We start from the raw sequence: 271483 nt of genomic DNA, 5'->3' as shown, positions 1-271483 counted from the left end.
CAAGGTTGGGCTTAGGCAACACATCTCACACTGGTTAAGGTCAGGGAAAGGGGCCAGGCTAGTGCGTCGTCACCTACCAATCCACCAAAATGCTCAAAAGTACAGTCAAATCAAATCCACTCCAAATTGCCTGAAACGTGCTCCTAACCACTTTCTGGGAACACCATTTAGTTAGGCATTTTTCACCTCCCTCCACACTTAGGCATTTTTCGCTTCAAAATCACCCCATTCATTCCGGATGGGAAATATCACACACTTGTATCTCCGGACAGGAACGTCCTACAGACTCGTGGCTGCTACCGTTGGAACGGCAATAGTCCATATATGCTAGACGAATGAGGGTTGCAAGTCTCTAGCACCTTCCCTTCAAAAGTTATTCAACAAAAACCACTCGGCCAATCACAATCAATCACAAAACACACTTTGGCCAATATCTCCCGAACCGAACCTCGTACACTCTCCAAACCACCTTCCGTATACACTAATTACACCACGCTGAACACGTAGGAAGTGTCCCCAGCTCTCTACGACCTTCCCAAGCTGAGATACAAACTTTTGCTACCAAAGGAAGTGACGTATCTCCGCAACGGAAGCTCGTACAGACTCGGGGGTGCTACCGTTGGAAAGGCCGGCCCACTATTTCAATTCAAGGACCTTGGTTTCAAGTCTCTACGACCTTCCGTTCAAAAGTTATTCACCAAAAAGTAAGTGAGCCCAGGCTCACTTTGGGTAAAACCCCCTAATCCTAACCCTAACCCTAACCCTAACCCCCTAACCCTAACCCTAACCCTAACCCTAACCCTAACCCTAACCCTAACCCTAACCCCCTAACCCTAACCCTAACCCTAACCTCGTACACTCTCCAAACCACCTTCCGTATACACTAATTACACCACGCTGAACACGTAGGAAGTGTCCCCAGCTCTCTACGACCTTCCCAAGCTGAGATACAAACTTTTGCTACCAAAGGAAGTGACGTATCTCCGCAACGGAAGCTCGTACAGACTCGGGGGTGCTACCGTTGGAAAGGCCGGCCCACTATTTCAATTCAAGGACCTTGGTTTCAAGTCTCTACGACCTTCCGTTCAAAAGTTATTCACCAAAAAGTAAGTGAGCCCAGGCTCACTTTGGGTAAAACCCCCTAATCCTAACCCTAACCCTAACCCCCTAACCCTAACCCTAACCCTAACCCTAACCCCCTAACCCTAACCCTAACCCTAACCCTAACCCTAACCCTAACCCTAACCCTAACCCTAACCCTAACACCAACCCAAACACTAACCCTCACCTCTCCTCTATCCTTACCCTAACCAACACAGGGGGAGGCAAGCTCAAGGTTGGGCTTAGGCAACACATCTCACACTGGTTAAGGTCAGGGAAAGGGGCCAGGCTAGTGCGTCGTCACCTACCAATCCACCAAAATGCTCAAAAGTACAGTCAAATCAAATCCACTCCAAATTGCCTGAAACGTGCTCCTAACCACTTTCTGGGAACACCATTTAGTTAGGCATTTTTCACCTCCCTCCACACTTAGGCATTTTTCGATAAAAATTCACTCCATTCATTCTCTATGGAGAATGTCACACACTTGTATCTCCGGACAGGAACGTCCTACAGACTCGTGGCTGCTACCGTTGGAACGGCAATAGTCCATATATGCTAGACGAATGAGGGTTGCAAGTCTCTAGCACCTTCCCTTCAAAAGTTAGCAAACAAAAACCACTCGGCCAATCACAATCAATCACAAAACACACTTTGGCCAATATCTCCCGAACCGAACCTCGTACACTCTCCAAACCACCTTCCGTATACACTAATTACACCACGCTGAACACGTAGGAAGTGTCCCCAGCTCTCTACGACCTTCCCAAGCTGAGATACACAAAATCATGACCAAAGGAAGTGACGTATCTCCGCAACGGAAGCGAGTACAGAGTCGGGGGTGCTACCGTTGGAAAGCTTGACCCAGAGTGTTTATTCAAAAGTGTTGGATTCAAGTCTCTACGACCTTGCGTTCAAAAGTTATTAAAGAAAAACGAACTGCACCGGGGTGCAATTTCGGTAAAACCTCCTAATCCTAACCCTAACCCTAACCCTACCGTTGGAAAGGCCGGCCCACTATTTCAATTCAAGGACCTTGGTTTCAAGTCTCTACGACCTTCCGTTCAAAAGTTATTCACCAAAAAGTAAGTGAGCCCAGGCTCACTTTGGGTAAAACCCCCTAATCCTAACCCCTAACCCCTAACCCCTAACCCTAACCCCTAACCCAACCAACCAACAACCAACAACCAACCACCAACCCAAACACCAACCCAAACACTAACCCTCACCTCTCCTCTATCCTTACCCTAACCAACACAGGGGGAGGCAAGCTCAAGGTTGGGCTTAGGCAACACATCTCACACTGGTTAAGGTCAGGGAAAGGGGCCAGGCTAGTGCGTCGTCACCTACCAATCCACCAAAATGCTCAAAAGTACAGTCAAATCAAATCCACTCCAAATTGCCTGAAACGTGCTCCTAACCACTTTCTGGGAACACCATTTAGTTAGGCATTTTTCACCTCCCTCCACACTTAGGCATTTTTCGCTTCAAAATCACCCCATTCATTCCGGATGGGAAATATCACACACTTGTATCTCCGGACAGGAACGTCCTACAGACTCGTGGCTGCTACCGTTGGAACGGCAATAGTCCATATATGCTAGACGAATGAGGGTTGCAAGTCTCTAGCACCTTCCCTTCAAAAGTTATTCAACAAAAACCACTCGGCCAATCACAATCAATCACAAAACACACTTTGGCCAATATCTCCCGAACCGAACCTCGTACACTCTCCAAACCACCTTCCGTATACACTAATTACACCACGCTGAACACGTAGGAAGTGTCCCCAGCTCTCTACGACCTTCCCAAGCTGAGATACAAACTTTTGCTACCAAAGGAAGTGACGTATCTCCGCAACGGAAGCTCGTACAGACTCGGGGGTGCTACCGTTGGAAAGGCCGGCCCACTATTTCAATTCAAGGACCTTGGTTTCAAGTCTCTACGACCTTCCGTTCAAAAGTTATTCACCAAAAAGTAAGTGAGCCCAGGCTCACTTTGGGTAAAACCCCCTAATCCTAACCCTAACCCTAACCCCCTAACCCTAACCCTAACCCTAACCCTAACCCTAACCCTAACCCTAACCCTAACCCTAACCCTAACCCTAACCCTAACCCTAACACCAACCCAAACACTAACCCTCACCTCTCCTCTATCCTTACCCTAACCAACACAGGGGGAGGCAAGCTCAAGGTTGGGCTTAGGCAACACATCTCACACTGGTTAAGGTCAGGGAAAGGGGCCAGGCTAGTGCGTCGTCACCTACCAATCCACCAAAATGCTCAAAAGTACAGTCAAATCAAATCCACTCCAAATTGCCTGAAACGTGCTCCTAACCACTTTCTGGGAACACCATTTAGTTAGGCATTTTTCACCTCCCTCCACACTTAGGCATTTTTCGATAAAAATTCACTCCATTCATTCTCTATGGAGAATGTCACACACTTGTATCTCCGGACAGGAACGTCCTACAGACTCGTGGCTGCTACCGTTGGAACGGCAATAGTCCATATATGCTAGACGAATGAGGGTTGCAAGTCTCTAGCACCTTCCCTTCAAAAGTTAGCAAACAAAAACCACTCGGCCAATCACAATCAATCACAAAACACACTTTGGCCAATATCTCCCGAACCGAACCTCGTACACTCTCCAAACCACCTTCCGTATACACTAATTACACCACGCTGAACACGTAGGAAGTGTCCCCAGCTCTCTACGACCTTCCCAAGCTGAGATACACAAAATCATGACCAAAGGAAGTGACGTATCTCCGCAACGGAAGCGAGTACAGAGTCGGGGGTGCTACCGTTGGAAAGCTTGACCCAGAGTGTTTATTCAAAAGTGTTGGATTCAAGTCTCTACGACCTTGCGTTCAAAAGTTATTAAAGAAAAACGAACTGCACCGGGGTGCAATTTCGGTAAAACCTCCTAATCCTAACCCTAACCCTAACCCTACCGTTGGAAAGGCCGGCCCACTATTTCAATTCAAGGACCTTGGTTTCAAGTCTCTACGACCTTCCGTTCAAAAGTTATTCACCAAAAAGTAAGTGAGCCCAGGCTCACTTTGGGTAAAACCCCCTAATCCTAACCCCTAACCCCTAACCCCTAACCCTAACCCCTAACCCAACCAACCAACAACCAACAACCAACCACCAACCCAAACACCAACCCAAACACTAACCCTCACCTCTCCTCTATCCTTACCCTAACCAACACAGGGGGAGGCAAGCTCAAGGTTGGGCTTAGGCAACACATCTCACACTGGTTAAGGTCAGGGAAAGGGGCCAGGCTAGTGCGTCGTCACCTACCAATCCACCAAAATGCTCAAAAGTACAGTCAAATCAAATCCACTCCAAATTGCCTGAAACGTGCTCCTAACCACTTTCTGGGAACACCATTTAGTTAGGCATTTTTCACCTCCCTCCACACTTAGGCATTTTTCGCTTCAAAATCACCCCATTCATTCCGGATGGGAAATATCACACACTTGTATCTCCGGACAGGAACGTCCTACAGACTCGTGGCTGCTACCGTTGGAACGGCAATAGTCCATATATGCTAGACGAATGAGGGTTGCAAGTCTCTAGCACCTTCCCTTCAAAAGTTATTCAACAAAAACCACTCGGCCAATCACAATCAATCACAAAACACACTTTGGCCAATATCTCCCGAACCGAACCTCGTACACTCTCCAAACCACCTTCCGTATACACTAATTACACCACGCTGAACACGTAGGAAGTGTCCCCAGCTCTCTACGACCTTCCCAAGCTGAGATACAAACTTTTGCTACCAAAGGAAGTGACGTATCTCCGCAACGGAAGCTCGTACAGACTCGGGGGTGCTACCGTTGGAAAGGCCGGCCCACTATTTCAATTCAAGGACCTTGGTTTCAAGTCTCTACGACCTTCCGTTCAAAAGTTATTCACCAAAAAGTAAGTGAGCCCAGGCTCACTTTGGGTAAAACCCCCTAATCCTAACCCTAACCCTCTCTACGACCTTCCGTTCAAAAGTTATTCACCAAAAAGTAAGTGAGCCCAGGCTCACTTTGGGTAAAACCCCCTAATCCTAACCCCTAACCCTAACCCTAACCCTAACCCTAACCCTAACCCTAACCCCCCTAACCCTCTCCTCTATCCTTACCCTAACCAACACAGGGGGAGGCAAGCTCAAGGTTGGGCTTAGGCAACACATCTCACACTGGTTAAGGTCAGGGAAAGGGGCCAGGCTAGTGCGTCGTCACCTACCAATCCACCAAAATGCTCAAAAGTACAGTCAAATCAAATCCACTCCAAATTGCCTGAAACGTGCTCCTAACCACTTTCTGGGAACACCATTTAGTTAGGCATTTTTCACCTCCCTCCACACTTAGGCATTTTTCGCTTCAAAATCACCCCATTCATTCCGGATGGGAAATATCACACACTTGTATCTCCGGACAGGAACGTCCTACAGACTCGTGGCTGCTACCGTTGGAACGGCAATAGTCCATATATGCTAGACGAATGAGGGTTGCAAGTCTCTAGCACCTTCCCTTCAAAAGTTAGCAAACAAAAACCACTCGGCCAATCACAATCAATCACAAAACACACTTTGGCGAATATCTCCCGAACCGAACCTCGTACAGTCTCCAAACCACCTTCCGTATACACTAATTACACCACGCTGAACACGTAGGAAGTGTCCCCAGCTCTCTACGACCTACCGTTCCCAAGATACAGACAATTTCCGGCCAAAAAATGACGTAGCTCCGCACCGGAAGCTCGTACAGACTCGGGGGTGCTACCGTTGGAACGGCCGTAGTCGATATAGGGGGGACGTATCTTGGTTTCAAGTGTCTACGACCTTCCTATCACAAGTTATTCAATTATTATAATCCTCAAAATTCTAATCGTGGTTTTTACCCCTATTCATTCAAATCCGCTCCAAACTCACGGTTTGATTCAAAACGTGTGTAATACGCAGTTTATGACTGAAAAAGGAGGAAAGGACAAGTTTTCAGTTAAAGAGGCCTGAAAGTCAAGTTTTCAGTGAAAGTTGCCTGAAAGTCAAGATTCCACTCAAAACAGCAGGAAAGGTCAAGTTTTCAGTGTATGAGGCCTGAATGTCAAGTTTTCACTCAAAACAGCTCCAAACTCACGGTTTGACTCAAAACAGGTCAAATATGCAGTTTGAGACTTTACGAGGGCCGAAAGTGAAGCTTTCATTCAAAACAGGAGGAAAGGACAAGTTTTCAGTGAAAGCGGCCTGAATGTCAAGTTTTCACTCAAAACAGTTGAAAAGGTCAAGTTTTGACGGAAATAGGCCTGAACATGAACTTTTCATTCAAATCCGCTCCAAACTCACGGATTGATTCAAAACGGGTGTAATACGCAGTTTATGACTGAAAAAGGAGGAAAGGACAAGTTTTCAGTGAAAGAGGCCTGAAAGTCAAGTTTCCACTCAAAACAGCAGGAAAGGTCAAGTTTTGACTGAAAGAGGCCTGAACGTGAAGTTTTCATTCAAATCAGCTCCAATGTCACGGTTTGACTCAAAACAGGTCAAATATGCAGTTTGAGACTGAGCGAGGGCCGAAAGTGAAGCTTTCATTCACAACAGGAGGAAAGGACAAGTTTTCAGTGAAAGCGGCCTGAATGTCAAGTTTTCACTCAAAACAGCTCCAAACTCACGGTTTGACTCAAAACAGGTCAAATATGCAGTTTGAGACTTTACGAGGGCCGAAAGTGAAGCTTTCATTCAAAACAGGAGGAAAGGACAAGTTTTCAGTGAAAGCGGCCTGAATGTCAAGTTTTCACTCAAAACAGTTGAAAAGGTCAAGTTTTGACGGAAATAGGCCTGAACATGAACTTTTTATTCAAATCCGCTCCAAACTCACGGTTTGATTCAAAACGGGTGTAATACGCAGTTTATGACTGAAAAAGGAGGAAAGGACAAGTTTTCAGTGAAAGAGACCTGAAAGTCAAGTTTCCACTCAAAACAGCAGGAAAGGTCAAGTTTTGACTGAAAGAGGCCTGAACGTGAAGTTTTCATTCAAATCAGCTCCAAACTCACGGTTTGACTCAATACAGGTGTAATACGCAGTTTATGACTGAAAAAGGAGGAAAGGACAAGTTTTCAGTGATAGGGGCCTGAAAGTCAAGTTTCCACTCAAAACAGCAGGAAAGGTCAAGTTTTGACTGAAATAGGCCTGAGCGTGAACTTTTCATTCAAATCAGCTCCAATGTCACGGTTTGACTCAAAACAGGTGTAATAAGCAGTTTATGACTGAATGAGGGGCGAAAGTGATGGTTTCAATCAAAACAGGAGGAAAGGACAAGTTTTCAGTGAAAGAGGCCTGAAAGTCAAGTTTTCAGTGAAAGAGGCCTGACAGTCAAGTTTCCACTCAAAACAGCAGGAAAGGTCAAGTTTTGACTGAAAGAGGCCTGAACGTGAAGTTTTCATTCAAATCAGCTCCAATGTCACGGTTTGACTGAAAACGGGTGTAATACGCAGTTTATGACTGAAAAAGGAGGAAAGGACAAGTTTTCAGTTAAAGAGGCCTGAAAGTCAAGTTTTCAGTGAAAGTTGCCTGAAAGTCAAGATTCCACTCAAAACAGCAGGAAAGGTCAAGTTTTGACTGAAAAAGGCTTGAACGTGAAGTTTTCATTCAAATCAGCTCCAATGTCACGGTTTGACTCAAAACAGGTCAAATATGCAGTTTGAGACTGAGCGAGGCCCGAAAGTGAAGCTTTCATTCAAAACAGGAGGAAAGGACAAGTTTTCAGTGAAAGCGGCCTGAAAGTCAAGTTTCCACTCAAAACAGCAGGAAAGGTCAAGTTTTGACTGAAAGAGGCCTGAACGTGAAGTTTTCATTCAAATCAGCTCCAATGTCACGGTTTGACTCAAAACGCGTGTAATACGCAGTTTATGACTGAAAAAGGAGGAAAGGACAAGTTTTCAGTGAAAGCGGCCTGAAAGTCAAGTTTTCACTCAAAACAGTTGAAAAGGTCAAGTTTTGACTGAAATAGGCCTGAACGTGAACTTTTCATTCAAATCCGCTCCAAACTCACGGTTTGACTCAAAACAGGTCAAATATGCAGTTTGAGACTTTACGAGGGCCGAAAGTGAAGCTTTCATTCAAAACAGGAGGAAAGGACAAGTTTTCAGTGAAAGCGGCCTGAATGTCAAGTTTTCACTCAAAACAGTTGAAAAGGTCAAGTTTTGACTGAAATAGGCCTGAACGTGAACTTTTCATTCAAATCCGCTCCAAACTCACGGTTTGACTCAAAACAGGTCAAATATGCAGTTTGAGACTGAACGAGGGCCGAAAGTGAAGCTTTCATTCAAAACAGGAGGAAAGGACAAGTTTTCAGTGAAAGCGGCCTGAATGTCAAGTTTTCACTCAAAACAGTTGAAAGGTCAAGTTTTGACTGAAATAGGCCTGAACGTGAAGTTTTCATTCAAATCAGCTCCAAAGCCACTGTTTGACTCAAAAGAGGTGTAATACGCAGTTTATGACTGAAAGAGGGGCGAAAGTGAAGCTTTCTTTCAAAACAGGAGGAAAGGACAAGTTTTCAGTGAAAGAGGCCTGAAAGTCAAGTTTTCAGTGAAAGAGGCCTGAAAAGTCAAGTTTCCACTCAAAACAGCAGGAAAGGTCAAGTTTTGACTGAAAAAGGCATGAACGTGAAGTTTTCATTCAAATCAGCCCCAAAGCCACGGTTTGACTCAAAACAGGTGTAATACGCAGTTTATGACTGAAAGAGGGGCGAAAGTGAAGCTTTCATTCAAAACAGGAGGAAAGGACAAGTTTTCAGTGAAAGAGGCCTGAAAGTCAAGTTTCCACTCAAAACAGCAGGAAAGGTCAAGTTTTGACTGAAAAAGGCATGAACGTGAAGTTTTCATTCAAATCAGCCCCAAAGCCACGGTTTGACTCAAAACAGGTGTAATACGCAGTTTATGACTGAAAGAGGGGCGAAAGTGAAGCTTTCATTCAAAACAGGAGGAAAGGACAAGTTTTCAGTGAAAGAGGCCTGAAAGTCAAGTTTCCACTCAAAACAGCAGGAAAGGTCAAGTTTTGACTGAAAGAGGCCTGAACGTGAAGTTTTCATTCAAATCAGCTCCAAAGTCACGTATTCAGTCAAAACACGTGGAAAATGCAGGTTATCACTGAAAGAGGCATGAAAGTCAAGTAGTCATTCAAATGACATAGACAACGCAAGTTATTACTGTACGAGGACTGAAAGTGAAGTTTTCATTCAAGTCAGTTCCAAAGTCACATATTCAGTCAAACAGCTGAAAAACGCAAGTTTTCACTTAAAGAGGCCCGAAAGTGAAGTTTTCATTCAAATGGGATGGAAAACGCAGATTATCACTGAAACAGTCATGAAAGTGAAGTTTTAATTCAAATGATATGGAAAACACAAGTTTTTACCGAAAGCAGCTCCAAACTGGAGTTTTAACCGAAATCAGCTCCTAAGAGGAGTTCTCATTCAAAACACATTGGAAAGTTTTCAATTGAAGATGCCCGAAAGTAAAGTTTCCATTCAAATCAGCTCCATTGTGTAGTTTTCAATCTAATCAGTTCCAAAGTCACGTAATTCAGTAAAAACAGGTAGAAAACGCAGGTTATCACTGAAATAGGCCCAAAAGTGAAGTTTTCATTCCAGTAAGCTCCAAAGTCACGTTTTCATTAGAAAATGTGCAAATCTCAAGTTTTGAATGAAAAGGGGCCCGAAAGTAAAGTTCTCATTCAAATCAAATCCAAATTAACGTATTCACTCAAAACAGTTGGAAAACGCAAGTATTCACTGAATTGCGTTTTCATCTGAGGTGAAATCTCGAGTTTTCAGCGATTTTAGTTAAAGGTTTTCTGCCTAACTTGACTGAAAACGTAATTTCGGAGCTGATTAGGGTGAAAATGTCACTTTGGAGCTGATTTCAATTAATACTTCACTTTCAGGCCTTTTTCAGTCATAACCTCCGTTTTCCACCTCATTTCAGGTAAAACATCACTTCGGAGCTGATTTGGGTCAAAAGGTCACTTCGGAGCCGATTTGAATGAAAACTTCACTGTCAGGCCTCTTTCAGTGAAAACTTGAGTATTCCTCCTGTTTTGAGTGAAACTGTGACTTTGGAGCTGATTTGAATGAAAACTTCACTCTCGCGCCTCTTTCACTCATAACCTGTGTTTTCCACCTCATTTCAGTTGAAACGTCACTTCGGAGCTGATTTGGGTCAAAATGTCACTTCGGAGCTGATTTGAATGAAAACTTTAATTTCAGGCCTCTTTCAGTCATAACCTGTGTTTTCCACCTCATTTCAGTTAAAACGTCACTTCGGAGCTGATTTGGGTCAAAACTTCACTTCGGAGCTGCTTGGGAAGAAATGTCACTTCAGAGCTGATTTAGGTGAAAACTTCACTTCGGAGCTGATTTGGGTGAAAACTTCACTCCGGAGCTGATTTGGGTCAAAAGGTCACTTTGGAGCTGATTTGAGTGAAAACTTGAGTTTTCCACCTCATTTGAGTGAAAACGTCACTTCGGAGCTGATTTGGGTCAAAAGGTCACTTTGGAGTTGATTTGGGTGAAAACTTGAGATCGAATCAGAATCAGAAACTGCTTTTTGCCAAGTAACCTACATTACAATGAATTTGCCGTGGTCTGATGGTGTTACATTTTTTTAACATATAACATATAATCTGACAGACAACAAGCATGTAAAACTATAAAGGTAAAATAATAAGATAAGATAAATAACAAACAGTGCAGTGACCAAAATAAAGTGACCATGTAAAGTGTCCAGTATTGTCCAGTAGGGGGTGTGTGCGTTAATGTAACACAGGGGGGACAGGGCGGTGTACCTTAATATAACATATAACTTGTGTTTGTGTGTGTGTGGGGAAGGGGGTCAGTGCAAGACTGTGGCCGTGTTCATCAGGTTGACTGCAGAGGGTAAGAAACTGTTTTTGTGGCGGGAGGTTTTGGTCCTGATGGACCGCAGCCTCCTTCCAGAGGGAAAGGGGTCAAACAGATAGTGTCCGGGGTGGGAGGGGTTGGCAGCGATCTTCCCTGCTCTCCTCAGGGTCCTGGAGGAGTACAGGTCCTGAAGTGATGGGAGGTTGCAGCCAATCACCCTCTCTGCAGAGCGGATGAAATGCTGCAGTCTGCCCCTGTCCTTGGTGGAGGTAGCAGCGTACCAGACAGTGACGGAGGAGGTGAGGTGAGGTCACCAGATGGTCAATCTCCCACCTGTAGGCAGACTCATCCTCACCAGAGATGAGTCCGCTGAGGGTGGTGTCGTCTGTGAACTTCAGGAGCTTGACGGACTGGTGACTGGAGGTACAGCTGTTGGTGTATAGGGAGAAGAGTAGAGGAGAAAGAACGCAGCCTTGAGGGTAGCCGTTGCTGATCATCCGCGAGTCTGAGACATGTTTCCCCAGCTTCACGTGCTGCTTCCTGTCAGACAGGAAATCTGTGATCCACCTGCAGGTGAGGTCAGGCACATTGAGCTGGGAGAGCTTGTCCTGAAGAAGAGCCGGGACGATTGCGTTGAAGGCAGAGCTGAAGTTCACGAACAGGATCCTGACGTAGGATCCCACGGAGTCCAGGTGATGGAGGATGAAGTGTAGGGCCAAGTTGACGGCGTCATCTACAGACCTGTTGGCTCTGTAGGCGAACTGCAGGGGGTCCAGCAGAGGGTCAGTGATGGATTTGAGGTGGGACAAAACCAGGCGTTCAAATGATTTCATGACCACAGAGGTCAGGGCGACGGGTCTGTAGTCATTTAAGCCTGTGGGCCCTGTTTTTTTGGGGACGGGGATGATGGTGGAGGCCTTGAAGCAGGCTGGCACGTTGCATGTCTCCAGTGAGGTGTTGAAGATATCTGTGAACACCGGAGACAGCTGATCGGCGCAGCGCTTCAGGCAGGATGGGGAGATGGAGTCTGGTCCAGCAGCTTTCCTGGGGTTTTGTCTCTTGAAGAGCCTGTTCACATCTCTTTCAAGGACAGACAGAGGTGTCGATGTTGGAGGAGGGGGGGGCAGCTGTGGTGGGCGTGAGAGTTCAGCCCCAGGTGTGATGAGGGGGTTGGGGCTGTTGGGCTGGAGCCGGTGGGTGATGGTGTGGGGGATGGTGTCAGGACTGTCCCATTGTCTTTCAAAGCGACAGTAGAAGTCGTTGAGGCTGTTGGCGAGGCGTCGGTCGTTAGCAGAGTTGGGGGCTCTTGGCTTGTAGTTGGTGATCTGCCTGAGCCCCCTCCACACAGAAGCAGAGTCATTGGAGGAGAACTGGTTTTGTAGTCTCTCAGAGTACAGTCGTTTAGCTTCCCTCACCACCTTGCTAAACTTGTACTTGGCTTCCTTAAACTCCACTCTTTTGCCACTCTTAAACGCCTCTTCCTTTTCCAACCTCAACTGTTGCAGTCTTGCTGTGAACCAGGGTTTGTCATTGTTATAACTCAACCTGGTGCAAGATGGTTCACAACAGTCCTCTCAGAAGCTGATATATAATGTCACAGCCTCTGTGTACTCATCCAGACTGTTGGTAGCAGTCCTGAAAACATTCCAGTTAGTGCAGTCCAAACACGCCTTCAGGTCCTCTGCAGCTTCACTGGTCCACTGCTTTGATGTTCTCACGACAGGCTTAGAAAGTTTTAATTTCTGCCTGTTTGCAGGAATCAGGTGGACCATGTCGTGGTCAGAGTGTCCCAGTGCAGCGCGGGTGACGGCGTGAAAAGCATTACTGACTGTTGTGTAACAGTGACCCAGAGTGTTCCCCTCCCTGGTGGGGCATTTAATAAACTGTTTGTATTTTGGGAGTTCATGTCTGAGGTTACCTTTGTTAAAGTCACCGAGGACAATAACTAAGGAGCCCGGGTTGGTCTGCTCCGTTTCCAGTATCTGGTCGGCGAGTGCGCGCTGTGCGTCCTGCAGGTTGGCCTCCGGTGGAATGTAAACACCGACCAGAATGAATGAAGCGGAGGTGATAATATCGGAGGTGATTTGGGTCAAAAGGTCACTTCGGGGGAGATTTGGGTGAAAAGGTCACTTTGGAGCAGATTTGGGTGAGAACTTGAGTTTTCCACCTCATGTGAGTGAAAAAGTCACGTCGGAGCTGATTTGGGTGAAAACCTCACTTCGGAGCAGATTTGGGTCAAAAGGTCACTTTGGAGCTGATTTGGGTGAAAACCTCACTTCGGAGCAGATTTGGGTGAAAACGTAGTATCGGATGTGATTTGGGTGAAAAGGTCACTTCATAGCAGTTTGGGTGAAAACGTCACTTCGGAGCTGATTTGGGTGAAAATGTCACTTTGGAGCTGAATTTGGTGAAAATGTCACTTCGAAGCTGAGGTTAGCGACACCAGCGACCATAGTAAAATGCATACCTGGGGCCAGAGCGGGCGACATTGAATCAAATTTAAAACTGCTGGCTAAGGATAAGCGTAAATACAGTAAGATTGTTATTCACATCGGCGGTAATGACTCCCGGTTACGCCAATCGGAGGTCACAAAAATTAACGTGGAGTCGGTGTGTACGTTTGCAAAAACTATGTCGGATTCCGTAGTTTTCTCTGGGCCCCTACCCAATTTGACCAGTGATGATATGTTTAGCCGCATGTCATCATTCAACCGCTGGCTGTCGAGGTGGTGTCCAGCAAACGATGTGGGCTTCGTAGATAATTGGCGGACTTTCTGGAGGAGACCTGGTCTGATGAGGAGAGACGGCATTCATCCCACTTTGGATGGAGCAGCTCTCATATCTAGAAATCTGACCGACTTTATTAGTGAACCAAAACCATGACAACCCAGATTCCAGACCAGGAGGCAGAGTCGCAGTCCTACACGCTTTTCTGCGCTTCCATTAGAGCAGTTACCCACCCAAAACCCCATAATGACTTTGTCTGCCCCCCGACCACTTAAATTAATTCAATCAAAGTTAAACAGGAGAGGAGTCATTAATAAAAACTTAATAAAAATTAAGACCACTACTGCTATAGGCCAAAACAATAGGAAAATTAAGTGCAGACTGTTAAATATCAGATCTCTGTCATCTAAAGCTGTATTAGTAAATGAGTTAATATCAGTGAATCATATTGATCTACTGTGTCTGACAGAAACCTGGCTGTGTCATGACGAGTATGTCAGCCTGAATGAATCCACTCCGCCCAGTCATACTAACACTCACATCCCTCGAGGCACTGGCCGAGGAGGTGGAGTTGCAGCCATTTTTGACTCAAGCCTGTTGATGAACTCTAGAGCTAAACTGTATTATAACTCATTTGAAAGCCTTGTTCTGAGTCTCTCACTCCCAACCTGGAGCCAGTCTTATTCGTTATAGTCTATCGCGCTCCAGGTCCATACGCTGAATTCTTATCTGAATTCTCAGAGTTCTTATCAGGTTTAGTCCTTAAAACAGACAAAGTCATTATCGTAGGGGATTTTGATATTCATGTGGACGTTGATAAGGATAGCCTTGGTACTGCATTTATCTCTTTATTGGATTCGATCGGCTTCTGTCAGAGGGTACAGAAACCCACTCACTGTTTTAATCACACCCTCGACCTGGTTCTGACATATGGACTTGAAATTGAACATCTAATTGTCTTTCCACAGAATTCTTTGTTATCGGACCATTATTTAATAACTTTTGAATTCCTATTACTGGACTACACGCCATTAGGCAAAAAAGCTTACACCAGATATCTATCTGATAGTGCTGTAGCTAAATTTAAAGAAGTGATTCCATCGGCATTAAATTCAATGCCATGTCTCAATACAACTGAGGACTCCTATGCTAGCCTTAGTCCCTCCCAAATGAACGATCTTGTTGACAGTGCTGCAGGCTCAATGCGATTGACACTTGACTCTATTGCCCCTCTTAAAAAGAAGATAATAAAACAAAGAAAGTCGGCTCCATGGTATAACACCCAAACCCGCAAATTAAAGCAAACAGTGCAGAAACTTGAAAGGAAATGGCGCTCCACCAAACAAGAGGAATCACGTTTAACTTGGCAAGATAGTCTTAGAACTTACAAGAAGGCCCTCTGTAAAGCCAGAGCAGCTTATTACTCAACATTAATAGAAGAGAACAAGAACAACCTTCAGCACTGTAGCCAGGCTGACAGAGAGTCACAGCTCTATTGAGCCATGTATTCCTGTAACCCTCAGTAGTAATGACTTCATGAGCTTCTTTAATAATAAAATTCTAACTATTAGAGACAGAATTGATCACCTCCTGTCTTCAGGTAGTACCTTACCTTCAAACACAGGAATCTCAGAAATAGCTATAAAACCTGATGTATATTTAGATTGCTTTTCTCCCATTGACCTTCACCAAATTACTAAAACCATCTCTTCATCTAAGCCATCAACTTGTCTCTTAGACCCCATCCCAACCTGGCTGCTCAAAGAGGTTTTACCTTTAGTCAGCACTTCTTTACTAGACATGATCAATCTGTCTTTATTAACAGGCTACGTACCACAGTCCTTTAAAGTAGCTGTAATTAAACCTCTTCTTAAAAAGCCCACTCTTCATCCAGAGGTTTTAGCCAACTATAGACCTATATCTAACCTTCCCTTTCTCTCCAAGATTCCACCAAGCAGTCGCCAACCAGCTGTGTGATTTTCTACATGACAATAAGTTGCTTGAGGACTTTCAGTCAGGTTTCAGAGCTCATCATAGCACAGAGACAGCACTGGTGAAAGTTACAAATGACCTTCTAACCGCATCAGACAAGGGACTGTATACTTGTTTTGTTAGATCTTAATGCTGCATTTGACACCATTGACCATCATATCCTATTACAGAGACTGGAACATTTAATTGGCATCAAAGGAACTGCACTAAGCTGGTTTAAGTCGTATTTATCAGATCGATCTCAGTTTGTACATGTTAATGATGAATCCTCCATGTACGCCAAAGTCAGTCATGGAGTTCCACAAGGTTCTGTGCTTGGACCAATACTATTCACCTTTATATATGCTTCCTTTAGGAGATATCATTAGAAAACACTCCAGCCAAGAAGAACCTCATCAGTTAGCCAAGCTCCAAGCATGCCTTAAGGACATAAAGACCTGGATGACCTGTAATTATCTGATGTTGAACTCGGACAAGACAGGAGTTATTGTTCTTGGCCCTGAACACCTCAGAAACACAGTATCTCAGGATATTGTTACCCTAGATGGCATTGCCTTGGCCTCCAGCGCCACCGTGAGGAATCTCGGAGTTGTCTTTGACCAGGACATGTCCTTTAACTCCCACGTAAAACAAACTTCAAGGACTGCCTTCTTTCACCTCCGTAACATTGCAAAAATCAGGAAGATCCTGTCTCAAACAGATGCAGAAAAATTAGTTCATGCATTTGTCACGTCTAGGCTGGATTAGTGCAATTCCTTATTATCAGGCTGTGCCAATAAGTCCCTGAGGACTCTCCAGCTGATCCAGAATGCTGCGGCACGTGTACTGACAGGAACCAGGAAAAGAGATCATATTTCTCCTGTATTAGCTTGGCTGCACTGGCTCCCTGTAAAATCTAGAATAGAGTTTAAAATCCTTCTCCTGACTTACAAAGCTCTTACTGGTCAGGCACCATCATATCTTAAAGAGCTCATAGTACCCTATTACCCGACTAGAGCACTCCGCTCCCAGAATGCAGGGTTGCTTGTGGTTCCTAGAGTCTCCAAAAGCAGAACAGGAGCCAGAGCCTTCAGCTATCAAGCTCCTCTCCTGTGGAATCGGCTCCCAGTTTGGGTCCGGGAGGCAGACACACTCTCGACTTTTAAGAGTAGGCTTAAAACCTTGCTTTTTGATCACGCTTATAGTTAAGGGCTGGCTCAGGCCTGCCTGGACCAGCCCCCTAGTTATGCTGCTATAGGTCTACATTGCTGGGGGACTTCCCATGATGCACTGAGCTTTCCTCCTCTCTCTCTTCATCTTTGCACATTCATCACAGTCCAATGCATGTTACTAACATTATTTCTTCCCCGGAGTTTCTTTGTGCTTTCTCGTCTCACAGGTTGCTGTGGATCGTGGTCCTGGTACACCTGGGTGCTGCTGCCATGGGCCTGCCTGACTCTCATCACTACAGTTATTATGTTTAGTCGTAGTTCTGTTACTATTAAAGCTGCTATTATTAATCTCAGCTAGTATTACAGCTGTAACTACTATTATCAGTCATATTTCCAGTATTATTATAATTATAGCTGCTATTTCTACTGCTAGTGCTGCCATACATCTCTGTCTATCTGTGTCTCTACGTCTATCTCTCTCTCTCTGTCTCTTTCTGTCTGTCTGTCTGTCTCTCCCCCTCTCTCTCTCTCCCTCCCTCTCTCTCTCAAACCCAACCGGTAGCAGATGACCGTCCACCTAGAGTCTGGTTCTGCCTCTTAAAAGAAAGTTTTTCCTTGCCACTGTCGCCAAAGTGCTTGCTCATGGTGGGAACTGTTGGGTCTCTGTAATAACATTATAAAGAGTCGGTCTAGACCTGCTCTATTTGGTAAAGTGTCATGAGATGACTTTTGTTGTGATTTGGCGCTATATAAATAAAATTGAATTGAAATGAATTGGAGCAGATTTGGGTAAAAACGTCACTTCGGAGCTGATTTGGGTGAAAACGTCACTTTGGAGCTGATTTGGGTGAAAACATGATATCGGAGGTGATTTAGGTGAAAACTTGAGTTTTCCACCTCTTTTGAGTGAAAAAGTCACTTCGGAGCTGATTTGGGTCAAAAGGTCACTTCATAGCAGATTTGGGTGAAAAAGTCACTTCGGAGCTGATTTGGGTCAAAAGGTCAGTTTGGAGCTACTTTGGGTAAAAGCCTCACTTCGAAACTGATTTGGGTGAAAACTTGAGTTTTCCACCTCATTTCAATAAAAAAGTCACTTCAGAACAGATTTGGGTGACAACGTCACATTGGAGCGGATTTGGGTGAAAACGTCACTTCGGAACTGATTTGGGTGAAAACTTGAGTTTTCCACCTCATTTGAGTGAAAACGTCACTTCGGAGCAGACTTGGGTGAAAGCGTCACTTCGGAGCAGATTTGGGTGAAAACTTGAGTTTTCAGGCAATTTCAGTGAAAACTTCAGTTCAATGTCCGGGCAACAGACACGATCCTTGATGGTGATGTGGGAAGGATTGCACCACCGGTTGTTAACGAGAACGGCAAGCCCCCCTCCTTTGCGCTTACCGCTCCCGGTGCAATCCCTGTCGGTCCGGAAAGGTCTGAAAGCCGTCGATGGAGACGTTATCGTCAGGAATGTCCTGGTGCAGCCATGTCTCCGTAAAGCACATTAAACTACACTCCCGGTACGCCCTCTGACTCCTGGCCAGCGCCGTCAGCTCGTCCATCTTGTTTGCCAGCGATCTCACGTTGCCCATGATGAGAGAGGGGAGACACGGCTTATATCTCCTTTTCTTCATAAGCCTCTGCTGTCTCGACCCAACTCTCTTCCCTCGTCGCTTCGTTCCCCCTCTGCATCCTCTCTGTGTTTTTCTCCAGATTTCAGCAGGGATCTCCGATGATCTGGTCTCCAAGCCGGCCGGCTTCAGAGCGATCAGCTGATCTCCGGAGTAAACAAAGCGGCCCAGAAGTTGCTGCACGACAGTCCGATGTTTGAATGAAAGTAATTCCAGAGTGAAAAAAAGTACCAGAACTACTGTTAAAAGCCTACTGTTAAAAGTAGAGAGTGTGTCTGCCTCCCGGACCCAAATTGGGAGCCGGTTCCAAAGGGGAAGAGCTTGATAGCTGACGGCTCTGGCTCCTGTTCTGCATTTGGAGACTCTAGGAACCACAAGCAACCCTGCATTCTGGGAGCGCAGTTCTCTAGTCGGGTAATAGGGTACTATGAGCACTTTAAGATATGATGGTGCCTGACCAGTGAGAACTTTGTAGGTCAGGAGAAGGATTTCAAACTCTATTCTAAATTTTACAGGGAGCCAGTGCAGCAAAGCTAATACAGGAGAAATATGATCTCTTTTCCTGGTTCCTGTCAGTACACGTGCCGCTGCATTCTGGATCAGCTGGAGAGTCTTCGGGGACTTACTGGGACAGCCTGATAATAAGGAATTGCAATAGTCCAGCCTAGACGTGAAAAATGCATGGACTGATTATTCTGCGTCTGTTTGAGACAGGATCTTCCTGATTTTTGCAATGTTACGGAGGTGAAAGAAGGCAGTCCTTGAAGTTTGTTTTACGTGAGAGTTAAAGGACATGTCCTGATCAAAGACAACTCTGAGATTCCCCACTGTGGCGCTGGAGGCCAGGGCAATGCCATCTAGGGTAACAATATCCTTAGATACTGTATTTCTGAGGTGTTCAGGGCCAAGAACAATAACTTATGTCTTGTCCGAGTTCAACATCAGATGATTGCAGGTCATCCAGGTCTTTATGTCCTTAAGGACTGCTTGGAGCTTGGCTAACTGATGAGGTTCTTCTGGCTTAATCGATAAATATAGCTGGGTATCATCCGCATAGCAATGAAAATGTCTGGAGTGTTTTCTAATGATATCTCCTAAAGGAAGGTGAATAGTATTGGTCCAAGCAAAGAACCTTGTCGAACTCCGTGACTGACTTTGGCGTGCATGGAGGATTCATCGTTAACATGTACAAACTGAGATCGATCTGATAAATACGACTGTACTATGATGAGATCTGAAACCTGACTGAAAGTCCTCAAGCAACTTATTGTCATGTAGAAAGTCACACAGCTGGTTGCTTTCTCAAGAATCTTGGAGAGAAAGGGAAGGTTAGATATAGGTCTAGAGTTGGCTAAAACCTCTGGATCAATAGTGGGCTTTTTAAGAAGTGGTTTAATTACAGCTACTTTAAAGGACTGTGGTACGTAGCCTGTTAATAAAGACAGATTGATCATGTCTAGTAAAGAAGTGCTGACTAAAGGTAAAACCTCTTTAAGCAGCCAGGTTGGGATGGGGTCTAAGAGACAAGTTGATGGCTTAGATGAAGAAATGGTTTTAATAATTTGGTGAAGGTCAATGGGAGAAAAGCAATCTAAATATACATCAGGTTTTACAGCTGTTTCTGAGATTCCTGTGTTTGAAGGTAAGGTACCACCTGAAGACAGGAGGTGATCAATTCTGTCTCTAATAGTTAGAATTTTATCATTAAAGAAGCTCATGAAGTCATTACTGCTGAGGGTTATAGGAATACATGGCTCAATAGAGCTGTGACTCTCTGTCAGCCTGGCTATAGTGCTGAAGAGAAACCTGGGGTTGTTCTTGTTCTCTTCTATTAATGATTAGTAATAGGCTGCTCTGGCTTTACAGAGGGCCAGTTTGGTGGAGCGCCATTTCCTTTCAAGTTTCTGCACTGTTTGCTTTGATTTGCAGGTTTGGGTGTTATACCATGGAGCTGACTTTCTTTGTTTTATTATCTTCTTTTTAAGAGGGGCAATGGAGTCGAGTGTCAATCGCATTGAGCCTGCAGCACTGTCAACAAGATCGTTCATTTGGGAGGGACTAAGGCTAGCATAGGAGTCCTCAGTTGTATTGAGACATGGCATTGAATTAAATGCCGATGGAATCACTTCCTTAAATTTAGCTACAGCACCATCAGATAGATATCTGGTGTAAGCTTTTTTTCCTAATGGCGTGTAGTCCAGTAATAGGAATTCAAAAGTTATTAAATAATGGTCCGATAACAAAGGGTTCTGTGGAAAGTGTGATGACCCCTGAGGTCATCTTGAGGGCGGCTCTAAGTGGTCTATTTCTGTTGGTTGTGTGAATGGCTGCTTGGTGTGATCGGGAGCACCTGTGGGCCCCAGTGTTCCCAGGTTACAAAAGAGCTGGCTGATTTTGTAATCACTCTCTCTGCTTCCCTCCACAGGTAACACACATCCCGGTTTTGGTTATGGTGTTTTAGTTTCCCCCTTTAGGATTTGGTTTGCATTGGCAACACTTGCACAGACATGATTCACGCATGCATCACGCACACACCACTGACTCTACTGATTTTCATACCCCATATTATCTTTGGCTTTAATTTGATTTGATTTAAGTTTATAAAAATAAGCTTTAATCTTCAATCCTTTGTGTGTCTTTCCTTTTGTTGTGGCCATCTTGAGCCAGGTCATAACAAAAGACAATTAGATGCCCATATGTCAGAACCAGGTCGAGGGTGTGATTAAAACAGTGAGTGGTACCCTCTGACAGAAGCCGATCGAATCCAATAATGAAATAAACGCAATACCAAGGCTATCCTTATTAACGTCCACATGAATATTAAAATCACCTACGATAATGACTTTGAATTTTTATCTGAATTCTCAGAGTTTTTATCAGGTTTAGTCCTTAAAACAGACAGAGTATAGACCTGGAGCACGATAGACTATAACGAATAAAACTGGCTTCAGTGTTTTCCAGGTTGGGAGTGAAAGACTAAGAACAAGGCTTTCGAATGAGTTATAATCCAGTGTAGGTCTAGAGTTCATCAACAGGCTTGCGTCAAAAATGTCTGCAACTCCACCTCCTCGGCCGGTGCCTCGAGGGATGTGAGTATTAGTATGACTGGACGGAGTGGATTCATTCAGGCTGACATATTCTTCATGACACAGCCAGGTTTCTGTCAGACACAGTAGATCAATATGATTATCTGATATTGGCTTGTTTACTAATACAGCTTTAGATGATAGAGATCTGATGTTTAATAGTCCACACTTAATTCTCCTATTGTTTTGGCCCATAGCAGTGGTGGTCTTAATTTTTATTAATGCTCCTCTCCTGTTTATTTTTGAGTGAATTAATTTAAGTGGTCGGGGGGCAGACAAGAGAAGCGTGTAGGACTCTGCCTCCTGGTCTGGACTCTGGGTTGTCGCGGTTTTGGTTCACTAATAAAGTCGGTCAGATTTCTAGATATGAGAGCCGCTCCATCCAAAGTGGGATGAATGGCGTCTCTCGTCATCAGACTAGGTCTCCTCCAGAAAGTATGCCAATTATCTATGAAGCCCACATTGTTTGCTGGACACCACCTTGACAGCCAGCAGTTGAATGATGACATGCGGCTAAACATTTCATCACTGGTCAAATTGGGTAGGGGCCCAGAGAACACTACGTGTTTGGAACATGCAGTTAGATAGTTTTCTATGGTGTATTTACATTGTTTTGTAATGTAAATGTTTTTGTTCTGTTTATTTTATAAATTTAAATCCACTATACGATCATTGTGAAAATGTAATGTAGAGATTTGTATTCATTTTGTCTACAAGAGATGACGATTCTGTGCCATTATCCTTTGTCATAAATGCAAATGGAATAAACCGGCCGTTATATAACCTGACCATCTCCGAGAGGTTCCTTTAGCCAGAAGACATCCCACAGAGGTCACATATACTCTTAGTTAGCTGACTCTAACCATCTGACTCTTGGAGTCCGGGCCTGAAATGAGGGGCTGAATGAGGGGCCAGAATAAGATTAATAAGGACTTATTTGATCGGTGAATCATGCAAAGCTACTTTAGTGGTGTCCCAGAATAAAGGTATAGAGCTGGAAATACCGTAATACCTCCTCTTTAAAATCAATTCTACAACTCACAGGTAACCAGTGAAGGGCAGCAAGGATTGGTGTGATGTGTTCTCTCCTTTTAGTATGTGTTAAAAGCCGAGCAGCAGCATTTTGTATCAGCTGTAGTCTATGGATGTTACGTTTGCTGATTCCAGAATAAAGTGTGTTGAGTCTGGAGGAAATAAAAGCATGGATGACTTTCTCCAAGTCTGCAGAGGAGGGGAATGACCTGATTTTGGTTGGCTATCTTAGTTTGGCCGGGACTGCACCACTTTGGTCACCTGAGCATCAAAAGACAACTCTATGTCGAAGATAACACCTAGGTTGTGGGCCTCTTTTCAAACATTGTTGGATAAGGCAGAAGAAGAAGGGACCAAAAATAGAACCCTGGGGGACCCCACAAAAGAGAGGAGTACAAGAGAAGGAGGCATCTCCAAGCATTACAGGATGGGCCTGTTTGATAGATAAGAGATAAACCAATTCAGCACCACATAACTGATACAAACATAGTTCTTCAGACAGCTGACTAAGACATTAGGAGGATTAAAATGGAGTAGATGGTTTCATTTTTTAAAATCTGACTGGAGCTACAAAGTCTAAAATATTTGTGCACAGACAAGCTCCTCCACGGTGAGGCCACGCTGTTCACTGTAATCAAAAAATGTGCTTAAGGTGGTAAAAGCAGAGATGGTTTAGAAAGGAGACGGCACAATTTAGAGTCAGTTCCTGTATCAGTGTCACATGGGTTTCGCCACTGCCCCACTCATTTAGGAGACTAGCGGTCTTGAGTCTATTCACTCCAATGGGAGAGGTGAATGTGATTATAGATTATGACTGATTCTTATGCCCGATTCTTACGCCCCATAGGCACCAAAGTAAATATTGGACTAATTTTTCACAAACCACATATCTTCCCAACATTCTCTTTTCAGACAGACAAATCCGAAGAAAATTAAAAAGATGAACTGATGAACTGATAAACTTTGTTCGAGACCTCTGTCTGTCTCAGCAACACACTCTTGCAAGATCTGGCAACACAGATATCACTTCTCGCTGCTGGTGCTGAACCGGTGCTGAATTAAAAGTTAAAATTGAAATAAAATTAAACTAATAAAAAAAAGTTTCTTTACTTAATAACGCAATTATTGTTGTTATTATTATTATTAAATGTTTTTGGAGGGGGAAAAGAAAATAGCATGAGACAAATAAAACAAGTGGCAAAATAAGGCAGTGGGGAGGTGACCATGCCCACTTAGGAGACAGGAAGTGTATACCATTTCATACCATTGGCACAGATGCACCATCTTCTGTGAGAGTATCTTTGGTAAAAGCTTGACAGAAGTGAGGAAAAGAAGGTGAGTTTAAAAGGCGGGAAACCATGGGAGAGCACCAGGTCAAGTGTGTGCCCTTTGTCATGGCTGTGCTGCTTCACATATTGAGTCGAAAATGCAGAAAAATTAGTCCATGCATTTGTCACGTCTAGGCTGGATTATTGCAATTCCTTATTATCAGACTGTCCCAATAAGTCCCTGAGGACTCTCCAGCTGATCCAGAATGCTGCGGCACGTGTACTGACAGGAACCAGGAAAAGAGATCATATTTCTCCTGTATTAGCTTCGCTGCACTGGCTCCCTGTAAAATCCAGAATAGAGTTTAAAATCCTTCTCCTGACTTACAAAGCTCTTACTGGTCAGGCACCATCATATCTTAAAGAGCTCATAGTACCCTATTACCCCACTAGAGCACTGCGCTCCCAGAATGCAGGGTTGCTGGTGGTTCCTAGAGTCTCCAAAAGCAGAACAGGAGCTAGAGCCTTCACCTATCAAGCTCCTCTCCTGTGGAATCGGCTCCCAGTTTGGGTCCGGGAGGCAGACACACTCTCTACTTTTACGAGTAGGCTTAAAACTTTGCTTTTTGATAACGCTTATAGTTAAGGGCTGGCTCAGGCCTGCCTGGACTCTGAGCCCTGAGCACAGCGCACCGCTTCATACTCGAGCCACTGTGGTCGACTGCATGACAGCAACAGTAACTTAGCTTGGAAAATAGAGATATGGGGCACTGAATTTGATGAACTTACTGTTTATTAGACCACAAATGAGACAAGAAGAAAGTTGGATGATAAATGCTGCTGGAGCTGAGTGTTTCTGGGAACTGGGTCTCACTGATTACTGTACAAAAACACACAAATTTATTCACTGATTTGGTGAAACGATCATTTTATGGAGAAAATGTTTTCTGGTTTTCCCTCTGATGTCCTCTGGCTGCTCTGCCTCAACTCGGTGATTTACGGAGTTTGCCGATGGACAAAAAGCTTTATAAAGTAACACCTCTGAGCACCAGGGGAGTGTTGGACTGGGGTCCAGCACAGTAGTTTTGGACTGCCAGGAGGAGACCCGGGCTCCGAGAGTCAGATGGTTAGAGTCAGCAGAGCATAGATATAGATATATATCTATGACTAAGAGGACTGCTAAATGCACGGCTAACTAGGACAGCAGCAGCTACAGTTAGCAGTAGTTAACGAAACTTTAGCAACAAGTAAAGCCATCTGTCCATCAAGAAATGACCTCCTACCTACCTCCTTTCCTTCACAACAGAAAAAGCTCTTTCTGTGAGACATACTGAACAACCTGAGTATTATTATTACTCAATAGGTCTCAATAGGTAAGACACGAAAAGCGAAGGGAGCATTCTGAGCAGTCTGAAGACTCAGGGATTACTTTTACATACGTTTTCCTCATTATTTGGCAACTTTGGTATCAGAATCAGAATCAGAAATACTTTATTGATCCCCAGGGGGAAATTGTACAGTACTAGTGCTCCCATTCGAGAGTAGAAAGCAGCATAAATTTAGGACTAAATGTATGTGAAATAGAAAATACAAAATATACACATTTACAATATTTAAGTGAAAAATAGAAGTAAAAAATATACACAACAACAATGTATATATATATGTGTGTATGTATTGTACTGTTGTGTATGACTATATATGTATTGCAATGAAAGGTTAAAAGAATAAATAATAGAGTGTCTGACACTGTCCCATGGACTCCTGGCTGAGGTGGCATGGTGGCGCAGTGGTTAGCACTGTCGCACGGGAGGTAAAGCTGGTGTCCTTGAGCAAGACACTGAACCCTAAGTTCCTCCCTAATGGAATCAGAATGAGAAATACTTAATTGATCCCCGGGGGGAAATTGTACAGTACAGGTGCTCCCATTCAAGATTAGAAAGTAGCATAAATTTAGAGCTAAAGTATGTACAAAATATAAAAATAAGAAATAGAAAATAAAAAATAAAGATAAAAATATATACAATAACAATGTGTATATATATATGTATGTGTGTGTGTGTGTGTGTATGTATGTATTGCACTGTTGTGTATGACATATATGTATGGCACTGGCACATTTAAAGAATAAATGATGAGGTAGTATGTCAACAGGTGAAGTAGGTACAGGTTTCCAGTCTCTTTCTTCAGAGTGTCAGTGACACTCAGAGGGAGAAGTTGAACAGTTTGATGGCCACAGGCAAGAATGATTTCCTGTGGCGCTCAGTTGTACATTTAGGAGGAATGAGTCTCCCACTGAAGGTGCTCTTTTGCCTGACCAGTACGTCATGGAGGATGTGAGACATTGTCCAAGATGACCCGCAGCTTGGACAGCACCCTCCTCTCTGACACCACCATCAGAGAGTCCAGCTCCACCCCCACAACATCACTGGCCTTGCGGATCAGTTTATTGAGTCTGTTAGAGTCCGCCACCCTCAGCCTGCTGCCCCAGCATGCAACAGCATAGAGGATAGCACTGGCCACCACAGACTCATAAAACATCCTCAGCATCGTCCGGCAGATGTTGAAGGACCTCAGCCACCTTAGAAAATAGAGACGGCTCTGGCCCTTCCTGTAGAGGGCATTAGTCTTCACTGCCCAGTCCAGTTTAATGTCAATGTGAACTCTCAGGTACTTGTAATCCTCTACAATGTCCACACTGACCCCCTGGATGGAAACAGGGGTCATCAGCACCTTGGTCCTCCTCAGATCCACAGTCAGCTACTTAGTCTTTGTCACGTTGAGCTGTAGATGATTCTGCTCGCACCATGTGACAAAGTTGTCCACAGCAGCCCTGTACTCCTCCTCATCACCCTTACTGATACATCCAACTATTGCTGAGTCATCAAAAAACTTCTGAAGATGGCAGGTCTCTGTGCAGTAACTTAAGTCCATGGTGTAGATGGTGAAGAGAGGACAGTCCCCTGCGGGGCCTCTGTGTTGCTGACCACTCTGTCTGACAGTGTTGTAAGCGCACATAGTAGTAGTTGACAATCTGTGGAGTCCTTCCGTTTCCTGGGCTCCATCATCAGCCAGGACCTCTGGTGGGAGCTGAACATCAGCTCCCTCATCAAGAAAGCCCAACAGAGGATGTACTTCCTGAGGCAGCTGAGGAAGTTTAACCTGCCACAAACAATGCTGGTTCACTTCTACACTGCCATCATAGAGTCCATCCTCACCTCCTCCATCACCGTCTGGTATGCTGCTGCCTCCACCAAGGACAGACGCAGACTGCAGCGTATCATCCGCTCTGCAGAGAGGGTGATCGGCTGCAACCTCCCATCACTTCAGGACCTGTACTCCTCCAGGACCCTGAGGAGAGCAGGGAAGATCGCTGCTGACCCCTCCCACCCCGGACACCATCTGTTCGACCCACTCCCCTCTGGCAGGAGGCTGCAGTCCATCAGGACCAAAACCTCCCGCCACAAAAACAGTTTCTTCCCCTCTGCAGTCAACCTGACAAACTTACATTGACCCCCCCCCCCGGACACAAACACAAGTTACACGTTATATTAACGTACATCACCCCTGTCCCCCCTGCGTTACATTAACGCACCCACCCCCTACTGGACACTTTACCTGGACACTTTACTTTATTTTGGTCACTGCACTGTTTGTTATTTATCTTATCTCATTTTTATTTTTATATTATATTCTGCTGGAGTTTCCACTCCAGCTTCCTCCTGTACTTCTCCTTGGCCTCCCTGATCTTTGCCTTCAGTTCCCCCTGGATCGTTCTCACCTCCTCCCTGTTGCCAGCTGTGAAGGCAACTTCTTTTTATTTAGGATGGCCTTGATGTCCTTTGTCACTCATGGCTTGTTATTTGAATAACAATGGACAGTCCTTGCTAGGACAGTGGAGTCCACACAGAAGTTGATGTAATCCGTGATGCACTCTGTGAGCCCATCAATGTCCTCTCCATGCGGCTCACAGAGTGCCTGCCAGTCAGTCACCTCAAAACATCCCTGAAGTGTCTCATAAGCCTCCTCTGACCATCTCCTCACTGTCCTTATGGTTGCAGGATGGTTCTTCACCAGAGGCATGCGACAACTGCTCTTCCATACAGCCACGCACAACAAATGTCTCCCCTGATAAACACGGCCAGCTTCACCAGTCCAGTCCCACGGCAAGCGTCTCACTTCACAATCCCTCTCCCTGTCTGCGAGTCTTCCTGGCCCTAGCTGAGCTTCCTACACCTACCTGAGCAACATGCTCCCGGTGACTGTGTGTGTGCATATGCGGGGTAAACCGAACTTACACGCTGCGCTATTTTGCTAATGGTACATTCAGGGGATGTACGTAAATTTGGCTATTAAAAACAACAACATAGTGTGTCAAGGTCACCTTTATTACAAAAAGAAAAAAGACAAACCTTGACACAAACATATCAAAGATAAAGATGAAAGAGAATATCAGTCAAAGCATGTAGATGGAAATGAAGATGTAAGATGTAGTAAGAGAAACAACGAAATTAAGCTGTGTGTCAACTAAACTCTAGATGAGTTTTTCTTCTGGCGGAGAGGAGACTGCACGTTCCACTGCCTTGGTCCAGGAGCTCTGAAAAACAGGAGAAGGCTGAGTTTTAAAATCACACTTTCTCCATAACACTCCTTACACAAGGAATATAAAACAATGTTTAGTGCAGTGTAATATTGGACATGGTTATTTCATAACTAAAACATTACTTGTCTTGCAAACTCATTGAAAATACATTACAAGAACATTGGCACCAAGAAAAACAGCTCTGTTAACTGAGTTAACAGTATTTGTTGCATAGGAGGAGGAGTGACCCGAGAGGAGCAGCAGCAGGCCGGGCAGGAGGGACTGTGACAGCCCAAGAAAATTACAGCTCACCATCCGCTGAGCAACCGCAAGAAAAACACATACACAACCAGAGCTACACATAATATAGCCTCTATGCTGGACTCAAACTGTTCTCAACTCATGGTTCTTCAGAATTAAGGTTTCCCATTACTTAACACCAGACACCCACTGACCCACAGCATTCACAAATGCTGGTTTAGACAACTATAAAGACAGCGTTTACTATTTACTTAGATTACATTATTATTACTGTACATTCCTTCAAACTACATGTGAAAGTGCCTGCAGAACCAGAGCTGTGGCTGACACATGGACTGTGTGGAAACCATGACAAAAGTCGTGCACTTACTGCTGCTCATTTGACCGCACATGAAGAACACTGGTCTCCCCCAAAAGACCTGTGAGGACACAGTAGTCACAGATTAATCTAAATTGAAATTTAACACCTGTGTATCTCACAGATCGTCAGATGTTTTTTTAGTTCTGGAGGAATTGAGGTTGATTTCTAACGAGAAAGGACACTCTTATACTCATCAACCGCTGTAGCTTACTTGTTCCTCGGTCACCGAAGATTGCGCTGACTCCTTCATCAAAAGTTAAGTTGACGTTGACACCTGGATTACAGGGAGAAGGAGAGATGGAGACAATTGGGGCTGAGGGTATGGGGGGAATGAAAGTTCTTAATAAGGTAACAACACTAAACTGACAATATCTGCACCATATTGATGAGATACAGATTGGACTGAAATGTTAACTCAGTTTAGGGTAATCTAAAACCATAAATTGTTGTTTTTATATTTCTATTAAACAAACAAGATACAACACATTAATCAGTGAGTTTCAGACGTGTTGATAGTTAGATAGTTTTTACTTTAAACAGAGCTATCCATTTCTACCAGTTCACAGTCTTTATGCTAAGCTTGGCTAACTACATCCTGACACCTACATGAGGTTGATATCCGTCTGAACTGGAGAGAAAGTGAATATTTTCCAAAATGTTGAACTGTTCCTACAAGATTTACAACAACAAAAAAACACTAGAAAAGGAAAAAAGGCATTCAGACTTCGAGAATATAACCATGTGTACAAGAGGAATACAGTGCAATGTTTGCAGATAGTTCGGAAGTCCGGAAATAGGACCTGGATAGATTTTGGAGTTAACACTAACTGATTATTGAGCTTGGCTTGAACAAGGCACTCACACTGCCAATGGTTGTGTGTTTAATTCCCACTGGGAGCATCTATACCAGCAATACACACTTGTGGTGCTGGAAGATTATGTGGATTACAGCATGCATTGAATATCAGGTGTGTGATGTGCTGTAGAGGTTTGGACAGTGCTGTGGGCTCTTACCTTTTGGTGTGCTGATGGCTCTATCATTCACAGCTCCTTTAGGCATCACTGGAAACAAAGACACATAAGACAAACAGTCAATCAGGATACAGTGCTGTCACTCTGTCATTTGATAAAATATGAAAACTAAATGTTTATGATAATCAGATGGGAATGATATAAAATAATTAAATTACACCTTTTCTATAACTTAAAAAAACTGTACTGTACTTGAGAGAGCAGTGCTGCCTTCAGAGTCATTTGCTAATGCCACTATAGAGGCGAAGAAGCTGTCTTTACTCTTAGTTAGGTGCTCTAAGATTCACTATTTGGTTCTTTGTGACCATCCTTTCAATGGAGAGGTGGTGGTCTTGTATAACCCGAAACAATGGGTCCAGGAGTATTTTGGCTGCTTGACAACAGCTACATTCTATCGGTCAAAAACAATGCTATGAGAACAGTGAGAGAACCAAAACAGTAAAAAGTAAAACTTTGTAGAGCTGAGGGGAACTGCAGAGTTGGTGATAATTCTGTTTGTTCATCACCATGAGTGACAACTTTCACATACAAGTAATTATGTGATCCATCATTAATATGAAAATACTGATCATAGCCACTTGACACTGTAGTAAAGTTAATGTTATAATTAATAAAACTTTCTGAAATATTTTGTCCGTCAATGACAATGTTCTGCAGGAGAATAAATGTAACTCTTCCACAAGGCAAATTCAGGTACAAATTTGGATTCTGAAATCTTGACCTTGTGTTTCGTGAATCTGAATTATCCCATTTGAAAATTTCAATTCAGATGGCCCAGAATGAGATAATCTGTTTAAAACTAATACACATGAAAACATTTGACCTCAATTGATTTGTTCTTTTGGTTGTTGACTGTTTCGTGAAAAATCTATGTGTTGGTGCTCAGACAGAATGGTCTTCCAAATTCACCGGAATATTTTATTTATTATTTTTTTGGGTGGCTGTGACCCCTGAACCTTGAACTCCTAACTGCAACCTCTTCCACTGCCACACTTTCAGAATTTCAGCTGAGTTTCCTTAAACCTCCAGCGTGTTGTACCTGTTCCTTCCAGAGCAATTGACTTAGACTGGACATGTTCCTCTTGTCTGGATCTGTGCACACGGCTGATAAAACAAACACACACACACACACGTCTTTTTTCTCTGTACTGAAATGAAGGAAAACCAGTGGAATCCTAAAAAGTGGGAAAAAAACATTACAAATGCCAAACACAGGGGGACCTAGTGGAGACGCCTACTTGCAATGCCCATGATTCAATACCGTCGTTTGTTGCATGCCCCCCACCTTTCCCAATGTTTCCTGTCTGTATCTGCACTATGAACTATCAAATAAAATAATAATACAAAACAACCTGGCATAGTCCTTTAATTAACTTCATCCAAGCTGAACTTTGACCATTAGCATTATGTTCAACAACAGTCTGCACTATGTACTGATTATTGGACACATGAAATTACTGGACTCAGGGTGGTGGTGGGAAACCTACTTGTCAGTGTGTGCCAGTCTGGCAGATAGGGGGTTTGGTCGTGGTGGCTGCGGTGTGGCAAAGCTAAATGAGGGCAGGGGCCTGGACCTGACGGGAGAGCCCTTGACTGAATGCTGAGGAGAGAGCAGAATCACCATGAGACTTCCACTGACTGTGGGGAACTCCAAGAAACTGGCCTGTACATGCCATTAATGTAAGAAAATAACAATTTAATTACAATAACTTCTTAAAAGAATCAACAATTCTTAAACACTTACAACAATAAATAACATCACAATAGTAATGGTAATGTAATGGTCTATTTTTAGTTTCACTTAATATCTGAACTCTCAGTGTTGGGTTATGTATGTGGTGTGTTCTGACCTGTGCAGTGGGAGTCCTGGCGCCTCCTGTCAGGCTGCAATTGTCCATCTGTTCCTCCATCTCTCTCTCCTTCTCAGCTGTCTTCAGAGCAAACTCCACCTCAGCCGCCAGCTGCTCATCTCCAGAGAAAAACACCTTCACCTCGTTGCGGTAGTCCTGCATCGTCACCTGATGGGAACAACGGCATCATGTCATGCATGGAGTAGTGTCACACAAAGGTTGCTGCTTACCTCAGGGTCATGCATAACTTTCTCTTTTTTTAGTGGCTCAATTTCCCTTCACTGGATGAGTGGAAATATGAACATAACCTGTCTTGTTACTGCATTACATTCTACTCTTCAGGAAGTGGACTCGGTAACATCGAATGCTGCTCATGTAAATCTTTGTAGATCTTCTTTTCACACCAATATCCCTTAATTAATATGAATATAAGAGTGTGCAGTCCATGCTGTGGTCTCACCTGGAGGTAAGCCATGAGGTCTCTGAGGACAGGGGAGCGTTTTCGCTCTAGCAGGCTCTTCAGGCTGATGATGAGAGGAACTGTGTTCTCTATGAAGGCCTTCTTCTGGACCTGTGGATCAAAGTAGGAAGCTGAAAGGAGCTCCTCTGAAAGCCCCACAGAATTTTCTAATGGTATTTAACAGCTGGTACTTTCCAGTAGGAAACTTATGATGGTCTGACGTACTGACGACTGCGGTAAGCGTATTGCTTCACTTCTGGTTTCTGTGTCACTGGTAGCCCGTGTTTGGCTGCTCTAACCTCAAACAAGTTATATTTGTTTGTTATATATTTCATTACAGAGGCTAATAAGCCACTAACCATTTAAACGCACACTAGTTCCGCTTAACACTGATAGTTCTCTCCTTCCTTTAGCGACTTTTTTGCTAATCTTACATTAGCTTAGCAGCCAGCGATGACTTCTATCTCTCCTTCTCACTCTCCTGCTCTGTCCTGCTCGGTGTGTCAGATGTTTAGTTATTCCCCCGCCTCCTTTAGCGATAATAGGAGGCATTTTTGACTCAAGCCTGTTGATGAACTCTAGACGTAAACTGGATTATAACTAATTTGAAAGCCTTGTTCTTAGTCTTTCACTCACAATCTGGAAAACACTGAAGCCAGTCTTATTTGTTATAGTCTATCGCGCTCCAGGTCAAAACTTTTTTTTTTTATCAGGTTTAGTCCTTAAAACAGACAAAGTAATTATCGCAGGTGATTTTAATATTCATGTGGATGTTGATAAGGATAGCCTTGGTACTGCATTTCTCTCATTATTGGATTTGATCAGCTTCTGTCAGAGGGTGCAGAAACCCACTCACTGTTTTAATCACACCCTCGACCTGGGTCTGACATATGGACTTGAAATTGAACATCTAATTGGCTTTTCACAGAACCCTTTGTTATCGGACTATTATTTAATAACTTTTGAATTCCTATTACTGGACTACACACCATTAGGCAAAAAAAAACCTACACCACATATCTATCTGATAGTGCTATAGCTAAATTTAAGGAAGTGATCCATCGGCATTTAATCCAATGCCATGTCTCAATACAACTGGGGACTCCTATGCTAAACTTAGTCCCTCCCAAATGGACGATCTTGTTGACAGTGTCGCAGGCTCAATGCGATTGACACTTGACTCTATTGCCCCTCTTAAAAAGAAGATAATAAAACAAAGAAAGTCAGCTCCACGGTATAACACCCAAACCCGCAAATTAAAGCAATCAGTTCAGAAACTTGAAAGGAAATCGCGCTCCACCAAACTGGAGGAATCACGTTTAATTTGGCAAGATAGTCTTAAAACTTATAGGAAGGCCCTCTGTAAAGCCAGAGCAGCCTATTACTCATCATTAATAGAAGAGAACAAGAACACCTGGGGCCTTCTCTTCAGCACTGTAGCCTGGCTGACAGAGAGTCACAGCTCTAATGAGCCATGTATTCCTATAACCCTCAGCAGTAACGACTTCATGAGCTTCTTTAATTCTAACTATTAGAGACAGAATCGATCACCTCCTGTCTTCAGGTGCTACCTTACCTTCAAACATAGGAATCTCAGAAACAGCTGTAAAACCTGATATATATTTAGATTGTTTTTTGTTAGACCTTAGTGCTGCATTTGACACCATTGACCATCATATCCTATTACAGAGACTGAAACATTTAATTGGCATCAAAGGAACCGCACTAAGCTGGTTTAAGTCGTATTTATCAGATTGATCTCAGTTTGTACATGTTAACGATGAATCCTCCAAAGTCAGTCATGGAGTTCCACAAGGTTCTGTGCTTGGACCAATACTATTCACCTTTATATATGCTTCCTTTCGGAGATATTATTAGAAAACACTCATACATACATTTTCATTGCTATGCGGACGATACCCAGTTATATTTATCGATCAAGCCAGAAGAACCTCATCAGTTAGCCAAGCTCCAAGCATGCCTTAAGGACATAAAGACCTGGATGACCTGCAATCATCTGATGTTTAACTCAGACAAGACAGAAGTTATTGTTCTTGGCCCTGAACACCTCAGAAACACAGTATCTAAGGATATTGTTACCCTAGATGGCATTGCCCTGGTCTCCAGCGCCACAGTGAGGAATCTCGGAGTTGTCTTTGATCAGGACATGTCCTTTAACTCCTACGTAAAACAAACTTCAAGGACTGCCTTCTTTCACCTCCGTAACATTGCAAAAATCAGGAAGATCCTGTCTCAAACAGATGCAGAATAATTAGTCCATGCATTTGTCACGTCTAGGCTGGACTATTGCAATTCCTTATTATCAGGCTGTCCCAATAAGTCCCTGAAGACTCTCCAGCTGATCCAGAATGCTGCGGCACGTGTACTGACAGGAACCAGGAAAAGAGATCATATTTCTCCTGTATTAGCTTCGCTGCACTGGCTCCCTGAAAAATCCAGAATAGAGTTTAAAATCCTTCTGCTGACCTACAAAGCTCTTACTGGTCAGGTACCATCATATCTTAAAGAGCTCATAGTACCCTATTGCCCCACTAGAGAACTGCGCTCCCAGAATACAGGGTTGCTTGTGGTTGTGGAGTCTCCAAAAGCAGAACAGGAGCTAGAGCCTTCAGCTATCAAGCTCCTCTCCTGTGGAATCAGCTACCAGTTTGGGTCTGGGAGGCAGACACACTCTCTACTTTTAACAGTAGGCTTAAAACTTTGCTTTTTGATAACGGTTATAGTTAGGGCTGGCTCAGGCCTGCCTGGACCAGCCCCTAGTTATGCTGCTATAGGCCTGCTGGGGGACTTCCCATGATGCACTGAGCTTTCCTCCTCTCCCTCTACATCTTTACACATTCATGTCCCTCCAATGCATGTTACTAACTTCATATCTTCCCCGGAGTTTCTTTGTGCTTTGTTGTCTCGCAGGTTCCTGTGGATCGTGGTCCTGGTACGCCTGGCTGCTGCTGCCATGGGCCCGCTTGACTCTCACCACTAAAGTTATTATTTTTAGTCGTAGTTCTGTTACTATTGTTGGGCAGTAATGCATTACTTAGTAACGTGATTACCTTAGGTATTGGGAGGTGGTTAGCGTCTACCAAAAGAGGAGAAACTTGACTCCTGGTAATGCCAAAGTTGTCTTTTTCAAATGTTGTGGATCTTAGCTGTCCTCTAATTGTAGCCCCTGGTACACCTACATTCAGGAGTCACCTAGTTGTTTTAGATTTGGTGGGAGTGTGAACCGAGCAGCTGAGGTTGGGACTTCTGGAGAGCTGTGTGCAGTCACTGAGGCTAAACTAGCTGCTGCTGGATGGTCAGTAAATCCCTCCAAATTGACATGTAATGTAAAAAAAAGTAATGTAAAGCATGAGTAATTACAGTTGTAAAGGAACATAATTTTTCTTTTTATGTGCAACATTGCTCACCTGTGACACCACCTTCTTCTGTGCTGCCTGCAGGACAGCCTTAGCCATGGTGGCCATGTTCTCCTCCTCAGGATCCTCCCCTGCAGCGCCTCCTGCTGGAGTAGATATAGCCTGCAGCTTCATCTCCTTCAGACTCAAGATGCTGAAAGTCTCTGACAAAATTTCAGCACCATCTCCATCCAGAGGCAGCTCCTCATCTGCAAAGCATACTGGGATAGAAAAAGGTAAGAGGTTACAAGTGATTTTTTTCAGGTTAATACTGCTCTAGGCCCAAATCTGTGCTTACTAACAGTCCAGTATTCACAAAGAAAACAAGTTCCGAGGCCCCAAGGTGTTTACTGTTCATAAAACACCTTTAATGGAGAAGAACTAGAGTTAATTTTATCATTCAAGTCATCACCAGGGAAAGAAAAACATTTAGACTAGGCAGAGCAGGAAACATAATTTGTGCTTCTATGCATGAGTGGTTTCTTGCTTTGGTTTTACTTCTCAGTCCACATATATGCTCACCTAAGACCGCCTGGTTGATCTTGTTGGTGATGTTGAAGCGCTGGGTGTCTGTGAAGTACTCCAAAAGAAAGCGGTAGATTCGAAAGCGCTTCTCACGGTGCTGAGATCCTTTCAGGGAGAATCGAACCTTTTCTCTGCACAGATTTGTTTTTAAAAAGTCAATGAATGAACAAAAAGAGATTTAACATACTTTACAAATAATTCTTGCATGTATTGTAACAGGATACATAATGTACTGCTTCAGTTGGAAAAAAAAAACATGAATGCACCGGTGAGTTTAAAGTATCATCTTTGAAAATAATCAGAGAAATAAAGCCAAATGTGAACTGGATGACAGAAATAATCCCCACAGCTTCCTACCTCTCACTTTGAGGGAACTTGTTGTAGGACTTATGTTTGCTGTAGGAGTTGAAGTGGAAGATACACTCTATGAAGTGCTGGCTGAACATCTCTGGGTTCTTCTTCAGCAGCAGGTGGAGCAGGCAGTATTCACACAGACTGGGAAAGGAAACAGCAGGCACTTACGTTTGATATTATGGTGGATTTCTTCAGGTGCTCAGAGCAATATTAGACACAAGCAGTGTGTATATTTATTTGTTCATGAGCAATGTGCAATGCCTGGGGAGATCACATAAAACCCAGGTTGTCACGGTATGTGTGCTGTACATACTACCTAGACCTAAAAAATAAAAACATTTGCATTCCCTATTATCATGTCATGCATACCCAATTAAAAAGTGCCACTGTGATATACCAGCGCTTTGCTATGTGTTTATTTTTTAAAAAATCATACAATACATCATGCAGCCTTGGTAGAATTGGATACTAAAGATCCACAGAATAGGACGTTGCTGCTGAGTTTCCAACACTGCCAGCACTTTGGTGCCTACAGGTATCTTAAGGTCAACATAGTTTTTAAATGTTTTTTACATTCTAAAATTATTTACTTTACTTATTTACTTTACTTTACCAATTTACTACTTATTTACTTTACTAATTATTTACCTGCCGATGGAAGGGACTGGGTCGACAAGCGCCACCATGAAGCGAAAAAAGAGGGAGCCCTTCCATTTCACAAATTCCTCCTAGAAAAAAGAACAAAGGCCATTAGAGATAGACATTGACATAACCTGCTAAAAGATTCCCAGAGAATAGCCTATTTAGCATGAAGGAGGAATGCTGAGTCAATCAGTGCAGAATCTTCCACCAAGTCAAATATTAAAATGTGGTAACCTTTGCTGTCCAATCTAGTGCTTCCATGTCAGCAATGATGTCATTACTTACAATCTTGGTTAAACTGTCTGGTGCTGGTAAACATTTGTCTCACAGTGGTTTTTAATTGTTAATTTCTTGGTGTCAAAGTCCAGGTCATTTACATTGATGTTTGACAAATGCATAAGAGCTGAAAATGCCTTGAATTAGGGCTGGGCGGTATGGCCTAATATCTGTAAATAGCCTTATTTCACGGTATAATTTGAAGCATGGACGACAAAGGTATACATCCATTTTTCAATATAAATGCTTCTGAAGGGGTAAAGCATTGGTATGGCAACTGCATGTTACTGTACTATTAACCCTATTAGTAGGACATTTGCGGTCTGATAAACAGCAAATTCACCAAATTCAGGTTAAAAACAACAACATATTTGGTTCTTTGAGGAAGTGAGATCCGATCACAAGAGGTCCCTTGAGACACATGAGGAGACGCATGTTAATGTCAGGTGCGCACAGACGTACTTGGAGGAATCCACTTGTGATCGGATCACCCAGGACGCATGTTAATACGAGGTATGAACAGGGCCATAATGGAAGTTGTACCGGTCTTTTTTACCAACTCCTTCTCTTCGTTGTGTGCAGCGCTTTCAGTCATTTCTTCGTTTCCAAACAAAGCAGCGTGGGCTTGTCACTTCCCGATCAGTACTGTGCATGTGCAACTCTCAACAGAGATGAGAAGAGAGAATTCTTGGGTGTAGAATGTGTAGAACAGTTCCCACCTGGAGCAGGTTGGTCAGCATAATGAGAGTCTGCTCCCTTATGACAGCTTCATTGTCTTGCAGACAGGCAGAGATGTTGGGGATGTAGTGATCCACGATGTTGGTGTATCGAACACACAGATCACACATAATGACCACCACATTGTTGCGCACAGCAACCTCCGTGCCAACCTCCAGCTCCCTGGCAAACACCGGCAGGTACTTCTGGACTAGCTCCTCATGCTGCAGACACAATTTACCTGAACCAGACAGGAAAAATTAAATGTATGATGAGACGGCAGAAATGCATGGAGGATAAGGCTATCGTTTTGTGTCCTATTATAAATAATGTTTCTCAGACATTACTGAAAGAGACATAGAGAAAGCAGACATAAAGTGAGAGATGGACAGTTTACCTAAAGTGATGACTCCGTGCGCCCTGACTCTGGTAGGCAGAGAGTTTGCTTTGAATTGAGACAGAGGCAGCGAGGCTGGTAGCTCCTCCTGGCACCCTGTCAATGACCAACATAAAGAACAAGTCAGCCATGTCAACCATCATAACCATTTCTAAAGAGTACAGTCTAGACCTGTCATGAGATGACTTTTGTTGTGATTTGGCACTATATAAATAAAAACTTAACTGAATTGAACAATGTTACCACAGACTACATTTAATGTTTTCCTCTATTACATTTTAAAGCTGCAAAGCTGTGTAGGGTTTGATTTATTTATCTATTTTTACTTTTTGATACTACCTCCTACCTAGGGGTAGCCACTGTGGCACAGATCAATGCACTCACCGAAGAAATATACTTTTCAATATCAGGTTCTTATGTAATAGAAGAAAACTAGTAATTTTCTTATTCTGTAATGTAATTTTTCAAGACATCAAGTTTAATCTTTAAAGGGGACCTATTATGCTAATTTCCAGCTCTTTATTTTTATTTTGGGACTGCACTAAAGTAGCTTTGCATAATTCACAGTTTTAAAAAAAGTCCATATTCATCTTACACTGGCCCTTCATGCAGCCTTTCAGTTCATCCTGTCTGAAACAAGCCGTTTTAGCTCCTGACTGTTTAAGGCCCCCTTCCCTAAAAGCCCACTTTCTTCCTGGAAGCTTGCCGAGGGGCAGCACCCAGTGCCTCTGAGCCCTGAGCACAGCCGCCCCGCCCCATCCTCTAGCCAGTGTACGCTACGGGATATGACAGCTACAGTAACTTAGCTTGGAAAAGAGCGATATGAAACTGAATTTGATTAATTTACTGTTTATCGTTTTGCTGCAACGTGATGTCATCCGGCACAACTCTGTATTGGCCAATCACTAGTGCTGCAAAGCCAGACCTATGTCTGTACGAAAGGTCTGGTTGAACCCTTTATCTTTCTGGTATAGGGGGAAAAAACGCTCTGGCTTGTTTGTATTTCTTTAAACTAATCACACTCGTCTTGGGCGGCACTAAGCCCAGCCTGGTTGGCTGTTCAATATGAATATTCAACTACTCGTACTTTTTTTTACCATATAGGATACTTTTTTGAACTGCCAGATTTTTGAACAGGGTTTGTCGGGACATTCAGGGTGATAGCTACATTAAGTAATATTATAAACAAGCCCTATATGGTGACCATGCTAATGACAGATCAGAAATGTGTAAGTACATTTTTTGCCAACACAAAATAAGACTGTTAAATTGCCGTGAGCTTAATACGATATATTTCTGGAATACTGAAATGTCCCCAGAAGAAGATTGACCACACTGATTGACCAAAAAAAAAGAAAAGAAAAGAAAAAAGCTGCTCGACTCTTATACTTTCAGGGGGCAGTCCTATTACAAACCACTGTACAGTGTTTTGGCATTTGGTAAAACTTTAAACACATTATTGCTACTTAAACTGGACTTCCCGGACTGTATTTCATCGTCTCACTGGTGTGACCTCACCCATGCTCTGCACTCTCTCACCTTTGCACTGTTTTAACACAGGAAGATTAAGCCTGATAACACCACTACTCTCACTAATTCTCTTTCTTCTAACCTCCAAACCAGGAGTCTAGCTGTTCAATCAGAACGCACAGGGAAAAGTTAGCTCAGATCCTAGAGCACAGTATCTTTGTTTCTTAGATGTCCACCCTCCCTACCTGCCAGTTTGTTAGAATGTGTTGTGAGGACAGATTCCACCAGCAGCACTGTCCTTTTGCCAACCTTGGCAGGACAATGGAGTGACGCCACACCGAGGGTGTGTAGGTGTTTTACCTGGAAGAGAGAATATTTTCAGTTATATCAGAAGCTCAATACAAGTAAATGGACTTCAGTTACATAGCGCTTTTGAACTTTAACAGTTCCCAAAGCGCTTTACAGCTTGGAGTACCTTCCAAGTCTTTTATTTATTATTTCCTCACTCCTCGATAGCTTGTATCAGAAAGTTGTTCTGGTCCAAAATCTTGCATACAGTTTACAGTTTAGTTGGCAATCTATTTTCTTTCAGGCTGACACTCGGCACAGTAACTGAGTGTGTGTGTGTGTGTGTGTGTGTGTAGCTCATTCACAGGCATCTGTGTGACAGTGAAGTTAATAAAACAACTTTCTGTTGTCTCTAACTTTGTCTGTGACCACACATTTTAAAATTGATATATCTGATCACACAGCACAGGTGTTGCCATTAACCGACGCAACCAAAAATAATCATTGTATCTGCTGGCTGTCTGCCTGATCCTTGCTCCTATCTCATATTACCAGGGTGAGCAGCAGATAGTTGTGAGAATTATGTGTGTCACAACTGCTGTACACAGTTGAAGTCAAATAAAATAAAACATACTTGCAAAAAACCAGACATCTTTAAGGTTGAAGTTTATCCAACAACAGCAACTGAAAGCTGACTTTTAACCTGCATGGTAAAGAATGTGTTGGGGTAAGAAAGGAAAGCCAGCGAAGGGTTAGCTCTCACCATCAACTCCTCATTGAGGTTCTGGGCTCCTTTTTCACTCAGGATGATGCCAGCCAAATAAGCCTCGCAGACAGACACCAACTCACCGCAGTGCTGGTTCAGAAAAGCCTGCAAAAAACAACAGAAATCCCATATGACAGAAACTATCATTTAAAAAAATGAATCATTAATATCAGATTGCCACTGGTGAAGCCCCAGACCATGAGTCTTTAAAGACTGCCACAATATACATTTGTGTCTTTTTATTGAAGGCCCAAACAATCATTTTAAACATACATCTTTATCACTTATACAAGGCTGACTATCTCTTGACTGCAGGACAATTGTCTCTCTGTTCTTGATAAGCTCTTGATAAGACTCTACAGGGTTTTCTAGATTGTTTTCTAAATAGGGCTGCAACTAACGATTATTTTCATTATCGATTAATCTGCCAAACATTTTCACGATTAATCAATTCATCGTTTAGTCTTTAAAATGTGAAAAAATTGTGAAAGACGCTCATTATAATTTTCCAGAGGCCAAAGTGACATCTTCAAATTGTTTTGTCCAACCAACAGTCCAAAACCCAAAGACTCTTCATTAACCATCATAAATGACAAAAGAAAAGCAGAAAATCCTTACATTTAAAAAGCTGGACCCAGCAAAAAAGACAATCAATTATCAGAATAGTTGGTAATCTATTTTATTTCAATTGGCTTATCGACTAATCGTTGCAGCTCTAGTTGGAACCCTGATTTTGTATTTTTGTATTTCTCATCTGCTTATAAATGAACATTTAAGCATCATACTCCTATGCACTGATGCAAATAGCATCAGTAAAGATGAAAAACTTTCATTTAGTTTTTGTCTAGTGTTAGACCTTTACTAACATAGCTACTAACAAGGGTTACCTTTGGTTTACATCTTGCACTCTAACATTTCTAAATATGAAACTATGCAGAAAGACAGCTTGATTGCTGCACAGATACTGTAAATTCAGGACAAGATCTCCCACCTGAGTCTGTTTGATGTCTTCACTGCGGCCAAGTTGATGAAGAGTCTCCACAGCAGCACAGATCACCTCCAGAGACAAAGTAAAAGTCTTCAACCAAGACATCAGATCATCTGGAGAGAGAGAGACAGGATCAGTGACTACGAACCGGCAATCGAAAAAGGAAGATACAAAGAAACATGGCAACCAAAAGAAAACAGTCACTGTTGTGGTCACTGACTGGTGAGGCTGAGACAGAGATGCACTTCCTCCTACAGTGTAAAACATTCATTGAAATAAGGAACATTTATTTCAACTTCAAGTTCAGCTCTGTCATTTCAGATTTCATTACATTATTTAGGGATATACGCTGCCCTAGTATAAGAGTTACAAACTAAATATTGGCCTGTAGCCTTCAAATAGAAAGCAAAGCAGCCCAAAAACTAGTCATTTCAAATTAGAGGAAGTGTCTGTTCAGTGCCGTTTTCAGTACCAGGCAGTGATGCTCCCCATTATGACGCTCTCGATGGTGCAGAAGTAGAAATTCCTCATTATTTGAGGGAATACCCAGAATTTCCTCAGGTGTCTGAGGTGAAACTGTCTCTGCCTTGCTTCTCTTACCACTGAGTCAGTATGCAGTATGGGGGTGTAGTTCCCTACTTGCTTAGGCTTGTTGATGTTCAGGAGTAGGTTATTGTCCTGACACCAGTGGGTCAGGTCCTCTACTTCCTCCAGGTAGACCTTTTCATTGTTATCTGTGATCAGACCTACCACAGCTGTGTGATCAGCAAACTTGATGATGTTGGTACAGAGGGGGTAATCTTGCAATCTGTCATAGACCTTGCCACATGCTTCTGGGATTGCCCTCCTGGAGCAGTTTATAGTTTCACATATTGTTCAGCTCTTGGGACTAGTGTAGTTGACTATTCCCTCACTGTCACATTCACTGTCAGACCACGGACCCCACCTATCCGATTACTGCCAGATAAATGTTAAATGTAAAATTAGCTGTACATAAGACAATAACAGAACCTGAGCCCTGTAAATGACATAAATGACATAAAATAAATCAATATAAATGAATGATGGTGAAGTTAGATTTAAAAATGTAATCACTTCACCTGAAATCACTGATCTAACTAACACATTCCTCGCAGTTTCAAGCAAACCAATTAAACATGGCATGAATTGTATTTATTATAAATCAGCCAGTAAAACAGCTCTTACTAAGAACAGCTCTGCATCTAAACAGAGAATGAAAAAGAAAGAGTGGTACAAGGACTGCAAAAATGTCCTATTGGCTGTTAACCCTACCTCTACGAATGCAGATGTGCGTGCATGGCTGTTCAGAACGAGATCGTCTGATACAATGGCGGAACAGCTTTAATTATCTAATTACAAAGAAAGAATTATAAAACAGCAAAAAATATATAATATATTCTGGGGAAGGTTTTTTGCAGCATTGTCAAGGCCCGGATGCTGGCCTTCCTTATGGAACAAGACGTTCTGAATAAAGGGCAAATTGGCTTTTTACCAAATCACTGCATTACTGACCAAATTTACACTATACACACTAATTAATCATCACGTACATTAAAAAAACAAGGGTAAGATTTTTGTATGTTTTATTTTTAAAAAGGCTTTTCATTCTATTTGGCAAGAGGGATTATATTATAAAATTCTCCTAATCGGTGTAGGGGGTAAACTTTATGACATAATGAAGTAAATTAGAAACAAAATTACAGATCTCTTCACACACGGGAGAGGCATCTTTCAGGACAACAGCTTGTCTCCAACTCTATTTAACATCTACATTAATGACCTAGTGTTGGAGCAATCTAAAACCCCTGGCCAAACCCTTAACAATAAGGAAGTTAAATTCCTGCTCCATGCTGATGACCTGGTGTTGACCTGGTTTTGACCATTGCATGTCACTAACAATATTTAATTGAAGGAAAATGTGTGTCTGTTAGCACCCGCCCCTTTGTATTTAGTTTTTTAAAATACTGGACCAGGTCTGAATCAAACAACCAATCAGGTTTAGCTAGCACGTAATTGGCCAATCTCATCGACTCACACAAGGGCAAGGGTACAAACAAGGACTTCTACAGAAGGTTCCACCTTCTGGATTGAAGTGTGAATCAGAACTGTTGGAAGAGAGGAATCAAAACACAGAACCCCTGATTACCCTGATTGGTTGTTTGTCCACTTTAAAAAAAAAAAACCTAAATACAAAGGGGCGGGTGCTCACAGACACACGGGAGGAGCCCTTCAATTACATATTGTTAGTGGCATGCAATGGTCAGAATTCGTTATTTCAACCAAAATTATATTTCAATAATATTGCCTACTGTAGCTTTAATGGTTACAAAAGCGCTTTACAGATCAGGTATCATTCACCCACCCACCCACACCCACACACACACACACACACACACACACACACACCATTGGCAACCAAGCTGCCAAGCAAGGTGCTGGCCTCCATTGGGAGCAACTTAGGGTTCAAGGACACTTCGACATACCCGCTCTACCTCAAGTGCAACTGCACCACCATGCTGCACCTTAACAAATCTAAAATCATGATCTTCCAAAAGAAGCACAGATCTCAGGAAATCAAATATCAATTCAAATTAGAAAACCTGCCTTAGGTAACTTTGGTCTGGCAGTGAATACACTGAAACAGAAAGCATGGAGAACATTTTATGCAATTAGAAGAACATTTTACAAACATTACATAACATTAAAAAAAAGAACACTTAAATTTTGGTCACATCTCAAATTAAGCTTCCAAGACACACTGAGATCTCAGGCACTACAAACCCAAGAACTGAACCAACAAAAGAGTCCCTTCTGTCAGCTGGTCCTGAGACTTACTGATCAAATAACACCCAATACTGTTCAACCTCAGACCAGCACTGCTTTCCAACCACTAATCAGAGTAAACCAAATTATTAAATTAACTAAAGATACCTATCTGGAACACTGTAAGAATCAAAATAACTCTGAACTTAACCCTAACCTTAACCATCAATACAAATGGTCAGAGTATCTCCTTACTGTCAGAGACAGATCCTGACCACATACAGACTCAGTGACCACAGTCCAGCAACAGAGAGAGGACAACACAACAAGTCCTGGCAAGAGTCTGCACTGCATGACAGGTGAGGCACAGACAGATATGCACTTCCTCTTAAAATGTGACAAATATAATGATATCGAGTTGAATATTTTAAGAAATTTGATTTGTTAATCCCAAATTTCACAGAACCAGATGAGTGAAAAGCAAAATTCTATTTAGAGACGGACATGCAGCATACTGAGCATGTTACACATCATTAAAACAACATATAATTATCTTGACATAGCCTATCTCACACACACACACACACACACAGTAGTGATGCATTTTACGCTAGCAGCAATTGGTTTGCCAGAGTTGAATGTGGGAGCAACCACAGCGACGCAGTTGGCTACAACCATGGCTACAGCAGAGGCATGTAGTGACAGAGCTGCATCAAGGAAGTTCAAAATATTTGATCCTCATGTGATTCATGTAGACTGCAGATGGATCCAGGAAGTTCTTGGCAGGCAATTAGAATGCGTAAATATAATACATCCATGGTAAATACAGAGAGACAGAACTGGTTGACGCAACTCTCTCTCTCTACATGACTCTGGGTTACGGAAACATTTTTGGGCATACGCCAGACGGGGAAGACGAAAGTTCCACACTCCAGCTTTAATGAACTGCATTTTTTGCCCTTCATGATCATTTCATTATTGAATTGTATTATCCCTGACATTTTGGCCATATTACTCACCTGACAATCATGCCAATAAAGCATACTGAATTTAATTGAATTGAGAGATTATGACATTTCAGATATTCCAGACTTTCCCATCATCTCATACCACAGTCACTTACTAACGATCCTGTCCTTGGTATCTTCATTCAAATGAGCTGAGATGTCTCCAATCACACACAGGATGTGACAGCAGGTTGTCACGGTTACATCCTTTGAACTAAGAGCAAAAATACATTTTAAAAGATCATCTAGGTAATACTGGATTCTCAGCTGAAAATAAAACTCAATGTAAATATTGTAAATAAATAATATATGTCCTTTACCTGACCATGCTGTCCCAAGCGTCCAGGATCTTGCTGTAAGGCAATCTGGGGGATGAGGCAACAACCTTGGAGAGCAGCAGCCAAGCCCCAGTAGCATGATCTGCCTCAGTGTGTGAAATCAGGTTGGTGATGAACGTCTGTGTGAACTTGCTCTGTTTGGACCAGATGGTGAAGGCCCTGCTGAAATATCGGCTGTAGACCCAGAATAAAAAACAATATTAGCAACAGCAGTGGTGAAGTGATCATGTTTCAAGCAATAAAGCTATTTGACGGTCAGTAAAGACTGTTGAAATGACTGCTAATACCTAATATTTTGTGCTAACATGCAGCATTCATTATGCTTTGACTATTTTCAATCTGAATTTAAATTATTATTTTTTTTAAATAAAAGTGTTCACACAATTTCTGCTGTATGATGTGTTCTAATTTAGTGCGAAACACAAACTGGACTGAATGTAGATGGTCCAACCTGAGGTTCTGGCACTCATGACAGAGCAGGCCCAGCAGGCTCCAGGTCAGCCTCTGACTGGCATCCAGGTGGCGGCTGGCAGAGTATGGTTTGACCTGGCTGAGCAGCACCTGGTCCAGAGCCTCCAAGGCCTTGTCCTGCACAGAGTTCTCAGAGTCCACCACAGCAGGCACCACACCCTGCAGCCATGCTTTCTGCACCACACTGCACTCTGGTTTGGCCTGGTGATCAGAGAAAATAACAGAAAGTTATTATTGTTTGAAACAGTGAGTTGAAGCACACATTTTCTTTGCTAGTCTGTTGCTAGCCACGGTGACGAACGAATACACCATACTTGCTGTTCAAGTTCATGAGAATGCTGTCTAATGCTCCAATGCAATTTGGTGCATATTGTTTAATTGTTTTAACGTTCTAGGTGCAGTGCGTATATTCTGTTGACATTAAAGCCATTTGGTTTTAGTGGGGTTAACACACTTTAAAGAGGAGGCATTATGCTCATTTCCAGCTCTATATCTTTATTCTGGGACACCAAAAGAGTAGCTTGATTGTATATGTATTATACATATGACAGAAAATAAGGAAAAGCATAAAAGGTCCTCTTTAAACTCCACACCTCTGCAACTACAACACTGTGTTTTTAATCCTCCTGCCACAGACGACCTGATGGAAACGCAAGTAGGCTACGCTTCATTTCTGCTTACCAGGTGAATTAATTCAGAAATTACAACTGACCTTCCTAACCAAACTGATCTCAATCACCGCTTAACCAGCTGCCTCCAGTGACTGTCACTCTTCACTATCTGTATTCATTTAATCCCTCTTCTGTTCTGTTTTGAACATAGGAGGGATTCACTAGACTTATGTGGCTAGTTAGCTGTCGTTATGTCCTTGTCATTGTTAGTTGTAGCAATACATGTGTTTTTATACGTATACATATATATATATATATATATATATAAAGTCGTTGCCCTGGTTTTCTGTAACTCTCAGTCACTTCCTATCCGATTTGTTTTTGTTAGTGAAGTCTTTCCACTGTTCCAACAATCACCGACTCTGTTTTGGTCGAAATAAACCCTTAATCCACCAAGTTAAATATTCTGGCTCTAACGTTACACAGTGTTTTCCCCCACTGCCTTTCTCTGTCACTGCTGGCCTATCTAGGTTAGCTCGCTGAAGGAGAGTCTGTAGCTGAGCAGCGGCTTTCACTCCTACTTAAGATGCAGGGCATTAAATTAGCCAAATAAAATGACAAAAATCGCCCCCCCAAAAAACTACCGCTGGTATATTCATCCAATCGCCCAATCCTATAAACATTAAACCTGGGGTAGGCAGTTTTCTGGAAAAGACAAAAAGACCACCACAATCTTTTAATACAGCTCTTTCCTTTCTGTTGTACACCCGCCTATCAGACGTGCAATGACACGTCCACGCGCTTCAAACGTACACGCAACACAAGCTTGATCTTGACTACTGGCAATTGCCAGCCAGCCAGCCCAGGAGTTCATTGGGTCAACCGGTTGCTTTTTTCATAGCTATAAAGTTACATTCAATTGCCATACCAACATTTCCTGCTGTATTTTCCGCCATTGTATCAGACTATCTCGTTCTGAACAGCTGTACACGCACATCTGCATTAGTAGAGGTAGGGTTAACATCCAATAGGAATGCTGTCTCTGAAATGACCTGTGATTGGCCAAAATATCCTGTCATGGGCTAGATTTTCTGAAGCCTGAAAACAGAGCCATGAGGAGGAGCAGAAGTCTAGTTTCCTCTCAGACCACTTGGATTACAATAGACTGAAAGCTTATTATGTTTTTTTGCCCAGTGATGCCAAAATAAAACTGCCTACTTTAATATACCTGCTTTGTACCATTATTGTTGGCTAAAATCAACACTGTCATAACACATTAGTTAGTATCATGGCTCACGTTAGCTCGTGAAGCTAGGCAACTTACGGACCACTCAGATAGTATTTTGCTGTCCATAACGTTATCAAGTAAGCAAGCTAAGGTTAACCAGCTAGCTGTAACTTAGCTACGCTGCATGGATCTGGCGTTGGTTGCTTCGCATCGTTAGCTGATAAAGTGATTTGCACACTGCAAGCTAGCCAGTTTACCAGATTAGCCCTGGGAGTCTGGATGAATTAGCTGATGCTATCCACTAAAAACAGTGAACCCACTAACATACATTAGCTAGCTAGCAATTAGTCTGGGTTAGCAAACACGTTGCATGGACTTTGGGTTAGACTGTGTTTTGGGTGCTAGCCGTTTGTTGACATTAGCGGACTCCATTCCTAAGATAAAGTTAAGTAGTGTTGCACAGTGTTTGCACTATAGGACAGTTGAACAAGAAGAGAGGCTCAGGCACACGGTAGCGCCTCCTTCACATAGAAATCATTTTTTTGGCAATAAAAAGTTATTAACACATGTACATCCAAGATGGCGCAGCGGATGGCTGCCTCGGTCTGTTGGAGCGCATTGTTTTACCTTGTTTTGTTTGTAAATGTTTTTTGTTTTGGTTCACGGAGCTCTTTCACCAGGGAAGAGCTCATAAACATCAGGGGAACAACTCCAGCGGATTTGTTTCCCGAATTTCTTGCACCCTCAGCTGTTTTGTGGGACATTCTGGTCAAAGGTGCTCTCACCTTTGCAGCTCGATGTAGAGGGAAGCGTGCCGGTGCGCTCATGCGTCTCCGCTGGCAAGGACAACGCACACCGCTACCCGAAATATTTCTCTCAAACGTGCGCTCACTGGGAAATAAGATGGACGAACTCCAGCTACTGATGAGGAGAAACAAGGACTTTTATTCATCTGCTGTTTTGTGCTTCACGGAGACATGGCTGTGTGAAAGAACTCCCAACGCGACGCTGCAGCTGGACGGATTCCAGCTACTCTGAGCGGACCGCGACGCACACCTCTCCGGAAAACAAAGGGTGGAGGTATTTGTTTTTACATCAACAGTAGCTGGTGTAACGATGTGACAGTGATCCAACGGCATTGCTCTCCTTCCCTGGAAACCTTTTTCATTAACTGCAAACCTTACTACTCCCCCAGTGAGTTCGCTTCATTCATTCTGGTCCGTGTTTACATTCCACTGGAGGCCAACGTGCAGAGTACACAGTACGCTGTATTCATTGCATTTATTCATCCATTTGTATGTTTAGTAGTTATTAGTTGTCTGTGTAGTGAATAGTTCAATAAACGTTTCTTTTAGAAAGTACTCGATTGGGTTGTGTGTATCAAGTGTTACGGTCTCTGTTTACCAGTCAAGAGCTTAGTAGCAACCTCCATAACTGAGACTCAATTAATTATTTAAAAAATTAATCATTTTTCCTGGTGCCCTGTCGTGAATTCAATGCAAGTTAAATTGTCTTATTTAGTATAAATATTGACTATTCCTGACAACCGAAGTTGAGTGTCATCCCCTACTTAATTTTGTACCTGTTAGTATTTAGGCCTATGGTACATAATTTTGGTGCTTCCTTTATTAAGCGGTACTAACGCTACAAAATTTTGACTGATATTTGTTTCAAATTTTCTATGTTCTGCTGTCAGTTTTACTGTCTCTCGGAGCTGCTGGTTGAGACTCACCGCAAGCAGCTCTCCTACACACTGCAGGGCCTTCTTCTTCACAGACACAGCAGGGTCTCTGCAGCGCTCCGACAGTGTAGCCAGGTTCTCCCAGTTCAAGGGGATCACATCGTGTTTCAGAAGACCCACCAGGGCCTGTGGCAGGATGGCAGAGCACAGAGGTTAAAGGTCATCTGTCCATCTCTTTGTTTACCACAAGCATAATGCATACTGCATTCTTGATCCAAGATGGCGCCGCGGATGGCTGCCTCGGTCTGTTGGAACACATTGTTTTGCCTTGTTTTGTTTGTAAACTGTGTTTTTTGTTTTGGTTCACGGAGCTCTTTCACCAGAGAAGAGCTCATGAACATCAGGGGAACAACTCCAGTGGATTTGTTTCCCGAATTTCCTGCACCTTTTATTCTTATTTTAGCTTTTATATTCTACTTATTTGTTATCAAAACAATAGCACCTTCAGACCACAGCAAATTCCTTGTAATGTATGTTACTTGGCAATAAACAGTTTCTGATTCTGATACTGCATCCGGGGTGAAAAACATTCATCAACAAACATCTTTATTTGGATTTGAAACATGAGGCTGTGGGGGTAAAGCTCAGATCCCAGTACCTGCAGTGCTGATTTCCTCACGTTAGTCTTCAAGTCTTTTACACGCCGCAGGAGAAGAGCCAGGTTCTCTTTTCCTGCATCGAAAATATATAATAACTCACATCTCTTTGAGTCAATCTCAGACTTTGAATGTAGAAATATCTATAGAAAAGTACAAATGTGTAAACGGTACTTGCTTCTATTTACAAAATGCTGCCCAGTACCCAATGCATGTAATAAAAATCATTTGACTGACACGCTGAGGATGGTGTGTCTCACCGTCACAGCCAGAGCTGTCAGTGCTGCTGATCTCCACAGTCCTGAATGGCAGAGTGCGGTAGGTTTTCTGAGTCTGCTGGGAACTGAGACTTCCTGAAACACACAGCCACAAAACACTAACACTTCATGCACTACAGTGAACCAGGTCTGGGTATCAAACTTCACTACATTTAAAAGGTACTGATTGAATTGTATCCGTAGCACACTGTCAAGTATCAAGAGAGAGAACGCTTGCTCATTAAAGCCTTGTTGCGAACTTCAAAAATGCATTTAACCAGCTCGTGGAATATATCCGTGTAGATAATTTTGGTTTTATTTTTGAGGTGCTGCTGAATCTGCTGTTGCAACATAAATAAAAATGGTAAATAAACCATAAATGGTAAATGATCTCACCTATATAGCACTTTTCAACCTTCACGGTTCCCAAAGCGCTTTACAGCTAAGTCTCATTCACCCATTCACTCACACATTCACACACCAATGGCGACTGAACTGCCATGCAAGGTGCTGGTCTCCATCGGGAGCATGAATAAAAATGGTAAATAAATGGTAAATGATCTCACTTATATAGCGCTTTTCAACCTTCAAGGTTCCCAAAGCGCTTTACAGCTAAGCAGGGAGTGGAGCCAACCACAGCAGAGAGGACGGAGGAGAAGTCTCCACAGCACCTGAACATCACTCTCAAGTACTCTAGAGCCATTTTAGTTTTTAGAGCCTTGCCTCGGTTTATTTTTGCTCCAGAGAAGTTTACTTAATTTTTTGAGTACTGTTCAAGTTAAGACCTTGTTATTTTGACTGCCTCTTCTGTCTCCTGCATTTGGGTCCAACTTAGTGCGCATGCGCCGACCGTGCATGCAGCCTGTAACAGTTTGTTTTCTTTTTTTTCTTACTTTTCTCCTTTATTCCTTATTTAACTCAGTACTTTTTAAAGTACTGACTTTTTGAAGTTGTGCCCTCTCCAAACATGCATCTGGTGGAGAGAGTTCTGGTACTTTTTTTCACTCTGGAATTACTTTCACTTAAACATCGCACAGTCGCGCAGCAACTTCTGGGCCGCATTGTTTACTTCAGAGATCAGCTGATCGCTCTGAAGCCGGCCAGCTTGGAGACCAGAACATCGGAGATCCCCGCTGAAATCTGGAGAAAAACACACAGAGGATGCAGAGGGGGAACGAAGTGATGAGGGAAGAGAGGTGGGTCAAGACAACATAGGCTTATGGAGAAGAGGAGATATAAGCCGTGTCTTCCCTCTCTCATCATGGGCAACGTGAGATCGCTGGCAACCAAGATGGATGAGCTAACGGCGCTGGCCAGGAGTCAGAGGGAGTACCAGGAGTGTAGTTTAATGTGCTTTACGGAGACATGACTGCACCAGGACATTCCTGACGACAACGTATCCATCGACGGCTTTCAGACTGTCCGGGCCGACAAATCCTCAGGGATTGCACCGGGAGCGGTAAGTATAAAGGAGGGGGGCTTGCCGTTCTCGTTAACAACAGGTGGTGCAATCCTTCCCACATCACCATCAAGGATCGTGTCTGTTGCCCGGACATTGAACTGTTGGCGGTTGGACTTAGGCCGTACTATTTGCCCAGGGAATTCTCACATGCCATTGTTGTGGCTGTTTACATCCCCCCCTTCTGCCAACCCAACGTCGGCGTGTGACGTCATTCACTCCGCGATGACCCGTCTACAGACTTAACACCTGAATGCATTCAAGACGTCCTGCCTCGTTCCTGTGCCGAAGATGCCGCGTCCCAGTGGTTCCAAGGACTACAGACCCGTGGCACTGACCTCCCACGTCATGAAGACCCTCGAGAGACTCGTCCTGGAGCAGCTCTGGCCCATGGTCAAGCCACACCTGAACCCCCTTCAGTTCGCCTATCAGCCCCGACTTGGAGTTGAGGATGCCAGAATGTCATCTACCTGCTCAATTGCGTCTATGCCCACCTGGATAAGCCAGCGAGCACTGTGAAAGTCATGTTTTTTGACTTCTCCAGTGCATTCAACACCATCCGTCTGGCTCTACTGGGTGAGAAGCTGCCGGAGATGCAGATGGATGCCCCCTCGTGTCCTGGATTGTCAACTACCTGACTGGCAGACAGTATGTGCGCTTACAACACTGTATTTCGGACAGAGTGGTCAGCACACCGGGGCCCCGCAGGGGACTGTCCTCTCTCCCTTCCTCTTCACCATGTACACCACAGACTTCGGCTACTACACAGAGACCTGCCATCTTCAGAAGTTTTCTGATGACTCAGCAATAGTTGGATGTATCAGTAAGGGTGATGAGGAGGAGTACAGGGCTGCTGTGCAGAACCACCTGAAGCTCAATGTGACAAAGACAAAGGAACTGACTGTGGATCTGAGGAGGACCACGGTGCCGATGACCCCTGTTTCCATCCAGGGGGTGAGTGTGGACATTGTAGAGGATTACAAGTACCTGGGAGTTCACACTGACAATAAACTGGACTGGGTTAAGAACACTAATGCCCTCTACAAGTAGGGCAAGAGCTGTCTCTATTTTCTGAGGCGGCAGAGGTCCTTCAACATCTGCCGGACTATGCTGAGGATGTGAACTCCCCAAATACAAACAGTTTATTAAATGCCCCACCAGGGAGGGGAACACTCTGGATCACTGTTACACCACAGTCAGTAATGCTTTTCACGCTGTCACCCGCGCTGCACTGGGACACTCTGACCACGACATGGTCCACCTGATTCCTGCATACAGGCAGAAATTAAAACTTTCTAAGCCTGTCGCGAGAACATCGAAGAAGTGGACCAGTGAAACTGCAGAGGACCTGAAGGCGTGTTTGGACTGTACTGACTGGGATGTTTTCAGGACTGCTACCAACAGTCTGGATGAGTACACAGAGGCTGTGACTTCATATATCAGCTTCTGTGAGGACTGCTGCATACCAACTCGGACCCGGGTGAGTTATAACAAGGACAAACCCTGGTTCACAGCAAGACTGCGACAGTTGAGGTTGGAAAAGGAAGAGGCGTTTAAGAGTGGCAACAGAGCAGAGTTTAAGGAAGCCAAGTACAAGTTTAGCAAGGCGGTGAGGGAAGCTAAACGACTGTACTCAGAGAGACTACAAAATCAGTTCTCCTCCAACGACTCTGCCTCTGTGTGGAGGGGGCTCAGGCAGATCACCAACTACAAGCCAAGAGCCCCCAACTCTGCTAACGACCGACGCCTCGCCAACAGCCTCAACGACTTCTACTGTCGCTTTGAAAGACAATGGGACAGTCCTGACACCATCCCCCTCACCATCACCCACCAGCTCCAGTCCAACAGCCCCAACCCCCTCATCACACCTGGGGCTGAACTCTTATACCTCTTACCACCATAGCTGCCCCCCACAGTACCCCCCCCCTCCTCCAACATCGACACCTCTGTCTGTCCTTGAAAGAGATGTGAACAGGCTCTTCAAGAGACAAAACCCCCGGAAAGCTGCTGGACCAGACTCCATCTCCCCATCCTGCCTGAAGAGCTGCGCCGATCAGCTGTCTCCGGTGTTCACGGACATCTTCAACACCTCACTGGAGATATGCCACGTGCCAGCCTGCTTCAAGGCCTCCACCATCATCCCCGTCCCCAAAAAACCAGGGCCCACAGGATTAAATGACTACAGACCCGTCGCCCTGACCTCTGTGGTCATGAAATCATTTGAACGCCTGGTTTTGTCCCACCTCAAATCCATCACCGACCCTCTGCTGGACCCCCTGCAGTTCGCCTACAGAGCCAACAGGTCTGTAGACGACGCCGTCAACTTGGCCCTACACTTCATCCTCCAGCACCTGGACTCCGCAGGATCCTATGCCAGGATCCTGTTTGTGGACTTCAGCTCTGCCTTCAACACGATCATCCCGGCTCTTCTTCAGGACAAGCTCTCCCAGCTGAACGTGCCTGACCCCACCTGCAGGTGGATCACAGATTTCCTGTCTGACAGGAAGCAGCACGTGAAGCTGGGGAAACATGTCTCAGACTCGCGGGCGGTCAGCACCGGCTCCCCTCAAGGCTGCGTTCTTTCTCCTCTACTCTTCTCCCTCTACACCAACAGCTGCACCTCCAGTCACCAGTCTGTCAAGCTCCTGAAGTTCGTGGACGACACCACACTCATCGGACTCATCTCTGGAGAGGATGAGTCTGCCTACAGGTGGGAGATTGATCACCTGGTGACCTGGTGCAACAGCAACAACCTGGAGCTTAACGCTTCAAAGACAGTGGAGATGGTTGTTGACTTTAGGAAGAGCGCAGCCCCACCCACCCCCATCACCCTGTGCGACTCTCCAGTGGACACTGTGGAGTCCTTCCATTTCCTGGGCTCCATCATCAGCCAGGACCTCCGGTGGGAGCTGAACATCAGCTCCCTCATCAAGAAAGCCCAACAGAGGATGTACTTCCTGAGGCAGCTGAGGAAGTTTAACCTGCCACAAACAATGCTGGTTCACTTCTACACTGCCATCATAGAGTCCATCCTCACCTCCTCCATCACTGTCTGGTACGCTGCTGCCTCCACCAAGGACAGACGCAGATTGCAGCGTATCATCCGCTCTGCAGAGAGGGTGATCGGCTGCAACCTTCCATCTCTTCAGGACCTGTACTCCTCCAGGACCCTGAGGAGAGCAGGGAAGATCGCTGCTGACCCCTCCCACCCCGGACACCATCTGTCGGACCCCCCCCCCCTCTGGCAGGAGGCTGCGGTCCATCAGGACCAAAACCTCCCGCCACAAAAACAGTTTCTTCCCCTCTGCAGTCAACCTGACAAACTCACACTGACCCCCACCCCCCCCCCAGAACACAAACACAAGTTATACGTTATATTAACAATTAATTATCACCCCTGTCCCCACTGCGTTACATTAACGCACCCACCCCCTTCTGGACACTTTACTTTATTCTGGTCACTGCACTGTGTGTTATTTATCTTATTTTTATTTTTATTCTTATTTTACCGTTTATATTCTACTTATTTGTTATCGAAACAATAGCACCATCAGACCACGGCAAATTCCTTGTAATGTATGTTACTTGGCAATAAACAGTTTCTGATTCTGATTCTGATTCTATGAGTCTGTGGTGGCCAGTGCTATCCTCTATGCTGTTGCATGCTGGGGCAGCAGGCTGAGGGTGGCGGACTCCAATTAGACTCAATAAACTGATCCGCAAGGCCAGTGACGTTGTGGGGGTGGAGCTGGACTCTCTGACGGTTGTGTCAGAGAGGAGGATGCTGTCCAAGCTGCAGGTCATCTTGGACAATGTCTCACATCCTCTCCATGACATACTGGTCAGGCAAAAGAGCACCTTCACTTCATATATATATACATTGCTGTTGTATATATTTTTTACTTTTATTTCACTTAAATATTGTAAATGTGTATATTTTTATTTGATATTTCTTATTTTTATATTTTGTACATACTTTTATTTCTAAATTTATGCTGCTTTCTAATCTTGAACCGGAGCACCAGTACTGTGCAATTTCCCCCACGGGGATCAATAAAGTATTTCTGATTCTGATTCTGAAACTGTGATGGATATTTCCAACAGTACTTTTCATCTTCGTTTTCTCTCCAAATAAGTTTGGCTAACCTGGAGGTTTGTTTCCAACCTGTCTAATCGACTGCTCGTGTTTCTCGACCCTTCAGACTTCTTTTTAGCAATCTCACCACGTTTGCCAAGGTGATTACCAATAGTAATGATGGCCAAAACTACATAAATAAAACTCAAGTAATAAACCAGAATTATCCCTTAGGATAAGGGTGTTCATGGCTGACAGAAATAAAGGGTTAGGGTTAGGGGGTTAGGGTTAGATAAAATAAAATATTATCTGTCTGATAAGATTAATCTGTCCAAGTCCCTGCAGCAGGTCTCCAACCAAACTCTTCTCTATTCTGAGAAACACACTCAGCCTGTAGTCAGTCAAACAACAACCACTGTAATAAAGAAACAAGAGTGTACCTTCTGTGATTTCACCTTCCAACACTGTCTGGGTTCCAGCTAAACAGAGAGAGTGGACAGATTACTTTTACTATCAGTTTATGATACAAACACGGCAGCTTTTAAAAGATATAACATTTCCTCTTTGATTCTCTATTAATTTAAACAGTTATGTGACCCCCCGCCCACAGGTTTTCATTCTTCAGCTCTACAAAGTGCATTGTCTACTGAAACTGGTCCTAGTTTCAGATCTGAAATTAGCCCATTCTTCATCTACATTAACTTCACAGGGAAAATGTTGAAAAATGTTCAAACTCAAGAATTTGTGTGTTCTCTCACTGGCAGAGAAGAGCTTGTGGACGGCCCGGGTGACATTAAGAGAAGGCAGCTCCAGACACTGGGCCAAGCAGGAGAGGGCATGGCCTTGGACGGTGGGTGAGTCGTCCATCTGGCGAGCAAACAGCAGGTTCTGAATCAGGAACTTGTGTGGCAAGAAGCAGGCAAGCTCAGGGTCCTGACTCTCCTCCAGCCTCCTCTCTGGCTGCTCCAGTAAAACCATTACCACATCCACGGAGAACAGCCGGTGTACCATCTACAGAAGCCAGCACAACAGACTGTAGACGTGGGGATTCCAGTGATACAAGATAATGAAGCATGACTGATATTTGGACTATAGCTACAAATGGCTAACATTCAATAGGGGGATATTTGTGGCTCTTCTATTAAACAGTTACATTTTGTTTGTCCATATGTAATTAAAGGCTGCACTGAGGAAGAAAAGCGGTGCCTGTTCATTTTCACGCTATTTTACCTTTCCGTTTCCCCCAGTGGCCTCCTGCTTGAATATGTATTTGTCCTTCCTTTTAATGGCTTACTTATTAAAGTAGGCCAGTTAGATAAGGCCTCTAGATACACTGGTGGTTATGGCTGTGTGTGTATTCTCCCAATTTGCTGGCTGGGTGTACTAGTAACAGTACCTACACGGATAACAGAGAAGAATAGAAGTAATTTTAAAAATATTATATTGAAGTTAGAAATGATAAACAAATGGTCTTCATGTATAAAGCACTTGACAGTTCCCAAACCACAGTATGGTCTCATTCACCCATTCACACACTGATGGCCATGCAAGGTAAATCCTAGGGTTAAGGGGTCTTGCCCCCCTGCGACAGTGCTAACCATTGTACCACCATGCCATCCCTAACAAGAATGAAAAGTCTCTTAAGGTCACAGTGAAAATCACTAAACCGATATGTAACAGATATGTTCAGAGTCGTGTCCTGCATGTTATAGGAATATTATATATAATATATAAATATTTTAATGATAAAGTAGGGGAACTAGTGCTCCAGGTTTTTCTTTTGTTTCAGTAGCCTATTGTTGATAGCATTTCCCAGCAGCAAGTGTCTTCTCCACCAATATTTTAATGTCAGCAGCAGAAAACACTTTTTAGTGCTCCTTTACTTTCCAGCAATATGTGTCTTCAACAGCCCAGCATCAGATTGTATTTAGCGGCACGTTATGCAAATCAGATGAATTGTTGTCATTTATATCTGCAAAATTAAACTGAAATTAATAGGACATTTGTGATAGCTTAAAATATACTGCAGTGTATCTTAAAACGGGGTTAAAATCAGTGTTCTGAAAATCAGTTGTTAAAACTCAGTGATGTATTATTGTTTGAATTTTCATGTTTGCATTCTAGGTTAAGGTAGAAGTCCTGTTGAGTGTATACAGAAACCTCCAATCATCACATATTGGGCTCTGAATCATAACAAAAATATGAAATACAGACTACACCAACATGTAGCATTTGAAATACATTTCTCACAATGAAAGAGGCAGCAATTGGGATGCGTTACCTTTGTGTGTCTGGAGAAGTTAAACAGCCACTTGATGAAGTAGGCGTAGTCTGAACTCGCCATCTGAGACGTCAGCATACCCACAGCTTGGGCTCCATGGCTTCGAAATTCGCTCTTCTCCACCATCTAAAACATCCACAGTAGAAACATTATATCACAGATATACCAATGCATCAGCTAATAGAAATGTCACAGCAAACTATTCAACTAATACAAATATCTGTAAATATCCATGGATGTGTCTTCATAACTTTAAACAATCAACAGTTGACACAGACCCTCTGAATGTTACACAAACAATAGTCGTTTTTATTTTCTAGGAAGTGCATCACTGCTGAGTGTTTGCTGGAGGATTCACCTGGAAGCAGATATGTTGCAGGAGGATTTGCAGGAAAGGCAGTGCCAGCTCCTTCAGCTCATCCACAAGATGACTGTGATCGCAAACACATGAATCATGTACAAATTAACATATGATTCTTAACATGTCTGCTGATAAACGGTTAGAAATATCCCCAAATGGTCCACAACCGAGAGATCCTGATGTGAAGCTTTGGCTCCAATCACCAACAGAAATAAAGTAATTATTAGAAGATAAAGTACTTGATGTCACCATTTTTACATTGTGCTGAGATTTATCAGAATCAGATAATTTATGTCATACATATATCATTTATGATAGATTATCAGTGTGTTTTCTACCAGATTCACTTGCAGCATGCAGAGAAAATATAACAGACGCCAAAACCATTGCTGCAGATCACATAGAAGGTGAGAGAAATTACTGGATGCAGCAATTTTCAGGTCAAAAGTAGCACAGCAGAATGAAGTTCACAATATTTGATAAAGGTCATCAGAAATTATGACCCTACTGTGCCTGGAAATTGAAAACAAATACACAGCATAAATATTGTCAGGTACTTAGCCTTTCAGACTGAATAATGTTAGTTTTTCACAATTGCTAAAACACTCAACCCCATTATCTGAAGCAAATGCCCTAAACCCATTTATCAAATCATTTACTCTTTTGACAAAACTCTAAACACATTTTGCACTGTGATGCACTTGTGTTGCAAAATGGTGAACATGGGCGGCAGAAACTGAACACAGCTACAACACTGTTGTCATCGTTTGCATACGTCTCAAAATTGTTCACACTTGTTTGTAATTGTGTGATTAAACCAAAAGGCTGAGTCCGCCACACCAGAGGGTTTTTCCCCCGTTGCCTGTGATGTAGAAGAAGTCCACAGGCCTGACACAGCACAAAGACGTGATGCTGAGGCAGAATGAAGCTCCTTACCACTTTGATTTTGCAGTTGCACAGCAACTGCAAAAACTGCTGTGCAACAAAATTACAGTGCAATGTAATGCACTTTTCATTTAGATTATTTTCTTTGTACTTTGTGCTCAATACTGCAGACATTCAATACTGTATTACTTGCAGTATTTACAAAATACAATATGATCAGTGTGAACAGGGTTTCTGCCAATGTACTGCAAACCCGGCTGCCTGCCAGGCCTAAATTGACCCCCCGCTGGGCCTAAGCATCGGGAATATTGTTTATATTTATATTGTTATATTGTTATAAGTGGGGGGGGGGCTTTGGAACATTTGCACGTGGCGAGCCCTCACATTAAAATGCTTACATCCACGATAAAGAAAACAGCACATAAAATAGTAAACAACATATGTAGACTATGTGATACAACTTTTACTGTTAAATAAGACATAACTTGATCATCTGTGTCCTAGAGGTGAAGCTTACCTATACTTGAGTTCTGGAGGACCTGTTAAAACCACCGACTTTGAAAACAGTAACACGCAGTTAGCGGATGGGGAGGAGAATGGCGACTGTAATAGTCGCCAGACTTATCTCAGCAACTTATCTTATCCCTACATTTGGTAAGTCAGACTAGACTATGACGAAAAGGTATAGCCAAAGCTTCCCTCAAACAGACTTACCAAAGTTATTACTACACTGATCAGTTGGGCTTTCTCCCCAAACGCAGCTTCGCTCACAATATCTGAAGCCTAACTAACTTTATGTGGGCCACCCATAATGATAATTCCCCTACAGCTGACATCTCTTTGGACGCAGAAAAGGAATTAGACAGGGTTGAGTGGCTCTATCTGTTTCTCACTCTGGAGTCATTTGGTTTTAGCTTTAGTTTTATGGTCTTCACTTATATAGAACTTTTTAACCTTAACGGTTCCCAAAGCACTTTTCTCATTCACCCATTCACACACATGGTGACCGAGCTGCCATGAAAGGTGCTGGCCTCCACTGGGAGCAACTTAAGGTTCAGTGTCTTGCTCAAGGACACAACATGTGGGGGATATAATCTCTAACCCACTCTACCTCCAGTGCGACAGTACTAACCATTTCACTACCATGGTAGTGATGATTTACAAATTCATCACCTGTATAAAACTCCTGTATACCCATCCCAAAGTGTTACAGTAGGGTGCAAAAATGTCTCTACTCTTATCAAAATGCCTTTTACGATGAATATCTAAGTGAACAGAAGCTAACCTGACCTCTAAACGGTACAAAGTTAAACATGACACATCTCTTCAAATTTTAAAGCAAGATTAGTTTTTATTTAATTTTTTTAGTTTCAAAATAATAAAAAAAAGGCCCCATGCAAAATTTTGGAACCTGTCAGTTAGTACTTTGTAACTCCTCCTTTGGCAGCTATAACAGCTTGCAAACGCTTCCTGTAGCCAGCGAAGAGTCTTTCAATTCTGGGTTTTGGAATTTTTTGCCATTCTTCCTGGCAGAACACCTCTAGCTCAGAAAGATTCTTCGGCCTCCTTGCATGCCCGGCAAGTTTGAGATCTCTCCACAGATTTTCAATAATATTCAAGTCAGGGTGGCCATTCCAAAACCTTCATCCATCTTTCCTGGAGGTACTTCATGGTTGGTTTTGAGGTATGCTTTGGATCATTGTCTTGCGGAAATACCAACCTCTCTTCAACTTCAGTGTCTGGACTGACCTTCGAACATCAGCCTCTAGAATTTCTTGATATTTGATGGAATCCATTCTTCCTTCCACCCGCACAATATTTCCTGTTCCCCCAGCTGCCACACAACACCAAAGCATAATGGATCCACCTCCATGCTTAATAGTTGGCAAGGTGTTCTTCTCTACAAATGCTTCACACTTCTTTCCACTTAGATTTTTTTCTCGAAACATACCTTCTTTGTTTGTGACCAAAAAGTTCCATTTTGGTTTCATCAGTCCAAAGCACATTGTTCCAAAAGGCTTCAGGCTTCTGAAGGTTTTCTTTTGCATACTTTAGATGCTTCATTTTGTGTTGAGGTCGTAGGAAAGGCATTTTTGTTGCAACTCTGCCATGTAGGTCTTTGTTGTTTAAAGTGCGTTGTATTGTTGTCCTGTGAACAACTACACCTGCTACTCTTTTTTGCAGCTCTTTTGCAGCGATGTGAGGGTTTTTCTGAGCATTTCTCAACAGGTCTCGGGCCATTCTATCTGATATTTTTCTTGGTCTTCCAGGTCTTGCTTTGACTGTTCCAGTAATCTTCCATTTTCTGATAATGTTCCTGACAGTAGAAATAGGGAGTTTGAAACGCTGAGAGAGTTTTCTGTAGCCGCCTCCTTGTTGGTGGAAGTTAACTATCTTGATTCTGACATCCTTGGACAACTGTTTAGAGGAACCCATGGTTGCTAACACCAGACAAGAACAGCCACTGCAGACAGATACTTTAGAAGGCATGGCGTTGCTTCAGAATATATAGTTCAGCTCTTGAATTAAATTCACCTGACTCATTAAAGGCTTAACGAGTAAATCACCAGGGTCTGGGTCTTGGTAATTATTGTTGTCAAAAGTAACAAAGAATAATCCAAAAGGTTTCCCAAACTTTTGCACAGGGCCTTTTTCCTTTTTCTATTATTTTGAAATTGTAAAAAATTGAAATAAAAAGTAATCTTGCTTGAAAACTTGAAGAGATGTGTCATGTTTAACTTTGTACCGTTTAGAGGTCAGGTTAGCTTCTGTTCACTTAAATATTCATTATAAAAGGTGTTTTGATTAGAGTTGCCCAAATGTTTGCACCCTACTGTAACTAATGGTCTGGTTTTGCCCTGGTTTGGGGACCAGGCAGGGTGATGGAATTTCCCCAGGTCTCTGCGCTGGCCCTGGAACCTCTGGCGACAGCCATCCGATTGGAACGGACAATTCCAGGGATACGAATTGGCAGTTCACAAGCTTATGCTGTACACTGATGACATCCTCATTTTTGTCTCTGAGCCTGAGCACACTATTGGAAATCATAGACACACTCTCTCTTCTGTCAGGTTAAATGTTAATTGGCTGAAATCATAAGCCCCCCCTCTTAACCAACCACACACTTCCTTACTTGGTTCAAATTCCAACAAAATTGGTGAACACCGTATTCAGATTTACACAAGTAATTCTATAGTTTGGTTTAACATTTGATCAAAACACAGTTGTTTACCAAACAAAATGGATGGCCTGGTCAGAGGTGGAGATGATGTCCTGGTTGGGTACGAGGAGGGAGGGCTTCCCTCTGTTGCCTTTATTCATCATCAGGATCACGTAGAGAAGCTGGTGGAAAACCCTCCGCAGGGACTGGACAACAGACATCAGTTTCGATTTAAAATACCCCTCTGTTATGGCATTAAAGACAAATAATACTGTAGATATCACCCGTGTCTCATGTTTATCCAGAATAAGATCACAATTAATTTTAAAAGTATTTAGTATTATTTTATCATCATTTTATTTATACTTGCTTTTTTCTTCTCATCACCCTCACACATTCTTTCATTCTAATATTTTTAGAGACATGAGGAGGTAAAACTCTCCAGCATTTGACAATAAAAGCAAAGACTACAGACACACAAAATCTTGTTTTCCCTTTCCCCCCAGGTTAACCCCAGGTTGGGGGTTAACCTGCCCTACTATTATCTAGCCAGGTTCCAGGTTTGGAGATATCCACCTCCGAGATTTCTGCTGCCTCTCAGAACAGTGGACGTGAAAGGAATTGCTAAATGTAGCAAATTTGGGTACTATTGGTCCACCATGGACCATGATTATTGGATCTTACTTCTTTCTGGTCACCGTGTTTTGGCGAGCAGAGCAGCTGCATGCCGTAGAAAGCCATCTCAGGAATACTCCTCAGCTTGCCAATGTCTCTGTGCAGAAATAATACAACTGTCAGCTCTTTCACATCCTGCATACATTCTTCGTTTTGGTACAATTTTATTTATAATTTGCTTCCAGGAGATGCACTGTGAACAAGGACCAGTCTTATTTTGATGCAAAGATTTGTACATGAGCAGGAATGTAGCACAGCATGGTAGTGAAAGCAGTGCTCTGTTTATTTGAATGTGAATAATAGTGATAAATAATCATCATCTCAATATTGATCAAAATAATCGTGATTATCATTTTGGCCATAATCGTGCAGCCCTAATGTGAGTGCATCAACTGTTACAATAAGAATTATGGCCAATGAGCCGTTGTTGAATGTTTACATTTTTCAAAATAAATGACAAAAATGTTTCTTCTGCATTTTTTTGTTTTCTCTGCTGGACTGAAAACGTACCAAACTGTGAGACCAAAACCGAGGTACATACCGAACCATGAATTTTGTGTACCATAACACCCCTAGTTGGATGCCTAAAAAGAATGCGGTGTCGCAAGGGTATTTAGACTGGCTAGCTAGTAATGTTAATCTCCACACCGAAATGAACACACACACAGTGCAAACTGATGTATTGATAAGTTAGTTAGCCACATAACAGCTAACTAACGTTAAGTCTCTCTGAATTATTCATAAATCTTTGTTTGACTAGTTTATTACTGAACCCGGCTGTCACACACACACACCATGCCTTCATGCACCGCATCACCACAAGTAAATTCTCAACCTGTAGGGAAACACTGAAAGGTATTCAACAAGACGAAAGAAGAAAACTCACTGTACAGCAGCAAAGGTTAGCTCTCCAATGACCGGCTCAAAGTAAAACAGCTTACTGAAGATCTGCAGAGAAAAAAGAGACAGGTTAACTGCTCACACATGAAGACACTGCAGTGTGGTATGAATGGGCATGATGATGGAATCATTCGTTACTTGTGTGCAGTGGCTGGCGCTCTGTGGTCTGTCTTTGAGTGGAAATGTCTGCAGGAGTCTAAGGAGGCTTTGAACCAGGAGAACAACAGCATCTCTGATCTTCATCAAGTCCTGGCCAGAGAAATGAAGCTCCTCTTCTTCCTCCTCTTCCTCTACCTCATCCACTTCCATCTGAGGATAACAAACAGTCAAATTAATTTCCAGACACCCTGCTAGATACAACACAATGAACCTAACAAGATGTAGTGTAAAACACTTCAGTGTCCTTTGAAAATCAAGTTGTAGGAACTACAAACCTGCTGTTGATGCCTATCCTTAAGACGCATTATCATTGCAGAGTCAAAAAGTTCCAAGAAAGGGCTATTCTGAAAATTCCTTGGTGATGCATTCATGATAACTCTCACATCATTGCAATCGATCCAGATTTTTTTCAGGCATTTCAATCTGATCAAAAAAATTCAACCAGCTAGGTGGTACTAGATGTAAAGTCAGTGTATGAAAGTCTGTACCAAATTTTGTGCCATCATATATCATAATGGTCCTGTGGGTTTGAACGATATCTGATACATGATAGTACCTCTGGAGTGTCTTTCCGCTGTGGTTTGAATCGTTTGCCCTCTGCCTGAGAACTCTTCAGGCCATCCTTCTTGCGCTTCTTTCCAGAGTTCTGAGGCCAGCAGTGGGAGGTCAAGTCTGAACACGTGTCCAACAAAACCTCATGGAAAACCTTGTTGGCAATGCTCCCTGGAAGTAATAAACACAAGTACAGAAAGTAATTTAAAAAAACATATACAAATACATACACAAGCACATACACAAAACACGACTGTACATTGCTGTCAACCTTATATGGAAACTGTCAACGAACCAGAGAAATACAAGTGGCACCCTGCAAGTGACCCAAACTTCACGCAGTATCATAGAAGAATCTTATTTCAGCTTATGGAACTAGACATAAGCAAAAAAACAATAAAAAGCTGTGCACATGCAGGTAATGCCAGGTTCAGTCAGGTTTCAGAGCTCATCATAGCACAGAGACAGCACTGGTGAAAGTTACAAATGACCTTCTAACTGCATCAGACAAGGGACTTGTCTCTGTACTTGTTTTGTTATACCTTAGTGCTGCATTCGACACCACTGACCATCATATCCTATTACAGAGACTGGAACATTTAATTGGCATCAAAGGAACCGCACTAAGCTGGTTTAAGTCGTATTTATCAGATCGATCTCAGTTTGTACATGTTAACGATGAATCCTCCATGTACGCCAAAGTCAGTCATGGAGTTCCACAAGGTTCTGTGCTTGGACCAATACTATTCACCTTTATATATGCTTCCTTTAGGACAGAGGTTCTCAACCTTTTTGACCTCTGGGCCCAATTTTCCCAGTACAAAATGGCCCGGGGCCCATTTAAATATCAACACTTTCATTTCAATTGATCCGAGTCTTGGTTTGATTTGTATTCAATAACTAAATCAAGTCCACTTACAGTTTAACAAGCTAAAACCTTGTAAAATAAATGATATGACACACTGTGATCATCTCAAAGACATTTCTTTATATCATGTAGGGTTAGGGTTCATGTAAACCTGCACATACAACAACACTGAACAGGCGAGCAATTATAACAAATCAAGTTGCTACAAGAACAAATATAAAGGCTCAAGTCAATATTATTAACAAAATCTGAAATCCAAAAATCCAAAAATATTCTGCCAAGCTACCTCCGTTCACAAAGCCGAACTTAATAAAGTCAGGGTTGTACTTGCGCAAAACCTTCGCCTTTGAGGAGGGGGTGGCATCACTTTCATCTTCATTTTTTCGTTTTAAAAACTTTTCCATACCGTCAGCCAAAAGTTTGCAGCTGGCTTCTTCTGCTGCTGCTTATTGGAGCGTGTTCAACAACTGAATGACGCCTGACTGTCACCAAGTGGTGGGAAGCTGCATTGCGGTCCCGCGGCCCTCGCGGCCCACAGGCGCAGAACTGAAAGTTTTTCGCGGCTCAGTAGATGGCCCCATGGTTGAGAATGACTGCTTTAGGAGATATCATTAGAAAACACTCCATACATTTTCATTGCTATGCGGATGATACCCAGTTATATTTATCGATCAAGCCAGAAGAACCAAGCATGCCTTCAGGACATAAAGACCTGGATGACATGTAATTATCTGATGTTGAACTCGGACAAGACAGAAGTTATTGTTCTTGGCCCTGAACAACTCAGAAACACAGTATCTAAGGATATTGTTACCCTAGATGGCATTGCCCTGGCCTCCAGTGCCACCGTGAGGAATCCCAGAATTGTCTTTGATCAGGACATGTCCTTTAACTCCCACGTAAAACAAACTTCAAGGACTGCCTTCTTTCACCTCCGTAACATTGCAAAAATCAGGAAGATCCTATCTCTAACAGATGCAGAATAATTAGTCCATGCATTTGTCACGTCTAGGCTGGACTATTGCAATTCCTTATTACCAGGCTGTCCCAATAAGTCCCTGAAGACTCTCCAGCTGACCCAGAATGCTGCGGCACGTGAACTGACAGGAACCAGGAAAAGAGATCATATTTCTCCTGTATTAGCTTGGCTGCACTGTCTCCCTGTAAAATTCAGAATAGAGTTTGAAATCCTTCTCCTGACTTACAAAGCTCTTACTGGTCAGGCACCATCATATCTTAAAGAGCTCATAGTACCCTATTACCCCACTAGAGACTGCGCTCCCAGAATGCAGGGTTGCTTGTGGTTCCTAGAGTCTCCAAAAGCAGAACAGGAGCCAGAGCCTTCAGCTATCAAGCTCCTCTCCTGTGGAATCGGCTCCCAATTTGGGTCCGGGAGGCAGACACACTCTCTACTTTTAAGAGTGGGCTTAAAACTTTGCTTTTTGATGACGCTTATAGTTAGGGCTGGCTCAGGCCTGCCTGGACCAGCCCCTAGTTATGCTGCTATAGGCCTAGACTGCTGGGGGACCTCCTATGATGCACTGAGCTTTCCTCCTCTCCCTCTTCATCTTTACACATTCATCTCTCTCCAATGCATGTTACTAACTTTATATCTTCCCCGGAGTTTCTTTGTGCTTTGTCGTCTTGCAGGTTCCTGTGGATCGTGGTCCTGGTACGCCTGGGTGCGGCTGCCAAGGGCCTGCCCGACTCTCATCACTACAGTTATTATGTTTAGTCGTAGTTCTGTTACTATTAAAGCTGTTATTGCTATTATTAATCTCAGCTATTATTAGAGATGTAACTACTATTATCAGTCATATTTCTATTATTATTATTATAATTATATCTGCTATTTTTACTGCTAGTGCTGCCATACATCTCTGTCTGTCTGTCTCTCTGGGGTCTCTGTAATAACATTATAAAGAGTCGGTCTAGACCTGCTCTATTTGTAAAGTGTCATGAGATGACTTTTGTTGTGATTTGGCGCTATATAAATAAAATTGAATTGAATTATGCGGTTCACATTCCTGCCAATGGTTTCATACTATTCTACTGATCTGCTGGTGGCGGTAATGCGCCAAGAAACACAGCAACAAGGGCAGCAACATTTGTGTTTTTTGTTTTAAATTGACAATTAAATGAAGATGATCGACTGCGATATTCATGTTTAAAATGCGCACCCCGCTCATAGAAAACTCAAGCGCTTCCTAAACTAACAGCCAGCCACCAGAGAGGGATTGAGATGCTTAGGTCTGGCTATGTGAGACTACCTCAAAAGCGATACCAATCTCCACACTTCCTTTTAGCACTGTGCACATATACAGACTTTGCTTTTCGGGAGCAGTCATGCCACTGCGTGCACCCTGCGTCTGTACAAAAATGGATGTTGCGGCTGCAGCATCCATTTTATGTGTGCAGTCCACACATAACGCACTATATTAACTTCTGTGTGGAGAATGCTATACCCACCAGGACTGTATGGTGTTTTTCCAACAACAAACCCTAGATTACTACGGACATAAAGGCTCTGCTAAAGGAAGAGGGCCTTTAAGTCAGGAAACAAGGAGGAGCTGAAGAACGTGCAGAAGGAGCTGAAGTGGAGGATCAGTGATGGTAAAAACAGCTACAGGAGGAAGATGGAGGATCAGCTGCAGCAGAACATCAGTGGACTCTCAAAGGGCCTTAAAACCATCTGTGGTTACAAGGAACCCAACTCCCAGCCTTGTGGGGGAACGAAAGTGGGTGAATGATCTGAACATCTTCTTTAATAGATTTGATCAGGCATCTGCCCACTCCCCTGAACAGTCCACTCTGCTGCAACACCCATCGCCTGCATCCCCTGCATACTGCCCCACCCCCATCTTCTCCCCCTTTCCCACAACAGTCGGCTCACAGCTACCCTTCACATCCACTGCACTTTCTTACAAGTACCTGGGTGTTCACCTGAACAATAAACTGGACTGGACTGACAACACAACTGCACTGTACAAGAAGGGCCAGAGCAGACTCTATCTGCTCAGGAGACTCAGGTCTTTTGGAGTGCAGGGGGCACTCCCGAAGACCTTCTTTGACTCTGTGGTGGCATTAGCCATCTTTCATGGAGTGGTCTGCTGGGGCTGCAGCATTTCAGCTGCTGATAGGAAGAAACTGGACAGACTGATTAAGAAGGCTAGCTATGTTCTAGGATGCCCCCTTGACTCAGTGGAAGTGGTGGCAGAAAGGAAAATAATGGCTAAGCTTCAGTGACAGGCTGCTTCACCTGTGGAGAGATACCGCAGGTCTTTCCTCCCTGCTGCTGTCAGGCTTTACAATCAGCACTGCTCCCAGCAGATCACACACACACAAATGGACAATCCACTCTTATGCGATATTTTTGAATGTACAACAAACAAATACTGCAATATCTTTATCTCTCTAAGTGCAATACAGTAAAATTCCATATCTGTTTCTGTAAATTTGTAAATTATAGTTGTTTTTATAATTGTTCTTATAATGAACAATAAAGACAGTTATAAAAACTATATCTTGATTTTTCTTACATATGTTCATGCTGCTGTAACAGTGCATGGGGATTAATTAATTAAGGGGATTGAGGGATTAATAAAGGTTTATCTTATTTTATGTTAAAAAAATATTCTCGGCTCCACTAAATCAACAATGTTGACAAAGCCCAGCCGGCAAGCACCTCATACTCTGTAACACAGCTAGAACAAGAACAGCCGAATATCGATAACGTAAACGTTACTTCAAGCAGAAGTAAACACACTGGCGACTGTATAGTTTAATGCAACACAGTAGCAATACTGATTTGTGTTGTCCTTCTTTGACTCTAGTCCTCATGAAGAAGAGGGCACAATTAAAAGTAAATGAAATGCATCAAGTGCTGATTTTTCCCTAGGCCTTAAAGTTTGATTTTTGTAGAGTGTAAAAAACAAACACTAACAAAATATTATTTGTTTTCATTTATTTTGTTATTGTTGAAATGTGCCCAGCATTCCAAGGCTGTAAGAATCAGTAGCCAATCAGGACTCAAAAACTTTGATATTATTTAGATTTAATTTATTCAGTTGCTGTTGAAAACACAGCACTCCAAGGCTGTACATTGTCAGATTCTTTGAAAGACCCTGCTGTAGTTGTTGATGTGTGTTGAATAAATTACTTATAACTAACAACACATTACTTGAGGATACTTACCGGGCTTAATAACTTTTCTGGGGGAAACCCTGACACACAATGTGTTTTGGTGAGTAATACTGAACGTTAACATGACGCTTGTTTGTTTGTTTGTTTTAGTGATGTAACCATGTTACCAGATCTCAGCAATTAACTTGATGAGTACAATGTTATTTTAATCAATAGAAATGATAGCCAGAGCAACAAAAACAAGACCTAAATTGTTAAACAGAATTATCTGTTAAGTGTAAAATCCAATCTGCTTTCTAGGAACACATCACAAGCACTAACAATACACTTACACTCCTTAAAATGTACTTTTTTTGTTCTATTTTTCACTATTTTTCATTAATCAACTGTAATATACGATACAATGGGTACTGAGTCACGCACAAGCCGTTAAGTGAAAGATGAGCTATACAGTATGTATTCACTGTTTCAATAGTCCCAAGACTACAAGTTGAAACCTTATTGCTACAGTTTTAATAGATGTGACTTTGTGGCTGCACTCAATCTATATGCAGACCGTCTTCGGTGTGTATTTCTCCATTTTCCTCACCTGGGATTCCCAGCAGCAGCAGGTAGATTGAGGCAGCATGCAGACTGCTCACCCTCTGCTGGACGTTGGCCGCTTTGTCTTTCCCCCCCAGGACAAAGAAGGCCAGCACGGCCACCAGAGACTTGACCGGCACCCCACTTTCCCCCAGAGTGGCCCAGATACTCTGCAGTGCAACATAGGAGACAGCTGCTTACTCCCATGAATTTTTTTTTTTAGCAGTGCTAGGTATCTTTTTCCTTTCTGGTAGCAGCAGACTGACATTCTGCATCAACACCAAAGCACACAGCAAACTTTTAGATTGATTACCTACCTTTTAGGGAGCCACTAGTTTCAGTACATTTCAGTACGCTATAAAAATCGGGAATTTTATTTGTTTGTACATTCAAAATGCGACTATTATATTATAAAAGGTATACTTACTTACACACTTACCTAGATATACATGTAAAGTCAAGAAAAGCCTGCACAGGGGAGGTAAGTAGCTAAAAGCTAATTCAAAGACCTCTCCCAAAAACAATATAGGGAGGAATACATTCAATTAAAACAAAAAACGTGTCAGTTTTTATTTGAAAGTGTACTGCTTTACAGCTCACTGTCTGATTGTTTTGTGACAGTTCAAATTGAACTTCATGAATCAATAAAGACAGTGTGGCCTGCAAGTTCAGGTCAGCATGCCTTCAACCTCCAAGTTTAACATATTTGTTATGTAGCCTATTTAAAGTACAAATGAAGCAGATGAAATAGTCATTGTTGTGGAATGCAAAACCAATCAAAACAAAATAGTAGACATACATACACCGATTTCTTCAGATTTTAGGACCCATTTGAATAATAATAATAATAATAATAATACATAATGATGATATTGTTTAAAGATCCACACAAGACATGTAAAATGCACAAAAGCGTTAAGTCTTTGCAGATTGATTGTCTTAGCACACTGGGGAAAAATGAAACCAAGGACAGCTTGTAAAGTAGGATCTCAGTCTAAAAACTTGCATGATCATTTGGAAAATGAGTAACAGAAATGTAAAATATACATGATTACAAGCTAATAGAGTCAAATATGCTAAACTGCCTGTATAGCCCTCTAAATTATCCTTCTATTTGTGTTCCCTAGAGCAGAGGACAGAGTGTCTCAGTGCTGGATCAGTTTTACCTGTGAAGCGCCACCTCTGCCTGCAGACTCAGAAGCATGGGCAAGTAAACACTGGAATAGGGTTCTGAAGGCCTTCTCTCCACTGGCTGTGAGTTCTTCCTCTGTGGTGTCATCCAGTGGTTTTCTCTCTGTGAACTCTAAGTCCCACACTGCGTCCACCCAAGCTGGAAATCACAACAGTTATCACATTACTCAGTGATACAATACCACAGCAGACAGTATTTCGGAACTTGGAGAACTCAGAAGAATTAAAAGATGGTAAATGTTTGAGGGCAAAAATAAATAGGGCTACAACTAGTGATTATTTCCATTACCTATCAGTCTGGCTATTATTTTCTAGATTTATCAATTAATCAGTTCATTCAGATCAGCCCATTGCAGTTTCTCAGAGCTCAAGGTGACATTAGATGTCTTATTTTGTCTGCCCAACAGTCAGAAGCCCAAAGATATTCAATTTACTATTATATATAACACCTGAAACGATGAATCAATTATCAAAATTGTTGCAACTTAATTTTGTGATGTTGACTAATTGATTAATCAATTCATTGTTTCAGCTCTACACCATTAACCCTTGAACCCTCAACTCAGATTAATAAAAACATAACTGAAGCGATCCCTTCCAGTGCAGACAGACATGTAATAGATGCTGTATAGAGTAGACAGAAATAACGAGAGTGAAATTAAAATGTGGAGAATTAAAATATTTAAATATTGCGCAAATACTAAGTGAAGGATAATCGTATCGTATACAAATTCGTGCTCAAGTACCTACGGTTGTAACACTGATACTACTTTATACTACTACTGATACTGACTTTCAGTGGTGGGTTTATTCAATTTAACCTACATATTTAATTGCTGCCAATATGTATTTGTATTATTTATTGTTCATATTCAGTATACATACGTACGTACATACATACGTGCAGCTGCTCCTATTACTTGCCTAATAACTATAGTAATAAATAACGTTTTGTGGAGAGCCTTGCGCCAATCCCATTGTATGAACTTGTCAATTTAACGTTGCCTCGTTTAAGCATCGTTAAGTCTTGGTAACGTTACAACATGGCTGTAACACCTTTAGGCGTAAATACAAACCTCCACTCTTCAATTCGGCAAATAACAGTTACCTAACGTTAACTAATACAAAAGCTGGGCTCAGGAACAGCCCAACCCGCAATGTGTGCAGACAGTTGTTTCTTTGACAAATTTCCCACAGCCTATTAACGATTCGGGTTTAAGGTCTGCAGTTTCGTTTTAGCTATGTTTAGCGGCATTGGTTAATTTGAAAGATGTGTGAATGGGATTCGGAGCGCTGTTCTTTCTGTACACCAGGACAAGGCATAAAAGCCGGGAAATAGCTACGTTAGCAGTTGACTACTTGACAAACATTCAAAAATACCCGAATGTATTTCATCCCCGTCAATCAATACAATAGAGACGGTGGTTTGCAACATACACCAAATACACAATTTTACCTTGTGGAATGTCACCTAACTTCAGAAAATGCAGCGCAGATATCAAATCCATCTTGTTTATATCTTGAAACAGCCCGCCCGAAACTACTGACTTTTACACATGCGCAAAGAATCCTTCGTCACTTCTCCAGTTTCTCTTTCAGCTTTCATTAGCGCCATCTTCTGGTCTGGAGTATAGCCTGTTAGTTAGTTAGCTCCACCCAAGCGCCGACTACTCACGGATGTTTGCTTTTTTTCTCTTTAGTGAATGCCAAAGTTCAAACAGGCATCCTGTAGGACATGACTTTAGTTCATTACAATACAACTGAAAGCCTCAAATACTAAAAAAAAAATTAAATAAATAACTTAAATTTAGAAGTAAAGGAAATTATAATAAAACCATATGATTTTAAAAAATGATATAGCGTTAACACATTCATCTGCACAAAAAGATGAAACAGAGTGATTGATATTAGATAATAGAATTTAACATGCTTTAAATTCAACTAATTCAATTTAATAAATTCATTCAGTCTCAATTCTGGAGTTTGACACTAAATTCTTGACTCATGTACAGTGACTAATATTTCATACACACAAACTCATGTAACAAGGTTCTTTATAAATGAAAGGTTTATTAAACTACTAAATATGCACACAACTGATGACTACTAAACATTCTGCAATAAACTTTAGTTGTTAGATTTTAAGGTAGCATAAGGCTGCCACCACCTTTTAAGCCAGTGTATTGTATCCGAGGCAAGAGAATATCACCACACAGACATACAGATATATGGTACAAAAAATAGACTATAACTAGACACCCCAAAGCAAAAAGCGCCCACAGAGATCAACCTCTAATAGGCACAGGCGGCCACCCTACAGCACACAGCTCTGCAAGTGAATTTGGATTAACTTTGCAAACACCATGGATACCTGCAGTATCTTGGTGGTTCTTGCAGCAGGCCTCTAAACATAAAGAAAGACAGGGAGACAAAAAAACTAACCCTAACCCAAAAAAAGAACTAGACTTGTGTGCTTGCTTCAGCTTGAAAAACTAGATTGAAGAAGTTAATTTGCTTAAATCCTATTATGGTCACTCTTCTAATGCATCCAGCAGAGATCAACAGTGCCCTCCCACACTAATTGGGTTAAGCACGATATTGATGTGGGTGATGTGCAGTCTATCTGTCAGCATTCTTATACAGTTTCTCCTGAGAAGTGTAAATATTTACATGCTGAAGTAGATTATATGGTTGACAATGATATTGCGGCACCTTCCTCATCAAGCTGGGCTTCATGTTTGTTAGTGACATGATGCCCAGCTTTACTCAGACTTTGGAAAGGAAAGAAGCCAGATTCTTTTCGCTTTTTAAGAAATCTTTATTCAATTTTTTAGCAAAGCAAATACACAGTAAAACAGCCACATACAGAAACACACATAAACACATATAACATACAGCCAAATATTATCAAGCATTCAATACAAATTATGAAAAGGTGTTCCAGTTCTCTCTGTCAATGTCCAGGATGTTCCATGGCAGGAAGTGTTTTTTGCCCAGGGTTCTCCTCCTCCGGAGGTCAGTAAGAGTTTGTTTGATGACCGAGTTACTGTCGATGATTTTTTAATCATGATACATCTGGATGTCCATAGTTTATTGCACACGATGCTGATAATAAGTTGATGCAGTTCCTTATGTTTAGGATTGCCTCCTCCAACAATCCATACATAACTGAATTATAATTTATATTACACTTGAGACTTAACGTTTCTAAAATACTCCAGACTTCCTGTGCTCTGTAACAACTGATTAAAAAATGTTCTTGAGTCTCGTCCTCATCACAATAAATCATTGGAAATTTTTTGGTGGTGACATAACAACTCCAAACAACTATAGTTCTTACAGGAAGTCTGCCTACAGAGATAAGCCATCGGACATCTCTGATGCTGCCTGACAGATTTTTATTTCTTAATATTTGGATCACCTCTGTACTTTTTTCATCACTTAAAGTTTTATATTTAATTAACCCCCTATATATAAAATCATTAATTTTATTGAATATTATCTTGCTAGTAAAACCAGATTATTTTCCATTGCCTCACATGGAGGATTGTGTAGACTAGGTTGGTACAGCCAGTTATGTAACCAAATTTGGTCCACTGAAGGGTTACTGACAAAATTCGATATACAGGAAAGCAGCCAAACCAGGCAAACCAGGCAGATAAATACGATAGGGAGTAGGGAGAGGCAGTAGGCAGAGGACAAGGGTAGTCAAAAAGCCAAAAACCTTAAACTCAGGACACTGGAAAGAATGTTGGAACGTTTGATAAGGAGGACAAAGGCAAACTGGCAAAGGAAACGGGTACACACACTAAATACACCCAGGTGAGTGACTAATGAGGGACAGATTAAACTAATCAGGGCGGGGCAAGTAATGAGGCAGGAAGTGAAGTGTCTGAAATGAGAGGAGAGGTAAATACTACAAAATAAAACAGGCAATGTGCAACATACAACATGGAGCATGAAAATAAGACAAGACAAGACTAACAAACGGAGTGAGACGTTACACAGCAAATTTCTGGAGTAAAAAATCTGGTAGTTAGGCAAAAAGTGTGCAAGTGTTATACATACAGCGCACAAGCAAGCTGAAACTGGACTTCGTAGTGAGGTAAGTTTGAGCCTGTTTTTTGCTTTTTCCTTTAACTTAACTGTTATAAAATGTTCGGTAGGTACAGTTTACATAGCATTTTTGTTGAAGTTGGTACACTAAGCTATGTATGCTTGTTTTGAATTTGATATTGAACGTAACCAGCTCTGTATTTCCTGTATTATTCAGAGTATGCTGCATTTGGTCTTTGGCTTTTTGCTCGCTCTGCTGTAAAGGCGATAATGTTAAGGCAGCCATTATTTCTGTTGAACCTTTCAGAAGAATACGTTTTCCCTCTATAAACTAACGTGTGCACACAGATGGCGAAGACACGGAGCTTCAGTAGCCAAAGGAGCGCTAATGAGGTAACGCTAACGCTACAATTAAATAAAATAACTCTGGCTTATGACTTTATTTAGCAATGCAACCATATGTATCTGTTGTTAAAGTCAGGTTCATCAGGTTGCAGGTAGTACGTCGTGGAGCTCTGGTGAAGTGTAGACGGCAGTGTTTGGCGCTAGCGTAAGTAACCGCTAACCTACATTAGCTAACAACTCAACTGCAATTTGTCAGTGATTCATTCAATTCAATTCAATTCAATTTTATTTATATAGCGCTAAATCACAAAAAAAGTCATTTCATGACACTTTACAAATAGAGCAGGTCTAGACTCTTTATGATGTTATTACAGAGACCCAACAGTTCCCACCATGAGCAAGCACTTTGGCGACAGTGGCAAGGAAAAACTTCCTTTTAAGAGGCGGAAACCTCGGGCAGAACCAGACTCTAGGTGGGCGGTCATCTGCTTTGATCGGTTGGGTTTGAGAGAGAGAGAGAGAGACGTAGAGAGGGAGGGAGAAAGAGAGGGAGGGAGAGACAGACAGACAGAAAGAGGCAGAGAGAGAGAGATAGACGTAGAGACACAGATAGACAGACCAACAGACAGACAGGCAGAGATGTATGGCAGCACTAGCAGTAGAAATATCAGCTATAATTATAATAATAATGGAAATATGACTGATAATAGTAGTTACAGCTGTAATAATAGCTGAGATTAATAATAGCAATAACAGCTTTAATAGTAACAGAACTACGACTAAACATAATAACTGTAGTGATGAGAGTCAGGCAGGCCCATGGCAGCAGCACCCAGGCGTACCAGGACCACGATCCACAGGAACCTGTGAGACGAGAAAGCACAAAGAAACTCCGGGGAAGATTTAAAGTTAGTAACATGCATTGGACTGCGATGAATGTGCAAAGATGAAGAGGGAGAGGAGGAAAGCTCAGTGCATCATGGGAAGTCCCCCAGCAGTCTAGGCCTATAGCAGCATAACTAGGGGCTGGTCCAGGCAGGCCTGAGCCAGCCCTAACTATAAGCGTCATCAAATATCAAAGTTTTAAGCCTCCTCTTAAAAGTCGAGAGTGTGTCCCGGACCCAAACTGGGAGCCGATTCCACAGGAGAGGAGCTTGATAGCTGAAGGCTCTGGCTCCTGTTCTGCTTTTGGAGACTCTAGGAACCACAAGCAACCCTGCATTCTGAGAGTGCAGTGCTCTAGTTGGGTAACATAATAATGAGCTCTTTAAGATATGATGGTGCCTGACCAGTAAGAGCTTTGTAAGTCAGGAGAAGGATTTTAAACTCTATTCTAGATTTTACAGGGAGCCAGTGCAGCCAAGCTAACACAGGAGAAATATGATCTCTTTTCCTGGTTCCTGTCAGTCCTGTCATTCATGAAAATCCGTGGTCAAAATTATTGTAAACTTAACAGCTAAACATTATTATTCTCCATCCTTTTAGTGTTAGATGGCCAAGACATTGATAAAGGTACAACACGGGGCAAAGAAGAAATATGTGAAATTAGAGGAAGTTGGCTTCTCTGATTTTCTTAGTGCTGGTAAGGTATCTGTTTTGTATAAAGCTATGGAAGAGCAAGTAACAGTATTTTGTAAATGAAGTGCTGGTTGTCTTGCTACAGTCCAGGAGAAGTTTCTCATACCAGAGGACACAATACTGAAAGTCACAGATAACCACGGTGTAGAAGTGGACGAGGATGTCTTTCCAGAACTTGCAGAAATCTGTTTTGTCATCTACACTGATGATGGTAGGGCATTAAATCATTTCTATGTTTGCAGAGAAAAATTATGGGATTTGCATCTTAACTCAGAGACAGCTGTCTGCTGAATGTCTACTTATGTGCTAGCGGATAACAAGAATCTTAATAAATATAGCATTTTTTCCTCATTAATTAAGTATGGTTTGCATTTCAGAACTCCCATTGGCTGAATCCTCCAGGAACTTCCCTTTCCCTTCTCAATTTATTTTTTTTAGACTGTGGAGCAAATTCTGACCTCAAAGCCTGCAGGAATGACTGTGATTAAAGAATATGAAGAAACTGGGAGTTTGAAAGATTCCACCAGGCGAATAATGGTGAACATCATTGTAGCACACATGTGTGAAAAAGAAGGGTAAGAACACTGAATAAGACTTGACTTTCTAATTTTTTAAAGAACACAACAATCCTTAGGAATTATGTTTTTCCTTTTGCAGGAGTCATGTTAGTAAAGCAACAAAGGAGTTCCATGCGCTTGGGATTGTGTCACGGTTTCCAGCTTTGAAGGACCCATACTCAAACAAGGGATATGTAAGTTTGCACTGCAGTCCATGTGTAAAATAATGACAGCTGCTGATTCCTTGTGTATAAGCACTAAAAGCATCATAAATGTGCATAACATTGTTTCCAACACACAGTGATTTATTTATTTATTTTTTACCTAGGAACACTTTTACGACAGTCAGAGCAACAAAGGCTTTCTTGAGTGGCGTGTAAAAACTGTGCAACGTCAGTCCAGAACAACCTCTCCATCCCTGAAGAAAGTGGTGCTTAAAGGAGGTCCCACATCCTCAAGAACCACCGTAGTTACCACAGGTGACCAGCAAACGGGAGATGACTGTATGGAAGCCATATCTCTTCTCTTCACCACACAACAGACTGTGACTTAGTATTTCAGAAGATGAGAGAAACCTTCCAGTACCGTCAGCAAATTCTGCATGATCCACAGCACTCAGCTGATGTACTACAAATGTTTCCTCGCTTCTTGGACACTAAAGGACTGGTAGGTATTAAAAAATGATTTGAAAAAGGTGTATTCAAATATTAGGTTTACATTAGGTGGCTGAAATAGTTGTCCTTTCCTTTTTAATTAGATTTTGCAAGACTTCTCACTGATGTTTGGGGAAGAGGCCGCATCAAGGTTCCTGCAAAAATGGAACACCAGTTTTAGAGACAAAGTCATTCAGGAGGCCAAGAACCTAAAGGAGACCTCACTTCTAAAACGACATCTGGCATCTGCTCTGAATGAAGGATCTGACACCACTGATGATCCAGGTACATCATCAAAATCAAATAAAATCTCCAGGATGCAGAAGGATTTTATTGATTACTTCCCAGAAGAACAAGCTGTATTGTTAAATAACTGAAATCTGTTTGCATAAAAGTTTATTATTTAACGTTTAACATAAATAATGTTCTGGTCTCTAACAAACATTTGTTATAACTAGCACACTTTTACTTTCTTATTTTAAAAGATTATCGTAAAACAAATACGAGGTATGACGGAATCTAGAGATGCACAAAATAGGCCATTTTAAAATAACTAGTGTTATTTACTCTATTTCCAGTGGGACAGTGATATGTCGTCTCTTCTTGTCCTGCTGCATCTTCTCACACCACAACCGACTGGAAAAAAACGGCCCTAGAAAATCGGCATTAAAGAGGCAACAGATCATCTGGTGAAATTTCAAAAGGTTTGTGATTAACACTATTTCATTCAAAATACTGCAGTGAATTTAACATTTTTTAAGCAAATTATTTATAAGGTGATGTTTTCATTGTGTTTCAGTCATGTCAAAGCCTTGAGGATCATCTGATGACCACCGAAGGAGGCTCTCAGCCGTATCTCCTTGCCACAGGGACTTCAAAAGTGCAGGTTTTCACCTTTTACGTGGTCTTGGACAAAAAGCTTGTACCATGTCAGTCATGTACGTCCTTGGGGGCATTTGATGAGCTATTTAAGTCTCATTTTGTCTTCAGTGTGAAGTATGATGATTCTCTGTCCAGCCTGTGCACATTTTTGCAGACAACTGTGTACAGTATTGACATTGGTAGAACTGAAGAAAGCTTCCGTCACAAAAGTCTTCATAAACGTCAGATCGAGTGAATGTTTGCATCATCTCACAAATGTTTTCATTTCTGAAAATGAACTGGAATGTTTTTAGAAAGGGAACATAGATGAATTTATCATTGACAGGAACTTGTTCATAAGTCCCAGTTGTATTATTTCGTCTGGCATCATACCTAACACCAAGGTGCAGTTCAACTGGCTGCACTATACCCCATTTGTCCTTGAAATACTTCTTCCATTTGGTATCAGAGTTCAACTGGCTAAAAGGGTTTTCCAAACTTTTAAATACCTCTTCAATGGCTGACCTGCATGAGTTGTTCTCTGGGATTAAGTTCAATATTTGGTCCTGAATATTAGATTGCAGCTCTTCCACAAATTCCTGTAAATTCTCAATAGTAGAAAGAACTACAGTATTTGGTACACCGCTTCCCAAAAGCTTGCCTACAATGGAAGCACACATATCTTTCTTGTGACTGGACATTGGAGCGACTGTTACAGCATTTTGGCACTGAGATGAAGTTGAGGGTAGTTCATTTATGGACTGAGAATTGTTGCATTCTTCTGTGTCACAGTTGGAAAGGGTTTCATGAGGCACACGTATCAGTTAAAGCATGTATCTTAATAAGATGTCTCCTAAACCCAGAATAACTAGAGAACTGCAAACAACAACCTGTCTGACCGAGAACTACAGTGAAGGATGACTTCTCCTTCCCTGTGGTGCGTATAGATACCGTACTGGTCCCTGTTTTCTCGACAGTACGGTTCACGGGGATGTCAGAGGTGAGGGGGACCTCATCCATGTTGGTGATGTGTTCTGGCCGGATCTTCTTTTCAGTGATCTTGTTCTTGCAGTAGGTGCGGAAAATGGCCAGCTTTTCTTCGTAATCCTTTGGCAGTTGCTGCGAGATGGTAGTTCTTGTGCGGATGGAGAGATTACGCCTTTTCATAAAACGGAAGCACCAAGAAGGACCTCCTTGAAAGTCGTTGATCTTCATGTCACGTGCTACCGCTGTTGCCTTGAGTCGAATAGAGACTGTAGAGACGCTTCTACCTGCTGTTCTCTGTTCAATAACCCACTGTTCAATTTTGTCCTCTAACTGTGGCCATCTCGCTTTGTTCCCTGGGAAACTCTGTTTGGTCTTCTTTACTTGGCGCAGGTCATCTTCTTGCTTCCTCCACTTCCGTACCATTGATTCATTAATGTTGAATTCTCTCGCAGCTTCTCTATTCCCATGTTCTACTGCGTGACTGATAGCCTTGAGCTTGAAATCCGCTTCGTAAGCATGTCTCTTAACAGGTGCCATTTTGGGGTCCTTACCTGTTGAAGCACAGTGCGTATTACTCCGCGAGGCTCCTGACTACGGTAGCCGTAATGCTCCGAAAATCCATCAAGCGGTGTGGCTTCGTAGCTTACCAAAGTCGTACTAAAACATTTTGACAGATTTTTGAGAATCGTGTACCACATAAAATCGGTTCGAGGTCAGTAAGCACAACCAGAATTAATACATAAGGTGCACCGGATCATAAGGTGCACTGTCAATTTTCGAGAAAATTAAAGGATTTTAAGTGCGCCTTATAGTCCGAAAAATATGGTATCCTACGATTACTTTGAATGTGCAAATCCTCTTGGGTCAAAAAAAGGTATACATAAAGTTGGCTGCCTTTACTTCATTCTCAGAAACCTTCCTCCAAAGCTGAATTCTGCCCTGATGAACATCCATTTGTTATCATTGTTTCATGCACAAGATGCTAAGAAATATGGTATTGATGAAATACTGAAACCTTTAATAAGGGACTTGAAAATACTTTAAACTGATGGGGTTCCTGTTCTGTTTGCTGAACAACCTATATGTGGTACGCTTGCACAGATTACAGGAGATAACTTAGGTATGCATATCATTCTTGGGTTCTTAGAGTCATTTAGTGCAAATTATTTCTGTCGATGTTGCTTAATTGACAAATGTTCAGCACAGTCAATTTTCTCAGAGGATGACCCAAGTTTGACTTTAGGTCATCTGACTTGAATGAACAACACTATGCCAGTTTGGTAGAGGATCCTAAATGAACGTCTTCTTTTGGCATCAAGAGAAAAAGCATACTTAATACTTTGCAGTATTTCAATACTGCTGAGAACTATGCTGTTGACATCATGCATGACTGACGCTTGTTGCTCTTGTTGCTGAATATTATAAACATTGTGTTTTCATACTCAGTCACTGAGGGAATGACTGTGTATTAAAAGCACCTTATTGTTGAATCATCAACTCTTCAAAGAGTTGTACCCATCGAAAAACTTGCTTCCAAAACATAATTTCATGGTGCACTACCCAAGGTGCATCAGAAAGATTGGACCACTCATTCATATCTGGAGCTTGAGGTTTGAAGCAAAACACAAATTTTTTAAAGATTGTGTGAAGAACTGCAGACCTCACCAACAGACCACAGTATGTGAGGCTCTGGGACTGATGTGGTGGTCTGTAGCACGGGGGCCCCCCAGGGTACGGTTCTCTCTCCATTCCTCTTCACCCTCTACATTTATTGTTTTTATTGTTCTGACGACTAAATCTAATGCAGTGTGTATGTTATTGACTGTTTTATACAACTTAAGCTGCACTGTTATGACCTTGAAGGTGGTTTAAATGTAAATGATTTGTAATTTGTAATAACAAATCTGTTGTAAACAGTACATTGCGCAGCAGTCATTTTTACATAAAATATATGAATAATATAGAATTGTTAGCTCTAAAAGAGGGTAGAATTAAATATATTTTAAGTGTTCCTCCTAACACTGGTAATGAGTTAATATTTAAATTAACTCAGTTTTAGTGTTACATATACTCTATATCAGATTAGAACTTTAACACTTGAGGAGTAAAATTTTAAATCAGAAAAAGGGGTTCAAGATCAACTAAAAAAAAGAAGTTATTTTTACTCAGCTCTGGAGTCTATGCGATAGTCACGCATGTACACTAAAACTGAGTTGTTTTTGACTCACAGGGAGTTTATTCCAAAAGCCAAAATTTGCTGTGTACAATTACTCATGAGTAGAATACTTAGCATACACAAGGTTAGCTGAGATACCCCTATTTGTTCTCAATGAATGAATGCGATGCTAAATGATGGCTTTGTAGCTAGTGCATACAACGTCCGACAATAGACAATCTGACCACGGTTGATACACAACACAATAACCGCCCACGGATGATGCTTATGTCGGGTGTAAATAGCAGAGTAGCTGCCTGGTTCACACAGGAGGCTTCTGCCGGCTTGCGATAGCTTTGGCATCTAGTCTATTTTTCTCTGCGCACCGTGAGCGAATCTGGCAACACACTGATAATCTATGACAAACTAAATATACATAGGTCGATTATGAGACAATGGGCCCCTGTGCACAGACGCATAAAAGGCCCCCAGACAGGGCAGATACACTGACTTGCAGCCAACAGCACAATAACTAAATTCACCTGCATCTCAACAGGATTTACTGCACAGGAACAATGACTTGAAATAAATTCCACTGTATCTCAACAACACAGGATTTACAGCACATGTACACTCAATTAAAGCCAACAGGGCATTAACAAAATACAATACTCTCAACCTCAAATAAGAGATAAGTTTAAGCCACCTCTAATATTTTGTCCACCCCTGCCTTGCATCTCTCTTGGCTGGAAGAAAGCAATCCTTAATTATATACAAAGGTTGGGCGTAAGTTTTTCCAGCTGGCCACAGTCAGCCCAACAACCGGCGATTGCCGATATATAAGTGCCCCCTCTTTAGTCAAATTAATAAACTCACAAAATTCTACCCTTATTAGATTAAATGGTTATCTCAAACAATTAATAACTTTCATTTATAATTAAGGTAGAGTGGGACACAGTTTAAAGGTGTAACAGGTTACTTCGGTCAATTTAATAAAAGGGAAAGCGATAGCAAATTAACTGATCTAGTCTTGTTAATAGTGTACCTTTAATGTTGAATATTTTAATTAATTAAAATAGTCAAGATAAAGAATACTTAAATATTAATAAATTATCAATGCATACATCTAATGGTAATCCAATTACTATCAGGCCTGTAACATTAATCAGATAACAATACATTGAAGGAAATTTGGGGAGTTTGAGGAGTAGTCAAGCAAAAACAACCAATAACAACTTGTTATTATAATATACAACAGTTTATTATACCTTATCAGCAGTAAACTACACAGCCAACAGTTCAAGGATAACAAATAAAGCAGCATGAAAGAAAAAGGTGTGAAAAGAAAAACAGCGAGCTCAGTAACCATATGGTGACTGAGAACCTTGTGGAGTGTATAATCAATAAGTTATTGTAAACCACACAGGCTCATTACTGACCAGACTAAAACCATAAGTACCATCTAAAACTGCCAGTCCAACATAAGCTAAGCAAAACTGGGGAACACGAGCAGAGGCTACTTGTCAAAGGCCATTTCTTTGAAACTCAGGAAAACCCCAGTGGGCCTATATAGACTATGATGTCTGTTCGTCTATTTCTTGCAACTGTTGAATTAACTTTCATAGAATAATTTTGAGCTTTAATAGAACAATTTCTGAATTTGAACTTAACCACTGAATTTGCATGAATATTTGAATCATTTAAAAAAAATGTAATTAATCAAGTAGCATGATATTTTCACTCAGGCCTCATTCTTTCCTCACGCGGATACATAGGGGATGCGATCATACACAACACAACAAAAGGTTAAATGCTGTTCTGAAGTGGTAACGATATTTACAGCAAAATAGTTCCAATGTCCTTGATTGCACAAGTCTTCTCCAGTACATTATTCTTTGTTCAACAAACATTTTGGGCTTGCCTTCATCAAGTTGGTGTCTGAGGCCACTTCTGGTTTAGTTTAGTTAAGTTTCGTTTAACACTATTTATTTATATCAGCACCATCCACAAAATACATTAATCTCAAAACAAGAAAAGATGCGTTGTCCCAGTAGCTACTAGCTAATTTCCGTCTGTAGTTCCGGGGCAGGTTAAAAGAAACAATAAATAATCCTGAGAAGTCACATTTAGATGCTTGTCAACCTCTTAAACCAAGATTTTCTACCTAAAATTCTTAAAGATACAAAATAAAGTTAGGAAAATGTATTATTTTCTATACTGTATTCATGACAACATATGACAATATAGATTCTGTATCTGCTTGTTCCAACATTGAAGTACATTGAAGTACAACATGACTTAAAAACAATGGTCCTCGATGGAGTGGGGGGAATAGTGGGCCTCTGATACCTCTATGAAATACTGATGTAGTTTCTAAAATTGTCAGACAAAGTTCTGCAATAGGAAAGGAGTGGAGGGAAGGGGTTGTAGATACTGTTTGATGATCCAACACTCCATTTAAAGCATACTGATGCCTTTATGTCGCAGTCACTGGACCACCTTCCAGAAGAATACTGTCAGCTGAATACGTCCATCTCTTTGTCCATGGCCTCCATGTTATTCTCCAGGCTGTACGTGGCCCATTTGTTGAGCCTGCTGTACAGAGGCAGACCATTCTTCTCCCTGTAGAGGTAGACACCAGTCACTCTGTTCCAGTTAGTGTTGCAGATAGGACTAGCACTCTGGTGCTCAGCCAGCTGCTCCTTCTCTACCTTCTCCAGTGCCACAAAGCCAAAGAAACTCTTAACGTTGTCTGCGGCCAGGAGGCGGGCATGGACAGCTGCTGTGCGGCGGAACAGGGTCTTTTCGTTAGAGCGGTACTGAGACCAGTAGTCCTCCTGCTCGTAGCCCAGGGGAGAGGAGCAGCGCTTCATACACAGTATCAGAAACACTGCCAGAGACATTCCTGCTACCAGCAGCCAGCCTATCAGCTGAAAAGAACGAACAGTCATAAATAAATAAATGATAAATGATCTCACTTATATAGTATACTTAGCTGTAAAGCGCTTTGGGAACCGTGAAGGTTGAAAAAGCTTCACAGTTCCCAAAGCGCTTTACAGCTAAGTCTCATTCACCCATTCACTCACACATTCACACACCAATGGCAACTGAGCTGGCATGCAAGGTGCTAGTCTCCATCGGGAGAAACTTAGGATTCAGTGTCTTGCTCAAGGACACTTCCACATGACGGGGGCAGCCGGGGATCGAACCCCCAACCCGTTCTAACCAGCTTTACCTCCCGTGGTACTACCTGACTGAGCTGATACCGATATATTAACTTTGCAAAGAGCAGTGCACAGTGTTTATACATCTGTCCCCTGGATTCATAACAAAAACCATGAGGGCATCAGCTGGGTAGTAAGTTGTGGCACTTGACATGCCATAGCCTAGAGTCCACAATTGATCATGTGTAACAGGGTTGTTATAGATATGGTTCGCCAAAATTCAGTTTTGTATTCACTCAGTATTTGTATTTTGCAAGGAATTTTGTTATATATTTTTTCTGTTATATATGTTTTATTTTTTATTTCCCTTGGGAAAGAGTTTAATATCCTATTTTCTCTATGCAAGGCTCTGTTTATTTGAGTTACTGGAGCGCCCTCGTGTGGCGGGTGGTGGTATATATAGTGACCGGAAATCATCAGCGCGCCCCTTTGCTTGCTGATGTTTTCAACTACAGTACGTACTGAAACAGCTCCGTGATGCACTATAAATACTAAGTTATAAAATCAACTTTACCCTAATCAAAGTGGATATTAAGTGACATGAGTAGTCTCGTCACGTTTTGTGACTGTCAGTATGTTGTCATTTTGTATTTCTATCGTTTGGTAGAGTGAAGTTACCTTGTTAAGCCTGCTAGCTTATGTTGTTGTTAGCTGCAGTGGCTCAAGCAACTGTGTCACGAGGAAGTATTGCGCAACTGATGTAAGTTGGCGACTGCTTCAGTGTGTTGATTATATTCATATTCTTATGTGTAGGGGCAGAAGCTGTATGTTTCACCACCACCAACCACATTTATGTGTTTATCTAACAGCTGCTGTGTCACGGAATAAATGCTGTTAACCTGAGAGAAGTTGTCGAGTGGTCTCTCCAGTCTGCTGAGGTTGAACCAGAAAGAGGGGTTACACATGCAGTGTATTTTTTATCATTATATTATGAATTAGTGTTCTTCCCAAGAAAGATCATCAAAACCAGAAGTTCATAGCTAAGAACATTGTCATGAGGGGAATGTTAAAGTTAATCCTAAATATATCTGTTTTAGTGGATTTGGTAACACCTAATCAACTGTAGGCAACTAGTCAGTTCTAGTGTGTTTTTCACAATGCATGCATAATTCTTCAAAACTTGAATTATTCCATTATTATTTATTCCATCAATTATTATTAAAGGAAGAGAAATATCTGTACATATATACATATACATATATATACAGCTTCATACAGTGACATCATACAATTTCTGCAACTTGTGAAGAGGTCTAATCAGCCACAGTAATTGTGTAGGGGAAAATGTCTCTCAAAATCTGAGGATACCCATGGCACAGCAGTGCTTCTCTCCTGGGTGCAAGCTGCTGCTGGGCAAACCACAGTAAACCTAAAAATATACAATATAGTTCAGTGCACACCAGGATACTACAATTTGTTTTTAATGTAATTTGTCTATAAAATGTGTCAATTCCAATATCCTATGGTGTGCTGAAATATATTCTTTATTTTTTGGTTTGCTATATTTCCAAATATGTTGAAGTATTTATCCAATGTTTAATCAATGGGTTTAGATGGCAAATAATATCAAATGTAGCGGCCGGCATTCATATCTTTATATTTTACACTTCCTGTTCGCAGCTATAATAACCACAGTAAACCAATGTCTATTGAACACACAAGAGATGAAACTAAGACAGTCCTGCAAAATAAAACAAAGTACTCCACTACCTGAGATTCATATTTCAGTCGCCGCTCAATTGCAGCCCAGACGCCTTGAAGGTCCTTTGGAACAGTTCCTTGACACGGGAGTTTCGCCATGACCTCTGACCCCTGATCTGAGGGGAAGCCCTCCAGCGTACTGGGGTCAACAAACTCACTGAGGGCACATGTGTACGCCTGGCCCTGCAGCAAAGAGATAACCACCCACGTTAGCGGAGCTACCACAGCTCGCCCGATGATGGTTCCCAGCAGCGCAAAGGCTGCGGTTCCTGACAGCTTTCGGCACTTTCTGAGCTTACACTCGGACACCAGGTCCCAGGTGTTCTTGTTTGTCATTATTCCTACAAGGAAAAATGCCAGTGCTGGAACACCAATGGCAGCCAGGCCATAGCAGTAGTTCCTTCCAGAGGAACATGGACAGTTAAAGGCAAAAACGTTGTATGCAGTCTGGCTGGCCACAGTGCCCAGAGCGATCAGACCGTTGAAGATCATCACATCTTTACTCTTGAAGAAGAGAGACACAAACTTAAAGTTTTCTGTGACAAGTGCAGCGGCAGCCATGTTGGGATGTTGTACATTTACTGAGAATAATTCCAAAGGGTTTGGCTTACAGCAACGTCAGGCTGCAGAGAGAGAAAGAAAAGGGAAATAAATAAGAAACTTTTAGTTTAAGAGAAGCTTGTTTCAAACAAACACACTGCCTTCATTATTCAGTAGTCTGAAGCTGCTTGTGGCATCTTAAAAATAAATCCTGCCATTTGATTGAAAACAAAGAGTCACTATGGAATACAGTCATGCGAACTCACGCTCTCGCAGTGTCCGGGACTGGCGGGACATGTGTCTCAGCTTTTATAATCCATTATATACATCCAGTGCAATGACATCTTGGAAAAAACTGGGAAAAATATGTTGAATCCGAAACATAAAATCAACTTTATACATGCAAAGAGGTCCCTCTTTTTGCGTGAAACTTTTAGTCTGTGTTAGCAGTCGAGGCACCAGTGATGACTCACAGTTAGGACCTGCCCTCCAGATTCCTCCCCAGTGGAAAAAAATGGTCTGTAAGTGAAAACATGTGTTGCAGATCACAGAGCAATATGGTGACAAAGCGGTATGAATCACACATCAGGAAGACGTATTCACAGTTACAGACGGGATATACAGAGAGATAAAGAGGATATTGATTGATCCAGATTAAGTTTCATTGAACCTATTATGCTTTTCCTTATTTTCTGTGATATACATAGTGTTACCTGGGAGTTCACAACAGACTGATTCTGGACATATTTCACCTACCAGTGCAATACATGTGTGTGCGTGTATATATATATATATATATATATATATATATATACACACACACATACATATACAGTGTTATTGCATTTTTTTTCTTTACATAAATATTGTAAATGTATATATATATATATTTTTTTATATCTTTATTTGTATATACTTCTCATTTCTAAATGTATTCTACTTTTCTACTCTTGAATGGGAACACATGTAACTGTAATTTCCTCAGATGGTCATCTGCTCATGGCACAGCGGTGACAGCACACCCATGAAGAAAAAAGAAAAAGAAAAAGTTATTGAGCTGCTCTGCTCAGAACTACACTTATAGTAGTAGTACCGTAGTAATACTCTGGTTGTTCAGTATGTCTCACAGAAAGTACTTTTTCTGTTGTGAAGGAAAGTAGGTAGGTAGTAGGCAGTTTCTTGATGGACAGATGGCTTTACTCGTTGCTAAAGTAATTGTTAACTACTGCTAACTGTAGCTGCCATTCACTAGTTAGCTGTGCATGTAGCAGTCCTCTTAGCCATAGATGTATATATCTATACTCTTAGTTAGCTGACTAACCTTCTGACTCTCGGAGCCCGGGACTGAAAACCTCCTCCCGGCGGTCCAAAGCTCCTGTGCTGGCGGTGTAAACACCAACACTCCCCTGGTGCTCAGAGCGAACTGAGCTAACGGCAGCTACAGTTAGCAGCAGTTAGCAGTTACTTTATAAAGCTTTCTGTCCATCAGCAAACTCCATAAATCACAGAGAGTTGAGGCAGAGCAGCCGGAGGACATCAGAGGGAAAACCAGAAAACATTTTCTCCATAAAATGTTTCACCAAAATCAGTGAATAAAGTTGTGTGTTTGTTGTAGTCTCACACACTCCAGTAGCATCTATCGTTTTTCCAACCTACTTCTTGTGTCATTTGTGGTCTGATAAACAGTAAATTCATCAAATTCAGTGTCCCGTATATCTATTTTCCATGCTAAGTTACTGTTGCTGTCATATAGTCGACCACAGTGGCTTGAGTATGAAAGTGGTGCTCAGGGCTTAGAGGCGTCTCCCTGCCCAATCAGAAGAAAGTGGGCTTTTAGGGAGGTGGGCCTTGAAGAGACAGGAGCTCAAACGGCTTGTGTCAGGCAGAGGGTGAACTGAGGGGCTTGTACAGGAAATTGTACAGTACTGGTGCTCCCATTCAAGAGAAGAAAGTAGGGTTAGGGTTAGGGTAGTAGTACGTCATGGAGAGGATGTGAGACATTGTCCAAGATGACCCGCAGCTTGGACAGCATCCTCCTCTCTGACAGCACCGTCAGAGAGTCCAGCTCCAGCCCAACAATGACACTGGCCTTGCAGGTCAGTTTATTGAGTCTGTTGGAGTCCGCCACCCTCAGCCTGCTGCCCCAGCATGCAACAGCATAGAGGATAGCACTGGCCACCACAGACTCATAGAACATCCTCAGCATAGTCCGGCAGATGTTGAAGGACCTCAGCTGCCTCAGAAAATAGAGACGGCTCTGGCCCTTCCTGTAGAGGGTATTAGTGTTCTTAACCCAGTCCAGTTTATTGTCAATGTGGACTCCCAGGTACTTGTAATCTTCTACAATATCCACACTGACCCCCTGGAAGGAAACAGGGGTCATCGGCACCTTGGTCCTCCTCTGATCCACAGTCAGCTCCTTAGTCTTTGTCATGTTGAGCTGTAGATGGTTCTGCTCGCACCATGTGACAAAGTTGTCCACAGCAGCCCTGTACTCCTCCTCATCACCCTTACTGATACATCCAACTATTGCTGAGTCATCAGAAAACTTCTGAAGATGGCAGGTCTCTGTGCAGCAGCTGAAGTCCGTGGTGTAGATGGTGAAGAAGAAGGGAGAGAGGACAGTCCCCTGCGGGGCCCCGGTGTTGCTTACCACTCTGTCTGACACACAGTGTTGTAAGCGCACATACTGTGGTCTGCCAGTCAGGTAGTTGACAATCCAGGACACGAGGGGGGCATCCACCTGCATCTCTGTCAGCTTCTCACCCAGTAGAGCCGGACGGATGGTGTTGAATGCACTGGAGAAGTAAAAAAACATGACTCTCACAGTGCTTGCTGTCTTATCCAGGTGGGCGTAGACGCGGTTGAGCAGATGATGGCATCCTCAACTCCAAGTTGGCGAACTGAAGGGGGTCCAAGTGTGGCTTGACCAAGGGCTATAGCCGCTCCAGGACGAGTCTCTCGAGGGTCTTCATGATGTGGGAGGTCAGTGCCACGGGTCTGTAGTCCTTGGAGCCACTGGGATGTGGCGTCTTCGGCACAGGAACGAGGCAGGATGTCTTCCACAGCACGGGGACTCTCTGAAGACTCAGGCTCATGCTGAAGACATGGTGAAGTACTCCACATAGCTGGGGGGCACAAACTTTAAGCACCCTGGGGCTGACACCATCAGGGCCTGCAGCCTTGCTTGAGTGGAGTCTCATCAGCTGTCTCCTAACATGGTCAGCAGTGAAGCACACTGTAGAGGATACCGGTGGGGAGGGATGGAATCGTCAGGTTGAAGAGTGCCGTCAGCCTGGGGACTGGGGAACAAGGTGTGAGGAAAGCTCTCACAGGGGGGTGGGGGGCTGTGAGGAGCAGGAGGGGGAGGGGGGAGTGGAAAAGATGAAGGTCCTCATTTCACTCCAGACCTCTCTCATGTTGTTCTGCTGGAGTTTCCACTCCAGCTTCCTCCTGTACTTCTCCCTGGCCTCCCTGATCTTTACCTTCAGTTCCCCCTGAATTGTTCTCACCTCCTCCCTTTTGCCAACTCTGAAAGCCCTCTTCTTTTTATTCAGGATGGCCTTGATGTCCTTTGTCACCCATGGTTTGTTGTTTGAATAACAATGGACCATAAGTGTCTCATAAGCCTCCGCCGACCATCTCCTCACTGTCCTCGTGGTTGCAGGCTGGCTCTTCACCAGATGCACATAACAGGGGTTGAGGTGCACTAGGTTGTGATCTGACCTACCCAGAGGGGGGAGGGGAGAGGAGCTGTATGCATCCTTAACGTTAGCATACAGCAAGTCCAGGGTCCTCTCCTCTCTAGTAGGACAGCTCACATAGTGAAGGTGGGAAATGACTTAGCCATGGTGACGTGGTTCAAGTCACCCGAAATAGCAATGAATGCATTCGGGTGTTGAGTCTGTAAATGGGCCATGGCAGAGTGAATGACGTCACAAGCCGACTTCGGGCTGGCAGAGGGAGGGATGTAAACAGTCACAACAATGGCATGTGAGAATTCCCTGGGCAAATAGTATGGCCTGAGTCCAACCGCCAACAGTTCAATGTCCGGGCAACAGACACGATCCTTGATGGTGATGTGAGAAGGATTGCACCACCTGTTGTTAACGAGAACGGCAAGCCAACCTTTACGCTTACCGCTCCCGGTGCAATCCCTGTCCGCCTGGACAGTCTGAAAGCCGTCGATGGATACGTTGTCATTGGGAATGTCCTGGTGCATGTCTCTGTAAAGCACATTAAACTACACTCCCGGTAGTCCCTCTGACTCCTGGCCAGCGACGTTAGCTCGTCCATCATGTTTGCCAGCGATCTCACGTTGCCCATGATGACAGAGGGGAGACACGGCTTATATCTCCTCTTCTCCATAAGCCTCTGTTGTCTCGACCCAACTCTCTTCCCTCGTCGCTACGTTCCCCGTCTGCATCCTCTGTGTGTTTTTCTCCAGATTTCAGCAGGGATCTCCGATGTTCTGGTTTCCAAGCCGGCCAGCTTCAGAGCAATCAGCTGATCTCTGGAGTAAACAAAGCAGCCCAGAAGTTGCTGCGCAACTGTCCGATGTTTCAATGAAAGTAATTCCACGGTGAAAAAAAGTACCAGAACTCTCTCCACCAGCATGTTTGGAGAGGGCACAACTTCACAAGTCAGTATCTTAAAAAGTACAGTTAAATAAATAATAAAGGAATAAAGGAGAAAAGTAAGAAAAAACAAGAAAACAAACAGGAGCGACTGTAACAGATATACCGCAGTTATTCACATGTGATGGAGTGGTTGGACAGCTTTTGAAAGACGTCAGAGCGTTATTTAAAGGTTAGTTGTTATTTTTCTGTTATTCATTTTTGTTAATGTCTTGTTGTCTCAAAATATAAAAAGTGACATTTAACTTGTTTAGTGGTGTGAAGACATTATCATGCCTCAAGCAAGGACACTTCTCACATTCTTGAATATGATGTATTTGTCTGTAATTATTAATATACAATATACAATATAACATATATATATATATATATATATATATATATATATATATATATATATATATAAAAAATGGCATTCAGGAGATTTGTTACAAATGGAAATTAAGCTGCATCAACTCACTTCAATTTACAGGCCTGATCAGCAGAAGTTACGCAGAAACTAGTTGGAAATGAAGTTGGCATGATTAGCAGAAGTTAGGAAGAAACTAGTTGGAAGTTAAGCAGTAACAATTCAGATACATGCCTGTTATAAGTTACATGTAAGGTAAGTGGTGACAATTCATCCCCTGACGTGAATAGGCTATCATAAATGAGGTCTGTATGTTAAGTCAATGGTTTCAGTTAATTTTAAAAACTAAAAATTGGATAGAAAATATAAACAAAAGATACTTGGCAAGTAATTTCTATTAGATCATGCATGTTAGCGGGTGATGGGTCACCTACGTCAGGCTGAACCCTCAGCAACTGAAGTGACACACCAAGCCTACACCTTCAACTAGTCCATCCTTGAAAACAAGGCTGTGCCTGGTAAGGCAAGTTGTTAACCCCCAGATTCTGTTTTGCAGTGCTACACTCATTGCCTATCACAAGCAGGCAAGGACAACTTAGCTCTAGGTGAATATCAAAACTGACCCCCTCTATGCTGTATTTCCATGTAAAATAATGTAGGCCAAATTACAAAGGTATGTAATTCCTTTATATTTTGAGTCTAACTATGCCTATTAATTAACTTGGTAGGACTATATAAAATAAATTACGAGTTACTTATCAAAGACAATATAATTATACAATTATTTAGTTGCAATTTTGGTAAGAAATTTCAAGGAAGTTACTTGCTAATTATCATCAATTTACCAGGAAACAACGGACTTGGGAATAAAGTGTTTGTGTTACCTCATGGCTATCAGTTAACTTCATTTTAATTTCCTGGAAATGTATTAAAGAAATGACCAGCTATTTATTACCTGCTTATTGGGAAAAAGCAGAATAAAATTATTAACTAATGTTCTGAGGTAAATGTTGGGATAATTTGGGTGTACAGTGCATCCGGAAAGTATTCACAGCGCTTCACTTTTTCCACATTTTGTTATGTTGCAGCCTTATACCAAAATGGATTAAATTCATTTTTTTCCTCAAAATTCTACACACAACACCCCATAATGACAACGTGAAAAAAGTTTTTTTGAGATTTTTGCAAATTTATTAAAAATAAAAAACCTGAGAAATCACATGTACATAAGTATTCACAGCCTTTGCCCAATACTTTGTTGATGCACCTTTGGCAGCAATTACAGCCTCAAGTCTTTTTGAATATGATGCCACAAGCTTGGCACACCTATCTTTGGGCAGTTTCACCCATTCCTCTTTGCAGCACCTCTCAAGCTCCATCAGGTTGGATGGGAAGCGTCGGTGCACAGCCATTTTCAGATCTCTCCAGAGATGTTCAATCGGATTCAAGTCTGGGCTCTGGCTGGGCCACTCAAGGACATTCACAGAGTTGTCCTGAAGCCACTCCTTTGATATCTTGGCTGTGTGCTTAGGGTCGTTGTCCTGCTGAAAGATAAACCGTCGCCCCAGTCTGAGGTCAAGAGCGCTCTGGAGCAGGTTTTCATCCAGGATGTCTCTGTACTTTGCTGCATTCATCTTTCCCTCTATCCTGACTAGTCTCCCAGTTCCTGCCGCTGAAAAACATCCCCACAGCATGATGCTGCCACCACCATGCTTCACTGTAGGGATGGTATTGGCCTGGTGATGAGCGGTGCCTGGTTTCCTCCAAACGTGACGCCTGGCATTCACACCAAAGAGTTCAATCTTTGTCTCATCAGACCAGAGAATTTTGTTTCTCATGGTCTGAGAGTCCTTCAGGTGCCTTTTGGCAAACTCCAGGCGGGCTGCTATGTGCCTTTTACTAAGGAGTGGCTTCCGTCTGGCCACTCTACCATACAGGCCTGATTGGTGGATTGCTGCAGAGATGGTTGTCCTTCTGGAAGGTTCTCCTCTCTCCACAGAGGAACTCTGGAGCTCTGACAGAGTGACCATCGGGTTCTTGGTCACCTCCCTGACTAAGGCCCTTCTCCCCCGATTACTCAGTTTAGATGGCCGGCCAGCTCTAGGAAGAGTCCTGGTGGTTCCGAACTTCTTCCACTTACGGACGATGGAGGCCACTGTGCTCATTGGGACCTTCAAAGCAGCAGAAATTTTTCTGTAACCTTCCCCAGATTTGTGCCTCGAGACAATCCTGTCTCGGAGGTCTACAGACAATTCCTTTGACTTCATGCTTGGTTTGTGCTCTGACATGCACTGTCAACTGTGGGACCTTATATAGACAGGTGTGTGCCTTTCCAAATCATGTCCAATCAACTGAATTTACCACAGGTGGACTCCAATTAAGCTGCAGAAACATCTCAAGGATGATCAGTGGAAACAGGATGCACCTGAGCTCAATTTTGAGCTTCATGGCAAAGGCTGTGAATACTTATGTACATGTGATTTCTTAGTTTTTTATTTTTAATAAATTTGCAAAAATTTCAAAAAAACTTTTTTCACATTGTCATTATGGGGTGTTGTGTGTAGAATTTTGAGGAAAAAAATTAATTTAATCCATTTTGGAATAAGGGTGTAACATAACAAAATGTGGAAAAAGTGAAGCGCCGTGAATACTTTCCGGATGCACTGTATATCTAACCTTCCCTTTCTCTCCAAGATTCTTGAGAAAGCAGTTGCCAACCAGCTGTGTGACTTTCTACATGACAATAAGTTGCTTGAGGACTTTCAGTCAGGTTTCAGAGCTCATCATAGCACAGAGACAGCACTGGTGAAAGTTACAAATTACCTTCTAATTCCATCAGACAAAGGACTTGTCTCTGTACTTGTTTTGTTAGACCTTAGTGCTGCATTCAACACCATTGACCATCATATCCTATTACAGAGACTGGAACATTTAATTGGCATCAAAGGAACCGCACTAAGCTGGTTTAAGTCGTATTTATCAGATTGATCTCAGTTTGTACATGTTAACGATGAATCCTCCATGTACGCCAAAGTCAGTCATGGAGTTCCACAAGGTTCTGTGCTTGGACCAATACTATTCACCTTACATATGCTTCCTTTAGGAGATATTATTAGAAAACACATACATTTTCATTGCTATGCGGACGATACCCAGTTATATTTATCGATCAAGCCAGAACAACCTCATCAGTTAGCCAAGCTCCAAGCATGCCTTAAGGACATAAAGACCTTGGTGACCTAAAATCATCTGATGTTGAACTCAGACAAGACAGAAGTTGTTGTTCTTGGCCCTGAACACCTCAGAAACACAGTATCTAAGGATATTGTTACCCTAGATGTCATTGCCCTGGCCTCCAGCGCCACTGGGAGGAATCTCGGAGTTGTCTTTGATCAGGACATGTCCTTTAACTCTCACGTAAAACAAACTTCAAGGACTGCCTTTTTTCACCTCCATAACATTGCAGGAAGATCCTGTCTCAAACAGATGCAGAAAAATTAGTCCATGCATTTGTCACGTCTAGGCTGGATTATTGCAATTCCTTATTATCAGGCTGTCCCAATAAGTCCCTGAAGACTCTCCAGCTGATCCAGAATGCTGCGGAACGTGTACTGACAGGAACCACGAAAAGAGATCATATTTCTCCTGTATTAGCTTCGCTGCACTGGCTCCCTGTAAAATCCAGAATAGAGTTTAAAATCCTTCTCCTGACCTACAAAGCTCTTACTGGTCAGGTACCATCATATCTTAAAGAGCTCATAGTACCCTATTACCCCACTAGAGCACTGTGCTCCCAGAATGCAGGGTTGCTTGTGGTTCCTAGAGTCTCCAAAAGCCGAACAGCAGCTTCAGCTATCAAGCTCCTCTCCTGTAGAATCAGCTCCCAGTTTGGGTCCGGGAGGCAGACACACTCTCTACTTTTAAGAGTAGGCTCAAAACTTTGCTTTTTGATAACGCTTATAGTTAGGGCTGGCTCAGGCCTGCCTGTCCACTATGTATATGTCAGAAAATAAGGAAAAGCATAATAGGTCCTCTTTAAGATTTACTGTTTTTAAAGCCTTAAATGGTCACTATGTGTCTGATCACTGCTTGAGATCCTCCAACAGGGCCCTACTAATAGATCCAAAATTGTCACTAAAGGTGACCGGGCCTTTGCTCTTTGGACCCCTCAGCTGTGAAACTCCCTGTCTGGAGATCTCACACAGGCATAGTATCCTCTTTTAAATCTCTTCTTAAAACTCACTTTTATTATATGGTCTTAACTGATGATATTTGTTGTGCTTTTATATTTTTATCTTGTTTATATTTTAAGTTTGACTCTTATTTACTTGTATGATCTGTTGCTTGTTTTTATTGTAAAGCATTTTGTAACTCTGTTTTGGAAAGGTGCTATATAAATAATAATAATTATTATTTATCCATTGGGATGTCCCATGGAGTCCTGGCTGAGGTGGCATGGTGGCGCAGTGGTTAGCACAGGAGGTAAAGCTGGTGTCCTTGAGCAAGACACTGAACTGAACCCTAAGTTCCTCCTGTCAGAATGAGAAATACTTTATTGATACCCGGGGGGAAATTGTACAGTACCGGTGCTCCCATTCAAGATTAAAAAGTAGCATAAATTTAGGGCTGAAGTATGTACAACATATAAAAATAAGAAATAGAAAATAAAAAAGAAAGATAAAAATATACACATTTACAATATTTAAGTGAAAATAAAAGTAAAAAATATATACAATAACAATGTGTATGCATGTGTGTATATATATATATATATATATATATATATATATATATATATATATATATATGTATTGCACTGTTGTGTATGACATATATGTATTGCACTGGCACATTTAAAGAATAAATAATGAGGTAGTATATGAACAGGTGAAGTAGGTCCAGGTTTCCAGTCTCTTTCTTCTGAGTGTCAGTGATACTCAGAGGGACGAGTTGAACAGTTTGATGGCCACAGGCAGGAATGATTTCCTGTGGCGCTCTGTTATACATTTGGGAGGAATGAGTCTCCCACTGATGCTGCTCTTGTGCCTGACCAGCACGTCATGGAGAGGATGTGAAGCATTGTCCAAGATGCCCCGCAGCTTCCTCCTTGCTGACACCACCGTCAGAGAGTCCAGCTCCACCCCTATAACGTCACTGGCCTTGCGGATCAGTTTGTTGAGTTTGTTGGAGTCCGCCACCCTCAGCCTGCTGCCCCAGCATGCAACAGCATAGAGGATAGCACTGGCCACCACAGACTCATAAAACATCCTCAGCATAGTCTGGCAGATGTTGAAGGACCTCAGCTGCATTCAGAAAATAGAGACGGCTCTGGCCCTTCCTGTAGAGGGCATTAGTGTTCTTTACCCAGTCCAGTTTATTGTCTTTGTGGACTCCCAGGTAATCCTCTACAATGTCCACACTGACCCCCTGGATGGAAACAGGGGTCATCAGTGCCTTGGTCCTCCTCAGATCAACAGTCAGTTCCTTTGTCTTTGCGACAAAGTTGTCCACAGCAGCCCTGTACTCCACCTCATCACCCTTACTGATACATCCAACTATTGCTGAGTCATCAGAAAACTTCTGAAGATGGCAGGTCAATAGCTGAAGTCCGTAGTGTAGATGGTGAAGAGGAAGGGAGAGAGGACAGTCCCCTGCGGGGCCCCAGTGTTGCTGACCACTCTGTCTGACACACAGTGTTGTAAGCGCACATACTGTGGTCTGCCAGTCAGGTAGTTGACAATCCAGGACACGAGGGGGGCATCCACCTACATCTCCGTCAGCTTCTCACCCAGTAGAGCCGGATGGCTGGTGTTAAACGCACTGGAGAAGTCAAAAAACATGACTCTCACAGTGTTCGCCGGCTTATCCAGTTGGGCGTAAACGCGGTTGAGCAGGTAGATGATGGCATCCTCAACTGCAAGTCGGGGCTGATTGGAGGGGGTCCAAGTGTGGCTTGACCATGGGCCGGAGCTGCTCCAGGACGAGTCTCTCCAGGGTCTTCATGATGTGGGAGGTCAGTGCCACGGGTCTGTAGTCCTTGGAGCCACTGGGATGCGGCGTCTTCAGCACAGCAACGAGGCAGGACGTCTTCCACAGCACGGGGACCCTCTGAAGACTCAGGCTCATGTTGAAGACGTGGTGAAGTACTCCACATAGCTGGGGGGCACAGGCTTTAAGCACCCTGGGGCTGACACCATCAGGTCCTGCAGCCTTGCTTGAGTGGAGTCTCATCAGCTGTCTCCTAACATGGTCAGCAGTGAAGCACATTGTAGAGGTGACCGGCGGGGGAGGGATGGTGTTGTCAGGTTGGAGAGTGCCGTCAGCCTGGGGACTGGGGAACGAGGTGTGAGGAAAGCTCTCACAGGGGGGTGGGGGGCAGGAGGGGGAGGGGGGAGTGGAAAAGGTGAAGGTTGGAGGCAGACGGCAGAGGAGTCATGGGGGAGGCGAGCAGGGCCCACAGAGTCAAATCTGTTGAAAAACTTCAGTTCGTTGGCCCGGTCTACACTGCCTTCAGCTCCTCTGTTGTTGGTCGGCCTGTAACCCGTGATGGTCCTCATTCCACTCCAGACCTCTCTGATGTTGTTCTGCTGGAGTTTCCACTCCAGCTTCCTCCTGTACTTCTCCTTGGCCTCCCTGATCTTTGCCTTCAGTTCCTCCTGGATCGTTCTCACCTCCTCCCTGTTGCCAGCTGTGAAGGCAACTTCTTTTTATTTAGGATGGCCTTGATGTCCTTCGTCACCCATGGCTTGTTATTTGAATAACAATGGACAGTCCTTGCTAGGACAGTGGAGTCCACACAGAAGTTGATGTAATCCGTGATGCACTCTGTGAGCCCATCAATGTCCTCTCCATGCGGCTCACAGAGTGCCTGCCAGTCAGTCACCTCAAAACATCCCTGAAGTGTTTCATAAGCCTCCTCCGACCATCTCCTCACTGTCCTTATGGTTGTAGGCTGGCTCTTGACTAGAGGCACATAACAGGGGTTGAGGTGCACTAGGTTGTGGTCTGACCTACCCAGAGGGGGGAGGGGAGAGGAGCTGTATGCATCCTTCACGTTAGCATACAGCAAGTCCAGGGTCCTCTCCTCTCTAGTGGGACAGCTCACATACTGTGTGAAGGTGGGAAGTGTCTTAGCCATGGTGACGTGGTTGAAGTCACCCGAAATAGCAATGAGTGCATTCGGGTGTTGAGTGTGTAAACGGGCTATGGCGGAGTGAATGACGTCACATGCCAACTTCGGGTTGGCAGAGGGGGGGGTGTAAACAATCACAACAATGGCATGTGAGAATTCCCTGGGCAAATAATACGGCCTGAGTCCAACAGCCAACAGTTCAATCTCCAGGCAACAGACACAATCCTTGATGGTGATGTGGGAAGGATTGCACCACCTGTTGTTAACGAGAACGGCAAGCCCCCCTCCTTTCCTCTTACCACTCCCGGTGCAATCCCTGTCGGCCCAGACGATCTGAAAGCCGTCGATGGAAACGTCGTCGGGAATGTCGACGTCCGCTTCAGAGCGATAAGCTGATCTCTGGAGTAAACAAAGTGGCCCAGAAGTTGCTGCGCAACTGTCCGATATTTGAATGAAAGTAATTCCAGAGTGAAAAAAAGTACCAGAACTCTCTCCACCAGCATGTGAGACTGAAGAGGGTGCAACTTCAAAAGTCAGTACTTAAAAAAAGTAAGAAAAAGAAGAAACAAACGGGAGCGACTGTAACAGGCTGCATGCATGGTCGGCGCATGCGCACAGGTATATGACCAGCACCTTGCATGGCAGCCTGGTTGCCATCGGTGTGTGAGTGAATGGGTGAATTAGACTTAGCTGTAAAGCGCTATATAAGTGAGATCATTTACAATATATTTGAGAAACATTGCCCTAGACCAAAGCACTAATATTCTTAAAGGATAATTACAATTTGTTACAACTTTTTTTGTAAATTTGGCCATTGCTATCTGTAATAATCACATTGTCCTCATCAAGTTAATAGCTGAGATCTGGGAGCATGGCAACATCACTAAAAAGAAGTCTGGTGGGGCAACTGAAATGAGGCTTACTAGTTCCTGATCAATGAGGGATTATTAATTACATTTCAAGTGCTCTCACTTTCTGTTTGACCACAAAATAAAGTGCTTGTACAATCTATCGGATCGTGCGACGGCTAATCATTCTTGACCCATCGGATCATAACTAGAAGAAATGAAAGCCTAAACTATGAACATAAGGACTTGTTCTTTATTATGAAATTAAAAACGTTTTTAGGGCAACCACAACAGTGGTGGTTGATCTACTGTACAGTCCCAACTGCTTTGAGTTCCAGGCTCAGTGTTGACTACATACAGACCTACCAGAAACTACTGCTGTGGCTCCTTTTCTCTCTGTAATCCTTTGATGTGAGTGCTGTTTTGACAGTGAGGCAGGGTGTGGCCAGACAGTTCCGTCACTGGGTCAGGTGTATTCATGCATTCTCAGACTCTCCCTGGATCACTGCAGGACTCACTCCATAACTACTATCTTCCCACGAAGCTTAGGTTATTTACTGAGACTGCTAAATTGTGGATTTAAGACTTTTCTTCACAAAGGATTAGCTCATATTATGAGGTAAGGTGAACGGTTTCAGGTTCAAATTGAATCACCGGACTTCATGTACAGGTTTTCTTCTTAAAAGCACATTTTCAATAAATCAAACATATTTTGTAAAACTGTAAATTACCACTAGAACTATTTAGTTTTCATGATTGGTTGAATTAAAAACCCCAGCAGCAGTTGGATCAGCTGTTTCTACTTCCACCCTGAACATTTTAAGTATATTTAAGCTATGGAGCGCTTGAAGCTAGTCCTGCAGTACTTCCAGTCCAACTCTGAGTCCATCTCCAATGGGATCTGTATAATCCTGGCCTTGGTCAGCGTCAAGCTCTACACCAGCTTCGACTTTAACTGCCCGTGCCTTCCTCAGTACAACAAACTGTACTCTCTAGGAGTGATGATCGTCCCACCCATCATACTGTTCTTCCTGGGGGTCCTGGTCAACCGACATACAGGTGTCATGATGGACGAGTGGATGCGACCCATTGGTAACAGATCCAAAAACCCTGCTGTAGTTAAGTGAGTCCAAGATTTACTTCTTTAATTTACTAAGACTGTGTCACAAAAGCATATGGAGAATAAAGTTCTTTTGATATTCATTGTCTCTAGTGCACAGCAAAACTGAGCTACCATACTCATTTTCATATATATTTGCAGTGGTGGAGGAAGCAAGTAAAAGTAAAAAGTATTTAAGTGAAAGTACAAAAGCATTATTAGCTTCGTGTAGTTAATATTACGATGCGTGAGGATGGACCCAAGTACACACTCAGACGAGAGAGATTCAGTGTAAAAGATTTGTTACAAAGTTCAGGTTGAAATGATGGCAGACGATGGCAGTTGAGATGACGGAGGACTGAGGATGGCGTGGACGTGGCTGGCTGGACACAGTCATGGGCGTAGCAGGCAGGCAAGCAAGCAGAGTAGGCAGACAGGGAGACAGGAAAGTGGTGATCCTGAAGGCACAAAGAGAGACGTCAAAGCACATAGCACTCAGAACTGTAGGTGAAACAACAATCTGCCAATGAGTGGATGGAAAACCAGAGCAGATATACTATGAGTAGATGAACTGATGGCTGGCAAGTGTGTAAATATAAGTAGGTGAGGTGAATGCTGTAATCAGGAGGGTTAGTGCCATGGGAAGACACGCCCACACTACACACACATACACAGCCAGGGGGGAGACACAGGGGAGAGGGAAGAAAAAACACAAGGGAAAATAGCTGATGACACGGCCACGTGACAGTTAAAGCATCAGCAGTAAGTTCTGGTTGTGAGATGATTAATGTGGTAGGAAAGAAAGATTTTTTTTTCTCTAATCTTTGCTTATGTTTTAAACAATATTGGATAATTTATTCCTCTTTAGGCCTACACCTGAGAAGTTTTGAGGGGAAATGTCTCTCTAAAAAAATAGACTTTGAAAGAGTGAATCTAAAACATAATGTAAAAGAAAAATAAGAGACAATCATGGGGAGGACTGTTATATTTTTGTAGCAGGAGATTATGACAGGCGATAGGTGATATTTGAGGGTAAAGCTGTTGAAAATGTGAGGATGAAAAGTGGTCTTATGTCTTCCTGCAGGTACCTGTTCTCAGCCATGATCCAGAGGGCTCTGCTGGCACCAATGGTGTGGATCCTGGTCACTTTGCTGGATGGAAAGATCTTCATCTGTGCCTTCAGTGTTAGTGTTGACCCTGCACTCTTTTCAGGTATCTGCAAACAAATTCTACATAGAGAAATACATATTCAGTGAGTATTCAGACTAAAATCTATACCGTCAACTGTGGCACATTATTGTTCTGTATGATGTATCATGTGGTATGTTTCTTCAGGTTTGCCCAACAATACAGGTCTGGATGTGATCAAAATCATGGCCAAAGTGCCCTGCAAGGAGGACATTATCTTCACAAACAGCTCTTTCCGCAAAGCAGTCTCTCGTTACGTTCGCTGCTATTCACAAGTAAGCTGTTACAAACTCAGCATGCATACATATACATACACGCAAACACATCTTTATTACGTACTTTTATCCTCATGAAGACCAAGCCCCCAGGAAGGCTTTGAAGCCAATTTGACATAGTGATGACACGTGATGCACACTGTCCCAAAAATACTTTTTCTTTTACTTTTTTAGGGACAGTAACTTCCCAATACGAACACTTCAATCTGAAAATGGTGTGTACCATTTTGCTACAGTTTCCGGGTTAAACAACATTTTTCCCTGAAACCCTCCTTTTCCTAAGACATATCCTCCATAGAAACCTATAAAAGGGCACTTCAGCAGGGCAGAGATGTTCAATATCAGGGATTGGGCATAAAGTGACAACGCTCAGGCGGTTTGTGTCTCACTGTGACTAGTCTGACTCACCGGATGTAGGCTGTTGGGATAAGTCTGCCATTATTTCAGGTGGAATTCTACTCCCCTTCCACTATCTGCATGTTACCATTTTGCAAGGGCATCATCACTGCATCCTGGGCTTAGCGACACCCAAGATGATTGTGAGTGGTTTAAAAAAATACAAACAAACCCTATCTATTTCCCCCTATCTCAGAATGATAGTGGATTGAGCCAGACCTTTCTCTGACGTGGAGTGAAACAAGTCTTTTCTAGAGCAGTAGCTCTGGTATGAATGGACCTTGAGCATTAACTAACACAGCAACATCAGTAAAAACACGTCCAATTGTACCACAAACATCAGTAGTCAGATAATCAGACAGGTTGGAAACAAAGCCCCAGATTAGAGAAACTCATGTGGAAGAGAACACGAAGGTGAACAGTAAAAGAAATCCCCAGAAATCTATCTCAGTTTACAGACCCATGTCCTGCTTCAACTTTAACCCACTCTACTTCCTGTGGTTTAGCACACAGTTTTACTGTACAATGAGGGATTAGCAAAGTCCCAGGTGCTAATTTTGACTTCCAAATAAAAGTTTAGATCATCTGGATAAAGTGATGATGTCATTGTGTTCCCAGATCTCAGTTATTAACCCTTTAACACCAAGTGTGTCGTCAGCGACACGTTTGCGCAAGCGCACTTTGGATCAGCGTAATTACGTCACGGTTTGCGCTATCAGAAAAATTCCAACGGTTTCTGGAAAGCTTTACAGCCAGGTTTAGGTTTAAAACCTAAGCCTCAAAATGTCCGCCTGGACTTTTTTGCTTATTTTGACTGAGAGGCGCGAGTGAAATTACCATAATGACACCATATTGGCTGTAAAGCGCAACGTCTCAGCTTTCAGAAACGTTGGAATTTTTCCGATAGCGCAAACCGTGACGTAATTATGGTAATCCAAAGTGCGCTTGCGCAAACGTGTCGCCGACAACACACTCTGTGTTAAAGGGTTAAAGGATAGGATGTTTTCAAATCCATCTCTGAACAATAGTCACATGCCCATATATATTGTACATGCACATATGTGCAATACTGATCAATGTAATTGTTCCTCCTGCCCATGCTGTCCGTACCTCGCTGCACTGTACCAAATGACTGATAGCTTTTGTTGGCTTTGTGTAGCTAACTTTCCTCGTTCTGTCTAGGCAATTGGCTGGTCCATCCTTCTATTCCTGATTGTACTGGGAGCACTGGGGCGCCTCATCAAGCCCTGTTTTGACGACCACGCCACCTCACTGCAGACGCGCTACTGGAGCAACTACCTCGACGTGGAGCAGAAGCTCTTTGACGAAACCTGCGTCCTGCACGCTCGTGACTTTGCCCGTAAATGTGTGGTTCAGTTCTTTGAGGACATGAGGGAGGACGCTATACTCCGTCTTCCCCACCCGCCCTTCATCACGAACTTCCGAGAGGAGTGGGAGGATGAAGAAGAAGAGAGACTTCATGGGATATCAAAGCAGGAGCAGGTGGACCAGCTGCTCAACAAATGGTACTACAGTAAACCTGAACTGGACGTAACCAGGATAGCCCACAGACCCAGGATGTGTGTTACCTGGGAGGACCGTGACGGGAAGACTTTATACTCTGATGTCTAGGAGACACACGCAGTGGTGTGTAGCTGCAGAATGAATCATGTCATGATCAGTTCACTGACATTAATCTATAGCAACATGTTAGATGTAGGTTACCTCAGTGTAGCAGTAAGCTTTGCTAAAGCCAGACTCATGTTTAAGCTGAAAGGTCCACTTACTAATGATTCAGAGCCTCAGAACTGCACCTCACGATCTTCATTCAGCAAATGGAGCTGGCATAGGTGTCATCACAGGACCTTAACCTGAACTTTCAGTCATGTGATAACAAGTGGTTATATATGGGTTGAAATGGTAACCTCTGTCTCTGTTTCAAAATTGACTCTGGTGTGAGATGTGAATAGCCTCCTTAATCTTTATCTGGCCGTCCACTGACTCCTTCTTGATGACCTTGTTGACCTCTCCCCAGTGGATGCTGTGAGAGTTGTTCACAGAAAGCTGATGTTGTCTGTTTCTGATGTTCATTGAGTCTCTTGCTGTTCCCCAACCCACACAATATGGGCTTTTGTAGAGTCGTCCAATATAAACATTCTTATGTTACCTCCAATGCTAAGATTTTTATAATTCTCACTTTCTGCAATATGCACATGGTAAATAAGGTATGGATAAGTTTAGGGAAAGGGGAAATGCAATTTTATGGCATGGTGGCGCAGTGGTTAGCACTGTCGCATGGGAGGAAAAGCTGGTTAGAGCGGGTTGGGGGTTTGATCCCCGGCTGCCCCTGTCATGTCAAAGTGTCCTTGAGCAAGACACTGAACCCTAAGTTGCTCCCGATGGAGACCAGCACCTTGCATGGCAGCTCGGTCGCCATTGGTGTGTGAATGTGTGAGTGAATGGGTAAATGAGACTTAGCTGTAAGGCGCTTTGGGAACCGTGAAGGGTGAAAAGTTTTATATAAGTGAGATCATTTACCATTTCATTTACCATTTACCAATACAACAATAGTTTGGTTTGTCAGATGTGGTCTTACTTTCTGCCTCTTTACGTTAAGGACACACTACCTGCACTGCACTGAATGCTCTAGCAACTCTAGTTGGACTATGGGCTATGAATGTACACTGAGGGGGTTTCTCAGGCTGTCACGTCTCCATTCTTACTCTTGGGGGGGCATGTTTTGTACCACTAAATGTGCACATATGTGTGTGTGTGTGTTTGTTAATGGAAACATGTGCATGTATCCAATGCAGGTAAAGTACAGTCTCTAAATTATCAGTCTGTTTATGTCATGATTCATGTCTTTGACTTGATTCTTTTGTGTTTTGGACTGCTAAAATTGTTGCTCCTAGGGGCAAACCATATTGCAGGGCCATTTGACTGTGATAGGGTTTGGACTGGCTGGTTTTGCATACAGGTTGTTGACATGGAGCTCACCCACACAGACTGATGGAAACATGCAAATGGCCATTTGGAACCAAATAACTTTGCAGACTCACACAAAGATTCAGTTTTCTACTATTTAGTTTGCTTTAAAGATGCACTTATACATATTTTTTACTTTAACAGTGTATCAAATTACTATCTTTATGTGCAAGGTGGTGCTCGCAGTTACATACCCACAGATTGTTATCACAAACCCTACGCTATGTAACATTTTAGTTTCTTTTGGTTGATTGTCTTGGTTTTCCAGCCACTATGAAGCGTTTTAGACTCTTTTAGTTGCTTGTATTGGTTATCCAGCCCACTATGTAGCATTTTAGCCTCTTTTAGTTTATTGTTTTGGTTATCCAGCTCACAAATTCCACCATCAACCTGAGGCCTGTACTACGAAGCAGGATTTGGGGTTAGCGAGGTAACTTCAGGTTTAACACTGGGTTTTTTGATTTGATTTGATTTTCTGATTCTGATTCTGATTTCAGGGTTACAGTGGTTCACTTCTTACCGGGGTACATCGCCATGGTAACTTATGCTGCACACCTTACCTGCTCTGGAGCAGTTATGTATGAGATAACAGATCAACGTATAAAAGCACTGCCTACTGACCAAACGACTCTCTTGGAAAATGGCATCACCAATCATAGAAGATCCTGTGGAGCTTGGTGCTGATCATCTTAGGAGGGCCGAGTGCTCAGAGACCAACAAAGCCCTTTGGCTTTCCCTAACGTATTTTATATGAGAGAGATATAGATTCTGGTCAGAGGGAATGACTTATCTGTGTCAGCTTCTTGAGCGGTATGTCAAATTCATTTCATTGTGCTTTTGCCTACTGATATCATCCTACAACAGAGACTGATTGAAGCACTTTTTTAAAGATTTGAAAGTAAGCCCACTCACCTCTTTGAATGAGGCTTTTATTTTATTTATCTATTTTTTATTTGCTCCCAGGTCTGTTTGAAACACCACAGTTGCAGCAGACACAATGAGGCTAAAATAGTCACACACGCCATAGGAACACATCTAAGCAACGCATTAATTGAATGCAATACATAATGTAATTATAGTCAGATCTTCTTGCGCTCTAATGATAGGGCAGTGATATTATAAGCCTTGTGCATTCACACAGTGATTTTTTTTGCCAGCTGTCCTTCCTCCCGTTTGTCTCAGTTCTCTCGACTGTTCCTAGCTCTTCCATCCACATCATGACTCTAATCTGCTCCCTTCATCCCTCTCCTCAACCCCTAATCATCCTACTCGATCCTCATCCTATACTTCCATAATCAATCCATATAAGCTACCTTTTATACTGCACTTATGGCGTGGTTTTTGTTAGTGAAAATACAGATATCAGGTGAGCCATTGATAAAATTAAAAGTTATGTGTAAGGCACTGCAGGAAGTGGTGAAACCTGTCAAAAGCATCACTGGGTCCAGCTCCCCTCCATCATGATATCAAACTTGTCAAACTTGTCTGCGTTGTCTGCAGAGGGCATGCTCATCATTAGAGACACTTTCAGATTCACATTCAGAGGTACACCAGCCATTGACCCTATTGTTCCATGCTTCATTTTGTTTTCCTTGGTTGGCCAGAATGCCCCTCTGATGGGCCTAAAAGTCTCTGAAGTTTCTCTGTAGTTAGCTCATGTGTTCTTCTGGTAATACAGTGAAGCAAAGACGAAACCTGACCTCAATTAATTTTACCCCCTGCCCCTTAGTGAGTCTGTTCAGGAAAATCACATCTACACACTCTAGGCTTATATTTTAGACCAAATAGTTTAAATTATGAATATTCAAAAAGGGATTTTTGCAGGTGTATGATTCTACAGAGGAAAAAAGTCTTTCTGGGTTCCCGATCCCAATATCCTACAGTTTTAACTGTGGCCATTATGTCAAAATCATGCCACAACCCACGCTGCTCCTGGAGGTTGGGGCTTTCAAGTCTCGTCCCTAACAATGTGGACATTGAATTGGGACAGTATTTTGGCTGTGACTGGTGATGTGACCAACACATTTCACAGGTCGTTAAACAGGTCACTGTTTGCTAACATGTTTGCCACATAAGCTTGTGTTTTAAGATTGTTCAGCTGCCACCAAGTGGCCAATAAATAAATAAATCCATTAATGTATCTTCAAAATATTCCTAACACCTAATTGAAGAACACACATTGTACTGTTGTTATTATTATTATTTCAAGTGTCTGTGTAGTGGAGGATTTACAGTGTATGGCTAAAAAGTACATTTTATGTGTTTGGTGGAACCAACACGATCTGTAATTCATCTTTTCACTTTTTGACTTTGACTGTTTTGTGTGTTATGTGTGTTACCAATGGTTTTAAGGAGGTTTTTGTCACTACGGTTATTTCAGCCTGTTCTCTAATTGTGATGTCACAGAATGGAAGTCTGATGAGCAGAATCAACACATAAAGCCTCAGAACCTCAGAACACACAGAGAGATTAGAAATTCACTCACACTGAGCATTTCAGCAGTCAAATACAAGTTCTGGATATTCACAGTCACTTCTTTTCTCAAATGTTAGTATTGAATACATTTACTTAACAATATGGATGTGAAGTCGTCAGACATTCTTCATTCTCAGGCCTATAACAGTTCCTGGCCCAGCACATGGGGTGGTGGGAGGTGTTTGGGGTCCAGTCAATGTATTTGTTATATAAATAAATATGACATCATCTGACTTGACTTGAAATGTCCAACAGCATTTTGTGTTGATTAATGCTTGAAAAATATGAATAATTGAAAATAATTTGTTACATCAGCGTTTCATCCTGAAACATAAACATTAAGTAGTTTCTTGGTGATTTAGTAAATGGTTGGCCAACCATCTAAATACTCTGACAACAGGTATTATGCTGATGCTAACCACTGAAGAAAAATTAATTATTAACCTTATACGTTTCAACAACAAGGACCTCCACAAAAATATGGTCATGTGTTCCCAACTTTGAGAAATGTGTACAGTGCATCCGGAAAGTATTCACGGCGCTTCACTTTTTCCACATTTTGTTATGTTACACCCTTATTCCAAAATGGATTAAATTAATTTTTTTCCTCAAAATTCTACACACAACACCCCATAATGACAATGTGAAAAAAGTTTTTTTGAAATTTTTGCAAATTTATTAAAAATAAAAAACTAAGAAATCACATGTACATAAGTATTCACAGCCTTTGCCATGAAGCTCAAAATTGAGCTCAGGTGCATCCTGTTTCCACTGATCATCCTTGAGATGTTTCTGCATCTTAATTGGAGTCCACCTGTGGTAAATTCAGGTGATTGGACATGATTTGGAAAGGCACACACCTGTCTATATAAGGTCCCACAGTTGACAGTGCATGTCAGAGCACAAACCAAGCATGAAGTCAAAGGAATTGTCTGTAGACCTCCGAGACAGGATTGTCTCGAGGCACAAATCTGGGGAAGGTTACAGAAAAATTTCTGCTGCTTTGAAGGTCCCAATGAGCACAGTGGCCTCCATCATCCGTAAGTGGAAGAAGTTCGGAACCACCAGGACTCTTCCTAGAGCTGGCCGGCCATCTAAACTGAGTAATCGGGGGAGAAGGGCCTTAGTCAGGGAGGTTACCAAGAACCCGATGGTCACTCTGTCAGAGCTCCAGAGTTCCTCTGTGGAGAGAGGAGAACCTTCCAGAAGGACAACCATCTCTGCAGCAATCCACCAATCAGGCCTGTATGGTAGAGTGGCCAGACGGAAGCCACTCCTTAGTAAAAGGCACATAGCAGCCCGCCTGGAGTTTGCCAAAAGGCACCTGAAGGACTCTCAGACCATGAGAAACAAAATTCTCTGGTCTGATGAGACAAAGATTGAACTCTTTGGTGTGAATGCCAGGCGTCACGTTTGGAGGAAACCAGGCACCGCTCATCACCAGGCCAATACCATCCCTACAGTGAAGCATGGTGGTGGCAGCATCATGCTGTGGGGATGTTTTTCAGCGACAGGAACTGGGAGACTAGTCAGGATAGAGGGAAAGATGAATGCAGCAAAGTACAGAGACATCCTGGATGAAAACCTGCTCCAGAGCGCTCTTGACCTCAGACTGGGGCGACGGTTTATCTTTCAGCAGGACAACGACCCTAAGCACACAGCCAAGATATCAAAGGAGTGGCTTCAGGACAACTCTGTGAATGTCCTTGAGTGGCCCAGCCAGAGCCCAGTCTTGAATCCGATTGAACATCTCTGGAGAGATCTGAAAATGGCTGTGCACCGACGCTTCCCATCCAACCTGATGGAGCTTGAGAGGTGCTGCAAAGAGGAATGGGTGAAACTGCCCAAAGATAGGTGTGCCAAGCTTGTGGCATCATATTCAAAAAGACTTGAGGCTGTAATTGCTGCCAAAGGTGCATCAACAAAGTATTGAGCAAAGGCTGTGAATACTTATGTACATGTGATTTCTCAGGTTTTTTATTTTTAATAAATTTGCAAAAATCTCAAAACTTTTTTCACGTTGTCATTATGGGGTGTTGTGTGTAGAATTTTGAGGAAAAAAATGAATTTAATCCATTTTGGTATAAGGCTGCAACATAACAAAATGTGGAAAAAGTGAAGCGCTGTGAATACTTTCCGGATGCACTGTAGCAGGCTGTGCAGTGAAAAGAAAACGCGGAGCACTAGTTCAGTTACATTATCATTTCAATCCCTGTGTAATATTCCTAAAGCATCTCTTGAAACAACTTGAAACATATTTGATTGAGTTGGTAGCTTTACAGAGAGCTTAGCAGAGTTTACATTATTGTTCAGTATGTTGTCAATATATCAATGTCAATATATAAAATATTCCCACCGTAACTTTTGATATTATCGGTACTGTATGTCAGGATTGTATCAAATTTAGTATTGGTTTTGATTTATCATATTGTAGCATTTATTCTGTAGTAGCCACTCAAATGTGAGTTTATATTTGTATTGTATTGTATATGAGTATAAAGTGCTGCTGTGAGAAGGTTTTACACTGTACCTGAGCACACAAGTGTTTTAGAGTTTCACAGTATTAATCACGATAACTCCAATATGTCACAAACGGATGGAGAGCCTGGTAAGTGCTGTTCAGGAGGGAGTCTGTATTTTACTCTAGTATGATAAGGAAAAATGCCACAACATTTGTTCTGATTGGTCTAAAATCTTGAAATTTGGTATGGACATACTTTGGGTAGGTAATCAATTTTTAGATCACATGAAACAATCACACTTATCAGTGGTCAAAGTCAGGACTTTTGAAAAATTAGGAAAAATGCTAAAATTGTGTTTTTTATTAAATGTCTTCCACATTTTTTTTTTACACAGCACGTGTATATATTTGATATTCAACTAGTTATGAATTCATAGATACCAAATACTGCTCCTTGTAGTTTCTGAGATATAGCCATTTTCTTATCATACCATATTTAGTCTTTGGGCACATGAGGCTACTGTTTTTTCCTAAAATAGTATAAAATGCCCCAGAACAAGCATTAAAAATATAGGTGTTTTGTATAATATTGTTCCACACGTGAGGGATTCCTAGATCCTAGATCCTAAAACCAACTATCTATATACACCATATAAATAAGTGTTAAGTTGCACAGAACTATTATTAGTCATACAGCAAGTGAAGATATTCGCTTGCAGAGCCATTTTCCATTAGTTTCAATGCATTTTCAGGAAATATGTCTATTTGCTTCTATTAAACCTCAGATCTTAACTACTGACAAATACATTTAGGAGCCTCTCTCTCTCTCTCTCTCTCTCACACACACACACACACACACACACATACTGGTTTTCATTTATAATGGGGACCAACTTTTTAATCATCACCTGCGGGGACCACCCTTTCTAGAGGGCCTAGAAGTGTGAAAAAAATTAGGTACACTTGCCACTGCTTGGTTAGCCTATACACGCCTTCAAATCTCTACATTGATGAAGTAATGATTTCACCATGCTAACTGGGGACCTATGAAAAACACAGTGAACAGGGTTGACGGGGACCGAATTTAAATATAATTTGCATAATTTTGCATAACTCACACAGATTCCCATTTGATTACTGGGGACCATGCTAGAATTATCATTATTAGTATTACTATAAGTATTATTTCTACATTAAAATGGCAAATTATATACATCTATATCAAGTCAAACCTCAGATTATTGCATTTTACTTCTCACAAGGTTGACTCACAATAAAAATGGCTGAGCATACACAGTTGCTCCTGCGACATGTACTGTAAACTGCTACCTGGCTGAAATTGAGTTGTCCTTGACCACCCTGGTTATGTCTTCATATTAATTTTTCATAGTTAGCCACCTGCTACCCATAGGGATGAGACCAAATACCCAAATACAGCCACGGAAACAAACCACAATAATGGCACTTAGCACCACCCTAATAATACTACCAATCATCTCACACATTTGTCGTAAGTTACATGTAGTTCGTAGTAGTGACTGTCATTAGTTAAATTCCAAGAAATCAAACTCTCATTTAAATTGCACATTTAAACTTTTTAATGACTCCAGGTAACTGGAAAACTCAGAGGCCTGCCCAGTCTCTTTCTCTCACATTTCACTTCTGACAGCAAGCAAATATTGAATGTGAACAATGCTAAACATTTGAAAACTGCTTTGCAAATATATTTTGAAACTAGGAAATGCATTTAACATGCATTCAACACCTTAAGTATCTTGCTGAGGAATTTGAATGTAAACCAGCCTGTGCGTTGGTAATCACCATACTAATTACACTGAACTTTTCTTTTGTAGGCTGTAATGCGGTTATAAACATAAAATTTCAAGGTTTGCCAGTCCCGGTTCTTGAGAGCTTCTGGTTCAGCCCTTAAACATTTCTCACAGTCACTTTTTGCCGGTACAACGGCTGAAACGGTGATGAATCGTTTCATGTGCCTTTCGACCGCCTGCACCTCTGTCTGCTGCCAGGGTGTTTTTTTCTGGCCAGCTTTACCTGTAAGTGAGCAGAAAAACTAATTTGTAAATAAAAGTAGAAGGAAGGGCGTGAGCTACAAGTCCTGTAAGTTCTAAAGCCGGTATCAGTATATGTATATGCATAGTAACATCTACAGTACAAATTGAGCGTTCAACAATTTGTGCATTCTGCCACTTGGGCTGAAATGAACACTGGGGAAGAGGAAATCAACAATATTTATCATACACGTATACATCATCTTCTACCAGATTAGATACTGTGCTTGAGGATATCGGTTTTGACACAAGGCTGCTTAAGTGGCATTATGCAATCAAACTAAAAAAGTAGAATGCGTTTAAAAACCTTTTGGATAACCATCATGCTAAAGTAAAGCACTACTACATTACTATGGTTTCAGCAATGTTAGCTTCTTGAACATAATGTCAATTAATATTAAAGCTACTTTAACTACTTGAAACACTTAGTACTAGCATTAGTACTAACACATATGCTTCTACCAAATGAGTAACTAGTTCTTACTATACATCCATCCGTTGGTTACATTGTTTAACCTATTCAGGCTCATAGGTCCGTTACTAGAATAACTAAAATTTACCTCTGGAAGAGGGTCTCACAACACTGACTCCAGCAGCTACCTCATCCTCTGCTGATGGCGGTTTGTGTCTCTTGTGTGTTGGTGGGATTTCATTCTCCTCTGCAGGTGGAAGAGTCTCCTCTGCTGATGGTTCTATGAAAAAAAATAACATTCTCAATAAGATGCATACTTCACAAGAATGCTGACCATACCCAATCAATGTGTCATTTGTTTTTGCAGGAACACTTAATTATAAAACATTTAGGTGCATTCAACTATTAAAAAGGTTCAGTGTGTCGGATTTAGGGGGATCCATTATCAAAAATGGAATATAATATTAATATAATTTCCTGAAACTAAGAATCGTGTTTTCGTTAGCTTAGAATGAGCCCTTTATATCTACATAGGGAGCGGGTCCTCTTCCACAGAGTCCACCATGTTGCACTGCCATGTTTCTACAGTAGCCCAGAACAGACAAACAGGGCCTTTCGCGTTTTTACGTTGAAGTGGCAGCTTGAATTTGGTGGCGCGAATGCACCGATTGGAAGATGAAGAAGAGGAATACCATTACCTGATAAAAGTTAAGTTTCACCTCTTTGTCTGTCCACACTTCCTCTCTCTTGATCACCCAAGCGTGTACACTTTCTATATCCCTCTCTTTCTCTCCTTCTTTGTCTCGTCTTTTTTAGCAAGTCAATTAAATTATGTTTAAATATCAGCATTATCTAATACATTTCTGTTCCTGGTAGCAAAGCTGGTTCACTAAAGCGGGGAAGCCTCTGCTCACACTTATTTTTCGCTGCTGATTTTAGAAAAGCAAGACACAGTGCGTCTTCTATTTACTCAATGGTAATGTTTTTGTTAAATAAAACATGCTTACAAACTAACCATGCAAGACAGGTAGTCTTGTATGGTCATTTTAGTGGTGTTGCTTATGTTTAGTTAGACTAATTCATATCCTTAAGGACATGTTTCTAAATGTAATACATGTCAACAGACACCAGACTTGAGAGAAAAAACATAAATTCAACTAGAATGTTTCTTCCTGCACCATCCACCGCTGTCTGCTTTCACACCCATTGATTAAAAGCTTTGTGGGGACATTTCACACACCATGTCGTGGTCCCTTATGGGGACCAATTGCGTCCAGTTTGTCAGATACTTAACACAAACTTTCTACCTAAACACTGACGGAAGGTGTGCTGTGGGGACGCCGTGAACGTCCCAGAATAGGGTGATATTTTACCAAAAGGAAAGTCCCTATGAAGGTTCAAATCTGTCCTTAATCTCCCATTATCATTAGCCTTCTGGTTGCATTACATAAAACTGTTCGGCAGTCCTGATTCACAATAGATTACCATCATAATAGATTTACTTCCCTTATTTACCTGCTTAAAATGAAACAAAGCAGAAAAAGATGACTCAGAAAGACTCTAAGAGTAAAGCTAAAGTGTTAAACGTGAATGTACCTGTTTCTGTCGACTAGTAGCTTCATCCATCTGTGTCTCTGAAGGGACAGCAGGATGGGAGCTTTCCACGGGATTGACATGTGCTGCATGTGTGGTCATCTGCAAATATGAAAAACAATTGGTCAATATGATGTAAACACTACATAATATTTAGACTAATTCATTTTCTTAAGGACATGTCTCTAAATGTAATGCATGTCAACAGACACCAGACTTGAGAGAAAAAACATAAATTCAACTAGAACGTTTCTTCCTGCGCCGTCCACCGCTGTCTGCTTTCACACACATTGATAAAAACCAGCTTTGTGGGGACATTTCACACACCATGTCGTGGTCCCTTATGGGGACCAATTGCGTCCAGTTTGTCAGATACTTAACACAAACTTTCTACCTAAACACTGACGGAAGGTGTGCTGTGGGGACGTCGTGAACGTCCCAGAATAGAGTGATATTTTACCAAAAGGAAAGTCTCTATGAAGGTTCAAATCTGTCCTAAATCTCCCATTATCATTAGCCTTCTAGTTGCATTACATAAAACTGTTTGGCAGTCCTGATTCACAGTAGATTACCATCATAATAGATTTACTTCCCTTATTTACCTGCTTAAAATGAAACAAAAGCAGAAAAAGATGACTCAGAAAGACTCTAAGAGTAAAGCTAAAGTGTTAAACGTGAATGTACCTGTTGATTAGTCTTCTGTCGACTAGTAGCTTCATCCATCTGTGTCTCTGAAGGGACAGCAGGATGGGAGCTTTCCACGGGATTGACATGTGGGGTCATCTGCAAATATGAAAAACAATTGGTCAATATGAAGTAAACACTGCATAATATTTAGTTAGACTAATTCATTTCCTTAAGGACATGTCTCTAAATGTAATGCATGTCAACAGACACCAGACTTGAGAGAAAAAACATAAATTCAACTAGAATGTTTCTTCCTGCGCCGTCCACCGCTGTCTGCTTTCACACACATTGATTAAAACCAGCTTTGTGGGGACATTTCACACACCATGTCGTGGTCCCTTATGGGGACCAATTGCGTCCAGTTTGTCAGATACTTAACACAAACTTTCTACCTAAACACTGACGGAAGGTGTGCTGTGGGGACGTCGTGAACGTCCCAGAATAGAGTGATAATTTACCAAAAGGAAAGTCCCTATGAAGGTTCAAATCTGTCCTAAATCTCCCATTATCATTAGCCTTCTAGTTGCATTACATAAAACTGTTTGGCAGTCCTGCTTCACAGTAGATTACCATCATAATAGATTTACTTCCCTTATTTACCTGCTTAAAATGAAACAAAAGCAGAAAAAGATGACTCAGAAAGACTAAGAGTAAAGCTAAAGTGTTAAACGTGAATGTACCTGTTGATTAGTCTTCTGTCGACTAGTAGCTTCATCCATCTGTGTCTCTGAAGGGACAGCAGGATGGGAGCTTTCCACGGGATTGACATGTGCTGCATGTGTGGTCATCTGCAAATATGAAAAACAATTGGTCAATATGATGTAAACACTACATAATATTTAGTTAGACTAATTCATTTCCTTAAGGACATGCCTCTAAATGTAATGCATGTCAACAGACACCAGACTTGAGAGAAAAAACATAAATTCAATTAGAATGTTTCTTCCTGCACCGTCCACCGCTGTCTGCTTTCACACACATTGATAAAAACCAGCTTTGTGGGGACATTTCACACACCATGTCGTGGTCCCTTATGGGGACCAATTGCGTCCAGTTTGTCAGATACTTAACACAAACTTTCTACCTAAACACTGACGGAAGGTGTGCTGTGGGGACGTCGTGAACGTCCCAGAATAGAGTGATATTTTACCAAAAGGACAGTCTCTATGAAGGTTCAAATCTGTCCTAAATCTCCCATTATCATTAGCCTTCTAGTTGCATTACATAAAACTGTTTGGCAGTCCTGATTCACAGTAGATTACCATCATAATAGATTTACTTCCCTTATTTACCTGCTTAAAATGAAACAAAAGCAGAAAAAGATGACTCAGAAAGACTCTAAGAGTAAAGCTAAAGTGTTAAACGTGAATGTACCTGTTGATTAGTCTTCTGTCGACTAGTAGCTTCATCCATCTGTGTCTCTGAAGGGACAGCAGGATGGGAGCTTTCCACGGGATTGACATGTGCTGCATGTGTGGTCATCTGCAAATATGAAAAACAATTGGTCAATATGAAGTAAACACAGCATAATATTTAGTTAGACTAATTCATTTCCTTAAGGACGTCTCTAAATGTAATACATGTCAACAGACACCAGACTTGAGAGAAAAAACATAAATTCAACTAGAATGTTTCTTCCTGCGCCGTCCACCGCTGTCTGCTTTCACACACATTGATTAAAACCAGCTTTGTGGGGACATTTCACACACCATGTCGTGGTCCCTTATGGGGACCAATTGCGTCCAGTTTGTCAGATACTTAACACAAACTTTCTACCTAAACACTCATGGAAGGTGTGCTGTGGGGACGTCGTGAACGTCCCAGAATAGAGTGATATTTTACCAAAAGGAAAGTCCCTATGAAGGTTCAAATCTGTCCTAAATCTCCCATTATCATTAGCCTTCTAGTTGCATTACATAAAACTGTTTGGCAGTCCTGATTCACAATAGATTACCATAAAAGATTATATGTCCTAAATATACTGTATATAAATATTAAACAGAAATAGAGATAATTTAGATTCTAATAGTTTGAAATGAGTATACCTTCAACCACAAAGGTATTTTGAGATATTCTGCAACACTGTGTAGTTGTGCCACATACTTGTATTCTCCACGGGCAGTCTTCACCTCCATAGTCATAGGTAATTTCTTCTCCTGCATTTATATCATTTAGGGCAAACAGACATAGGTGCGGGAGTCCATCCACGTCAATTTTTTTCATCCTACAGTTTGGACGTCTGTGCTCATCATTGACTAGCCGCCCAAATGATTCATCTTCTCTTGAGGCATCAATACTTAAAAAGGACAAAAACAATATTACATAAATGTAAGGTCTCATTCAGTTCTTCTACAAAGAAATTTATTATTTGGGAGAAAGCCCTGCATACTGTATGTCAAATTTAATAGACAATGTATACAACAACATCAGAGCCTTACCTTTCTCTTGGAGTTGCGTAAGGCGTTTAGTATAAAGGAGTATGGTTAAGGTTTATCTTAAAATCTTACCACCATGTCTTCCCTCGCCACTTGAACGCAAACATAAATGCAGCACATGATGGGTGGTAAATACTTCTTCTGTGGAATTCGGCATTATTCATCATATCCCCCCTGTATTCAACTACGAAATCTTCTTTGGAGAATGAACCTATTGCGAATACACCACGTCCTGTAAGAGAAAATAAATAAAAAGACATTTTCAATGAAACATGAAATCATATGTACAACAATTATCAATTAGTCTGTGGCATTATGTATTAAAAAAAAACACAATGCAGATGAAGAGTGATATATATATATAAATAATGTTAAATACCACATCTGACACCATCTTACCTTTCACTGCATCTATGTACTTCACCTTCAGTTTTGATGTTTTGTCCGTTTTTGAGCGAACATGATGAAGGGCATCTTTAAGAGGACTGACCCTTGGTGGCATTTTAAACTGCAGAGAAATGTTAAAAAAATGTAGATAGCTTCGGCTTCAGTTTAAGTACAATTACATTTGAGGCTTTTAAAGTTGTTAGCTGTGCAACATATTTACTCTCATGCTTAGATGCTTGAACATATTCCCAGTTAACGGTGCATTAATTTAGTTCGATTATTGGACTTCAGTGGGCAGTAGCTTACTCTATCACACAACCTCACCTCACCTCACCTCACCTCACAAACTTCATTTATTCATTTATGTATTCATTTGTTTAGGTAGTTAGTTAGGTAGTTAGTTTAATTCGACTTAATCAGTAATGGGGCCCTAAAACTTTAATCCCTGCTTTAGTTACCTAGCTAGCTAACTGTTAACTTTGGCACAGTAACGTTAGCTAGCTAGTTGATACAACTGCGTTTGGCTAGCATCCTTTAAACAAGAGAACCAAACATTTTCATGAATAAACTGCTTCATAACGCACAAAACTCTGAAACTGAATCTGAAAACACTGAGCACTTACCAAGCACACCACTCACTCCGCTGATTTCTGCACTGTTTTTGATTTCCATCCACGTGTTTGATTTCCAACAACCACCTGCACTTGGACGAAGGAACGGCATTTAACTATTTATCAAGCTGAGGTTGAACATACAGCCTACTTCCTGCGCGATTTCACAATAAAAGCCTGCCAGCGGAAGCCACAGTTACACACATAGCTTTGCTTATTTCAGTGTAAAATTTGTATCAGGATACAGAACTATTTGACAATGGCTGACAATTATTAGACCTAGTCATTTTAGAATTCTGTCTGTTACAGTTTTACCATTTTTATTTTATTTTATTAAATTGTATTTTTCTCTGTAAAATACTTTGAACAAAACCTTTTGTTTTTTAAAACATGCTCTATAAACCTGGGTTGCCTTCACTACAAATCTTGATCCTAAAGTCAACATAGTGAAAAATAAAATAAAATAAAATAAGAAAACAAGGCTATCATTAACATGATCGATTGTACAACATCCCTTCCAAGAGTAATCAATTAGAGTTGTTTGCATTACATGGTGCAACAACAGTCACCTGAAGTAGTGATGGGAATTCCGGTTCTTTTTAATGAGCCGGATAATTTGGCTCAGCTCACCTAGGAGAGTCGGCTCTTTCGGCTCCCAAACGGCTCTTCATTTTATCACTTACAGTATAAGTCTTATACCTATTATAATCCAGCCAATTTTAGCGCTGTTTTGACTTATGATTTGTATGTGTACACATATATCACTTAAATTGTTCAATACATCCTTTGTACTGAAGTATTCAAAAGTAAAAAATTACATTTTCTAATATCAATAAATTGCTGTAGCCAATTGTTTTCATTGCATTTACAGACCCTTGTAACTCTGAAACCACCCAATGAATGCACTGACTTGCTTGTAGAACCACTCTGCTACACAAAGCAGATAGAAACACCTATAAAAACTTAAATTTAAAGCTATTGACACACACCCCTAACAAAACAGCAGAGCTTTATTTTAGTATTAACAAAAGAAAACCTAAAAATAACAAGTACAATATACTGTATATATATATATATATATATATATATATATATATATATATATAAATAATATAATATAAAAGTAAAGTACTGAAAAAGTAAAGTGAAGTAAAAATAATCATAAATAAATAAATTGCAAAGCAGCAGCATCCAACAGTTTTAGGTGTCTCTATGAACTAACCACCATCAACTATCTAACTAACTTTTTATAATTTTTTTCAGGGCAGATTGGCATTGAGGAAGACCAAGTGCCTCAGCTTAGTGGGGCTGATCCGGTTTCTCCTCTCTGTTATTATCTGCCCTGCACGTGACATTCACTGCATGGAGCACCCGTGACGTGGAGATCGTCGTATCATTCTGCCTTGTATTACTTTACAAACAAAAAAACTAAATAAAACGGCTCCGTCGCAGATGGGAGCCGGCTCCCATCATTCACTTAAAAGAGCCATCTCTTTGAACCGACACATCACTAACCTGAAGCTCAATATCAGCAAGACCAAAGAGCTGGTGGTGGACTACCAGAGGAACACGAGGGCCCCTGTCCCTGTTAAACCAGGGACAGGAAGTGGAGAGGGTGGACTCATACAGGTACCTTGGGGTCCAAATCAATAAAAAACTGAACTGCTCATAACACTGATGTCCTATTCAGGAAGGGACAGAGCAGACTGGTCTTCCTGAGGAGACTCCGATCCTTCAGTGTGTGCAACAGGATCCTGAAGACCTTCTACCAGTCTGTAGTACCCAGTGCTCTGTTCTTTGCTGTGGTGTGCTAGGAGGTGGCAGCAAGGCTGGTGAGGCCAGAGACTGAACAAACTGGTAAAGAAAGCCAGTTCTGTGGTCGGGCTGGGACTGGACAGTCTGGAGTCAGTGGTGGGGGCAGCTCATTCAGCCACCCACCCAGGAGCAAAACAGAGCGATTCAGGCACTCATTTGTACCTGCTGCCATCAGACTGTAACACCACACACAGACCCATTTCTCCACAGTGTTTGGTACACTTGAGACACTCACGCCACTCATTGGTCTGATACGTTATATTTGTTGATATATTTAGATATATATAATATACTATAACCATACTCCCATATTATATTTGATATTCTATTATTCTATGTTATATTGCTGTACTATACTATATATTATGTTATATATATATACAGTATATACTGTACATATGTACACTCAGTTGCCAGACCGTTAGGTAAACCTAGCTAAACTAATGCAGTCTAATACAACAGCCCTACAATATATCCTACCTTCATGGAGGTTATAGTGTTCAGTTTTTGTTTAAAATGTTTTAAAGAGGTGTAGATTCTACCGTGTGGTCATTTTGGAGGATGTACTATGTGGTGCTGTTGAACTGTACTGTGTTATACTGTCCGGGTGTTTCTATTATTTTGTCCACCTCATTCATTTCAATCAGGGTAGGCTAAATAACAGAAACACCTCTCTGTATAATGCAGTACAGTTCAACAGCACCACATACTACATCCTCCAAAATGATTATACAGTTGAATCTACGCATCTCTAAAACAACACAAACTGAACATTATAACCTTCATGAAGGGGGATTTATTGGAGGTCTGTTGAATAAGACTGCATTACTTTAGCTAGGTGTACCCAATAAACTGGACACTGAGGGTATGTGTGTATATATATACAGTATATATATATACTATTTTATACTATATACTGTCATATTGCTGTACTATACTATATATTATACTATGTTACATTATATTAGTAATTATTATTATAATGTACCATATTATACTATATTATTTACATTGACTTTACATTATATTTTATATTATTATATATTACTATATTATTCCTGAAAACCTTCTTAATGGGGACCAGGAAGTGGGCGGTCCGAACCATATTTGGAAGGTGTGTGTGTGTGAAGCAGTGAGTGCACTACCAGCTGGATACTATCGGGGGCGCAACTGAGCACCCTTCACACACACACACTGACTGGTGAACATGTCTAATGGGCCAAAGCTAAAAACTTCACAGGCACCTTCATAATGACTCTGGCATTCATTTAAAAGGGTTTTCCTCCTGGGGACCTGATTTTTTGTCCCCATACTGTTTGAGGTCCCCTGGACGTGACTGTGTAAACAGATCGATGTCCCCATAATGTGATAAATACCAGGACACACACACACACACACACACACAACCTTGTACTTTTATCTCTCTACCTTCATTGACATAATGCATTCTCTAGCCCCTTATCCTAATGTTAACCATCACAACTAAATGCCTCACCTAAACCTAATTTAAACACACACATACTCGATGAAAGGAAACTTGCATAAACCAATTGTCAGGTCAGGTTTATGCAAGTTTCTCTTCATTGTGTGTGTGGTATGACGGAGGTCACTGAGCCCAGCAGAAGGCCTGTGCTCACTGCCGCAAGCGAGCAATGGCCTCCTGCCTCAAATGCAGTCCCACTTCATATTAAATGATTAAATTAAAAAAATAGATTTAATTTAGTTTTATTCTATCTTAACTGATTTTAGTTTTTTTATTTCTTATTGTTTTGAATGTATCCTAATGCTTTTCTTCATTTGCCTACATTCTACTCAATATTAAAAATCAGAACCTGACAGGACAATGTTTTTCAGCAAATCCAGAGAAGACAACACCATCATTATCAAATCAGTTTATTTATATAAAAATACATGAAAGAACATGTATGCTTCACCTGCATGAAAGTGCTTTGATTACAACATTGTTAAAGATAATCGGTTTTGAAGGCCAAATAAAAATAAAAACAGGACTGACCCGACTAGACTATGTCACTACAGCTTTGTCAGATGCATAGACCCTTGTGCATGTTAACAGTGAGAGGACAGTTTGAGTGAAGGTAAAAATAATGTTGTATGCGAACGGCATCCTGAAAGAGAAGAAAGAATCCAATTCATCAGGTTTAATGGAAAAACCGCAGTCAGTCTAATGGTCCGACCTCTAATCAAACATATGGACTGCATTTCACGAGTTGTGGGTTCCACTGGCAGGTTCTAGTGTCCAATGATCTTAAGTCTTAATGCCACTGCAAGGGAGCACATGACAATCTGGGCACACTGTATATTTTTTTCTTTATCTTTTTACTTGAAAATGATCAGAATCCAAAATGAGTCAAATCTTGAGGATAACCTCCAAGTATGGCAACAATAAGAACACAAAACAGTACTATCAAGGAAGTTAAGAAAGTACAAGACAAAAAATACACTATTCAAAGTCCACAAACAGCAGTTTCAGAACATTTTCTTTAACTTTCAGTGACAGCAGTTGTGAGCCATCTGGGTGCAGCTTTAGTTTTTTTTTTCAGATCTCAATACTTCAAATGTTCTCAGGTCAATATTATCTCTGATGACTCTTTGGCATCGATCACTCTGAAGACTCCCACCTTCTCTTTCTTCATGCTCCCCTTTTCTTTGTCTGAAAATACAAATAAGTAAACAGTGAAAAGACCACAGTGGAATCATGGTCCATAAGAGATGCGAGTAGACATTTAAGACTGAATCTGGATTCTGGAAACGTTTTACAGAAATGACATTTTAGGTGTTTCTATTGTAAAACACAAAGCATGATCTGTTGTTGGTGGGGGAGCCAAAATTAATAGCAATCATTTATTTTGCAAGTTCCCTGAAAACTGCTCCTCACCCAGCAAGTCACTGCGATCCAGCAAAATCTCCAGGTCCTTGTCGCTTATCACCTTCCCCCTTGATGTTTTCACCTCTCTGAGTGGGACAAAAGTTACAGCCAAATGTTACTATCCATCCATTTTTAGTTCTTTCCATTCTCTAAATATTGAAACTTGTCAGAGTAGAGGATGATTTCTTACTTCTCAGTGCCTCTGGCTTTGAGCAGCTCCATCAGCTCATCCAGATCAATGCAGCTTTTACTTTGATTCAGCTCTGCCTTCCCACCTTTGAACTTATCTATGGAGGAAATAATCATCAAAACATTTGGAAAATGTTTCAGACTACCCTTGTGCTTGCAATTCAAAATGTGGTGCATTTGGTGCAAGATCAAACTGGTTTGTGGTATAGAAAATAATACAGTGCTCAAAAAAATTAAAGGAACACTTTGAAAACACATCAGATCTCAATGGGAAAAAAAATCATGCTGGATATCTATACTGATATGGACTGTGTAATGTGTTAGGAACGAAAGGATGCCACATCGTTTGATGGAAATGAAAATGATCAACCTACAGAGGGCTGAATTCAAAGACACCCCGAAAATCAAAGTGAAAAAATGATGCGGCAGGCTAGTCCATTTTTCTGAAATTCCATTGCAGCAACTCAAAATGGTACTCAGTACTGTGTATTGCCCCCACGTGCTTGTAAGCATGCCTGACGAGGGATGGTGTCCTGGGGTACCTCCTCCCAGATCTGGACCAGGGAATCACTGAGCTTCTGGACAGTCTGAGGTGCAACCTGGCGGCGTCGGATGGACCGAAACATAATGTCCCAGAGGTGTTCTGTTGGATTCAGGTCAGGCGAGCGTGGGGGCCAGTCAATGGTATCAATTCCTTCATCCTCCAGGAACTGCCTGCATACTCTCGCCACATGAGGCACATTGTTGTGCACCAGGAGGAACCCAGGACCCACTGCACCAGCGTAGGGTCTGACAGTGGGTCCAAGGATTTCATCCCGATACCTAATGGCAGTCAGGGTGCCGTTGTCTAGCCTGTAGAGGTCTGTGCGTCCCTCCATGGATATGCCTACCCAGACCATCACTGAGCAACCACCAAACCGGTCATGCTGAACGATGTTACAGGCAGCATAACGTTCTCCACAGCTTCTCCAGACACTTTCACGTCTGTCACATGTGCTCAGGGTGAACCTGCTCTCATCTGTGAAAAGCACAGGGCCTGCCAATTCTGGTGTTCTATGGCAAATGCCAATCGAGCTGCACGGTGCCGGGCAGTGAGCACAGGGCCCACTAGAGGACGTCGGGCCCTCAGGCCACCCTCATGAAGTCTGTTTCTGATTGTTTGGTCAGAGACATTCACACCAGTGGCCTGCTGGAGGTCATTTTGTAGGGCTCTGGCAGTGCTCATCCTGTTCCTCCTTGCACAAAGGAGCAGGTACCGGTCCTGCTGATGGGTTAAGGACCTTCTACGGCCCTGTCCAGCTCTCCTAGAGTAACTGCCTGTCTCCTGGAATCTCCTCCATGCTCTTGAGACAGTGCTGGGAGACACAGCAAACCTTCTGGCAATGGCACGTATTGATGTGCCATCCTGGAGGAGTTGGACTGCCTGTGCAACCTCTGTAGGGTCCAGGTATCGCCTCATGCTACCAGTAGTGACACTGACCCTAGCCAAATGCAAAACTAGTGAAAAACAGTCCGAAAAGATGAGGAGGGAAAAAAATGTCAGTGGCCTCCACCTGGAAAACCATTCCTGTTTTGGGGGTCGTCTCATTGTTGCCCCTCTAGTGCACCTGTTGTTAATTTCATTAACACCAAAGCAGCTGAAACTGATTAACAACCCCCTCTGCTACTTAACTGACCATATCAATATCCCAGAAGTCTAATTAACTTGATGCTATACTCTGATTAAAAAGTGTTTCTTTAATTTTTTTGAGCAGTGTACTAATCTACTGCTGCTGTGCATGGAGTAGTGGGGGGTGTCCCATTAAAGTGAAGCCACTCACTCTTGTGGATGACCATCTGCTCCAGCTTCCTCTTGGCCGAGGCCCTCTCCAGGATCTTCTGGTCGATAGTGTTGGCTGTGACCAGGCGGTACACCACCACTGGTTTGGTTTGCCCGATGCGGTGACAGCGGTCCTGAGCCTGCAGGTCTGCCTGGGGGTTCTGAGAGGGGAGGGAAGCATCATCACACACTGACAAAACACAATACATGTACAGGGAATATGTAGAATGGCAATAATGTTTATTATCCATTATTTTTAATCTGCACCCACCCAGTCACTGTCGAAGATGATGACCGTGTCAGCAGCCGTCAGGTTGATCCCAAGTCCCCCTGCTCTGGTGCTTAGCAGGAAGAGGAACACCTCTGGATCTTGGGAAAACTTGGTCATCTGGGGGAGAAGAAGATCCCGATGAAGCAGTAGCATGGATGTGTCATACTTTTAACAAATTAAGAAATCACAGGAACATCTCTCCATCTTCAGTAACCTGCTCAGAATGCATCACAATATGTAGAGTGTAAAGCATTTCTGCACAGTCTTCTTCAGCTTGTCGTTTAAAACTCACATTTTCATCTCTGTCTGAGTAGGACATGCTGCCATCCAGTCGGCTGTACTGGAAGCCCCGCAGGTAGCAGTAATCCATCAAAATATCCAAGATGGACGTCATCTGACTGAAGATCAGAACCTGGACCACAACAACCAATCAATCACACATACAAGTCAGAAATAAAGCAAAGGCAACAAACAGCATGAGCAGGACTGTTGACACACACAGCAGCACCGTGTCAAGCAGATGTAGAAACTCAATATATATGCAGGGTTCGTCCAGCTTTTTAAGAGTAAAATTCAAGCAGTTTCAAGGCACCTAAACCAAAAATATCCAGACTCTTGAAGCCTTTATCATCACATCTAAACGGTTACTATAAATGTAATCACTTCATTTAAAATATTAAAAGAATTTGGTTTACATGGGTGATGGTGTAGATGAAATCAAGCATTGTTCAAGGGGATTTTAATTCAAGCATATTCCTAACCAAGAAAACATAATTGTTCAAATGAATCATTTTCCAAACTTTCAAGACTTTGTATGAACCCTGTAAATAACTGCACTAACACATGCTAAATTCCTTTATTGCATATTTCACATTTGACATTGTCGGGGCTGGGTTACTGAATCCAGGGTAGGGCCCCAAAAATGCTCAGACGGTAGCTGGGAGACACAGTTGTCCCTTACCTGTTTGCGGGGCGGGAGTATAGCTAGGTTAATGGTTTCCACCCAGCAGGTAAATGTCATTAACTGATTCCTATTACTATACATTATCCACTACAAATACCAAGAGTAAAAACTCAGGGCTACTAGTCATTTTTACTGATGAGGCGACATGTCGTTAAATATTTGGTAACTGGTGTCCTGTTTCACCTTATGCCCCCTTTTCTTCAGTGCAGGCAGAAGTCTGTCCAGTATGAGAAACTTCCCAGAGCTCTGCACCAGCTGTTCATCAATCTGCAGGGAGGACAGCATGACGTACAGTATGTGAGGAAGGGAACACAAAGACACTTAACTGGCAGTCAAAGCAACCGTGCTTCTTTAATATCACTATTGAAAAACACTCCTCTGCTCAATTCCTCTTCATCTACCTTCATTCAGTTTGATTATAAATCAACATGTTTGATTCTCAGCAGGAATGGTACGTCATTGGGATCACTCCACAGTTAAACAGCACCTGTAGCACCAACATTACTATAGCAAAGAAATACAGGTGACTGTGCATTACCTTGAACTCCTGTGTGGCAGGGTCGAGGGGGTACTCCACCAGGTAGGGGTGGTTACAGCATCTCTTTAGAAGCATGAGAATGTTCTGCTGCTTCAGGTTGATCTGGGCATCCAGCGGAGTCTGGCGATCCAGCACTGGAGGGGAGCTGGAGGAGACCAGATTCAAAACTCACAAGTTGAGTAATGGCCTCCCCAGCCATCACAGATCTCAGCTGCAGACTAAAATCATTGAATAGAACTGTGTAGGCAGTGCTGACCTCTGCTCAAGCTCCTTATGGACCCTCTCCAGATATTTCTCCAGGTCATACGGTGTGTCTCCATCTGTTTCTCTGTAGTCCACCACCATTTGCCTGCGACGCTTTGGCCTGCCACTCGACGTCAATGCTACAGGACCCTCCGTCTAAACAAATCAAGAGAGCAGACACTACCATTATTAATCCCTCAACCTAGAGACAGTGATGTAAGTTAACAGATAGGACAAGGTTGCACTGATAAGGCAGAGCTTAGCCACCTATAGCTTCAACTGTTTAAGCACTGCTCAAATAAGGCAAGGCAGGTTTATTTGTATTGCACCTTTCAACAACACATTAAAAGACTTACAGACATAGAAACACAAAGCGATACATGAAATGTAAATAGGAATAAGGATAATTGTAACATATACTTCTTTCTGAGACCAACAGAAAACAGTTTTGATAAGGATCACTCTTTTAAACATGTTTTTTAAAGAATTTTGACCAAGAAATGTAGAGAGTGGGACTTCCACTTATCAGCCAACATACACACTGATATATCTGCAATAAGCCAGACGATATATTGGCTTGGCAAAAGGTTCAAAAGATAGATTGAAAAACATGTTTTAAATTTGGTATTTAACAACATAACTACATTATGTGGGGGCACTGGCCCTCCACTGTGTGACTGATGGAAAAGGAACCCACAGAGACCAATTTACAGTCCAAACCTGGTCACCATTTTAATGAATGCTACCTTTTCCTGGCCCAGCATCTTGCCGATGGTTTTGTCCACCACCGCGGTGTAAAAGGCCTCCTGTTTGGCCGTCAGAGGAGCGTAAACAATGATCTCCTTCTTAGGAGGAACCTCCAGGGTCACATCTGACTTCAGCCTCCTCAGCAGGAATGGAGTCAGAATCTGAAACAAGAGAAAACCTTGATGTTCTGATGGTCTCTGATGCTGTTTGTCTGGTTATGTTTGGTTTTCTTTCCCTTTGCTGTACTCAGGTCTCTCTTGCTAGTCACAGTGAGCATCTACAGAGAGTAATCACTTTAAGCACTCCTAATGACTACTTTATAAAAGTAAGTGTAATAGTCTCTCATGGTTGCACTGTGTGGTGATGGTTTGGAGGACTGACCTGATGCAACATGCTCAGGATGTTCTGCTCACGCTCAGCAGCCACCACACTCTCAGCCTCACCGAGGGTGTCGATGTCAAACCACGACTCAAAGCTACACAGCAAACATGTAAAAAAGAGGTTAAAGCTGAGTATTGAGTTCAAGCTGAACAATTAGCAACATAAATTAATCTTCAAGTACAATTTAACTGCATATACAGTAGGTATCTACAGGAGTGGTATTACTGCGATTGAGACATGATTAGCTGATGGCACACTGCGATATCAGCAAGACTGAAATCTTTGTCCCACTCTGTGTCAGACTGTACAATGAATGACTGGTTAATTATAGCACTTCGATGTAAATAGAAAAAAAAATCTATTTTGATGCAGACTGTTTTTGGTCTCTCAGTAAGATCTAAGAGCTCCGTTTGGATTGATGACCAAACATTTTAACATGTTCCTTTGGACAAGTGTCAACTTGCATCTCCCCCCAAAAAAACACAGAGGGTAGAGGTGAGAATGAGGTGGGCATGAGAACTTCAACCCTGCCCCATTTTCTATCCCTCATTGGAGGATCTAGGAGTTACAATAATGTACTTCAGATATAAGAAAGACAACAAACAGTATATAGCTGACTAATTCATTCAGTCCTCCCTGTTAGTATTGCTGCTGTTGGTGGTTAAATTAACATTAATTAAGTGCTAATAACCGTTGTCAAGTATGACTACGACTAGGGATGATAATTAACTTTTTAACCATTAACTGACAGTAAGAATTTTGATCGATTAATACTATCAGGACTACAGCACCCCTCATCAAGCTAATGACCTAGAGGCAGAGGTGGACATCTATATGAGAGATGATGCCCCCTCATTGGATAGTCCTGACCAATACTTCCTGAGGCTGGCCATACAAGCGAGGACATCGGTACCATCTGAGCAGGTATTCTCCGCTGCGGGTGACTGCACACCAGACTAACCCCACAGCATGTCGACACATTGCTATTTCTGAATAAAAACCAGTAGATACGCTGTTCATTTGTCAGCTGATTTTGATCAGTAATTAGTCTATTACAAAAGTCTGGCTACTGTTTGCTACGCTATTTATTTATATTACTTATTTTTCTACACCGGAGAGCTAGGCTATTACGCATACTAAATGTTCTATACAGCGGTCTCAGCGCTCATCAAAAGCATAAGGTCATTGGCATGGTAAGTCCAACAATAAACACAGGAACAAGCTGCGGAGGGCTGTCCATAAGGCCAGTAAGCCACAGGAAGAATATACACAAGAAGTAATTTATCCCACAGGCAACTGGCTACCAAAATTCCACACAGACTCAATTTAAATCTGTTTTTAAAAAGGTGTATTTGTATTTTATTACTCAGAGTACTCACACTCTGTGTCGTTGTTATGTGCTGTGTGTTTAATGTGTTTTAATGAACTGGCAGATGGGCCAAAGACACATTTTCAGCTTTTTTAATTAGTCTAAATCTAACAATGCATTTGGCTACAACTGGACACAAGTCCTGACTTATACTGTTTTATTTTCAATTTTCCAATCCTTTCATATTTTCTAGTTCTGCTGTAGAAGTTTAGCTTAATTTGATCCAAAAATGAAGAAAAAACAAAACACATGTGATGGAGTTCTTCACATGAAACTGTTCTGTAGCCGTCAGTAATCAATAACTACAGGGATCACATGGTTCCATACCTCTTGAGGTCATCAAAGACCTCCGGCAGAAGGAAGTTGAGGAGGGACCAGAGCTCAGCCAGGTTGTTCTGCAGCGGCGTGCCTGTCAGCAGCAGCTTGTTGTCAGTGGGCAGCATCTTCAGCTCCCGCACCAGCCGACAGTTGAGGTTTTTGATCCTGTGGCCTTCGTCCACTATCAGGTACTTCCACTGGAATCGCTAGAGCAGAAAAACCGGCATGGCCCGGCTTCTTATACAATACTCATAAGGCTGCAACTAACACACTTTAACTCACTTTAACACAAGTCAATAAGTGTGCGTCCTGGTCAGAGTTTAGTTGGAAAAGCTGAGCACACCATGGAGCTGCTGGCAGCTCTTTCAACCGAACTGGCGTCTCGTTCATAAGTAGTTCAGCCAACTTCTCTAACATTCAGCACTGGAGCTAAGTGTGTCAGAGCAGAAACAGAAACAAGACGCTCTGCCCTGTTTCCATCACTCCTCTCCTTCACATTTAGTTTTATAGGTAAGGTAAAGTAAGACTCTGTTTTAGGGTTGCAAATTTCGTGCATTTTCCTTAACCAATAGTTAAACACGTTAATCAATAATCGATTAATAATTGAGAAAAAGACGAGCGTTTAGTATTTTATTAGTTTAACTTTCATTTAAACAATTCTAGTGGCACACCAGTTATGTGAAACATTATTTCTCAACGTGGCTAGTAATTGTACCTTTTGAGTGGATACGATAGCCCATTCAGCAGCTCACAAAATCCCTCACAGTCCACCACATTTATAGTAATCATGTCTTTTTCCATCATAAAGCAAAGCCTCTGCACGCACATCACTACAGCCGCTTGCAGCTAACACTTGCATAGCCAGTCCAATCTCCACACTTTGGAGAAAGGTCTGGCTCAACGCAGTCGTTCTGGGATAGAGAGGGAAAAAAAACACTCTGGTTGGTTTGTTTTTCTTTAAACCAATCACAATTGTCTTGGGTGCTAAGCCCAGGACCCAGCGACAGGGCCCTTGCAAAATAGTGTCTGGGGGTAACTTGTTTTGATGGAACATTTGCAACTGGGAAAGCCAGCCCTGGCATTTAAATGGTTAAATCCGCGCTAAAGAAAACGCCACATAAAATAGTAATGTGTAATAAATGTGACTATGTAAACACTGTTGAAGACAAACATAACTTGATCATCAGTGTCCTGGAAGTGAAGCCTTCCTACACTTTAGGTCTGGCGGAGCTCACTAGACCTGTTAAATCAGAATCAGAATCAGAAATACTTAATTGATCCCCGGGGGGAAATTATGCTCCCTTAATTTCTGTCATATATACAGTGTTAAAAATGTTGGATATTCCTCTTAAACGTTACCAAAGTTGGAAAACGTATGTAAAAGTAATCCCTGTGAGCCAAAAGCTCATTCTTCAGACTGCTCAGAACGCTCTGTTCGCTTTTCGTGTCTACTTCCGTGAGACGTAATACATCCCTGATCTCCTCAGATGGTCATCGGCTCAGGGCACAGCAGTGACAGCATGCCCACAAAGAAGAAAAAAGAAAAAAAAGCACACCCACGAAGTAGAGGGATGCTCATCCACCCGCCTCAGTCTGTTTGAGTTATTGGGCTGCCCTGCTCAGGACTGCTTTTTACTACTACTCAGGTTGTTCAGTATGTCTCACAGAAAGAGCTTTTTCTGTTGTGAAGGAAAGGAGGTAGGTTAGTAGGTAGTTTCTTGACGGACAGATGGCTTTACTTGTTGCTAAAGTAATCGTTAACTACTGCTAACTGTAGCTGCCGTTCGCTAGTTAGCTGTGCATCTAGCAGTCCTCTTAGCCATAGATATATATCTATATCTATGCTCTTAGTTAGCTGACTCTAACCATCTGACTCTCAGAGCCTGGGACTGAAAACCTCCTCCTCCCGGCGGTCCAAAGCTCCTGTGCTGGCGGGTAAACACCACTTATTTGATCTGTGAATCATGCAAAGCTACTCTAGTGGTGTCCCAGAATAAAGATATAGAGCTGGAAATGAGCATAATAGGTGCTCTTTAAAACCACAGACTTTGAAAACAGTAAGGTGCAGTTAGTGGAAGGGGAAGAGAACATCGACTGAAGTAGTCACCAGACTTATCCCAGCAGCCTACAGCCAGACAAAGCTAACACCACCAGGATAGTTTGTAGGGAGGACGGTGTTCCACTGTGTTGCACTGCAACAGTCGGGCGCTGACTTGTTAGGTGGTACAGTGACGTACTGGAGTTGTATTTTAAGACTGTGTCGCAATATTTACATTGAGCATTATAATTTTTTTAATAGTGTAATGCTCCCATGCTGCGCTACGTTTTGCCCTCTTTATCTTGCTTCACTGTTTCCCCATGACCGCTTCTTCCTTCCTAGTTTTTCTGAACTGCCATGGTGAAGCACGCCCTCTTGTGGCATAATATATGTTTAATATATGTGACCTCCAGAGAAATAGTACACAAAACATACATTGTCGGTTAATACATTCTTAATCGATTAAATTCTTAACAGCAACTAATTGATTAATGATTGATCATAAACATCCCTACTCGATAAAAGTTTATAGCCTGTGAACAAAAAAAAGTGACAAAAAGAGGTTTGACTTAGGAGCTTCTCCACTGATGATTCGAATCATTGACATTTAGGAGGCAGCCCTTCAAGGGATGGAAGATCTGGGATTTTTGTTGGTTTGGAATTCTTATGTATAAATACTAATTGGGACAACATTAAGTCAATGAGGGAACAGTTCTTCACTCCATATAAAGTGTAAGGAAAAAAGTGTGGGGACCACTAAAGAAATCGCCCAAAGTCTTTTTTTCAGGACAACCTAACTACACACAAAACTTGCTATGAGTACAAAAACTACAATTGCAATATTATTTGACAAATATTTTTGTACTTGTAAAACCTGCATGTTTCAGTCATATGTACATTGGTGTACTGTTACACTGTTTGTTTAGAAAGGCCGAGCAGAGATCCTACCTGTAGAACCTTTCTGTCAATCATGGAGATCTCAAAGGAGGTAACAACCACAGGACACATGCTGAGGGGCCCCTGAGGCCTGCGGATCTGCTTCAGCAGCTTCGCCCTCTCTTGCTGGGGGCCGTGGTAAAGCAGCACAGGCACCTGGACAAACACGACACTGCTCAGACTGCTGAGCTACAGCACATATTAACAGACTCAAGTCGGCCAGTGTCATTCACTACTGATGTGACAGAGCACAGCTGGTTAATGAGGTTTCTATTTGTAATTTTTTTTTTTTTTAAATCAAAGTTCAGAGAAATCGTTTCAATGTGGCGTGAGACTATTTTACTTAACAATAAAATCCTGTCGCATCTTCAATGGAACTTAAGTGAAAACTATTTCATTACTGTGGTCTTCACTGGTGGGTTGTATGCATTTTAGGGACCAGTCAGACAAGAAAGTCATATAGACCTCCACAAGCCTGATGGGGGGGTCATCTCAATTATACGTCCTCCTACCTCCGGTGCGAAGCGCTTGAATTCGTTGATCCAGTTGGGCAGAGTGGAAAGAGGGGCAACCACCAGGAAGGGGCCCATCACTTTCTTTTCTATCATCATGGCAATGTGAGCGATGCACTGGATGGTCTTTCCCAGTCCCATCTCATCAGCCAGGATCCCATTGATGCCATTCTCCCACAGCATCTGACAGCACAGAGGGGACAGCACAGGCATCCAATGGGTTCTACTGTTGCAATGATTGGGCCTGTTCAGTGTTTAATGGAGACCAGCATGCCTGGCTGACATAACATGACTGAATCTTCAACACACACTATTATCATCATCATTCACTTGAAAAATGATATACATATACTAATCTTGTTAACAGACACTTTCCACTCTGGTGGGGAAAGTCAAAGATACTGAAAACACTGTTAAACAATCAAGTATCTGCCGCTTTAATTGCACACAATGAAGATCATACGGTCCAGGGGGGCAAAAGTGATAAAAGTGCTACTTTTCTGTAGAGTTGACGTAGGGTTTCCGCCAGTGTATTGCAAGCCTGGTGGCCCACTGGGCCTGAATTGACCCCCCCGCCAAGCCTAAGCATTTGGGTTTTTTTAAGCATTAGATATTTTTTACTACAGTTACAGTGGGCGGCTCTGTTGGAAAGCTCACAGCGAAGTCAGTGCGTTAAAACGTGAATGAACTATAGAAAACAGCAGGTCTGAGATGAGTGTTCTTTACCCTCTTTTACTTAAGAGTGACAGTCAACACTTGACGCTTCCAATCGCATGCTATCGTTACCTAGCAACCTTAGCAAGCTAGCCAAACAGTCAGAAACAAAGATACCTCCTTTGTGACATTTAGGGATAATGTCAAGGAGGAAAGGTAAAAGCCAAAACACCTTAGCAGTCTCTTCTTCATCGCTATCACCTCCAGTATTTGACCGTCTGAAAAAACATTTGCGGTTCCAGAGTCAACAACGTTAGCCCAGCCTCGGGTCGGAAAAGCGGCCGACAGCTGGCAAATACCTCATTCTTGGTAGAACCGAGCACCCCGTACCTGTTGTTTTAGCCGCGTTACCGAACGTAAATGCGTTTACTTCTACTTGAAGTAAACAGAGTCACTGCAGACTGCATAGTTTAATGCTGTGGCAATACTACTTTGCTTGCTTTTACTTACCCAGTCAGAGAGGACATAATTAAAAGTAAATGGAATGCATCAAGTGCCAATTTTTCCCTAGGCCTTAAAGTGATCAGTTTGGATTTTTGGAGAGTGCAAAAACTTTGATATTATTGATTGATTACACAACATTCCAAGACTGTACATTTTCAGATACTTTGTAAGAACCTGCTATAGTTGATTTTTTTTTTTTTTTTAATGTCTGTTGAATAAATGACTGCACATTACTTCATAGTCATTCAAAAGTCATCTCATGACACTTTACAAATAGAGCAGGTCTAGACCGACTCTTTATAATGTTATTACAGAGACCTAACAGTTCCCACCACGAGCAAGCACTTTGGCGACAGTGGCAAGGAAAAACTTCCTTTTAAGAGGCAGAAACTTCGAGCAGAACCAGACTCTAGATGGGCGGTCATCTGCTTTGACTAGTAATTTGCTAGTCATGTCTTCAAATCTCCTGCACCGGCTCCGTCAAAAGATACTTGCCACCAGGTCTAACAACTTTTCTGGGGGAAACCCTGTGACAGGAGTCGACACTGGGAAACCTAACGGTGGCACTGGCTTACATAAAAAACACTGTCATACCCTGCTGGTGTGTGTTGCCCTTCAGAGTGCACTATCCTCTACATTTGTTATTGAGTTGTGAAGGACCTCTATGTTTACCAGGTACGGAGGGTATAACCCTATACAAATGCATTATGGGAAATGCAGGATCCAGTGTGATCCAGTGTACTAGAAACTAAAAGTATCTAAAAAATATCTCCGTTGCATGGATTTAAACCACTTTGCTCATCAGTCTGTGGTTTTCTGTAATGTTTTATATATCTCTGCTAACATCATAACAAATAAAGAAACTTTTCTGAAATAAAATATTAACCTTGAGGAACAAAAGCAAAATTGATATTTCACACGTTCGTGTTTCGGTCAACATCTTCTACCTACACTGATCATGAGATGAGATGCGTCAGGATCTGGGGGCTGAGCTATTCAATTCTATTTTACTTAGATAGTGCCAAATCATAAGTCATATCATATCAAAAGATATCTCAGCGCACTATATCCTGAGGGCATCCCTGCTCTCCCTTGCAAGTCCCCTCACTTTATGCAAGTGCAATATTACATTGCTGGAGGTTTAATAGAGATGTGCATCAAAACACACAGTGAAAGACATCATGGGAGATCTATGGCCTCACTTTCTGCCAAACTTTGATGAACTTTAAGAACATGTTGGCTTAAAGGGTTGAGTTTCAACGTGCTCAGGAAAAACGGAAACTCCATCTGCTGATGGAAGTGCATATTATATGATCAAAAGCTCCAGAACACCTACTAAATAAGCCTTGAGTTGAGAGTTGTATGGTCAAGAAAGAACTTTGAAACTCAAAACTGTGCACTTGGCAAAGGAACAGAGAGAATCAAACAAACAAACGAATAAATAACCATGTTGGTCAAGCACTACTGACCCTCAGCCACTCGATGCCTTCGATCTGGTACCACCTCATGACCCCTCCAGTGAAGAGCTGTGGCTGCTGGGCAGGGACCGGCTGGCCATTCACCTTCCTATGAGGATGCAGGAGATGCTTGGCGTTGTCTCGCACAGTCTCCGACAGGCGGTTCTTGATGTCTTGGTTGGAATCGCTCATCTTCTCGATGTCCTCAGCTTCTAGTTTCTGCTGGGCCGGGGCCTCGTCCTGATTTCAAATGTTTGATATATACACATGTATGGGTGGATGTGTTACATTCAGTGACTAGTATCTACTTTTCTATATTCAGCTTAAAATCAACTGTGTCCAAACACCCCCATTCCCCTTCGGGATCATCAAAAGGTCCTGACATCTCATCTACCCAGAAGAAGAAAAAAGTTTAATAAAATGAACATTACCTCTTCCTCCACTTTTACTTTCTTAGCTTGTGACATGATTTCCTGGAAGACAAAACCAAGCAGAACCAATGTGAGCAAATCAGTAAATAACAAATCAGCAAAACAGACAACAATTCAAATGAGACCTTACTTCTTTAGACATGACATCTGCTATTTTGTAGTCTTCATCCCTCCTTCTCTTCTTTTTATCTTTTTTCTCAGGCTCTGCGCTGCTTGTGTTCTGCATCTAAAAGACAAATATACTTTTATGAATAAGGTTAAAAGAATATTCTAATGCTAAGCTAAAATGTTTTTTCAGTATAACTTCCCTCACCTTCTTGGCCTTCTTCTCCTTTCTGAGATTCTCCTGAAATGGTTGACAGAAAAGGTGTTAGTAGTGATTCAGCCTGCAAACACAGTGCAGGTAGCTACTGTTCACACATGCTGTACCTCATTCTGTTGTTGCTCCATTTTAGTCAGCAGAAATTTGGAGTAGATGTTGCTCTTCTGAAGCAAATGCTGCAGTCTCTTGAACCGCATGTCATGAGAATCCCTCTCCCATGATTCCCGGGCCTTGTGGTGAGCGTTGTGAAATAATTATATATTAATGACAGAGACTGTGCTGGACAAGATTAGGGCTTTTATTTATTTATTTAATTTATTTATTCTAAATATTAGTGCCAATAGTATTTTTATATTATGATATTCTTTGTAGCTATACCAGAGTGACACTGAGGAATGTGTTCTCCTATAAATGCCTTATCATTTAACAAAAGAAGCCAAACTTATTAACAAATGTTAAATGTTGTCTAAACACAAGGACTTTGTCAAAATAACACACAGTGGGAGATTATGAATCAGAGCTGACACTTGATCCTAGCTTTGGGGACTTGATAGTTTGAGTTTTGTGCTATGGGCGATTAAATACTCAGCCCCAGTTTTAAAAATACAGTTTCAAAAAGAAAAAGAAGGGAGAACACACTAAGTGAGACCATTTTAACACACACCCTGAGGAATTAATAAGCAACACACCTTTTCCATCATTTCCTTTTCTTTCCTCTCCCCTTCCTCCATCAGCTTCTTCTCTTCTTCCACCATTTCCTTAGTGATGACCCCATCAGATGTCACACTGTCAGATTTCACTTTGGCATCTTCAAAGAAACAACAGTGGTAGTCAAGCTGATGGCTGGGTCATCACCATATCAGCTTTCATTAGATATGACATGACATGACATGACATGACATGACATGACATGATACCCTGCTCCTGCTGGACAGCTGTGAGGACATTCATGAGATAAACTACATAATTCCCTCATGATCTCAGCCTTAAATGGTACGACAGTAACACTTCATTAATTAAACTTGGATTAGCTCATGGAAATCCCCCAGTAAGGTCCTTTGGAGCACCTGGGACTCATAGACTGGGGTCCTTTGTGACTGACCCTTTGCAGCTCCAGTCTCCATGGCTGTGCCCAGCGGCTCCTCAGATTCATCTGGTTTGGGGCAGTGAGGGGAGGCACTTCGACTTTCTTCCTTCAGGCTGTCAAGCATGAGGAAGAACACAAATGAGATCCAGAGGTTGAACTTTCCCTGCTGGTTTTACAGGAGGCAGAACTAAGTCCATTCACACGTCTGATACTTGGAACTTTTCCATCAGTTATAAGAACATGACTTACATTTACAACACGCGGTGGGTATTTAATAAATACACACACACAATATACTGCGACAACTTTTCCCATTTCCCCTCAAGACTTTTACTTTCTTGCAGTGTGGAGAAGGCTTTCAGCACGTAGACCTGCGCACGAGGAAACTAAAGTATGAGATTTACACTAAGTGATTGAATGAGACATGAAAATCTCAATGAGGACATTAACCCTAACCGGTCCATTCTTTAACAGGTAGCTAAGGTATTTTTCCTAAAGTTACGTTACATTGTTAAACGTTAGCGTACACCGACACATTAGAAAATTTGAAGCAAAACGATTTAACTTACCAGCTCATTGTTGCCAACAGCAGAGCAGACGATGAGGCTAATGTTGCTAATTCAAGGTTTCTAGTTAATTATAGAAAAGATATTTTTAGCTCAATAAAATTGCAACTTGTCGCGAGTTACACGAGCAACTTATTCAAGCAGTCATATAGCTAGCCTAACTCTCTGGAGTAGCTGGCCAAATGAGCTGGCTAGCGGTTATCAATTTACTTTCTGAGTGTGCAGATAGCGTAATAAATTCCAAAAACACTGCCTTATCTGAGACTGTGCAAAAATGTAGAATAAGGATGGTTAGTACACTGCAGTGAGCACGGCGTGAGTCCTGGCCCTCAGTGAGCAGCTACAAACACGAAATCTGTGTACAGCAGATTCCGGCAATACCTTTCAAAATAAAACTACTTACGCGAACGTTAGACCGCAGAACACGCTCGAGAGGTTGCGATTATTTTATTTTAAAGGTTAATCTCTTTACTTCCGCCATCTTCTGCATGAATTCGGCTCACTTGACGCAGCTGGAAGTTTTATTGTGGGCGGGGCTATTCCATTTCGCGCCAGTTAGGACGAAACCACTGCTTGTAAAATAGGAGTGTGTATAGTATGTAAATAGTATAGAGTGTAGACATTACAGTATTCTAGAAGTAAATACGAACATCGGAATAAAGATAGCAATCATTTAGAAATGAACTGAAACAATTATTACCACTACAGAGCATTTCATGTACAGAGACACCAATTTAACAACACAGCCACCCCTCGGAGTGGAAATATGTGCCACACCTAGCCTGATATTCCCCGCGAATGTAGGTGGCCGGTAAAGGTTTATCCATATAGAGTGTCATCATATTCCACTCTGGTTTTGAACTATTTGTTATTTATTTATTTATTTCCCAAGGCTTTAAAGAGCTATAAACAATAAGCAGTCAACCTCTCAGTTCATATTTTCGTGCATGGTTCTAAAACCAGGCTGGAGATCCTTGACAAGGTGAAACTAACAGGTAGTGGTAGAGGAAGAATTCCATTAAAAATTAAAATTTAAATTTAACTCAATGCAACCTCAAACCTCAGAGACCTGCTAGTGTTTGCAGGTGCCTGACCCTGCAGAGCTTTATAAGTGCAGCAGCTGATAGATATCGTTGTTGTCTGACTTGGTGATGTTTTATTATGCTGTTTCAGTTTTGTCCTCTGTTCCTATTCATTCTAGCAAGGCTTGTATATTTAGAATTGATAGTCAGTGTATGCACAAGTGTCAGTCACACCCGGTAAGTTCAGACTTTGCGTACTAAGTATTCCATCTATCTGTCCTATCCTTTTCATAGTAACACACCTATAACAGTACTTTAAATCACATTTTGTATCTGCTTTTGGCCAACACAATTTGATTTGATTACAGGTTTCACTCCACCAGAATCAGAAATACTTTCTTGATCCCTGGGGGGAAAATGGTACTTTGTTTAAGACTGGGGGAACACACTTGTTTTAAAGGTTTCTGGGAAGTCTGGTCAGATGGGGGTCAGTGCGTTTCTCTTTAGTGATGTGTTCCATGCAACATGTAAGACATCAGTGATTCAGTCAGTTGTGTAGACCAGCAGACTGGAACTCTGTGGGATTTCCAGTGAAATCTGCTAACTTGGATTCAGTAGAAAGTGGGCCACACTATCATTTTTGAATAGAGGCTAACTAGCTAGTGAGTGGCTTGCATGTCCACATACAAACATTTAAGGCCATTGTGTTGAGATCTAACCTTTATATAGAGCTGTACAACATCCATACAGCAAACACTGGTCCCAGAGTTCCTTTCAAACTGAATTCAGTTGCCTTTATTATGAAAACAAGAACATTGTATTTTATATATGCAATTCTGTACTGATATTACACAGCAATTGGCAAACAAATCCTATGTAATTGGCAGTAGATTTGCCAAATGAATGTAGAATAAATAATTCCAACAGGTTTTCTACACATCTCACAAGAATCGCAGACAGGTCCTCCCATTTCATACAGTCTGGTTGTACAATATTTATTCAGTTGTGTTACATTTTTTAAGTGTTACATGTTGAGCAACAAACTTGTCTTCAGCCACACATTTAATGCAGAGATAGAGTCAAGAATATCCCAAGAATGTACTGAACACTACAGAAGTGGCAAGTCAGATTTGACATAATATATACATAATGTTTATGTACATATACTGTTGTACTAGACTTCATATGCTGGACTGTGAGACACTGCTGTGCAGAGGTTGGCGAGAAAAATAAAACACCATCAAATCGGGACAGACGGACAGACACATGCTGATACAAACAGCAAAGTAATCACTGAAGGAAAAGAGAAGCAACAGAAACCTAAATGAAACCGATTCATTTCCCAACCCCGCTGTAGGAATGCAGAGAAACAGAAACATTCTCTCTCTCTCTCTCTCTCTCTCACACACACACACACACACACACACACACACACACACACACACACACACACACACACACACACACACACACACACTTCTCATGAACCTGCATTCAGAGGGCCAAATAAAAGAGTAGTCTCTGAGAGGCCTGAGATAGGGGGTGATGGGGAGTCAGAGTGGGTCGAATGATCACCTATCTGTAGAATTTGTCACCAACAACAGGACAGTATGACAAGAAGGATGCTTTATTTGTTTTTGGTAGTGCGGCTATATTATGTACAGTACAAATACAGGCAACTTCATCTTGTTCTCACATAGACATAGACAATCATGTCTTCCCTGTCCTGTCTGGCTGTGTTGGGCTTTGATGGGATGAGTTTGAGGGGGATGGCGGCCAGGCTGACAGGCCTGGGGGGGGGGGAGTGGAGTGGAGTGGTTTCTCTCTCAGCAGCATCCTCCTGATGATGGCTTGACAGTAGTGCCGGGGGTTAGCTTCACATTGGGCTTCTCCCCTCCTCCGGCTGTGGCCCCCGGACCCATCCTCTTCTTGATTTCAGCAGCCATGGTCATGAAGGCCTGCTCCACATTGGTGGCATTCTTGGCGCTGGTTTCCAAAAAGGGGATGCCCAGAGAGTCTGCAAACTCCTGGACACAATGGAGGAGGGATGAGAGGACAGGAGTTTTTCTGTGATTTTGTATTTTTGCAGTAGTACAAAGCAAAATAAGAACAAGAACATACTAATCACCAAATGACATTACGGGCAGCAGGGGTGTGTTTATCCTGTGCACAGCTGTATCTAATAAGATATTGTCTATTAACCGTTACTGAGGTAAATGTGACAATTAGGGATGCTGATAATTAACCATTTAACTGTCAACGGACAATAACCCTAACCCATTTTGACCGATTAATACTATCAGTTAAACAGTTAAAAAACATATTATTAATAGCCACTATGTTGATCCTGGGAGACGACTACACCCACCCCTCATCAAGCTAATGACCCAGAGGCAGAGATGGACATCTAGATGAGAGACAATTTCCCCTCATTGGATACTCTTGACCAGCGGAAAAGTATTCAGATGCACTTCCCAAGGCTGGCCGCACAAGCGAGGATATGTAGGCCTGGCCTGTTTATTTTACTTTAGGACTAATTGAGGTCTGAAAAATTAGACTAGGTTGCATTTTGTTAACCTGTTGGCTGATTTTGATCAGTAATTAGTCTATTACAAAAGTCTGGCTCCTGTTTGCTCGGCTCGTTATTTATTTAATTAAGTTATAAAATATTTTTCTACACAGGAGATCCAGGCTGTTATGCCTACTAAATGTGCGATACAGCGGTCTCAGCGCTGGAGGATTCAATGTGCGTCTGCCTACGACTTGCGAATCCTCAAGTTCTGCTGTTGTTTGTGCTGCAATTGCACATGTAAAAATACAGTCTTTAAAAAAACAACAACAACAAACAACATTTGTTGTAGGACTATTGGTAATTATTGGGCCACAGACATCCGGCTATTCTAAATAGTACATTTTGATCTTGTCGGTTAACGGTTAATGATTGGTTAACGAGGGTTGGCTATCGGCCAGGAGAAAAAATTCTAAATTAGCATAGTGACCTAGTGACAATTGATCATGATATTAATATTAGGAGATATTGCATGGCCCTAGTTTGGAGCCAACTGATGTCCAAAACAATAGTTACATATCTATAGATTCTGACTCTTCCACTGTGGGAGAAGGAGTAGATGTCATTTTAATAATGTTTTAACATTTTTGGGGAAAAACTCTGTAAGAGTAGGAGGTCTTTAAATGGGAAGAAGTAGAGACAAAGCATGCTGTTTAAATATGTGTGTCAGCACAGATGTGGGGGATATAAGTGTAACAGCATATGAAAACCCCTTTCTGAAGGGGGGCTGCATTTGACAATTTTTGGACCTTTCTGAAACAGACATCTGCCAATGTACCCACTTCACATAGTGATTGGTCAAATGTGTGGAGGTGAGAAAGTGGGTGGGGTTTCAACTTCTCTCTCAACCTCTCCTTCTTCATTCAAACTACTCTGTCTCGCTGTTGCACTCAATTCATAGACTATCTAGATGGACGATGACAGCAGGCCCTTCAGAAAAAATGTAAAAACACTTCTGCCTTTAGACCACAAACAAGTTGATCGGAAGCATGCTGAGGCCTTAAGGTGAATGGAATTTTGTTTGTGCTGCTAAAAGCACATTTAAAAAACTCAGCTGCAATTCCATAAATCTTTTCAGGTTTGCTGAAGTGTAGCGTGAGAAAGCGTGTAGCTCTGGGTAATACCTACACACCCTCAGCTGGGACCAGCCTATTTGAGTTTCTCATTTTAACCCTTTAACACAGAGTGCGTCGTCGGCGACACGTTTGTTCAAACGCACTTTGGATTACCGTAATTATGTCATGGTTTGCGCTATCGGAAAAATTTGGTTTCTGAAAGCTGAGACGTTGCGCTTTCTGAAAGCTGAGATGTTGCGCTTTACAGCCAATATGGTGTCATTACGGTAATTTCACTTGCGCCTCTCAGTCAAAATAAGTAAAAAGTCAGAGACATGTCGTACTAATGCCAAGACGCTCACTCCCTGCTAGCAGACAGGATAAACCTCAGAAAATAAGGGAAGAACTCACAACAAAAACTGTTGGAAGTTGGAAATCGTTAATATGCAACAGCTGTGTGTGTGGCACCTTACCTTTGCTGTTGTGTAATCCACCACCTTCTTTGTCGTCAGGTCACACTTGTTCCCAACCAATAGCTTGTTGACATTTTCACTGGCATAGCGGTCGATCTCCTGTAGCCACTGTTTGACATTGTTGAAGGACTCCTGAGACAGGAAACAGATAAACATCAGCACAGAACTGGTCCTGCTACAGGACAGCTTTCACAGAGCCAAATTTAAGACTTGTTAATGCAAAGTTGAAAAAAAGAGGTGCATTAAAGCTATACTGTATACAACTCGATGTGTCACTTAAAGTTTCAAATATTCATATGAACTGGCTTCAGCAGTTGCAGCCAGTTTCACTAGCCATGTTGGCAAACCAGTTGCTGTATATCCTCGGATACCGTAAGCAGTATGTTCATGCTCATTAGTTGCAAATGGATACATTAAGTTTGCCAAGAATATGAGCATGTTCAGTGAATGCCGCACTTTTAGCGCATTCATGCACAACACTGGACTTCTTTATACCTGAATGCTATCAAATCACATCATGCTTTATACATATTGAAAAATTATTTATAATACATGTGCTATCAATCAATATACAACTGCTGAAAGCAACTGAGAGACTCATTCTTGTGAAAACATGGAGCAGAGAGCCTAACCTTAAAAACAGATGTATTCCTGCCAAATATAGACCTGACATGCCTCACATAACAATATTTCTAGAGCAGCAACAACAGACCTGGACAGCACTATCTTTCAGTAGTCTAAAACATCCACAGTAAACATCACATTTTCATGTTTGCTTCTCTGGCTCAAATAGTTATGTAATAAAATCAGACAGTGAGAAATCCATTGAGGAAGAGACTTATTTCCCTCGTCATACACCAGAGAGCAATGATTTGAGTAAGGTGAACACTAGTTTCTTTCTCAAAATGGTCTTTTACACTTGTTAATAGCATACTACCTCTGCACTTATGCACGCCATGCCCAAACGCCCAGCTTTGACTGAAAGTAACAAGCAAGTTCTCTGGGGGTTGTTTAAATATCTAACAGTGTCATCTAACAGGGTTCCAGGGATATCCCATCAAGATGAGGAATTATTTGAATGTAATTATATCATTATCTGAATCTCAGCTCATTAGAAACCGGCCAGTCCGATTCTGCCTAGCCATTGTGGTAGGCAGATGGACGGACGTTCCATCATTAATAAATTAATGGACATGTCTTCTTGAGACACAATCTGATCTGCTAGTGTAGAAACAATTAAAACTATGAGTTCTATTAACAATAAATCATGTGGTGTTATACTGACCTGGTCTGTGACATCATACACTACAATGATGCCATGAGCACCTCTGTAGTAGCTGGATGTGATTGTACGAAACCTCTCCTGACCCGCTGTATCCCACTGTCAAAGGAAAAAGATGAATACAGTTGAGGACTGGATTTGAACTGACAATGACAAAGACAAAAGCAACACACTTTTATACAGCTTTTAATGGTCAATACAAATGTTATTACATTACAACATTTTTCGCCAATAATAAATATCTTTAAATTGGACCATTCATTGGATAAACTTTTAAGTAGCAACACAAATTCTTGTATTAATACTTCCTAACGCAATTTTATTCTTGTAAGTGGGTTGAAAAGCCACGGGACATTAAAATGATCAACTTCATGCAGCAGTGTCTCTTGTATCTACTCCTAACATGCATATTGCCATTTACTTAAAAAAAGAAAAGGCTGCTGGTATTCCATATTTTTCTTCTTCAACAACAAATCTCATGTGCCTAGCCAAACCAGCAGTGAATCAATGAGGCATACTGTTGCACTGGGTGACGTGTTCCTTCATTACCATGAACACACCTTCAATGCAGTTAATTTGGACTCAATCCCACACACACCGTCCTGCTGCCCCAAATGTGGATTCATCCACCACTGAAAATAGTCCCCAACAAAACAAAGTCTCTCCTGTTTGAGTAACATTTGTTAAAAACTACAGCGAGCAGCTGTTTTAGGAAATTACTAGCCTTTTTGAACAGTTGACTTATCCTCTCATGTTTCCATGGTTCTCCTGTCCTGAAAATCTGACTTTCTGAGTGAGCCATGGTTACTGAAGGACACTGATATGAAAGCACTTTGCAAAAAGTGAAGCAGTAGGTTACTTACAATCTGAAGCTTAATAGTCTTTCCATCTAGTTCTATGGTTCGTATTTTGAAGTCCACACCAATAGTGCTAATGTAACTTTCTGTGTATGTGTCATCCTGTAGAGAGAAACAGAGTCAGAGTTAGATGGCTCACACATCCTGTTCACTTCCTGCTTTACTATACACACACACACACACACACACACACACACACACACACACACACAATCAGTACCAACAGTCACTTCTAGCACTTGTGGGAGGTAGCCCTTCAAATATTGTAAGACTGAATCCTGCTGAAACAAAATAGAGTTAATGTAAACATACTGTATGTGTTGAATTTTGGGGAAACTTACGGCAAATCGGAGAAGAAGGCAAGACTTTCCAACACCAGAGTCACCAATCAAGAGCAGCTTGAATAAATAGTCACTGTGAGGGAAGGGTAAAAAAAACTAGTTAGAGGACATTCAGAAATTGTTAACCAAGTGGGTGAGTTACAGATTACCCATTTAACTACATAGACGGCTGCCATAGTAAGGGCCTGGGAACACACAAGTCCTCATAAGGAAAGGAAACATTCAGGACAATGCTGAGCTCAGCTACATTTTCAGAAGGAAGTGCAGGAAGCCAGCTCATCATCTGATGATGAAGCCAGCTGGAAGGACCAGGGAAAACAGAGGAGCCACATGCCATACCTCTCTATTCCACTTCTGTTTCGTTTAATCTGATTCATGTTTATTGAGCTGATATAACTTATATAACTATATTGAGTAGGAACTTAACCTAAAAATTTACTTTACCAAAAACTAGCAGTTAAAGTAAAAGCAAAAGTAGCAACTGGCACTTGACAGTGTACCTTCTGTTAATGCATCACCAGCATCAGTAGAGGGAAAGCTGTAAAATTTCATTCTCACACATCAGCTGAGCTTGGTAGTCTGAGTACTATTCTGCCTCCCAGGACTGTCTCAGTTCCTCTCCTTCTATAATAAATTCCATTCACTCCCTCTTCATTAAACCTGGGACTGTGGACAATGGCGTCCTTATGCAAGGCTGACCACTCACTGTTAAACAGAAGTCTGACAATGATACCAAGTTGACCAAAAACAAGAATTTGAACAAATCTGGAGTCCAAACTAAGTAAAGAGTCAACTATGTTACCTTACTCAGCACACTGGTTTATATTTTAAACCATAATGTGGGTTAAAGATAACTCCTCTTCATTTTGACACTGACTCTCATTGAGTAAGATACTCTTGGACCTTCCTAGGAGTATTTCCTCTCTACTAAGGAGGTGAATCAGGGGGATGGGGATCAAATATCACTGTTTAGAGTAATGACAATATAAAAAAGGACTATACATTTTTTTTGATTTTAGAGTAGTAGTGTAACAGCTTGTCAAACAACGAAAAAATGTATGTGAATGGAAAACCAAAGACAGACAGAAAGCTGAAGTGCCTGATTGCTCAACGCTGTTGTGGTCGAGGGCTTGTCCTGTGGCATGTGACCTACACATGACTGAAGGCTGTAGAGGGGCTGCTTCAGCACTACTGGACCACATGACTGACAGCTGAGTCGTGCTCAACACCAGGTAAAGCGTACAACGAGTTACCTGGACGTAAATAACGGGTGACTGCTGCTACAGTGTCTATTCGCTAATAGTATGCAAGGAAATAAGTAGCCTATCACAATGACACACACAGACATAAAGACTACCATCGGCAACAGGGTGAGAGTCTTTCAAAAAAGATATAATTTAGGGAACCCTTGTTGTCGAGTTAGCGTATATTAGGATTTTATGAATTCAGTTAGCTAACATCAATTCTAGCTGATGTCGCAGATAATAGCGTCCTTTAGCTAAATTACTGTTGGGCACAAAGAGAGATGGCTCGCGTTACAGTTAGCTAGCAGTCAAAATTCAACAAGGAACCATTGTCCTGTATTTACATCTCAGCGTGAAACGCACCGAACCGAAACCAGAGTCACAAAAGCTACTGCCGCTGGCCCAACAGCTGGCTACCTATGTTAACAGGGATACAAGGAACACTTAACCTTGTTGTTTGTTATAAATATCTATCGACTCATAGGTGTTTAACACACACACTCCACTTATATCCCTGGAAAATGTTCACAGTATAACATGCTTGGTGGGCATTACGGCTAGTGTCAGCTGATGTAAGCCGCTAACTTAGCTCAACTGCTAATATTAAGTTGTTTTCTAGCTAGCCAAAATGTAACACAATCGTCTGAAGTATGATACTTACTATTCGGGATTCATTGTTGACTCGTTGTACAGTGTATCCTCTCGTGAAACGTCTCTTTCCCCCTGTATAAAGATAAACAGCGCTGTTAACTTACGATACCTGAGCTGTGGCTAGCTTAAACTGCTCCCAAAACCACGGCCGGCTTGTTGTTTCTCGGTAAAAATCCAAAATGGCTGCAACTCCAACAAGGAAACCGCTAACATTAGCCAGCTGGTTAGCTAAGTCAGGAATAACACAAAATACGAGGCTTGGTTTTACGGATACCTTGTCCTTTAAAAAAGACTGTTAACTCGTTCTACAGTCATAAGTCTAAAGCGAATAAACAGGGGATATGGGCAGATGTCTAGCTAACTGTCCCCTTTCTCTCCTTCTTACTGAGTGTGTCTCGTTACCGCAACAGCGAACTGTCAAGCCCTGGGAAGGATTACGTCATTTAGTGAAACGTGGCAAAGAAGAGTCAGCTAGTGCCCTATGTCAGACTAGACACACATCTTCCGGAAAAATACTAAAACATAAACCTCAACCACGTTTATGTTGTTAAAATCGATTGTTTCCAACGGCGAGGCTTTATTTACAGACCTTATTATTTCCTGTCACATCTCGTTACACATGACTGAGTTCACAGATCAGCACTTGCTGTTGATTACCTCCCTGATGGACATTTTTATTGACCCGTTGTCCCCAAGAGTATTTATTTGTGTAAACGAAATGATCATTAAAATGAAATACTATCACAAACAAGTTTCCCATTAATCCAAAAACTTCTGCTTGATCTCCTGTGTGTCATCACTGGTCTTGGGAAGGAGGTGTGAATAGGAAGACTGATAGCTCATGTCAGCACCTGTTCATAGGTAGGCTACAAATAACATGAGTCAACTGATAAAAATGTTCCTGCTTCTTTTTCCCCCCCATGACACATGTAAAGAATCAGTGAGTTTGAACTCGTTTAAACTATTTTAGTTTCTGTACCTGTTAGAGACACTGACGGCCTTCATCCAGTTCACAGTTAACATTTTCAGTTCAGACATACTGGCATAAAGGGTGGCTGTCCATTTTATGTTGACCAGAATAGAATTCTTACATCTGATTGTGATAAATCGAGATATCTTCTGTTGTCTGTCTGCTCTTCTGCACTGACAAACACAGCTTTCATGGTCGATGGGCAACAAACCTTTTTTTACGGTATAGGTGTTGGGGGGCTCTAGGGCCTAGACCACTGTGGCAAAGGAGAGGATACACAAAGAAGTACATATGCTGGGACTGTGTAGTAGTAAGCATAACAGATCATCCCTGCTGCTGTTGCCTGACAGAATAGAAGAGAAAAGGAAAGGAGAGCAAGAAACAAGAGGCAAGGAGCCTTTAACCAATCCTTTAAGGTCCAATTTTCTCAGCTAAAATTACATTGATAAACAGAAGAAAAATAATGAATCAACACACAAAAACACACACACACACACGTACATATTTATAACCCCCCATCCCAGTACATTCCTACTCTTTACACCTCTTTATTTTCATGAGAAACAGAACGAGAGAATCTACAGTGCACAGAACATCTCCAACTCCCCAAACAGAAACAAATTCCTCCAGTTGACTTTTATAATATGTAAACTTTATTTAAGACGTGCAGCCATCAGACCTCTGAACATAAGCCCAGCATCTGAAGACCTAGTCCCTTTTGAAAAGTTCCTAGTGAGCCATAGGTATTTTGGCCTGACCTATCAGATAATTAACCAGACATACCTGGGACCAAAATGAAAACCCTGTCCTTCAAAACCTATCCTAAACCAGTGAGAGAGCAGTCGGCCTGGGATAGCTAAGATGTAGATGTAGTGAAGTTTCCCCAGCAAACGATGTGGGCTTCGTAGATAATTGGCGGACTTTCTGGAGGAGACCTGGTCTGATGAGGAGAGACAGCATTCATCCCACTTTGGATGGAGCGGCTCTCATATCTAGAAATCTGACCGACTTTATTAATGAACCAAAACTGTGACAACCCAGAGTCCAGACCAGGAGGCAGAGTCGCAGTCCCACACGCTTCTCTGCGCTTCCATTAGAGCAGTTACCCACCCAAAACCCCATAATGACTGTGTCTGCCCCCCGACCACTTGAATTAATTCAATCAAAATTAAACAGGAGAGGAGTCATTAATAAAAACTTAATAAAAATTAAGACCACTACTGCTATAGGCCAAAACAATAGGAAAATTAAGTGCGGACTGTTAAATATCAGATCTCTGTCATCTAAAGCTGTATTAGTAAACAAGCTAATATCAGATAATCATACTGATCTACTGTGTCTGACAGAAACCTGGCTGTGTCATGAAGAGTATGTCAGCCTGAATGAATCCACTCCGCCCATTCATACTAGTACTCACTTCCCTCGAGGCACTGGCCGAGGAGGTGGAGTTGCAGCCATTTTTGACTCAAGCCTGTTGATGAACTCTAGACCTAAACTGGATTATAACTCATTTGAAAGCCTTGTTCTGAGTCTCTCACTCCCAACCTGGAAAACACTGAAGCCAGTCTTATTCGTTATAGTTTATTGCGCTCCAGGTCCATACTCTGAATTCTTAACTGAATTCTCAGAGTTTTAATCAGGTTTAGTCCTTAAAACAGACAAAGTCATTATCGTAGAGGATTTTAATATTCATGTGGACATTGATAAGGATAGCCTTGGTACTGCATTTATCTCTTTATTGGATTCGATCGGCTTCTGTCAGAGGGTACAGAAACCCACTCACTGTTTTAATCACACCCTCGACCCTCCAGCGCTACCGTGAGGAATCTCGGAGTTGTCTTTGATCAGGACATGTCCTTGAACTCCCACGTAAAACAAACTTCAAGGACTGCATCTTTCACCTCCGTAACATTGCAAAAATCAGGAAGATCCTGTCTCAAACAGATGCAGAAAAATTAGTCCATGCATTTGTCACGTCTAGGCTGGATTATTGCAATTCCTTATTATCAGGCTGTCCCAATAAGTTCCTGAGGACTCTCTAGCTGATCCAGAATGCTGCGGCACGTGTACTGACTGGAACCAGGAAAAGAGATCATATTTCTCCTGTGTTAGCTTGGCTGCACTGGTTCCCTGTAAAATCTAGAATAGAGTTTAAAATCCTTCTCCTGGCTTACAAAGCTCTTACTGGTCAGGCACCATCATATCTTACAGAGCTCATAGTACCCTATTACCCCACTAGAGAACTGCGCTCCCAGAATGCAGGGTTGCTTGTGGTTCCTAAAGTCTCCAAAAGCAGAACAGGAGCCAGAGCCTTCAGCTATCAAGCTCCCCTCCTGTGGAATCGGCTCCCAGTTTGGGTCCGGGAGGCAGACACACTCTACTTTTAAGAGTAGGCTTAAAACTTTGCTTTTTGATAACGCTTATAGTTAGGGCTGCCTGTCTGTCTGTCTGTCTGTCGGTCTGTCTATCTGTGTCTCTATGTCTATCTCTCTCTTTGTTTCTTTCTGTCTGTCTGTCTCTCTCTCCCCCTCTCTCTTTCTCCCTCCCTCTCTATGTCTCTCTCTCTCTCTCCCTCTCTCTTTCTCAAACCCAACCGGTCAAAGCAGATGACCGCCCACCTAGAGTCTGGTTCTGCTCGAGGTTTCTGCCTCTTAAAAGGAAGTTTTTCCTTGCCACTGTCGCCAAAGTGCTTGCTCATGGTGGGAACTGTTGGGTCATAACATTATAAAGAGTTGGTCTAGACCTGCTCTATTTGTAAAGTGTCATGAGATGACTTTTGTTGTGATTTGGCGCTATATAAATAAAATTGAATTGAAAATTGAATTGAGCTTGACAGAACGCACGGTAACTTCCTGCTCTGCAATGTATACTGTATGTGCCACATGTCTGTTCGTAGCCACGGCCCTATACACCACTCTCCACTGGTGATCCACACTGCATTTCTCTATGGGAGGTTTGTACAGGGACCTCCAGCTGCCTCACAGAGATGAACCTGGTGTCAGCACACCTGACCAACTTGACTCCTGAACACCAGCCAACAGCCCTCTGTTAAGAACCTTCACAGTCGCTGCATAAAGGGAACCACTGTGGCACAGGACAACAATGGAAGGTCAGGCCGTACAACCGATCGATCCTCCTCTGACTCCGTCCCTAATGCCTAACTGAAAACACCAGCAAGTGCACCAATCACCTCCATATAATCAATTGTTTCTCCAGGAAACCTAGAGATTTGCAACCACCCTCCTCACTGAGTATGGCAGCAGTTTTCCACTGTCCTCCTGATCTCAAATCTGCCAGTTTTGTCAGTCCAGGTCTTATGAGGATTCTCCACACACTGACGGAGTTGGGCATCCTGCACTGTATGGTTTACAGAACAGAGGTTCCTCCTCTACATCACCGTACAGTTGACAACAGTCTCTCCCGAAATTTAAAACAGTGACCCATGCACTGAAGAGAGACTGGTAGAAAGGACTGGTCTGAAACAGGTCCATACCACCCAGCTCCAGGAGAGCTTTATTGTAGTCCAGGTTCTTCATTCTATGAAAGGAGAAGAGAGGCTGTTTCAGTCCAGAGCTGCTGTTTGTGGTACAACAGAAGCTTTGCAGTCAGTAGATGAAACACTGTAATGCGACTGTGGAGGTCAATCAGTTCATGTCCACCTTCTGTTACAGGTAAGAACAAGACAGCAGGTCTGGTCCAATTAAATCCTTCCCTGAAGAAATTCACCAGTCTCTTCTGTACTTCTCTTATTAGTGTGTCTGGTGGTTCTAACACAGTGAACCGGTGCCAGAACCTGGAGAGCATGCTGAGAGCAGTCAGATTAAGATGAGATGTATCATATCACACTGACAGACATATCATCATTCGACCAAGAAGACATACAGAATGATAAATGGAGATAATCAGTATTATAATCAATAATATCCAAATTATATTTCTCATCAACAAAGAGTTGGTGGTGAAGAAAAGTGTAGTTTGATTATCAGATGCTTTATAAATCCATCAAAACCTATAAAAAACGAAGCATCCTAATCTGCATCCTGATGATCTTAGCCTTGCCTCATGATTTCATGATTTTGTATTGAATTGTCTTTTAAATTCATGTTTTGGCTATTTTATACATATTGGACCTAACTGACAATTAAAAGATTTTTATTATTTCAATTAGTTGATTCCTGGATTTCCATCTCATCAAATTAACAAGCCGTTAATTTCTCTGGTTAAAGCAATTCCTACTAGTCATGTTCAATAATAACATGTCACCTGAGTTACACAGGAGAAGTTGAAATGGAGTTTGTGGAGTCCTCCTTGGGAAATGTGTGTCTGTTAAAGGGGACCGATTATGCTCATTTCCCAGTTCAAAAAAGTTCTTGTTCATCTGGCCCTTCATGCAGCCCCTCAGTTCACACTCTGTCTGAAACAAGCCGTTTTAGCTCCTGTCTCTTTAAGGCCCCCATCCCTAGAAGCCCACTTTCTTCTTGATTACTTTTACATACTTTTACCTCATTCTTTGAAACTTTGAAAACATTTAATATGAATACATGGTAACATTATATACTGTATATGACAAAAAATAAGGTCATGAAAAGGACTAATTCACTCTCAAAACGCACTCTTTTTATGTGGCTTAGAAGAATGCTCTGCTTCTCCACACTGAATTCATAATTAGGTCAAAGAAGTTCACACTCAGATTCTTCATATTATGTGTCATACAGCAATTTTAGAGTTTACTGACTTGTCTGATACTGTGTATTTTGCTTAAAATGTAACCTAATCTATGAATTTATTTGAAAGAATGCAGCACTGTTGAAACGGATATAAGCCAGTCTCTTTTTTCATAACACTGATTGGGTGCTTGTCTTTTAAACTTCTGATAAAATGTGTTACTGTATTGTGAACAAATGAACTGAATTATTGATTCTGTTTCATACTGTTTGTAATATTCTTTATTGATGAGCAAAAATTCCCCAGTGCTATACTGAAGCTTGATTTATTCTTAGCAGACCACAAATCTCAATCTGAGCCTGCTGAAAACAAATGCTCTCAGTGTTTCTTTCCCTTCAGGAGTTACCTCTGGTGTTATATTGCCTTAATTGTTGTATACTGTTCATTCATTGTTCAACGAAAAAGACTTCTGAAGTGAACCTAACCATGGGTTAAACTACAACGCAGAATAAAGCGTTTATCAAGTACATCATTGCTAAAGTGAAATGTATGATTAAACTTTAAAGGCAGCTGTGATCACATGATTAGTTGTGTGTGTGTGCCCAGGGAGTTTTCACTTGTGCTAAATTTATTCATGAGCAATTAGGTGAAGATGAAATTAACAAGTATCTTCCAACTCATACAAACAGGGATCAAATAATAATCCTAAACTAGTCTGACCTGATTGACCTGTCAGGGCAACAACCTCTCCAGTTTCCTCTAAATGTGCATACCAGACAGCACACAATATGGCCAACACAGAGACACGGTTTTAATCTGGTTTATTCAATGACTTTGATTGAATCAGAGTATAGTGAAACGATTGAGCATTTTTGGGTTGTTTAGGCTTTTTAACAACAAAATGACAAAAATGACAAAAAATGGAGGGAATACTGTATGTCAAACCATGTTCCATTTGTCTAATTTTGTCTCTAGCAACTACAATGTGTCTTAGGAAGAAAGTAGTTTGAATTTAAACCAGTGACAGTGACAATAATAGTACATAGATTCTGGAAAGAGGATCATTTTTCAATAATGTGCACACAACAAACTAAAGCCCATTCACCTCCATTGTACTGTGGTGGAAGCAGAAATCTCAGACAGAACCTGAACAAACTAGAATTACCACCCCGTGGGGCGGAGGCATACAACAATATAATGATAAATGGAAGTTCCATACTGATGATACAGATGTGTGAATACACATGGTTGAACTGATTAATGAAGGATTATCATAGATGTATTGACTTAACAGGTTCATGTGTACTTGATTACCACGTAAAGATGGATCTGTCAGTGTGCATGCGCCAACCGTGCATGCAGCCTGTTACAGTCGCTTGTATAATTCCCCCCCGGGGATCAATAAAGTATTTCTGATTCGGATTCTGATTTGTTTTGTCCTGGCATTTTCAGATGCGAAGCCTCTCTTTAAGCTGTAGGTGAAACTCACTCACTGGTCACAATCTCCCCTTCTGCTCCTGAGTTTCAGTGTTAAATAATGGCTAACTTCCTGGAAGCCTGCTGAGGGGGCGCACCCAGTACTTTGGAGCACAGCCCGCACCACCTCATCCTCTTGCCAGTGTGTTTGACGACATATGACAGCTGTAGTAAATTAGCTTGGAAAATAGAGATATGTTTGTCGCTGATTATTGTTCAAAAACACACACAAAAACTTTTATAACTTCCTGGTTTTCCCTCTGATGTCTTCTGGCGGCTCTGCCTCAACTCTGTGATTTATATTATAAAGAGTGTGGTCTAGACCTGCTCTATTTGTAAAGTGTCATGAGATTCCTGATGGACAGATAGCCTTAAAGGCTGATAACTGTAGCAGCTGGCTCAGTCAGCCATACAACTAGCGGTCCTATTAGCTTAGCTGAACTGGGAGCTCAGAGAACCGGGGGAGTGTTGGTGTTTACACCGCTAGCACAGGAACTTTGGACTCTGAGCTCCCAGTCCAGGCAGAGTCAGATAGCCAATAGGACTGGCTAATTGAGCTAACTACCTAATGGCAGCTACAGTTAGCGTTAGTAAGCAATTACTTTTAGTAAGTAAAGCCAGCTGTCCATCAAGAAACTAACTTTCCTTCAAAACTGAAAAAGCACTTTCTGCAACCACTTTGCAACAACCATCAAAGACTTGAAGAGTAGTCCTGAGCAGAGCGGTCAAATAATAACAGATTGAGTGGGTGGACGTCCCTGTACCTTTACATACGTTTACCTCATTATTTTGCCACATTTAATATGAACATCCGACATTGTAACATTATATATATGACAGAAAATAAAGGAAAGCATAATGGATCCATAAGTGACCGTAAACAAAGCCGAAAAACTGAGATGGAATATTGTTTATTTATTATTATTCATATATAATATAAAATCCTGTCTAAGATTCAGTTTGTGATTCCATTTGAAAAATCTATTATTCATTACAAGTGATATAGAGGGTAATCAGAGGATGGTTGAGTCTTGAAAAATACAGAGTAGAAAAAGCAGTGCAATATTAAGACATAATAGAACATTGTGTTAGGAGCACGTCGAGGCCCTGTATTATTCAATGTGATCAGATGCTCCTGAATGTTTCCTTTATGAAACTTGCTCTTCATTACAAAGACAACAAACATCATGTATTGGCATACATACCCAACTCATACACATGATGCTAACATGTTTAAAAAGTCAGTTGTGCTTTTTGAGAAACATAGACCTGAGCCTTGTATTAAAAAACAGAATTGTTGGAAGAAAGTAAGAAACAAAGAAATAAATAAGTGAAATAAATCATATGCTTGTACACAGACATGTCCTGCAGCCTGTCACAAAGACCCCTGGACTCCCTCAGGACCCGGGTCCTCCTCTCTGCTCTGCTGGACTGAACTGGGCTTAATGGACTGGGTCAGGCTGTCCATGGCAGACAGGATGGAGGAGAAAAAGTGTTCAGTGTGGGTCTCCAGAGCTCCAGACTGCCTCTCAATCAACAGCAAGGTGTCTCTTAAAACTGGAAACGAGGAGAGAGAATGCAAAAAGATTTAGTGGGAAAATGATGAGATGAATTTTGAAGTTTTCCTTTCAGTTTTTGCTCATAATGTTGCATGTTACAAACTGACGTGGAGATGTGGTGTTGATGAAGCTGAGGAGAAGCCGTCCAGTGTGCAAAACACAGGAGGTCAAGGGTTGTTGGCTGCTCACTTCTCTCTGAAAACTCTGGCAACAAGACCAAGAAAGAGCATGAAGTGAGTAACGACTGAGCTTTGAAGTTATAAAATGAGGTTGGGTTTGCTGAGGAGACACGTTTCTTTTCCACTGGAATGAACACGACTCTTGACCAACACAGTAAGAGATGTTTGTGCAGTGCAGGATACTTTTTACTCGCCGGCTGTGTTGTGTTTAACTAATCACTTGTGGACATGCATCGTTTCCCCTGCTGATGGATTTTAACAGCCTAAAAACTCCAGGTGAGTACAAACAGTACAACAACTTTAGTGTGGAACTGAGCAATTCCTTGATTAGTCCAATGACAGTTTATCCATTTTGATCATCAATTAATCATTTAGCTTCTTTATGGAGCAATACTGGCATTCTCTGGCTCCAGCTTCTCCAGGGTGAGGATTTACTGCTGTTTTCTCTCCTTGTTAGTGTGTCATCATCAGTATTGATGCTGTGACCCCACGTCTACACATGTTCACCTGTCTGTGAATGTCACCTGGTTTTGTTTCAGGGTGTGCTGTGATTGGCTAACTGCCTCACTGGAATGCAACACAGAGAGAAAAAATAAATCTCAGGTCTGTGTCATCTGTTCATTAAATGTTTCTGGATAACAGTACAGAGTTTCTCCACCGTGCTGCAAAGTGCATGAACCTTGTGGAAGCATGCAGAGCCAAAGAGAACAATTGATAATGCAAATGACAGATACTTGACAGATGGCCTCCAGCCTATGTTATGAAGGTAAGAGTGACCAAGAGAATTATTTGACCCAGCAGAAAAAACCTTCCTGGCAAATAGACCCACAGGAGAACTCTTCATGCTCACGTGTGAACATGTCCACCTATCCAGACACCCAGTGCAGTAGAAACAGAACCATCCATTCTGGAGGCTCAGCCCTCACCTGATAGTCAGCCAGAGACAACTTCACACTGTCTATGTCCACAGTGGGCACAGACAGCAGCTCCATCTTCTCTGACACTAAATACAGCCGCTGGATGAGCTGCTCCAGGTGTGAACTGAAGACCTGGAAAACACCCAACATTCACGGCTGCTTTTACTATATGATGGTCACGTATGTCACATATGTCTCTGTGAAGGCAGTGTGTTCCATTGTATCACACTGCGCTTTGACTTACAGTCAGACAGACAGGCCGTGTTTCTACCTGGATGTGTTGCATCAGGGACTCATTTCGCTCCTGGTCCTCCTGGCTACTCCTCTGGCTGCCAGGCAGGGTGAGGCCACACAGCTGATCCACCAAAGCCTCCACCTCCCTGAGACTGGACCAACTCAGTCCCCCTCCAACAGGCTCCACCCAGGCTCCAGAACTCCTCTTTGCTGCCCCAGAGTCCCTGTGATCAGCTGCTCAAAGACAAGAGATGGAGTTTTGGAATTTTTGAGAATCTTTCAGTTGGCATCACAAACTAAATTCCATTCACCTCCATTATGTTGGGGTGGAGGCAGAAATCTCAGAGACCTTTTTCTCCAAACCTGGACAAATAACCAAAACCGAACTGACCCTTAAAGAGCGTATAGGCCCAAAATATAAATACAATAAATACCTGTCTGAGCAGCAACATTGTTGCCCTCCGGCTCTTTGACTTCACCCTCCTGTTTCTCAGGCTGGGTGATGGAGGAGAGGATGGAGGTGGTACCTGGCCCCACAGACTCCCAGCTGGCTGTGACAGGCCGGCTCAGTTGGGCTGTAACCTCCCTCACCTGCACATAGGGACCAAATGGTTAGCTTTAAGCTGTGGGAAGGCGGATTTTCAGACCACGGTGAACTGAATGCAATCTGAAAACGTGCTCCGTGGAAAATGATCAGCAAAATAATGCAAAGGATGAGTGATTTGTAGTGAAAAGGTTTCAACATGCAAAAGCACCACTGTGGTCCTTGAGTATAAGTCCATGTGTGTCCACAGCACTGACCTGTTGAGACAGCAGCTGCAGCTCCTCCAGCTGCTCTGGAAGAGGCCAGAACTCCTCGTCCACCTCCGCACATACATACCTGGACTGTGGGAGAACTCTGGTGGAGCAGATAAAAGCAGTGGAGGTAGAGGAGGACACTGCATGGTGCTGATGATGGTGACCATCATTCTTGTAACGATTCATTCCACCTCTGTTCTTACTGCAGTCCAGACTGTCCAAGGACAAACCCACAGGATCTGTTCGGGAGAGCAGGGCACCAGAGGACAGACCATCTGAGGATTTGGTGAACCCCTGCAGGTCAGGCGACCTATGATCCACACCAAGAGTGCTTCTTTCTCTTGTCTGCCCTGTGCTGCTCGCTGTAAAGCCCAACCCTAACAGGCTGGTGGAGCTACAAAGGTGGTCCAGTTCAATCCCTGAGTCCTGAAGGGTGGGGTCTGTTTGGAGGAGGGAGTCTCCCTGGGGCTCAGAGCTGTCCCACTCACTGACCACCTGTCCTGGTCTCAGAGGGTAGGTGTAGTCCAGTAGGGCCTGGTACTCCCTATTTGGGTCCCAGCCTGCAAAATGCCTGTCTGGAGATGGAGGCAAAGCTTTAGGGATGGCGCAGGACCAGTAGTTCGCCTGATGGAGAGACAATGGATGTCCTTTGGAGTGTCCTTCAGAAGAGCATACTTTGGTCTCACCCCCACCTATCTCCTCCCTCTGCCTCAGCCTGAGATTAGTCTGGCCTGGCCTGGAGTATCCTGAGCGAAGGTTGTAGGTAGGATACAGGACAGTGGAGGTCAGTCGTGGCCTCAGAGGAGGATTTAGTCTCTGAACCTCCAGGATGGAACTCGAGAGGCTCTGCTGCGCTGATCTGCTGCCAGGGAAAGGTGATCCAAAAGTGGGTTCTTCATGGCACAGCCTGGCCCTGAGGTCTGAGACACCCAAGGGTGAGCTGAGGTCTTCTCTAGAGCCTACGGGAAGTGAGATGTCACTGTCAGAGAGGGTGAAGTTTTCTGGGGTCATCTCCTCTCTTGCTCTGGTCAAAAAGTTCATGTCAGTGTGTTGTGGATTTTCTTCTCTTACAACACCCAACTGTTTCTCCTACAAGGCAGGAAACAGACAGGATTAAAAAAGGATCCTATGACAATGCTGGCTTCATCTGTCTGTTAAAGTAAAGGCTTTTGGGCATTCAGACATAAACTGTAAGTCTCTGTTGTCTCTGACCGGTGCAGATATGTAGCATCTAGTCCACAGAGGAAGTGCTGTCCCTGCTGGAGTTCAACAGTAATGATACGAAGGAAGAGCTCTCACTTCTCTCACAGGCTGCATCACTGATGGATTTTAAAACCTACTTTGCTGTTGAAGCCTTTGTTAGTAACTTCATAATAGAGTGTGTGAGGGACACTCGCCCACGCTTCCCTAGTGAATTCACTGGTACATTTTCTCATGTCAACCTTTTTTCAGAGAATTCTGCTGCGTGCTTTATAATTTCTGACAGTGCACAAGCAGTTTAAAATGACAAGCCAATAATTCCTATTAGGTAGCTGTGCAGTGTTTTATATTAACCCTATGCAGCTGACTGATTGTCTGAAGATCACAACAGTGTTTGGGCTACTGTGAATTAATGAAGAGAATAAAGTTGAAATATTTTGAGAAAAAGGTTGTAATGTTTCATATAATAAATTAGTCATTTTGCGAGAACAAAGAACATGCACATGGAATCTGATCATGACATCTATATTTAGTTTTTTTCCCTCATAGAATCCTGGCTTTGTCTCTTAAAAACATGACTTGATTATTGTTAGATTATGACATTTTTCTCGTACAACCACGACTTTATCTATTTGTAATATTATGACTTTTTCTTACAATGACTACTTTTTTCCCCTCCTAACAGCGGCCCTAATATTCACATTCAGTCTCTGTCCTCCTCACCTTCTCTGTGTGCTTCTGTGGATATGTCTTCTTTAAGATAGATGCATGTTGTTCTGCAGAGAACAGAGGCTTTCTCATGACATACTGTCTGTCTGTCAGATACCTGGAGGTGGGCGCCATAGTAACACTTTTGTGTGGCCCTCCTCTATCTCTTTCTCTCTGTGTCTTGCCTCTTTCACTGTCTTTTGTAGTTAGAGTCAGGCATCTCCTGCTGTGTTTAAACTCTGGGAGATGCATCTTCCATCGCTGGCTGCATCCCTTGGCTTCCATTGGACAAAGGAAATGTCAGAAGGTCGTGAACTAAAGGAACATAACAATTTGGAAATGTTCAGTGTTAAAACGAGACATAAAACGAGACATTGTTTTCAAAGATATCACTGAAAAGTGAAGTATTTGATTCTTTTAGTTTCATTCATGCACCTTAAAGAGCTGATAGGTTGTGGCAGAGTTTCTTGTGCAGTGTCTTTTCAACAACAAACATCGTGTTGCTGAGTTGAGGCACAAAGGAGCCCTGCAATGACAAAGACGTCTAGGACATTAAGACAGAGTAACACATTCACAGACAACTTGAGAAGTGAGAGAAGCAGAAAACCCATTTCAGAATAATTATAAATGTATAAATGATGTTAGAAGCAAGACATTCAGCAGAACAAGTAGAAAATACTATCTTACATATTATTACCTTGTAAAGTTGTTGTGGCAAACAGTTGCCTGTTTAGGCATTAGACTAGAGTTCTGCACAAGTCTAAAACTGAGACCCTTAACTACCTTGGACCTGACCATATTTTAGACACAAAGCTGTTAGAGCTGAAACAATTCTGATAAATGCTTCGTTGTTTAAGTCATTTATCAAGTCTGTGCTGATTTGCTGCTTTTCAGTTTTATGTCATTCATTTGTTGTTTGGACAAAACAAGCAACTTTTGATGGTCATTTGTTTTTAGCAAATTTCTGGCATTTTATTGACAGATTGATATGGAAAATAATCAACAGAGAAGAACTTCTTAATGAATTACATTTTGAAATGACCAAATCCCGAATCCAGCCTAAGTCAGAAATTGTATGCAACAAAACGTCCCGAAACAGACCTGAAAGCAGATATTTTGACCTCTACAGCGGACATTAGTATTCATTTAGACTCGTGTATGTCACTTGATGAATGCAAGTCCAATATTCTCTCTCTTTTAGCTGTTTTTGGTCTCTACCTGGGAGGGAAATATCTGTCTCTTTAGTTGCTAAATGCTCCACTACTGTTAGTGAACCAAACAGTACATTTGCTGTAAAACAAACATTATGTTTAGAGCTCCAATATGCACGTTAATTGTACAGTAAAAATAGATTATAGCTTTAGATCAATTCAGCAATCCTTGTCAATATTTGTTCCAGATAAACACACATATGTAAGCGGGACATACGAATTTCCAGTTGCTTCGTGAGTGGAATGTCTCTACCTATTGTTGTGGGATCACTAAGCAGCAGGCCTGATAAGCATCCAGCAGGGTACAGGCAGTGTAATGATATGCTCACTCCCCACCTGACTGATCTCATTAAGACTGCATGTTCAGACCTGCCTGTGCTCACCGGACCAATAAGGAAGAACACGGTGTGTCCAGGGGTCTGCTGGACCGGCAGCAGTGTGGTCAGAGCTGTGGACACATCATGCATAGAACTCAGAGACCGTTCGATCTTCGTTTCCCAAAAAAGCAGCATGGGTTCGCCACTGCCCGATCAGTACTGCGCATGTGCAACTCTCAACAGAGATGAGAAGGAAGCGAGATCGCTCACTCGTTAGCTACTTCCATCATCAGCTCCGGAAAAAACAATGCGTTGATTAAGAAGTTTTAGCGCCTTCTGGATGCAGTCTGATGATGTGTATGATATAGTTCTCTATAGGGAACAATCTGAAATATGTACCAAATATATACCAAAAGATACCGAAGGTCAAGCAAAGCCAAATATCTAATACTGGAAAATAGTTTCCTACAGCGCATTAACTCACTGCTGCTCTTTATGGTTATGATAGCCTGAATATCATGCTTTGATGGCCAGTTCACCCAAATTATTCAAAATGATTTTCTCACTCTAGTGATAGCTCTCCATGCAGTTGCTGAGGAGGGTCTTTGGGAAAACCAGGCCATTGTGTTGAATCTCTTCTCTGTTGCAGCTTGTGTTAAAACAAACTAAGCACAATGCATGACAATCAGACCCACTGAGCCCATTTATAAAAAAGGTACAAACATTCTGTAACTCTCAGTGATGACAGGATCACCACGTGTTTTTCTGTCTCGTTATTCTCAAGATTTGGAATTTGGGGTGGTGGGTGAACCTCTCACACTATCCTCCATTGTGATGGTGTGCCTGGTTTTCATGACCTAGAGAGGATGATGCTAGACTCAAGAGGGAAATGTCAATCAAAGGACAAATCAGAAACAAAGACAGAACAAAGACACCAGGATTGACTAATGGCTATAGCCCTGATTCAGAACTCGGATATCCTTGCAACAGCAAACCTATCATCAGTATGTGACAAGAGAATAACAGCCAACCTGCTCCAGAAAAACATGTGGAGTGTGAACACAGAAGTACATAAACACTTGTAATAGTCACAGTACATTCATGGAGCACTGCTGTCAGTCATGAACACAGAGCTGACCCTCAGTTAACTTCAAACTTAAATATACAGTATGTCAAACAAGGACATTGGTCAGAGTGGGACTGTGAAGGAAACCATGGCAACAAGCAGTGACACAAAACACAAGTGACCTATACAAAGCCAGGAGCCATTGTAGTCTACAGAGCTGGCCATGAAAGATTCTGTGTCGGAAGCTCGTTTTCTTTGGGCCTATGCACCAGCTGAGAAGAAAAAACCTAAAAACGAAGATGACAACATATAAGAAACTGAATAAAACTTGAAACCATGGTCTGCAGAAAACTACACAATATAGAATTAAAGCAGTGGCGATATTACTGGCTTTGTGATTTCAATAGTATCAAAAGTGTGCAACACGTATTAAACTAATCTCAAAAACGACTAACGTACATACCAAACGGAGTCCCACTTCCGCCCTTTCACAATTCTTTCGGGTCCTCTCGTAAATTCGGCATCATCATGATCCACCTAGCTGTGCTTCCTTTTCATAAAACCTCTCATTTCAAGTATTTGGCTTTTCCCACCGCCCACTAACGTTACTGCGTATTTGGTCGGCGGAAATCAGACCAGTAGTCACTTACCGAAAATCTATCAATGCAGTCTGACTAACAAACTCCTCAAGCGGCCGTTCACACAGTCAGGAACAAAACAGTACAGTAAGTGACAGACACTTACCACAGTTAGCACCGTGGTCTGGCGTCCATACCCGAACCCTCTTCTTCACTGTAGCTTTGTTCCTGCAGCCTCCTTCCTCTAATTGTGCTGCCTTCACTGTTTTCTCCTAAAACCATATCCTGCCCCTGTCCTGCACCAAGTCATTTAGCACAAGTCTTTTCGTAACATCGGTAACCAGCAGACACTCCCTGTCATATAGGCAGGGACTGTCTGCTTATTTGCTTGCCGCTCGGTTATGATGAATTCTCTAAAAAACACAAGTTACTTATTCATCTATAAATTACATATGTAAACTATGTAACATGCACAGCGTGTGGGATATAACAAGATTTTAAGGATAGGAAAGTCATAATTCACACAAGCGCCTAACAATAACACAGAAAACGAGCGCCAATCACATTACTTTATTTACTTTGTGGGGTGAAATTCATAATTACGATGTTTTTGACGGCATTTGAAGGCAACATTTACAACTGAGTTCTAATAGAAACAGGAGCAGACCGATATGGCTTCTTACTCACCTTCAGCATGTGTGCATACATATCTTTATTGTATAAAATCACTAATCACTCATCAAACAACGCTAGCAATAGCAACACTGCTACTACAATGACTGGTAGTAATAATGACCTATCAATAAAGCATGCGTTTCTTTTTCTTTGGAACCACACAAACAGACATCACGTATGTTTTATCCAAACTGCAGGTAAGCAACAGCAGACTGCATTGATCAATTAATCCCTTAAAAAGTACATGCAACAAAAAACTGTCAATGTGCAAAACATGTCCTGAAGCTTCACATATTGAAGTGATTTTTGATTACATTGTCTTTGGAGCATGACCTGTTATACAAAGAGCACACCATTAACAGCCAGGATATGCTTAAGTTACACTTCAGTAAAAGTAGTTTATTTTATTTTTTTATTGTACGTTAATTTGTCCAAAATGTATGCTTATAATTCTCTTTGTTCCCTGTAAGTATTAATACAATCGGAGTCAGAAACACAGTTTGTATCGCTACCTCATTCTCGCTTTCCAATCGGAAACTCAAAAACAATCAATGGTTTAAAAAGTGACTATATATCTCCATAATACAGGTGTGATGCATCAGATGTAATGAACTAGAAGTCGACACAGCGGCCCTTTCTCTCCCAGTCTCCGTAGCGGGTGGGCTCTGGACCGCGAGGACCCCCCTTCTCCTTGGTTATGGGGTTCACATCATCAGGGAACTCTGGAGGACAACAAGAGAATGGCTCAGTTTGAAAGACACTGCTTTAATTCAGATTGTTTCCTTCCACAGCTGCTTTACATAAAGTTCACATTGTACAATGTCCAGTTTATAAGGTCCTTGCTAAAACTCCTATCTTCACAAAGGTTAGAACGTTCACTTTGTTTCTTAACTGAAGGTCCACTTAATAGCTTTTTCCTGAGCTTTCAACCACAGTTCACAGTCTGCTTTAGATGATGGGAGTTCTAACTTCAGAAGTTCAATGCTGTCACATAATGACAACTGATCAAACTCTACATTGTGAAATGTGGTTGAAAGTGCTGAAAAATGCTTGTACGTGGGGCCTTGAGTTAAGAAGTCTATCTTTTCATCTGATATGAATTTTCACTACACTTTTCAGTGTACATCCGGCCAGAAATTCATTAGAAGAAGAAGAAGAAGAAGAAGAAGAAGAAGAAGAAGAAGAAGAAAACATCTCTGAGAGCACTTTGTGCCCAAATCAAAAACAGAAAGTCCCCTGCAGCATTCTCACTTTGCAGAACATCTTTGCTCCTGTCCTCGGTGGTGTCAAACCGACCCTGCGGGGTTTTAGCTTTCTTCAGTGGCTCCTTGTCCTTCGCCGCTCCGCTGAACCCCCGTGAACACCCTGAACAAGACACACCAGGGATTTCAGAATACAAACTGGCGTAACACAGCTGTTTGCAGTCAGTGCACACTGAATGACACAGTCTTTCACAGCAGACCTGCCGCTCTGATTTAACCTTAGCGAAGGTGTTTAACACATTAAAATCCAAGATTTATCCAAGATAAAATCCAAGGAATCCAAGGTGGCTGCCTCGGTCTGTTGGAGCGCATTGTTTTGCCTTGTTTTGTTAGTAAACAGTGTATTTTGTTTTGGTTCACGGAGCTCTTTCACCAGAGAAGAGCTCATGAACATCAGGGGAACAACTCCAGTGGATTTGTTTCCCGAATTTCTTGCATTGTAGACTTCAGGAAGAGCGCAGCCCTACCCGCCCCCATCACCCTGTGTGACTCTCCAGTGGACACTGTGGAGTCCTTCCGTTTCCTGGGCTCCATCATCAGCCAGGACCTCCGGTGGGAGCTGAACATCAGCTCCCTCATCAAGAAAGCCCAACAGAGGATGTACTTCCTGAGGCAGCTGAGGAAGTTTAACCTGCCACAAACTATGCTGGTTCACTTCTACACTGCCATCATAGAGTCCATCCTCACCTTCTCCATCACCGTCTGGTACGCTGCTGCCTCCACCAAGGACAGACGCAGACTGCAGCGTATCATCCGCTCTGCAGAGAGGGTGATCGGCTGCAACCTCCCATCTCTTCAGGACCTGTACTCCTCCAGGACCCTGAGGAGAGCAGGGAAGATCGCTGCCGACCCCTCCCACCCGGACACCATCTGTTCGACCCCCTCCCCTCTGGCAGGAGGCTGCGGTCCATCAGGACCAAAACCTCCCGCCACAAAAACAGTTTCTTCCCCTCTGCAGTCAACGTGACGAACTTACATTGACCCCCCCCCCCCCCGAACACAAACACTACTTATACGTTATATTAAGGTACATCACCCCTGTCCCCCCTGCGTTACATTAACGCACCCACCCCCTACTGGACACTTTACCTGGACACTTTACTTTATTCTGGTCACTGCACTGTTGTTATTTATCTTATCTTATTTTTATTTTTATTCTTATTTTAGCTTTTATATTCTACTTATTTGATATCAAAACAATAGCACCTTCAGACCACAGCAAATTCCTTGTAATGTATGTTACTTGGCAATAAACAGTTTCAAATCAGTTTCTGATTCTAACACCAGGTATGTGAGTTACCAAGGCGCGCGCGCGCGCGCACACACAGACACCGATATACACTGGCCTGCACTGTTACATAGATAGTCCACAGCCAGCCCCTTAGAAACAACATGTCTGCTGATTGAAGGACACAACCGCACAACAGACATATCTGAAGCCAATAAGAGAACCGAGAAGCACAACGACTTTCCTTCTACTGTGTTCGCACACTTACACAATTACGTTGTTGATGTTTGTCGCGCTTCACTTACGCAATTTTCATCATCATCTAGCGACGGAAAATGGCGACCAGTCAGTGTAATGTTTACTAGTCGCCAGTAGGGGAAGACAAAGCATTGGATATCATATTTAAACCGACCTACGGTTTGGCCCCTTTGGCCGCCGTATGTTGTCATCGCTTCGTTCATTGTTCAATTTATTGTATTATAATTAGTGACGCTGAAGAATTTAAAAGAAGACACTAATAGGCCTACGTCTGTTTAACACTAAACACTCATGCTTTAGCCAAATGTAGCCTATGATTGCCCTATTTGCTTGATAACTTAGATCAGTTTGACAGTTCCTGCTGGAGTGATTACAATGACTTGCAGACACGAACTACTGTGCACAGGGCCATAGCCAGGAATTTAGAAATACTTGGGTATTTTATGGATAATAAAGGATTGTAGAAATGTTTTTGCCTGGTTTGGTCACAAGAATGACAAACCAGTGAGCTGCTATTTTATCATGTTCACACACCTTTCTTAAACAGGGACTGGAAAGCATTTAGGGAATTATAGCCTACTTACTCGCTTTCCTTCAGAGAGTGAGATGTTCAGATGGACTCCAAAATTGAAAGCTAAGCCTAACAACAGGTTGCTAAAACCCCCACATTCCAGCATCAGCATTTAAGGGGAAATTATCCGAGTTTACTGTTGAATGTATGTGAATGTATGTCAGACAAAACAGCATTAATTTTGCATCTATCTGGCAGCAAATGTGCCATTCTTACTGCTTCTTCTAGTCTGAACTGGAATTAATCCTCCACAGTTTACTTGTGTAGCCTCAGAGAGCACATCGAATTAACTCTGCCATTACAATACAGACGCAATTCCAACACAGCAACATTGTGGACAACATTCACAAGACATGTTGATTTATTGAAAATTAGAGCCCAGGCACTTCTTCTGTAATGTGGTTTGTTTAGCTCATGTGAATGAATAACAAATGAGCCTAACACTTACAGAGTTCGGGGTTACGCAAGAGCTGCAGTCCACTTCAGCTTTTCAGTATACACTGTAAATGATGGAGTGAGACATGCCATTGAAAGCTTGGAAAGTGGTGGTAAGTGCATCTTTGAGTTAAGATTATTTTGTCACATATACTCACATATTTAATTTCATTTTGGGTACATACACACTAAGCCCCAGAGACAGTGCTGGGCTGTGAGGTGATTTAGTTATAGTGGTCACTTTCTGTATTGCAGAACAAGTGAGGCACACTGGCCCAAAAATACTTTTTTCCGATACACAATCAATATAAAAGAAACACTTCATAAGTGTCACAAACACCTTTCCATTACCATTTGTATCATCAGAAGCCCCAGGAAGGCTGCATATGTGTTCAGTGGGCAACTGAGCAAACTCCATCCACTGAGCACACAATACTAGGAAATACTAATAAGTGTTTTTTTCAGTCTACTGTTTCCAAGGTCAAGAATAAACTTCCATGCTCCACTGAAGTCAAAGTGTTTGTGATCTAGAGTCACATGTGAATGTGTGGGTATACTGTATACTAAATGGCCATGTAGACACCTGAACTTTCCAGCCATGTGTGTCAGTTGATCATGTGACAATGGGCACCATGGTCATGAATGTGCTGCTGTGACAACCTCCACTCATCTGGTTTCAAACTCTCCAGCACATGTTGAGATGGGATTTGCTCCCATTCAGGCCCCAGAGCATTAGTGAGGTCCAACACTGATGTTGGGTGATCAGGTCTGGCTCAATGTCAGCGTTCCAGTTCATCCCAAAGTTTCAAATCAGTGTCTGATTCTAAAACACCAGGTATGTGAATGTAGATTTGACCCACAAGAAAACCGGAGTTACCAAGGCGCGCGCGCGCGCGCGCACACACAGACACAGACACACAGACACACACCGATATACACTGACCTGCACTGTTACATAGATAGTCCACAGCCAGCCCCTTAGAAACAACATGTCTGCTGATTGAAGGACACAACCGCACAACAGACATATCTGAAGCCAATAAGAGAACCGAGAAGCACAACGACTTTCCTTCTACTGTGTTCGCACACTTACACAATTACGTTGTTGATGTTTGTCGCGCTTCACTTACGCAATTTTCATCATCATCTAGCGACGGAAAATGGCGACCAGTCAGTGTAATGTTTACTAGTCGCCAGTAGGGGAAGACAAAGCATTGGATATCATATTTAAACCGACCTACGGTTTGGCCCCTTTGGCCGCCGTATGTTGTCATCGCTTCGTTCATTGTTCAATTTATTGTATTATAATTAGTGACGCTGAAGAATTTAAAAGAAGACACTAATAGGCCTACGTCTGTTTAACACTAAACACTCATGCTTTAGCCAAATGTAGCCTATGATTGCCCTATTTGCTTGATAACTTAGATCAGTTTGACAGTTCCTGCTGGAGTGATTACAATGACTTGCAGACACGAACTACTGTGCACAGGGCCATAGCCAGGAATTTAGAAATACTTGGGTATTTTATGGATAATAAAGGATTGTAGAAATGTTTTTGCCTGGTTTGGTCACAAGAATGACAAACCAGTGAGCTGCTATTTTATCATGTTCACACACCTTTCTTAAACAGGGACTGGAAAGCATTTAGGGAATTATAGCCTACTTACTCGCTTTCCTTCAGAGAGTGAGATGTTCAGATGGACTCCAAAATTGAAAGCTAAGCCTAACAACAGGTTGCTAAAACCCCCACATTCCAGCATCAGCATTTAAGGGGAAATTATCCGAGTTTACTGTTGAATGTATGTGAATGTATGTCAGACAAAACAGCATTAATTTTGCATCTATCTGGCAGCAAATGTGCCATTCTTACTGCTTCTTCTAGTCTGAACTGGAATTAATCCTCCACAGTTTACTTGTGTAGCCTCAGAGAGCAAAGGTGTTGTATGGGGTTGAAATCAAGACTCTGGGCAGACCAGTCAACTTATTCTACACCAAACTGGGACTGACATTCTTTTATGGTGCTGCTTTGTGAACGGGGACATTGTCATGTTGAAACAGGAAAGGGACAAAGATTTCTGTTCATCAGAACTAAGGGGCCCAAACAGGACACAAGTACACAAAGGTATGTGGTTCATGGTTGATGGGTGTCTGTGTGTGTCTCAGATACGGAGAAGGAGACAAAGACTAAAAAGAATTATAATAACTGCACATGCTGTGCTGTTTGTTTTATCTTTATCAGTTCTGGTGACCACTTTTTCTCCCCACGGTAAAATCGAGAGAGAGAGAGAGAGAGAGAGAGAGAGAGAGAGAGAGAGAGAGAGAGAGAGAGAGAGAGAGAGAGAGGAATTCCAGGAGGTTTCAGGTTGCTCAACTCCAGAGACTCAGTGCAGATATTTCTTTACATTCCTCTTGAACCTTTTAGAAAACAGTCCTGGAGAATGTCTCATCACACACACACACACACACACACACACACACACACACACACACACACACACACACACACACACACAGTGCCAAACAGCTGGCTCAGCATGCACCAATACACACCCAAAGAGTCTTGGACAAAAAAATACATGTATCATTCTTTTTCATCAGAGAGTGTTTATAGATATGCATCAAAATATACACGTTTGTGTGAAGTGAAACAAAGAAAACACGAGAGTATGTTGTATACAGTATTCATCCTTCTAAAAAAGAACTTGAAATTGTCACATTCTAAATTTGGATCCAAAGTTGAAAACTCTTTTCTTTCTCAGAGCCTCCACATTTTGAGCACAAACCCCCTCCTCATTTCTGGGACTATTTTGTGAGAGCTGACCTGTTTCTTGTCAACGTTCCCGCATGGCAACTGTCAAAGTAATTTCACCTCAAAATGGCACTTTTTCAGCCACCTGCTCTCTGGAGAACAGTTCATGATAAATGGGATGACCACTTGAAACACAAATATGTGGTTTACATGATCAAATGATCGGCCTTTAATGGGGAAACACAACATTCAAAAATTTCAGAACTGAGGAGGAGTATTTGTACAAATGAGCCCAAAAATCAAATGTCAGCTCACTTCAACATGAGAAAACCCAACCTTTACTCTCTCTCTAATGTACATTAGAGCATGTCAAGTATTTTTTCGTGTATTTTATTTGATTCCTTTTTATGTTTATTTCTGTATTCATTATTTTTGCTGATGGCTGGATTAACCTGCAAAGGGGCCCCTAAAGCAAAATTGGCCTGCTGTTCCCCCATTAACCCCATGACTCCCCTTTTTCTTTGCATTGTTCCCAGTATTCCTGTTCTGGAATACAATCTAGCTCCAGGTTTGCTGTGTGCTAATCACAATTTAATATGGGAACATGTGCTAAATATACACAAAATCAGCTGAAATAATAAAAGTGGTAAACATATTTTTTAACATAGGGACCCACTTCAAGACAGACACGACTCTGTGTCCGCTGGATGTGGAAATAAGCATCTGTTAGTTCACCATATCAACTAAAAAGGTGCTGAGATGTTAATGTTGTGTTAACTGTTTGTTCCTGCTGTCACCAAGTGGCCTGAAAAAATCCATTATTGCAGGTTTAAGGCTCTTGTCATGTCAGTCAATACTATAATAAGTGCTGCATTTCCTCATATTTCCGAATGAAGTTGGGAAATATGGGAATATTCAGTGATCCAGCCCTGGGTTTGTCTGACTGGCTGATAGTTAATCTATTGTTGAATAATAAATATGAATACATAGCTGCCTTGTCAATGAGGGTCTGAAGGGGGCTTATTGTCATATATATGTCAAGATATATATATAATGTCAGGTTTACAGCATGTTTTGTGCCTGATGAAGATCCATAACTGATGAAAATTTGAACAGCACCAGTGAATCAGAAATAACACTGAACTGCCTTTAAGTTTGCTCTAAGTGACAAAATATATATAGGCTATACATGTGGCATGAAATTGAATATTCAGTTCAAATGTATTTCCACTGATCAAGTAAAAGTTACATATGGCTGAAAAATGTAGAAGATATTCATACTAAAGGGGTTTTGAATTTGCTTGCATGATCAACTCTGCATCATTACTGTCATCAGTATGAATAGAAATACATTTTCTGTTTTTCTGAAGCATTTCTATATTCATTTGTATGCACACAGAAATGCAAAGACACACACACACACACACACACACACACACACACACAAACACACACACACACACACACACACACACACACACACACACACACACACACAGTGCAATGGCAGACAAGGGAAAAAGGATATGAAATGCTGCCTGGACACATGACTGCTCTTTGTTTGTGATTGGTCAGCCTCTGAGATGTTCTGCTTGCACACTTCACACAGCACAGTGGTAAGAGAGAAATAGGAAAATACAGTTTGTAAAGCATTTATACAAAAATAAGAGAAAATGTGAAATGTGGTAAATTGTGGTGGAAAAATGGTCATTGTTAAATGTAGCCACAAAGCTGCTATTAAATATTATTTGTCTTTTAAAGAAATCCTTCTTGGCCTTTTGGCTAATTTGTTCCTAGATTATAAAATGGTAAAATAGACAGATGTCCTTGGTTTGTTGCTGTAAATCATCACATGGAGTCCTTTTCTTTCTGTCAGGTGATGTGTCAAATTACATGTTGAATTCATAGAAAGGTGCTAAAACAAGTGCCCTGTTATTTTGCAGTTGAGTAAAAAGTCCTTTAACATAGCAGAGAAACACAGACAGACACTGATGGCAGAGATGTTCAGACATCAAATATGAAAATATGCTGTTTATGAAACATCAAGTCCCCTACAGGTAAACTATAACACAACTCACTGCTGCCACTCTGTCTTGCTCCTCTCATTCGCTCTTTGATGGAGCACACCTTCGTCATGATGCCTCCGAAATATTTCCAAAATGTCAGTCTAGTGTCTGTGGGACTGAGGCAGAGACCCAGTCCAGGATTCTGAAGGATACAGATCAGACTGTGGAGTAGTGCTGAGGGAGCCCATCTGAAGCATGTTTGTTGTAGCTGCAGCAACAGAGTCTGTCTGACAGGAGGTGATAATAACAGCCAGCGATGATACTGGTGACCAGGATCTGTGAGACAGTGTCATGTATCGGGCCTCCTCTGTACGGAGCTCCTCAACGGGCTACAGCCCGTGTCTCTGCCCTCCAGCAGTCATTCGGCACCGGAGCAGAGACCCGTCTGGAGGCCGTGTGTTGGCTCTACTCGCAGGCCGACACGCTGCTGATCTTGGCGGTGTTCTCGGTCCAGGGCTGCAGGTTCTGCAGGGCGAACAGAGAGCTGTTCTGCAGGCACAGCGGGTCCGGGGTAGCTGGCTGGTTGACGGTCTTCTGGAAGGCCTCCTGCTGCAGCTGCATGAGGATCCGGTTGGCCTGCTGCCGCTCCGCCTCCCGCTCCTCCGCCGTCTGCCGCCTGCAACAGCCACAAGGACACACCGTGGAGTCGCTCACACATCATCCAAACCTAGAGATCCCAGTGTGGAGGTTCCTCCCATGCGGTGTTATAATCACAATATTATAACAATCCTCTCTATGTTCATATATACACGTGTAGTGTAGTGTATTTCTGTTATTATTATTATTATTATTATTATTATTATTATTATGTGTTTTATTTAAAACGGGAAGTCGGGCGACATGGCTTCAGGTCGTGGCCAGGATTTGTTAATTTGTTGAGAAAGTGCAGGATACAAATGAAGATAAAAAAAATAAGACTACTAATATAAAATAAGTACTTTCGTTTATTTGGGTTTGTGCGACAGTGCAATGCACAGAATAAAATTGCCTCTGGGCAGCGTGCGTCACTTTACAATCTGTGAATTGTTACAAAATCTAAAGTTTTATTATTGTCGACAAAAAAAATGAAATAATACAAAACGTGCTACGATAACTGTGACGCTCCCTCAGTTTCTCAGCCAATTTTCAAAATCGTGAAAAAAGAATTTATTCTATTCTATTCTGCCATTTATTCTTGTCTCGTAAATGATTACTACGTCTGCAAAATGCAGAAATAACGCACAGTATTTCAAGGACCGTTTTGATCCGTCTTTCCAGGCCCAGAGAGTCTTCTTTAGTTCTTCTTTATGTCCACATAAGATTTTCCAATAAATTTGAGCTATGAAGAACCTCAAAAAAAATTGTGATAAAATTGTGGTCTTACTAAGGCTACATGTTTATTACATTTCATCTATGAAAATACGATTCTATACCGAAAGACATATTTTATTTCATTTAAGGAATATGCTGAATCCAGTTATATTTTTAAATGCCAGTCACAATGTCTTATTTCTACCTCACAGAAACGTGTAGAAGGAGCTGTTTGAGGCATTGTTACTCTGACACTGTATTTACTCCATTTTTAAGTTATACAATAGCCTGGTTCAATTTAAAGGAAGATTTCTATGTCTCCTGCTGCATGTGGAGGCAGTGGGGTTGAGAGCCTCTTCATGTCAGTGGTCACCAAATATGTTCACACACTCCATTTTAAGAGCATTTAAAGCATTTTATACACTCAGTGTCCGGTTTATTAGGTACAGCTAGCTAAAACCAATGCAGTCTAATTTCAATAAATCCTTCCTTAATGACGTGTTTCTATTTTTTTCTCTACCCCATTTTTATCAAAAAGGGTTGGCTAACTAACAGATAACACCTCTCTGTATAACGCAATACAGTTCAACAGCAGCACAAAGTTAGCACCTTCATGAAGGAGGATTTACTGCAGGACTACTGGACATGGTTTTAGCTAGCTGTACCTAATAAACTGGACACTGAGTGAATATTTACTTATTATTTGTTATGATTTAGTGTAAAAGTCAGATAAGGGCACATATGACGACAACCACAGTGGTGGGAGGGAAGTATAAAACACTCATATTGTGCTTCAAAGCAAAGACAAAACCATTTTTCAATTTTGGTCCAACGGGACCTCCTGGAGCCTTTTAAATACCGCTGGAGGACCCCAGACAGCCGCTAGGAACCAAATTGACCTACAGCCCTCCTTAAAGAATGCAGGGCCTCTTTGGTGGGGTTAGTGGCTCTAACAAAACTCCCCAAAAATCACCCTCTGCTTTGTAGAGATAATAATGCATTGGTAAAAGGAACAAAACCAAACCATAATTTCACCTCCATTTGGTGCGTCTGTTTTGGAACCAGGTTTTGACCTGCGCGTCAGTCATCTTCAGGGCTTTGGCAAGGGCGGCCCGCTCAGCAGACGCCAGATACTTTTGCCGGTGGAAGCGTTTCTCCAACTCACAGATCTGCAGCCGCGTGAAAGAGGTCCGAGGCTTCTTCTTCTTAGGAGGCGTCCGGTTCTGGTAGGGATGACCTACACGACGTGTTACAGTCAGGGGTGAGAGGGACACTGGACAGGACAGGACAGGACAAGACAGGAAAGGAAAGGAAAGGACAGTACAAATGAGGACAGGACAGGACAGGTCAGGTCAGGATGGTACAAGTCAGGACAGGACAAGTAAGGACCATATAGAACAGGACAAGATGGAAGGAGGACAGGACCGGACAGTATGAGTCAGGACAGGTCAGGACAGAAAGGAAGGAGGACAGGACAGGACAGGACAGGACAAGTCAAAGCAGGGTATTATGGGTGCCACATATGCAGAGCAATCAGACAGAAAATGAGTGAGAGCCAAGATATGACCCTTTATATAGGACCTTAAAAAGCGAGAGTCCGTATTTGATCTGAAAATATGAAATATATAAATCGTGTTCTAATATACACAGCATATGTCCATACCTATATCTAGACCTGTGTGTGTGTGTGTGTGTGTTTTCTATTTATTAGCATCTTATTTATTAGCATTTTTATGTCACAAGTTCAATAAGTAAATAGATATTTATACATTTAGATTTATATACCATAACCGAAGAACCTTTGCAAAACTTTTGTTAACCCATGGCATATTCAAAGACCTCGAGAGAACTTGTTTTCTGCATAGGTGAATGTTGATGAAATCATTTGTCACAATAATTTATTACCCAACAGAATTCCAATCAGCCCAGTCAAACGTAAATGAGCTTACATTTGACATTATATCAGTACAGTGTCATACGTTGAATATGGCTGTGGATGTTAACAAACATAATGCAGGGATTTTGCTGTAAGAGCTTACAGCAAACTGAAGCGACGGCCCTGCAGGCAAAGAACACAGAGAGGAAGACCCCAGGAGAGGAAGATCACACAGCTCACTGTCTGCAGCACATCACTGACGTATCACACGTCACTGTGTAAAATAACACTAGCAGTCTATTAAAGTAGTGATAATAATACAAAGGAGGGGGTATTCCGTCTCCAGTATCTTACAGAAATACTGTAGTGTATTTTGGCTGAGACAGACAGATAGATACTATTGCAGTGACATTATGTTATTAGGTTTGGCCTCTTTCATTTTAATGACTTTAGACGTACATACTGTGTGTGTGTATAAATATATTTACCAACTTAAATGACATTAAGCAGAAGTTATAGCGTAGCCCACCAAGTCTATTTTCAGTTTATTTTCTCGAGTTTCTTATTGTAATAGGGGCGATTCTTGTCTAGCTGGAAACAAAACAGCTTGTGAAGCAATATTTGTATTATTTTAATTTTTTAAATGTTATTTTTAAGTTTTCAAAAATGACAATTCTGCGCTGTGACTCGGCTGCCCTAGCTTCAATAGTGCCCGTTTGATTGTGAGATGTGAATCAGTATTTGGTGGATCGCAGTGGTAAAATGTAAGAGTAAAAAAAAAAAAAGACAGATCTTTCTTGAGCTCTCTCTAATAAATACTGTGTGAATAATGGCCATATCCTGTTGAACCATTCATCAGCGATTCACTCATAGTGAAATTCTTTGGTACACATGAGCAGGCGGATGATGAGCACACACCAGGACCTTTCAGACTGCTCCGTGGAGCTTTGTGTTATTTTCTGAAGGATTAGTGAAGTGCTTGCTCATGGGGGGAACTATCGAGTCTCTGTAAATATATTATATAAGAATACGGTCTAGACCTGCTCTATATAAAAAGTGTCATGAGATAAAATGTTGTGATTTGACGCTATATAAATAAAACTGAAATGAAATTTCCCGCAAAAAGCTGCAGCCTCAAGAGTAGGCTATGTTCTGAATATCTTTTAAAATAGACTAGTGGATTGGATTTTTCCCTTGTGCCTAACAATAGCTATATTATCATGTTATATATATTATATTATGATCCCACCTGTGAACCTGTCTTTGGTGTAGCGTCGGTTGCTCTCCATCCAGGGGAACGTCAGCGCAGTCAGGTTGTTGATGGTCCCGCTCACCGGCGGCACAGAGGAGTTTGCGCAGCTCAGAGGCCGGTGAGCGGGGACACGGATGACCCCGGCGGCGTTCACGTTAGGCCCGTTCGTATTAACGCCCATGTTCATGTGATAAGCTCCGCCTAGGGAAGCCACCCCGCACGAGCTGGTGGTGCCGTTATATCCGGTGTTACCGCATGTGAAGCCGCCGTTCACGCCGCTACTCGCGCTGCTGTTGTAGGCCGCGTGTCCGTAGTCCTGCTCGTGCATCCTCACGCCCAGCATGCAGCTCTGCTCCACGTTGCTGAGGATCTGATCTATACCGAAGCTGATGGGCTCCACGTGCGTGTGCTGCTGCAGATGCGCACCCAATATCCCTATGTGATCCATGGCCTCCGCGAGCCCCCAGCTCCGGCGCGAGGAACAGAGGTTGCTCCACGCGCCGCTCCCTGGACTCTTCAGTCTGGGATTCTTCTACTCGAGCTCCGATCGTTATCTAGTGAGTGCTGGAGCACTGTGTGTGAGTCTGTCTGTGTGCGCATGCAGGAGAGGGAGGCTGGACCGCACCCCCAGCTGCGCGAGGACATCAATCAAACTGCCAAATAGACAGTGCGAGATTAAGCCCCAATTTTAGGCCTAGAAACTCGATTGGCTGAAGACTATGCGCTCTATGGAGGCTTTATGGCACACTTCATAAAACACTGATTAACAGCTGGACAAGATCAAGGTTTATCTGCTTCACTCTCCACACACACACACACCACACACACACACACGCCAACGACTTTATTTTATTGTAAAGCTTTAGTTTAGCACTTTGTTTCTGGTGTTTGCATTAAATAAATATTCTCCCGTCGGCGCTGGTTGCCACTGAGAACATCTATTGTAGGCTTCATTTTTGCGATCGTTTATTCTTAACGGAGATTAAGTTCTTAACTGGCGGTTTGTGACATTTTCAGTATTGACAGATGAAGTCTAGAATGAGCAAAACAGCACATCCTAATCACGGTGCAAAAGGCTGCAATTGGCTTGCAATCGTGCTCCCAAGCAACACATACCTTTCTACACCGATTAATGCGAATTTTGTTATTGGACTAACGAGTTATTAACAAGCAATGAAGGCCTGACAGCCAAATTTAGATGGAGGATTAGAAGTAATAGGAATCAGGGATGTAGGCATACGATAGACCGAAGTTTTAGTTTTTGGCTTTTACTATTTTTTTTTTTTTACCTTTAGCCTACTATTGAGTATCAGGTGCTTTAACATACAACATATCTTTGTTATATTTTTGGTGATTAGTCCTACAGCTGCACAGCTACTCTACTCTGCAGGCAACATTAGGAAAGCAGCAGCAGGGTAGCTCAGCTTTAACAATCTTTAACAGCATTCCACGTTTCCCATAATACATTGTACACTACACTATAGTGTTATGTATAATATTTGCGGAAAGAAGTGTCAGTGGGGATCCTTATGGTTAAACTGCACAACAACATGGAAAGAAAGCCAACTAATTAACTATGAAGGGGGCCGTTGTCTCATAGTCTGTCCATGAATTTAGCTTCTGAAAGGCAACATTATTGACATTTTTCAACTGAAGCGAAAAAATAAAATACCATTAATTCAATACCACCACAGTTTCTCCTTTCAAACCAAAAGGACAATTTATAAAGAATAAATAATAAACTTCGTCTGTTTGATCCCTGCTGCAGAAATTTGGGAACCTTAATAAATTTGGCCTAATCGGTTGAAATTATACACACTAAAAATGATTGATGTTTAATGTAGGCTACTCATTTATTGTTATGGAGCTGGCGCCATTATTAATTCATGTTCAGAGTGATGACATCGCTGCAAACACTGATGCGCTTTCATTTGTTACCGTGAACAGAACAGAGCTGCTGGAATATTTCGCTACATCGTTTCATGGCATCTTTCCATGACTAAAAGCAGCCGAGGCCCAGAGTCAAAGTGACGTTTTAATAATACAAATAAATGGCAAGTCATTATTTGGCATTAGGTTAGGCTACATTCATTAAAAATATTAATGAATACGGAAATGATCACTGACTATGCAGCGGGTTTGAATTAGAGGGATATTCATTGTACCAGAACAAATGGATGTAACTTAGTTTAATCGTAGATCATAAATAACGAGCGCATATTCTGCTGCTGCTCCAACTCCCCAACAATTAGGCCCAAATGAAACATAAAAGCTGTGGCTCATTGATTTTCTCTTCTTCTAAAAGCCACTGGGACTTAATTACTTTACACGGGGCATTAAAGTAACTATTAATATTTGATAGCCTATGGTTTGAACAGCTCTCATTGGCCAACTGACCGACATCAAATTTTAATGCACGCGGTAGCCTATCCGCACATTGAGGTGCTGCTATTCGTTTAAATGTGGACCAATAATGAAGATTAGGAACTGGAATTACTGAGAGACGTTACAGTGGAGCCGGTGCTGCTGTTCAGCTCATCCATCCGAATAGGTTTGATACGGAACGCAACAAATAACCTGTTTTATTTATGATCACATGGCAAACACGTTTTTCTTAAAACAAATGGAAAAAGAAGGAAACATGTTTTTTAAAAAAAAAATTCAGAAGATTATTTGTTAGAATTAACATTTTTGCACTGCGAGACGTGTGTAATGAAAGCTGTGTTAATGTGTGCTGTAGCCTAATGATTTTCGAGCTCAATCATCGAACGACCATTTCCATTCCAGAGCTCAAAGTCCTTTTGGGGTTTGTAAAAATGCTGCACTTCCCTCAGATGGAGACGCGTATTGATTAGTCGGCCGTGTAAAGCACCATCCTCTCCACAGGCTGAAGACCCCAGAGGCTGAGGCTGCCACGGTCCATCAGAGACTCCGCCTAAACTCTGGATTCACACACGTCTAATGACATTTGAACTCGTCGATCTCAGGTCTGCTTCCAGAATCACTTACCGGTCACTTGCTCTGCATTACTCGTCAGGCTTGTGTATTTTTTCTTAACCTACATGTTTCCAGTTTATTAGGGTTAGAGAGGTGTTGATTTAAAGGCATGGTCATTGGTGGCTGTAGTTTGTGCTGCTGCTGGTGGTAAACTTTGTGTTTTACTAAGAAGTGTTTCTAATATTTCATCTTCCCTTATTCATATAAGTAGGGTGGACAAAATATTAGAAACACCTCTCAGCACCACATGTACAGCCTCCAAAAGTAGGTCAAAGATCACCCCTTTAAAACAGTTTCAAAAACTGAACATCAGGCTATAACTTTCATGGACAACAACTCTCTAAATAGAAAGACAATTGAATCCTTTGACCTTACTGCTCTGAGATGACATCGTTGGTCAGTGCCTTCCCAAACTGTTACTGATCAATCAGTTACAAAAAAAAGCATTTTCTGTCACTGCTATGATTAAGGTTTGCTTAGGTGTAGGGAAGGGTTGGGGAATGATCAAGGTCATGGTAAAAAGAAACCGATGATGCCTGGTGGTAGGATATGGAAATGAACTGCTTTGTCCCATGTATCATTTCTTTTGAGAAGACAGTCTCTTTATGAAGGTAGGATTACTGCAGGGCAAGGCTGTTGTATTTGACTGCACTTATTTTAGCTAGGTGTATGCAATAAACAGAGAGAGAGATATATTATTGTCCTCCCTGAAAAAGTGTAGATAGTATGGAATCATGTTTAGATATTACAGCATCTACATTCAAGTTTATCCCAGACAAGGTTCCAACAATCTAACCTGAACAGAAACAGTCAAAATCATGGACTGATGCTTTTTTAAGAATCTCCATTTTGAACCATGTTCAGCAATCATTTAGAGAGAAATGCATTTAAGTGGAGGCGGATACACCAGTTTCTTCAGTGCAAAGCAGCCACAAGACGTGTTTGTGTATTGACTGAAAGTCATTGTGGAAAACAAGTACAAAGTAGAAACTGTCATGGCTCAGGAAATGCAGGATTGGACCCAAATGCAGACGAAGCAGGAAGCAGGATGACTTCAGTGATTACTGATTCAGTGGCTTACTGGCAGGTACAGGTAGGCAGGTACAGGTAGGCAGGTACAGGTAGGCAGGTGCAGGTCTGGGTCCAGGTGACAGAAGCTGGATTGCAAAAACACAAGGCAACATAGCAACTAGGATGAACTGGCAGAGGATCAAAGGAAGTGGACTAGTATATGAGGGAATGATTGCAAGGCAGGTGGGAGTTGCGGGATCTGTAATACAAATTTGAATTGTCCATTGTATATGGGCATGTGGACATCTTCTGAAAAGTCAAACTATTATATATTCTCCCAGACTCCCTGCTGCATGTGTTGCAGCCAATTGCATATGTATATGTGCTTTCCATGTGGCTAACGTGCCTCCTGCTTCCCTCCCTGCGAGAGAGAGACGTGTGGAAGATACATGAGGATGGAGGAATTGTAAAGAAAAACCACCTTATGACTGTTAATACAGAACTGATTTTAGATATATGTCATGTAATGTGACTGATAACAGATGAGAGAGAGAAAGAAATACAGCTATAAATTCCAGCCTGAATAAAATCTATAGCCTACTTAGTTTGTTGCTAATATTATAGGACTAATAATGATGAGACTTTGTGGCTGTACTGGACTGTAGCTATATATGTCGTAGGTATATAGGACAAGAAGCAAACGCCTTTGGGCTGATGAAGAAAAAATGGACAAATTTGCCAAGATTCAGATTCTACACACATGTTGCCGCTGTGCAACCTGTTTCCACAGGTAGTTTGTCTAATCTACAGTGTTACAAATCATGCACTATTATTAATATTATATATAGCATTTTCCACAACAAGCTGCTCTGTTTACTTTCCCATTCAGCTGACCAATCAATAAACAGATTTGGATTGAAGTGGTGTTGCGTTCACTTAATAAATACAGCACAGGATACACCTGTGGTTCCTCCTCTCTCCTCCATTGTCGGTACTGGCCCAGCCCAATGTAGTGTCAGCAGGCCTCGCCTCACTCCCAGATCTTCAAATATGAATTCTTTTGAACATTAGTTTGGAAAGCTGAAGTCAACTGTATCAGTGCTGGTATGTTCCAGCTTCCCCACCGCCATGAATGCAGCATGATCCTGATTGATGTGTACCTATCCGGAGCGTTGCATCCTGGCTTAATAGAAAGGGAACCTTGAGCCACTGTGCTTTGAGAGTGACAGAAGTTAAAGACTCTCTTTCTCAGGTCTGAAATAACAGGCATGGTTAGGGTTACTGAGATGCAAAGATAAGTGAGTGATCATCCTGTTTGTTTAGTAACACTGGGAACAGCAGCCACTGAAGGGAATGTGCACTGTATGGACTCCATCAGCCCCACAGTATCTCTGCTTCCTCTCAGGAGGAAACACACACGCACACACACACACACACACACACACACACACACACACACACACCTGGTCATGTTGTAGAATTACATATACATTTACACATTTTCAGGGAAACAGGCTGTTTTGGTTGTCTACTGCAGGCCATCATTGTACATTCATCAGACTTCACTCTGCTTTGGTGTCGCATTAGTGAAAAAGACTCCATATTTTGTCTTAAGCACTTTCAAATGCTTTGGATGACTGGAAATAGATGCTTTTGAGGGGTTTGCCGTTGATTTCCTGGTCACCAAAGTGTGAAACAATCCTTGAGAGAGCAAGTAATACCCTCTAAAGCAGGTCTGGTCTGTCCTGGTGAACAGTACAGTGCAATACATACATATATATATACATACATACATATACATTGCTATTGTATATATTTTTTACTTTTATTTTTCACTTAAATATTGTAAATGTGTATATTTCTATTTTCTATTTCTTATTTTTTATATTTTGTACGTACTTTTATTTCTAAATTTATGCTACTTTCTACTCTTGAATGGGAGCACTGGTGCTGTATAATTTCCCCCCGGGGATCAATAAAGTATTTCTGATTCAGATTCTGAACAGGAGGTGATGAGGTTTGTGGTTAAGCAGAACAAGACCAGGGTAGTTAGCATGAGCAGCAACCATGGCTGAACAGAGAAGAGGGCCACCTTTTGAAACTAACAGAAAACTGATTGTCAAGTGAAGTCTGAGTAGTGAAGTACAGAAAGTCCACAACAATTAGTTATGCATAAACATGGTGAAATGGGCCAAAAGTGGGGTGCCATTCCTATGGAAGCCTAGTGCTAATGTTAAATGATGTTTTGACCTATCATTAAGCCCTGCAGTGAGTAAACCTACTGAGCCTTCCGACAGGTGACACAGTTCTCTAAAGCTGTGTTCAGACCGACAGTAGTCCTGCGTGAAAAATGCAGCCCTCCCATTCATTTGAATGGAGCCAGTCAAATGAGGGCCTGGCCCCTCTAAAGAACTGCATCCTTTAAATAGGTTCTCTCTTAAGTTAGGGTGCAAAGTCCTACTAAATTATACTTTGAACTAGTAAGTTTGATACTAAACCTGTGTTGATGTTTGGTTTCACCTCAGAGACGTGAAGTTCATCTTAGTGTAAAGTCCACACTAACCAAAATATTGTCACAGAAAATTACATTTTCACTTTCTCTGGCCAATACTGTGTTGTCTCTCGTGCCCAATTGTCTTCGAACACTTTGCAACGCAATAGTGAAGAGCCTAACCTCTAAAACAGCTGACATTAATCACTAAACAACTACAAAAAGGTACATAAACTAGGACAAAGCATTATATGACATAGTCGTTAAAGCACTGACATAATGATAGTGCTACTAATCTTATTACTCTACACACAGTCGATCTATCCACTTAAATTGAATCACCAATGAAGAGGGACTGAGGTTCCCGTTTCTGTCCATGTCATGTTACAAGTCTTCTGCCAGCAGGTCGGTAATCCTCAGTATCTTCACTTGTGGAAAAAGAATGTGAGAGTACAAATCAAAGTCATCATGTCCCAGAGATGTAATCTATCATGGAAAACATGTTACAGACATAAAACAGCCTATATATTTCTCTCCTCCTCATCCTGCAAGTTACCTTTCAAAGCGATGCGCCATGCCAACCACTATTTTACAGAGGACTGTGCTAGGTGTAAGAATTAAGTTATTAAGTAACTTATGCCTACGTAGGAACAATCTCAGGTGGTGCAACCCTTAAAATGTTAGTAGCACGTTAACTCCAACCTGTGGTGGATCAATGTTAACACTCAAATTCTCATACAAATGCCCATATTTGGCTGGTCTAATTCAGTTCAATTCAATTTTATTTATATAGCGCCGAATCACAACAAAAAGTAATCTCATGACACTTTACAAATAGAGCAGGTCTAGATCGACTCTTTATGATATTATTTACATAGACCCAAAAGTTCCCACAATGAGCAAGCAGTTTGGCGACAGTGGCAAGGATAAACTTCCTTTTAAGAGGCAGTAACATTGTCAGAACCAGGACTCTAGGTGGGCGGTCATCTGCTTTGACCGGTTGGGTTGGAGAGAGAGAGAGAGAGAGAGACATAGAGAGGGAGGGAGAGAGAGGAAGGGGGAGAGAGACAGACAGACAGACAGACAGACAGGAGAGAGACAGACAGAGAGAGAGAAAGAGAGAGATTGAGAGAGAGACGTGGAGACACAGACAGACAGACAGACAGACTGACAGCCAGGAAGAGATGTATGGCAGCACTAGCAGTAGCCATAGCAACTATAATAATAATGGAAATATGACTGATAATCAGAATCAGAAAGCACAAAGAAACTCCAGAGAAAATATAAAGTTAGTAACATGTATTGGAGGGACATGAATGTGAAAAGATGGAGAGGGAGAGGGGGAAAGCTCAGTGCATCATGGGAAGTCCCCCAGCAGTCTAGGCCTATAGCAGCATAACTAGGGGCTGGTCCAGGCAGGCATGAGCCAGCCCTAACTATAAGCATTATCAAAAAGCAAAGTTTTAAGCCTAGAGAGTGTGGCTGCCTCCCGGACCCAAACTGGGAGCTGATTCCACAGGAGAGGAGCTTGATAGCTGCCGCCATGGGCCTGCCTGACTCTCATCACTACAGTTATTATGTTTAGTCGTAGTTCTGTCACTATTAAAGCTCCTATTATTAATCTCAGCTAATATTACAGCTATTTCTACTGTTAGTGCTGCCATACATCTTTGCCTACCTATCTGTCTGTCTGTCTGTCTGTCTATCTGTGTCTCTATGTCTATCTCTCTGTCTCTGTCTCTCTCTCTCTCTCTCTCTCTCCCTAAAACCCAACCGGTCAAAGCAGATGACCGCCCACCTAGAGTCTGGTTCTGCTCAAGGTTTCTGCCTCTTAAAAGGAAGTTTTTCCTTGCCACTGTCGCCAAAGTGCTTGCTCATGGTGGGAACTGTTGGGTCTCTGTAATAACATTATAAAGAGTCGGTCTAGACCTGCTCTATTTTGTAAAGTGTCATGAGATGACTTTGCTGTGATTTGGCGCTATATAAATAAAATTGAATTGAATTGAATTGAATTGATAGCTGAAGGCTTTGGCTCCTATTCAAATTTTGGAGACTCTCGGAACCACAAGCTACCCTGCATTCTGGGAGCGCAGTGCTCTAGTGGGGTAATAGGGTACTATGAGCTCTTTAAGATATAATGGTGCCTGACCAGTAAGAGCGTTGTAGGTCAGGAGAAGGATTTTAAACTCTATTCTGGATTTTACAGGGAGCCAGTGCAGAGAAGCTAATACAGGAGAAATATGATCTCTTTTCCTGGTTCCTGTCAGTACACGTGCCGCAGCATTCTGGATCAACTGGAGAGTCTTCAGGGACTTATTGGGACAGCCTGATAATAAGGAACTGCAATAATCCAGCCTAGACGTGACAAATGCATGGACTAATTTTTCTGCATCTGTTTGAGACAGGATCTTCCTGATTGTTGCAATGTTGCGAAGGTAAAAAAAAGGCAGTCCTTTAAGTTTTTTTATGTGAGAGTTAAAGGACATGTCCTGATCAAAGACAACTCTGAGATTCCTCACGGTGGCGCTGGAGGTCAGGGCAATGCCATCTAGAGTAACAATATCCTTAGATACAGTGTTTCTGAGGTGTTCCGGGCCAAGAACAATAACTTCTGTCTTGCCCGAGTTCAACATCAGACAATTGCAGGTCATCCAGGTCTTTATGTCCTTAAGGCATGCTTGGAGCTTAGCTAACTGATGAGGTTCTTCTGGCTTGATCGATAGGTATAACTGGGTATCGTCTGCATAGCAATGAAAATGTGAGTGTTTTCTGATGATATCTCCTAAAGGAAGCATATATAAGGTGAATAGTATTGGTCCAAGCACAGAACCTTGTGGAACTCCATGACTGACTTTGGCGTGCACGGAGGATTCATCATTAACATGTACAAACTGTGATCGATCTGATAAATACGACTTAAACCAGCTTAGTGCGGTTCCTTTAATGCCAATTAAATGTTCCAGTTCTCTGTAATAGGATATGATGGTCAATGGTGTTGAATGCAGCACTAAGATCTAACAAAACAAGTACAGAGACAAGTTCTTTGTCTGATGCAATTAGAAGGTCATTTGTAAGTTTCACCAGTGCTGTCTCTGTGCTCTGAAACCTGACTGAAAGTCCTCAAGCAACTTATTGTCATGTAGAAAGTCAGCTAGAGTGAAAGGGAGGGTTCGATATAGGTCTATAGTTGGCTAAAACCTCTGGATCAAGAGTGGTCTTTTTAAGAAGAGGTTTAATTACAGCTACTTTAAAGGACTGTGGTACATAGCCTGTTAATAAAGACAGATTGATCATATCTAATAAAGAAGTGCTGACTAAAGGTAAAACCTCTTTAAGCAGCCAGGTTGGGACGGGGTCTAAGAGACCTGAAGGCAGGAGGTGGTCAATGTTGTCTCTAATAGTTAGAATTTTATCATTAAAGAAGCTCATGAAGTCATTAGGGTTATAGGGATACATGGCTCAATAGGGCTGTGACTCTCTGTCAGCCTGGCAACAGTGCTGAAAAACCCCTCGGGATTGTTCTTGTTCTCTTCTATTAATGTTGAGTAATAGGCTGCTCTGGCTTTACAGAAAACCTTCCTATAAGTTTTAAGACTATCTTGACATATGAAATGTGATTTCTCCAGTTTGGTGGAGCGCCATTTCCTTTCAAATTTCTGCGCTCTTGTCTTTAATTTAAGGGTTTGGGTGTTATACCATGGAGCTGACTTTCTTTGTTTTATTATCTTCTTTTTTAGAGGGGCAATAGAGTCGAGTGTCAGTCGCATTGAGCCTGCGGCACTTTCAACAAGACCGTCCATTTGGGAGGGACTAAGGTTAGCATAGGAGTTCTCAGTTGTATTGAGACATGGCATTGAATTAAATGCCGATGGAATCACTTCCTTAAATTTAGCAGCACTATCAAATAGATATCTGGTGTAGGTATGTTTGCCTAATGACATATTCTTCATGACACAGCCAGGTTTCTGTCAGACAGAGTAGATCAATATGATTATCTGATATTAACTTGTTTACTAATACAGCTTTAGATGACAGAGATCTGATGCTGTATATATGAACAGTCCACACTTAATTTTCCTATTGTTTTGGCCTATAGCAGTGGTGGTCTTAATTTTTATTAAGTTTTTATTAATGACTCCTCTCCTGTTTACTTTTGACTGAATTAATTAAGTGGTCGGGGGGCAGACATTTCTATTATTATTTCTATTTGATAAATATGAAGGAAACCATGAAAGCACAGTCCCCTGGATACCAATATACTTCTCCTGTTTTCCGAAGTAGCTTGTCTAATTAGAATGTCCCTTGTCTGTGCATTCAATGCAATTCTTAATATGCTTTGTCATCAGTTATTTTTCTAATATTTGTCAAATACCGATGACGACTCTCCGCTCTCTACTCAGCAGGACACAACCTGTCACATTCATATAGAGCATGTGGTGGCGGGACTGTTACAGACAGATAGCCATGTTTCATGGTCGCATTGTTTAAGGAGGCTAGTGGTTGTAAAATGTACACGCAGAGTGAATCGCAACTTGTTAATCAAAACTATTTTATCAGAATCAAAAATGAATATAATAAAGTAGCTGGCTGGACTTACATAAGTAGTTGGCTGTTATGCTTATCTGAAGCTCTGCAAGAAATGTGTCTATCTCCTCCATCTTGGTTCGTTCCGTTCATGTCTGAGAGTTTCATTTGTTCTACAAAGCTCATTCATATTTTCTCTCAACTGTCCAGCAGCAGTATTGGTTTATTCTTTAAAGGTCTCATATTATGCTCATTTCAAGCTCTATATTTTTATTCTGGGACATAGCTTTGCCTGATTCACAGTTCAAAAAATATATTAATTATTTATCTTATACGGGTCCTTTATGCCGCCCCTCTGTCTGAAACTAGCCATTTTAGCTCTTCTCTTTAAGGCCCTCCACTTTTAGCTAACTTCCACTGGGGGGGGGGGGCACTGAATTTGATGAACTTACTGTTTATCAGACCACAAATGAGACAAGAATTAGGTCGGAAAAACAATAGATGCCGCTGGAGCGGAATGTTTCTGGGGACTGGGTGTACAACAACACACAACTTTTATAACTTCATTCACTGATTTTGGTTAAACTAGATCATATTTTATGGAGAAAATATTTTCTGGTTTTCCCTCTGACATCCTCTGGCTGCCCTGCCTCAACTGTCTGTTAAAAAAATCAGTTAGTTGCTGGTAACAGTCGCTACCATTAGCTAGTTAGCCTTGCAGCTAGCGGTCGGGTGAGAGGAGGAGGTTTTCAGGCCTGGGCTCAGAGTCAGCTAGTTAATAGGTCCGCCAACTGAGCTAACTAGCTAATAGCAGCTACAGTTAGCAGTAGTTAGCAATTACTTTTAACAAGTAAAGCCATCTGTCTATCAAGAAACTAACTTTCCTTCACAACTGAAAAAGCACTTTATGCAAGACATGAACAACCTCATACAGACTTGAAGAGTAGTCCTGAGCAGAGTGGTTGAATACTGATGTCCCTGTACCGGCTTGCTGTGCCTGGAGCAGATGACCTGCTGGGGGTGTGGCTGAGTGTGGTGACTGTATAGTTGTGACATCACAATCTTACGGAAGTCCTGACGGCTCGTTTAAAGGCACAGTTTAGTACCAAATCACGGCAAAAGTTATCTCATGACACTTCTCATACAGAGCAAGTCTAGACCGTACCATAATATTATTTACAGAGACCCAACAGTTCCCATCATGAGCAAGCACTTGGCAACAGCGGCTAGGAAAAACTTCCTTTGAACAGGCAGAAACCTTGAACAGAACTCAGGAACCTGCGAGACGAAGAGCGAGAAGAAACTCCGGGGGAAGATATAAACTTAGTAACATGCAGCATACTCATGGAACTGTAGTACCTCTGGTAGCTGAAGGCAGAGTGTTTGAGTCTGATGGAGCTGTAGGTGCTGCTACGAAAGGCACTTTTCCCACCAGTGAGAGTTTTGAGTGTGCTGAAGTCTCTTTCAAACTCTTCCAGGTTGGATTCGTTACCAATCATTTTAAGGTCATTATGTTGCTCACAGGGGTGGAATGCCAAGCTTCTGGGTGCTCCGTAAAGAACAGCAGGTCTGTTATTACTGCTCTGTCACCTTGCCTTTTAAAGTCTGCTCTGAGTGTCTCTCAGGGTGGTCTCTGAATAGTCTGTATTTCTTCCTCCCTGTTTCACTGGTCATGTCCTCTGGGTAGTGGATCACCAGACTATCTAGGCACTATTTATCTGGCTGTAGTTTTGGGTCCATTTTTCCAACTGAGAAAAGTTATTGCTGTGTCGTCTACCACTCTCAGTGATAGTCATATAGTCATATTTTCTGGTCCTCACTGAGACAAAGGACTGCTGTTTTCCTTCCTGCTGTGTGATTGACAGCTCCCTATCTAACTTATCATTTGAATGTCAAGGACTTCCAGAAAATCCCATTTTCAGGTGATTGATGGAGGCCAGTCAGCAAATGAAGAGACAGAGAGAATGAAAGACAAAGAGTTCCTCAAAGAGAAAGCAAGAGCAGGCAAACGTCACCAGTACATGTGGAAACAGTGAAGCTAAACACATTTTAGCCCATCTATAAACCTATTTAGATGTTCTCGAAATCAGTGCTTACTGGTAATCATCAGGAAGATAAAAGATTCTTTTATATATGAGCTGATAGTACATCTTGTCACATACCACAGAACCACTTCCAAAATATCATTAACATTTAACAACATGAAGCACTATTGTTCCTCAAATAAGTTAAATGTAACACACAGCAAATGTATTAAATCAAACCACGGGAATAAGGTGGTCATCCTTAACCTCTAGGCCACCAGAACACCCTAAGATATAGTGACATTTTAAAGTTTCACTTTGTTTTCTTTCTTTTTACTTATTTTTTTTTTTTTTACCAGATATTTATATTCTCACATTGCTTACTGGGGTTATTGGGGTTATTGGGGTTTCCCTGTTACAGTAACACCCATGTTTCATTTGTGTACAATAAAACAAAACCCAAACCCAGGGTTACAGTACCTACTGTACCACAACATTCCTACTTTTCCATATAAGGCCTCCTGTCAGTCAGGTTCAATGTTATTGACCTCTTGAGGAGAACAGATTGAGATGATGATGGGAGGAATTGTTGGCTCTGTGTGGAGGAATGGGGAGGGAAGTGGGGATGCTTGATGCTTGGCCTGAACTCTCAGAGCGGAAGATAAAACTTTTAGATGTTGATGAAGAAATCTCTTCTAACTGTGATCTCTGACATGGGATTACATTTTATTTATTTATTTATTGCTGTGTGAATTTCCACAGAGGAAGATCCATGTTGGCATCAATCAATCAAATGGACTGAATGGGCTAAATGTGGACACGGCACCATATGCTTTGACGTGACAAAACCTAAACGATATCTCTTTGATACACATACTATATATGTACATTCTTTGCTTCTTGTGCTCCTTCATCACCTCTAGGCGTGTGCGGCTACTCTTCTCCATCTGCAATATATATATATATATATATATATATATATATATATATATATATATATAACAAATCAGTACAAATAAAAAACAGAGAATAATATTTCTGAAATAAATTCTTGAATCTTTTCAAAATTTAAGAGGAGGACCCAAAGAAATTTCAGTAGCATCTTTTGTAGCTGTTTAGTTTGTGTATATCATTTCTAAGAGGCGCCGAACTCTCCTAGGTTTGCTACATTTACAGTTGTACTTTTTTTCTGCATACTTTTGTGATTAATTGGGACAATGATAACATACGACTACAAGTCACTGATCAGGATAGGACAATGGTCAACTCACCACTTTGTAAACTCTCCACCTGCCGACTCTGCTACCTGGCGGGTTGAAGTTTTCAAACGTAAACAATGGAGTAAACATCTAGGAAAAAGTGAAGAAAAGAAAAGACAAGACAAGCAAGATCATCTCTGCATCCATCTCAACATTGGAGGAAAGACAGAGGAAAACGTGGAGTGATTAAACATCGGCCACCATCCTGCTAGTCAATGTACAGGTGTTGGATAATAAACTGGCCGACCTCCGTGCCTGATAGTGGACTTTGGGAAGAAGCAGGGCCCTATGCCCTAACTATGCCCCCCTATATCAACGGGAGTGGTTCATACAGTTGAACATAAAATAGGCAATGCTCTATCCTGTCTAAAATATATTTACACAAAGCTTTGCAAGAATAAGGCTCGGAGAATCTTTAAGGAGCCCAACCACCCAGATAACGGTCTTTCCTCCCTAAGGTACCGGATACACAAAGCCAGCACTGAGAGGCTCAGGAAGGGCTACCTTCAGGCCACTAAGATCCTAAATGGAGTCACTACCTAAGACTGCACACACAGGCCTAAACTGGCTGGCCAAAATTACAAATTTTGTTTCCAAAATGCACTCACAAAATATTAAAAACATGCAAAAAGCAAATATTTCCATCAAACAACATAACTTGTTGTTTTGTTGCAAATTATTTTATTATTTCAATCAGTCATTACACAATGGACAAAATACAAAATACAGCTATCAATATGAAGCACTTCAACCTTCATTTGTGCTATATGCCTGTGACATTTGTAGAGATACTTTACCATGCTGCACCTGCTCTTTTTACACGTTTTTGAGGTGCCCTGTTGAAATACTTTATTCCTGTGTGCAGGTCTTTCTGTGCTTATGAACTGTCGTTGTCATGTCTGACCTACAGTAAGCACCTAGACTAGACAAATTCAGACATTCATTGTGGTACAGCTTTTGTATTGCACTCTTTCTTCGCCAAAGAACCAATAAAGAGTTTCACCCAAACTCAGAAATTCAAAAAAATCAGATTTTTCCGTGTCATTCTTTTTGGCTCCTCAACCACGCATGCAAACTCCTCTTCCTCAGCCCCTCTTCCTCAGCCTCTTACTGTCCTTACGTGCCTCTTTGATCCGTGCAGTAACACAGAGGTGGCATCTTTTATATGTGGATAAGGACTGATTGCTGATTGAAGAGTTGTACAACAGACACACAGGTGCATTAGAGATTCATAATTATGCAAGTCACTTCTGTCAACTGTGTATAGATGTTTTCCTTTCCTTTAACAAAGTTAATCCTTTCCATAAAATCTGTGTTAGGGTGTGAAAATGTGTGAAACCAATGTAAAAAATACATTTGCAAGAGAAGACTTCTGCTGTGCTAAGAAGGTGATGATGAAGATCAAGTGGATCCCAGTTTCATTAAGCGTGTCTTAGTAATATAGTATAAAAAGGGCAATGAAGAATTGGTCCTCTGTCTCCAAACCTAATATAATTTCATTTGGATGGGTTACAGTGCATGCATTAGAAATGCTCAAATACTAAAATATTCATATTTGTTTATAAAGCACATTTAAAAACAGCAGCAGTTGACCAAAGTGCTGTACAAGGCAGAAAAAAAAGAAATGCATAGGAACACACAAATCACAAGGAATCAAACGTCAAATGATCAGCACTCAATCTGTCAACCCTGTTCACAGTTGGCTCTATGGTAACAAATTAGAGCAACATGTGTCATCAGAGCTGAAGTCATAGACACAACAACAGAGCCCCATCACTGGAGCCAATGTGAAATGTCCCTTTTTAGACCAAACACAATCTATCATACAGCATTACTATGAAACCATCAGTCTAATGTGACTGTGTGCAACTTGGCTACTACGATGCTACACCGTGTTTGGGCCGACTATCTGGAACATACAGTAAGTAAACATCATTTAATTCTTTCTCCGTCTGAAAAAAAAAGTCTGGTTGAAGTCATAAATCATCCGTGTGGTATATTAACACTGCACTTCACACCACAAGTCATCACAGTACTGTTTTAAGAGTGTGTCAAATCCTGGAATGTGTGATGTCTTTTTCTGTTTCTCATTGTGGGTTTCTGTAATTTTAATTTTTCCTACTGTTCAGCCACTATTACAAACCTCAACCTACTAACTACCGAATTCTATTTCTGTTGAAAATGGTTTAGAGAGGAAAATATTAAAACATTGACTTTTGTCTGAATACATTTTTTGATAAGGGAACTTCTTCTTATGCCAATGTAGTCCTTGACATACTTTATAAGGTTGGTGCTATTTGATATTTTTCTTAATGTCAACAAATCTCATGAAAAAATCCAAACCAACATGTTGGTCTGTCTCTCATTAGTTTGACTTCCCTACCCTGTATGTGGCTCTACTGAACATGTAAACCTTTAAACACCTCATAAATATACAGTTTCATTTAAAAAAAAGGCTCAGTCATTTCCTAAAACAGCTGCTCACTGTAGTTTTTCACAAACGTTACTCCAACAGGGGAAATAGTGCATTTGTTGGGACAATTTTCAGCTGCAGATTAATCCACATTTGGGGCAGCAGGACAGTGTATTGAGTCCAATATCAGGCTGTGATACACACACAATAGCGTATAGTAGATACATTTACTGCTGGTTTGGCTCTGAGCATGAGCTTTATCTTTTACAACTTACATATGTTGGCTGATTCCACAGGATGAGCAAAGGTAAAATGTAACGCTGTGGTGTGTAAATAAGTTAGCTGCTTGCTATCCTAGCCTACACCAAAGATATGAATGTCTGCTTTTAACTCACAAAAATCAGTGATAAGATCTGCATGGCAACAACATCACAGCAAATTCCACACGAGCAGTCCGATTGTACAAGAAAACTGTGTGTACAACTAAAGTAACACACTAGAGTAGGTCAAAGCTGAAGCAGGAAATGGGTGTGTAAATTGTGGGGTAATACAGGGTACTACATTTGCTTTTGTTTTCTCTTAATAAGTCTGTCTAACATGGACTGCTTGTGTTTATTCTTATTTATTGTTCATATTCCCAAATCTAAGTTATTAATTTGGTGAACACGTCATTAGTACAGATAGGAACGATAGCCAAAGCTACAAACTATTACCCAAGTTGTTATGACGTGGAATTATCCTTTAACCAACACCTTCCTAAGAGACTTGACTATAAAGAACTTATCATTACACTTTTGAAAATCCCCTCCGTTAAATTCTTATATTAAGATATTTTGACCAAAAAGTAAAAAGACAAAACAAAAACAATGTATATATTTAAAGTCCAATCAGCTACATTGTAACTTTATGCTTAGAGATAATAAGAACTGACACTCTGACAGCAACAGAAATCACTCAAGAAAAGTAGCTTTTGGATTTATATATCAATACCTCCCAGACACACATACAGACACACACATACCCAACAGGTGGACTGTGTCTGGTGGAACGGTAGCTCCTGTCAGCACCCAGAGGCCCCAACAACCCCCACCATCCTTCCAGCGCATTGTGCGCCTCCGTCTTGTTTGGAGGCTCTGTGGGTCGAGTGAGCGCTTCCTGCCGTCTCTGTCAGACTGGATGGAATGAGTGGTGGCTTTTCTGGTTTCCACTTCCCAGCCATCCATTCAGTATGGGCAGCTGGGAGACATTGCCTCCCGCAGGACAGATGGGATCATCCCACTTAACTGTTCTTCACTCTGACTCCCGAAGCCTTCACTACACTGCCATACATCTGCAGCTGCTTCAGGTCCTGCCAACAGTCTGAGCTGTGGATAACAGAACATGTTGTTCTTGATGTTAAACAACATCAAGACTATCATGGGACACTAAAAAACTGACAGAATCCTTCAGCCCAACTCTTAACATGAACAAACAAGAAATCTCATAAGCCCCATTTTAGCCTTTTAATCTTTACTTGCAGAGTTTGCTTATTGCTATTAAAGCACTCCATTCTCTAGCTCCAGGATTTATTTGTGAGCAGAACTGCTAGCAGTCCCCAGGTCTTGACCTAAAACTACAGGAGAATGTGTATTTGCTGTCAGGGCCCACAAACTTGAGAGAAGCCTTCCTGTCTTGCTAATTCTGTGACTTCCCAAATATATCTACTACAAACTTATTTTCTAAACTTGCATTATTGTTAAATGTTCTCTCTGTGCATCATCGATTTTTACTCTGCGGTAATTTGCATCATCTTTACAGATTCAACCTGTACTTCTTTGTATTTGTCGAGACATTTCTGTTATTTTATTCTTCTGTGTTTTTGTCTTTTAAAAAGAGTGCTAAGCAAAGGTTATATTATTAAAAGGCCATCAGACCTCTAGACCACAGGTTCATATTGAAACAGTCAGTGAAGAGAAACTGACCTTCTGATGGAAGGTAACTAAATGTTGTGCTGAGTGTACAGATTTGTATTTGGATAAGAGAGACTGTGTTTGATTTATTCCAGAAGTGTTGCCTGGATTCACATACACACAGGAAAATACATCAGATTACGCAGAATGAAGACGTATTAGCACACACACATACACCACACACACACACACACTGGCCTGTCATCACAGTGAATTGGACAGGGTTAGAAGCTTTCAGACAAGATACATTTGGCCTCTCTGCTCAGTCCTCCAAATTACACAGCAACATATACATAATCAAACCTGTAGCCCAAACATACACACACACACACACACCAAAAATAAAAAACAGGTTTAAATTGGAATCTTTAAGTGTACTCAGTGGAAAACAAAAGGATTTTATAATAACTTGAATTGCATTATTGGCATTGGCATTACTAAATTGGCATTACTGTGGAGAGTTGTGGAACTGTGTGTCTGCTTGTGTACACTTACAGATTTAGGAATGTGTACAAAAATCAGTAAATGTATGTAAGTATTGTGCATGTGTAAACATATATATTGTGAATGGTCTTTCATCACTGTCTTTACAAGCACTTAACTTTAAGAACTGGAAAAACAAACACTGTCTCCCAAATATTACGCATATGTACTACTAATTTGCAACAGGAAAGAAAGTAAGTATCTTGGACTACATTTTTGTTCATCAATATAATAAAACTGTATCTGTACACCCACCATCCACCCCGACCTCCTCCCTACAAGAACATTGCACTTACTTAAAAAAACAGTTGCCAGTGAACATAAAGCAGGCAGCGATGACATCTCCTTCAAAACACATTTGGCAAAAACATATAGTAGTATATAATTTAGCTATACATTTTATATAATTTCGTTATACATTTTAGGAGACAAGGTTGAGAAAAACATAATTCTTCAGTTCCGCCGTCTTTTTTTATGTTCATTTTGCTACACTCCAACTGTGCCTGAGATCTGCTAATGTGTGTGGCTTGTCTGTGTATCAAAGTTATCTTCACCCTGAGCTGAGGCTCACAGGCTCATGCTGCTGTACACAGCCTGGTATCACATGCTGGTAAGTCCACCTACAGAGTGAATGCAAACTCTCACAGTGAATTCCATCCACAGACAGCTGCACTCATGCTACGTTCACACCATCAACCATCAAGTGCAGCATTAGTTGTTGTAGTAATGTATATATTTAAATTTACAAAAATAGCATTACGTAGTGTTGCAAAATCAATAAAATGTAACAAATAAATAAAAGATAAAGAAAAATAATTTAAATACACAATCATCAACACACACACACACACACACACATACTTCAAAAAACAGACTGGCTGGTGCCTATGTAGCCCCAGGGGTGTGTGTTGCTGCCTGAATGACGTGCTTAGATCCAGATCGAGCAGTGGCGTCTCCTCAGCTTCACTCAGGGCGGAGGGATGAGCTGCAGCTACTGATCCAAGGCGTCCTTCTACAACTACTCCTCTGCTCTCTCTCTTTATCTCCTCCTCTCATATTTGTGGCATTCATGTTGAATTGTCTTGTAGCTTTCCCCTTCTTTTCTCTTCTACCTCCATTATTCTCCATGCATATCGTCTCTTTGCTACTCTGTCTCCCCTTCTCGCTCCCCCTCCCCTCTCCTCTCCTCTCTAAACCATTTTAACAGATCTGTCTGAGTCCAGCCAAGACCCGCTCTGTCACTTCATTAAGTTGCAGTTACACTGACAAACTCAAGTGCAGCAGTCACTGTTGTTTTTTCTTTGTCTTGTGCGTGGAAGGTTGTGGTTTCTATGGTTTCCAGTTAAACAGCTCATCCATCTGCTGAATGAGCAGCATGTGGCGCTGAACCCAGTTCAACATTTCAACTGACAAGTATTGCATCCAAACTCTTTGTGTGGATGTATCTGTGTGTGTGTATCAGTGACAGTGAATTAAGCCTCACAACAAGTGAGTGTCTAAAAGGCAGAGATTGACAGACAAAAAACACAAACAGATCAAATCAGAAAGAGCTGAAGAAGTGTGTGTGTGTGTGTGTGGGTGTGTGTGTGTGGTGAGTGGTGTGAATTACTATATTTTTCCCTCTGTCCTACTCTCTTGTTTTCCAGATGTCAAAGGTCAGCTCTAATTGGCTTAATGGACTGTCTCTACCTAAAACAAGCAGATCTCAGGTCAGCCCGGATCAGAGGCCAAGGAGGACCTGAGGAGCAACAAACCAGTAAACAGACTGGTGTTAGACACAACACTGCCATCCAGCAGCCAGATAGAGTTACGGAGAAGCTCCCTCTGAGGACTCAGACACAGGTCTTCATCATGGATACATTGCTGTTCATTAGGATGTAGTTCCAGGACATAACCCCCCCTAAAACCACTTATTGCTGTTGCACACACATATTAAGATAAATCTAATAGCATTAGCACAGTTCCCAAAACTACACACGCATTTTCCCACCAAACTGAAGCATCTTTATGCACACACCACAACCTAACACACACTTGTTACCACAATGATAACATATCTAGCAGAACATGATCTAAACACAACACTGAACAATTTAAAACACATCAGTCCAAATTTGTATGTGAGAACTTTTTGGTTGATATATATATGTTCAGATTCTAGGATCAGACCTTTTAACAATTAATACACTAATATTTGTCTATATATGAAATTTAAATGTGCAACAATATTTTTACTGAATAAATAACACAAATGTTTTTTAGGAGAAAATGAAATATGGAATATGCTATTTGCAAAATTATTCACTTTATACACTTTAGCAAACCTCAATTCAATTAGACTACACAGAGTTACCTTGAGGAGCAGCCTAATTAGGTACATGGTCTCTTTGGATAAAACACAGAGCATCCATTAAATACATGCAAAAATGGAATTTTTTTTTCTTGGCTAAACAGTTATTGTTTTGCCACTATAACAATCTTAGCTTGAAAATGACATATAATCTGATCATAAATAAAGCAAATAAATAGTATTTGTGACAGCTAAATAGATATAAGGCAATACCACTGTGACCATTAAAGTAACAACAAGGAAAACAAATCAGCAGAAACAGTACATTTTCTAGATAGCATCACATTACCCGCACTAACAAAAGATCAACCAGATATTTTAGACATCTCACTAACATACACAGAATATGAAACACTAAAAGAAAATGTCAAATAATAAAGCCCATGTACTAGATGTAGACTGAATTTTATAAACACTTCTGGCCAATACTATCATCATTATTTGCCAGAATGGCCGACAAGATGAAAAGAACAAATCCTAATTCCACAGCACTAATTACAGTACTGCTTAAAACAAATAAGGACCCAACTCACCGCTCAAGCTACATGCCCATTTCCTTAATAAACACATATATCAAAATCATAAGCAAAGCACTAGCAACCAGAATTGAATCAGTTATCTCATCCCTCATTCGCCCAGGTCAATATACGCCGTCTTTTCAACCTGATAAATGTATCCCACCTTTAAAACTATCATCCTTTCACTAGACACTAAGAAGGCATCTAACAAAGTAAAATGGACATTTCTCATAAAAACTCAACCAAAAAATGTAGTTTCGGAGAATCATTTATTCAATGGATCAAAACATTCGACAACACACCAAGGGCAGCTGTCACAACAACCTAATATCACAAAACTTCACACTCCACAGAGGCACCAGACAAGGATGTCCACTCTCACCTTCACTATTTTCACTTTTAGCAGCAGCAATACGCCAGAACAACATCACAGGCATCCGCAGATAATACATAAAATCAGCCTATATGCAGATGATATACTCCTATTCCTACAAAATCCAATCAAAAAACTTATCAAAACCATCAATACATACTCTTACATCTCTGACTATACAATAAACTGGAATAAATCAACTATCCTACCAATACATGAAGATAGCTCTTAGGCTACATCACAAATCCCACAATTACCACTCACTACTGGCAACATCACATATTTAGGTATAAAACTCTCCTCTAAGCTGTCAGAGTTGTTCCACCAATACAAGACGGCTTGAATCGATGGATGACATTGCCACTAACTATTATAGGATGTATTGCAACATTAAAAATGATTGTACTACCAAGAATTAACTATTCATTCACACACTAATGACAACATTTTCCTGAAAAAACAAAACACCTGGAATAAAACTAACCACATTACAACAATCAAAACATGAAGGAGGCTTAGAAGTACCAAAAATCCAACACTACTAATAATAGCAAAGCAATTACAATACTTCATCAAATAAATCTATGCAATCCATTGCCACCACCCATGGCTTCATATAGAACAAACCAAATGCCAAGACATAACAATCACTGACCTACCTTTCCTCAGTGACACAATCAAACACCACAACTGCTTCAAAAACACTGCAATCGCCACAACTCTGACAGCTTTGTGGAAAGTCAATAAAATAAAAACATTACAATGAAACTGACCACACAAACACCCATATGGCACAATCCAGACTATAGTGTAAATAAATCACCCCTAATAGGCACTAAATGGAAATAAAAAGGTATTACACACATCAATCACATTTTTGACCATAACACCCTGTTCACATTCCTACAGCTTATTGACAAATATGGCATCGAGAAACAACAATACTTAAATCCACATTTGATAACAGTATATCAAATGCATGTATATGAGCTTATATTCTAAGAATCAAGCCTGACTACGCCTGAAGGTGAAAGCGCGTCATACGCCAGATGAGTGAGAGTTGGCAACACTGGTATTGTGCACTGCACACTGAACCTTTTTACGTGTACATTCATAGTTGGCCTATATTGAACAACACAATGTTTTCTTTTTTTCAGAGACTGCATGACTTTATCTAGGGTAAGGGTAAGGGTTAGACTCTGGAGAGACAGATACAGTCGACAGACATGCATGCATGTTATAGCACTGCTACTCACTAGGCGATAAGTGGTTCTTAAAAGTAAAATCGCTGGTTCGGACATTCACAGCATGTAATTTTTTTTTTCTTTTTTGAGGAAGTTGCTGTACAAGCTCGTGACCCACTCAGAATGTACCCACTGTCCACAGTCTTCTAAAGCTTGGAGAGCACAGAAGAGGACAATGATTAAAAACTCACAGCCACACTGGTACTGGGGTTACTACCATACACATCAACCTTACCAAGCCCAGTTGTACAGCTACTATTTTATCATACATGAGCCACATGTAACCCTAATGTTACACTTGCGTTGAGAGGCACAAGTAAAGCTCATCAATATCCTTGTCTGTAGCAGGTGTGCCTCTCAATAAAAAACAAGAAATATGAGGCACTGTCTGATGATGTTGTTGCTCTCGTATCTAGGCAACACATTATGTAGATCCATGTGTGAGTTTTTCTTTTGTTTCTTTTAGTGCAGTGTTACTACTAGTTTATGCTTTTGGATTATGGACTGTCATTTAGCACTTCTGTAGGCTGTTTAAGCCGAAAGGCTGAAACTCAATGACTTTGAGATAAAGGAAAAATGTTTTATAGTTTTTGTTTACTTACTTGTGTTGCTATAACAGTACAGTAAATGTAATGTAATGTTGCTGTTACTTACTGTTTACAGCCAGAGTGATGGAAAGGAAGGTCTGATATAAAAGACAGATAAAAAAAGTATTAATTCTTTCTGAAACTAAAACCATTTTTAACACTGCTGTAGTTTTGGGAATAGTCCAACAGTAGCTTTCTTTTTTGTTTTTGTGTCCTGAGGCATCAGTTGCCTGGGCTGGACATATTCCCTTCAGTAAAATGTAAAGACAAGACTTTGAATAACAGGGACCAATAGGATACATAGAGAATGGGATCTTTTTAGCCTTCTCACATGGACTGATTTAGTCCAGGTGAATGCTGCATTTTGGGCTCTAAGAGTTTGGTGCCTCATCACATTTTGGCCTAATATGTATTTAAAGACCAGCATCAGTTTGGCTAACAGTGTGTGAACTCTGGGCTTTCCAGCTCATAAATATCCCTGAGTGTGACAGGCCTAAGAGGCACGCAGTCAAGAGCTTCCGACCAGCTCCAGGAAGCTTGAGAAACACACTCACCCAGGAGTTATGATAGCTTCTAACCCTTGACCTCGTCCTGGAAAGGAACATTCCCGTTTTATATATATATATGAAAAAGGGCATTTTCTCAAGCTGTTTACATTTCAAAAGCAGTTGACTAGTTAGGAAATTGTGTGATTCCATACAAGGAACAAATCATGAAATGTCACGATACTCTGCTATGGGACCAGATTACAGTTTTTCACAATTCTCTGGAATGTGATGATGTTGTTAAATGGTAAACACAGGTGCCAGAAGCTGAACACAACTACAACACAGTTGTCATCATTTACACACAAAAACTTAAAAATGTTCACACATTGTGCGCTTTGTTTGATTTTGCCAGATGAGTCAGAGGTTTTGTGAATGTTGTTTGAAGATTTGGTTTTGTGTTTACAGTTTTGAGAAAAGGGCGGAAGATTTCAAGACGTGTTTCCCTTGTTTCCCACTGCCTCCTCCACAAGAATCCATCTGTAATCTCCACTCCTTGTCACCTTGACCTGCCTGCCCATGCACAGGCCCCTCCTTGCATTATGGCTGTCTCATCTCAAAATGACCTCACCGCCCGCCACTTGGAGTGCCACTGTCCACTGATGAGCATAAAGCAAAGCCATTTACACGATCTATGGAAACCAGAACAGAAGACCTGAGAGCTGTGGAGCTAAAACCACCCATGTTGCCCCATCCTCCTTCTTGTGAACACTGAATACTGACCATGACCTTTAATTGGCTGCTTGGTTTGATCACTGACACAGTCGAAGACAGGCACTTGCCTGAGAGAACAACCATTTTCATGGGGCCATCATGTCGGAGCAAGTAGGCCTAAGTCTTACACTAAGTTATAACCCACGTTACTGTGGGTGTTCAAAGTGACCAGTCAAAGGAGGGGAAATAGCAGTCACTGTCTATTCCATCCCCACCTCCAAAGTCTCAAAAGTCAACTTGATGAGCGAGCAAGTGTTTAGCTGTTGCAAACGCGTAGGGAGGGTCGAGTGAGCGCTCATCACAACTACATGGATGAAATCTCTGCATCAGCCAATGACAGAAAAGAAAACATTTTTATTACGTTGTGTAGGTGAAAAAAGGCTTCCTTCCACTACTTCGTAATTAATTAATTAATTAATTACAGAGGGCTGTAATTGAATGTCTCATCCCACTGGTTGATTTTAAACTTTAAATCTATGAATGCCATAGCATATGATTCAGATAATTTTCATATTCATTTAACCGTTCAGTGGGCCGTGTCCTGCATGGGAAATTCTGCATCATTATGTTTCTGCACTTATTTACATAGGCCCATGACTCGCAGGGCTAGGCAGAAAGGTAACCTGACTTTTCAATTCAATTCAATTCAATTTTATTTATATCTGCTCATCTGCTTTGACCGGTTGGGTTGGAAAGAGAGAGAGAGAGAGAGAGAGAGAGAGAGAGAGACGTAGAAACACAGACAGACAGACAGACAGAGGTGTATAGCAGCACCAGCAGTCTAGGCCTATAGCAGCATAAATAGCTATAACCGTTATCAAAAAGCAAAGCTTTAAGCCTCGTCTTAAAAGTAGAGAGTGTGTCTGCCTCCTGGACCCAAATTGTCCCAACTGAGCAGCAGGCGAGGGTGGGAGTTTTGGTGTGCTGAGGAAACTTCAAGAATAATGCATAGTATGTATTTTATAGCATTAGCATATAATATGGAACTGGGACACACAGTGGTTACTAAACAATTAGATAATCACAGAGTATGTGACATTTCTTTATGATTACTGTGCCACATGACTTCTGGTTAAGAAAGTCAGCCTATGACAATTATTATTATCATCATTTTGCAATACCAAACTTTAATGATTAATGTGAGGCATAAACGTCCAGCTGGCCTACTACCTGTGTATATGTGTGTGTGTGTGTGTGTGTGTGTGTGAGAGAGAGAGAGAGAGTATGCAATAGAATTGTGATATGTTTGACTTAGTAATAAGTAGAGGCAGCATGGCAACACTCAACAACATAAACAGTGTCAAAGTTTAAAATATACCAGAAGTCTTTTTGCCTTACCGTCCCATCACTCTGTCTCTCTCTCTTGTGTCAATCGTTGCTTACCTTGCCGTGACCTGAAGCTATGGGAGAAACCACGGGAGAAGCTACTTGACGTCTGCAGTAATATGTAGTTAAGATTAAGATTAAGATTAAGATAGACTTTATTAATCCCACAGCGGGGAAATTTACAAGTCACAGCAGCAAAGACAGAAAGGTGCAAAAACACACAGCAGACAAGCACTGTGTCAATAAAAATTAGAAGTATTTTTTAACCCATAAGAACCCAGACCCATTTCCCCTCAAAGGAAAATTATGGGGAATACACCACAGACCAAGTGGACCACATTGAAGACATTTCTGATGGGTTTTTTTTTTATACTACCCCTTAATGTCAAAGATCTGTGATGTTACATATACGTTATATTGGGTGTTTATGGTAAATTTACTTGTTTTATTGTTTTATATTAATTTGTTCAAGAAATATGGTCAAAACAGGTTGACTGTATACAGGACACACTATTAAAGCATTAGAATCGTTAAATGGATTTTAACTTACCTTAAGTGTCAAAATACAGGCTTTTTGAAATTAGTTGCTTCCTTCACTTGTGTTTTACATGTCACACCACCATTTTGAAAAGGTCCCAACCTGTCACAATCACATAACTGTGACATGACCACCACACCAGGATGTTTCGTATATGTCGCTTAGGGACTTAATGAGTTAAGATCAAGCACAAAGCTGTATAAGGAAGATTCTGGGGCCTTTGAAGTGTGTGTTACACTGGTGTCACCATGGGTTCTTATGGGTTAAAAAAGAAAAACAATATACAAATAATAAAACAGATATAAAAAATATGGGGACAAAAATAAATGTATACACGGAAAATATAAAGTACGTACAGATTGTGCAGATTTATGTGCAGTTAAACAGTCTTATAGCCGTAGGAATGAACGACCTGCGGTGGCGCTCCTTCCTACACCGTGGGTGTAACAGTCTGCTGCTGAAGGAGCTGCTCAGGGCCTCCACAGTCTCGTGCAGGGGATGAGAGGTGTTGTCCATGATGGATGTCAGCTTGGCTAACATCCTCCTCTCCCCCACCTCCTCAGTGGAGCCCAGCGGACAGTCCAGAACAGAGCCGGCTCTGTTATTTTGCCAATCATCACCAAATAACCCAGCAATGTCATAGCTACATGGTTGCTTTGGTTATGCAAGCTCGCCTCCAACAGAAATAATGTTGCCAACAGTATCTTTCACAAACAGGCTTAGTTTTAATAGTACAGAGTTATGATAGAGTTATATTGATAGCAGAGGTCACAAGATGTATGCCATGCTAGCTTACATGGAAAGAGGATAAATAGGCCAAGGCTATAGCTCTGAATTGGCAAGCTTTTACCAAAATACCAAATGAAATTGGGCTTATTGGAACCACAACAGCCTCACCTTTTACAACTGTGCTCAGTTTGTTGATACCTTGAATTTTAGGACAAAAACGCTACAGTTTTGTATAGAAATGTGATTTCCATAACTTAGAGTTGTCCCCTAATATTTCCAAGTAATGTGGTGTTAATGGAGGCGAGACGGACATTATCTATGTGCTTATTCACATGTACTTTATCCATGAGCTTATCCAGACGTGCATGTTATCCATATTCTAATTCACACGTCGTTTATTTTCTCAGCTCCATCACCACCGCACATATTGAGTGCACCTCTGATACGTCACTGAGGCGTCACTGTGACATTGCCTGTATTTTCATCAACACAATCAAAATGATTTTTTTCTGGTGAATGTAGACAAGTCAGTTCTCCTCTCAGTTAGCTAAGTAATCCAGTTCTATGTCAGCTTTCACACCCCATACTGCTGCAGCTTAAGCCTGGGTAAAGAGTCAAACGTGCATGTGCACATACTGTCGCGGGATGTGCGAACATATGCCTGCTTATTAAGAGTTGCACGTGCGTGTGCGAGTACTACTAATCGCATATATACACTTGTGTGGGACTTTTAGCAGATAATCACACGAACATATGTACATACACACACACACACACACACACACACAGGTGTGACTTCATTGTGTGTGTGTGTGTGTGTGTGTGTGTGTGTGTGTGTAGGAGGGGTCGTAATTTTAACAACCTTTAATTGACCAAACTTTTGTTTGACATGCTAGGGAAACATGGCCACATCAATCTAGCGCCAATTACAAGCGACTCCATGCCGAACGGGGCCCCCAGTTGCAGTGACAACCCAGATGATTGATCACCAACAGCAACGATTCTCTAACCTGATCAGGCAAATTACCATGGCGACCGCTGGGGCCATCTGAGTCCCACACTGCAAAATTAAATCCACGGCTCATCACCTCGACTCAGTGACACTCTTACGAAGGCACACACACACACACACAACTCTTTCTGACTCATGTCAACACACTCAGACACATAGGAGACTAAACCCCCCCCCCCCCCTCACACAGCAGCTTCATTCTCCTCTCCCCTTTTCATACACAGAGACAGAGAAAGAGAGAGAATCTCTACCAGGGCCTCTTGGGGCCCCAAGCACCAGGTGATAGGAACGGTAGGGGGACATGAAGACATATTAATGTACTAAAGACTTAATGAACCTCCATCCAGAGCAGAGACAGAGGAGGGAGGGAATGGTGTTTACTTTATTACTTTACAGCAGATTAATGGGGATAATCATTTAAGTGATGGAGATGGATTACCCTCTCAAAGCTGGCCGCAGCTATGCACAGCCGCCCACCTACAGCCAGCACACACACACACACACACACACACACACACACAGCTGATGAACCAGGTGGAGGCAAGATAGAGATTTGAGATGAGGTCTGTATCTGTGTGCGTGGTCTGGTCTTCACACATCAGTCAGATTATAGTTCTGTATAAAGCATCAGATCTGGTCCAGTCAGCGTTGCTCACTTCTGATATGATGCAGTTTGATTAATTTACTATTTATTGTAAAATTGATCTGTACTACACAGTTTATCCATGAGAGAAACCTGCTGACATGTTCAGCAGTTAGAAACTACACAAGAATCATGACAAGAGTAAAAGTACTTCTTTTAGAAGTGAAATTGTATTGGATATCCATTGGATTTTCACAACTTTCACAATCCAGTTTCCCAGGGAATTACGCTCACATTGGATGATTCCACACCCCACAAGTTACGTCCAGTGCTAATGTTCAGTGCCAGTGCAGGAAGTAGTGTCCTTTATGTAGTGAGGCAGAAAGTATAGCATGTCTGACTGTCATGCAGTCTGGAGTTTGTGTCCTATTACAGACCTGCAATTAACGTTTGTGTTTTTATTAACCACAACTGTTTCCCTAACCTTAGCCAAGTGTTGTAGCTACCTAACACCTTATTTTCTATAACTACAGGCCTATAACTACAGGCATGGTATAACCTGCGGCATGGTGGTGCAGTGGTTAGCACTGTCGCACTGGAGGAAAAGCTGGTTAGAGGTTCGATCCCTGGCTGCCCCCCCCCCGCCATGTCGAAGTGTCCTTGAGCAAGACACTAAACCCTAAGTTGCTCCTGATGGAGACCAGCACCTTGCATGGCAGCTTGGTCGCCATTGTGTGAATGTGTGAATGAGACTTAGCTGTAAAGCACTTTGGGAACTGTGAAGGTTGAAAAGTGCTATATAAGTGAGATCATTTACCATTTACGATTTAATCATACTGTATTTGCAATGCGCAAAACATTATTGAACGGCAATCCAGGGTTTTACAGAGCTGTGTCCAGTATTGATGTTCTTCAAAGATTCCGCTGGTTGCAGAAGAACCAGACTTGGAAAAGTTGTAGTTCAGAATGAAGTCCTTGTTGTGCGGTGTACGTGGACGCCCACATCACAAATTTATCCACAAGGTGCTCCCTTGTGTTGTAGTTTGGAATCATAACGCAACCCTCCTCATGAATATGTACGAGTTCCTCTATTCAAGGTTCCTCATTGGCCCCAACCAGAAAAGGCACATTAATGCGTCAATATTTGTTGCGTTAACACGTAGGAATATAGCGTGTTAACACAACTAAACTCTATGTGTTAACACACATTTTAATGTTGCCTGAACACAAAATAAGACGTTATTTGTGCAAATGGCATTACACACACAAGAATCTTGGGAAAAGTAGGGGAATTCAGTGTGCCCTTATCCTGTAATTACCACTGCTTTACCAAATTTACAAAGGTTTGCTTGATTTAAGAATAATTATTTTTCAGCAGCAAAGGAACATAAAAAGAACATTGTCAGTGACTCACTGACATTACTTCTTTTGATTTTTTTTTCTTTGTGAAAAAAATGTCCATCCAAAGCCATCATTACTAGCCTGCAGCTGACACCAAGTCATGCAACCCAAGTCATGTTATTTTCTGTACTTTCACTTAACTCTAAAGGTAAAACCAGTTCCCAGAGCTAAGGAAACCATCAATGATATTCAGTCCATCAAAGAACTCATTTTAATCCCATGTTTTTCATTTTGCAATTTGCGATGTGAAAAAAAGATATAAAAACAATATGAATATTTGGGGTCGGTGAATATGTTGGAATATTCATGCACAACTCTTATGGTTAATGGAAGAAGGCTTATGAAAACAGAGGATTTCCTTCTTCTTGTTATGTTTGTGTATCACTGCCACTAGCTGTTATCAAGCATCACTCTACCAACCTAAAAAAAGGAAAAAAAGGACACACACAAACACACAGAGTCGTGTTTCCATCACTTCAGAGGACATTACATTGACTTACATTCATTTCCTGGAGACTTACCCTAACCACTACTTGACTAACCCTAATGCTTACCCTGTTTTATTCCCCTACCTCTGAAGCTTAACTGGATGTTTTATATTTAGAGGAGTTTAATATTATTTTACCTGTGCCCGTTCACCACAAGCTACATGTAGACCGCTTCTCTTTTAACCTAACCTTAACTTAAACCTTGACCCTAAAATTGTATGATTCACCTTATGGGGAGTTCTGTTTTGTCCCCAAAAGGAGGGTGAGTCCCCACAATGTGACTGTGTAACAGATTTATTTCCCAACAACATGAGCAAGGTGTTCACATAACATTAATTACTGAAAACACAAACAGATTAGCATTCTCTTTATCTGAATTATTCCCATATTCACTAAAAATGTGAGCAGCATTTGGATGAAAACATAAAATTTAAGAACCGGAAACTGGAATCCATGGCTGTTTTCTGGGTAATTTGGATTCAAAAATCAAATAGATTAAATTCAGGAAAAGCCTGACTTTCTCTTTAACACTTAACTTGTTACACATATTTGTTTTAGGTCTGCACTGCAGTCCTGATCCTCCATCTGGAGCTTGAAGTGACTTGTCTTAATCCTTAATGAAATCTAAACAAATTCCAACACTCAGCCTCTTGACAAGGCTTTCAGCAAACACTGCTCCACTCCTCAACTTAACCCACTCCTGACTTTATTATTGTCACACGGGATGAAATGGGATCTGTGTGCAATAACTTAAAGACTGGGTTTGCAGCTGTAAATAAACATTAGGCTAATGGAAATGTGAAGCATGGTCTGGGATTGTCGCTCGGCCTGCTGGGTGATTGAGTTTAGCGTTGATGTGGAGTTGATTGAGAGAGTCACTGCTCCCTGAAGGAAATTAAGACACCATTTTGTCACCTACGTCTGGCCTTGTAGACGAGATATTGCTTCCATCCACTGGCAATAAAAGTGTCACACACACGTGCACCTGCACATACACATGCTGAGACACTCATAGACATACTAGTATACACATAGTATGTTGTGCACAGAGACTATTGCAAATACATATGAATACGCACAAGAATACACAGAATAAAACACTGTGACACCTACATACACAAACAGGCAAAACAGGCACACACACGCAAACTTACATTTACATACAACACATGGTGGAATGAGTTTGCACATACACACATTTGTACACAAATACAGACATAGATGCACACACATTCATATAAATAGAAACACACAAACACACCATCCACCAAGAGGTTTAATTACTGTCCTCTCTTTCGGTTTCCCTCTCTCCTGCCCACTGCTGCAAGATAGATCTCAGTGTCAGAGCAGCTGACAGATTGAGACAGAGCACAGGTACCACTGCATATGCACACACACACACACACGCACACCAAGTTTTGACATCAGACGCACATGTATACGCGAGCAAAAAATCTTTTACCTCTTTCTGTTTTTCTGTTTTCAGCATCCCCCCCTTCCTCCACACACACACACACACACACACACACACACACACACACACACACACACACACACAAACACACACTCCTTAACCCCCTCACCTTACCTTTTCTATGTCTCCCATACTTCCATGGTTACGGGGTTCACAGTGTGAGTAAATACCCTTCCAAAATCAGACTGGACGGTTTGGATTAAAGCACAGTAAATCAGGCTGCAGGCTGAGCTCAGTTTACAGCACAGCATCCACACACAAGTGCTCCATATAAACACCACTTAAAGTGTAAGAGCAGTACATACATCTAGCTCGCTGTTGGAAGAGTGGACAATAAAAAAAACGAGGCAGGGTCTCCCCAGTTCTTCAAATGAATTGGAGAAGAGGAAAAAAGACACCACAACTTTCTAAAAATAATTTTATGTTTATCAAATATTTACAGTACAAACATTATTTGGTACTTTGGTTGTTGCTAAGTGGTTAATGCTGTGGCATTTTTCTGTGATGAAGTTGGAAATCAACTTTATGGTTTATTTAGCTATTTATGATTGTGGAAGCTCAGCGGGCCTTCTGCTCACCTTCGTGACAACTACACATAGACTAACCATATTTTGTGCACGTGACCCTTCAGCAGATTTCAGCAACTATTCTAGTGTTGTTAGGAGCAACAACAAGGATATTAATGTGATCATTCTCTGGGGACAGATACCCCAGCTCTATTAGGTCAACTTTGAATGTGATTTGAATTGATCAATACTGTTTGACAAAAATGGGAAAATGTACTGCTGTCTCTGCATGGAAGATAATTATGGTTAATAATGTTCATGGAGAAGCCTGGAATTATGTTCATACTGGACAATTCCAATAGTCACCATTTATGTCTTAATACCAATGTTCAGAGCCACTGCAGGAAGTAGTGTGCCCTTTATGTTGCTTCGTACCGCTGATATAGTGATTTGCAAACTGCAAACTAACCAGTTACCATCCAGATTATCCCTGGGAGTCTGGTTGAATTAGCGGGCACACTCAAGTCAGCATTAGCAAGCTAACTATTTCTAAGCTAATGTTAACTAGTGTTGCACACAGTTTAAACTATAGGGGAGCCAAACATGGAGCTGAAGAGAGGCTCTGCACTCTGGAGCGCAGATAATTTCACACATTGGCAATAAAAAGCAATTAATAAATGTAAATTGTTACATATTGTTACATATAGTACATTTAAGACTTTCTGCAGCCCATATTAAAAACTCATTTTTAAACTACATTTAGTCCACTTTTAAAATCTTCACCTGCACCACAATCATCCTCAGATCATCTCCAACATGATATGCTAACTAACCAATCACAACATGACAAATGATTATTCATTGATCAGTGTGTCCAAAGCTTCATACAGATGTGCTCTATTTAAACAGTGATTCTTAAAGTAATGTACACTAAATGTTTCAGGGGAACTGGTTGACAACCTGACAGCTGCCTTAATGTCCACAGAGTCACAGTGTTAGAAAGATGTCCACAGATCGCTGTCTCTGTCGTCACATTGATGATTGATTGATCATAAAAGTTGTAATATTTAAGATAGTTCTTGGGTAATTAACTAATATCCAACCAGGATTTCAGTGTTTCTAAAGACGTAAACTTGTGCAGATGAATGTGCTCCGCACTTTGATAAGGAATGAATGAGAAAATTGAACAGTGTGTCAGATAGCTGCTTCAGGCTCAACGGGAGGAGACAGAGAGACACTCAGAGTTTGTTGAAGAAAAGCTGCAGGTTAGCTTCACAGCGTCTGTTACCATATTAACTGACCCACACTTTAAGTGATCTCTGTTTCTGGAACTGAAAACCCAGAGTGTCCCTATCTCAGGCTAACTAACGCAGTCAGATATTGCACAATACCCTCACAGGCCTCTCTCAAAGAGACCCCCAGAGCCTACCCCCCAATGAGCTCATAGTAACCACCCAAACCACTTAACAAAACATATGTAAGGGACAGTTCTTATGACTAAGGAGAAATTGCTCCTGACTGACTACCCATCTACAATAGACAAAGCCTACAGCCATGCTTTAACATCTTCAAGATCTGAGATGCTTTAGCCTAAAGTCTTAAATGATAAAAACAAAAAGAATAACTTTCACAACTGAATTCAGTCACCAGAAATCACCAGAAATTCCTGGCATTATTACAAACAATGACAAACAAAGAGAGCACTTAAACAACTAACCTCAGAAGCAAAACAGCCAGTGGTACAGGGAACATGGACTATGCCATAGCCAAGCACTATAATGAAGCCTCTCTACGCTTTATTGGACTTGAGCATGTAACTTCTACCAAAACTACTCTGTCAGAGAGAGATGTACTGGATTTCAACACTCAACACAATCCAGCAGGTGGAAAAATGCTTCCTCAAGTTTCAAAATATAGAAAAATACATTGTATATCACAGAACCTGTAATCTCAGTTGGGACTGTTTAACTGTATGGGATTCACCATTACCCCTGTTTTTAGTCACTATCATATTGCCAAGAAAAGGTACACGGAACCTTAAGGAGTTAATTACCATGTGACCATACAAGCTAATCACCTGCCAACTCCTGCATGTAAATGACTGCGAGCAATATAGTTGCCACATGCCACGTTTGGGCTTTTCACCTCATTTTAAATATTGAGTCTTTGTATTTTTTTGGGATATACTTTTTCAATGACAAACAGTGACACTTATCTTTCAAGCTTTTCAGGTTTCTCACCTGAAAACACATAAATGAATGCAGTAACATTTATTTCACATTACCATAATCATAGAAACATACTGTTGGTTGTCAAAGGTTATACATCAACATGAATAATTCACCAAGATGAAAAATGAATTGCAACACAGACACATTTTTTTTCATGGCATTAGCTCTGCAGGTCTTTGCATTGCAATGAGGTGTTGTAATAAACCTTGTGTATTTGTGGAGGAGGCAGTTTTTACAAAAAACGCAACATGTCCTTCATGTCAAACTATATGAAAACAAATCTTAGTACAGCATATGACATTGGTTGTTCATAAAGGGATATCTTAATACTTAGGATTAGCATTGTGTCAATAACTCACAACAACATCAAACTGACCCACTGTATTGCGTTTATCAGTCTATGTGCAACTTTCCCAACTTAGCTTACCCTTTGTAAAGGGTAAGCTATCTGGTTGATTTTGGTAAAGTTTCTACTCTAAACCTCAGGCTTTTCAATTTAAGCCTAAAAACAAAAACTGTTCTACAACATAAAGTGCATCTGATCACGGCAGTGTTATTCAGTTTGAGTAAAGGTGGAGGTTTGCTTTGCTGTCAGAAAAAAAGGTATGTGATGCAATTTATTTACATTCATTTGAACTTATAACTGTTGGTCTTTATGTCCTCCATAAGTTAACAAAATAATTTTAAAGGAGGTCTACATTTCTATATTATTAATGGACTGTCCATTTATGGTTCCAATATGGTACACTATTAATTTCACTGCTTCAAAATCCACTGCAGAAATTTCACTGGAGATCTACCATGGAAACACTGACGAGAGCTAACTTTGACCTTTAAAAGAGGCCATCTCAAAGGAGGCGGCCATTTTGAACCCATGACTTCATTTCCTGACATACTGTAGGTAGCTTTAGATTAATTTACACTTTTTATAGGATTCAATGAAAATAAAAAAATAGCCCTGGAGTTCTTCTTTCAAATAACATACACAGTGGGGACATGCCCCCTTGTGGTTTATTGTAGTATGATGCTTACAATCCAAATTATCGCATAGATTAGCACTAACTACATGACCAGCATCAGTTTCAGGAGAAAAAAAGTTGTTGGTTTTACAGTAAGGAGAGAGAGAAGAGACCAAATTATAGCTGAAGAAAAAAAATTGTAAAAATATGAAGTCAGACTCAGACTACACTGACACACTATTGGGTTTGTGACTGAGTTTTCAATTCAGATCCCTATTCTAGGGAAATGTGGTGGAATGGTGCAGCCATAAAAAATATGGAGTCTTGGGTTTAAATGTTTTGTTCGGTATAAACATCATATATGCTTCCATGAAGTCATTGCCATAACTTTAAAGCTGCCTAAGGGTACGTAAAATGGAGACACAGACCATCTGGAACACATTTAGGGGTTTAAACCTCCATACAGTATAAAGACCCTTCTCTTCTGTGTGAGTCTGCATCAGTCTTTCAGTGTACGATTTGTTTCTGCTTCATTCAGTGAGTTGTCGTCTTTTGCATCGTATAAAATAGCTGAAATAAATAGGTAACAAATCCTGTTTATTACTGAGGAAAAGCATTTTTAGATATAGATTTTCATTTCATTTATTTAGATTTATTTTGAAAGCACTGCATTGAGAACTCACCTTAGTACTTCATACTGATAACAACTGACAATTAGAAAACAGTCCACACAACGCTAACGTTACTTCTACAGAGGAAAAAAATGAACTGCTTGATCCGATTTTAGAATGTGAGCAGAATTTACAAACTGAATGTAATATGACGAATCCACCACAAGGTGTCAGTAGAGGAACAATAGCCAGGTCACCTCAGCGCTGCTTGGTTCTCTGAGCATGAGAGAGTGCAGAGTGAAGTAGCTGACAGCAGGAAGAGATGACGTCTTTCATTTCTTCTATATTTAAAATGTGATATTGTAAAATGTAATATTATTATTATACTATTTAGCACAAATAGTGTACATGCTTCACATCGACAAATATTTTTATGCCATTGAGGGAACTTAATGCATTTCACATTGAGAGATACTCAAATAAAATGGTAGAAAGTAATTACAGTACATTAGGTAGAAAATGGGGAGTGATTTCAGACACAGCCAGAGTTTTATTTGCATTAGTGCAAATATGTCTCAGTTCAAATCAGCAGGACCGTATCTACTGTGCTAGTTAACTTTACCCTATATATTTTCATTACTAGCGACAGCACTGTCGGTCTGTCAGTGATCCACTTTAGTCTGGACTGAATGGATTGCTATGACATTAAGTACAGACATTCATGATTCCCACAGGATGACTTGACTTTTTTTCTTAATGTTTTATTATTGTCTCATAAGCTGGTCTATGATTTAAATGATTTACTTACTTAGACACCAGAAAGATGAGCAGCCACTACAGTTGAAATTAATATTCTAATAAAGTAAATTAAAGGTAAAGTAAATAGATCTTAAGTGAATTGGGGGAAATATTTTTAAAATGTCGACACATCAAAGATGAATTCAATTGTAGCTAACTGAGATAATTACACATATGATCAGTTAAAGACCTATATCCTGGAATGTAAATGGTTTAATATCTGGTGTGTGCTGCACCCGATCATGAGAGATTAGACATTTTATTCTAATAGACACAAGACATTTTCACATTTCTTTCTTGCCTCTCAGCCAATTGTTAACTAAACATTACAGAGTCTAATAGACACAATAGCTATTGCAGACCAAGCCCCTGTTCAACTTGCCTTCAGTTTACCATCAAGGCAAGTGACATGTAAATACTGTTTAAGGTTAATAACTCTTTATTTAAAGATTCAAAGTACAAATAATACAATATATTGATAACCTTATGGAATCAAACAAGGGCTCCTTATCTGATTTTCCAATTGTGTGGGAGACTCCAACTTTGCAGACATTTAGATAGTCTTTCTGTATGTCTGAATAAACAGTTTGACAAACATCTGCACATTTATTAAGAACCTGTATTATTCTACTGTGTACAGATCAGATGTACAATGACTGCATACACACACACGCACTGTACAGCTCACTGTGGACGAAATTCAGTTTGAAACATTCAGCAAAGCAATACAATGGCTGTTGGTTGGAGAAAAACTGAAAGTGGATTCTGTGAACTCACAGAGGAGCATACTATTCTTTAAAAATGAACATCATCAGAAATGGAGGTAACTCTAACTCAGGTCACAGTACGTACATGCTTTGGTTAAAGGACCCTGTCTTCGTGTTCCATTCGTTGCTAAAAGGCATCAGTCAATGCTCAAGCCACTTTTTCAAAACTCCTCATACAGTCTGAATTACCAGCATGCTTCTTGGCCAAACAGTTGATCTCACTCAGACCACCAAAACACTTCATACATGTCTCAAAATAAGCTTGTTGGACCACAACACATCCACTGTCCCTCTAACCCTCTGCCACTCTTCTGTCCCCACCACCGGGTCTTCCTTGATCCATAAGATAATCCTTTATCGATCCCTCAGTGGGGAAATTTGCATTTCGTTTTTTTAAAGATAAGATAATTTACAGCAAAGGGATCAGGGCCAGAATCAAACCCGGGCAGCTGCCTATGTGGTATGCAGTCTACCCGGTGAGCTACCAGGGCGCTCCTTGTTTCCAAATATGTTTCCAAACAAAATCATTCTGAAGCCATCCGTTTTGTCTGTTTTGTAATGAGATTAAAAACAAGACTCCTGGTAGGCTTTCAGCTGAAATTACAATCAGGGGTTTGGAGTGATTATTATTTCATTTTATTCAAAATACTCTGCTCACATTTTTTATATATTTCATTATGGTTACTGCAGAAATGCACCAAATTTGCCATCATTCTGTTTTCAATGTGTTTTTAACAATTCTGAAAACAGTTCTTGTTGTTGTTAAATGCCAATATAGGTCAATTTTGGCATTTAAATAAACAACCAGTGCTGGTAAATTTCATCCAAATGTTGGTTTAGCATGATACCCAAGCCTATGGTAGGAAACACGTGCAGTTAATTTTAAACAACAACAATTCCCCCAATATATATGACAGAATATATATAATATATAATATTTCCTTCCACTGTTTATTGCCAAGTAACATACATTACAAGGAATTCGCTGTGGTCTGAAGGTGCTATTGTTTTGATAACAAATAAGTAGAATATAAAAGCTAAAATAAGAATAAGAATAAAAATAAAAATAAGATAAGATAAATAACAACAGTGCAGTGACCAGAATAAAGTAAAGTGTCCAGGTAAAGTGTCCAGTAGGGGGTGGGTGCGTTAATGTAACGCAGGGGGGACAGGGGTGATGTACGTTAATATAACGTATAAATATATATATATATATATATATATATATATATATATATATATATGTGTATATTCCTGGTCTGATGCCCTCCTTTTCAGATCATTAAGTCATTTGTCAGTGCCTTCCAAAACAAATGACAAAAATGATTCCTGTGACGATCTCCTGAACTGGTTTGGTGAGGGTCAAAGTCACACACTCAGTTGACCTTATCCACCACAACCTCCTCCTTAGTTTTTGCTGCATTATAATAACATCACAATACTCTGCTTCCTGCTTTACTTCTAAAACTGTAATTCAGCTTCTGCAGACATACATGAAAAAGGCTTTAGAGAAGGGTATGGGTATGGGTAACCATAGGCCGAAGGGGCTCGCTGAAGAGCCGATATGCTCACCTACCAAATCTCAACAATGTGTCGTTAGACCTCTGTGTGAAGCAAGTTGATTGGTTTATCCAACATCATGTTGGGAAGTTCTGCCTGAGTTTGGGCATAGTAACATTTCAGAATGGCACTGCCACAAGTGATCCTCTAGCAGAGCAGAGGAAAATAAATTCAAAGTCACTTGATATGGTTGCCCATCTTGTCAGTGTCTTGTCCATTTGTGGTGATAAATCCAAACTCTTTCACTTTGGTTTCAAGTCAAGTCAATTTTATTTATATATCACAAATTTGCCTCAAGGGGTTTTACAATCTGTACAACACATGACACCCTCTGTCCTTAGACCCTTGATTCAGATAAGGAAGACTCCCTCCAAAAAAACCTTTAATGGGGAAATAATAGGAGAAACCTCAGGAAGAGCAACAGAGGAGGGATCGGGAAATAGATGCCATGTGTACAGAATAGACCAACATAATAAAATTACAGTATGGACAATCAGGATGACAAATTATAGATAAAGACACGGTGGTCATTTTATACTGTGGCCATTTCTTGATTTCATCTAGTTTTCTTCATGTTGTGGCTTGCTAAATGTGACAGTGCTTTTCAGTGGACACATACGTCATACCCTCAATCCATACAAGTATAACAGAAACACACATTGTACCGTGTCTGAATGACACCCTATATGTTCACAGCCCAGAAAATTAAGCAAATATAAAGTAGATAAAAAAGCACTAAATGACTTAAAATATGATATAATTTTATATTATATCATATTTATACTGGTATATAACATAAGCTCAAATGGGCCAATATATACCATTTGTGTTACATCAATATATACTTTATATTGATATTGTAAAGAGTGAAAAATGTATGTAAACTACTAAACACTCTCAAAAAGGGAACACTGTGCTTCAATGGGCTTACCTGCCTTTCACTCAACTGCTTGTGTCTGTTTGCATATGTGGATGATTAAGCTAATGCACACATGAGAAGCCCTCTGCTTGCATGAAGACATTCTTATAATTCTGCCTTCTTCTAACCACGTTTAACGTACAGTATGATGGTTAGTATCATCTGTCTTCACATCTGCCAGAGCATTCATTTCTATTCATCAATACACTTGGATTTACATACAGGTGACCCCCACAAGGCCATACTATACATACGCAGGCCTACGTTCAACCCCTACCCACAAACACACACACACACACACACACACGCGTGTACACACACCACAGCTCACTGACGGCCCTCTGTAAATCCCAGGCTGCTCTGACAGGCTGCATTAAGAAGAGCCTGCTCAGCATGAACACATCATAAAAGTGGACATGCAATTTCTGTTTTCACCAAATAGCCAGCCCAGCTCGTTCTGCATCTTTGATTTTAATACACTCGACAAGCAGCTTAGCAGCCAGGGAGAGAGAGAGCTCATGCCCTGGGGGCTCGCACTCTGTGTGTGTATGTGAGGAAACACACACAGAGAGCGAGCGAGAGGGAGAGAGTTATGCCTTCCAGCACTGCTAAATCCATTTCTCAATCTGAATTATCAACTAGAATTTGATTAATATGCAAATTCAGAGGGGGGAGGGAGAAAGTCTTGGATAATTCTCTTTGTGGATAGTAATTAATCACCGGTTAAAGTAAATTAATACATATATCAATTTTGTCAGGGACACGCTTAGTTCAATAGCCCGTAAAATTGAAGTTTGAAGTGTTAAGGGGCTCTACAGGAACGTTATAACTAAAACTTTCAAATCCGCCCTATTTAGTGATCAATCAAGCTGTGCCCTGCGGCAGAGGCAGCTCATTTCTTCAGAAGCAGAAACACAGAGCACAGACGCTGCTTAACACACTGCAGGAGACTCACACAGGACAGGACAGCACTGGATAGGACAGCACAGGACAGCACAGGACAGGACAGGGACCGCACATGACAGGACAGGACAGGACAGGACAAGACAGGACAGGATAGGACAGGACACCACAGGATAGGACAGGGCAGGACAGGAATGTTATAACTTTCAAATCTGCCCTATTTAGTGATCAATCAAGCTGGGCCCTGCGGGCAGCTAATTTCTTGAGAAGCAGAAACACATAGCACAGACGCCTGTTTAACACACTGCAGCAGACTCACACAGGACAGGACAGGACAGGACAGCACAGCACAGCACAGCAAATCATAGGACAGGACAGCATAGCAAATCACAGAACAGGACAGCACAGCACAGCAGAGGACAGGACGGCACAGCACAGCACAGCACAGCAGATGTTTGGCCGACATCTCAGCACAGCAGAGGACCGGACAGAACAGCACAGAACATGACAGCACAGCACAGCACAGCACAGGACAGGACAGGAGAGGACAGGACAGGACAGGACAACACAATACAGCATGAAGAAGGCTGCTGATGATGATGATGATGATGATGATGATGGTGATGAGAATAATAATGATTGTGTGCACTAATTATTGGATATTATATTATAATAACAACAATAATAAACAATGTATCAATATTTTAAAATTGTCAATAATACGTATTATATATTATTACTACTCCTACTAACAATATGTATGAAGTAGTAATTATCCCTTTTCTGAATTGCAGTAAATAAAATAAGAAATACTCTATTACTACTGCTACTATAATAATAATAATAATAATAATAAATGAAACAGTAATGATCTCTATGGGAAATTGGATTATAATTGTAATAAGTGAAGCTAAAATTGACAAATGTAATACTTTCTCATACTACTACTACTACTACTACTACTACTAATAATAATAATAATCATATGTTAAAGTTTTAACTGCACTTGACGTAACAGTGATGATGAATATTTCGCTTATATAAATATATTTTTCTCTGTGTTGGTAGGTCCCAGGTGGTAGCAGCCAGTTGTTTAGAGGTCCACCAGGAAGACAGGGAGGGGGCGGTGTCAGGTCCAGTTGTTTAAGCAGGGGGCCATGCATCAAACTTCAATTTTCCGGCCGATTGAATAAATGATTGTGCGTCTGAGTGAGTGTGTGCGCTGCAGTGTTTGGCCGACATCTCCCGCCTTAAAGAAACCGATGTTTCCCCGCAGTGTGGCCCACGCTTACTAATGAAAAGCCAAAACACTCAGAATGTCCATGTCCACAGCATCTCATGTAGCCTACTGTACACCCCCACACACAGTGTACCTGCAGCTGCTGTGTACATACGCCCTATGTGTACGGTGGTAGATAAATAAAGAAAAGAAAATTATCTCTCCCTCCATACTAATGAAGAAGAAACCAAACATGTATTTTTCTTTTCTTTATTTGAGAACACATTTCAATTCCTCAACTAAAACCACAAGCTGACCTCGTAGCTAGGCCTAGCTATATGAGTGTGTGCGTTTGGTAATGGATCATTATTATCTTTTATAGTAGGCTATCACCCGTTTACATGATGTAATGTAAATATGAAGTAGTAGAAAAGAACATCATATAAAAAAAGAACATTTAAAAAAATAAATAATAATAAGCTCCGAGAAAAGTGGAGATTTTTCTCGTCAAACTAGGAACCATTTAAAAAAACAGAAAATTAGAAAAGAGAACTTTCCTCAAGTGATTACATAGTTACATTAAATCACTGATAAAAAAAATGTTCCAAATTGTATTTATGGTTCTGTGTAGAGACTGACTTCGTGCTATTGTTTAATTTTTATGTAGGCCTATTTATACTCACATAGCCTTTAGCCTCGCTAGCCTATTTATATATTATGCGAACTCAGGGCGAAATAATTGCGGACTACATGAGCAAAATGCTACAGATAGCTGATGGAGAACAAATGAAGTGTCTGTCATCTTCAAGTCAATCATTTTAATGCTCCCGCACCGACACGAGGCTCCAGCCAGCCCACTGAGCTGCATTCACATTCATGGCAGTGTTTTAACTCGGTGTCATTGTGTGCGACAGAAAAAGGGACCTACACTGCTGAAAAGACGGGTCAAGTCAATCCATCAAAGACTCTAAATGAGAGGAGAGTCCTGAAACCATATGGCCTCTGAAACGCTCTCCCCTGGCCGCCTTTGTGCGCTGAGATCCGCCGGACGGTGCGGCAGGGAGAAATGCTTGTCTCCATATTGCGCGCTGCTGGAGAGCGGCCCCCGGGGAACACACACACATACACATACACACACACTCTTCAGGGCCTCTTCCTCGCTCCAGATTGTGTTTCTCACAGAGAAAAATTAAAATACACACACGAGGTCAGAGGGCAAGTTGCTGTTGTAAATGGATTTGGCAAACGGTGCAGTTTCCGCGCCACAGTCCCACAGACTTTTAAAAAGAAATATGATCAGACCAAAATGAGTCCATGAAAGACGCCCGCCTCACTGTATTCCATAGAAATAATTTATAGAAATGTGCGAAAGGCTGAATATTTAAAAATGTTTTTTTTATTTTACATAGTCACTGTAGTTTACATTACAATTTGTACAGTTTTATGCGTTCTGTATATTCTTAAAGGCACTTAGAGGGTGTACAAAGCATTATAAATATATTAAATCGTGATTTATTACAAGCTATGAGCTACATATTTTCTGTGTGTGATTATCAAAACAATTGATATGCTATCAAAAAGCTGAAGACAGCGGGCGGGAGCTTATAAACCACCAACCAGTTCAAAATAAAAGCAGATGAACATTCGGTGAAACATTTCAGTGGCTGTGACCAGAATGACCAGCCGACTGGTGTGTATGTGTGAGAGTGTGCACCTGCACTTTTGCTTTTTTTGCGTTTTTCCTGCTGTTAGTCTCTCTGTCACGTGCCACGCGTTTTCTGAGCGCGTGCCTGTTCTTCATCAGAAAGCAGTGAGCTTATGGCTTCTCTCAAATCAAAGCACTGAGACTGTTGGTTCCGAATGGTTTGACCCCATCGCTGCATGTCCGTGTATAAGGGATGGAATCCTCGTAAAGTCAGGTTTTCTGTCGGGAAACATCGCGTTATTTGGCACTTCACACCGCTTCCTCGGTGACCACTGACATACTTCAGTCATCCACGTCAATCTCCTCATCCTCCTCCTCCGAGCAACACTTGCTGCTCAGCCGATCCGTGTACCACGACGATGCGGGCGAAGTAGGCGACATGTGCGGTCTGCCGGAGTCGAGGTTCTCGGTGGTGTCGTGGTAGGACCTCGAGGAGACCGGGTCGGCCTGGCCTGGCGCTGAAACCATCCCCCCGCCCATACCTCCGGCCGCGCACTTCTCCAGCTCAGCCAGTTTGGAGAGCTTCTCAAAGGCCACAGAGCCTGCGGACTTGGCGGATTCCACGTCCGCTTTCATCTCCTCCAGGTCCCGCTTGAGCTTGGCCCGCCGGTTCTGAAACCAGGTGATGACCTGCGCGTTGGTCAGACCGAGCTGCTGGGCGATCTGGTCCCGGTCCGCCGGGCTCAGGTACTTCTGGTACAGGAAGCGCTTCTCCAGCTCGTAGATCTGGTGGTTGGTAAACGCCGTGCGGGACTTCCGCCGCTTTTTAGGGGTGTTCCTCTGGCCGAAGAGCGCCAGACCGTCCCGGCCTAAGAGAAAGGGAAAAATAAGGTCATGTAAAGTGCAAAAATAAGATCATGAGCGGTGTCAATTTAACAAGCCTTTAGCAATGCACCTGCGTCCAAAAACCAGTTATGAGCCACCAAAAACTTCAGGGCCACTCCAGCAACCGAAGTAGAATAAGTGATGTGGCTTATATTTGACTTACATTGTTTTCAGCCTCGTCAGTGTGATCAATTATCAGATGTAGCTCAAAAATATCATATTTCTCTCAATATTCTGAACACAGCCATAATTCTGAAATTGTCTCCCATTTTTCTGCATTATGATTCATATATATTCATGTATATCATTTATTGAAATAAATGTTAAAATTATTATTTTAAATATGGAATTGCATTTGTTATTGGATGCTGCTACACCAGATATTAGTCACGATAACATCTTCTAAAAAATACTGTTGGTGTCTTTTATGTGCATGAAACAAGACTGAAAATGTATTTAGAGTATACAGTTAATTTAACAATTTTTAGTAATGCCAGAATGTAACAATGGTACACATGTCAACAACAAGTGTTTCACTCAATTAATAATATATCTAATTTAAATACAATTAGGCCCACTGTTATTGCACTCAAAACTAGTTGCAGAATTGTTCTGGGATCACAAATAATAGCGTAAATAAAAAAACTAAATACACACATTAGGGTTACATACATTAAATTTAAGCGCGCATGTTTCCCTCGGTAAAGCACGCAGGCTTCAACTGTAGTTCTTTTCTTTCTTTTTTTTTAAGGTTTCACTTTTCAGAAAAGAAAATACTTCTATTGCAGTACTATAGCCTACAACTAATGAGCGTGCATACAACCCCCCCCCCCCCCCCCCCAAAAAAAAAAAAACAAACAAACAAAAAAAACAAGATAACGAACTGAAGAAAAGCATGAAGGTCTTTTACCCTCGGCAGCCTGCAGGACGCTGACCTCCAGGCCCTTGAAGGTTTTGCTGGCCAGCTCCTCCAGTGCGCAGAGCGGGGAGGTTTGACTGAGCAGCGCCCGGCCTGACAGGCGGTGACCCGCTGAGGGCAGCTTCTCTCCGGGAGAGCTGTGGTGCGCCGCTCCGCTCAGGGAGTAGCCCCTTCTCACAGACGGCTTGCTTAGGATGTCCTCGATGCTGAAAGGCGTCAGCGGCTTGTTGGAGTTGGCCGGCGGCGGCAGCTGATCCAGCGGACTGCGCCTCCGCTCCTCCAGCACTCCTGGGCATTTCGAGTCGTCCTTAGAGGTCATGGCGGCTCAGCGGGTCACACCTGACCGTGGTAATTCAGACAAGAGCGATTCAAAGCAGAGACAAGCTGGCAGGCTGCGGTAAAGTCGAACAGATCGAGGTAACAGGACAGTGAAGGTAATCCGCAGCTCGGATCACAGGTGTCTCTCCAGCCGCATGTTGGCCGCTGAGCTGCAGGCTGCAGGGGAACTTCTGACTCCCAGTCCCGCCACGTCTCCGAGCCTCTTTTCCAGGGTGGCGCACAACGAGGCACGAGCCGAACCCATCCGGTGGACGGTGATGTACAAAAAGCAGCAGCGATTGACCACCAGTAACAAGTTATTGCTGACTGGAAGGCAATCAATTATTCTCTCTCTCTCTCTCTCTCTCTCTCTCTCTCTCTCTCTCTCTCTCTCTCAGTGTGTGATGCAGTCAGATACCGGGAGCGGTAATTAGAGGGTACGGTGGAGAGGAGGAGTCCAATTAGAAAGTAGAGCAGGCCCACTTAACACCTTCTCTCTGAAATTAGATAATTTGTCACAAAAACAAGCAAATGTTTCTCTCCGCGTGATGTCCTCGTTTTGCATGCACGGCGTAATTGGCACCGCGAGTTTGATCACCGGGTGAGCTTGTGCCAATTTGGATAAACCCGCTCTGCGTCAATCTTCAGGCCAATTACACTCAGAAAATCAAACGCTAAACTCCCATCAAGCCGCTTTTTGGACAGAATCACTCAATTGAGAGTGAACTGTGTTGTGTAGAGAGACAGACAGACAGAGAGAGAGAGAGCGAGAGAGAGAGAGAGAGAGAGAGACAGACAGACATAGATCAGCATGAGAACACTGGAGAGAGACAGCAGAGTGACAGAGGAGGGCATCACCCTGGCCAGAGCACACCTCCACCCCCTTGAAACAGCACCGTGTTATAACTCAGCAGCAAAGAGCCAGGCTCCCCACCGACAGGGGGCCGCAAAAAACCTCCAGCTGCTAGCAAATACCTCGAAGTACCAAATATAAGGACACATTTTATTTTATTTTTCTAAAAATACCCGAAACACATTTATCCTTTTATAACTTTCACCCTCAAAAATACAAATGCAAACATGAATCTGTTATATTTTTTTAGAAATGCCTTATCTGACAAATGAGCCCACTTTAAAACATTCTGCTCTCATTATAAAACAATATAAACATTTCTGATGCTTTTCCAGGACTTTCTTATGTGTTATATATGTATATGTTATATGAAATGATGGCAGCCGACACTGAACTAAACATGTATGGGTGGTTGGTGGTTATACTTTGTACAAAATATAAACCTGATGTTGTCTTCCTTCCCAATAGATAGATCATTGTTTTTACATCTTTTTGACAATGTTTGTGAGTGACATTTTTTAATGAAACAGAAGAAACCCCCCTGTGTCACACACAGACCTGTTTTAAGCCTTGTTTTCACTTATAGACATATGTCTAACTGCTCAATGCATCAATGTTAATCAAAGAGTTTTGCCTAAATAAAATCTTTAATCTCTATGATAATATCTGAGCAAACAATAAGTGAACAAACCACAGAATCTGGCTGAGCATTAGATACCAGCTTTTGATACTTGACACTGTCTTGACTCCTACTGTACTGAGGTTTGATGACCAGCCTTAAGAACTCTATATTCCTGATAATGTAATGCATTCAGTAATGTGATGCATTCAGACCTTCATTTTGGTGACAGATGCAGAGGCCTGGCAGCAGTCAGCAGACAGCAGCCTTACTACACTGCCTCACCCAACACAGTATTACAGGACAGACATCTGCTACAACTATTTACTACTAGTACTACTGCTACTACACAGCAGTAGTACGAGTAGTAGTACCACTACCAATATACATTTTTATTATTTGTAATAATGGCAATGTTGCAAGTCATGCAGTTATCTTAGGCCAGAATAGATTTATTTACAGTTTATTCCAGCCATTAAATTTGGTTTCTTATTATGTAAAGAAAAAATGGTCGCATTACTGGCTTTTTCTGGAGACAGGTCTTCCGCTCATGGTCTTCCTCAGCAGATGCAGTTCACAGCTATATTTTTTTATTCCCAAGGTCAAGCATCACACTTAGAAAAGATTAAACATTAAACTGATGATCCTCCTACAGAATTGGGAAATAAATATAAAGTCAATATGGGTTAGTTCACCCAAATCACTAAAATATATTTCCCCACTTACCCCTATGGTTGTTTTTTTTTTTTTTATTGTTTTGTAACAATGTAAAATTAAACTCAGGAAATTGTGTGACCATTGAAAAGGAAATTGTACAACAACAACTGCATTTATAGCAGTAATTCAAAAGATAGATAGATAGATAGATAGATAGATAGATAGATAGATAGACAGATAGATAGATTGATAGATTTGTCCATTAGTGGCCCCACAGCTAAACATTTACTTGCAGGCCATAAAAAAGATGGATGAGTGATTAAGTGAGTTTAGGGAGGCCATCTGCAGTCACAGCCTTTTGGAGCTCTGACAAAGTCCTCAGACAGTTTTATTTCGTAATTTACTCCTGCTTTGGTCATGCTGTGACATTTGATTATACGCCTTGTCTTGGATCTTTTCGGAGCGGGCCTCCCGCCTGCACCCTCACCCGTTTCATTCTCCATCAGTGAGCTCGACATCCCTGTTGATGGATGTGATGTCTTCATCTGATACCCACTCCCAAATGGAGAAACATTCATTTTTCCACGTAGGTTTTAATTTCATCTTTGGGACTTGTGCTCTGTAAAGTGCTGACCCAGGGCCCCCAGGCTGCTCTGTTGTAAATACGGACCCCTGTGGCTGTACCGGCCCCCACCAACATTGCTAACATTAAAGAGCTGCTCAAATCTATAAAAAGAAATGAACTTAGTTTTCCCACATTTGAGACCCTTTAACTGTTAGCTACAATAATCAGAAGTGCTGGAAACACAACTGCTAAAAGATGTTCAGACACAAAGAGGTTTAGAAGTTCAAACTTTATTCACGGCAAAATTGTTCAAATGCCCAAGACCTCTATTACTGAGCCCTTTTAACAAAAATATGATGATATTATTCTTTTGATTATGTTAGGTATGTAAATAAAATGCTGTATGTGCAGTTATTATTATAAATAAAACTTTACATAATAATAATAACTGCAACCATTTCTTTCTTTAAATATATGTTTCTTTTCTTATGAAAAGCAAATATGTAGTAAAGTACTTAAGTGGTAACCCTTTCCTTTGACAAAAACTGGACTTGCACATTTGATAGGGGGGACAAAATAGAGAAATGACCAGAGAGAATTGTTATTACACAAATAAGGAAATATCTCATATATATATTGGCTATATGGGCTATGCATGAACACATATATATTACTTTTGTTTGCCAAAAAATTATTCACAGACAAAGTAATGTTCAGTGTGATATTCGGCAAAGTGATGTTACTAATGTTTGGGGTTAATTAGACCCCAGAGAGGACTAATACCCTGTTTGACCTCTTACGAATAAACTATTATAAAACTCCAATTGCAAAAGTCTACATAGACACATGGGGCATTTGGGAAGGGCAGTGCTGGGCAAAACGTTCTGTCAACACCAATCACAGATACAGGGCAGATGAAATTATATTGTATTCAACCAGCTTTTACAGCTGTAGTCTCCGACTCCTCAAATTCAAGTAATGAGTAATTTTCTGAAACATCATCAGTTCAAAATCAAAAACAGTTCTGGCAGAATAACAGATGGCATTACTGTAATAAATAGCTGTAAAAATACAGCCACATTCTAACAGTCCTTCTTCCTGAATACGGAAAAAAACAAGAACAAACATACAGTACGATACTGTAAAATTTGACGGCACAATGCAATAATAGTGACAAAGGCGATCCAGGGGCCTGTGTGCCATGGCTTAATGCTAAGCTAGTGTAGCTAACTACCGTAGTCTGCCTGTGGTAGAAACGTACGTTGTAGTTCATTTTTTCTTTTTTTTTCTTTAGCTGCATTATTGCAGAATGATGTTGAAATGTATGTACTGTAGCCTGGCTGTTCTGGTAACGTGTGTTAAAACTTGTTTTATTTGTGCATAGGGAGAGAATATGAAAAAGATATGCACCTAAATGTTACATTTATTATGAAAATGTGAGGTGTGTAAGAAATATATGTAAAGTGTCATGAGATAACGTTTGTTGTGATTTGGCGCTATATAAATAAAATTTGAACTGAATTGAAATGAATGATGTGTACTATACATCAGTTCATGGTTTAAGTTGTATTGGTAAAATGTTAAAAACCATAATTCATAATTGATATTAGAAAAACAAAGGACATTTCACACAAGAAGATGCTGTACGGTTTAAAACCTTTTTAATTAATATAATTGCTATTATGTTAAAGTAGTATATTGAGAATTTTGATAACGTGTTTATTCATTATGACCATAGATAGTTGAAACTTTGGGACTGAAAGTAATAGCCCTGTTGGATTCTGCATTCTCTATTGATGAAGGAGATGGTCATGGAACATGTCAACGCAGGAACTGAACCATGTCATGCGTCATGTGGAATTGAGGACATTGAATAGCTGTTTATTAAGAAGTTATGGTTTATATGGTTTATATGGTATGTTACAAATACAGGAATATTGTGTAAAAATATGGTTTATGTTTAAGCCTACTGTGAAACAAATTGAGTGTGCTAAATAGGGTATTCTATTGTTTATTGAAAGGTAGTAATGCTGGCTGAAGTTGTAATATTTTCCAATACAGTTTACCATATTGAACCTACCCTCTGGATCCAGCTACTGATTTGTGTCCTTCACTTATCCTCAACCCCTCCCTACGAGCATAGACACTGGTTCAGTATTCATTTCCCTTCCCTGTGGCCACTAAGTAGACTACAGGGGTTACATTAACAATACATTTGTAGAATCCTAGCAAGCACCTGAAAGGCACAAGAGAACATTTCCAGGTAGTGTGTCACTTAGAATTAGTTAGAATAGTAGGTATAATTAGTATAGTATAATTAGAATAGTTTGAATATTCGCTTTCTCTTGAGTACATTTACAGTCAGTTAATGCTAATGTTGGACTGATCTGCTAAATAAACCCCATTCACTCCTCTTGAATTACATATTATCTTAAGCACACAACAATGGAAATTGATGCTCTATTGAACTGCCAGATTTTTGTACAGGGTTCGGCAGGATGTTCAGGATGACAGTGATGTACAGTAATATAGTAAACAATCCCTCTGAGCTAAGGCGTGGTAACTGCGTTAACCACGGATCAGAAATGCACAACAACATTTTTGGCCGACCTTAGATATCAAGCAAAAGCCAGAGACTATATCATATTTAGTTGCTATGAGCTGTAAATTCACCACTTCTAAGCAGAACCAGGCAACAGCCTCCATCTCATTTGGACTCACCCTGGGTCTAATCCGCAGCTGCCTGTACCCGTGGCAGACATCAAGGTCCAGCAGGATGAAGACGAAGGAGCGAGAGGCTGCTCTAGCAGTGTGGAGTTCCTCTGTGATGGCAAGGAGGGCAGTCTCAGTTAAGTGGCCTGCCTTGACTGGTGGGGGGTCAAGAAGATTGTTCTGAGTGAGCAGAAAGTTGAGTGAACACAACACAAAGTGTTTTAGAAAGAAATGGAAGAAGAGAGACAGGTCCGTAGTTCTTTAGGAGGGTTGAGTGTGAGTTTCTTTAAAAGAGGGTTCACTTTTGCTGCTTTTAGAGTGTTAGACTTTGGGCACATTAGACAGGTCAGATAACTAGTGTGAGTAGTCTGACTCACCAGATGTAGGCTGCTGGGATAAGTCTGCCATTGGGCAACTATTTCAGTTGGCATTGTCCTCCCCTTCCACTATCTGCGCATTACTGTTTTCAGAGTCCACGTTGCTACGTGAAACAACATCAACAACCTCCGTGCTCGCTGCCTCAATGCTGAAAATGGCAGTTTTTGACAAAGATTTGTATTGTCTGTGGTTTTAACGGGTCCAGTGAGCTCCTCCAGAGCTAAAGTATAGCTTGGCTTCACCTCTAGGACATCGATGATCAAGTTATTGTGATTGGTTTAAAGAAAAAGAAACAAGCTAGAACGTTTTTCCCCTATCCCAGAACGATGATGGGTTGAGCCAGACCTTGGCTATGCAAGACTAACTTGTGAGTAATGTGGTATGACTTGGAGACACGGAGGTATGACTTGAAGTTGTGGACGTTTGAGCTGAAAGTAGCCTTCTAACAAGCTGCTGTCTGTCTCTGACCTGAAGCAAGGCTGCTCAAATATAGAGTACAAATCACACTGTCACTCTGACTGCCAGTGCAGAAGCAGAAGAGAGACATTAAGTGACAGAGAGAGCTAGCTACTGAGCAGATAACTCTGAGGAGCAGACAGCTCACTGATAAGACTGTGTTTAACCAAAGAGATAACCACAAACACAAACATTCTGGCCAAAGTGACTAAATTCTAGAAATTTGGAATTCTGACATTCATGATTATGTTCACATATGTTCCCACATCCACACAACAGAAGTGCAGGCACCTCAGAGAACTCAAAGCAAGGAGCTTCATGTGATTCATGGCAATACTTTCACCAGACAGAGAGAAGGAGCACACATGGACAGGCAGGAAATCCAGATAGAAAGGCAGAGGGACAGAAGGTGCGCCTACAGTACTCTAAAGAGAAGATGCGGTGTTTTAGATTCAGAATTATTGGATATAATATTTAAGAAAAAGCTCTGACCATACTATGGGTCCTAATAGGGGTCATAGTTTGTCAGTCCATTTGTCCATTTATTTATTGGTAAATCCATCTAACACATCCAGAGATATCTCAACAACTGGGCAGATTTTCATAATCAATCATCAACGTTCATAATCGTTATCCCCAGATGACAAATCCTCATGTTTTAGTGACCCCCTAACCATTCCTCTAGCACCACCATCAGGCCATTGTTTACACCTGTACACATGAATTCAAGTCTAACGAGCAGCTTGCCATAAAATGTAATCTCCAGAGGATGAACGCTTTGCATTTTGGATACTTCACGAATTAGGTATCAATTTCGCAGCCAAGATACCTTCAGATCAGAGGAACCTATCCTTTACATGAATCTGTTGCGAAAACAAGAACAAAGAGCTCTGTATAACTTCTAACCCTGGCCCTGTAATGATTATTTGGTTATTTTTCTTCAATATCAATGTAATCCAGTCATTGTTGTCTGTTCAGTGTAAACAGGAACTGCTAACCCCTAGAAGCCAAAGTAGCATTATTTTCCAAGATGCAAAGGTGCCAAAATGTAAACAAATAGGCCATAGCCAAAAAACACAGAGGTGTAGATAGTTTTAAGTTCAGACATTTAGCAAGGTTCATCCTCGATGACTTGTTAACAGTTTTCTCCAGATTGATTTAAAACAACTTCCGATGTAGGCCTGGCCACTTCTAGTATAAGTTTGAATACAGATATTTTGTGATATACTGTAAATAGGTAAAGCTACAGTAGCTTTGCACTAGTGTAGAATTTGAAAAAATCTGACTTTGGCAGCCCCCAGTGTAAGAGTAAAAAAAAGACACTGTCAGAATGAACACGATTTTTTTAACAAAAGCTAATGCCATCAGAATAATTTGAAAGATGCTATCATCATATAGAAATTCTACATATGGAGGTTTGAATAATATTCAAGCTATTAGAAAGTCTTGCTCCAGTTAATGAAATCCCTGTCCAGGCCCAGAGGGCAGGATGAAGTCATGTGATCAGCCTCGCTCTACCAGACTGCTGTCTTCATTGACTGTGGACCATGACTAAAGTGATTTATTCACTACTGATGACTTGTGACAATAGTCTGAAGTGTTCATTAATAGTGAGCGGTGCCACCCAACCTTCCCTGTCCTCCTTCCTGCCCAGCTGCAGACAGTAACAAATGGCCACTTTGATGAGAAAAACTTTTTCACTGTAACCAATTTCAGTGTTCAGTTCTTTCACTTCCTGACTTGTACCACCAGAAGGCGACGAGATGGTTCTTTATGTGCTGTATAAGAACCTGGGCCATATAAAACTCTTTAAAACTGGATTACAGGTTTTCTTAAGTATTTACACATTTTCTGAAAACTCTGGATTAGGGCTGTCCGTTTTTTCTTTTATTTATCTATTTATTTATTATAACCGCAGTGAAAGTCAACCTCACTCATGTAAACAAAGCGGCATGCAGATAAATATGCTGGGTGATAAGGTCAGCCCCGGATGGTAAATGGACTTCACTGATATAGCGCTTTTCAACTGTTATAATTGGCTATGTTTCGAGCTATCATGTATTCTGATTGTATGTATTCTGTATTTCTCCACTGAACCTATGATCCTGTTTTGTACTTTTCTACTGAGCACAATGTATGTCCTTGAAGATAATATGACTGGTTAGAACTGGTTTTCATAGTAGGAGATAGCTGAAACTCCTCTATTTTATCTGTTAGATTTACGCCGTACCACCAACATCCACACATGATTTATTAAGTCCAACCTCTGTATAGGGTAACATGTAAGGATCCCGTATATTTGGAAAGCTGTAGGAGGCTCACACAGCTCACCCTGATACGTTGCTTTGTGTGAGTCCTCGTTTCCCTAAATCTCTTGGCCAGTGCAGAGTTAGCCGACCCATAGCCAAATTTATGGGAAATACACACCAGAATTATTTAATGACATTTAAAAGATAATCTCAAAAGGATGCTGTTTTTTCTCTGAAGATTATTTGATGGTCTTTAATAAAAACAAATATAGTTATTGCTTGAGCAGCGTGCCATTTGTCAGTGAGAAGTGTGCTAAGGGAAAATCAATGTTTAATTAAAGGCAAGGTGTTTAGCAGCATCAGAGAAAAACACATCTTTAAAGCAGACAGTCTCAGCTGATCACTGTTGTTTGACAGGAAGCTCAGAGCACTGGTTAGCTGCTCCTATCACCTCTGGACAAATGGGAAATGGGAATACTGCAATCAGGAGAATAAGTACACGGTGAACCTGCAGTGTATTGAAAGCGTGCCTCTGTAATCAGTTTGGCTGGTGTGTGTGAATATAAAGATGTTTGTGTGTGTGTGACTTAAAGAGCCACACTAGAGTAATTGCTCAGGTCTGGAGGATCTCAGTTAACTAAATTATGTGCATTAGTGAGTGGGCGGTGCTTTGCTTGAGGTCTCTGTGACCACGTTAGTGCAGGCTGACTGACTGTCAATGAGAGGTTACAGCTGGGAGGAGACACAGTCTGTCCCTCAGTCAGAATGAACCCATGAATAAAAAGGTGGTGGTGGGGTATATATGTATATATATAGGGAAAGGGAAAGAAACTGAGGTCAAATTATTTTAGTGTGAATACAGGACTATGAGTAAAAAAAGGGAAAACCATTATGCAGTTTCATCATTCAATAAATATAATAAAAATGATTAGATATACATATATATTTATGGAAATATTAGTAGGGATTCATTTTAATGCTGTTATTGTGAAAACGAAATATACGACTAGTTGGGCCCACTCATATTCTGATTCACACAATTCCTCATTATAGTTTGTGATGGGTTCTGCATCATGAAATCGTGAATAATAAATTATAATAAATGCAATTAATAAAAAATATAGTTAAATATAATAATTTAGTTAATTTATTTAACATTGTTATTGTGTTTTTCAAATGATTTTGTCTAACTTACTAGAAAAAAAAACATTTGCTTGTTATTGGAAGCTCATGATGTGAAATTAACTAAAATGTAAAACAACTGTTTATTTTTAGTGTTTCAGTGTCCACGTTCAGTGTTTTGCGTCAACCTGTAGCCTGACATCTCTGGTCTGGTTCCCAGGCTAGAGAGGAGCAGGATTCTATTTGAAAGCGACAACCGTTGACAGTCTTCTTTAACTTTAACCATGTAGTATTTATGCCTAAACGTAATCAAACCTGAACCACAGGGATGGCAGGTGGCTCAGAAATCAAAACATTGCCTCTAGAAGACTATATTTTTCAAATCTAATTTGTCACTAAAAGCTACATTTTAATTAAACTTTGCTGTATTGACATCTCAAAACTTAAGCACATAAAACCCAAACTATTAGCATAGCTTAATACCACAATAGACCAGAAATAAACTTTAATGTCGGAAACAAATCTGATTTTTTTGTATTTTTCTCATATTCACTTTTTATGAAAATAAAAAAAATGAATAATGGAAAACATGTGGGAGCATGTCAAGTTATAATGTGCATGAATACAGCACGATGCTATGATATGATATGCTACTTTTAACCTCAGAACTGATAAATGAGGCAGTCATTGGGAATCATCCAGCCAATCAGCCAATGCAAGTGTGATGTCAGTGCTCAGTTGGAGTTAACGCGAAGCTCCATATGTGGGAATGCGGCCCAGTGTATGTGTATGTGTATGCATAATGACCTAGATGGATTCTGTATTTGGATCAGATTCATAAATGCTATAAAAGCACAAAATCAGTTACTCCATTTAGTCCACAAAGTATTTAAATACTGTATATTATACTTAAGTACAAATTTGTGGTACTTTTCTTGAGTATTTTCTTTTCATGCCACTTTAAACCTCGACACTACTACATTTCAAAGGGAATGTTGTATTTTCTACCCTTTTTTACTTTACAAATACAAAATTATTTTACATACAAAACATTTGAAGAGCTTTTAAAATATGATGTTTATTATGGATTAAACTACTCAACAGTAAATAAAATTAGAGGTGAAATGAAAATTATTTGGTAAATATTTTGGTAATAGTTTAAATCATTTTTCATGTAAAAATGTTCCAGCTTCTCAAACGTGAGGATTTGCTGCTTTTCCTTAACATACATATAGACACATATACATATTTGATTATTCCTCTTTGAATCATTTATTTTATTGAGTTATTTAATTTTTGTCATTTTATATGACAGTGTCACTTTGGGCTCAGGGCATTTCTCACTATTTTTCTGTTTTAACCGAACAGTCAATTAATCAATTAATGAATCAATTAATATTTAAAAACCAACTACAACAGTAAAATGCTGCTTATACATTAATGGATGAGTAATAATAATCTAATAATATAACGTATAATAGTGTCACCTGGGACATTTTTCTACATTGAGTACTAGGATAATGGATAAGTAATGGATAGTAATGGATCTGAATACTTCCTTCCCCACTGTACAAAACCAACCCTGTCTCTGTCTCTGTCCTGCTCCAGCTGTCCTGTGCTGTAGTACACCACCATCAGAGGTCTGAAATGCCACCTCGCCCCTGCATTGATTCAACACTAGCCTCTCCAGATAAATGGGAACTGAAGTATTCCTGAGGCTAGAGGAGAATCCAGGGCTCACGACCTTCTAGACTCACAATGATTGGATGAAAAGGTTGCCACTTGCTCACACCATGATCACACACTGCAACACACATGTACATGTTTAATTGAAACCAAGGAGAGACAAAAAAATCATAGAGATGAAAACATTCAGTAGCCTGCAAGAAACACACAATTTAATGAAGGCAAACAGGATCACAGTGTTATATGGAAGAGGATTAGGGCCACATGTGAAAAATGTATTTGAGTTTAAAGTCAGAATTCTGAGATTCATAATATGCAGCTCTAATCCATGTATGTAGTGTTACGACTATCCGTATCAAATCCATTATTTAGACAGAGGAACTTCAGCTCATCAGTCTGTGATGATTAGTTCCAGCGGTCAATTCAGATGCATTCATTTTTTATGTGCCCGTCTGTCCAATCTATTTTATCATTCTCTGTTAGATAACCTACATTTTCCAGATATTTTTAATGTGTAATAACCTTAGCTGTAATCAGAACACAACCTGATTAACACTGCACAGTTACTCATCAGGTAGCCTGGCTTCTTCATACCTCATCACATGTCACAGAAAGCACGGCTAACGTGGGTCCAGTGTTTGATTAACCCAACCTGACTGAGATGTCATCTTGTTCCCAGATCCCAGTAATTCACTTGATGAGTAGAATGCTTAAGAGAAACTGATTTTATGCATCAAAGTGTGTTTACAGGTCTGGGGAAGAACTACTGCATATGTGAAAAAAGTTGTATAAAGCCTTTTGTGTCTCAGTAGGCACCAGGTTTTGACAAGGAAGAAGAATGTGGCTGCTTTGCAGCTGTGGCTCCGGAGGTGTAGAGCGGGTTGTCTCCTGATCACAGGGTTGGCGGTTCGATCTGTTGATGAAGACCATGTGATATAGCTGAGAGCGTGAGAAGCTAGTGGACCTTGAATTGAAATTGTTTAGTTGAATTGTTGCCTCCAAGGTCAACTCTACCTTGACATTAGCTTGTTAGCTGTCTCCTAATCAGATTTTGACCAGGCCAAAGTACACAAAATTGTTAATGTTGACAGTGAAAGTGAAACTGTCCATGAAGTACCTGAAAATTGTGAGAACCAACAATGTATGAAATGTTTCAAATCAGCAGTTTTTGATATATACTATAGTATGTGCTTTAACAAACCATCATTGGGGATTTGTTTACATTTCCAAGGTTTTAACTGAACCAATCAGTGTCCTTTAAGTAAGTATATAAGGAGGTCTAAATTACTGGACTCAAATTCAGACTCAAAACAGCCAGAAGATTGAGTTACAATGATTTATTGGGAAATCAACGGCAGCGGCAGACGTAGAGGGGGAAGCTCTTGGAGCTGGGTCTTGGGTCCGGAGGGAGCGGCAGGTGGATGGAGGTTGATGGCAGGGTGAGATCCAAAAGGCTGGTTTGTCGGCGGAGTAGGGAGACAGAGCGGGCATGGCGTAGGAGAACCACAGAGGTAAACTGACGAACTGGCTGGAGTGTGAAACCGGGGAATATAAGCAGAGGGACTGATAAATAATTGTAGACAGGTGGTTCAGATCAGCCAGTAGCCGGTCGAAGGTGGTCTGCCTGATGAGTGGTGGCTCCGCCCATGCCTCTACCTGCAACCCAAGACTCAAGGGAGAAGAGAGGTGGAGAACAGAGAGAGATAGAGAGCTAGGGGCAGAACCTGGATCACGACAGTATAGGTCTCTAACTAACCCGGTTTTGGTCTATATGTTGGTGTGTCGGTATGTATATATAACTAATAAGCTTATCTGTCTGTGTTTGTGATGGTAAATGTCCTTTTGGGCCTGACATTTTCCTGTAAATCAGCTGGCCTCCCAGGCTGCGCCACAATTGAACTTCTAGTAATGAATCACTTGGCCTGCACAATATCGACTCCCGAGGTGTGTGTGTGTGTGTGCAAGTGAGAATTGACCCTTTTATCTTTCCATACATGAGACTCTGTCAATGAAGGACACATATCTCAGTATTACAGTAGATCACACACTGGTCAATTTCAATAGGATCACACACACCCACACACAGATGTGAACGTTGGGCCGTTTTGCAAGTCTTTGTGCGTGAAACGATTGTATGCATATGTGTGTGCATTGCAGCCCAACTTGTCCATATACCAAACAAAACAAACACACACACTCAACACCACACTCGTGTTTCTGAGCAGATGTGTACGTGCACTGTGTGCACGCGTGGGCATACATGTTTGTGTGAAAATACACACAAATAAATATCTCTGGCCTCTCAGATTGCTCCAAGATTTATTCCCCTGCCAAGGCAGCAGAAAATTGACTTGTTTCATGGAGGCAGGCTATTGACACACTACTGAGAGAGAGAGAGAGAGAGAGAGAGAGAGAGAGAGAGAGAGAGAGAGAGAGAAGGGGAAAGAAGGAGGGGGGAAGGTAGGAAACAAAGAAAAAACTAAAGGCACTGAGTCAGAGCAGAGGCCGGTTAATGGAGTGCAGGTAAAAAATAAAATGAAGGAAGTTTGAGAGAGGTAAGTGATGGACTGAGGGAGAGAGTCTGAGAGATTAATGTAATCAGCAGTGTGGGAAATAGCTGTGAGTAAAATGGCCTGGCTGACATTTATATAAGAGGATATTGATGACATGAAGCCACCCCTCTGATAAAGCTGCTCATTTAACCAGTACATCATTCAGAGCCTGCAGAGACACGACATAGATGCCCGTCCCGAAGAGTGTGTGCGTACTCTTATAGCTCTATCTTTGTGGGAACCTAATGAGTTTTACTCCTTTGGACTGACGACATTTTTGAACAGTGAAGACATTTTGTCCTCTCTTCTTCAATGGACTACAAGAACTGAACACTAAACACATCTGAGTGCTGTTCAGTCTGCAAATGAACATTGGGGAGCATGCAGAAAAGCGCAGAATCTGTTTTGTGCTCGAGTGAAAAGAGTAGGGAGTGTAACTGAAGTTTTGAGCATGAAAGGCTGCTCTCACTCAGTATCAAAGCTACTCACTCTCATGTTTGGAAGTCTGTATCCCCTGAGCACAAACTCTCTCTGCGAGCAGAGCAGTTCCATTTGACCTGGAAGTGACATCCTATTTGATGCCCCTGTACTGTACTGTTACTGTAGTTTTTAATGCTCAGGATTACTCCTTTTTATTAACTAAACAGAGTGATTTTGCTTAAAGAGTAACTCAACACCCCCTGAAAATCTTGTCTTTGCTTGCTCCAGTGATTTAACTTCTCACAGTGCTTCAGTGACCCTGTGACATCACTGTGGGGTGTGATTACAGGTGCAATAAAGCAAACGTCTGACCAATACAGAAAGTGTGTTTGTGTGTGTGTGTGTGTGTGTGTGTGTCAGAGGTGAAACAGGCTTGAAACTGTCAACTAGGGCATTCACGACTGCTGCATTTTAGTAGTCATCAACTACTCCCAAAAAGTAGCCGAATAGTCGACCCAATAACAATGATCAATTCTGTCTCAAATACAACCAGTAAAGGGTTAACTAATGTAGGTGGGAGCAACCTGTGTACAGCTTGACTGCAGTAACAACACGGCTGCTTTCTTTCAGGGACTGCGGGAGTCTTTCCTTCTCTGAATACCTTCAATTCTGTTTATTTACCATGGCATAATGTAGAAAATGATTGCTCAAACAAATCTATGTTCAACAACAACACTATGATTACATACTCAAACAGTTTAAAATACAAGATCAACTTGGATATAACTTGTGAAACAACTGTTGTACCTCCAGCTGCTCTGCCTCAACTTTCTGCGATTTTCCTGATGGACAGATAGCTTGTTTTTAAAGTAACCGCTAACTGTAGCTGCTGTTAGTCAGCCACACACTATTATTCTCACGGACACGCGCTTCCAGTACAATTGAGGGTCCGCGTCAGTCTGGCATTCCACGCATGCACATTTCATGACCCACATACCTTTCCGGTGTGTGGCAGTAATGCAGCATAGTGTTGTTTGCCAACCGCCATAAAAATTAAGAGGAAGAAGAAGTGTTTGTTGTTCTTGGCTGAAGAAGAAGAAAAAGGCAAAAAGAGAAAATATAATGTGCGACAGCTTAACGAGAATGGGACCAGGGACTTGATGCATTGGTGCAGGGGATGAGAAGCAGCAAGAGCAACACAAAAATTGGCATACACATGATCCCTACTGCATGCTCAAGTGATTATGCTCTTAAAAATCTGTACCTGTTCTCTCAAATGTCAAGTCAAGTCAATTATTTATATCTCACAAATGTCAAGGTGCTTTACAAACACCCTCTATCCTTAGACCCTTGATTTGGATAATGAAAAAGGTGTTTGAAAACAACTTGTTGTGGAGAGATGTCAGAGTGATGGGGCTGCCACATAGCACAGCACCCAGAGCAGTTAGGACTGGACGGGAGGCTTGCTTATATTTCTGTGCTGCCATTTATTGTCTGAATAGGAACAGAATATATGTAGTGGTCAGCCATACAGCTGACAGCTCAAACATAGCAGCCTACAAATGAACAAGTTATAGTTAAGTACTAGCTAGCTAGCTAGCTAGCCAGTTCACGAGTGCGCTATTCTCTGTTATATGACCAATTTAGCACTTGTAACACCTCTCAGTAGCATTATAAATCAATCAATAAGTCACACTGCACACATACAGTGGACATACTGATATTAATACACAATATTTGTACACACACACACACACAAACACACACTCACACACACATAATACACTCCTCAAGCCTGGAGGTTAGTGCCACTACAAAGACACACTGTTTGATAAATAGGCATCAAGCTTTGTGTGATGAGCAGAAAACTGGATGGTATGATAAAACACACACACCTGAGGGGGTCAGATTACATTAGACAGAGGCCAATTCTGGTTATGGCTACTCACTTGCTAAACAAGCCAAAACACACACCCACACACACACACACACACATTTAGGGAATTAAAGCAGGTGGGCTGGGCATTTTTTCTGCTGTTCTCAGCTCAGGAACTCCTAGCTTTATTTTTAGCTCACACTCCTGGGTTCTATATACCTCTGACTACACACACATTATGTTGCTACTAGTATGCTCATGTTCTTATCGTATACTCATATGTCAGCAGTAGACTCTGATAATATGTACTGTAGTAAGGGTTACACTGACAAAGGGTCGATATCAGGTGTATGTCTTGACTGATTGTGGAGAATTGATCGATACTACAGTCAGTGGTGGAGGTAGTATTCAGATCCTATATTTAAGTGTACTGCAATGTAAATGCAAATATCTATTTATTTACAAGTAGTAAACCTGTTGCTGTCACTTAAGTAAAAGTACATACATTTTAATAGCAAAATGTAAAAGTACGAATAATATTAATTACTAATAATAGTTCATGACCCCCACGAGTGTTATTACATATACTATTACTGGGTTATTATTTCTAATGCTTTAATGTGTAAATAGCATTTCTATTTTAAATATTTTATATACAGTCCATTTGGTCTGAGTGGTGACAAGCTATCATTCTGTAGAGTCTGAGGTCCACAATCCTTAACCAAAGCCGAACACGTCCGAAACACATTATCTAAAGATGTAGTTACTCTAGATGGCATTGCCCTGGAGTTATCATTGATCAGGACATGTATTTGTACTTCTAGGCTGGATTATTGCAATTCATTATTATCAGGCTGCCCCCAATAAGTTCCTTGGGGACTCTCCAGATGATCCAGATATTAGCTTCCCTGCACTTGCTCCCTGTAAAATTCAGAATAGAGTTTAAAATCCTTCTCCTCACCTACAAAGCTCTTAATGGTCAGGCACCACTACATCTGTACACATTCCTGTCCCACCAATGCACGCTACAAACTTTATATCTTCCCCGGAGTTTCCTTGTGCTTTCTTGTCTCGCAGTAATGGCTAATTGTTACAATAATTTGATGACCAGTTATATATGCGCAGTACACACCTGACTGCTATATATTGTGAGGAGTGAGGCATACACTTTGGATTTGTGGAGGTCCGTCTAGACAACGAATTAGTTTTAGGGATTACATGCTTGTTTGACTCAATGGAGCAAACAGTAAAACTGACGTCCTCTTTGGAGATGATGACATGGTGACCAATTAAAGATGCACTCCTGATTCTGTTGTACAGTCCCCAAGTCCTGTCAGCTGTATGTTGAATGCTGAGATGCTGAGTTGTAATAAAAACATGGATAAATATAATGCCATGACCTCATAAACACACACTCTGCTTCCTCACTCCTCTGTCTGCCTAGCTGCCTGTGTCCGGTCCTAAAGATCCACTGATAAAGGAGCTCGTATGTAACTATAGTCTATGATTTAACAGTCAAAGGCAGCAGAACTCAAGTGGCTGATAGTAATCTGACCCCTACAGAGTGTGGGAGGCCCGTCCACTTTGTTTGTGTGTATTCTGGATGAATGAGTGGCAGGTCAAGTATTTAACTTGATCGTTTAAAATTTCAGGAAACTTGATCTGGTGTCATGGATTTATCCAACTTTATATATATGTAAACATATCCTGTACTGAAAAGCGCATCTGAAGTTACAAAACATGTCAACTCATAGTTATGAGTAGGCTACTCCACTAATTTAGCATTGCACTCCTGTAACATTATCTGACTTACAATAGACAGTTTAAAGAAAAAAGATATTTAGAGATATCGTCTTTTTATTCCACACATTAGCCTACATGCTCCTTTATAGGTGAAGCAAGTTTCCACGTACACACAGTACTAGCACTGATCACACGAGAATCAGAGACTTTGTGCAGAGGACTACACGCACACACACACAAACATACAGAGATCTTAAGAGGAGTGATGGCAGATTCTGGTCCCTCACGCTGTCAGAGAATACATCAACCTAATGAGTAATGAACTTATCACTGAAAATGTCTCCTTTTCTCTTCTCTATATCCCCACTTCTTTGACCTCAAAGAGATGCAAACATATGGCTTATGGTCTGACACAAGAGCTCAGCCTTAATGACAATATGGAGGTCATTTGCATATTTAACTATGTTTGTAATAGTCCCCAAACCCTGTATAATATCTTATCAGCCCAACAATGATCAACGATGTTGATGATAAAGTTTGGTCTAACTACATATACAAACCACCTCTGAACCTGTTGTAAAAAAATGGTTACAGGACAGAATCTTGAGCTTTGTATTTATGAATGAACTTAAAAAACTAAAAAAGAAATAGCAATAAACATTAACAACAATTTACCAATCAATTATTACTTCTTGTCATAGTTTGATGACCCCTCTTTCGGTTGGAGTGAAGCAAATTTAATAGGCCATTGCATATAACGTGGATCCAGCTGGATGCGTACGTTTGCTAGCTAAAGCTAAAGTCTGTGGAGCCAATAAACATGAACAACAAAAACATGAAATTTGCATGAATAAAGTGAGCAGAATATTTGCCTTGCGTTCTGTCTGAATCACCTTTACCTGTTGCACATCTCCTTTCCTTTTCTCAAGGAAGTATCTGAGGCTAAAGCAGCCAGAAGCAGCTCTTAGAGACTTCCACCAGCTCCTGTCATGACCCTCAGAAGTCTTGCTGATTGTACAATTTCCCCCCAGGAATCAATAAAGTATTTCTGATTCTGATTCTGAAAAAGACAGCCACATTTAGATACAGTATGTGAATGACTGCACCAGAGCTGCTGTAGCGAATCAGGTTTGAAGGTGAGTCTGTCTAAGCCTTATGTTTGAAGTAATTCACTGTTCAGCTCCTAATCACCAACTACACTGTAGTACGCTAAACTTCCCCCAGCACTCCAGGATGCTTTTCTGCTTTTCACACACCTCCCTGAAGCCTGTTTTCTCATTTTTCACCTTTCTATTCATCTCACTGTGTTGCTGTCCATTTTACCTCCTTTAAAAGCCAGAGACAAATGTTCGTTTGTTGAGATACAGAACAGCTGTTTCTGGACAGAACGTGAAGCCAGTGGATGAAAATGAGGACACCACACAGTCACACACAGAGACATACACACAAGGCCTATCAATATTTGTGTTGTTTCCTTCCCACACATAGGCAGCATGCGTCACAAGGTCATATTCAGCTGCACTTTATATCAAATCAGGTGAATTGCTGCTGGTTCTTAGTAAATACAATTTTGCGCCCCTGACAGGTTTAGTAAATGTCCCTTGTTACTCTTGTTTTTACACCATCAGCAAAGTCTAAACAGGTAGGGCCGGAGTGGGTCATTCAGGCCAGTTTCCTCACATTAATAACAGAGCATGTATACTGTACGCTTTGATGAAATATTTCCAGATGGCAAGTCCGGGCCTGTTAGCAGTACATGGGAGCCGGTCTTTGTAAAACTGATTTATATCTTCCTTCTTTTATTTTGTTTATCAAAATCATATCAGAATAAGTTTGTTTTGATGTGTTTTCTCACAAGCAATTGAGTGTTTCAGGAGTTGACATTTGGATTTAAACTTAATCTGACACCTGGCCCGGTGTTAACCCTTTGGTCATACCACTCAAATACTGTCACGTTACAATAGCTACAGTGATCCGTGCCCCCGCGAGCTCAAGCCGCTGCAGGCAGGGAAAGTTTATCCCATCCTGTGTCCCTGGAACAGGTGCAGGATTTTGGCATTGATGGTTCAGCTTAGTGCTTAATGGCTGAGGGAGGTCAAAAAATAACGTTTTTGCTGCACACGCAGGGAAAAGATCTGGGTTCTGAGAAAGTCGGAGGAATGGGGAGAGTATTTTTCAGTGTTTATTTGTAGGCATTAGCCAGTGGTACTGTAGAGGGCGAAACCTATCTTTGCTCAGTTTTCCAACTTCTGTAGGTTTTACTTTTTTTTTTTACGTTTTTGATTGAATGCTTTTTGAAAACAGAACTTATTTTTCTTTATGTTAATGGTGGTGTCGTAATCACCTACTGTAGGTCATAGCTCACTCACTGGTTTATTTACAACTACAACTCCTTCCACATGCCTAACAAGTACATTTACTACTGTGCAACTGCTGTCATCAAGAACATAACAGCATTACAGTCAATTACGTCCAACAACATTTGACTCAAGCTTCTTTCAACACATAACACAAAGGATGCTTCTCCCATTTGCTCATGTCACAAAGGCTTGAAGTTAAAATGAGCCAACTGCTTTGTCAACACATTAACCTCAGGCCATTTGATTCGGGAACATTTGTCTGGCCTCATTCACGTCCAGACATATCTCTGCTGCCACTCCGTTTTACGAGCAGGGATTAAAAGTTGTTGGCTCGAGATTCCAGTGCCTTCCACTGTGACCATTCCCCTGCGGCTCGGCCTCTCAACAGCAACATGGGAACGTGAGGAAACCGTGAGAAGGCCACACACGGAGGACACGAAGTCTCACTGCCAAGATATGCAGTTCACACATCAGTAACGCACAATATATTAATCTAAATTCATGTTATGACTATTTGCAGGTGCACAGTCAACACTGCATTGGATATATTCCCCATGTTGTGTATTCAGTAGGGTTACACAACAATGGAACTATAATTTCATGAAAATAATACCAGAACTTGTCCAATGCAACTGCTACCGGGGGTCCAATGATAGAAAAACATATTTGTGTGGAAATCTGTATGTACAGATTGCTAAACCGTGCTCCACCCCAAGAAAGTGCTTCCTTTATGTACACACCCTAAGTCTAAAGGAGGTGGTTGGGGTGGATGGTGGGTGTAAAGTAGCAGGACTTTGACATTGGAGACTAGGCTTTGAATCCTGAGTCCCAGTAAGGTAAGAAAGAAAATCACTTTGGTTCAAGTTAGGGAAAGATTATGGTTAAAAATATCAGTTTATTTTTCCTTCAGTGTGATATTTGACTGTGAAGTGTCACATGGTCACAAACACTGAGAATAGACTGCTGATTGAAGTATTTTTATGTCTTAGAACATGTCTAGAGAGGATCTTTACTAAAGGAAACATTTTGTGTCTCATGCTTCAAGGCCGTGTACATGTTTTCTCTATAAAAACCAAGATCATGATCTTTCCCTAAATTAAAAAGAGTGCTGTAGGTGTCTAAACAGAACCATGAAAAAGATGAATGATGCGGTAGCCACTATGAGCAGATATTGTTTTGCTGAAGGAGATGTTGTAGGGAAACAAATGAAATAAGTTGTCAGTGAACATTTTGCAGATACATTTAGTATGATATATATCATTTTTGCGACTTGGCAGACACATTTAACATTGGTCAAAAAACATAATACAGGTTTTTCCCTGAAAATTTATTTGTTGATGCAAGTGAGTATATAATTAGTATATACATGTAATTTCTAGTGCACAAGGTTGCAGATGTACCAACACACCACATGGTCACTTGTGCACTTGGTTTAGCAATCCGTGTGCTTGGTTCATCAATCTGTGAGCACAGACTACCACGTATTTATTTTTCATTTCTACCAAATAATCCCTCAAAGTACTCCATTGTCGGAGGGTCACTCTGCTACCTTGATACCTTAACGTATCTCTTTGTTCTTCACATTCTTTTTGCCATCTGTAGTTGGGACCAGACATTTACGAATGTCAAATGCTCACCAAATCAGATCCGTGGAATCGGAGATTTACGCTAAAAAAGTGTCTTATCATGGATGAAGAGAATAACAGAACCAGAACCATTTTCAGCATGCACTCTTGACTCTCTACAAGCCTTTAGATGAAAGCGCCCACTGAGGGGTATCTGACATCAGCCTATGTATGGATTATAAAGGGATTGAGCATTAATACTCTCACCAGCCCAAACGTTCAGCCTTAAATCACGCGCTGAGCGCCACAGGTGACATTTCACTTTTTCCACTCGCAGTCAGCACTGTTCACTGGAAATACTCTGAACAGAAAGCATGACAGAAAAATCATAAACATCCTGCTGGTATTAGTCCCCCTGGCAAAGCAAAACATGTGACATTGGCCATTTTCCAGCACCATGTGGTAATTCAACTATTTTCAAAGCTTTTACATACAGTGCTGTGAAAAAGTATTTGCCCCTTCCTGATTTCTTATATTTTTGCATATTTGTCACGCTTAAATGTTTCAGATCATCAGACAAATGTTAATATTAGACAAAGATAACCCAAGTAAATACAAAATGCAGTTTTTAAATGATGATTTCATTTTATTAAGGGAAAAAAGCTATCCAAACCTACCTGGCCCAATGTGAAAAAGTAATTGCCCCCTGACCTGACAACAACAGGTTGTGCAACCCTTGGCGGCAACAACTGCAATCAAGCGTTTGCGATAACTGGCAATGAGCCTTTTACATCACTGTGGAGGAATTTTGGCCCACTCTTCTTTGCAGAATTGTTTTAATTCAGCCACATTGGAGGGTTTTTGGGCATGAACCTGCCTGTTTAAGGTCATGCCACAGCATCTCAATTGGATTTAAGTCTGGACTTTGACTAGGCCACTCCAAAACCTTCTTTTTGGTTTTTTTAAGCCATTCAGAGGTGGACTTGCTGGTGTGTTTTGGATCATTGTCCTGCTGCATAACCCAAGTGCACTTGAGGTCTCGAACTGATGGCCGGACATTCTACTTCAGGATTTTCTGGTAGAGAGCAGAATTCATGGTTCCATCAATTACGGCAAGTCGTCCAGGTCCTGAAGCAGCAAAGCAGCCCCAGACCATCACACTACCACCACCACGTTTGACTGTTGGTATGATGTTCTTTTTATGAAATGCTGTGTTAGTTTTACGCCAGATGTAAGGAGACGCACACCTTCCAAAAAGTTCAACTTTTGCATCGTCAGTCCACAGAATATTTTCCCAAAAGTCTTGGGGATCATCAAGATGTTTTTTGGCAAATGTGAGACGAGCCTTTGTGTTCTTTTTGGTCAGCAGTGGTTTTCGCCTTGGAGCTCTCCCATGGATGCCATTTTTGCCCAGTCTCTTTTTTATTGTTGAATCATGGACACTGACCTTAACTGAGGCAAGTGAGGCCTGCAGTTCCAGACTGATAGATGTCAATGACTTTGTTTCTCTGTTCTTGAATTTCTTTAGACCTCGGCATGATGTTTTTTCTTTTTGAGATCTTTCAGCCTACTTCATTTTGTCAGACAGGTTCTATTTAAGTGATTTCTTGATTCAACATGTCTGGCAGTAATCAGGCCTGGGTGTGGCTAGTGAAATTGAACTCAGCTTTCCAAAAAATGTGGTTAATTCATGATTTAACATTACTTTTTCATGTAGGGCCAGGTAGGTTTGGATAGCTTTTTTCCCTTAATAAAATGAAATCATCATTTAAAAACTGCATTTTGTATTTACTCTGGTTATCTTTGTCTAATATTAAAATTTGTTTGATGATCTGAAACATTTAAGCGTGACAAATATGCAAAAATATAAGAAATCAGGAAGGGGGCAAATACTTTTTCACAGCACTGTAGCTGCTTTATTTGATTTCAAATATTGTACTTTTATCTGATATATTTAAATAGACATTTTAAAGGGCGAGTTTAACAGTGTTGCTAGTCCTTAAGAGGCAGAAATCACGTGCATGTAAATTAATATGTGATAGTAGAGGATTCTTTTTAAACTATTTTTAGTATTTGATGGAATTTGACATGCAACAACATGTTGTGGTTCCTGGTCAGTGCCTTAACCCATATACCACCAAGGCACACCAGTAGAATGCTTTTGTAGCGCTCATTTGGCATATTAAATTATATTTACATTACATTTACATTTATGTTATTATGTATATATTATATATATCTACATATGTGCATATGTATGTTTCAGACATACATTTTGTAGGTGTTCCTTTCAGACAACTACTAGTTTTACTGTAGTGCACCATGAAAATTAATTAGGTTATTAGACCATGCTGCTGTATGATATATCAATGCTGCCTCCTTGAAATGACATTCATATATTACTAAATTGTTTTCTTAATTATGTTGAGGTGACATACATAATCATTGCCTCATGTTCAAAGGCAACGTTTTAAGTGTCACATTTATATACCTCACGGCAGTCACAGGGAGGTGGATGACAGGCGTACAAAGCACAGGACTTTGACTCCGGGATGCATCTAGACTCCCATCTGTTGGGTTTAGGAAACAAAAGTACTTTGGTTAAGGTTAGTGAAAAATGGTGGTGTCGGTTAAATGTTAATAATGACATTGTGTTTTGGGATTCAAGTTCCTGTGGACCTTTTTCTGGATTAAACCAGACCATAATCTTTCATTAACCTTAACCAAGGTTATGTAATCACTACCAGCAGATATTGTATTGCCAGATCAGATATTTTGGCAGAAAATGTGTCAGTGAACATTTTAATGAAATGTTGCCAAATAAGTTAATTAACACATTCCAGACAGCATTATTTTCCCTTCAAAGCATATTTGCTGTTGGAAATTAGTTGTATATAAATGTAATTTCTAGGAGACAGAATTAGATATAGCCATCACACAAACACAGATCTTGTTGTGTTATTTTGGTGTGGTAATGTAGTGTGGGTATGGTAGTGTGTTCAAGTGATAAGGTGTGACATCCCAGACTTGATGGTTGCTCAAAAGCATCATTTTTAGAAACTACCTAATTCTGTCCATGTTTGCATAACCTACATTTCTACGTGCATATTACTGAATGAGGTCCATTGAGAGCTTAGTTAACTACATTTTCAGAGTAGCATCTCTACTACTGCTGAGTGAATGGATGAGTTAAAGAATTCTCTATGCGAGTCAGTACGCAATTAATGAAGGGAGAGCAAGATGAGAGAACAAGAACTGGCTTGTGAGATGAAGAAGAGAAGGAACCAAAATGGAGGAACAAAAGGTTAATAATGCTGATGAGGAGGAATTGGCAGGGAGGCAATTAAAAACAAAAGAGCAGGAGGGCGAAGCCAGAGGCTATAGAGCTGTGCAGTGTGCAGGGCTGACAGCCTTAAATGGAAAGGCCTGACTTTACTGTGCACTACACCACAAGTGTCATAGGCTGCACCACATGATGCTTGTGTAGTTGCAGCAAAAACAATCACAGTACTCAGTCAAGCCATTAATAACTGTTTGCGAGTCAGTACGTGTGTGTGTATGTGTATCACATGTGCCCATTTGTAAGTGTGTGCTCCAGGGTGTTAATTTCCAGCGATGGGATGAGTCCTTGGCATCCCGGCGTGATTCATATTAAAAGTCAATTGGCCTTAAAATTTGGCCAGACCCCCAAAGTCTGCAGTGGCGAGACGTAGCTGTCAGCTAATGGCAGAGAAACCCACAGTCATATTGGCTGAAATTGAATCTGACCACAGTACCCAATGGGCCAGAGACACAACAACTGACCATATACACTGATGACGTCCACTCTGCTAACTGGCCCACACTTGCCCTCCACTTGTACAAGCCCAGAGTGCTGCTTCTGGTGGCCAGTTGGAAGCGTGTGTCTGCATGCTTTCATGTGTGACACATTGAGATTTATGAGGAACAAAGCTCCCAAAAGAGCTCTTAAATCCATATGTACTGTATTGTTGCAAGAATGTACTTGTATGTGTAAAGGGCATGTGTGTGTGTTGTCAGTAACCTCTTGGCCTGTAACATTAGGGAGCACTATCAGCGTCTTCTTGCTCTTAATTTCTCGCCTGTGTGCCTGTGTGGTGAGGTATGTCAGCTCTGGCTGGGAAATAGAAAGAGATGAAGGCTGAGAGGCTATCACCCTCCTGCTGCTCCTGTGATTTCACTAGAACCTCAACTATAATTACTGTGCATGCTATTTGCAGCAACACCAAACTTTACCAAAGCATCTATTACTGACTTCAAAACTTCTCTTAAACTCTTCCTTAGAAATGACACACTTTTGCTTAAATAAAGTTAACAGCTGAATTTATACAGCCTCGAAATCTTTAACTTTAATGTCAAGAGAGTTTATAAGTCAGAGGAGTTATTTCAGGCATTTTGGGTTGGAAGTTGTTGCTGTTTAATTTGTGCATAAACAATGTTAGGTGACAGCCGGCACTTCCAAGGCTTGGATGAGTTGAATAATCCGTATAAAAGATTAAAAAAATCAAAAGGAGAGAGCATCCCCAAAGAGCATTTCTCTACTAAACATTCAATCACCAAGATAAACATTCTGCAGTGTCCACTCCGAATGACAAGCTGAAACCAAAGATTAGTTTTCGTTGAAAACTGATAAGAATTAGAAGGATAGATAACAAGGAATTTGCTACAGCTTTGATTTGTGTGTCTGAAGTGACTTATTCTCTATATCAATGGCATCTGAGGCTCATGGGTATTGTAGTAGAATAATCTGCCATTCAAAGCTAAAGTACAATTTCTCAGAAACAAGTGTAAATGAATAAAATGGATGGCTACAGCATAAACCAATCGTGTTTCTATGTTGAGTAATGTTGAGAATGTCATTATAAGACAACTTGAAATGGCAATGAACAGTATTGAAAACCTCCACCATGCTCAGAAAGGTGCATTATTCATATGATATTGACTAATGCTGACAAGAGAGGGCTGCATTCAATGAAAAGTCAATGTCTTTACCGAAGACAGTCTTGAACTTCAGTTGTCTGACCTTCATCATTGTTACAACTATGGAGTACAGATGGCTTTTAATAGCAAATACACAGGTGAATTTTAAATGGTAAAAGGTCTCTCTCTTACAACAACCTCTCCAGCTGCATCAATCTTATCCATGCCTCTCCATTTTTGTGGCCATATTTCTGTGACTATTTTCAATGAATGCAGGCATGACATAACCTGACGCCCCCACTCTGGCGGCATGTGCAGCATGATATCAGATGGAGGTTGTAATTATTATTGACAGAGTTCTTTATCAAAACAACTTAGCTGGGCTGTAAGAAGATACACTAGCTGCTCTTCTGTTGGACTTCTGACAAAGTAGCTGTTCAACGAGTGTTTGCTGTAGTGTTAACCCACATTTGTGTTCACTGATGTCCATCCAGCTAATACATATAAATTACAGCGAAGAGTTTATGAACCAACATTCAAAATAAAATGGAGAGATGAATGATAAACAAGATCAAGCCTTCGCAGTAGTGAGTGTGATGCATATGTACTGGATGTCAAGAGAATCCAAAACTGATTAAAGCTGAGGGAAAGCACTTCTTAAAACAGATATAAAAACCTAATTAAGGTTTCAGTATCTTTACAAGATTCTCAATGCGAGTCTGGAAGGTAAATTTTTCATAGAGGCAGAATATTTGTATGACAAGACCTTTTCTAACTGAATTCCCTCTGTTGTTTGAAGAGTAATATTATCTACCTTTTGTACAGAATGGGCATGATTTCTAGAGTAATGTATACATTTAGGTATACCTTGTGTGAAACTGTCTCCTTGTCCCCTGATCATGGCAGCTACTGAGACCGACGTTGGAAACTGTTGAACTACATGCTACACATTCTCTTGATCTCAGCGAAGGTGAAACACTGTTCTAAGTTTATTAGTCTGACTCACCGGATGTAGGCTACTGGGATAAGGTCTGGCAACTATTTCAGTCTCCATTCTCAGGCACATAGCCTACATACGTTGTTTACTATTTTATGTGCCATTTTCTTTAGCGGGGATTTAACCATTTTAATGCCAGGGCTTACCTCCCCACGTGCAAATGTGCCACCAAAACAAGACAACACTCTAGCAGCTCTGTAAATTCTAACTGTGGTCTGTTGGGGGCAAAGGTGGAAGTAGCATGGCATTGTTATAGATCAACAAAACCTCATAGGGATGATGGATGAATCAACAAAGCCTTTGACCTTAACAAGGGAGACTGCTGTTCACTTCCCATTTCCAACTGAGAGTTGGTGTTGGTTTCTTTAAACCATGACCACAATCATTCTCTAACCTTAACCAAGTAGTTATTTAATCATGATGACAAAGGTTTAGCATCCTTAACACAGTAGATGTTTTAAGCCAAACCATATTCTTTCCCTAAAATTTCCAAGTAGTTTTAACCCAAGATATGATCTTTCACCAACCCTACCTAAGTAGTTTTTGTGCCTTAACCTAACCAAATCTTACATATGAATCATGTTTGTGATACTAATTTGTAACGGTTTTTGTTCCTTTTTTTTTTAAAACTATGCTGTCCTATTGACAGGACAGCATAGTTTTAAAAAAAAGGAATAAGAAACAGCGTATTTAGATTTTTAGTTTGGAGACCTTGTTGAGCGAAAACATCAGTGACTTCAGCTGGTATGTGCTTGAGACACACACAAATACTAAAATAGACTACTGATCCATCCATCCAGTTTCTTACAAAAAGGAGGAATTTCAGCAGCTTTAATTCCACGGTGGGGATTTTGGACAATTGCTTAAAGAGGCTACCCATGGTCAAAATGTTTCAGGTGCAATGCCCAGTAACAACTAACTCTGGGGACAGACTTGAAAAGTAGACAAAATCTGTAATGGCACAAGTGGCAATTGTTTGGAACATGTGTTGTGCAATTGCCTGGTAAAGATAGGCGAACAGAGTAGTCTGACTGTCTTAATATTTTGTGTTCCCCCATCCAAAGCCAACAATCCCTTTCATCTCCATCCGTGTACATCTGTGAATCCTCTCTCTCCGTTTTGTCACTGTTGGCGTTCCACCCCTCCTTCTCCTTGATTTCAGTGGATCCATCTTGGTGGCAGATGTACGAGGCCCGGGGCAGCTCCTCTCACTACATGAGGCAGAGAACCTTTGTTAACGTTTCATTCTTCTTTCCCCCATGACAGCAATGAATTGCTATGGCAGTAAAACCCTCTGGACTGTGAAAAACTAGCTTTGTCCCCACTTTTACCCCCCATTTTCTCCATACACAGCAGCATGGCTGAAGGTAGAGCTGAGGGTTAAATTCTGCTTTACAGCTCTTATCATGTCTGGATTGATCCTTTTTGATCTGATGTGTTTGTAACAGGAAGAGACCAACCCATATTTTGGCATTTTGCTTTATTTGACAGGATAGTAGACAGAGGGGATGACATGCAGCAAAAGGCCCAGCCCGGACTCAAATGCTGGCCACTGCAGCAGGGACCCAGCCCTGACACGTGGCATGCGCTTCACCTGGTGAGCTACTGGGGTATTGACCAACTCGCATTTTAACAAAAAAATCCTATTTAAAAGACAAAATGCTACAATACATTGAGGTACATTGTGAAGCTCTATCTACCTTAGAAAAGTGTGATTTTCACTTTGCAAAGATAAAACTTTTTTGCTAATGTTGCTAACACAACATAGCTAAGGTGTCAACCATCTATGATGCTAGCATGTGGCTAATGCCAACACCATCAATCACCCTGGCACTATGCTAGCACATGGGTAATGTATTTATCATTAATCTCCTCAGTGCTGTCTTTCCACATGATTTCAAGGCTTCGCCATAATTCCTAGCACTAATTTGATGGTCGTCGACACACAGTGCTTGATGAATACATTGATAAATCACCTTCTGATGGGTTTTGGACAGGCCACATCTGATCATATTAAATGATTTCTAGCCCTCATTCTTTTAAATATGCGCTTAGAAGCTGTGTAAAAACTGGCTGATGATTTAGATATGAGTATATGATTTAGATAAGCACTTAAACTTTTGAGTCCACTTAGATTATCCCAAGTAGTCTGCATTCAATACATCTCTTATACAAGTACAGTTTCTTTATAATAAACACATCAGGTAATAACAAAAACACGATCTACTCTTACGAAGAAAGAAAGATTCCATGCTTTACAAATGGATCCATGTGTGAACACATCCAAGATGTATGATTCACCCATCACATTGTTATGACAATTATTCCCATGTGAGTGCAGCATGACTCCCACAAATCCCAGCATATCAAAGGTGATTAGCATTTCATTTAGCTAGTCACAACAGGTGGTCAATATCTGAGGATGAGTGGTTGGGGATATCGGCCAACCCTTCATGTCCGTCACGATTTTCTCTCAGTGCTGCTCCCTGGGATAATATGTAAAATGGAGGAGAAGAGGCTCCACACAGGGTCCACATTTTCCATCACACTGTAGTTTAACATGCTTATCAGCTTATCATTGCTTTGAAAAGGATGGTACTCTGGTACACATGCTGTGGAACTGCCCAAAAGTACAGGAGTTTTGGTCTATCCATGACTACATTCAAACAATTATTGGCCAAGATGTCCCTTTCTCTCCAGGCCTGAACATTTTGGGAGACCCCACCTTGTTGATGATTTAACTCCCTCTGATGCAGATTGGGTCCAAACTGTCTACATGCTGGTATGGAAACTCATTGTTAAAACTCTACTGCACCTACAGCAGCATAGTCATTCAGGTTACCTAGTAAGTTATTGGGTTAATTACGGTTAGATTGTCATAAGGCCAATACAACTTAATGGAACTGATTTTATGGAATACTATTATATAATGTGGCTAACTATGTGTGTTTACTATATGCACCATTGTACCCAACAGTGACATTTGTAACCTTGCTGCAGTGTAAATTCATATTTGGGGCCTTTTCAGATTTTCTTCCATTGTCTTGGATTAGGTGTGTGAGAATGCGCGATAAGAAATAGAGTTATGTGGTGTTAGTGGAAATGGTTATGTGGGCAACTTTCTACTAGTAACTTGTAGCTTTTTTCTATTTTAATTTATTCTGTGTTTAGTTTTATTTACCATGATCTATTTTTAGTTATTTTGTTTTATTTTGTATGTATTTACATTAAAGTATTTTTATAATTTAATTTCCCTTCTTACACAGCTATATATATCATATTCATCCATTTACTGCATTCTACATGGCTGTACATTTATATGTAGTTATAATTTCATTTTTTTGATTTATGCTGAAAAAAAAATGTACAGAAAGGCTGCTTCTGCTGTCAAAGCAGAGAAAAATAATGGTCTAACTGATAAAAATGTTGCATTAATAATAGCCAACAGTGTGTGGATTTTCTTTTTTCTAATAAAAGGAAACAGCGAGTATACTTTTTTACAATTATGATCAGATTGACTCTAATATGATTAAGTACTCACACAGTCGTCTCATATTGCCCCGAGCTGCGGTGATGGAATTATGAGTGTACAAATGCTATCTTGAATGTCTAACATAAGTTTAACGGAAGGGAAAGTGATTCTACTGATGTATGAATATATCTCTTTTGCTCTTTATTACCTGTCACTTGTCTTGTCACTACCTAATGTGTCCGTAAAGGGGCGGCTTGGTGGTGCAGTGGTTAGCACTTTTGCACGGGAGGTAGAGCGGGTTTGATCCCCGGCTCATGTCGGGGGGGGGAGCAGGAGCTTCAACATTCAGCTGCCATTATGCAGCAACAGGTGGAAGGAGGACAGGTGACTGACCACGGCCACTGCCAGGCAGACAGAGGAGCAGGATGAGGAGCAAGCAGAGTGTGCCAGGAGCGAGTGAATACACTGGTCCACTTGCTACTCAGCTTTGTAGTGGTTTGGGAGAATAGTACAGTGTGCATATTTAAGAGGACCGCAAGGATGGTGTACTGGTGGGTGGTGTCGACAGATTGTGTCTGGGCCAAAAATTCCAGTGCTATAGAGTGTACAGCTTATATGATTTTCCAATATCATATGTATATGTATGTAATGGAATTTAAACCAAACTGTATGAAAATATAACACTGATGAACTGTCATAGTGACAGTGACCACTGTCTGTGATTGAGAATATGACAGAAGAGTTGAAGCGGGAGACTGTAAAGGACGGACATACACACAAATTCCACAAACCTGTGAGATAAGTTCTCAGCTCACTGCAGTTATTACAGGCACAGCTTATTGGGAAACTGCTACATTATGAGAAGTGTCTAACAAATCGCTTATGCTCCTGTAAATGGATTACAGCTCCCACTGTTGAGACCTGGCCCCGGCTGCATGCACACACATACTCACACACATATGAGGAATAGGAGCAGGTGTGTGACAGGGAAGCCGAGGAACAGTGGAATACAGACACACCTGAAAGGCAGTCATACAGAAAATCTATTTGATTTATATACATCAAATAAATATATTTAATTATTTCTTACCAACCCTGTTTCCTAGAAATTATGTACAGGAATTTGTTTTGCCGAACACGTTTTTGAGAAACGGAATCTTTGCCTGTTCAGTGAATGTTTTTCCAGTCAAGGAAACAGTGGAGGTGGTCAGGGTGGATGGTAGAGCTAAAAAAGTACAGGAAATTGGTTCTGGATACGTGGTTCATGTTCTGCATCATGTGTTGTATAAGCATCTAAACATTTGGTTCAGGAAAGATGTTTTTTGTTAAATATTGAAACATTTTAATATCTAACCAAAATTGTCATCTTTCCCAAACTTTAACAGAGTGCTTTGAGTTGCCGAAACAGAACTATCAGACATTGTTCTTGCTGTAGTTGCTAGCTTAGCCTAAAGACGCCAGCACCTTGACACACATCTTGAGTATAAGCAAGTTAATTCTTGAGAGTTAAGAAAAGAAAACAACCTTTTTTTTTAATTTTTATTATGATAGTGATAGCTTGGAGTATGACAGGAAATACGGGAGAGAGAGATTTATTTCACCCTGTTGAATTATCTTACAAACAGAAAATCTAAAATGACAATCAGTTGTTTTAAGGGGAGTTATGTGCTCTATTTTAAGTTAGTATAACTGATAGGAATGTCTGACAAACCTACAAAAATAAAATAAAACGTTTTTATAAACTGAAATTGTCTGAAATTGAAATTGAAATTGAAACTTTAACATATTTATGGAGTTATTTGACACGCTTCATAAAAAGCGCTGGGGGAGTTCACCACTTTGTGTGTGTGTGTGTGTGTGTGGGTGTGTGTGCGATCGTGCACGGGGGTTAGAGTCAGTGCCTGTAGCCCTCTTAATAGATCAGTCCCAGGCAGCCGTCCTCTGTCAGCCTCAACATTCAGTATCTATGCAAATGCAGCAGTTTATTGTCCAGAACATGTGATTCTTTTGTCTGGACCAGCTTTGACTGATCACAGCTTGACAGCTTCCATGTGTGTGCTCACCATGTGTGTGTATAGAGTTCATCATTAATGGTGGGAGGATCCAGCGTCGTTCCTGATGAGCAGCTGAGTCCGTCAACACACACACACACACACACACACACACACACACACTCCGAGCCACTTCATTCATCATCCTGATGTTAATTGGTACAGGCTTAAATAAACCTCTATTACCACCTCTGAACACACATGACCTTGTGTGCACTTATGTAATATCTGTGAATACTACAGCAGGGAGCATGACCACATCCCAGCAGCATATTCTTTATTCTGACGTTTTCATATAATCGGACTGAATGGAGTATGCATGGCTCACAGAATTAGGTGAATGGGCTGGCAGAAACCCACAGCACACACAGCATGCTCACCATAACCACACCATAGTGTTTTATGTGTGTGAGTGAGTGTACAGACATGTGCTGCTACTAATAATACACTTCTCTCCTTTCCTTTGTTGTTTAGTTGACACAAAGGAGCTCCGTTTTGTTCAGGATAGACCTGTAAGACGGCAATAATTATTAGATGGCTTATTTGATTGACCTCCATGTTAACTCTCAGTATACAATGTTCTCCAATAAATTTTGATTGATTTTTTATGATGATTCTAAACAAAAATAATGTGATAGAGATATGGGTCAGTCTCTGTCTCTGACATGGTTTGCTTCTGTGTTTTTCTAAATTAAATGCTCATTCCAGAAGCTCAGAAAGCTTTAGTTTGTGCTGGAAAAAGTCATGTCAAGCCAAGTCAAGGTTATTTTACATAAAACTAATATCCAATATCTCAACGGGCAGACTCCACCACTAGCAATGAAAACTACAGAATGTAATTAATGAAAATAAATACACTGAATGGCAATTGCTGAAAACATGTGGACTATAAATAGTAAAATGGGGTTTGATTCCATGAAAGTTCAAAGAGGGATCAGCCATGTAGTCATGAATAATCTGGTGCTTTTCATCATTTTTTTTTTAGGTATTTTCATTGTAATATTGTCTGTTTTGTATTATTCTATGTGTGATTTTTCTGTAAGTTGGTTAGAGAAACTGCTTAATTTAGCTAAATGTTTGCTGCTTCGATTAAACAAACCTGCTGAAGTACCAACAACAGAACCTCCACCTATTTAAGTATTAACTATGAGAGCAATCATTTTGAGTTGAACACATTCCCTTTTCTGTCACAGCTATTTGTATACAAAAAATGATACAGTATATCTTTGATTATAATAAGAGAACCCATTTAGGGAAAGGAAGTCATCTAACTATAAAGAAAGGAATCTCTGTCTGTCTGTCTGTATGTATGTCTGTCTTCCGATGTTCTTGAATTGTCCATCCAATCGACTTCACACTTGTCGAGTATGAGCTCTTGAGATCTACGGGACATATTTATTAGTAATATTGATTAGTACACACTGTGTAGTCTATTGAGAGGGGGCCCCTATTAACTATTAGACCACAGAATGGCATGCTGGGTACAGCTTGCTCTCTGTCACTCTTTTCACATCCATGGCCACAGTACATTCAAGAACAAATGAACAAAGAGAGACTGGAGATGTAACTGTGCCATTGGGTTTCACTAAACTCAAACATTTCAAGCATCAGCGATGCTAACTTTCAGAACGCTTTTTCCCCGGAAATAGTCTGGTCCCAAATGCTAAATAGTCTAGTCCTAAGTAGCTAGCTGTTAGCAACGACAGCAGCCAGTTGATTATCTCAAGTTTGCTATTAGGTTGAATGCTATTTTTGATTGAAATGCCCATCCCTAATTGTGTAATAGCCCTGACAAACAAAACTGAAATTATTTCACATTTTATAGCTACGTTTCAGTCCCTCAAAATAACGTGACATTAATGACAAACCAAATGCAGGATTTGCTTTTCATAACATTTTAACCATGAAAACCAAAAGTCACTGCTGATGGTACTCTCACTTTACTGAGATGGGGTTCAACTGCCTGTGGTATAATTATGGCTAATCCTGCAGTTTACATATGAAGCACCGTGCCAATACACCATATTGGTGCAGAGATACACCTTTACTTCCAGTTCAGTAACAACACCTTCTCTTTGTAACAACCTGTTATGGGAAGCCTCAGAGAAGGCCAAGACAAGAAACGTGTGTTATCAGAATCAGAATCAGAAACTGTTTATTGCCAAGTAACATACATTACAAGGAATTTGCCGTGGTCTGATGGTGCTACATTGTTTTTAACATATAACATATAATCTGACAAGACAACAAGCATGTAAAAATATAAAGGTAAAAGAATAAGATAAGATAAATAGCAAACAGTGCAGTGACCAAAATAAAGTGTCCAGATAAAGTGTCCAGTAGGGGGTGTGTGCGTTAATGTAACGCAGGGGGGACAGGGGCGGTGTACATTAATATAACGTATAACTTGTGTTTGTGTTGAGGAGGGGGGGTCAGTGCAAGACTTTGGCCATGTTCATGTTATGTGTGTGTTGTTTTATGACAGAATAAAACCAAACAAACCAAGCAACTATTACATTAATCCATAAGAATGAAAAATGTGAGTGCCGAACAAACTTTATTTAGTAGCCTGAGGGTAGAAGCTCTTCCTGAGCCTCTCAGTGCTGGCTTGGTGTATCCGATCTCAGCCTTGATTTTCTCACCAACCACTGAGTCAGTATTCTTCTTCTTCTTCTTCTTCTTCTTCTTCTTCTTCCCAAAGTCCATTATCAGCTCCTTAGTCCTGCTGACATTCATAAGTAGGTTGTTTTCCTGACACCAGCGGGTCAACCGTCTGGTCCTGCCGCTTTCTTGGTGTTCACACACTCCTGACATCATGCTCAGAAAGGGTGGAGGGTGTGAAAGGTTCACCCATCCATCCATTAACCTCTGTGTAGGAGTCATTATTTATAGCTGTTTATTATTTGTAGCAGATATGAAGTTTGCCATGGGTGGCAGTGTTGAGGTGTGGGGTAGGTGAAATCTATATGACCACAGGTGTAACAGACCATCTAATCACGCATGGGTGACCGGGACGGCTCACATTTTTTACCGCTTGCTCTCGAGGCAGCCACACCAGAGAGCCACAGCAGTCATCATATCACCACAAGCTAAAGCGAGCATAAAAGTTATTTAGCTCACATGCTTGAGATACATCAGCATTTGACAAGTGGGGGGGTGGGCTTTGTTATAGTCTGTCATAGTTCGTAGACATGCTTCTGGGATTGCCCCGCTGGAATTGAAGTTCCACTTTCAACCCCCTTATCCCTTTTTGCCTCCTTTACTGCTCTGCTTACATTTTAGGCTGCTGGTTTTTCGTTGTCATTTCAAAAGTATCATAACAGCAATAGAGTATCATAAAGTGAATTTATAACCTATTTTTATGCGCATGATAAAAACAGAGTGAGGACACAATTTGAGCAATTTGAAAAATAATCAAAATTTCACAAAAAAATGTTTTACGCTTTGCTGAGGTGGAAAAGTTGATGAATTAATAAAAAGAAAATGTGACATTTGCAATGGAAACATATGATTAAAACATACCCTTCATGAAGCATGTGACTTTAACGAACCAAAGCTCACACTCCACTGAAGAGACGAAAAATAGCAGCATATGAAAACATGAGATCTGTGTGGAGTGATGAGGAGACTTTAATTGGACCTCTTTTAATGGCGCCATCTTGTTGTGTCCTCTTCTTCTGCACTCATTTAATGGCACCAACTAGAGAATTAGCTCCACCAGCTAACTAAGTAGTGGATGGAAACACACACTAATTCACATTTTCTTTGGTAATTGATAAAATAATAAGAAATTACGTGTGGCTGTTTTATTACTTTATTACAAATATCACTTTGGTGCAATAAAAGGGCAGGTGCAAGTTTGAATGTATAACATAAAATTGTACTGTGAGGGAGAAGTGCTCTGTGAGGTCATTTATTATAGGTAATATTGATGGGTTTTGCTATTTGGATTCTAAGAGCTGTGTGTGTATGTGTTTATGTGTGTGTGTATGTGAATGAACTGTGTACTAACATTTGAATTCAGTGCTTTAATCTAATCAGTGTTTCCATTTTAGAAAACAGCCATCACAAGACCCTGGAGGCACACACACACACACACACACACACACACACACACACACACACACACACACACGTTTGTCTTTCTACACCTGTGAGGACCCTCATTGATGGGGTTAACGCATTCCCTAGCCCCTAAACCTAACTTTAACCATCAATCTAAATACCTAATCCCAACGCTAACCTTAATCTAAACCTAACCTGAACCTGAAAACCAAGTCTGAACCTGAGTCTAACCTGAACCTTAAAACCAAGTCTGAACCTTCAAACTGTCCTTTGAAATAGTGAGGATCGGCCAAATGTCGTCACAATGCAGAAATGTCCTCACAACGATGGTATGAACCAAAATTGATCTTCACCTATACACACGCACACACACAATGTCCTCATAATGCAGAAATGTCCTCACTACGATGGTATTAACCGAAATTGATCCTCACCCATACACAAACATGCCCGTCATACAACCTATAGTTTATTAAGGCCTGCAGGCCTTCCCCTCCTGACTGTGTGACATTTACAGCTTGGACAGGAGCAGAGAGTGGACTCACTCGTCTCAGCTGTCAATCAAACAACAAAGTGAAAAAAGAAATACAACTGAAGGTGTAAGGTTTTATTTTGGAAATAAAAAGGAAATCAGTTCTACTGGTGTCCTGTAAACCAAAACATGTATTCTTGCCACTTACTTTTGTTCATAGTGAGTATTATAGTTTTATCTAATCAACAACGGGGTACGCTGAGAAGCAGTGGTTTAATTCAGATCTTTTACTGAAGTAAAACGTACAATACCAAATTCGCTTGAAATTGAAAATACTCCATTACAAGTAAAAGCCCTGCATTCAAATTTATACTTAATCAAAAGTACATACATATTATTAGCAAAATGTATTTTAAATATCAATTATCAATTAGTTATAGTTACATGTGAGATAAATGTAGTAGAGTAAAAGTACAATATTTCCCCCTGAAAGATTGTGGAGGAGAAGTATAAAGTAGCATAAAATCTAAATACTCAATTTAAGTACCAATGCCGAAAACTTTGACTTAAATGCAGTACTTGAGTAAAAGGCACAAAAGGCAGAGGAACACCATTCAGTTATTCTTTAGAGACTTTTGTGTCTCTATGGGGAACAGACAGCTGACTGACTGCAGGACTGACTGCAGAGCAACCTCTCCAGCCAGAAACACTGGGCAGGAAAGGAAAAAAAAGCCAACCGGACAAGCTGAGAGTGTAATAGAAGAGACCGGTGGCTGAGACTGAGACAAGTCGGAAATAATAGGAAAAACAGTCTCAAGACTGGACTCAAGAGCAGCCCTCGTTTGAGTGTTGCACTTTAGTCAACTTCCTCCTTATAGTTTTCATTTGAGTCAGTGGCTTTACTCTGGAATCCCCTGGCAAAACAACACAGAGCTTTAAATATTTACTTATTCACTTATCTCTTAATTAATTATGCTCATGAAGCTATGTTTCATCAGCAAAATTGAATGAGTCATGTACTTCAGGGAAAAATAGCATTTCTTCAACATATCTACAAAACTGTTTACTGCCAACATTTGTCAGTTGTCTCTCATACATATATTCACAAATTGCAAACAATACATTGTTAAGGTTAGGCAACTAAAATCACTTGGTTAAACGTAACTGCTCCTGATCAGAACCCTGTTTGTCCCAAAGAGTAAATGTTATGGCTTTCCAAGAAGTTCCTCTAAGACTATTGAATCCCCCTCCTCCCTCCATTAGTTCTTGTCATTCTATAAAGTTTCAAGGCTCAACTCAATGTACTTTGGCTGTCTTTTTTTGGCATGAAAAGGTGCTTGTTTCCACCTACTCACACTTTCATATATGTTGAGTTTTGCACAACATGTTTTTATGTACTACTGATTGAAATGTCTATCAAAATATAATTTTTAATGTTGTATTTTAATGCCATAATTAATTAGTCAAGACCATGCACCTGTGCCCTCTTTCAGGAAAACCCTTTAATTTGCTAGCTTTTATATATGCCTGATAATATAAACTGTTTATCTGTACATTTTCTTAAACGGTAAATGGACTTCATTTATATAGCGCTCTTTAATTGTAATGGTTCCACTTTACAGATCTGGTCTCATTCACCCATTCACACACACACACACACACACACACACGGTGTCTTGCTCAAGGACACTTCAACATGTGGACGGGGGAGCCAGGAATCAAACCCCCAACCCGCTCTACCTTGCTCTACCTCCTCACCCTATCAGGCTTTACATCTTATTAAAATATGTGTCAGCATTCATCAAGTCTCCTGTTCTGTGTGAGTGAAGAAGCTCATCTTTCTGTGAAACACCTACAAATAAATTAATGCTCGTTCACTCTGACTCTCTGTACTGCACGAATAATGAGATGCTCTATCACTGCACTGAGAGGCCTGGGAGCCTCCTGATTAAAACACACACACACACACACACACACACACTTACATGCAGTCTCCCAGCATAACTAATGAGAATGTTTCATGGTGGTGACAGCAAGCAGCGTGTGTGTCTGTTTGAGCATTATGGCTGTTACGATAATAATGAGAACAAATGAGAGCCATCCATTTCCTTCCTGGCGGCTGATTGGTCCTGATGGCCAATATGGCACCAGGTAATCCATCTTCGAGCCCCTCCCCCTAATGCGGCTGGCAACCCGCTGGGAGGGCCTCAGTCAATGGAACAGCAGCACTGAGGGCGGAGGATGGGGAAAGTTTAGGGAGGGTGAGGGTATGGTATGAAACAAGTGAAACACAACACTGAAACATAACACTGACATTACAACTACTACTACTACTACTGCTGCTATTACTACTACACTCATATATATATATATATATATATATATATATATAACTCTTATGCTGCTCGGGTGACTAAACAGGGTGGAGGTGTTGCTTTAATCTTTAAATCTATTTTACACTTAATCTCCAAACTTGAAAATACAAAAAAACATTCTATTCAAAAAAGTATTAATGTGAGGGCTCTGGTATTAAAATCATCGTCTTCAACTTTGCTTTGTCCAAGTAAATGGATTCCACCTAAGATCTTAGTTATTGGTGACTTCAATATTCATTTAAACAGGGCCTCTGACCCTCTAAGTAAAGCCTTTTTTTGGCTCTTACTGATATGTTTGGTTTCACTAAACTTGTACTTGAACCTACTCTGGGTAACACCGTGGACTTGATTCTCTCCTGTGGGATAGAGGTGTTTGCCCTGGATGTTTCTTCTGTCTCATCCAATGTGTTGGTCCACTTTCTGATTATCCTAATGTTGGCACAGATGTTTTTACTACTTGCTACATTGGCTTGGCAACTTTTATGGAACAGTTGCTTGCAGTCTTGTACCAGTGACTTAAACACAGCCCCTTCTCTTCTCTTCTAGATTCAGTTGCACCTCTGTCTACCAAAATGAGATGGTCAAAGTGGTCTATAGCCTGGTTTACAGATGAAACACGTACTCTTAAGCAGGCCTGCAGGAGATTGGAGAGTAAATGGCGAAAATCATCAAATGGTGAAAAACAAATTTTAAAACAATTTCTCTTGAGACATTGTCTAAACTGGTTTTAGCCTCAAAACCTACATTACACTACACTACACTACATGTCTCCTTAACTCTCTTCTAGCTAAACTTTATAAAGATCTCAGGCCATCTCTGGGACCTACAATGGTATTGTTAACTGATTAATGACTAACGACTATATTTAGTATGTTAAGGAAAAGCCCCAAATTTTTTTTTCTGTTAGAGCCGGAAACACAAAATCTGATGTGGAAACTTTCAAGACAAGTGCCTACACATGACAAAATCAGTAGACAAAGTTGATTTTCTTTTAAAAATCACAAAAATACGTTTAACATTAATTTGAAATGCTAATTTACACTGGATCAAATAACATGTTGACATAGTTTATTATTGAGTTTTGAATCCCATGGTACCAAGCATTTGATATAACTCCTTGTAGAGATACAGCCATTTCTGTATCATACTATATTTACTCATTAGTCACATGTTGTTACTCATTTTTATCATTTTTCACAAAAACACCAATGGAAAAAAACATTTATGCACTTAATGGCCAGATTATCTCAAGTAAAAATGAATTATTAATCTGCTTTTAGGGAGAAATAATGAGAAATGTAGCTCCATGGCCATGAGTTTCCAAGCATTTCTGTGGGGTTTATGGGTATGGCTGTGTTCTCATGAACTAAAAAGCAAATCTAAATCACTCGCTACATCTAAAAATCTAAACATCACGAAATAACTTGAACTTGAACTCTCAGATAAAACTATGTTATGTGTTAGCTTGTTTTACTTCTGTTAGCTAACTGTCCCTCCAACACGAAAAATGACGTTGGCAAGCTAGGCAAGCTACAAGGCTCCAGCGTGTGAAAGTTTACGCCCAACATGGCAAACTCAAAATGATTGTACAGTGGTGTTACTAAGTTTGTTTCCCTCACAAAGCATGGCACTGACTGAGAAACTGCTACCTGTGTGTTTTGTACACTGCTCTCTCTAATGAGAGAGATAGCATCAGACGGTGTCATTTACATCAGTGCAACCAAATCATTTTTCATATTTACACTCTTTCATTTTCACTTGCATGTGCAGTAACATGCTTACATAGTATAATGGTAAAGGGGAGCAAACTGAGGTGGACTAAACACAGTGGAGTACAGTAAAGAAAGGATCAGCATTTAATCTGGTTTATTTTAGAAGTTTATTCTACTATTACTGTACAACTGCTACATATGAGGATTACTGCTGCCAGTACTATTACATACATACAACTACTGTTACTGTTGTAATGTTGTAAATCTCCATAATGCTATTGTTTACTTTTGAATCTAAGTTTTCTTAAAGTTTGGACTAGTGCCACTGCTGTTGCTTGAGCTCTTTCTTCTTGCACAGGTCTTATTTAGCAGTGTGATGGATGTTTGGATATTCTCCACAGTCAGCCTTAAGCCAGGCCAGCTGTCTACATTAAGCTCTTCCATTTCACAGAGGACACACAGCCTCAATAATATGACCACCAGGGGGCCCCCATGATTCAACTGTTGCAGACTTACAGTTGTCAAACTGTGTGTGTGTGTGTGTGTGTGTGTGAGTGTGTCCCAGAGAGGAGCGAAGACAGCTCAGTTAGGAAGTCCCTCCAGTGGAGAGTCAGGCAGTGAGAAAAAGATTAAGGGAAAGGAATGAACTAATGATGGATGACTGAAGGTCTGGTATCTATAATAAAACCATATAAATTTTCCATCATACTCAAGATAACTAACATCTCACACATCGTTTCTATTGTTATGTTTCAAAAGACACTGACAAATGAAGAGAAGAAATCAAAATGTTTATTACCTGGTCCTCAAAAGCTACGCCTTCTATACATCTGTCTCACACACTTATAGCTGTGTCACTACAACAAATGAATTTGCAGCACTTATCTCCATTGGCTTTCTTCAGACTTTGTTTCACCTCCCCAAAATTGACTGTAAGAAAGGAGTCAGCGGGACCAAATGCTCACCTCTCCATGCAGCAAGGAAAAGACATTACAACACTTTTTTAATTAATTTGGAAACTTTTTCCTGCAATGTCTGTTGATTCCATGTGCTCAATGTTTTATGAGGGTATTTTTTTTGTCAACTTAGCAAGGCAGAGAGAGATGCTAAACGGCTGTACTCTGAGGAACTCCTACACTAGTTTTCAGCAAACAAATCTGCTTCTGTCCGGAGGGGGCTCAGACTGATCACCAACTATAAACCTAAAGCCCGGCGAGGCCGAAGAAGAGTAAATCTCGGAGAGATTGTGATTAGTCGGTGGTGAGAGCTTTGCGAAATCAAAGGCTGCAAGACAGACACCGAGCTGGACTTCTATGTCTTGTGTTGTTGCATCTGCTTGATGTTTGGCTGTGTTAGCAAAGTTGTGGACTCCAAGTTGCAAAAAATACCAGTTCTTGCATTATAGGGCTTCAACAAGAGCCACACTGCTGTGAATTCAATCACTCACACATGTTCCCAGGATCTCGTAGACTGGAAGTGATATCAGACATCAGCCACATTTAGTTTTACTTAGATGCTTTTCCACCCTCACAAGAACACACTTTCAGATAGACTGTAAAGACTGATATTTTGGCATGGAAACAGTTAAATTGTAAGAGTTAGATTGTGTATGACACAATGTAAAAACAGTGGGACAATCCTTGGTTTATCCTGGGTTAGGGACTGATTAGTATTGAGATGTATTTTATTCTCCTTGATTGATGATTGTGTCTTGGTGTGCATCATGTGTTGATTTACATTCATAACGACCAAAACGTAATAAACAGTCACAATGGACATTGGTTAAAATGCATTGCATATAACTTCAACAACCCTTTTCACTGAGGACAGAGAGACTGGTAAAAGCTGCAGATTGGACTCAGAAGTCTCAACCAAGGTACCACACGTTGTTCCCAAGCGTCGCATCAGGCCTGCAACAGGGGTTTTATTTTATTTTATTATATGCCAGC

At 41.3% G+C, this 271483-nt stretch overlaps 9 protein-coding genes and 3 long non-coding RNA genes across 13 annotated transcripts; 3 read left to right on the top strand and 9 right to left on the bottom strand.

The window, feature by feature from the left end:
- Positions 1-28344: 28344 nt before the first annotated feature.
- On the bottom strand, positions 28345-74096 carry ncapd3 (non-SMC condensin II complex, subunit D3). Its single transcript, XM_070916166.1, has 35 exons — positions 74045-74096; positions 72564-72727; positions 71405-71567; positions 65809-65975; positions 65232-65402; positions 65080-65141; positions 64203-64290; positions 63591-63724; positions 59471-59543; positions 59113-59238; positions 57590-57842; positions 57272-57310; positions 51301-51393; positions 51043-51116; positions 50436-50570; positions 46845-47065; positions 46376-46567; positions 46172-46269; positions 42268-42377; positions 41274-41381; positions 40468-40582; positions 38753-38848; positions 38358-38596; positions 37369-37448; positions 36724-36861; positions 36364-36497; positions 35854-36062; positions 32426-32536; positions 31966-32133; positions 31603-31715; positions 31155-31219; positions 30098-30145; positions 29295-29357; positions 29093-29141; positions 28345-28476 (listed from the first exon to the last, which is right to left on the bottom strand). The coding sequence occupies exons 1-35, from the start codon at positions 74094-74096 to the stop codon at positions 28407-28409; spliced, it is 4221 nt and encodes a 1406-aa protein (XP_070772267.1). The 3' UTR covers positions 28345-28406.
- A 4913-nt stretch (positions 74097-79009) lies between these two features.
- LOC139294716 (uncharacterized) lies at positions 79010-79512 on the top strand. The gene is made up of 3 exons (XR_011598409.1): positions 79010-79142; positions 79225-79318; positions 79453-79512. It is a non-coding gene; the product is annotated as an uncharacterized lncRNA (long non-coding RNA).
- A 72-nt stretch (positions 79513-79584) lies between these two features.
- On the top strand, positions 79585-80885 carry LOC139294715 (uncharacterized). The gene is made up of 4 exons (XR_011598408.1): positions 79585-79790; positions 79882-80062; positions 80356-80481; positions 80577-80885. It is a non-coding gene; the product is annotated as an uncharacterized lncRNA (long non-coding RNA).
- Positions 80886-86296: 5411 nt separating this feature from the next.
- LOC139294482 (calcium homeostasis modulator protein 2-like) lies at positions 86297-89266 on the bottom strand. Its single transcript, XM_070916391.1, has 2 exons — positions 88715-89266; positions 86297-86710 (listed from the first exon to the last, which is right to left on the bottom strand). The coding sequence occupies exons 1-2, from the start codon at positions 89264-89266 to the stop codon at positions 86297-86299; spliced, it is 966 nt and encodes a 321-aa protein (XP_070772492.1).
- Positions 89267-103047: 13781 nt separating this feature from the next.
- Positions 103048-106801, top strand: calhm3 (calcium homeostasis modulator 3). Its single transcript, XM_070916616.1, has 4 exons — positions 103048-103334; positions 104395-104522; positions 104646-104773; positions 106352-106801. Exons 1-4 carry the CDS (start codon positions 103048-103050, stop codon positions 106799-106801), a joined length of 993 nt encoding a protein of 330 aa, XP_070772717.1.
- Positions 106802-115747: 8946 nt separating this feature from the next.
- On the bottom strand, positions 115748-117936 carry LOC139293857 (uncharacterized). Its single transcript, XR_011598397.1, has 3 exons — positions 117849-117936; positions 117168-117266; positions 115748-115851 (listed from the first exon to the last, which is right to left on the bottom strand). It is a non-coding gene; the product is annotated as an uncharacterized lncRNA (long non-coding RNA).
- Positions 117937-125593: 7657 nt separating this feature from the next.
- Positions 125594-139567, bottom strand: hells (helicase, lymphoid specific). Its single transcript, XM_070916314.1, has 17 exons — positions 139488-139567; positions 139358-139399; positions 138939-139166; positions 136312-136494; positions 135812-135955; positions 132835-133031; positions 131139-131232; positions 130757-130918; positions 130024-130160; positions 129768-129912; positions 129413-129496; positions 128558-128677; positions 128266-128382; positions 127996-128155; positions 126177-126273; positions 125996-126072; positions 125594-125770 (listed from the first exon to the last, which is right to left on the bottom strand). Exons 1-17 carry the CDS (start codon positions 139497-139499, stop codon positions 125682-125684), a joined length of 2088 nt encoding a protein of 695 aa, XP_070772415.1. The 5' UTR covers positions 139500-139567; the 3' UTR covers positions 125594-125681.
- A 3751-nt stretch (positions 139568-143318) lies between these two features.
- Positions 143319-151221, bottom strand: LOC139294421 (ras-related protein ORAB-1-like). Of its 2 annotated transcripts, XM_070916316.1 has the most exons (7): positions 151101-151136; positions 150837-150898; positions 148932-149004; positions 148597-148692; positions 147737-147832; positions 146452-146583; positions 143319-144381 (listed from the first exon to the last, which is right to left on the bottom strand). In XM_070916316.1, the coding sequence occupies exons 2-7, from the start codon at positions 150848-150850 to the stop codon at positions 144181-144183; spliced, it is 612 nt and encodes a 203-aa protein (XP_070772417.1). In that variant the 5' UTR covers positions 150851-150898; positions 151101-151136; the 3' UTR covers positions 143319-144180. The 2 variants fall into 2 exon arrangements, with proteins under 2 accessions (XP_070772417.1, XP_070772416.1); XM_070916315.1 differs by having other exon boundaries at positions 150837-151221.
- A 7663-nt stretch (positions 151222-158884) lies between these two features.
- On the bottom strand, positions 158885-166950 carry cep68 (centrosomal protein 68). Its single transcript, XM_070916291.1, has 9 exons — positions 166871-166950; positions 163968-164058; positions 163548-163847; positions 161628-162713; positions 161261-161417; positions 160864-161060; positions 160602-160724; positions 159604-159700; positions 158885-159494 (listed from the first exon to the last, which is right to left on the bottom strand). The coding sequence occupies exons 3-9, from the start codon at positions 163815-163817 to the stop codon at positions 159313-159315; spliced, it is 2112 nt and encodes a 703-aa protein (XP_070772392.1). The 5' UTR covers positions 163818-163847; positions 163968-164058; positions 166871-166950; the 3' UTR covers positions 158885-159312.
- A 309-nt stretch (positions 166951-167259) lies between these two features.
- Positions 167260-170159, bottom strand: sdhaf4 (succinate dehydrogenase complex assembly factor 4). Its single transcript, XM_070915823.1, has 3 exons — positions 169988-170159; positions 168631-168744; positions 167260-168101 (listed from the first exon to the last, which is right to left on the bottom strand). Exons 1-3 carry the CDS (start codon positions 170070-170072, stop codon positions 167992-167994), a joined length of 309 nt encoding a protein of 102 aa, XP_070771924.1. The 5' UTR covers positions 170073-170159; the 3' UTR covers positions 167260-167991.
- A 6194-nt stretch (positions 170160-176353) lies between these two features.
- tlx1 (T cell leukemia homeobox 1) lies at positions 176354-180814 on the bottom strand. The gene is made up of 3 exons (XM_070915822.1): positions 180364-180814; positions 178274-178475; positions 176354-176564 (listed from the first exon to the last, which is right to left on the bottom strand). Exons 1-3 carry the CDS (start codon positions 180812-180814, stop codon positions 176354-176356), a joined length of 864 nt encoding a protein of 287 aa, XP_070771923.1.
- A 45045-nt stretch (positions 180815-225859) lies between these two features.
- lbx1a (ladybird homeobox 1a) lies at positions 225860-227640 on the bottom strand. Its single transcript, XM_070916416.1, has 2 exons — positions 227313-227640; positions 225860-226386 (listed from the first exon to the last, which is right to left on the bottom strand). The coding sequence occupies exons 1-2, from the start codon at positions 227638-227640 to the stop codon at positions 225860-225862; spliced, it is 855 nt and encodes a 284-aa protein (XP_070772517.1).
- Positions 227641-271483: the final 43843 nt, after the last annotated feature.

This window comes from Enoplosus armatus, chromosome 12, assembly GCF_043641665.1.
Source record: "Enoplosus armatus isolate fEnoArm2 chromosome 12, fEnoArm2.hap1, whole genome shotgun sequence".
In the NCBI taxonomy this organism is placed as follows: domain Eukaryota; kingdom Metazoa; phylum Chordata; class Actinopteri; order Centrarchiformes; family Enoplosidae; genus Enoplosus; species Enoplosus armatus.
Note: the sequence above shows the minus strand (reverse complement) of the source record. Positions and strands in the feature narration are given on the sequence as shown.

Bases quoted from the DNA above. Each gene is read 5' to 3' on its own strand.
- LOC139294482 (XM_070916391.1), bottom strand. From the start codon at position 89,266: ATGGCTGCCGCTGCACTTGTCACAGAAAACTTTAAGTTTGTGTCTCTC. The intron at 86,711-88,714 runs GTAGTGGAGTAC...CGTTCTTTTCAG, and splicing joins GACTGAAATATGAATCTCAG to CTGATAGGCTGGCTGCTGGT.
- sdhaf4 (XM_070915823.1), bottom strand. From the start codon at position 170,072: ATGTCTGTTGTGCGGTTGTGTCCTTCAATCAGCAGACATGTTGTTTCT. The intron at 168,745-169,987 runs GCCAGTGTATAT...TGTCTTGTTCAG, and splicing joins CTATCTATGTAACAGTGCAG to GGTGTTCACGGGGGTTCAGC. The intron at 168,102-168,630 runs GTGAGAATGCTG...GTTGTCCTCCAG, and splicing joins GAGCAAAGATGTTCTGCAAA to AGTTCCCTGATGATGTGAAC.
- calhm3 (XM_070916616.1), top strand. From the start codon at position 103,048: ATGGAGCGCTTGAAGCTAGTCCTGCAGTACTTCCAGTCCAACTCTGAG. The intron at 103,335-104,394 runs GTGAGTCCAAGA...GTCTTCCTGCAG, and splicing joins AAAAACCCTGCTGTAGTTAA to GTACCTGTTCTCAGCCATGA. The intron at 104,774-106,351 runs GTAAGCTGTTAC...CGTTCTGTCTAG, and splicing joins ACGTTCGCTGCTATTCACAA to GCAATTGGCTGGTCCATCCT.
- tlx1 (XM_070915822.1), bottom strand. From the start codon at position 180,814: ATGGATCACATAGGGATATTGGGTGCGCATCTGCAGCAGCACACGCAC. The intron at 178,476-180,363 runs GTGGGATCATAA...CACGTCGTGTAG, and splicing joins CACCAAAGACAGGTTCACAG to GTCATCCCTACCAGAACCGG. The intron at 176,565-178,273 runs GTGAAATTATGG...TGGCTGTTGCAG, and splicing joins AACAGACGCACCAAATGGAG to GCGGCAGACGGCGGAGGAGC.
- lbx1a (XM_070916416.1), bottom strand. From the start codon at position 227,640: ATGACCTCTAAGGACGACTCGAAATGCCCAGGAGTGCTGGAGGAGCGG. The intron at 226,387-227,312 runs GTAAAAGACCTT...CCTTTCTCTTAG, and splicing joins CGTCCTGCAGGCTGCCGAGG to GCCGGGACGGTCTGGCGCTC.
- cep68 (XM_070916291.1), bottom strand. From the start codon at position 163,817: ATGGAAGCCAAGGGATGCAGCCAGCGATGGAAGATGCATCTCCCAGAG. The intron at 161,418-161,627 runs GTCAGTGCTGTG...CCCTATGTGCAG, and splicing joins TGCAGCTGCTGTCTCAACAG to GTGAGGGAGGTTACAGCCCA. The intron at 161,061-161,260 runs GTATTTATTGTA...GTCTTTGAGCAG, and splicing joins CAATGTTGCTGCTCAGACAG to CTGATCACAGGGACTCTGGG.
- LOC139294421 (XM_070916315.1), bottom strand. The intron at 148,693-148,931 runs GTAAGTTTCCCC...TTCTCTCTACAG, and splicing joins GCCTTCTTCTCCGATTTGCC to GATGACACATACACAGAAAG. The intron at 147,833-148,596 runs GTAAGTAACCTA...TTCCTTTGACAG, and splicing joins AGACTATTAAGCTTCAGATT to TGGGATACAGCGGGTCAGGA.
- ncapd3 (XM_070916166.1), bottom strand. From the start codon at position 74,096: ATGGATTTGATATCTGCGCTGCATTTTCTGAAGTTAGGTGACATTCCA. The intron at 51,117-51,300 runs GTGAGACACACC...TTTTCGATGCAG, and splicing joins TGACAGCTCTGGCTGTGACG to GAAAAGAGAACCTGGCTCTT. The intron at 29,142-29,294 runs GTAAGCTACAGC...GTGTCCTCACAG, and splicing joins CTTCGGTGACCGAGGAACAA to GTCTTTTGGGGGAGACCAGT.
- hells (XM_070916314.1), bottom strand. The intron at 130,919-131,138 runs GTCAGTCCTCCA...CTCTTGTTTCAG, and splicing joins TCCTGAGCATGTTGCATCAG to ATTCTGACTCCATTCCTGCT. The intron at 128,156-128,265 runs GTGGGTGCAGAT...CTCCCCTCTCAG, and splicing joins TCATCTTCGACAGTGACTGG to AACCCCCAGGCAGACCTGCA.